The sequence below is a fragment of the Erigeron canadensis genome, chromosome 6 (assembly GCF_010389155.1).
Source record: "Erigeron canadensis isolate Cc75 chromosome 6, C_canadensis_v1, whole genome shotgun sequence".
NCBI lineage: Eukaryota > Viridiplantae > Streptophyta > Magnoliopsida > Asterales > Asteraceae > Erigeron > Erigeron canadensis.
The window spans coordinates 28351310-28639667 of record NC_057766.1 but is presented as its reverse complement, the minus strand read 5'-3'; the positions used below and the strand labels follow the sequence as shown (position 1 = coordinate 28639667).

Below are 288358 nucleotides of genomic sequence, written 5' to 3'. Positions count from 1 at the left end.
TTGTACACTGTAGCCGCCGTAAACACTCGAGTACATTTGAAATCTTTTGTACAAGTTGTCACATCTTACCTCAATTATACGTTACTCACATACGTATATTTGAACGTATTTTCTCAAATTAAAAATTATTTCTCCGTACCTTAATTGGTACAAAAATAATGTATTTACTTTTTATTTTAAATAAATACATAGATATATACTTAATATGTATGAGAGAGAAAAACGTGACCGATCACTTTTGCAGTTATGGGGCCCATATCCATACCATATATATGCAAATCTTCTCCACTTCTCCATCTTTTACGTTCATTTTTCTCTCATACTTTTCCAAGAATCTCTAAGAACTCTCAAATCTCTTCCACTTTTTTTCAATTCTCATTTCATCTTCCTTCTAATCTTTTCTTCAACCATATCAATGGCTTCTACATCTGAACAACAAATCCCTGAACAACAAGAAGTTATTGAAAACCCTGAAACTTAAGAAATCTCGGAAAATGTTCCTTTCTATCTTACATTGAAAGTTTTCGATCCAGAAGGCATTGTTCCATCAAATCAAGTGTCCTTTCAAGCCCACAAGTTGGCCATTAAACCTTGTAACTACCTTGGATCTCTTGAAATCCCTTCCAAGGTTAAAGGTTACTATCAAATGCTTGATTTCATTAGAGCATGTCCAGTTAGAAGGGCCATCTACAAGGACCCAAAAGATATGTGTGTTCATCTGTTAAGAGAATTTTTGTGGACATGCGATTACAACATAGCTAGCAGCACCATCACTAGTACTGTTATGAAAGGAAAACACACCATATCCATCTCTGTTGAACTATTAAGAGATGTTCTTCGTTTTCCTTCACAATCTGAAGAAAGACAATTTGCTGACTTAGTATCTGCTAAAGTTTGGAAAAAATGGATGTTGTCTATTGGTTATGGAACCAATACTGAACCACCTCAATCTGCTCAGAGCAATCCTCAGAAGAAATTCTTGCCTAGGTTATGGAGGTTGTTGTTTACCCATGTCATTCAATGCCTGGGTGGGAATACTGGGTCAGTTGATCAGGCCACGGCTGCCCACATGCAAATAATATATGCACTGGCAAAGGGTCGTTTCATTGACTTTGCCAGTGTCATCTTTGAAGACTTGAAGGCAAAGGTGTTGGCCAAGAACAGATCGAGCTCAGTGCCCTTCACTCGATTTCTCTCGCTGGTCTTCAAGCATGAGCTGAAGGAAGAATATCTTCCTTATGGTGCTACTGTCTTTTGCGCACCACGAATTGCCAGCATGGTGTACAAGATACCTGCTTGTGACACTAAAGTGTTTGATGCCAAATATGTTGTGCTTCCTCCAAAAATGAAACAGGTACTATATTCTACTTATCCTGATATTTATAAGAAGCAACCCGCTGGAGCTGGTTTGCTGGTAAACCCCCCCCCCCCCCCCCAGCGGCCTCCAAAACTCCCCAAAAGACCAAGAAAACATCTTCTTCCACTTCACCTCCTGCTAATGTCCCAAAACAGAAGCAGCGAGTACCAAACGGCTTAACCACTAAGGCTAAGACGTCCTCACAGCCCAAGGACACTAGACACCCAACCAGCCATGCAGTCTCAAAAAAGACTGCTAACGAGAAAAAGGGTACCAGCAAGCAGCCACCTCAATCTTCTATAGGAGAGGTTGGTGAAGAACATGGGCCACCCAAGCCCATTAGAGTTGAGTCAGCCACTCCCATATCTCCCTCTTCTTCTATAGGTGATGTTAGATATAACAAATTCTACGGCTGATGATGCTTTGGTGACACAACACACTGAAGTTGAGGCACCAGGTTCCCCTACCCCATTAAATTTTTCTCTGGAAGTAAGGCAAGCTGATGTTGATGTTGCTGGTGATGTTGAAATAGGTATGGCTTCTAAAAATGTTATACCAGAATGTGATGTGTTGGAAGAAAATGTTGGATGTGCTGGTGATGGAAATGTTGTTAATACTGCTGATGGTGAACTTGATGAGGATAGTGACTTGGAATTGGGTGGTTTTATGGCTGATGCATTCTAGCTGGATTCCCCCAACTAGGCTGATGAAATAGATGCTAGTGACATGGAGGTTGATGATGTTGAAGTTGTTGCTGCTGGTGAAACTACAACAGCTACTATTGAAAAAATTGTTGAAGCTGCTGCTGCTGATGAAAATGCAGCAGCCACAAATGAAAATGTTGATGCTGCGGCTGATGACAATGCAGCGGCAAATGTTGAAAATATTGAAATGGAGGCAGTCACTCTTACTGAAAGGCCTCCAACTCCACCCATGCAACCGGTGAACACCATGCTGTCTCTTGGCATGCCCTCCTCTTTCTGAAGTGTTCCTGGTTGCTCATCAGCTGCCAAACCAGATCTCGAACCCCAAACAGCTAAGAGTTTGGGTATCTCTTATTTTACCTACTCTGCTAATATGTTGGCAAGGGTGGAGCACCAATTGAATGCTCTCACAAAGGCTGCCATCCTCGCTGTCGAGTTACGCGATGTTGAATCTGATAGTTTGGTGCAAACTGTATCCAGTTGGTATACCAAGCAGCGTGAGAACTATGAAAATATTGAGAAACTCAAAGAAAAATCTACTTCAATGGCTGCTGATCAAGAAAAACTTCGTATCTCTACAAGTACAATCAGAAAGGATCAACAGGTCATCAAGAGTTCCACTCGCTCCTTACTCAAGTTTGGGAATGCCACCAGCTACTCAGCCAAAAAAGCAACCACTTCCAGCAATAATGTTGTTGCTGAGGTTAAAAAGCTAGTTGACCTCATCTCCCCTCTGGCCACTCAAATTGATGAGAATACAAAGGCAATTGACGCTTTGAAGAAACAAGTGGCTGACCTTCCTCCTCCTCCTGTCTCTTTCATTGAGGAAGATCGTAAGAGGCAAACAAAATTGAAAAAAGAGATGGGTGAAATAAAGGGGCTGCTGTTGAAGTTAGTTGACCAGCAGTCTAAACCTGCAACGACTATGGAAGTGGTTATTAACAATACCACTTTCAAGGGGGAGAAGATTGACGCTGAGGTCTTAGATGCTTTTATTGCAGTAGTTAATAAAGCAGTAGAAGAAATCTATGATGAAGCTGCTGAGCAGGTGTTAAATGAAAATGATACCACTGACGCCAATGAAACGAAAAATGATAATTAATTGGCAATTGTGGCTGTTAGTGAGGTAATGTAAGTGAGGTTCCCCCGGTTGGTGTTAAGGGGGAGAAAATTGGTGAGTTGGAGGATGAAAGTGCTAAAGCTCCCCCTGCTCGTGCTGGGGGGGGGGGGGGATTGAAATGATAGAGCATGCTGAAGGGGAGCAGCAGATTATAGTTGCCAATACTCCCCAGCTTGAAGTTTTTGAAGATGTTGAGCAGATGGATCCTCAAGCTACCAGAGCAGCGTGGGAAGCTGGTTTCGCTCAAGAAATGGCTATAGACAGATCAAGTGAAATGTTGCCAATATTTCATAGTCGCTATCTGTAAAATGCTGAAGTTACTCCACTGACTGATAGTCAAAGAAGACAGCTCACTAAATCTGGATTCTTTAAGAAACCTCCCACTGCTTCATCCTTTCTCTCCGCTGATCAACTATCCATCCAATCCCCAGTAGGTCACATACATGAAATGATAGATATACTAGCCTTGACTGCTGAGGGAAAGACTCAAGAAGAAGCTATCAAGGAGCTGGACAGAATCAAAGAGAACCAAGAAAATGAAAGAAAAAACTTGGAATTTATCAAGCAGCTGCTACTCCTTGAAAAAGATCAATTGGATCTTGAACAGAGAATGCTGCTATAGAACGGTGGTGCTGAAGCCTTGTATAGACAGAAGCATGCTGATATTGAATTGCTGCTCAGCGAGAAGAGGGCCAAGTTTCAGACTGAAAAAGAAAAATGGTTAAAATATATGGAGGATAGGAAAAGGCCACAGAGGATTGTAGCTGCTGAGGCATTGAAAGCTGACATGGGTCTTAAGACCAATCTGAAAGTATTAAGAGAAGGTACTACTCTAGGTGCTTCCGAGTGGTTTGAAGTATACATGTTGTTGAAGGATAAGAAGACTGCCAGCTATGCTCAACTCCAGCAGATGCTTAAAGATTACTTTGAAAAAGCAAGGGAGTATGAGACAAAGTTCAAAGCAAACCTTCCCATGCTGAGAAAAGTGTTTGGTACTCCAGCGGCTATTACCTCATCATCAGGCAAGAGGATCCAAAGAAAAAGAAAAGCCTATCAACCCTTGTCTGCTGACCTTCCTCCCATTTCTGGTGATGCTGCCCTAAATCTAAGACTTCCTCCCAGAAGTTTCTTTGTAGAAGGGGGAGTCTTAGAGACACCAGCTGGCATATTCTTCCTTAACTTTCAAAACGATCAGCTCTTCTTCAGACTGACAGAGATTGAAAAGGCTTCTACTGGTTTTCTTATCAGCATCAGAAGAAGATTTGTAAAAATGGCAAGTGCCAGAATGGTGATCAGCAGGATCGATGAAGAGCTGATGAAGCCTAACAGAAGAGAAGATCCAGTGCTGAGGATTGCCAAGCAAGAAGATGCTTGGGAGATTGAAGCAGCAAATATGTAGATGTCTTACTTTGTAATAGTATTAGTTTGCAATGTTCTTTGATGATATAAAAGACATTCTTCTACCATACCTCATTCTTTTCTAAGTCTTGTCTACTCAACAAGTCTTCTCAGCGAATAGGGGGAGATTGTTGAGTCTTGGATTCGCTGACCAGACTTGGTCGCAGATGTAGGTCGTCAGCGAGTCATCAGCGAGTCCACTGACTCTCTTCAGTGGGCGGTTTGCTTCCCAATTTGTTGGTCAAGGCGGGATGATTTCAAACTAGAAGAAGACAAGAAGTCATATGGTGGTTTTTCCAACTGTATTTTACCTTGTATGGCAAAGGTACAGTTAGGACCAAAACAAGGGTGTTCTCTTTCATACCCGATTTGGTAAAGAAGACAAAGGCTCCTGCATACAAGTACTTAAAGCTGATGGGACGTCGACAACCACTATTCTATCACAATCATTGTAAGGCTGTGTTGCCTTAATTCCTCCCCTATATAAAGCAACACAGCCGCATCATTAACACTTTGTGTTTGTCACCATAAAAGTGTGTGTCACTTTACTTGTAATTGTTCAAGTTTTTAGTGTGTCTAGACTTAGCAATTACTTTGTTCATTTGTATTCTTGTAAGTCAAGTTGTAATATCAACAATGTATTCATCGTTTAATCAAGATACATATGATTAGACTTGCCTAGATTCCTTGCATTTGAACTTGTTATTGTTCTTGTTATATTCCTAATGGTTCTTTACTTTCTGCCTAGTTAATTGTAATACAAGTTGTGCATTCGTGGACTGTCAATCACCCTAATCAATAATATTAAATCCCGTCTGAAACACGGGGTTGTTGATAGCAAACTTTTACATATACGATATACATATTGAAGGGAAGAAAAAGATGTCAATATATAATACTCCATACTTTCTATGCTCCTTTAACTTTCTTTGATCAAACTATAGTTACACCCTCAAGCAAATCAACTTTCCTCACCTGTTTATAAATCGATAAAGATATATCATCAGTGTAAGTAACAACTGCCTGTGCATGAAAAAATCCAATAAAACCAAGAATTGCAGCATATGGGTCATGATCATTCACTTCAAAGAAAACATTATAAGGAAATATGATATAAGAGAGTAACATGCATTTTCTCTTCGGGATTTTTTGAGGAATGTATTATGCCTATTCCTAATCATTTTTAGTTGTAAGAAGTGTAAACCAACAGGCCCATGTGTCATATGGTAAAGCTTCATTGAACTAACAATAGAGCTTCTATTCAAAGATGTGATGCCTTTATATCTCTATTCATGTATCAACTACATCTTATTATTCTATTTATACATTTTGTATGAACCAAACAACTATGAACTATACCTTGGATTTGCCTTGTAATGTATTTCCTTCTTCTTTTGCATGGATCTCCTCAAGCTTAGAATACAACTGCAATAAAACAAAGTAAATTTCAAATTAGACTTTCTAAACTAAAACATTGATTTCCACTTACATTTTCTAAAACCCATGACATACACAGAATAATATTCATCACGGAATAATCTAAATCTTAGAATGAAATGACCTAAAAGGTAGACTTTAGCCTACTTTTAGCCCACGTTTCCATTTGGCTAACTTTCCTGATGTGACCCAAATGACTGGACTTGGATGATGAATTCTTGAAAGAAAAATGTGTTTTTGAGTAAGAAAAATGGATAATTTAGCCCACGTTTCCATTTGACCTATTCAAAAGCAAATCATGTTCGTTTTCTTTTTCCCATTCTGTTTCCACATCGTTATTTTCTGTATATGCATAATTTACTTTAACCAAAAATATTTGACAACTTTGGTATGTATTTTCAGAAAATCTTTAAATTTTGAACTTTTGGCCACCATTGTATAGCAATATTCCTTAAAAGCTATACTTTCAATTTGTATACTTCCATCCTGCATCACATAGACTTTGAAGAAAACTCAAAACTTATGAGTACGAACTTACCATACTAAAAGCCATCAAGACAGATCCAGCATCCAAGGTTATGAGTCTCTTTATATTCTAAATTTGTTTAGCTAAATAAATTGACCTTCCTATGCCACCATGCATGCATAATATTGTGATTCATAAGTGTTGTGAGTGGAAGATAGTTATACAACACATTCAACCACTGCACATGTTTATATTCCATCATTCTTTCCCTGCATATATCATACAAAACCATAAAAAGATAAATATAGTCATGAAAGCTTCAAAATGAGTACTCCAAAGTTTTTGTACATACAATTCTCTCGATGCATTCAAGACGAAAACCAAAAGCGAATTTATATCGGCAGCCTCATGGTTCCCAATTATTAAGTGAACATTCTTTGGAAAGCTAATTTGAACACATAAAATAACTTCAAAATGATAACCGTCATCAGAATAGTTGACTATAAGGTAGTATAATACTAAATAGCCCACCTCATTCATAGAGTTAACATCAACATCAGCCTCTAGATTCCAAGAATTTCCTCTGCACAAATAGACCTTGGATTTAACCTCATCATTAACCGGAATCTTGGAAACCATTCGTTCCTACTACTCTCTCCGTTAGAAGACGACGTAACAATTTCAGATTTCGACAAAGAACACTTGAAGAAATGAAAAAAAAATGAGAAACTTATTAGGAAAGTTTTGCTAGCCAGTAGTACAAATGGTAGAGCTAATTTGTAGAGTTTGCATAAGTGTGACCACCGTGTTGCAAACTGTACATAACATTACCCACTTTGACTCGTTACCCTAACCCACTCATTTTTCCAGCTCTGGTCTTTACTTCGATTTGAGCGGGTAATGTATCTATGGTTGATTTGTTTTATATAGGAGATTGAAATTGGTTGAGGTACCTTTCTGGTAGTAGCGAGGTCATTCTCCAAAGCTCTAACATCCTTATTATTCATCTTATTATTCATCTTACAATTAAGTATATAATTAAGAGTTGATGTTACTTTCTACAGTAGTAGCATAATTTGCGTGTGTAGTAATATAATGATGACTACAAACGCAGACGTATTTATAAGGAGGCCAATTCTTCCACATGGAATGGTAAGTTTTTATCCTAACTTCCTCATAGGTCTACTATTCGTTATGCCCTATGTAACAACCCATGTTCGAGGCTTTTTTCTCAACTTGTGAGTTTTTTTTTTTTATAAAACAATTCGAAATAATTGTAAACTTAAGATTACTTGTTATAAGTTGTAACAACCCTCAATTTCTAATTAGGATAATTTATTTTGACTTATCTAGGTCCTTATCCATAGAGGTTTATTAAGAGGATCGACCTTCAAGACATTCAAAGCATAGCGATAATTGCCCCCTAGTACAGTGAAATGCCTTAGAAATGCCATAAACAATAACTATAATCATTCAATATGATCTCAAGCTATAAATTAGTTCTAATCAAACTTGGTGAAATGTCAATGAACCAAAATTTTATTTCGAGAAGTTGAGTTACATAAATAATTATATAAGGTCTATAAGTTGTGATAGCAACTAAAAATCCTTATAAATATCCAACAAATTCAAACACCAAGTCAATAAAAATACAATTACCAACTCAAAGTTTTATATATAAGCTAGAGTGTATATAAAGAAGTGCTTAAATAATAATAAGTAAGTATATATGTCAAATATAAATACAAGTTTATAAATATTGAGGTAAGTAATAAAATTAAAGCACACAAAAAAAATGCACCTATATATGCATATACATACATACACGGCTATACACATATACATGTTTATTTACTTTTACATCTCTTATAAAACTTAATTTAAACTAATTACCACCATATTTTAATTCAAATATACATATGCATACATGAATGGATGAATTTAGTCATAAACACAACCGAATACACTAACTAGACTTCCATCACTTAAAGTTAACCAATGGCACCCAACCCACCACACCATTTAACCAATTAGAAAGCTCCTAACCCTCCTCCCTCTCCTCTTTCACGTGACAAAGGCCTTGGGAAGGCTCACAACCTTCATTTCTCACCCATACAACTCACACACATCTTCCTCTTTTCTCTCAACTCTTTCTCCTTTCTTCTTCATATTTTCTTCACTAATTTCATATTTTACAAGGAAAAAGGGAGCTCAAAATCTATTCTAAATTATTGTAATAATAATTCTTCATAATAATGTTTCATCTAGAATCAAGTTGGAGTTCTTGGGGCTCTTGTATATCACGAAAAATCAGCCCCCAAATGCAAGCATTTTTCGAATCATAAAAGGTTAAATCTTAAGTAAATACACTATTATAATAAAGGGTTTTTACTTGGATTCATCAAGGGTTGTTCGAAGCTAGCTTGGAGGTCTCTTGGAAGCCATCTTGGGGTCCTCTATGGCCGATTTTACTGCCCTCAAAACAGCCCCAAATCTCAAATCAAAAGGTTGACAACATCTCTTTGTTTAATAAATATCTAGTAAAACTTGTTCTTTCAAAACCCAAATGTTTTCTTCATCTTTTATTATCATTTTCTTCTTGATTTAAACTCAATGAGGGCAAGGTTGATATATCCTTATCTCACATGTTCATGCATGTTGAAATCTAGAAAAAGGATTCAATGATTCAACAAGAACAAGACCCAAGAGTTAGTAGTTAAATGATTTGCTATAAAAGGTTAAATGGGTCTCTTGAAAATGATTTTGTATCAAAGGAAAGATGTTTATACTTCTGTGATTTTTCATAAATATCAAGTTTTCAAAAGGTGGATTTAGTTCCTAGCTTGATTATGTTCAAAAAGGTTAGATCTTGCCATGCATGTACATGATTTGTGTTAGATTAACTTGTTAAAAGTTTGAGATTTGAGATGGATGGTTGATGATTTTTAGTTTCATATAATCAGTACATTTGATGTTAAAATCATACAAAAATAACCAACAAACATGTTAGAGGTGAAATAAAGTGTAAATAAAGCAAGAAAGCCTATTGGTAAGTTGTCTTAATCAAGAACAAATCTGACAGAAACCATCTTCTGTCTTGTAACGGGTAAACTGGGCATGTGATTTTCAAGCAAAACTTTCAAAATAAAAGTTGTAGAGGAACGAGTTAAGAATAAGCACCAACTGGAATTACTCAAAAATACTGAACCAAATGAAAGATATGATTTTTTTCTACTGAAACTGGTCAAAATTGTAATTTTGTCTGAATATTTTATGAAATTTAACAATTTTTATCTTCTAATCCATAAGGTTCCAGGAGGTCATACTTGGTGGAAAGTAATTTAAATGTGTCGTGAACTTAAAATAAAATCATGGGATTTTTCTAACAATCAGAACATCGAGAACTTTTATAAAACTTCTGATGTCGCAAACAGTCCCCATTCGGGACAGTTCATGTTTGAGCAATTTTTAGAGGTAGTAAACATCACTTAAAAATTCATCCAAAATTCACAAAATTATAAGACACATATAGGTTGCTACACAAAAATCAAGAAGGTTCAAATAATTCGTCTTGACCCCAAAATAGTAGCTAACATTTCTTAAAAATAAAGTATAAAACAGAAATTTTGTAAGTAATCTTATAAATGGCATAATGGGCTATGTAATGAACTAAGAACCATAATGGGCTAACCCGGCCCAAATAATGAACCTATAAAGAACACAAATCAGTAGGCCCACTTGGCACAATAAGCCTTATAGCCCAATAACCACTATGACCCATTATGCACCTAACCCAAATAAGGTAAAACCCAATAACTAATGTAAGCCCAAAACATTTAAAAGCCCATGACACTTAAGGCCCAATTGATAATGGCCCATAACACTTAAACGAATTTCATGAACCAAGTAATCGTAAGACAAATCGAGAAATATGCGAGTTGAAGATAAGTGCAATCAAAATAAAACAAAGATAATTAAGTGAGATTGACATAAGTGATTATGTTAACTAAGCTATATATTGATATCACAAATGCTAATTCACGCTAAAATCGGTTACACAACAAATGATGAATAAGGATAACATAACTTCATATGGCATTTCTATATGATAACCTAATATATCAAGTGAAACCACAAATGAAGCCAAGTTGCCGAAAATATAACAACTTATAACTACGCATGTAATGAAAGTAACCTTTTACACCATCAATCTCTACAACCAAAACGATGCGAGTGTTACCAATATACTTGAACCCCACAATTGATAGCAACATAATAAAAATGGCATTTTTAAGTGATGGCTTAAGATAGGAACTTACATATATTAGTCCTATCGTAGGGATAGTCTTGGCTTGAAATATGATGGAGGAACATAATGGATATATGGTCAAGGAAGCTATAGATGGGAAGTACCCATTTTGGATAGATGAGTATAATATGCGGCATATCAAGGTGAGTCATAGCCCCCTTTCAAACTATTTTATGTGTTTAACTATCGGGGTGAAAAACATGATATGTAAATGAAAATTGCTTTTATATACATATATGTATGAAATGAAATTGTTTCGTATGTTCAATGTGATAAATGCTTCATGATGAGCTTGAGTTCTGTCAACCCGTTTTCTTTCGGTACACTACTATTTACTCCGAAAGTGGAGGCTTGTAGTTAGAGAGTTGCTCAACTAGGATTTGTCCCCCCACCCAACGTGTAACGGTGGGATGTTTGGTTGCCTTTGTGACGACCATCATTCCCAGTCTGACCACGTGGTGTTCTAGCTACCTTATATTTAAATGGTCGTCTCCATGGCACGACCCTATTATTATTAATACGGCACTTGATTGACAGCTTGTGCCATGAAATGAATTATATATATTGTTGGACTTGATAAAATGGTAGTAGTAGTGGCTCAAGCATTTACTCATCAAAATTATGTAAATTATGCCTTTGTGGCTAAATGAAATTGATATTGAATTATGCCCTTGTGGCTAATTGAAATTGATATTAATATTGTTGATAATTGGAATTTATTTGAAGATACGGATTGGGTATCGTCCCTCATATGATATCTCGAAAGACGTTGAAATTGGTGATATTGAAATGATTTTGGTAACCGAATGATTTTAGTATGATATACGATTAATCGATTTATATACTTTTTTCTCTCATAATGATTTGACAAATGAGAACCTGAAATTTTACTATGGATTTTTCCAAGTCTTGATATGATATTATGGTATCTGGGAACTTGATAACATCATATGAAATTTTTGTCGGTCATATGGTTTGGATATTTCGAAATGTAATAGTAATCGGTTTTCTAAGTATTAAAACGGTAATGTACCAAGATTTATGTAAAAACCTAAGCACTCACCAACTACGTTTTCGTAGTTGACACTTTTTCTTCATGCTTTTCAGGAAATAAGCTTAAGCATTGAGGATTGATATGCTTCATGATTATTTGCATTGCACTTTGGAGTCAAAGATCAAACCTTGTGATAGGCAATGGTATCCGCCTTGATTATTGTAGTTTACTATTTCATGTGCTTGTTATTTGGTTCGTGGAAATTGGTTCACATGCTTGTACATTTGTAAATTATTTTTATCAAATAAAGCTATGGTGAATGTTATTTATAATCCTTTGTTTTGAATACTCGACTTTCTGTACATCTCATTGTTTCGCCTTAATTGGGGTGTTACACCCTACATCTTAAAGATAAGCATATCAGATACTCTACTTTTGCAACCCTTTTAGTAGTACTCATACTTTTACCATCATGTATAAAACGAAAGGCATTACCTTTTTGCACACTACTGTTGGAGGCGTGGCACTCTGAAAAAAAGTTATGGTCACCATATAAATAGGTGACCCTGATATCCACCAAGAACATGAAACACAATATCTTTGTCGTACCCGTATCTTGGATTTTTTAATTTTGCCGTTTCCCGTTCCCGTAACGTTCCCATATCATGTTGGCGTATCCGTTTCCGTGCAACATAGCTCCAGTAACTACCTTCCTATCACAAATACCACAAGGATCACATCACAAATGTAAGGGTGGTTGATTTGGGGATTAACAAGTTCTCTGGTAATGAGGACTTGGTATTCAGGAAGCTCAACGAGTTGGTCATCAGCTGCAATTCACTGGCTACTTCTTTAAAAGAAGCTTTTGACCTAACTCAATCAAAGGTACACACATCCATCACCAACCTGCTGAATAACACTGTCAGATCATCAGAGGTTGAGTTGAACGAATTGGAAAGACAGGTCAAACTACTTGTTGAAAAACCCGGTCTGGATGTTGTTGAGCTTGGCAACCAGTTGGCCACTTCAGTTGGTCAAAGGATTGAAAATACCTTGGCTGAAAAGGAGAACAATTTGATAGAAAGGGTGATATCTGAGATCACCAAGACTGTAGCGCCCCAGGTTGATCTCACCCCCATAACATCTGAGATCAATCAGTTGAGGTGCAGTCTGGATACATTAGCCAGCAAGGTGATCACACAACTGCTATTGAAAAACTGACCATTGAAGCTGGCAAAGAAAAGGAAGAAGTTGGCAAGGAAGCACCAGCAACTGGGCTCTCCCCAGATGATTTAAGTATACTTCAAGCGATTCAAAAGAGTCAAGACACCACTTGTGGAAATGTCATGACTCAATTTCAAGAGATTAATCATCTATGGAGGACAGTTCGCATGTTATGTGGAGTCTTCAAAGAGTGCAAGAACATGAAATCGTGGCAGCCTCTAGATCGCTTGCCCTCCAGTTATGCCGACTTTGAAGCTATTAGGCAAGGACTAGATGCTTCCAAGGGGGAAAGGTCTGTTCGTGCCCCTCGCACTCTTGTTGAAGCTATGATGTGGTTAGGGGGAATGTGGATAAGGGAAAGGCCATTGCAACTGATGACTCTAAGGAATCTGCCGCCGATGCACCCATGTTGGAAACTGGCAATGTTGATCAATTGCCTCCAGTTACTGAAAGCGAAAGTCAGAAATTAGTAAGGGTTGGGTATCTGGTCAAGGAGAGGAAGAAACAAATGAAGGCAAATCAATTTGAGTCAAGAAAAAATCTTCCAACCCCTCTTGTTGATGTAACTGACGCACAACTCCTTGGCTTGACACTGTTGGAATACAAGATAATAAAAGAAGATCCAAGGATTGTCAATGCCCTGAAGGAAATGCTTGAAGTAGAACTGGACAAACACTACCAAGATGATGAAGCTGGTCTTGATGCCAAGTGTTTGAATGTATCGGTGGAAAAGGCCAAAGAGATAAGGTCAGAAGGGATTTTCAAAAGGATTGAACAGGTGAAGAAGGTGGTCATCAAAGTATTAACTCCACCCAAGTCCAAAAGAAGAAAACAGAAAGCCCTATCAAGAGATGCAAATCTGAGGACTTGGGTAGAACCATCCGAACCCACAACTGATGATATTCAAGGTGCTACTCAAAAACTGAGCACGAGCAAGATCAAGCTGACCAATGAATCAGAGGCTCGCACATACTTATCTGATGTACAGCGTCGAAGGCACAATAAAGGTAAGATCACTGATGTAAAAGTATCGATCAAGCCTGGTGCCAAACATTTTGTTGTTGAGGTTCAATACTTTAGTGGACCCAAAAGAACAACTGAGAACCCTGATGTCCATCAGTATGGTCATTCAGAGCATGTGGAGATGTTGAGTTTGCTGGAAGGTAGGCAGCGAAAGAACAAGGTTGAAAAAGGCTGGGAATATGTATTGCAAAATCTGATCAAGTTCAAGGAAAACATTGAAGAAAGATTAGGCCTTGATCTTGAAGACAAATAGCCAATTTCATCAATTGCCAAAAGAAGGAAAACTGGCGAAGGGCCATCTGTTTAAGTTTTCCTTCTATCTATCTGCGTGTAATTCTATTTACTTTCTTGTAGCTTCATTGTAAAATTGTGTATATACAAGTTGCCAGATTGTAATTCACAAGTTAGATAACTGATAAGATCTACAAACAATTAAAACTAAACCCAAGGCATTTGATGATCTATAAAAATGTCTTGGAAACTTAATAGGTTTTATCAAACTCAAGTATTTCAAACTTATACTTGTATAGAAACAAGTTTGAAAATACTTGGCAATATTTCAGGACAATTAGGGGGAATTTGTTAGGTCCAGTTTTGGCTATAAACTGGAGCTCTCCAGCTGCATCTGGAGAGCATGAAGAATTGTCCGAAATATTAGAAGTCCAGTTGCATTGTACAGTTTAAGCAACTGATGACTTCCTCCAGTTGAGATCTAAAGACTTAAATCTGAAGACCTTCCAGTTGAAGTCGAAGACAACAAGTGGAAGAAAGGAAATGGCAATGGCAGCGAAGCCCAGTTGACATTTCACCAGATCAATCAACTGGAGATCCTTCAGTGTAAATGCCTTTACAAAGCTTTACACTGATCACGAGGAGGACCTTTACACTACATCCTTTTAACCGGACAATAATCTTGTCTGTGGATAAAAGTGCAAAGATGTAGAGTGGTTGAATAAAGTAACCTTTTGTCTTACTTTATTTAGCACACACAAAGGATTATTTACTAATACTTTTGTGTGCTGTCAACCATATTTGTACTTCGAAGTTGAGATCCCAATGCTCATACTTCGACTATAAATAGAGGTCCTGTTTCGATTGTTAGGAGAATTTCCAAGTATAGATCAATTGTATTTCATAGGTTGTTAGGATATTTACATCTTTGTATTATCTTGGTTCCGCAACAACCTTGTATTTTATTTAACAGTCAATAAATAAAATACACTTGAAAAATACATATTGTCTCATCGATATAAATACTTGTCACTTATATTTATTGCATTGTATTTACTTATTTACTTGTCACCTTAATAAGTAAACCTCCAGATTACCTGGTACACAACCACTCTAAACTGGTCACGTCCAAATTAAGTGATTGTGTTGCAAAGTAAACTCACCATTGACATAGAGGTGTTTTCAGAACCCATCTAGTATTAGTTGGGACTTACATTTCTCTTGTCCTTCCGGATTTCAACAAACCCTTTGATGTCACAACTGATGCATCAGGGCTTGCTATTGGTGTTGTTCTATCTCAAGACACTCAACCCATTGCTTTCTTCTGCAAGAAGCTTTGCCCCACAATGCAAGGTCAATCTACTTATACCAAAGAGTTGTATGCCATTACTGAGGCTGTCAAAAAGTGGCGCCAAAACCTTCTGGGGACCAGATTTCGCATCTACACAGACCATCACAGCCTCAAACATATCCTCACTCAAACTATTCAAACACCAGAACAACAAAAATGGCTCACCAAACTTATGGGTTACAATTTCGAGATTCACTTCGAACCGGGTCGAGAGGTTACTGTGGCAGATGCGCTCAGTCGTGTTGAGACCCCATCCATGCTAGCTATTTCACACCCCACTGCCACATGGTTAGAGGAGTTGCGCACATATTTCAAACAGGACCCGAACGGTTCTAAGTTGGTATTCACGATTCAAGATGATCCAACAACCTTTCCTCATTAATTGTTTCGTGATGGGCTCATCTATATACATGGTAAAATGCTTGTTCCCCCACTTCCTACTTTACGTAACAGGTTAATACATGAGTTCCATTCGACATTCGTCGGTGGACATGCAGGGATAAACGCTACTGCTAAACGTTTAGCTAGCACTTTCACTTGGGTGGGCTTAAAAAAGGATGTTGCTGAACAAACCTTATGGCCTTTTACAGCAACATCTACTTTCCTATACAAAACATATTTAGTCTGGTTCACAACATAGCTAAAAGAGTAAACAACATCTTTCACCATCTTTTTGCGTATATGCCAGTGATATTCTACTTCTGAACAACTTTTTGTATATAACTTTATTATTATTAGCAGCATTATGTTGATTTTAAATTTGGAGACACTAAATGACTTTAATTTGGGTTCTTTTTAGTAGCTCTGCATCCTGATCGGATTACATCAATCCGATCTCTCCAACTTGGGAGTAGGGGTGTTATCGAGTCGAGCCGAGCTCGAGCTTAGCATGGCTCGAGCTCGAATGGAACAATATTTGCTTGGCTCAAGCTCGACTCGATAGCTCGACGAGCTTTCAGTGTGTAGGCTCGAGCTCTACTCGTTGTACCTACGATCTTTGAGTCATTGGCTTTGCCTTATTTACAGGTTTGTCTTGCTTGTCTACCTTATATAATTCAACCTCCTACACCGTTGCTATGTCGCCCTTCCAACCTCCTAAACCGTTGCTGCTCTTGCCACTATATTTATGAAAGAGGTTTATCGTTTACATGGGCTCCCTAAGACTATTGTCTCAGATCGAGACCGCCAAGCGAGAAAAGCCCTTTCTTTTCTAGTGTGCGCTTTAGAGAGAATTATTCAAACTGTTGGACACTACACTCCTCCATTCGAGTGCTTATCATCCACAAACGGATGGTCAAACAGAGGTAGTCAATAGAGGTCTCGATATGTATTTACGTGCCTTCATATTGGATGAACCATCATGTTGGGAAAGGTATCTCTATCTGGCAGAATTTTCTTACAATACAAGTTACCATTCCTCCATCAATATGTCTCCATTCAAGGCACTTTATGGTAAGGAAGTCATTTCTATTCATGACTATGTACCTGGGTCTACCAAAAACGTCTCCATCAAAGCCTCTTTGCTTGAACACCAACGCCTGCTATCTTCAATGAAAAACTCAATTCAGGTTGCCAAAGTAAAAATGACTAAACAGGTCAACAAAAAACGTTTGGCTAAAGAATTTTGTGTAGGGGATTATGTCTACTTGCGACTACAGAAATATCGCCAATCGACAGTTGCTTCTCGTTCTAACCAAAAGTTGACCAGCCATTTCTACGGCCCGTACAAGATTCTACAGCGGATTGGCAATGTTGCTTACAATCTCGATCTTCCATCAACAGCCAAGATACATCCAGTTTTCCATGTCTCTTTGTTAAAGCCGAGCTACAACAACACTACACCGGGAGAAGGCGACCTTACCAAATTTGGATCAGATGTCAAATTTTGTAAGATTCCTCAAGCCATCCTTAATGAACGTACTGATTACAATGGGGCACCTCAAGTTTTAATTCAATGGGAGAATCAACCAATTCAAGAAGCTACTTGGGAAGACTTGTCATCATTACAGTCCCAATTTCCAGGTTTTAATACCATTGAGGACAATGGTGATTCTCGAGGGAGGGAATGATGCAGCCCACATCAAGGCTCAGACTACGAGCCCAGTTGATAGCCCAGTTCCAGAAGGAAGGCCCCCTTGCATCTCCAACAAGCCTGCACGTTTTAGGGATTAATGCATTTTTATTAATATTTTGTATTTTGTATTTGAATTAGTCTTTTATCATTCCATGTTTGCACGTTTACATGTAAGGTAGTTTAAGCAGCATGATAGAGATAGAGCACAAGAAATAAGGAGGACATGGGTGTAAGCCAAGTCTTTTGCATATTTAAATTTCTGTAATTTGCATTGGATGAATATGAAGAAAATTGCCCCAAAATTTCTCTGTGTTTCTCTCTTCTAATTTGTTGGAGCTTGACCCACTCAACGGGTTGCTATCATTCGGTTTCAACAGTTTTGGGGCTGAAATTATGTTTCCGATATTTTCAGCAAAACCTGTCGTCGATTTCCTATCTTTAGCGGTAAACAATGTGCACACATATCCTTCAACAATGAAAATCAATACAAAGAGATGAGATAGAAATAGAGGAGCATGAATCCAATCATATCCTTAATATATTCAATTCCAAAATTTTCATAACTAAAAAAAAAATAGATCAAAATAAAATACAAACCTCAAGGAACAATGTTTGTTTTCTTTAAATCCTATCTGTATTCACTTTCAATAAAAGATGATGAATAATAACAATCAACATAAAAATAATATTACCCGTATAGAAGTTCAGCAATTCAAACATAAAAGCCATTGAAAATATTAAATTGTTAAAAGAGCACTTTACTATACCTAATACAATGAATCCAGTAACTATGTATAACTCAAACTATGCAAAAGAAAAACTATAGAGATATAAGAACAAACCTTGATCAAGACTGTAACATCCGTGTGTTGACCATTTAAGATTTCGAGTCAAAATAAACCTTTAAGTAAATACGACCTCGTAAATCAGTTCAACCTCGTATTTTAAGTCGGCATCGTAGTTCTAATTTGGCATCGTATTTGGAGTCAGCCTCGTATTTGGAGTCAGCCTCGTATTTGGAGTTAGCCTCGTATTTGTGTGGCCGCATCGTATTTGGTTCGGCCTAGTATTAAGGCCTTGTATGGAATATTCTCTTTTTCCCTACATATAAATACTCCTTTTCCTTCACAATTTCTCATTTTCACCAACTTAGCCTCCAAGAAAAACACACACATACCCTTACTACCCCCCTTTTTACTACCCCATATTCCTTTACTACCTCACTTTACTACCTCACCATTACTACCCCATAAACAACAAGCTTTAATGAAATCCAACCTTACTTTTGTTTAGACTTAGTATCAAAAACAGTTTTTCTACCTTCTAAGCATCATCGCAAACATCTATTTTGGTCAGATTTGATGTAAGAATCAAAACCCTTTTTATACTCTTTTTTTTGTATTTTTCGGTTTTTCTTTTAATACATACGCTACACTCACCAAGTATTGAACTTTTTACATCCAAAATGTTTAGAATCATATACTACATCTTTTGTCAAAGTTTCGTGTGATTTCGTTAACAAAATCTTGAGATATAAGAATTTTGGTACACTTTTTATAAACTTCGTTCAAATGGGTTTTCGGGTTTAAGTCCGTTTTTCGAGTTTCTGACTTTAAGATTGTTTTCCCATCATTTTAGGGAGTCTAAAAGTACAATCTGATGTTGAAAACGCCTTTCAGATCGAAATAAACGATTAGGGTTTTCTACAATGAATTTTGGGGAAGAACAGCCCAGTTTGCGACCCGTCAATTTGCAACCTCGCATTTCTGATTTAGCCTCTCATATCTTATTTAGCCTCGCAAATCTAGCCTCGCAAAATCCAATTTTTGTCTTTTAGTGAAATACTACCCCAGATTTACTGGCCTCTTAATTTTAGCCTCTTATTTTTATCCTCTCAATTTCAATTTTGTCCGTTAGTGAAAATAAGACCCCAAATTCAATTTAAGACCTCGAATTTCAATTGAGACCTCGAACTTCGATTACTACCTCGATTTTGTCAACCTTGGTCAACCTTGGTCGGTTTAGTCAACTTTGGTCAACTTTGGTCGATTTGGTCAACCTTGGTCAACTTACGACGATTTGGTCAACTTAGTCAAACTCACAACTTGGTCAACTTTGTTCAAACATGTAAAATTGGGTCAAAGTCAAACTAGTATGCTTTTGGACAACATAGTCAACACTTGGTGGCATGTTATGAGCACGTTTACCTATAATGAACACATACTTAATTGTGATAACTTGAAACAGATTGTTGCGTGCCGATTACTTGCTTACTGATATCTTACGTAGCATAATCTTGTTGCTAGCATTCAGGTGAGCTTCGTAGTCCCCTTTTTACATGCTTTCTCGGGGCTGAAAGGATACAAAATGTTTTCTTGTAAAACTGTAATTATTTGATATGATATTGTGGCAACCTATTTTAACTACACGATTGATAACCTATTGTGGATACATTTTGATAACATATTGTGGATACATTTTGATAACGTGATTTGGATACATATATGATTTCATGACTTGGATACCTATTGATTTACACTATGGATACATTTGGATGCATTAGATACATGTTATTAAGCACGGCTGGTTGTTGAACAGTAAGTCCCTTCCTTTGTTAGCACGGCTGGTTGTTGAACCGTAAGTCCCTTGATACACAACCTTAGCCTGGTACCGTAAGTATTGTCAACCTTGATAAGTCCATGGCAACCTTATGATTATGTCAACCACGATAAGTCCATGGCAACATTGTGATTATGGCAACCTTGTGATTATGGCAACATTGAGTATACATTAAATGCATCAAGTTAACCTGATAACCTAGACTACAACTCTACGAACTCACCAACCATTGTGCTGACGTTTTTAAGTATCCTTTCAGGTGCACAGGTTAGAGGTGGCTGAGGAGAGTAGCATGGAGCCTTTATAGCAGACTTTGGACTCTAGGATTCCTTGTTGCTGCTATGTCATCTTATGTTTTCTTTGTATTAGTATGGCATTATGCCTAACCTTTGATCCCCTGCGTGGGAGTTGGATTATGCTTTATTTGTGTTTGGATTTATGTTAAATGTTTGTGATAATCTATCATAAGACTATCTATATTTGTGGATTCATTTAGTCTTCCTATGTAATATCCATGACGCGTGTACTATGCGTCGCATCCCAAGTTTTCCGCCTTAGTCGGGGTGTGACAAAGACACCGCCAATAATAAGATCTTTATCCTTTATGCTGGTTGGAAGGACAGCAATGGTGGGCTTTCATGGTTGTGGTGGCGTGGTGAGGTGTTGACTGTTGAGTATTTGATCAGATATGAGACATGAACTCATTGAATAGGATGAATTGAATGAGAAGTTAGGAAAACCCGTTGCATGTAGGGGGTACGAATGGTTGGGGCCATATTGTTCTTGATAAGAAGTTGTCGTCTGAATCTGAATACCACTTCTGAATGTTAAGAGCTATTTTAAATGTCTGAATTCTAAATGATTATAACTGTTTTGTTTTTTAAAAACATCTGAATATATATAATCGTCTGAATAATCATTTTAATGTTAAATCGTTATTTTTTATAATCAACTTGTTTTGACATAAAATATTATAAAAAAGTTAAAAATATCAAAATTGATAAATTTAAAATGTTGTATATATGGGTAGAACCTTCCAAATAAATCCTATATAAACTTTTATAAATAAACTATAGGTTATTGTTTTTCTATTGAACCAAAATTATAGACCATAATCTAAAAAGAGATAAGGTATGTGGCTTTGGCTGTTGAGTAATCGAAAAAGGACGTAAATCTGATTTTTCTCTCCTCGCAACAAGTTTAATACATCATCATCATCGTAACCGTGGTCGTCTTCTTCTTCCCAAAAAATCATCAAATCAAAGTTTCATTAACCCATCTTCTTTCTTCAAAAGCTTCGCCACCACCAGCACCATGATCTCAACCAATGATCAAGAAAAGAAAAAAGGGTGGTCTCTAATATAAAAGGCAACTACCGACCGGTGGTTGGGCCGGTGATTTGGTCGGTGGATTTGGGTAAGTGACTAGTGAAGCCTGACAATGCTAAGAAGCTAAGGGAGGTGTGAAGCATTCATTTTTCATCAAAAAAATAAAGTCTTAGATGTTAAAAAGAGGTTTCTAAACATCTTACTGAATATGAGGCTGCTAAGATGTTGTTGTCTCTGGATCTAAATGGAAAACAAACACCTCTTAATGTAAAAACCTTTGACCAAATCAGAGGTCAGAGGTGGCTAAGAGTTTTTTTTGAAAAAACAAACATGCCCTGGGTTAGAGGTGCACAAAAAAATCGGTTAACCGAACCGATTCGCTTCAAAACCGATTAACCTAACCGGTTATTCCTATACCGGTTATAAGTTATTATTAATCGTAGGTTAGAAACCGATCAAGACTTTCAAAACAAGAACCGGTTAATAACCGGTTAACCAATAACCGATTTCTTTTTTTTTTTAAAAAAACTATAACCGGTTAATCTATATTTTATTAATAATATTTATATTATTTATATTATTACACGGTGATCCCAATCTAAAAAAACCTAAATTAAATCATTCGATCAATCTACCTAATAACCCTAATAACCTAAAAACCGATTTTGATCGATCTCACTTTAAATTCCCATTCGATCCCACTCTAAATTCCCAATCTAAATTCCCAATCTAAATTCCCAATCAATCCCTCTCTAAATTCCCAAATCGGCCGATCGATTGATCAAATAACCCATACATCTAAATTCCCAATTCGGTCGATCGATTGATCGAATGATTTAATCATCCAGTCATTTAATCTAAATTCCCAATCGATCCCTCTCTAAATTTCCATGGCCACTGACTCAAGTGTTAACGATTCTTGTGAAGTTGCTGCTTCCATAAGTGAACTAACTGTGGTGAATATATTACCCTGCACGAGGAACCCAAAAACATAGTCACATTTTGATTTATGTGAGATGTCTAATGGAAAGCAGAAGGCCAGATGCAAACATTGTGGAAATTTTTTGGCTCCCGGTGCCAATTCCACTTTAAATTCGCATATTAATGACCATTGCAAGGTATTGAAAGGCACTCCAACTTCAGGTCAATCACAAATGTCGAAAGAGGGGGGTATTTTTAATTATAGTGTGGAAAAGGTTTGTAAGAGGATGGCTGAATTTGTAATTCAACAGGGCTTGCCATTCAATCACTTTGACAACCAAGGATTGACTTTGTTGATTCGTGAGACACTCCAACCTTCTTATACTCATGTAAGTCGTACTACCCTTAGAAAGCATTGTATAAACATGTGGAAAGAAGCTAAGGCACAAATAATTTTGGATTTTGAAAAGTTAGAAACCTGTGTTAATTTAACCACTGATGTTTGGTCCGCCCCCCATGGTTTACCTGAATCGTATCTTTGTGTTACGGCACATTGGGTTGATCCAAAAACTTGGCAACTGATGAAACGCACAATTGCGTTTGAGATTTTTGGATATCCACATACCGGAAATGCTTTATTTGATATTTTAGATGAAGTGATACAAACTTATAAGTTGGAAAAAAAAGATATTTTCAATTTCTTTTGATAATGCTTCAAATAATACAAGTGCAGTTCAAAATTTGAAGATAAAGTATGAACCTATTCTGAATGGTGTGTTTTATCATAGTAGATGTGTTGCACACATCATTAATTTGGTTGTGCAACATGGACTAGAGGTGCCCGCAATTAAGAAGGTAATAGAGGTTTTTAAAGAAATGTTAAAAGATGTTTTTGCAACTTCTAAAAGAAGACGTAAGGAGTATGAGAAGTTATGTAAGGATTTAAAGAAACCATGTCTTGGTCCTAATTGGGATGTACCAACTAGGTGGAACTCCACTTGGAAAATGTTAGATAGTGCTATTCAACAAAGAGCTACTTTAGAATGGTTTCATGACGGTCTTGTTTCGAAAGGTTTGGCCAAACAATTTCCTACTGTGGGTTGGGATAGTATTGTAAAATCAAACCAGTTACTTGAAGTTTTTAAAACCTCAACCACTATTTTGTCCGGAGTTTATTATCCCACTAGTAGTTTGGTACTAAAACATTTATATTTGATGTGTGGAAAATTAAACGCCTTTCAGTTTGGGGGTAACGTTTATGAAACAATGATAGCTCCAATGAAAGCAAAGTTTAAAAAATATTTTGAAGAAATGCCCTGCACAATTACTTGTGTTGCCGCGTTAAACCCGTGTATAAATGTTGCGGGTGTGGAGATGTTACTAGAAAACATATGTTATGATTTGGGTTTGAACGATAAGGATCCTAATTTCTCGGATAATGCAATTCAACATTTTAAAAAATGTTTGGAAGATATGTTTGATCTGTATTTGGTTAAATATGGTTCCACATCAAACATACGCCAAAAAATGGCTTCAGAGTCATCAAGCTCAAGATTGAGTAGCGAGCTAAATTTGTATAATAATTTGAGAAATGTTAGTAGTAAACGGTCTCGGGTAACACACCAAGTAGTGAACTCGGAAGGTATATGGGAACCGACTTTTTGGCCACAATGCTTCCCGAAGAGTTTTCAAACTTTGATAATTTGGCTTGGTGGAAAGAAAAGGAAGCTCACTTTCCCGTTTTAGCCGCCATGGCACGTGATTTACTAAGTGTTCAAGCTTCCACGGTTGCTTCGGAGTCGGTTTTTTCTCTTAGTGGCAAGGTTTTATCGGTTAGAAGAACAAGGCTCACTCCAACTTCTCTTGAAACGTGCATTTGCTTGAAAGACTACTTGGACGCCGCTGAACGTATACAACAAGTGACTAGTCTTGAAGATCAACTTGCCATAGAAGAACCCATACATCTCTATGAAGTATCACAAGGAAAGGCCGCTCAACTTTCTGATGATGAACTTGATGAGTAAGTTATGTTTTGCCATTTTGTTTGTCTTGCTGTGTTTGTTTCTGTTTAAAGATAAAGCAATTTGTAAGTTTTTGTTTGTGTTTGTGTTTGTGATGCAGCTGATGTTGTTGCTGCTTGCTTGCAGTGCTGGTTGCTGCTACTCTTTAGTTTTATGTTTCCGCTACTGCTATTTCGGTTTTTTATGTCTGCTACTTATGTTTCAGTTATGACAATACTTGTAATGTAATCTTTCTGTTTATGTTGCTGCTACTTATGTTTTTGTTATTAAAACATGTGTTGGTCTGCTTACGGTCTCCTGTTCTGCTTACTAATGTTATGTTTCTGCCTTCTGTTCTGCTTACTGCCTGTTCTGCTTACTGCCTGTTCTGCTTACTGCATGTTCTGCTTAAAACATGGATTTGTTATTTTTGCTTACTGCTTGTTCGATCAGTTTGCCACCTTTATATTTTGCTTACTGCCTTCTGTTCGATCAGTTTTATAGCATAGGTTAATTTTAACCTATTTTCGGTTAATTGGTACCGGTTAACCGGTTAATATTAACCTTAATCGGTTATATAGGTTTGAGTTTTTATGCACAGTAACCGGTTATTAACCAGTATCGGTTAACCGATTTCGGTTAATTTTTTTAAAAAAAAAAACTGATTTCGGTTACTATTAATAATAACCGGAACCGGTTAACTTGTTTTTGCACCTCTACCCTGGGTCTTTTAAATGAAGCCCTTTTGTATATTAACTTTGGGCCTGATTAATTTACTACATATCGTATAGATAGCAGATAGGTCGACCCATATATATATACGAGAGCAAGTACCCGTGCGTAGCAGCGGTAAAATGATGAGGGTGATAGGTCATAGAGTGTGATAGGTCATAAGAGGTGATATGTCATAGAGTGTCATAGCCAAATGCCTTAGCCGTACGGGCTCCGTCCTCGGATTTAAAAACTCGTCAAAAATATATCAAATGACATCTCTAATGAAAGAGCATGAAATTTTAAGAACACCCATATAATTTTTATAATTTATCAATTATGGTTATTGAGATAAAAGATTTTGAAAGAATTAAAGGAATAAAATGATTTATGGAGGAGAGAGAAAATTATATGCATTAATGTATGGTATATCATGCATTATTATGTGTACACTGTTAAAATTATATGTTCAAAGTTGAAAAGTGAATTTGCTTTATAATATAGTGTATATATATATATATAGATATTAAATATTAAACTAAATTATATAAATCAATAAAATAACTAATTAAGCCACAAAATAAAATATATAATATTAATCATTACTTAATCAACCCCATTAAGTACCCAAATAAAACCCCATAAATATAACACTAAAAATCGCCAAATTTTCTCACCCCTTGATACAACTTTTAGATATATATTGATTGTTAAATATTTTTTAATTCTATGGAAATATTGGATTTTTTTAAATATATAAATAATTCAAATTATATTTATATCCATTTTATAAGTTTAAGTTATAATATACGAGAGAAAGTATCTGCATGCTACGACAGTGAGATAGTAGGGTGATAGGTCATAGGAGGTGATAAGTCATAGTGTGTGATAATAAAATGTCTTAGCCGTACGGGTTCTACCCTCGGATTTAAAAATTCGTCGAAAGTATATCGAATGACATCTCTAATGAAAGAGCATGGAATTTTAAGAATACCCACACAATTTTTATAATTATTAATATACAATTTTTTTGATAAAAGAGTTTGAATGAATTTGAGGAACAAAATAATTTATAGAGGAGAGAGAAAAATGAGTAGTTGAGATTTGATAAGAGAGAGAAAAAATGAGTAGTTAAGATTTAAGAGTATTATAGTTATATTAGGTAGAGATGTTTAAATTAGTGAATAAAGAAGAGGGATCATTTAGGTAGTTCAAATCATTTTTTGAGATTTTAAAAAAGGACAAAATGCTTTATAAGATAGTATAGATATGTTGGATGTGCTTTATAACAAATAATTTAAGTAACTGTGTGAGAATGTGGAATGGTGTTACATAAATATGGTTATTTAGTGGGTTATCGATAACCTAGTTTTATTACCCTCAATTTGTTGGGTAATGGTGTATTATATGGTTTTGGGTAATGATCAATGTTTTCAGAATCAGACTGAAAGGCGAACTGATCTTCTTATTGGTCACTGGTCAGATTGGTTTCCTGATGTATAGATAAAGGTTAGAATTAAATCGACTGTCTCGATCTGAGACAAAAGATAAAGGAACTCCATGCTTCGACACAATCTCATCCACATATAACTCAGCTAAATTATTAAGCGGTGTTGTCTCACGTGTAGCTAAGAAATGAGCACTCTTGGTCAATCTATCCACTATGACCCATATCATATCATTACCTTTAGGTGTCTTCGGTAATTTTGTGATAAAATCCATGGTAATGTGATCTCACTTCCACTCTGGGATATCTAACTGTTGTAACTTACTATAAGGCTTTTGGTGCTTTGCCTTGACTTGAGCACAAGTCACACACCTCTGAACGAACTCATCTACATCCAACTTCATAACCGGCCACCAATACAATGGCTTAATATCACGATACATCTTAGTTGCACCTGGATGAATAGAATATCTCGACCTGTGAGCTTCTTCAAGAATCAATTCTCGGTTACCCCTGAGTTTAGGATGTTGATGTTGTAGTTGAGTTTCCTGATGTATTTCCAGATGATCTTCCCGGTCTTCCTCCTGATAGGGAAGTAGAGTTTCATATTGATCTTATTCCCGGTGCTACTCCTGTTGCTAAAGCACTTTATCGTCTCGCTCCTACCGAGATGAAGGAGTTGATGTCTCAGCTCCAAGAGTTGCTTGATAAGGGGTTTATTCGTTCGAGTTCCTCGCCTTGGGGAGCTCCTATTCTGTTTGTAAAGAAGAAGGATGGTTCTATGAGGATGTGTATCAATTACCGTGAGCTTAACAAGCGAACGGTGAAGAATAAATATCCTCTTCCTCGTATTGATGACTTATTTGATCATTTGCAAGGTGCTTCTTGTTTTTTAAGATTGATTTGCGGTCTGGTTATCATCAGTTGAAGGTGGATGGAGAAAGTGTTGCTAAGACAGCTTTTCATACTCGTTATGGGCATTATGAGTTCTTGGTCATGCCTTTTGGTTTGACTAATGCTCCAACTGCTTTCATGGATCTCATGAATTGGGTTTGTCGGCGTTTTCTTGATCACTTTGTTATTGTTTTCATTGATGACATTCTTATCTATTCTAAATCTGTTGAGGAGCATCGTAAGCACTTGAGGACTATTCTTGAAGTTCTTAGGAAAGAAAAGTTATATGCTAAATTCTCCAAGTGTGCATTCTGGCTTAAGGAAGTTCAATTCCTTGGGCATGTCATTTCTAGTGAAGGTTTGAAAGTTGATCCTTCAAAAATTGAGGCTGTGATGAAGTGGGAACAACCAAAGTCACCGACAGAGATCAAGTCTTTTCTGGGTTTAGCTGGCTATTACAGGAGGTTCATTCAGGATTTCTCTCGTATCGCTAAGCCTATGACTGAGTTGACAAAGAAAGGTGTGAAGTTCTTGTGGACTAATTCACAAGAACAATCTTTTCAGACATTGAAGAAGAAATTGTGTGAACCTCCTATTCTTACTTTACCTGAAGGTACCGAGGATATGGTGGTTTATAGTGATGCGTCTGGAACTGGTTTGGGTTGTGTCTTGATGCAGCGAGGTAAGGTAATTGCTTATGCTTCACGTCAGTTGAAGCCACATGAGAAGAATTATCCAACCCATGATTTGGAGCTTGCAGCTGTGGTTTTTGCTTTGAAATTATGGAGGCACTATTTGTATGGTACCAAGTGTACTTTATATACTGATCATAAGAGCTTGCAATATGTTTTTAATCAGCAAGACTTGAATGCTAGACAGAGGCGTTGGATGGAATTGTTGAAAGACTATGACTGTGAGATTAAATATCATCCGGGTAAAGCTAATGTTGTAGCTGATGCTTTGAGTAGAAAAGGGCAAGGTTCTATGAGTAGACTCCATTCCATGATTACTGAAGTGAAATCCGGGTTGCTTGAGCGTATCAAATCAGCTCAAGTTGAAGCTTTGTTACCGGCTAATGTTGATGATGAAGGAATAGGTAAAAAGAAGAGAATTGAAATGGTGGTGAATAGTCAGGGTTTTCAGACCATGAATGGTAGGATTCGGGTGCCTAAACACAGGGGTAACCGAGAATTGATTCTTGAAGAAGCTCACAGGTCGAGATATTCTATTCATCCAGGTGCAACTAAGATGTATCGTGATATTAAGCCATTGTATTGGTGGCCGGTTATGAAGTTGGATGTAGATGAGTTCGTTCAGAGGTGTGTGACTTGTGCTCAAGTCAAGGCAGAGCACTAAAAGCCTTATAGTAAGTTACAATAGTTAGATATCCCAGAGTGGAAGTGGGATCACATTACCATGGATTTTATCACAAAATTACCGAAGACACCTAAAGGTAATGATATGATATGGGTCATAGTGGATAGATTGACCAAGAGTGCTCATTTCTTAGCTACACGTGAGACAGCACCGCTTAATAATTTAGCTGAGTTATATGTGGATGAGATTGTGTCGAAGCATGGAGTTCCTTTATCTATTGTCTCAGATCGAGACAGACGATTTAATTCTAACTTTTGGAGGGGATTGCATCAAGAGTTGGGTACTAGAATTCATTTGAGTACCGCTTATCATCCTCAGACTGATGGACAGAGTGAGAGGACCATTCAGACGTTAGAGGATATGTTGAGAGCTTGTGTGATTGAGTATGGTGGTGCTTGGGATGGCCATTTGCCTTTGATAGAGTTTGCTTATAATAATAGTTATCATATCGAGTATTGGAATGCCGCCATTTGAGATGTTGTATGGGCGGAAATATAGGACTCCTAGTTGTTGGTTAGAATCTGGTGAAAAGCAGTTTGTTGGGCCGGAAATCGTTCAGATAACTGATGATAAAGTGAATATTGCTAAAGAAGCGCTTAAGGTGGCAAGAGATCGTCAAAAGACTTATGCAGATCAAAAGAGACGGCCTATGGAGTTCAAGGTTGGTGATATGGTTATGTTGAAAGTGTTGCCTTGGAAGGGTATCATTTGTTTTGGTAAGCGTCGTAAGTTGAGTCCTCGTTTTATTGGACCATTTAAAATTTTGGAGCAGGTTAATCAACAAGCCTATAGATTGGATCTTCCTCCCGAGTTAGATGGTATTCATAACACTTTCCATGTGTGTTATTTGAGAAAGTGTTTAGCGGAGGAGATGAGTGTATTTCCTTTGGAAGACATTAACATTGATCCAAAGAAGAAGATGGTGGATGAACCTTTTGAGATTCTTGGCCGAAAACAAAAGAAGCTTCTTAGGAAGATAATTGATCTTATGTTGATTAAGTGGACACATAATAAAGGAGAGATCTTGACGTGGGAGACTGAAGCAGTGATGAGGGATCGTTACCCGCATTTATTTGTTGCAGAGTAGATTCTGGGGACAGAATCCTTTCAAGAAGGAGGTAATTGTAACATCCCAAACTCTTTTATTCCATATGGATTAACTTTGACCGTTAGTCAATGTTGACTGTCGTTAAATAACGTTATATACTTATGTAGATAATTAAGGTGTCAATTATTATGTGTTATGTGGATAAGTTTGAGTAGGTGTTTCCATTTAGTGTGACTAAAATTGTTGATAAATGTTTACCGCTGATGCTTGTTATGGTGTTATGTATTCCCTAGTAGTGTCGAATAATTGTTAGAGACTATTATATGAAGTTACTTGAAGTTGGTATTGGTTAATAAAATTAGGAGGGTGTTAAGTGTCGATTAAGGAAACCTAAAAGTCACCCTAATTATTTTCTTGTGCCTTACCTATCGATATAAAAAGAAAATATATATTATGTTTTAACTCTTGAATAGTCGCAAGAAAGAAAATACGAGAGTCGGGTTACTTCTCATCTGTGTGTTTGGGCGGCCGTTTATATCAAAAAGAAGTAAGGATTCGATTTGAGCTTTCTTGTTGTTCATTATCTGTAAACTAGACACATATCTACTTTTAGATAAATACTATATAGATGATTGTATCATTGGTTTTGTTAGTCAATGAATTGACCACCGATTTATGTATAGAAAACGAAATCATGAAGTAAATTTTAATATGATGTTTTCATAAATTGTGGTCCATAATGTAAGGAAAAAAAGTCATATTTGTTGTTTTGTGTTATTTTTCTATAGCATCAAACGAGATGCATATATGTACATACATTATATAATTGTGTTTCAATTACTTGTGGACCACCATCATATAAGTCAAGATTGTTGTTTTTTGATTACCTTCTTTTATGAGTGAACTAGTTCATATATATATATATATATATATATATATATATATATATATATATATTTGTATTGATACTTTTCGAAACAAAATTAAGCAGAATGTCTTGGTATTGTTATTGACTTGTACCAGAGAAAGAATGCAGCTTGTAATATGGGTCATTATTTATTTTCTTTTAACATCAAATAACTCTTTTTGTAAAAAGAATAATTGTTGTTATTCCATGTGTAGTCAAAAAAAGAAAAGAGCTATGCAGAATGTTATTTTCACATTGTTATTGTGCCTAGGTCGATTAGACTAGATTGGATTATTCTGTTCGACTTTTATTAGATAAGCGTAAGCAATAATAATGTAAAAGAAAATAAGTGTATGGTTGTGGGATTCAAGAGTTAGTAATTTTAAATGTTTATTCTTTTATTGATTTATTCTAATTATTGGTCCTCTATAGGTTGTTGGGAATACATAACAAGCTTGGTAAACTATTATTATTTGTGGTTGTGAAGCGCAAAGGTAAGATAACTTACTTTTAACACATGAGAGACACAACAAAACTCAGTGTTGATAGTTAAACCCCATTTTATGTTGCTTAAATTATCTCATGCATATGTTGGGTGTGGGATATATGAGGGAGGTTGGCTGGGGTATTATTCATGCATGTTTATGTAGTAATGAGATGTTTGTTGCATGATTTACTTTTGTAGCTTGTCGTATGAGTTGTGAATATTTTGTGTGGACTTGTTGACATAGAACACTAGACATGATTTAAGTTGCCATGTCATGTGCACGATAAGGGCCCTAGTGTTGATGAGTAGATTTTGTTGCAACCTATTTGTGTAGATAAGTCTCGAGCATTGTGTTGAAAGAGTTAAGCTTAACCCACAATTAGCCTATTTAGGCTAGTTGTGATGCGTTGAGCATTCGGGGGCACTGTACATGTTTCCCGTTTGACCCAATTAGCGTTGATAGAGTAACTCCGGGTGAAGTGATTGAACACCAGTGTAGTAACGGGCTACTCATGGATTTGGTTATGCCTATCCATAACGACAATGATGGACCCCGTAAGGTCTACCCATCTAGTCGGGTGTGAGGTTTCCTATTTGGTCATGTGGCCGCCTCATACAACTTATTTGTGCAGATTTTATTTGGCATAACCTTTACGCTGATTGTGTTGCTTGTGCAGTTAAGTAGCTAGAGTTCATATGGAGGATTACTAGGCACATTATAGGATTTGATATACCTACTATGCAGATTGTGTTGATATTGTTGTTGTGCCTTTATATATGCATGAGTTGTTTTATGAATTGATTTAATTGGCAATCCTTTTCATTAAACTAACCTGTTATCTTACTCAGCTTTAATAGCTGACACTTGTTTTTGTGAAAAATGTGTTGTGCTCTCAGGTTAGGCATTGATTTGCGACTTGGTAGCATTCTTGTGAGATGGGTAGCTTTTACCGGAGCTTATGGATGTTGGCTTTAGTTACCCATAGTTGCATTTATTTAAGTAGACTTTATTCAGCCATTTGGCCGTTACTTTGTTGGTTCAGATTGTGGGTTTCATTTGAATTATTGTGATGATACTTGTCGGTAACACCTTTTGAGACATTTATTATGTTTTATTGATTCCATTAGGAATCAAATGGGATTTTTAAACGTCGCTTCCGCATTTTGCTAACGGTGTTATGTTTAAAGCTGAAAATCTTTTGAAATTCACATTTTTATAAAGCAGGGTGTTACAGATTACCCAATATACAACAAACCAAGCATCATTAATGATAATCATTTTCATTCCTTATCTCCTAATACTCCCAACCAAACACCCCTTAATGTTAAAGTAACAACATAGGTCCATAAGAATAGAAAGTCGTGAAGTGTACATGCTTAAGATTTTCTTAACTTTTACTTTCTATATACTTGCAATCTTCAATTTAAGAAAGAGGTACACGGCATACACTATGACAATTTATTGGGCCACTCTGCATTTCTTAAATAGGATGGGCCAAACAGTTTACTGGATCAAAAATATAATAAAGTTCTAGATAATAATGTTTGGTACATTAGTTTGTTTGGGGTGGGTTGTGGCCCACTCTAAGTAGGCTTCGCCACTGACTAAACCATACTCGTATTAAGGAATTGTGGAACCATTTACTTTTTTTTTCTTTAGCGGACACATAATTGTGGTCATGTTTATACATAAATGAAATCTTGATTTGTTTATGTACGTTCATTTGTAATTTTGTATTAATGAATGGACGAACAAACATATAGTTAGGAAAATTATGATTTATGATTCAAATTTTTCTCTACAAAACATACACTAGTTTTAAAAAAGTTATACAACATATTTAATGATTTTAATATTGTACATTTTGTTATTCTAAGTACGAGTAATTCTTAAAAAAAGTCGATAGATTATAATCTTCGCAAGAGGCAAGAGTTGTATAAGATTTGATAAAGTTAAAGATATTGGAGATGCTATTGAAAATTGACATTTGCCTTTGCTATCTTTACACACACAAATCTTGTAAAGTTTACCAACAAAATGTCATGCTCCACGCTCAATGGATCATTTAATTGGACCACGAATGGGGTTTTGATCACGTGTCGTCCCACAATAATAATTACACTTTTGTGCTGTTTTGGGCGCCACTAAATCAATGAAATCCAATAATAACCCATTACATTATTAACAGAATGCAAGAGCATATATAAACATTGCTGAATATTTTAAGATTGCTTTCAACTTTGTAAATAAAGTTAGAGCAACTTGAACTATTAGATTAAAATTAATTGTAAAAAGTTAAAATTTTCTAAGTTTTAATTTTAACTATTGATTTTAATCCAACGATTCAAGTTTGTTTTAACTTTACCTATGAAGTTAAAACAACTTCAAAGGATCTCGATCCAAACATTACATGCTTGATATATAGTTATTTGAACAATTTAGTATACTCGTATGAACCTTAATTAGTGTGCATGCTTGAGTTGTCTCACCTATGTTTCGCTTCAATTGTTATATATATATATATATATATATATATATATGGCAGCTCATCTAATAGCAGTAGTATATATGCATCATGGTCAGATTATGTAATATAATGACTTGTATTCTACTGCTTAGCTGGAAATAATAGTTAACAAGTTGGAAGTTCGGATGTTTTACTTTCAATTTTATGAACAAAGATTTACCACTTACCATTTATTGAAAACATTGGTTGCCGTAGTTTCTGACAATTTGCATAGATATGTCATGGTGAATGTATGGGGCAAAAACACATTATGTGCATTCTAGAAGATGATAGAAACAACAAGATAGTAGCCAAATAGTATAATTGTTGATCATATTTAAGTAAGCACAAGATTGGTTACATAGTACTAATTTCGAGAGGTAAACTGGGTGGGTTGGGTAACTGGTAGAAACAGGGTCAAGTCAAAATGTTTCGTGTTAGGCTGGCGTAAGAGTGAGAACATTTTTTTGTCCACCTTTTAGTCATTTTGTTCTTACAAAACTCATATAATTGTATAATTATAATGTAAAGTTGTTTATTAGATAGATCTAAGATATGTAGTAAGCCTTCAAGATATAGAGTGTGAGACTTTGAACCGTTTCCTCTCCAATTTTTCTTTTTACTAGTTTGATTTACTATATGTTAAGTTGGGTTGTGCTTAACATATTTATTTATTTTTACCTTCCAAAAAAAAAAAATGTTAAGCATAACCAAACTTGACCCATTCACATGTAAATGTATCAAAATTTCTGAAGCGCTTGATATATATTATGATCTATTGTTGCCTCTGTTTTCTCTGATGCAAATAAATTACTGATGAAGTATACTTCACTCTATTCCTTTATATTGCTTACATATATATAAATATTTATCGATATAAGCAAACTTCTACTTAACCACAACTAAAAACAAATCATTTTACATTGATTTTTAGTTTTGTTGACAAATTAAACTACACATCAGGAAATTGTCCCCATTTTTTTGGTGCACAAATCAAAATTGTTGGTGTACACGTCAACTACTCCCGTATAAAGGAAGTAGGTACATTGATGAATATGGATTATGCTGGTTGCAAAAACAATGAAGTAATGGTGATATAACTTAAAGCTGAACTTTTATATCTACTGTACGTTTGGATTAAATATTTAAATGTACATGACTATTGAACAGATAAAAATGGATCACTTAAACGTATCGAACTAAAATTCTCGATGTCAATGCAGAAAAATCAAAATACACTTCTAATTTTTACTGCGAAATGATGTTGAGCAGAGAAGCTCTGGTTCTAATCAATTGCCTAAACACGCACTCTACTCGGGTTTCCATACCCTCAACCCGACTTTCCAATCTTTCCAATCTACATTTCGCAACTTCCATCTTGTCCCCTTTTGTTGATGATTGATTTTTGCTTAGAATTTGCAATGCACCATCTATGAGTTCAAATTCATTCACAATTTCTTGTTGTTGTTGATGGTCTTCACATGCCACCATCCCTTTGTGTATCAACTTTGATACCACAATTGACCATTTGTTTGGCTTTGTACTTGGCATTGAGAAGAACATCAACAAAGATTCGAATATAGAAACCGTTGTTTCACTAACTCTTATTACCGCCTTGATCACAGCTGCAAGATGGTGGTTATCTGAATCAACCACAACCAATCCACCACAAGTGATCATATGATCAACTTGCTTCAAACTTGCAACTAAAAATCTAACATCTTTCTTCATTTTCTTTCTAAAAGAAATGTATTTCGCGATACTAGTTTCAAAACTCGAGTCTTCTTTTCTTCTCCTTAGTGCACAATGAAGATCCACAATGTGTTCTTTAATTTGTGTCACCATATCCCTTATACTCCCACAAACATCCAAGAATCTAATAGATTCTTCAATTAACTCTTCGACCCATTTCGTGTTTTGCTCCCGAGAGATCAAAACTTGTGTAGCGGACGAATTTAAAAGATCGTCCATGCATTTATACACTTCTACAAGCTGAGACAAGCCATTGAAGATATTCTCAACAGATGGCTTGGATGTTGCAACCACGGTTGCGGTTGCAGCATTATTAAGCTCTTGTTCGATTCGAAGAGTGGTTGGATGTGATCTACTAGGCAAGCTAATAGATTTAACTTGGACTTTGGTTATGTTAAGTTTTGAAGAAACGGCCATTTTTCTTGGAGGATATAAGTCAAAGTTTGGTTGCTTTGAACTACTAAGTTGAGGCCTATATATATTTGCATATTTGTATATCGGCTAATTTGGAAAAAAAAAAACATATGTATTTAGTGTAGCTTCCCACGTAAGTTTATAGGTAAGTGGGGCAGGAACAATAGTATTGGTACATGTGTATATGTGTATATAAAATATATAGTAACATGTGATGAAAGTATGGGCTATATATATTTTGTGTTGGAAGTTAGGCCAACGCAACAATTTCCCCAATGATATATGTCAATTTTCTTAATTTATTTATGTAACACATAATTATGGTTCGTCTATAATACACAGATTAGGAGATTGTGAGATTTCATAAGCAAAAAGATAAAAAGATTGTGGCTAAGTGTGGTTAGGTGTACAAGCTTTAAAAAGTAGTGTCATTTGGATATTAATTATGATTTCATAAGCAAGAAGTTGTATCTATATATTTAAGTTAAACTTATATACGTGGCATTTAAGATGGTATCTATGGCAAAGGAATGAGATATTTGCAAGATATCGTTGTTGTAGTTATATTATGGTCCATATTCACGTGTTGTAATTGGGCCACGTATATGGTTTGACCCACGTGTTGCTCCCACAGCTATTGATACTTTTGTGCTGTTATTAAATGGTCCCATAATGACAGACCAATACCTTCCATAATTAGTCGCAACTATTTTTTTTTTCCTCGGCTGAGACACATTACGTAACATGTAAACATGTGAAAAATTATATAAAATGAATTTTTCGTGACAAAAGTTAAAAAGTGAAAAGTTATGTGATAAAAAGTAAAAAAATGAAACGTTGGTGGCTAAAGTTGAAAATATAAAAATTAATAAAACAAAACTTTTGTGTGAAAAGTAGAAGAAATAAAAGTGATGTGGCAAAAAGTAAAAAGACGAAAACTTCGGAAATTTATGTGATAAAAAGTAAAGATAATGAAACTTTCGTGACAAAAGTTAGAAAAAAATATGTATAAAAAGTAAATAACACAAAAATTTCGTGCAAGAACTAAAAGAAATAAAAGTTATGTGACAAAAAGTAAAAGTTTAAAAGTTTATGTGACAAAAAGTAAAAAGAATGAATTTTCGTGGCAGAAATTAGAAAAACAAATGTTTAAAACTAAATAAAACAAAGCTTTCGTGTCAAAAGTAAAAGAAATTAAATTTATGTGACAAAAAGTTAAAAGTTTTCATCATAAAAAGTAAAAAAAAATGAAACTTTCTTAGCAAAAGTTAGAAAAACATATGTTTAAAAAGTAAATAAAAGCAAATTTTTGTGCTAAAAGTAAAAGAAATTAAAGTACGTAACAAAAGTTAAAAGGTTAAAGTTATGTGGCAAATATTAAGAAACCTAAAGTTAAAAGATTAAAGTTAGCTGATAGGGACCATTTTTGTAACAAATTTAACGACAGCGACTATAATTGCAAGAAAAGATTAACAGTCGTTAGCTGATGAGGACCATTGTTGCAACAAATTTAACGACAGGGACTAAAAGTGTTAAAAATGTGTGGCGCACGCAAACCGATTCATGCTTTTTAGTATATACTAGTATTTGTCCCCGCGCGTTGCCGCGGAACATGATTTTTACACCACAAAGTTTTGGAGTTCTTTAATCAACTTTGCTTAAACTCAAAATCTCATCTTTATTTACACGAAAGGTTAGCAACTTAAAACACCAAGATAAGTTGTTTTTGCTTTCATTTAAAAGGTTGCCCGCCTTAATCACCACCAACATTCACGATACCACCCTTCTACACAACACAATAACAATCAGAGTACGTCTACATTAAGAATCAGTTAGCAAAATATATATGATGAGCATTCTAACTATAAATCCAGTATATTACCCTAGCTATGTGCATTTAACCAAAAGCTTAGAATCATTTACCCATACAAAGTTTGTCTTTTTTAGACCTTTTAATATATAGCCAAATGCCTATTTGATTTCAACTTGTGATCGGATAGTGAACAAACAGTTCGTTCTTTGTGGCACTAATCAATTACAACTTTGCTATATGCTTGACCTGGAATGAGACTGTCGGCATAACGCACTTTGCTAACTTAGTTGTATGAGCAGTATGTAAGATCCAGGACAAACAACAAAGTGGACTAAAAATAATAAACCTCAATCAGTGAGAACTTCTATCAATTAGCTTTGATGTTTAATACCTTAAAGTCTTAACTATCTAACTAAAGATTACATAAAAAAGTTGGGGCCTCTTTAATTAAGGATTACATAAACCGCAATCAGTGAAAACTTCTATCAATCAGTGGACTTGAAGCAAACATAGCCATAATTAAAAGTTACAATCTTTTTAACACCAAACATAAGGATTACATAAAAAAGTTGGGGCCTCTTTAATCTCTATGTTTGGTGGAGGTGTTTTTGATAGATACCCAATTTTATAACAACATGTTCGTACTGTTTTTATAAATAGGTTTCTATATAAACAAAACACTATTATCAACTACCAACTCATCATCCCAATTGAGTTCCCAAAAATTTAATTTCCATTTGTATTCAAACAAACAAATAAGTATATGTCTAGTTGAGTAGTTGATAAATTATCAATGAAAAACAAACATTATGATGATATTAGAAAGTGATTACCTTGAGATTTAACTAAATCCTATAAGTTTGGCAGCGTAAAAAGAAAGCGCGAGAGAGAAGGATGATACGATCTATGAGAAGCATGTGGAAACAAAGATAGAGGATCTAGGTTGGTAAAGTTGTACCATAAGATTGGTAGAGATGAAAAAAGTTTATACTATTGTACACTATGCATAAGATATTGTAAAAAAGCACTTACTACACTATGCATAAGATATTGTAAAAAAGCACTTAGTTTTTAGTATACAGGTAAATAGTAATAGTGAGTCAAACGGTAGCAAAATGAGTATTATATTTATTTATTTATAAGATACTTACTTTCAATTTAAAATATACGAGAGTAAGTACTCGCGCGTTGCGGTGGTGACATGGTGGGTGTGATAGCTAGGTCATATAGTGTGATATGTCATAAAGTGTGATAGGTCATAGGAGTTGATATGTCATAGAGTATGATAGTCAAATGCATTAGTCGTACGAGCTCTGTCCTCGGATTTAAAAATTCGTCGAAAATATATCGAATGACATCTCTAATGAAAAAACATGAAATTTTAAGAACACCCATATAATTTTTATAATTTATCGATGTATGGTTTTTGAAATAAAATATTTTGAATGAATTGGAGGAATAAATTATTTATGAAGGAGAGAGAAAAAAAATGAATGATTGAGATTTTAGGAGAAAGAAAGGGTATTATAGTTATAGGTAAATATAAAATAGATAGGAGGGGCATTTTGAGAAGTACTTAAAATCAATATTGAAAATTTAAGTTCAATTTTGAGAAATACTTAAAATCAATATTGAAAATTTAAGTTTGAGAAGTAGCTAAAAATAAGATTTTTTTTTTTTCTTGTACAACTTTATTCGAGCCAGGGGCATTTTTCGACATTTCCATGAATTTTGTAAATAACGATGGTTAAAAAGTCATATTAATAAAAGAAAATCCTAAATTTTATAAAAAACTGGTCTTAAAAGTAATCACATCTACATGTTCATATTTTTGGGTATCTGGGGTAATTACCGTAATTATCAGTTTAACGTGTCTAACTTTTTTTTTTTGAACATTCAAACTTTATTAATAATAGAAAACTAGCGAGCAGCTAGTATAACAGAGAGTTCAGGTACCATATTACAGACGGGGATAAACATGAAAATAAAGTAAAGTAATACAGGAATTAGGAGATCAGATTAGAAGTTGAAGTAGCTCCATTGGGCCCTGTCTAGGTTATATCTGGGGGATCTGTTGGTGATCCAGAGAAAGGTGAGAGCTTTGATCTCTCTTGTAGCATACCGTAGTGATGGAGTTTTACCAGAGAAGGTGATATCGTTTCTGCATTTCCAAATAATCCAGCAGAAGGCAAGGATTATGAGGTTTAGTAGCTTGCTTTTTTTGGCGGGGATATGGGGGTCTTTGGGGACGTCGAGCAGTTCCTGGATATTTTCAGGTTTTTGTATTGTAATTTTGCACCAATTTGCAATAAAACTCCAGAGGTAGTCAGCGAAGGAGCAGTGCAGGAAGAGATGGGTCGACGATTCGCTGTGGTTGTTGCAGAGGGGGCATAATGAAGAAACGATCTCTATATTCCGTAGTATCAGATTATCCTTCGTTGGGAGGCGATTTAACCGAAGTCGCCATCCCAGCATGTTCACTTTGATTGGAGCGAGACGATTCCATGGAAAGGTCCATGTCTAACTTAGTTGACAAAAATCTTTTATCCAAATCCAGGTTACATCTACTTAATACAAGTCAAGTGGGCAGGCAAAATGTCATCGGATGACAATTCTTTGAATAATTAAGAAAGTAATGTACCAACTAAATGATATACTATTTAAATGTTCAAGTTTGAATGTCTAAGTCTTTCGGTCACAACTTTGACCATTAATATTATTGTTTGTGTTTTATAATATCTGGCGAAAGTTATATCAACGTAAAATACGTTTAACACTCAATCGATTCATATATTTCTCATCAAATATTACATAACATAAATAAAAATCTAGACAGTCAAAGTTATACAAGAAAGACCTAAAATGTCAGGCTATGACATTTAAAATGGGACGGAGAAAGGTATACTCGTAATACAAAGTAGTTAGACCCGGAAAATTTTATAAAAGTCGAAACCTTTAACCAAATTTATTAAACTTCAAACACTAATCGAAAAAACCATATAGTTCATGTATCAAAGGATGATGTACATGCTAAATGGAAATTACATATGTGTTTAGCACAGCCACTTTAAGTAGACATAATACAGTGACATGCATATAAATGTTATTTGGGCTTATGTACAGATGTCACCGACTATTGGAACCGAATTCATGGAAGGCCATCACCATTAAAGCCTTGAAAACAGTTGTGGATGACATGAACCTTTTGCATAAGACAAGATTCAATAGATGGTAAGTATATGATTATATAGATTATATGAATGAATATATGTATTTTATAAGTGTGCATGCTTGGGTTGTCTCATTCATGTTTCCATATACTATTTATGACAGCTATTTAGATCTTTTTGTTTATATGTTTTCTCAGATTCAGTATTGACTTCCACTCTTTGCCTGCTGTTATGTATAGGAGTATTTTTTAAGTGTTTATTGTTCCTACATTCAATTTTATACTCTGTATCACTACACAACAAAATGGATATGTTCTGTTCTAATTGGATGATTAGAACTTGTTTAATACAGTCTAGAACTTTTGCCTTTTGTAAGTATTATAAACTACAGTATTAGGTATGAAATTGTGCATCATATTAGGTAATGGTATGCATTATCAGTAATTTACTACCAATTAATATTAACTCTTTTTCTATCAAAACAGAACATATATCAATAATTCTAGTTATAGGATATTCATTTGCATACCTTGTTCAGGTGAAAAATCCGAGCCTGTGTGACAATGAACTAAAGGACACTAGCTAGATACATTTTCGATCATTATATAGCATCTTGGCTTGTTGTTTTTAAAGACGATAAGAAATGCCCCAAACATCAAATTGTTGCCTAAACTACCGAAATACGAGTACTTTACCAAGTAAAACATGAAATGGAAGAAAAATAATGGATTGCAGAAAAAACCATGCTTAGTTGGGATTATTGCCATACTTTCAAGTTTTTAACCGTCTTTATGATCGTTTTGTGATGATATCTATCGTTGAATTAGAGAATGAGACATCCCTAGATAACATTTTTACGTTTTGTGTCAAAACCGTTATCGATGTATGTAACATTTTGTGTGTGCTTTCAAGCGGGTTGAATCTGCAGAGCCCCCCGGATCCCTGTTATGAGCTTGAAGGAATCACTATACTCTTTGCTGGTTACTGCAAAATCTGGAGACTTACGCCTTCTTCAGAAAAAAAAAATTTTAAAATCCCCGATATCCTATTCTTTTAAATTCATATGGATATGCCAAGATCAACGAGTCAAAATAATCATTATTGAAATCAACTAGTTAAACCATAACCAATCCCATACACGTTCATAATAGTTAAATTAGTCTATAAAATTTTAATTATTTTTGGCGTAGAAATCTGTTAGTCTCATATGTTAAATTTAATTATATGCAACCAAATAATCAAGATCCGCTATAGCACAATTAACCAAATTTGGAATGGCACGTCTCCACTTAATTGAGGAGGCCCAGGTTCGTGTCCTGGTGGTGGATAAATTTTTAAAATTTTGTTTTCCAAAACTTTTTTTACAATCATAGTTGGCCATTCATATATTACGGTAGAATAATAGTTATGGAATTATTATTTCATATTTATATTAATCAGCTTTGACCAAAAGTAAAAAAAATCCGCTTACGCCTACAAAATGTGAATTAAGATATTAACAGAACTTATCAATGGATAAATAGTTGATCACATACAAATTTATTTTCTGTTCTACATGTTGTAAAGGAGGAACCTAATATAATTATGAAAAGTTCATTACGAACGTGGATCAGTTGGCCGGTTGGACCATAATTTACGCGGATCACTAAGTAAGTTTGATTCGACGTATTTAGCTTCTAACTTTTTAAGCAAGTAAAATGGACCTGAAGTAATATAATTGACCTGAGGTTGTCCTGCAGGGGGGCGCAGTTGGGATTATTGCCAGAATTTCAAGTTTTTAACCGTCTTTATGGTCGTTTTTGAGGATCTCTATCATTGAATTTGAGAATCAGACATCCCAAGATAACATTATATTTAGGTTCAGAAGCTTTTAGAGGATCGAATGAAGGATTATTATTCAAAAGAGATTTATATGTCTAGACTTTCATAACTACTGTACAAATTTGTGTCAATGTACATGTACTCTTGAAATAAAACATAGAAACCATAAGCATATTGTGTAAAAGTCTTGATGCTTATGTAGTACGTGTTCCTAATCGTAACTCAGAAGATAACGTTTACAGGGAGATAATATTAAGAAAAGAAACTCTTGTTCTAACCAAGCACCGATATATTTCATTTAACCCGATCTCCATATTTTCAATCTGAGCTCCCAATCTCTCTAATCTACACTGTGCAATCTGCACATCGTCTACTTCATTTATCGATCCATATATGCGCAATGTGGATTCAATTCTTTCAAATTCGTTCACAACAACACCTTGCTCTTGTTTATCTTCACATGCCACCATCCCTTTGTGTATCAACTTTGACAACACAAGGGACCATCTATTTGGCTTTAGAACCGGGGCACAAAAGAACAATAACAAAGACTCAAAAACAAAAGTTGTCGTTTCACTAACTCCTATTACCGCCTTAATCAAGGCTACAAGGTGGTGGTTATCTGAATCAACCACCACCGAACCACCGTAGTCCATGATCATGTTATCAACTTGCTTCAAACTTGTTACCATCATTTTTACATCTTTTTTCATTTTCTTCCTAAAGCAATTATACTTTACGATATTGTCTTCAATGACTGTCACTCCTTTTCTCCTACGTAGAACACAATGAATATCTCTAATATGATCTTTGATTTCTGACACCATTTCTCTAATCCCCCCACAAATATCCAACAAATTCATAGACTCATCTACTAACTCATCAACCCATTTCTTGTTTCGTTCATTAGACATTAAAACTTTGGTAGTTGATGAATTTAGAAGATCATCCGTACATTTGTACAATTCTACTACCTGTGATAAACCACTGCAAATGACTTCTGCAGATGGGCTAGATATTGTTGTTTTGATCTTGTTAAGTAGCTGTTCAATTTCACATGTGGTCGGATGCGATCTGCAAGGTAAACTAATCGATTTAGTTTGGTTTTTGATGCTAAATTTTGAAGCAGAAGCCATGATACAAGTAAGGCAAACTTAGTTTTTCCTATTTGTTATATATGGTAATCTAATAATCTTAACCTCTATACATGGTATGTTATATATATAAACTTTCTAATGAGTATGACATTATTGGTCCATAGATATAAAAATATGAATTCTGCAAAGCATGGGCTTTTTTACCTTTGTGTTGTGTTGGATGTTTGGCCAACACAATTGTATCCTTGAAAGATATACTCGTATAAGACTTATTTTTATCAATATTATTGGTAAAGAGTGGGATGTGACAATTGAGTTTCCCTTTACATACGTGGCCTCTTTAGATTGATTCTTAAAAGTGGTATCTTTTTTACTTTATGATTGAATATTTAGAGAGAGGGACATATATTAGCTTACTTGCTCAAGAAACTTTTCATCACATTTGTTTTACATTTATTTAACCGGTACACGTATTATGACTATGCAAGTATTCAATAGCTTCTTCTGGAGACAAATGCGTCCTTAGTTACCTAATAATTATTCTTTTAGCCACATGGGAAGAAGTTTGTGTTGGAAGGTAAGTTCTAACTTCACTGAATCATTTCAATTAGTCACATACACTTGGTTGTTTGTTGTCATGCTATTGGGATTTTATATTGCACCAATTAATTTTTAGTGTGTTGGGTGTGCAAACTTTTTTTTTTAGGGCGAGGCATTATTTTTCATATACTAATCTCTAATTCCATAGAAAAACCGAAATTGTGTGAGAAAAACCCCCTGTTTTTAGTCGGGATGAACATTCTACTCACACTCAATTTTGAATCCAAGACTTTAAAGTGTCAAATTCAATCGTATCTCAGAATATGATAATATCAAAGTTAATATGCATATAAGTTTGGTGGTCAGCTACTCTATCGTCAATAATTGGTTTTAGATGAAATCCTAGTTGGATTTTGTATAATTTGGGCTTGATGAGATTATCCTCATAGCGCCAAGGTTGTAAAACTCCTCCAAGTCGGCCGAGTACCCAAAATAAACTCATGACTCCTCGCCGAGTCGAGTCCGAGTCACGAGTTCTCCAACCTTGTGATAGCGCTTCTAACATATGGTGTACAGTAGTCCCCTGAATTCATTTTTGACACGAATCAATCCTTTCCATAGGTCTGTTCTTGGCCTGTTTCATAAGCCGAGAGCCGAGTGTTATTTGATCATATAATTTGATGGTTTTCAAGAGTCATCCGCCTCCAATTTCGTCTACTTACTCTATGGTGTAGTGTTATTCAAGAATTTTAATAATAAAGGGCCTTCAAAGACAAGTTAATGGATTAGGTTAGCAACAGGCCCGATTGGAATGGGCCGTCTTCATTTGACGTTGAAGCACTTAAGTGCAAAGTTTTAAGTGGGTATTTGGTTCACAGGATTCCTTTGATGGAATCTTAATCTTAATTGTTATTGTTAATATATACTATAAAACAGTTGAATTAATGACTTATTAGCCAATTATATCATTCGATTTCATCAAATTGACTTTTGATAATGTCATCATTTAGATAAACTACAAACTGAAAATCCTAATAATCATTATCCAAATATTAATTATTATATTAATATGTATATTAATTTATATAAAAAGTCTCATTAATTTACACCTTTTTGTTTTTAATCAATAATTTACACTTTTTAGCACTGAATACTTAATTTATATTTAGAGAAAATCACGACAATAGTCAATTTTTGTTGCGATCATACCAAAATAGCCAAGGTTATTCGTATTATCACAAAAATAGCCAACAAAATCGCAACACAAAACGCAAAATCGTAACAAAAGACGCAAAATCGCAACAAAAAACGCTAAATCGCAACAAGAAATGCCAAAATCACAACAAAAAATGCCAATATCACAACAAAAAACGCGAAATCGCAACAAAAAACACGAAATTGCAACTCGCAGTTCGCAATTCGCAACAGTTTGACTCTGACTTTTTTTTTTTAGAGGGATAAGATTTCTTGCGACTCTATCCATAAAAAAATAAGATTTTTTTCAAGATTTTCTGATCATACAAGTACAAAAGTTAATTAGTATATCATGTTCAAAAACCGTTTTGCCACCAGTCATGGACAAAAGACTACCTGGCCGACCCAAAAATCGTGATCGTATACCGTCCAAGGGTGAAGAGAAAAAGACAACAACATGCAGTCGTTGTAAGGAAAGTGGTCATACAAGGCTGACTTGTGGTGCACCGATGCCATCACAAACATCTTTTCCTCCACCAAGAGAGTATGTATCTTCATCAAAATCAAAAGGGAAATCAAAATCGACTTCACAATCATCTACTTTCGGTACTGTTAACTTAGAGGATTATTAGTATGTTTCTTATGTATTTGTGTTGTAGGTTAATGTTTTGTGTGTTTTAATTTCTTAATATTTTATGTTTTAAATGTTATGTTTTATTTAGTTGTATTTGTGTTTTTAAAATTAATGAAAGTTTAGGGTTTATTTGAAGTTTTTTATTTATGTCTTATATAATAAACTAGTATCCTTAAAAAATAAAAAATAAAAAAAAAGTCAAAGTCAAACTGTTGCGAGTTGCAATTTCACGTTTTGTGTTGCGATATTGGCATTTTTTGTTGCGATTTTGGCATTTCTTGTTGCGATTTCGCGTTTTTGTTGCGATTTCGCGTTTTTTGTTGCGATTTTCATTTTTTGTTGCGATTTTGTTGGCTATTTTGTGATAATCCGAAAAACCTTGGCTATTTTGGTACGATCGCAACGAAAATTGGCTATTGTCGCGATTTTTTTTTATATTTCGTTTTAGCCATCCACTTGAGATAATTTTGTAAATATTACAATCATTTAATTAAATTTAAAAATATTTAACATATGAAATATTTTTAATAAACAAATTTGAAAACCTAATGACTTATTAACAAATATTAAATTAGATTTTTATAATTATAAATATTAATATTTAGTTTAATATTATATATAAATACAATATAAACTCTAGTTACATATCTCAAACATAATAACAGATAACAATATATAACATCATTATCCTAAACATAATAGGAATCACAGGACATGAGACGATCATAGAACCAAACACGATTTACAACAGTGGGTACTTGAATCCTAAATTCAAATGAATATAAACTCCATTTAAGATTTATTTTATCTCTAAATCAAAAAGTTACATAATTTTCTCCTTTTTTGTATATTAGTTTTGACTTTTGCATTTTAATGTTTAAAGTTACAATTGTCACTCAAATCAAGAGCTCTAATTGTTATCAAATGATATAAAAACAATCCTAATTGTTATCATATTATCATAGAACAAGTGATTGAAAATAAACCTATACGTGTTATGGATGTGCATCATGATTAAATACATATACTTGAATGTCAAGTACAAGATTACAAATATGTTTATATTTTAATTCTTAATTATCTATCATAATAATATCACATTATGAGTACATCTGGTTTCAAAATATTCTATAATGGAGAAACTATTATATATAGCATGTGTTTTGTGGAATGACTATGACAAACAATTCCATCAATATGTCTAGGCTAATAATAATAATGACGAACCTATGATTATTCTACTACAACTTACAAAATATAACACTTAAAACCGTATTTCTTCAAAATGATAAGCTTTTATGACTTAAATGTATGAAAATTTAATAGTGATAATATCGTAAATCTCGTGTCCAGTATTGGACACGGGTCTAATATCTAGTATATACTAAAAGACAGCTGACTTAACCTCAATTGACCAATCACAGCCTTTAATTTCTCAAAATTATTTAAATCAACACATGTTTAAATTAAATTTACACTTTTTGGTTTTCAATCACTAATTTACACTTTAATCCAATATAGAAATAATTAATTTACACTTTTTGGTATTCCATGACCAATTTACACTTTAACCTAATTTAAAAATAAATACAATTACAACAAATGGAATCATTGAAAATCCATGAAATCTGAAAAAGTTTGTAAAAAATAAATCATACTACATCATCCAACCTTGATATGATTTTGCTTTCAGTATTTACATTTGCATATCTCAATATTTTTAAGTATATTTTTGCATTTTAACATATATATAAGTATTTTATTTTGCATTCAGTATTAATTACATTTGAATATCGCAAATATTTTTTAAGTATATTTTTGCATTTTAACGTATAAGTATTTTTTAATTCCATATACTAATTCTTATATTGATAATGCTGTAAAACCCGTGTATTTGACACGGGTCTAAAATCTATATATATATATATATACACACACACACTATAAGACAGTTGAACTAATGACTCATTAACCAATCAAATCATTCAATTTTTCAAATTGACTATCGCTGATTTCATCATTGAATTTAACTATAAATTAAAAATCCTAATAATCATTATCCAAATAATATTATATTAGTATTTATATTAATACTTGTAGAAAAAGTCTAATTAATTTACACTTTTTTGTTTTTCATCAATAATTTACACTTTTTAGCCCTAAATACTTATTTTATATTTATTTTTAGCTTATAGATTATAAATATTAATATTTAATTGTATATTTAATATAAACACAATATAAACTTTATATATCTATCCCAAGCATAATAACATATGACGATATACAACATTTTTATCCTAAACATAATAGGAATCACATAACATGAGACGATCGCAGAACAATAGGAATCACATAACATGAGACGATCGCAGAACAATATGAATCACATAACATGAGACAGATGATTGAAAATAAACCTATTCGTGTTATGGGTCCGCATCATGTCAAGTAAACGATCACAAATATGTTTATAATTTAATTCTTAATTATTTTTCATAATAATATCACATTATGAGTACAACTTGTTTCAAATAATTCTATAATAGAGGAATTATTGTAGCATCGAACTTATGATTATTGTACTACAACTTGCAAATTATAACACTTGAAACCGTATATCTTTTTAAATTATAAGCTTTTATGACTTAAATGTATGAAGATCTAATATTGATAATATCGTAAGTATAATGTCAAGTGTTGGACACAGATCTAAAATCTAGTTGAGATCTGAATTTCATTCCATATCTTATTTGATTGGCAGAATTGAATTCAGATTCCATTCCATTAGTTTTTGGTTCGTATGGAATTGGAATTAGAATTGGAATCCTTCAAATTCCAATTCAAGATTCCTTCATATATCTCATGGGAAGTTTGGAATTTCATTGTAATTCAAGTTTTGATAAAACTAAATCTTTTATAATTATTCTCTAATTATTAAAATTATTATAATGTATTTCAAAACTATCTTTAATATCATTATTATTGTTGTTAAATTTATTATATTTATAAAACTATACTGATTATTATTATTACACTGATAATATTATTGTTACTAATTACTTCGTATCATATAAAAGTTGTTTAAAGTTTTATAAAAGATTATTAATACTTATAAAGTTTATTACTACTTAGTAAATTCATTTTTAATATAAAAATCTAATTTTATCTTGTAAAGTTTAATATTATTTAATGTAAAAAAATATCACTACTACATAAATTTAATAATACATATATAAATTTTTAAAAATACTACCTTAAAAATACGAATAATATTTATATAAGTATTTATAAATTATAATATTATTGTATAAAAATACTTTTTATCTTATAAAAATTTATTACTATTTAATACAAAAAATCTTATCAAAAAACTAACTTTAGTTTGTAAAATTTAATATTATTCTATAAAAAATTTATTACCTTATAAAATATTAATAAATACTTTATATAAATTTTTTTATTTTGAAAAAGTATTAATATTACTAATTAAAAAATATATGTTTTAATTTTTTTTATTATTATTATTATTATTATTATTATTATTATTATTATTATTATTATTATTATTATTATTATTATTATTATTATTATTATTATTATTATTATGAACTCAATTTAATTCCAGTCAACCAAACATAAAAGATTATAATTCAATCAGATTCAAATTGCATCATGTTTCAATCCAGTGAGATTCCAAATCCATCAAATTCTAATTTCTTTGACGGATTTCAATTCTTACAAAAAGATTCTGTCAACCAAACGACCCCTAAGAGTTTCCGCAAATTCTATCGACTTTTCATAATTAGAGATAAATGCATTTTTGGTCTCTGTGGTTTGTTACTTTTTGCAACTGCAATCCCTGCCTTGATTTTTTATCAATGGTGATCCGTTGATTTTTTAGCATTGATTATTTGTATTGTCTCAATACTTCCTATTTAGTTGTTAACACACACATAATGTGTAGCAGGTTGTATTATCTACTTTATGGGGAAGTATTTATGTGCATTTGGTCATCTTAGAGAGGTTTGTAAATTTTTGGATCTGATCATGCTTCTATCCCTCTATTTTGCAAACGGATACTATATCGATGTCAGTTATGTTCTAAATATGCTATATGGTCAGAGTGTTTGTCTATTCGAACAATAGGAATGCTACGGTCCCGTTTTGAGTCATTGCCTGGTACCTTTTATGGCTGCTTATTTACAAGCAATCAAGTGGAAAAGAATGGCTTTATAGCTTCCTTGTTATGTATTCATGACACGGTAAGTCTATGGCTTCTAATGAATACACATATAATCAAATGATCTGTTAATATTTAATTGGGTGGTGTTGTGAGTTGAAGCTTTAATTCCCGCGATTGATAATTTGATACAGATTATCCTGTCATAAAAAGGAAATAAAACTTCACATTTGCTCAGTTTTGGAATTCAAGGTGCGAATAATGGATGAAGAACCACAAGTACACATCACCATTGATATAGAAGAAATCAGTGTTTTTGATCTTGATTAGTGTGTGGTTTCTGATTTTGTGGGAAAATGAAATTAAAGGGGGTGAAATATTGAGGATAAAAAAGGGTGTCCTATTGTATCAGTGGTTGGTGTGGTGGTTGAAAGACGTAAATGCCCATTACGAGATAGTCACGTGGGCCTGCTAGATGACATGAATAAACATATCCGTTTATGAGAGTCAGGGACTCTCATTGCATCAAAAGCATATTTTCAGGGATCACCAATGCTAAAAATAACAAGGGAGGGAGTGTCGTAAAAAGTGACGAACCATAGGGACCAAAAATGCATTTAACTAATAATTATTGCATACTTAGGTAGTTAGGTGACCTAATTATTGATTCAACAGAAACTAGTGATAATTGAATTCCAAAACTGAACAAATGTGAAGTTTCTTTTCCTTTTTATGACTGGGTAATCTGTATCAAATTATCAATCACGGGAATTAAAGCTTCAATTCACAACTAACCACCACCCAATTAAATATTAACAGATCATTTGATTGTATGTGCATTCATTAAAAGCCATATGTATACATAACAAGGAAGCTATAAAGCCATCCTTTTTCACTTGATTGCTTGAAAATAAGCAGCCATGAAAGGTACCAGACAATGACTCTTAGGGGCCACAGGGACCAAAAATGCATTTATCTCTAATTATTAAAGTCGATAGAATTTGCAGAAACTCTTAGAGGCCGTTTGGTTGACATAATTTTTTTAAAGGAATTGAAATCCGTCAAAGGAATTGGAATTTGATGTATTTGGAATCTCAATGGATTGGACCCTGATGCAATTAAAATCTAATTGAATTATAATCTTATTTGTTTGGTTTACTGAAATTAAATTGAATTCATAATAATAATAATATTAATAATAAAAATTAAAACATATATTTTTTAATTAGTAATAAAAATACATTTTTCAAAATAAAAAATTTATATAAAGTATTTATTAATATTTTATAATATAATAACTTTTTTATAGATTAATATTAAATTTTATAAACTAAAGTTAGTTTTTTGATAAGATTTTTTTTATTAAATAGTAATAAACTAGATTTTTGACCCGTGTCCAACACTGGACATAGGATTTATAATGTTATCAATATTAGATCTTCATATATTTAATTCACAAAAGCTTATAATTTTGAAGATATACGGTTAAGTGTTATACTTTGCAAATAATATTAGCACAACAACAAAAATGTTGGGTGACAAACATATAGCAAATGCCATAGTTGTCAAAAACGAAGGCAACTTCAAAGTGCAAAGACCCCAAATACGGCGAAGGCGAGAGTCGCAAAAAAAGGGCACGTCCAGAAAAAAAAAAAGCGCACTAAGTAAAAAATATAAAATATTTATATTTAGTGAAAAATAATAGTAAAAAAAATCAAATATCATTTATAAAACCAAATATCATTCAAAAAATATAAACTTTTCAACCAAAAACTTTAAAATATTAGACTATTATAAACATATATAAAAAACATAATTTGTTACATGAAAATAATATATATATATATATATATATATAATATAATGCTGCTAGGTTTTTCTTTCATTATGGTTGATTTAGTGCCATCAAGAGATACACACACTTAATAATATAAATATACAAAAACTAAAGAATATAAGATATCCAGATCTGGCCTGAGAAGTTGCTTGGACAAAAATTCCGTCTACATTATATCTTAGATTACTTTTGCCCAAATTACTTCTTTTCTGATGAGAGGGAAACAGGAGGGTTTTTGACTATAGGATATAAAATGTATATTCAGGCCCACCTAGACCACACTTTACCGGGTGTAAGGAGACAGGGAGCCAACATAGTTCTGTTGGGTGGTTTTGTAGGAGTAAGTGTTGTATAAGATTTTGGTGTTGTTGGATAAGATAATTTTGTGTGGTTAAAATGTCAATTCCTGGATATATACACACCTTATGTAAATTTTCATTTTTTTTAAAAAAAAAGAAAAGATATCTAGCCATGATCTGACTGGTTGCTTGGAAAAATCATACTTGAAAACCTACTTCGTGTCGACTCTGTTTTAAAGAGATTCTGTCTTGATATATGAAAAAAGGGAGCTACTTTGTATCTTAGCTAGGTTTTTTTTTGCCCAAAGTTATTTTATTTTTGATGAGAAAAAATGAGGGTTTTTTAAAAAGTTGGATATAAAATTTATATTCACGTGCACATAGACCACAACATCACGCTTCACCTGTTGTACGGAGGAGACAAGGAGTCGCATGGTTATGTTTGGTGGTTTTGTAAGAGTAAGTTTGTAAAGGTTTTGGTGTTGTTAGATAAGATAATTGTGTGAGGTTAAAATCTCAGTTTTAGATACATACACATAATATAATATAGATATAAAATATATAAATAAATAAATAAAAGGGAAACAAAAATGCTGCTAGAAGCAACTTGATTCTAAATTTTCCTCTCACAATCTTCCGTGTGTGAATATAAAATCTCACCCCTAAAAATCATGGTAGAAGTATGCAGCTAGCAACATACTTGTTAAAAAAAAAAAAAAAAAAAAGATATAGCCGAGAAGTTGCTTCAAAAAGTTTTACTGGATATATGAAAAAGTAGCTACTTTTTAACTTAGCTAAATTTAATTCTTTTGCCCAAAGTTACTTCTTTCAGGGAAAATGGTTTTTTTTTACTCTTAGATATAAAATGGCACTTAGACAAGGCGTATCTTGATTGAAAAACCTTTTGGTTGGCAGCCAATATCATTTGATGTAAGTTTTGTCACGTGTCGTAAATTAATTTGATTATCTTGTTGTCAAAACTTGCAAAAAAAATTTTTAAAAAATGACACTACACCCTTCATCCGTTAGACCACTAAAAGCTAGTATCATGCAATGTAAAGGAATATAATTAGCTAGTATCATGTAATGTAAAAGAATATAGAGTTTTTATAATATTAAGTTTTAATACGTATTCTTAATGTTATCGTTCAAAAAATTATAATAATAATAATAATAATAATAATAAAATAAACCTAAAGGTAAGCAAAAATATTGAAACGGGTTAAACGGAAACATATATCAACTAAAAAAATCATCAATATTTGAATAAGGTAAAAACCTATTAGGTAATGTTCGGGGAAAAAAAAAAAAGAACTATTAGGAAAAGAAAAAAGAGACTTTTTACGTTGTAACTTTGGTAGGTGTCTATTATTTGAGCTATTTGGAATGAATTTTTAGAGTAGGTATAAATGATATAAACAAATCCCAGAAAACCAAGAGATGTTGATCTTGTATTTACTTTCCAAGAATTATGATGGAAAGTGAAGTCTGAAATAGGGATACATCACAATATCACATGGCGGATCTTGTAAAGTATTATGGGTAAAGAGATAAGTTGTTTCTTACTCTTACTCTTGCCCTTGATATTTATATTTCAATTTTGTTTTCAATTTTAATTTGAGATGGCTGGTAAAGTGGTAAATTTTTGTAAGATTTAACCCCACGGCCTTATTAAAGTCCGAGTAGTCCGAGTAGAATGTGATCGCAGAGAATTTAAGAGAAAACTCCATTGGGTTATCATCTCGAAAAGTCAACCCAAGACTTACATACTATCATGAACTCTAGTCAAACCATATAATACCGATTAATGCTAAGGTTTGTTAGGATAGGAATGTCGCACGCAAAAACAATGACAGATATCAAAAAGCACTAAGCTTGAAAACATGGTCGAAACAACTAACCAACCTAACCTCTACAACAGCAAAAGCACAAAAACAATTAGCCAAAGCAAAAGGAACACATGTTATAATAAACATTATTCGATTCAAATGATAAAACATCCCATATCGTACCGTGGAACATGTAAGAGCATGAAGCATAATTGCTATTAATTTCGGGTTTCCAAAACAAGGTGATTGAGTAATAATGAGATGAATAATTCGGCTGTAACTTAATGCACGAATTAGAGAGGAGAAAACATACGGAAATTAGGGTATTATGTGTGTAATGATTCACCTTAACTTAGGGTTAATAACTCTCTATATATAAGGAGAGTATTTACACATTAAACCCCTTTGGTGTTTAATGTGTGCACCATTAGTCCTCTTAGTTACAAACTTATAATCACCTAATGAGAAATCCTATACTACGTCTTTAAGAGTAAATAAGCCCATTATATATTTACTAGACATATGAATTTCAATTATCATCAATTATCATATCAAGAATGATACATGATCACTAACATGGTTCCAACACCACAAAATTTGGAAAATCTGGATACACAAGACCATAAGGAAAATTAAGTTATCATGAACTTTAGAAGAGGAAACGGGCGGTACTTTTATCTATCTTCACAAGCAAGATGTGAACATAAGACTTGCTAAACAACAAATTAGACATCATAATTCATAAGCCTTCTTAAACTATTTTACGACAATAAACGATCCACGTCCATGGGTGCCCCAAAAGCTACCTGACAAACAAACATATGAATAAATAAATAAAAGACAGAGAAAATGACCATAAATTATTATGCAACAATGCCACTTACATTTTCTAAAGAAGCAACAATGGTGCAAAGAATCATATTTCCAAAACTTAAATAAGTAATGCCCACCATTTAACAGCACACCTCTTGAGATATGTATGGACACTTTAGCTTCAATCGAGAATTTTTTTTAAATCACAATTTTAAATTTTTTTTTTTTTCCATCATCAAAATTTTTTATTTATTTATTTTTTATTTATCTAATCGAGAACATTGTTTAGCTTCAATCGAGAATTAAAATATTAGATGCAGGTGGTAATGGTACCAAAATATGAATCACAACAAATATTTTATGCATGGAAGATATATAACTTATCGATATACTAAGAGATTCTCAATAAAAAATGTTCTTTGTTTCTCTAACGTTAAGAACATCAAAAAGAGAGTTGGATGAAGCAAGAGTTGTCACGAGTCACGACCTCCTCATAGTTAACATCACTGTGTCTTTCAAATAGCCTAGCATTAAAAGCCTCGTCAAGTAAACTGATGTAACCATGGTCATTTTGAATTTGTGTTCTTTTTCGTTACATATATAGTCCAGTAAAACGGGCCTTTAACACAATAACTACTTAGGCTATCTCCAATGGAGAAGTTTGTGCACATCCGTCGAGATCCTTTCTTGTTCATAGCATTGAAGTATGTTTGTCCTTACTTGTCCATAGCCTATTTATCCTTCACCAAGGATATGGTTTTGGATGTCCATAACCTTTTACCTACATTAATGGGTAATGATGTGAAAAATGTAAGGATATGTAAGGATGTTTGTATGGTTGGAGGTAAAATTAAAGGATTTTAAGGATTTGAAAAGATTTTAAGGATTTGTAAGAATATGATGTGACAGCTGAATGATGCCTAAGGACATCCTTAGTATTGGAGATAGCCTTAATGACGGAGAATCATACATCTAGGTCAAATGAAAATCAAACATAGCAGTGAAATATATCTGAAAGTGTAATTTTTGTGAGAAAATAAAAAATAATTGTTTTATAATATAGTATAAATAATGATAAAATAACTCTTATATATTTTCCAAGAATAGAGTTGCAACACAAAAGTACAAAGCCCATGCTTTTGCCGAAAGTTTTCATCACATTTGTTTAACATTTATCTGGTACACGTATTGTGACTATGCAAATATTCAATAGCTTCAATTGCGGGAGACAAATATGTCATCACTTTACCTAAGGGACGATACAACTTATTAATTTACCACACAATACAAATATTACAAAATACTGAATAAACATTTAATGCATAAGGTAAATTAATTAAGAAATGTGATATTAATATCATTTCTCTTTACCTAATGATTTATGATTACTCTTTTAGCCACATGGGAAGAAGTTTGTGTTGGATGGTAAGTTTTAACTTTACCGAATATACTATATTATTTCAATTAGTCACATACATTTGGTTGTATGTTGTCATGCTGTTGTAATTTTATATTGCACGAATTAACTTATATCGTGTTGGGTGTCCAAACTTTTATCCTAATGGTAAATATAAGCTCGATAGCATTGTCACTCTTTCATATACGCATCTCTAATTCAAAGAAGATTCGAATTTATCAAAAAAACTCCTATTTCTAGCCCGAAGAGCATTTTGCTCAGACCCAATTTTGAACCAAGACCTAATAATCTCAAGTTCCTCGATCTCATGAAATGATAATCACAAAGTTAATATGCATATAAGTTTGGTGGTTGGATACTTTATCGTCAATAATTGCTTTTAGAATGAAATCTTTATTTGATTTATACATAACGAGAACGGTACCCGCGCATTGCGGCGGTGATGGAGGTGGCAGCGGTGGCGGTGACGTAATGGCTACGGCGGTGGTGGCGGTGACGGGTGGTGGTGGCAATAGCAGCGGTGGTGGCGGTAGCGGCGGCGGAGATTGGTGGTGGTGTTGATGACGCCGGTGGATAATGAAAGTTATTGATGTAATGTGGCTATGATGTATGGTACATCATGCAATAGAATGTGTACATTGTTGAAACTTAAAATCAATATTGAAATTTTAAGTTCAAAGTTGATAAGTAGGGGTGTAAATGAGCCGAGCCGAGATCGACTCGTGGTCAAACTCGATCGAACCTTATTGTTTATGCTCGAACTCGGCTCGTGATATGTTAAAAAAGCTCGAGCTCGACTCGAGCTCGGCTCGTTTGACAAAAAAAACTCTACCAAATCGAGCTCGGGCTTGAGTTCGGTAAATTAACTAAGCTCAGATATTAAAAGTTAATGAAAAAAGCTCGTTAGTCTATAATATATTAATTAATATGCATAAATATTATTATAGTATTATATTATAATTATATATGAAAGTTCGTTTAGGCTCGCGAGCTTATTCGAGTTATGTATTCGAAGTTCGAGCTCGAGCTCGATTAGTGAACGAGTCAATAGTTAAGCTCGAATTCGACTCGAGCTCGTTTAGGCTCGGCTCGTAACGAGCTTTTTTCCGAATCGAATTTGATTAATTTGCAAGCAGGATTGACTCATTTACACCCCTATTGATAAGTGTAGATTTGCCGTAGAACTTACTAATCTGTTATATAAATAAAACAAAATTCTTGTTACGTCATTGATTTTTAAACATTGCTTACTTGTCATTGTTAGACTTTTTTATGTTAATTATATATCTTTTTTGTTGTCTTGATTTATGACGTCACCCTATTTAAAGTTTAATCATTTTTCTAATTGATTTATGATTTATTTCTTTTTTAGCTTAAGTTTCATGTAAATTAAAGTGTAATATCTAATTTATTTTCTTCTTGAAAAGATTATATGTCAATTTTCAAAAATAGTATCACCATCTTTTTATTGTCTTATTATTATCAATCAGTCTCAGTATATTAAATAAAAGATAATTGTTATGACATTATAAATTATTTTTTTTTTCAATTTATCCGCATATTATACGGGTTAATAAGTTAATTATATTTATTCGAAATAAAAGGTATACTATTTTGAGGTTATGAGTATGGACAAACTATCTCATAATTATTAAACATCAACGTAACTTAATATTATGAAACTTTTATTAATAAGCCCAGTTGAACCCGGTTTAATTAGCTAGTAGTACTGTATCTGAAAAAAGTATTTACATTTGAAAACTAGTTAGTGGGTCAGATTAGCATGAAGTTCGACTGGATATGGACTGACTTCATTTGACTTTTATATGAGTGGACAATTTTAAAAATTTCTGCAAATTCTATATAGTGACTTTTATATGAGTGGGCAAATTTAATAGTTACGTGACCTAATTTTTTTTATTTTTAACTTTTTGAAAAAATAAGCCTAATTATTGATTCAATGGACATGCTAATTACAATTTGAAACATTAAAACAAGCATAGTAACTACTAATGAATTTAAGCTTATACAAGGCTTTTAGAGGATCAAACAAATAATCAATCAAAAGAACTATATTTCTTTACTTGCATAATAACTACAAATTCTCATTATATACAATCTTTACTAAAACAAAAACATGTAAGCATAAGTATATCAGCTAAAAGTCTTGATACTTATACATGATTTTCTAACTAAAAAGATCAATTATTCTTTACTGGGAGATGATATTAAGAAGAGAAACTCGTGTTTGAACCAAGTGTCTAAACAAGGACTCCAACCCACTCTCCATGGTTTCGATCTCAGCCTCAAGTCTCTCCAGTCTACATTGCGCAATCTCTACATTCCCAACTTCACACGTCGATCCGTTTTTACATAATATTCTCAATGCATCATCAAATTGTTCACATTCATTCACAAGCATCCGATGTTCGTGCTGATCTTCATATGTCACCATCCCTTTGTGTGTCAACTTTGACACCACAAGTGACCATTTATTTGGCTTTGAAACCGGCACGCAGAAGAACATCAACAAAGACTCAAGAACCAAAATAGTCACTTCACCGACTCCTATAACCGCCCTGATCATGGCTGCAAGTTGGTGATTATCCGAATCAATCACGACCAAACCACCATCACCACTAGTGATCATGTTATCTACTTGCTTCAAACTCGATATCAAACCTCTAACATCTTTTTTCATTTTTTTTCTAAAGCAATTATATTTCATAATGCTAACACTAATCATATCTCCCTTTTTCCTCCTTAAACAAGAATAAAGATCTCTACTATGATCTTTAAATTCTAATATCATATCACTTATACTCCTACATATATCCAAGAACTTGACCGATTCGTCTACTAACTCATCGACCCATTTCTTTTTCTGTTCATGAGACATCAAAACTTGGGTGGTTGATGAAGTTAAAAGATTGTTCATGCATTTATACAATCTTGTAAGATGCGACAAACCACTATACATCGTTGGAGACGTTGCTTCCGTCTTGATCTTGTTAAGCAATTCTTCGATTTCATACGTCGTCGGATGTGATCTACAAGGCAAACTAATAGATTTTGTTTGGTTTTTGATGCTAAATTTTGAAACACTAGGCATAGTTAGAATTTGTTATTTTGGTATGCTAACCATGTCCCATAAGTTACTTGTATATATATTGTTGTGTATCATTATTGGTCAATGGATGTAACCAAAATATGATATCTTTAAAATACTGCCTATTTTGACTTTGTTGTGTTGGGAATTTGGGCAACACCAGTGTATCCCCAAATGATACAAACCACATTCTTTTTAATTTTAATTAATTAAAAGATGATGATGTGCATAGCCTAACAAAGTGACACTTTAGTTCTCACTTTATACGTGTCGCATAAAGATTGCATCTTTTATAAAATGATATCTTCTTTATGGTAAAAATGTGTATATCGACGAGATCTCTAAAGTTTGACAAGTATTAAAAAGTTTCTTGTTCAAGGAGCTTTTGACTTGTTCTAAATTCTAAGTGGTCCAAGTAAAACATAAAACTGGTCCAAGTAAAACTTTGGTTTTTGACTTTTTTCTATACTTGCTGGCTGTTGCCGCCATATATATTAACTGATGGTCCAGCCATACTACAGGGAACTAGGGAAGGTTTGTTATGACTTATGATAGATAATATGATGAGATACAAAAAAGTGAAACAAAAAGTAGCTGGATTGTCTTCCTTTGGTTTTAAAAACAAAAACAAAAAAAATAATATATAGAACGCGTTTAGTTGGGGAAAATGTTTTTAAGTTTTCCATTTTTAATTTTCTAGAAAATGAAAAGATTTTTCATTTCTAAAAAACCCTTGAAAATTTTAAAAACACGTTCAAAATAAAAGATGGAGTTTTCTTTTTTTCATTTTAGAAAACTAAAAAACATGTTCAAATTCACTTGTTTTCTAATTTTAGGTTTAGAAAATAGAAAAGTGAAAACAAAAACTGAAAAAAACAGTTTTCTAATTTTAGTGCAAAAGTTGGAAAAGGGAATTTTCATTTTCTAGGAAAACTTTTCTAAAAAATTACAATTTTAACGCGTTTCTTGTTTTTCATGTTTTCTTAGAAAATGAAAATGGAAAACAAGAGAGTTTTCTTGAACTAAACGTACTAATAGTTTCTGAAAATCAATTTATCTACTGTGTTACTAATAATTTTCATTCACTCTTCCATTCCTAAAAAGAGCTAAGGTTTGTCTTTTTCAAGTCAGGTAGGTTGATTAATCAAAAAATTTCAAATGACACTTAAATGTTTTTATATATATTCGAATATATATAATATATAAGATTTAAAAATTTATTACATATAATACACATGAAATTTGTTAGAAACTATAAAAATTTATGTAATATATTAATCATTTTTTAGACATTTACATGTAACCAGAGCAATGTATGTTAACTTAGTTCTATTTCTACACTATTATATAAGGTAGGTGTATTTATGTTTTGGGCTTTTTAAAACAATGGTCTTAAAAGTTAAAACTAAAGATAGAGAATCCCAACCTTTGTACCGAACTAATCTATACTCAAATGTAACAAGGGAATTTACCAAATTGTCCTTTAATAAAAACCTTCTATGGAAAGTGTTTTATAAATTATCAACTTTGTCCTTAATTAATTAATTTATATCATAAACCCTTATTTTAATACTTAACACTTTAAACTCTTATCTTCTAAACTTTTCACTATCACAATTACATCAACCTACATCACTTGATACCGTCACCACTACCAACAGTACCATCACCGCCACCACTAGACCGTCTTCTACACCACCGCCGCCGCATTGCGCGGATACCATGCTCGTACATTCCAATGTAAACTCACATACACCAATTTCTCTCCATAAAAAGTGGGGGGAAAAAATCACCCGCTGAAAATCCAATCCTCTCGATCGAGCTCTTTTTTCTTTAATATCCAACTTGCCACCTCCTCCCTCTCCTGGCCCCATTTCTCATTTAACTATGTTTTATTATCTGCCTTCTTTATATGGTCGTGCAAAATGAGACACCAAACAATTATTTTAGAGCAAAAAGGTTGTATCACAGCAACAATAGTCGCCAAAGTAACTAAGAAAAGTTCACCAAAAAGCTATAACTTGCAACGCTAACTGATCTACATCATCACCCGTCCAAGATGTAGAAGTATCCCTATCGTCTAGATTTACAACAACGGTTCCTTTTCCAGGCTAACCAAGGAACGTAATTGAGTCTTTGGCTATGATTATGCATTCTAATTAGACCTTTTATTTTAATTAACCCAAGATGTTTCCTTAATACGATTGGAACGTGAATTCTTCTCAACTCAAATGTATACTAGAAAATATACAAAGTGTAAGTATTACTTTTTGTTACTAAAAGTTAAATGCATATAAAAAAAATGTCGGATAGCTTAAAGGAGGGACAATATAGATAGACGAAGATTCGATCAGAGAGACATCGATGGACCAGCGCAAATGTTGGGAAAGATGGAGGAAATCGATTGTTGCTTTGTTTTGTTTTGTTTGGTTACAACAAAGGAATTTCGTCTATATACATACACGAATTAATATAGTTTATTTCAAAGATAGATTTACGGGGCCCTCTCGAAATCTTTCATTTGAGGCTCCCGAGTTTGACTTGGGCTTGATTTTTGTTTGTCACTCATTTGATTCTGATTTGATTTTGTTTAGTGAAAAGATTAAAGATCACATAAAATGGGAATCTCTTAGGCTATCTTGCTAAGGACGTCTTTAGGCGTGTTGTCACATCATATCTTTACAAATCTTTAAAATTTTTATACATTCTTAAAAAAATTTAGTTTTACGTCCAACCATACAAATATCTTTACATATCCTTACAACAATATATAAACCAAAAAAAATACTAGTATCGGAGATAGCCTAAGGACATGCCCTTATGTAAGGACAAATATCAAAAAATGTTTAATTATAAACAAGCTTCAATGGCAAAAAATTATTCATGGACAACTAAGAGTGCATTCTCAAGTTTTTCTTTAAATGATAGGAAAAGAAAGGTTTGGAAAATTTCTCTATTTTGCATTCTTGAGTTTTTTTTTAAAAGAAAGGAAAGGGAAAGAAAAGAAAACAGAGGTGTCTTTGATGTAAAAATTTTCCTCCCATTTTTGGAAGGATTTGGATGGAAAACTTTTAAGTTATGTATATAATTATTAATTTACCCTTATTAATTAATAACAAATTTATAGAAAAAAAGGACATAATTGTAAAATTATAACCTTTTTTCCTTTCTTTTCTTTTCTTTCTATCTCAAGAACACTATTAACTTTGTGTTTTGTTTTGTTTTCTTTAGTTTTTCATGTAACTCAATACCTTTTTGATATATAACTTTTTTTCTTTTTTTTCTTTATCCAATTTTTTTCCTTTTTATCCTTTAAAAAAAACTTAGAGAATACAGGGTAAGGACACCCCAAATGATGTCTCTATCCAAGATAATTTTATTTGTACGTCTTTATTTTTATACATATCTAAACCAAAATGCTTGAACATGGTTGGCCCAACAAATAACTAGTCTAAACAGTTTAATAGTTTATCTAAATGGGCGAGTCAAACATCTTGACTGGGTTGTAAACTTTGTATTCTCAAATCATTAAACAATCTACAAGCAAGATAGAGAAAACTTTATATACACAGTATCAAAAATAATTGCGAATTAGGACATACATAAAAGGGTTAAGGGATATTTATGTTTGTACACCAAACCGAGATTTAGGTTTAGAAGGGGGATGATGAATATTTTTGGTTGTTTGTTGGCGATTCCCCAAAGGTAGAGTGAATCTCTTTACGCTGGATGAGCTTATTTGTTGTTTTTGTATGATCTTATATGCCTCTAGCGGGCTTCGTAACCTTCTTTATATAGAGGGAGACATTCTTGGAGGACAAGTAAGCGACTTAGGGTTTCCTAAGTCTTAGGCTGGAGATATAATTTCCTTATTTACCCATCGAAAATGATAGGACCAAATCCCGAAATTATAGGAAACAATCTTTATCCTTTTTACCTTACTGTGGAAACCTTCGTTACGGACAGCCTTCGTGTTGCAACGCATTACTTGTTCCTTCGTATGACAAGATCTACGTAGAGGGTACATCATCAATTTAGAAACATCTATGTATTGCAATAGTTTTTCATTATTGTATAGGCAGAGCCCAAGATCCGTAGTGGTCTAATAAAATCTCACACAGTTTCTAACGTATGACTTCGTCTTCGTGACTGGTTACAGCTGAAAAGGCAAGTATCTAATCTATCTATTTATTTATCTAATCTAATGTGTCTTAAAATTTGAAAATCTTATATGGTAATCAATTAGTAATAACTATCAACATTTGGTGGTAATGTTATACGAGTAATATGAAAGTTAATGGGATTAATCATGACAGAGGGTAAGCCGACCTAAAAAAAGGATATCCCGACCAGTTTAGTCGTCGCGGAAAGTCTAATAAAGACAAAAGTCACATCGAATGTCTTAGTCATCAGTAACAGTTGACTTCCAGTTTTGTCTTATTCAACTTTCCGCGGCGACGTCGCCACGGAAAGTCGAATAAGATAAAACTGGATGTTGACTGTTACTGTTGACAGGAAATGTCTTGTCGATGTCGCCGCGGATAGTCTCATAAAGACAAAACAACACCGCAAATCAAACAGTATATTTTTAGTATATAAAGACTGAATTCCCTTTCATTTTCAACATTCGCTTTCGTTTTCTATTGATCATTTACAACATTCGTAGGCGCTTTCGTTTTCATTTTCAATATAAATATCCGTATGTATCTATCTTCCTGCAATTTACAACATTTTTAATATAAATATCTATTTTCAGTAGCTTATTCAAAACAACATTCGCTTTCGCTTCTTCCTGTAAGTCTTAATCTTCAGGTATATATCTATCTTATAATATAAATGTTTATATGTACACTTATAATATAAAAGTTTATATATAGTATAAATGGTTTCATTTTACAAAATATATCCGTACATACACTTATAATATAAATGTTTATATATAGTATAAAAATATTAATAATACATATATATATTATTAGTAATATATTTCCATGCTCTTTTCTACCTTTATATATCTATCTTACGTAAACCTGTATCTATCTTACGTAAACATATATATATTATGGATATAGATATAAATATTATGTCTAGCCAACTAGATACACCAACTCATTAAAAAACATCCCTTCTAAGTTAAATACTTTTGAATAACAATAAATCGAATTTATGTTTACTTTGTTGTTTTTTCAATCTTTATTATAACCGAGTCATTTTTTACTTCGCTTCCAGCCAAAATATGATTAATGTTACCTGTAAATCGAAATTGTTTTGTTTTTGATTCAATCCTAGTCATTATGGAGCCAATTTACATATGATGTACTAATTTTCATTTATGAATGATTGTTTATTCAATTAAATTAAATCAATCAGTTATGTAGGTGGTTTTTTTTTAATAAATCACGATAGTAAATCATTAACCATAGTTATATTAAAATATGAAAAATCAATTGTGAATCATTGTGTATTTTGGACTTAATGTAAACAAAGCAAGAGTTGAAGGGTATCCCTACCGAAATAGATGTTGACTTGTTTTACTTGAATTGTTTCAGATGGATAGTTTGGAGGATATTTGGGTAGACCCAGAAAACGTACGTATTGAAGTGCCAGATGATGTGTTTGAGAGCCCTGATGCGGACGGGGATTTTGACTGCGAAGCTGGAGACTTAGAAACCGAGGAGGTGTTCGCTTCTGTCGAAGAACTGACGGAGTGGGCTCAAAGAACAGTAATGGGGTTGGGTTATGTTCTAGTCATACGACGGTCAAACAAAAACAAGTTAAAGGTGGTCAATAAAGTGACACTAATATGTCACCACGGTGGACAACCCGATAAGAGGTCACTTGGGCCACCCAAACGGACCAACAAGATAGGCTGTCCCTTTACTTTGGAAGGCTGGCCCGGGTATGATGGTGGTTGGAGGGTAACTGTAAAGGACTGGAGACACAATCATCATCCAACTACCGATCTGCATGGGAATGCCTACGCGAGACGGATGATGGATGAAGAAAAGGAATATGTGAGAAACCAATCGGATCGCGGTTTATACCACGTCAGATCCTGGTAAACCTCAAACTTGAATTTCCGGGAAACCTGACTCGAAGAGGAGACATTAAAAACTTTCTGAAATCGAGACGAAGGTCGGGCCAAGAAGGGCGTACTCCCATGCAGGTACAAACATCAAATTGGTGATTCTGTACTACGTTGTTGGAAGTGACATATTTACTATATCTTGTTCACTTTTCGCAGGTTATGTTCTCACTGCTGCAGGAGAAAAATTACTTTTACCAGTTTACTACAAATAGTAAAAATGGACGGTTGGAGAACCTTTTTTTCATGCATCCAACATCAATGACTCTATGGCGCACATTTCCCTGGGTAATTGAAATAGACTCCACGTATAAAACCAACATCTACAACATGCCGCTAGTTGAGATCGTGGGCGTGACTTCAACGGGTAAGACCTTCAGTTTAGCATATGCGTTTATCGTAAACGAGCAGGAGGCGAATTATCAATGGGTGTTACAATGTCTCAAGTCCACCCTTGTTGAAGGCTTTGCCGTTCATGTCGTTCTAACTGACAGGGAGTTGGCCTTGATGAGAGCATTGAAGGTTGTTATGCCGGGAGCGAAACATCTGTTGTGTAGGTTCCACATATGGCAAAACATATCCAAACACTGCGAACCGACATTGCGGCTGAAAAAAGTAGACATTGAACGGCTTAACCTCTGGTGGAAAAGAGTCTATCAATCTCGGACTCTTGACGAGTTTAACTCTTACGCGAAGGAGTTAAAGAATAATCTGGCAGCTTTCCCAAGCGTATACAAGTACCTGAACGATAATTGGTTGTCCCCGTACCGAGAGTATTTTGTGTCATGTTGGGTCGATGAACACCTCAACTATCAGAACCACACCACAAACAGAGTCGAGGCCGAGCACCACCTGCTGAAGGAAGAGTTGAGGGGGAAATGCACGTTTACTAGAATCCTGCAATGTGTTGATTCTGTCCTTATCGGTCAAGAGACAGAAATAAGGGGGCAACTGGGGTACAGCAAGGGAACCTTGTTGTATAAACATAACTACAACTGTATGAAGGCCCTGTTGGGAGAGGTTTCACATAAAGCTTTGGACATCATGGCTGGTGAAATCGTACGCTTAGACAAACAACTTCAAAGACAGTTAAAAAAATGTGGGTGCAATGTTCAGTCTAGTTGTGGGTTACCATGTGCTTGCAAGATTGCCGAGTACATGCAGCGTGGTTAGTATCTTTTATTACCTTTTTTTTCATCGTAAAGACATAATGTCATATACATATTGATATACAAAAAATGCAAAGACTCGTATTCAGCCGAATGTGATAGACCCGTTCTGGAGAAAGCTTGACTTAACACCGGTGACATGCGTAAAAGACGGAGACGATGTAGAAGCTGTACATGAAGTCGTAGGTAATCTTACCAATTTCTTGGTTGAGCAACCCAAGGCCCAACGGAAACATTGGTTGTCGAAGATAAATGACATGTTTAAGCCGGGTAAAACACAAGTGAAAGATCCTCTCATTCAGAAGAGTACAAGCGGAAGACCAGTCGGGTCGAAACAAAAGCCGCCAAAGGTAGGCCAATTACATCATATACTTTATTGTTGATTAAAGAAAAAACAAATATATATACCTGATTTTAAGTAATTCTTTTTTATTAATGGTGTAGGTGCCTGATCTGAACAAAAAACCACCTGCACTTCGGAAATCCAAGACCAGCCGACTAAGGCCTGAAGAGCTCCCCATGACTCCTCCCTTCATCGACCCTTACTCCGGAGCGTCCACATACAGAGACACCCAGCCCGCCAGACAAAGTGAGTATGCGCCCACCCAATCACGGTTCGCGAGCACACCTGACTTTTTGGATGACCCGCAGGGTGCGCGACACAGTATGTACGAGCCGTCTCAATCATGTCGTGTCCCCGAAACACGAAACTTCTTTGGGGAGCCCTCCCAATCTTCCGGGTCAACGAGACACAAAACTTATTTGGGGACCTGTTCCCATCCTATGGGGTCGAAAATGTATATACATTCGGCACCCTGCGTGACGAATGTGATTGGGACCAACAAAAATATACATTCGAGAACCCGTCCCAAACCTATGAGGTCCAGTATGAGCAGCCGTATGCCAACTTTGTTAATGACTTGTTCCGGGCACCACCGACACAACCTACGTATGCACCTGTATATTCTCCAATGATGGTGTCAGAGGCAGAGTCAGAGGCCAGTTGGGTTGGGTATGTTGAGGAAATCAGGAACGCCAGGCTGTCTCAAAATTACATATGGGCACTAACAGAGTTACCAGCGTACATTCGACCTTACGTTGTAGGCGCACAGAATGTCGATGGAGATGGTAGTTGTGGATTTCGAGCTAGCGCTGTTGCTTTGGGGCTAGACGAGGGATATGGTTCAGAGTGGGTTCGTACGCAGATGCTCGATGAGTTTGAATCTGACCTCGATGGGTACATGCGAATGTATGGGCCCGAGGGCCCACGCATATTAGAGGCGCTACGAACATCTTATTATAAAAAATGGCGACCCAAAGACCATTGGATGAGTAAAGTTTTTTTCCATATCCTCCTGGCCAATAAGCTGGGTATAATAATCAATTGCATAAGCCTACGTGACTCCCACACAGTGTTCCCGATGCAAACTGGCTTGGATCAATTACGGTTGGCTCAACCGATAACTATTGCTCTTGTAAGTCAAGAATCCCATTTTATTGCAGTTGAATTAGTAGGTGAGTACCCAATGGCTTACATGAATCCAGAATGGAAATACTACGCAACCCCCGTTGCGCGGGCAGTGGCATCAATGTACGCACATCGAGAACAAGCGTATCAAGAATGGATAGATGCAAACTACCCAAAGATTTCATCTGGGCCTCCTATTGTTATAAATGACTAAATTCATTAGATGTTGTATATATCTTAGGTATAATAAAAATTTAATGTTGTATTGTGGATGATTATTCATTTTTGGATTGTTTGTTATGTGGTTTAAAAAGTTTATATGTTTGTATGTTAATATCTCAACCGATAATTGATTATATTATTTATATTGTGTTTATATCTCAACACGGCAAAATATAAATTTATAAGAAAAACACAAACAGAATTAACACACATGTTGAAATGAGTACCGTTTATAACAAGCAAACACTAATATGAAATGGCTAATTATCATTGTCCTCATCATTATCATTACCCAAATCTATATAATCACTTCCCAAGTTTATAGATGCAACAGAGAACGGAGAGGGTACAGTAAACTGCGAGGCAGAGGTGGGACCATGTTGCAAGCCATGAGCATGTGCAGGACCGGACCAATTAAATATAGTATCAGGATCAAACCAAGGCTCTTGCGGAGGAGTGGAGTTGAGATCAAATGGCTGAGGTGTACCCTGTGGCTGGGTCAAATGAGTATAGTCATACTCTGTGTCTCCCACACCCCGAACGATCCTCCCTAGGCTATGTCGGTGGCCCGACCGGTTTCCGAATGTAGCCGGAAAAAGATCTGGTTATGGTGTCGGGATGGGGTTTTGTTCAGCATCCTCCTTCTTCTTCTTTAGCTTCTCCTGAAAAACGTGTTAAAATAGCATATCAAGTTTTTAAAATAAATAAGTAATACTAAAAATTTAACTAATATATAAGGTTCATAAAATGAATAAGTAAAACTAAAATGAATAAGTAATGCTAAAAATATAACTTATATATATATATATATATATAAGGTTGACAAAACGAATAAGTAATACTAATAACTTAAAAAGAGAAATTTACATAATTAGCTTGAGCTGTCGGGTGTTCCCATGACCCATCTGCATGCTTGTGTCTGTTGCCATACATTTCGACCAGATCAGGTTCGACTCCCTGATTAGCTCGCTGTAAGCACATACATCAAGTTATCATAAAAATAGCAATTATTTAGGGATTATGTATTTGTAAACACAAGTAAAAATTTCATAACAAGTTACCGCATATCGGTCGGCATACTGAGATGCCGACTCCCGACCGTGTGTCCCTGCAAGTTTTTGGAGGGCCCGGTTATCCTTGTTGGCCTTGGCCCTTTTCACACGGTCCTCTCTCTGGTAGTAGCGCAACAAAGAAGACCAGTCCTCCGGCTCCATACCCTCGGGAACAGCTCCCTCCAACTCTGAAATCTTCTCTAAACCCCGCTTATGATCGAAGTGGGTTGATTTGAATCCGCTTTTCCAGTTCTGATACATATGTTGCGCATCAGCCTTGATCATATTTTCAAATGCTCCTCGTATGGGATCATTGGGGTCCAAATCGATGAAGTGATCCAATTTGAAGTGTTCCTGCAATTTTTAAGTAATAGTTAGCAATATATCAAGTTTTTACAAAATATCAATTTAATAATATAATATTATAGAGATTGTACATTTAAGGCTGGAACTAGGAACGCCTTATCCTGCGTCGGCACATCCGACCATGAGTCGTAAGTCATAGGGACCCCACTACTACGAATCAATGTCCCTATATAACTCTTAAACATAGACCCCGAATCCCCCACTGCGTGCCACGTCTTAAACCTTTTCGTGTCAAAATCAACTTCAAGCCGACCATGTTCTTGAAACTCTTTCTCCAGGTTTAGTGCCTTGTTCTTCCCCTGACCTTTTTTAGGTGCTACAAAACAAAAAAATTTACCGCATATCACATGAAGTCCATAAATAATATATATATATATATAAACAATATTTCTTACCACCGCCCCGGCGCAACCCCAAATTTTTTGCACCCACGATTTACGTGGTGGGTCGTTACCACCATCTCCACCATGAACTGTAGCCATTTATACTGTAAATTACAAAAAATACCCATATTAATAATACATACAACAATACGATAAAGGTAAATTGTCACATAATTCTTTATACTATGTACAACATCTGTTTAAACTCAACAATTATACGTATTTTTTGAAAGTTATAATTTCATATACTTATAATTTCATATATTTATTTATACTTATTTAAACTTTTTTTTTCCGTACTTAAATTTTGTTATATTTTCTACAAGCAAAAATATATATATATATACACACACATCATGTTATAGTTATTTTTGTAGATACTTTTTATATTTCATTTTTTTAGTACATTTTATACTAAATACAACTTATGTTTTTATTATTTTTATACGTATATTTTTAAAGTTAAAATTTATATATTAGTGTAACCTTGTTTTATATTTCTTTTTTCGTACTTAAAATGTTACATTTTCTACAACACTTTTATAGTTACTTTTATATATATCTTTTTATAGTTATGTTTATATATACTTTTTATACTTCATTTTTAATATACATTTTTCATAAATTACAACTTAGCTTTTTATTACTTTTATACGTAAAAGTTATAATTTTATATAATTTTTTTTCCGTACTTATATTTTGTTATATATTCTACAAGTATTTTATATTAATTTTTTAATACCTTTTTATACTTACTTTTATATATATCTTTTTATAGTTACTTTTTATATATAGTTTTTATACTTCATTTTTAATATATATTTTATATAAATTACTCTAGTTATATATATTTTATTTATTTATTTTTATTTTTTTATACCTTGTTTTTTATATTTTTTTTAAGTTTGTCAAAACTTGATTTTTATACTTATATAATCAACTTTTATACTTATTTTCATACAAAATATTTCTTTCTATATAATCTTTTCTACCTATCTTTTATAACTTTTTTCTACATAATACTTTATTTTTTGTACAAATTTTTTTCTAATAAAGTTTTTCTTACACTATTGGGGATTTTTGACAACACTAACAATTTGTACCTATGGGGTCAAGAATAACAACAATTACAAACCACAAATCTTAGGGAGAACAATTTACAATACTAATAATCCTAACAAATCTATAAAAATTCAAACATAAACATATACCAAAACTATAAAAAAACAAATTAAAGCAAACAAAAAAGGGTAATGATCAGAAAATACATATCAAAAATTGGCGTACGCCGGAATAAGTCGCCGGAATATTTGACGACGGCCGGATAGGTGGCCAGAATTTCGACCGGTTATGATTTTTGAAGATAGGGTATTGGATTGAGATTTGTTTGGTATTTAAAAGAGAGGTGGGGATGGTGGTAAAGCAAAGTCGCAGCGGAAAGGTGGCCGGAATTAATGAAGAAAATGGGGTGATTTTTTGATTTTTGAGAGGGTTTTGGGGTTTTTTTGGGTGGAAGTCGACAGAAATATGGGATAAAGGAAGGAAGAAAGAAAGAGGTGAAGAGATCAGGGGAACGGACGGTCTAATTCAAATCCCGGTTTTCGAGGCTACTTTCCCCGGCGATGTCGCCGCGGAAAGTCTGGTCAAAAGTCAGCGTCATTAATGCGGGTTGTTGGCCCACAGTTTTGTCCTATTCGTTTTTCCACGGCGACATCGCCGGGGAAAGTGATGGGTCGGATTACACTTTATTTGATGGTGGGGGTACGTGTTTCGTTTTTTAAATTCATGTGATCTTGTTTTTAAAATTAATTTGGACTTTGACTCAATTCACGTGATCTTACTACAAATTTTTCTTAATAGTCATTTGTTGGGATTAAATATCTTTTCGGCTGAATATTATGTTAGGCGGGTTTTTGTGATTGGGCTAAGGACTAGTACTGGGTATTAGTTGTTGGACTAAGTATATCTCTTCATTTGGGTTCTTTAATCGGCTGCCATTTTGATTCCAAGATGATGACCCATACATCACAAGACATTTTTACAAATGATCCCATTTTGAGAGAGCTTTTTTCATACACGACTACAAAACCTACTTTTGATCAAGAGAAACGCCATAAAGATATGATATGTTCATGTTGTTCAACTACAATGATTCAACCTCATATCACTCCTTGCATTGCAAAGATTTACTCAACCAAACAACATGCGTTTAACAAAATTCATTTAATTGAGCTTGAGAATGAGAAACTCAAATTGGAAAACAAAAAGCTCAAGTCGACTAATGATCTCATTTTGGGAAAGTTTGAAAACGTCAAAAAGGAAAATGATCTTCTGGAAACAAAGTTTAATCGGTTATATGATCGACTTAGAGAAGCTCATTCCAAAATCGCCGATCGAATCACAGAGAGTCATTTGAACGAACTTGTTTCGCTTGAAAAGATATCTCAACTTCGCAACGAATTGCAAAACAAGTCCATTTTGTTTGTGAGTAAAAAGAGAAAATTTCTGAAGATAATCGAACAACTTCAAGCTTATTCTCGGTCTTTAGAAACTCAACTTGCAACTCTGTCAACTCAAGTGAATTCTTCATCGCCCCTTAATCCCGATTCCCTTTCACCAAATCAACTGAAACAACCAGAAAACAACTCTTTTTCCACCAAACCAAAAGTCCAGTCAAGTGACTCAATACAAATCAAATATTCAATTTCAGAACTTTTAAATCTTGCACCAAAACCTCCTCAACCACCACAAAAGACCGAATCAACCACTATCGAACCACGAAAGAGATATCCCCCACCACTTCAAAAGTCAGAACCAACCTTCCGAAATTTGTGCCTAACTTTCCTAAGACTCCTACAGTCCCTCCATACAACACTTGTCCATTTTTTAAGGATCCTACTACCAAAACCGTTCGATTTAGAGATCAATATGGTTGGTTTTCACATATGCCACCAAAGTCCAGACCTCAAATTCCAACTCCCCCCCTCAAATCACCATTGTTTCCACAAAAACTATTTTTAAATGAAACCCCATTGTGGAATTCAGTCTATGTAGATCAAATTGACACAACTTACCATTATTTCTCGAAAGTATGTAAGAATTTTGGACCCGTACTAAAATGGGTTCCCAAAATTCTCTTAAAGTAAGTTGTTGTGGAAATGGCTTGTACACATTTCAGTGTACAACCCGTTCAAAATCTGTTTTGTTCAATACTAAAACTTCATAATAAACCTTTCCATTCACCTTTTATGCTAACTATTACTGGTACATGATGAACGTGGTTCTCACATTCATCATGAAGGGGAGAGATAGCAATAAAATGATTGAAGATATTGTTCATTTAAGGGGGAGCACAATGAAAGTTTTGAAGTTTAATTCTTTGCTCTGAAGACTATGCTCAGATTGAGGGGGAGAAAAAAAGGTTTAAAGATTGATTATCCTTTTTGAAGGGTGGCATAATAGATTGCCCATCTGAGGGGAGCACAATGCATAAGTTAATTCGTTGTTTTGAAGATTATGCTCAACTTGAGGGGGAGCTAAATGACAAATCATTTTTGGATCTTTTAGTATGTTTTTTATTGTATATTTTGAATAGAGTGATTGATTGATGGGGAGCAAGATTTTGAGAAGTTTTTGTACATATGACAAGTTGGGGGTGCTAAAGTGACAAATCATTTAATACCAAATCTACACTAAAAGTCAAGCCAAACTTCCGCACTTCACACCAAGCCTAGCTTCCGCATTTATACCAAGCTTCCACATTTTACAAGAAACTCAAGTTTTCGCATCCACAGAATGTTTAAAGTTCCATCACCAAGTTTTAAAGATCGATGACGATGCACCATTTACAATTCAACACCAAGGGGGAGATTGTTAACTTTATATTTTAGTGGTGTTTAATTGTAATTATCTAAGTGTGGAAGGGGTATTAGTGATATTAGGATAATGTATAAATACCCCTTCCCACCTCCTTTGTATCTGCTTCCTCTCACCCATTTTTCTATACATTTGCATATTGTTATATCTATCTAATCTACCTTTTCCACCTTAATTCCCACACAAATCTTGATAAATCATAACGAAAACAAAAATTTAATCATTACAGATGTTAATCAACATATTAGAAAAGGACATGTTGTTTTGACCTTCGGGATTAAAATTACATTACAGTTGTATCGGTTGGACTAGGCGACCACCCTCTACTCCTCTAGCTCCCCTACTAGTTCCGCCTCTCTACATATGATGCTAGTATAATTAGTCAGTACTTAATCTTAAAATACCGAAAGCCTGATACAGGTACGGATGAATTCATTTGGTTGGGCATTTGGTTCTTGATTTTGGTGAAATTGGTTCCGGATGTATCAGTATATGGGTATGGTTTGGTACGTTTTACCATCCCCGGTATGATAAAAATGGCATCACAATTGATTTCAAACAGAAGTACTAAACTCGTTCAAAATTCGTTATTATGTTGATGATCTTTACATGAATAGGTTACAACTTACAACCAAATCATCTTGATATATTTCTTGGTGAAATAAAGTGTATCAATAATCACGAATAGCAAGAAATCTTTTGACTCTTAGTTGATCAATGTGGGATATAATATAGTATAATTACGTGATTAAGATTAAACAATACTTTAATCCGATGCTTAGATGGTTTTCTCGATGCTTAAGTATCCTTCTAGAAAGCCACTGAGATTTTCATGATATATAATACAAGCCATGTGAGATATGGTAAAATTAGAGGCAAACAAGAATAAAATGTTGGAAGCAGTGTTTTTATATTGGAAAGATACAATGTATGAAACGACCACATGTGAAAATTCACATTGAGTGAAATAATTAGATGCATGGTTGACTTGGATTGATTATGTTTAATAAAATTAATTAGCTAAGATTAAGACCAGACTTTAAACATCATCCGGATATAGTCGATAAACATTTTTTTTTTCAAAACGACAAATTTAAATCACTGACGAATCATCAGAATTACGAAATATCATTGACGGTGGTAACACCATGATCATGTTAACATGTACCCGATCATATCAACATGTCTTTCCGTTCAAACATATGTTAATACTCGTAGATTCATGTGAGGAAGAAGAAGAAATCGTATACTTCAGGGACTAATCTACTGGTCTCAAGATCATGATGAAAAATATAAATTAATATATCAAAAACGCAAACATGCCCTAGGCCTATAACTTTTGTTTTATCTTTTAACAAAGACATATACGTTGAACATCGTCACATCATTCATCATTTCATATTTTTACTCCAATATGGTAGTCAGATAACTAAAACCATCATCCATTCTATTCTTTTTACTCATACACACTACTGTTTAAGTTGACCGATAGAACAAACAAAACAAACGACTGATACTGGAAACAAGGTAACACAACATCACAACCCCGAATACACACCGGACAAGGGGGATGAGGGAGTCCGGTAGACTCCATATTGCGTGCTCTTCTCCACCATCATTGGAAGTATTCTGGAACAATATTTCATTAAACGCGTCGCCATTTGATTTCTAAACATAAATCCCATAGTTTTAACAAACATTTATGTTTATATCTATTATCTATTATAATATAATAAACCTATAACACTGCATGATCATAGGGATTAGATAAATAAGAAGTCATTAAACACTTTGCTGGCCATCAAGAAACCCGTTTTTTAAGGAGATCTCATCACATGCCATAATCAACTTAGTGATCTGTCATGTTTCCTTGTGTTCCATTCTATAAAAACGCAATTAGACTTTACCCATTTTCTACAAAATAAAACCCAAATGGCTGCTAAAACTTATGTGAGACAAAACTCTCATAACAGGTCCATAAGCTTGCCCTGTGGACCGGTATGCATGGAGGCTGAATACAAGAAGCTCATGGGTCAAGATGAACCATCTAGCCCGACGACTTCAGAGATCATGGAAGAAGATATCATGGATCAGCCTCCACCATCAAGACGTGGCCGTTTACTGTTCATTTCATTGGTCTTGATCTTCTTAGCTGTAGCAATGAGTAGATATTCAAAAGATGGGTTTTGGCTCACAGCTAAAAAGAGACTGTTCTAGTATCATTGAAGATGTTCAGTGGTTTTATGTTGACGGCCAGTAAAAATTTTAACCGTCTGAAAAGTTGTATGGTCCTTTTCGATTAGGGTTCTTTTTCTTTATTAAATTTCCTATGTTGTCTGGTGTTCTTCATCATCTTCTCATTAATGAAAAAGAAAAAAAAAATAGTAATTAAAAGCTTCCAAGTATTCTAGATTAGCAGGCTAAACAATGCAGCATAAACCGACATACTCATCATTTATGCTCGCCTTATTTATGGCTCAACTAAAGCAGTCATTTGAGTTCGGTCTGATCTAGGTGAGGCCAAAACCCTGCAAATCAGTTTCTGTTGTTTGACACGAGTAGTCAAGTTTTCAAGTGGCAAGATTGATATGAATACATCTGTTTATACAACTAAGCCCCATGTAATATCAACAGATTGACCAGTAATCAAAAATGTAAATTTACTGTTCTAGACACATACATTTCCTGGTTACAGTTAAGAAACAGCTGAATAACTGTTTAAATCATCTAATCTGGTTTTCTGCTGCGGTTTCCAGCACATGGAAAACATATTTTGCATGAATGGTCTAACTTTTGACAAACAGTGAATGCAAGGGCAAGGAAGCATTTATATGACATTTTTAACTCAAGCTTTCCGATTTTATTGTGATGTATGTGCACATTCTATCAGGAAGATGAGGTGTAATAGCAACATACTTTCACGGACAAATTGACTTATGCTTTTCATACTTTTCGGAGTAGACAAGTCATTGTTTTAGTAAAAAGCGTAGTTTAGTTAAATGTGCTCCACTATAGTAAACGCAATTCCTTTTCAATACATCCAAACTCAATGAAAGTTCATAATGGTGAAACAATTCTACAAGTTCAATGATATTTGCGTGCAATATATGGTGAAAAGAAGGATAAAATGGCAATAACCGTGCTTTATGAGTATCAAACACTCACAATGTTCTTTTTCCCTTGAAGAAATGACTATTACAATCAGCTATTGGTAGTAAGTAGTAACTATACATATGAAAAGTTAGATAGGATTAACATGAGGTCAAAAACCTCAGCTAATGACAGGACCAAGTTAGATGTGTCTAAAAAAGATATACAGTTTTAAAAGGTACATTTTTCTGTTCTTTATAATTAGTGTTCAATTAATGTTCTCAAATATTCAAAAAATAGGGACGGAGTGGTATACATGATAGTTATATTTCGTAAAGTCATTCATAGAGTTGTAGTTTCTGAAGCTTGTTAAGAAAGATATATACGCCAACTACATGGATTTATTGAGTATTAGCCAGACATCTATTATGAGCTCCACTCTTTTCTTAAAATCCCCAAATAGTATAACATGATCATCTTCCCTAATAAGTGCATGAATCCAATCCACTACACGTCAAGTGAGTACAATGGATAGAGGTGCCAATTTGGGCTAAAAGGGAAGATACGGGTCCAACCAACTTAATTAGCTAAAAGGGAAGATACGGGGACTAACGGGTCAGAAAGTAGTCCAGAGTGTACTATGAAAGCATACGACATTCCTAAATTCATTGAAATGTAGACTTTAAATAATAAGTTATATGTTGTACTTCCAGTATTCAAATGCAAGGTATTAATGTATTTATAACTTCGTTGCAGGTCAACCCAACTTATACTAAAAGATTACCTATACTGACCTTTTATTATACCCATCCAACCCGTCCATTTGCCACATCTAGTTACTGATGTAGGGCACAAAAGTAAATACACAAAAGTTAAACACCTTTCTGATTACTCTGATGTTTTTGAATGCATAATAAACTTAAATATTTATAACTTATCTACTAAGAAAGGACAAAAGTGTTTCCCGGTCAACCCAACTCTAAAGAAAACATATATAGCCTTTCGAAAAAAGAGATCACCTATATTCACCTGTCTAACAACCTATCCATGTTGCCATCACTAGTTCCTGATGTTGGAAATTAAGATCGATACAAAAAAATAAACACCTTTCAAAGAAATTATGATCTAAGTCTTCAATTGCATACTAAACTAGGTCACTGGGAATCACTGGATGAAATTCACAAACAAAAGAAAGTGTAAAATCCGCTTAAGCAGTAGTGAGAATGACCTCTAGAAGGGGAGTCAAGTGTCAACCATCATAAAAGGCAATCCTCTATGCAAGTCATATACTTTTAAAATCAAAAAAACATGCCAGCTATTTCTTTCATCCCTTGCAACTTGACACTTTTAACTTTACCCAGTTAGTACATGTAGGTGACTATTGTTGTTTGGCCAGCAATGGTTAGTTAAAATGTTACAACATTACAAAGTATAACAACAATCCAACTAGAAGCTAGGCTATGTCAGGGAAGAAATTCCACTATTTCCAGCCAAAAAATGAGCCGATTCGCTTCTTTATGTAATCTATGTTATAGAACATAAATGATTGGGGTTGGGTATCTATAAGAAAAACTACATAAAGTGACGAACCAATCTATATAGTGAATACATATAAAGTAAAAACATGAAGATATAGAGCACACCGACCTAATTATCAAACAGCAAGGCCTTGCTCTTTAGCTTTCTTCAACCACTTAAGTGTACTCTCTAATGTAGTATATGCAACTACTTCTGTCAAACTCTTGCTCTCTATAGCATAATCAAACACTTCATAAGCTTCTGCAACTCTCCCGCTCTTACAAAGCGCCCTCAAAAACGTCCCATACGACCCTGACTCAAGCTTCATACCATTCTCCTTCATTACACCATATAACTCAACCCCTTTATCCAAATGTTTCCCCTTACACAACCCATGAAGCAAAGTATTATAAGTACACTCATTCGGGTTACACCCTTTAATTTCCATCTGTTCCAACAATTCCAACGCACCAAGCGCATTCCCTTCTCTACACAAACCGTTCATCAACGAAGTGTAAGTAACCACGTCAGGAAAATGACCCATTTTCGCCATCTCGTTAAGAAACTTTATGGCTTCTTTAACCTTACCCGACTTCGATAACCCAAAAATCAACGTATTATACGTAACTAAGTCAGGCTCTAGCTCTTCCTCTAACATCTTCTTATAAACCCTCAAAACCTCACCTCCTTGACTTAACATACAATAACCTTTCATAATCGTATTATAAAGATAACAATCGGGCTTAAACCCTTCTTCTTTCAAAATATCTAATAATCGCATTGCCTCGCGTAAATTCTTCCCATTACATACATTATCAATCAAAATAGTATAAGTCACTAAATCCGGCTTTACCTTAAAATCTTCTCTCATATCATTAATAAACGAACTAATACCACTTAAACTTTTAGTCCTAACTAAACATTTCACCATAAAATTATACGTATAAATATCGGGTTTCGTTACCTCACTATTTGAAAGCTTTTTAATCAGCTCAATTGCGTGATCCTCATGCCCGGTACTACAAAGAGTCCTCACCGCGATATCCGTAGTCATTTTATCCGGTTCAAACCCATTTGAGGCCATAAAGGTTAAAGCTTGACCCACATTACCAAGATTCGGGTCGGGTTTCTTGCAAGATTGACATAACAAAATATGGTAAGTAAATTTATCAGGGGTGAATAAAGGAAGAGTCTTTTTCATATGGGTAAGAAAAAAAATTGAATCTTGGAGGGTATAAGAGACATTAGTGAAAGATTGAAGGACTAAATTGCAAAACCTGTTGTTTAGTAAAGATGGGTGCTTTGCGGTGGTGGTGAGAGCTGTGAAATGGGTTTTGGCGGCGGTGATGTCAGGGGAAGTGAAGACTATTGGCGGAGGCGGTGGTGGGCGGCGGCGGTGGTGGTTGTTGTTTATGGTGGTGGGTGGTGGTTTTTTGGTGATTGATTTAGGTTGAGATTGTGAATCTTGAATTGGTGTAATTAAGGATTTAATTGGTGAAGAAAATTGGGTGTTTTTGGTGGTGGTTCTTAGTGATGATGGTAACTTTGACATTTTTGTTTAATTCTGATTTTGGATGGCGAAGAAATGATCTCAATGAGAGTATGTTTGTGTAAGGATTTCGAGGGTTTAGAATTGGGGGTTTTAGATTGTGAATCTGTTTGTGTTTTGGTTTTAGGGGTTTTGAAGTTAAAGGGTAGAAATGGACAATGTGGATAAATTGAGGGGGCAATCAGAAACTAAAGGTCACAGTCACATTCGACCTTGCGACTTGTATTGTATGTCGAGATTGACTTAAAAAATGTCTGAGATTTGTTTAGACTTGGTCTATTTGAATTTCAGAATTTGTATGATCATATTTGATTTAAAAAATTTGTGAGACTTTTCAAGTTTAAGTTATTCTATGGTTTGACCTTTTTATTTTATCTATGTAATTAGCTAATAATCTCGGGTTTAACCCGGACACTAAATAAAATTTTAAAATAAAAAAAGTTAAAAGAATATATGTATTTTTGTAATTGATATATCATAACTTGGTTTGAAGATGTTAAGTTGGCTAGCATAATATATATGTATGAGTATTTATTGCATTAACAAAACATAAAAAAGAAATATATAATCAAAAAATAAGAATTTAATATAAACATTTAATAAGCTAGCTATTTATTTTTAAAAATATTACAATATTAAATATGACATATGACATCATAAATAAAATCAAACATTTTTGAAGAAAAATATAGACTTGCCACGTAATACTTTTTTTTAAAAATAGTTTTAAAAGACAATTCTTCTTTATTATATATAAAGATAAAGATTATTATTATACTATCTAATTGACTCAAGTTAATATAGTAAAGTGAACATATTATCGAGTCGATAATACTAGTTTTGATTCAAGTTAATTACAACAATACTCTATAGAAGTTAATCGAGCTTGAGCTCGAGCTTAAAAGAAACGCGTAATTAAACCGAGCAAGATGAATTCCAAGCTTAAGGTTTGATAATTGTGTCAAACTCAAGCCTACAACTGTACCATTATATATCAAATGGTTTTTAAACAGAAATAATAATATCACATCAAAAATGTTAGAAATATATGCATATACTGATATACACTATTGTGACACCTAAATGGATTTGACAAATTACTTTTTGTGACATAGGCACAATATTGTTGCTATTATAAATAGTATAAAAAATGATATACCATTTTTGAAAATTCACTACATTGTCATTTGCATCATCTTATTTGTTTATGTTAAAGTTGTGGTCATATATATCATAAAATGTTATGAGTTGTTCACTGACTACAAATATTAAAGTATAATATATAAAGTTACAAAGAAACATTGTAGTGTGACAAAGTTTTTATATGTTTTGTCTGACAAAAATTAATGACTTTAGAAAAACTAATGTATAAACACGAAAATCAAGTTATAAAATATAGAAACAAGTTGATCAATATATAGTCAAATGTCTTGTATATATATATATGCCTATATATAAGCAAATTGGAATATAACCACACAAATTCTAAGGTTTGCTATACATTCAATCAAGTCACAATATGGTGAATGCAAGAAACCCATCAACAACCATAACCCAAACCACCGGTCCATGGCGTATGATACTCATCACAGCCTTCGGCACGGTTATATTGGCTCTACTTGTGGTCCATTTGGATAGCTTTGATGCAGCTTCTTATTCTTTAGAAGAGTTAGCCAAAAAACCAAATACTTCAATACCAAAAGTGAACCCAAAAATGCTTCATGGGTCTGAGAAGATAGGCCAGGGTCAGTTGTTGGGACCAGAAGACATCGTGTATGACCGAAATTTGGATGTTATATACACGGGTTGTGCTGACGGGTGGGTTAAACGAGTCAGGTTGAATGACTCTGTTGTTGAGGATTGGGTTAACACGGGTGGTCGGCCTCTTGGACTCGCTCTTGGTCACTCTGGTGAGGTTTATGTTGCTGATGGCATTAAGGTTAGTAGTAGTTGTACTAAAAGGATGAACAAAATTATATTTTTACTCATGTTCATGACTTTCTTATGAAGGAGTTGTAGATATATAAACAGATATAAATAGATTAGAAATACTATGTCCTCGATCTCAATAACATATGATGATAATTGATATAGTATAATTTTAAAAAAGAAAGAAAGAAACTGCTCCGTCTGGTTTTGAGCCCAAATACTTCGACGGTGTATCAGGGAGGTAAAGATGTAAGCATACCTTACCTTTACTTAAGTAAAGAGGCTGCTTTCGGTTTCTACCTAAATGGTAGAAAAAGTATAAATTTAGACGATGTAAATCTAATCTTAACCATATTCTTCTATGTTAGCATTGCCATTTAGCAACAGAAGAAGTCCTACTCTTATAATTACAAATACTATTTTTTTTTTTTTATTTGCTTATTTTGCTAAAAGAAAAAAAAATAAAAGAAAAGTCCTAACCATAGACTTAGACCCTAATTTGGACTAATTAGCATATGTCGCTTTTATTTATTGCTATCATGTTTAGGTGATTTGTTACTTGTAGCAATCTATAGCTTGACTTGGGAAAATGACATATGTTAATTATCTTTTGGAGTTTAGAATCTTAAAATGTAATGAGTTTATGAACTATTCGTGCAATTCATTCTATTTAATTAATATATCTAATCTCGGTTATTATGTGGTTATCATATTAGTTGTTATATAAATATAATTATTCATGTACAACTTATTATATTTCAAGACCCTTGATACTAGAGATGAATATATAACTTGAAAATTTGAGACTTAACCAGGCCCGTCTGGACCAACTTGTCTGATAGGATAATAGGGCGAGTCATGAGTTTGATTTTGTTGCACTGTCGGGTTTCGGGTTTGCATAAGTGGGGCGGGATTTTGACCAGTGATGAACAAATGTTCCTTAAACCAGTGGCGAAGCTAGAAAAGTTTGAGTAAGGGGTCGGGTCGTCGGGATCTAATACTTTTTTTTTCCCTAATGCTATTTTTCGGGTAAATGGGGGGTCGAAACCGAGTATATCAAAAACTTTTTACACAAAAACAATATATCCCATACATTGCAAAAAGAATTTCGGGGGGTCGGGCGCCCCCTCCGGCCCCTTAATAGCTACGCCCATGCCTTAAACCCAAGAATCAAACCGAACCCTACAAAATCTGAACCGACCTGTCCGATACGGTAACAAGTAGGGTCACTGGGTTTCACTTTCTAGCATTTTTGGGTCTAGAGTTTGCACAGGTCGGGCCGGGGTTTGACCCTTGCTCATGCCTACTTGTTTTCTACTCGTTTATCTCTAGTATGAAGTTGTTGGCCCATGAGTGTATAATTTAACCATATCTATATGATTACATCTTATTTTTTATTAACTTTACTCCTATTTTCTTTATAATAAATAGAAACTTACTAGATAATATATTTTATAGCTTACTCAAATTATCTCTTTTAAGATGGCTAAATGATGGCTTTTAATTAACAATTCTAATTAATTAATATTTAAACTTTTCGGTTCATAGGGACTACTTAAAATAACGGAAGATGGTGAAATAGAAGCATTAACAACAGAGGCAGAAGGCGTTAAATTTGCAACGACAGATGCTGTTACAGTCGCAAAGAATGGTATATTGTACTTCACAGACGCATCATGGAAATACGATCTGCAAAATTGTGTATTAGACATATTAGAAGGCCGGCCGTATGGTAGATTAATGAGCTATGATCCCTCCACAAAGCAGACCAAAGTACTTGTTCGAGATGTCTACTTTGCTAATGGCGTCGAAATATCTCCAGATCAAGACTTTGTTATCTACTGCGAAACCCCAATGTGATTTCACTAATCTTAAGTAAATGTGGCATTTCAACCCATTTTACATTAAAATGGGTTGATTTGTGTTAGTTGGGTTCGTAACGAGTCAAATGGGTAATTTTCCTCATTTGTACAACTTAGAGATTTGACATTTAGGTGAAAATATTTGCAGGATGAGATGCATGAGACACTACATACACGGAGAAAAGGAGGGTTCAGTAGATGTATTTATTGATAGATTACCTGGTATGCCTGACAACATTCATATCGATGGCGAGGGCCATTACTGGATTGCTATTCCCACGGTAAGCCAGTAGTTAGTTTATACTCCATATCTATTTCTATTTTATAAGGCAGATTTTCTCCATATTTTTAACATTGAACTTGAAATTTTCAATACTATATTATATTATAAAGCAGATTCCTTCCAGATTTTCAACATTGAATTGAAATTTTCAATATTGAATTCAAGTACATCCCCAAAATACCTCTCTCATCTATTCTATATTTATCTAAAATAACAATAATACCTTTCTCTCTCCTCAAATCTCAACCAATCATCTTTTTTCTCTTTCCTCCATAAATCATTTATTTCTTCAATTCATTTAAAAATTTTTATCTCAAAAACCGTACATCGATAAATTATAAAAATTGTATGGGTGTTCTTAAAATTTTATGCTCTTTCATTAGAGATGTCATTCGATATACTTCCGATGAATTTTTAAAATCGAGGACAGAACCCGTACGGCTAAGGCATTTGATTATCATACTCTATGACATATTAACCCCTATAACCTATCATACTCTATGACCTAGGTATCACCCCACCATCTCACCGCCGCAACGCACGGGTACTTGCTCTCGTTCTTCATAAAAATAGAACAAGCTAATTAGTCTTGTATGAGAATCAAAAATTTCTGAAACCAATGTGTTTACTATACCCAACCAAGACAAATTGGATGATGAGTTGAAACTGATTCAATCATTTTGAAGTAGAATCAGGTGATTCGCAAACACTTTTTTTGTCCATTTTTATCAATAGTAAATTATGATTACAAAACTATATTACTACCCGAATAATTTAGAACAAAGTTGGACAGAGTTGAACAAAGGGCTAACATTTTCGGTTTTGGTTCCTATTTAGTTGAATCAAACTGGGCAACTAACACTCTTAAGCCATTTTTACATTTAATCTTGTGTTGGTAGGAGCATACATACGAATTGGATATGGTACGTAAATACCCATACATCCGTAGAGTCCTTGCATTTTTGGAGAAGTACTTGAAAAGGCCTTCTGTAGAGAAAAATGCAGGGGCAATTGTTGTAGATATAGAGGGGAAGCCACTTGAGAGATACTACGACCCAGGGTTGAATCAAGTGACAACAGGGATACATATCAAGGAACATCTATATCTTGGGAATGTGGTCGCGTCTTCCATTATTCGCCTCAACCTTACTCGATATCCTGCAACTGCACCTTCTTCAACCAAGTTATAAACACTAGGGGCTCATTTGGTTGTAGAAAATGTTTTTTAGTTTTTTATTTTTTAGAAGACAAATAAAATTTTTGAAAACACTATCTAATTAAAACTAAAAAACATGTTAGAGATGTGAGAGAAAGGTGATGGAGGAAATGAAAAATGAAAACATTGTTTTTTGTTTTATTGGAAAACATTCTTAGAAACTATAATTAAAACATATTTTCTGTTTTTTATGTTTTTTTGGAAAAAAAAATTGAAAACAAGGTATGTTTTTTGCGCCAAGCGCGCACTATAAAATTTGAAAACAAGGGTTTCTTCTCTTTTTGTGTGTGCTTATACTATATGTCTTTCTCGTGAACACATATAAATCTGAAATGTATAATGTAACAAAGCTATGGAGTATATTTTAAAATTATTATGTAAGACAAGTTTGGTAAGAGCTTTTTAATATTTTAACATAATTTTGTAAGGGTATATTTGGTAAGAACTTTCTAAGTGTTTTTTTTTTTTTTTTTTTTTTTTTTTTTTTTTTTTTTTTTATGTTTCTACTTTTAGTTTTGAACATGAACAATAAACTTCTATTATGTTAAAAAGTTTGTTTAGACACAACTAGCTTAAGTTTTTATTTGAAAGAAAAAAACTACAAAATAAAAAGCTACTTGAAGTGGCGTTTTGGAAACTTTTAATTTTGATGTAGCTTTTAATTTTAAAATTACATAATAATCTCTTTCATAATCTTTGGTTGGAGCTTTTAATATCGGGTTTTGTCATTTACACTTTTAAGTTGCAGCTAAAATTATCATATCTAAAACTTCTAAAAAATAAAAGATGTAGCTAACAATTTTTCATTAAAAGATACAACTTGAAACTCCAACTAAAAGTTTCTTACAAGCTACAACTAAAAGCTATAGTTGTTTTAGCCAAATATATCCCAATCCATTTTATTTGTATTCCGGCTTAACTGCATTACAGAAGATTATGGCAATTAGCCAAGAAGGATGAGGTTACCTTTTGCTTTAACATACAAAAACTTAGGCAACGGTTTTCATCCCACTTAACTTCAATTCATGCCAAAAACAAACTTTATTTGTCATTCAATATTTCAGCTGCCTTTTTTGTGTATAATAGTCGGACTTTGTGGGTTACATTAGTGTCAAATTATTAAGAACATAAGTAACACATACTTTCTCACTCAAAAATAGAAATAGAAATTCCTTTACACATCAAAAGCAATCCCGATCAACATTTCAGGAAAATAACAATAGTGGTATTTGCTCTAACGATTGCACTCATCTATACTCCTTTATAAAAACTAGATCTATACCCCGTCGTTGACCGGGTTAAAGATAATAGAGTAATTTTAGGTTTATAAATTTTTACAAACACAACTTCCATCAATCAAATTATTTTTATGTATTCTCTCTATTCTTTCTCCCTCTTGCTTGATTGGACTATCTCACATGTCACTTATTTTGTAAAAATTACTTTGTAAAATGTTTATCACTATAACATAGTTATGCTTAAAAATCTATATAGAAGTGTCATTTATCATCTTAGAGTTTCACGAGGCCCCTTAGTATTAAATAAAGATCCCTAAGTTTCATAAGTAAAATATATCATTAGCCGTATAGCTAACCAACCCGGGATCGGAACATAATTAGGAAAATATAAATAAAAATCTTTATATTTAATAACACTTGAATCAACGTCCATTTTACTGTCCGTCTACCATTTGAAATTGTAGCTTTTGATGAAATGAATCTTCTATTATGTATATATACATTCGATGTAAGTTTAGATGACAAAATGATATGTTTAATAATAAAAAGGAGAACTGAATATCTATATTAACAAAAATATTGAAGATGGATGTAATGTATTTAGAATATATCTACTTACTTAAATAAAAAAGTTATGTTACTATTGGAACAACAATCCAAAATTCAAATGAGGGACCATATAAGTAAAAGAATTAAGTATTAATTTGCCCCACATGTTGCACAAAGTAAGAAATATATGTATATATATGCTTATACTGATATCTTATAAAAACCAACTGGATCACTAATTGGAGCCTTTGTCTTTGAATACAGAGGTGAAGGGTTCGATCTTCATGTCCAGTAAAGCTGGAGGTCCTTTTCTACCTTTGGTGGAACCTGAAAACAGTGGTAGGGGTAAAGGCTGTCTACAACTCTACATCTCAACTTGGTTCATACTCAGTCGAAGACGACATTGGGGTATTCAGAGGTAAAGGGTTCGATCTTCATGCCAGCAAAGCTGGAGGTCCCTTTCTACCTTTGGTGGAACCTGAAAACAGTGGTAGGGGTAAAGGCTGTTTACAACTCTACATCTCAACTTGGTTCATATATTATAGAAGGTAAATTCTCTTTTATAGATGCTTATCAATCACAAATTCACAACCATGGTTTCACTGCAATTTTCAATCAATGGTTTCATCTTTAGCCTACACCTAATCTGCTTAATATTCACTTCATTGCCCACAGATTCCTCTTTATGCTCAATGAGGATGGTTTCATCTTTAACCTACACCTAATCTGCTAAATTTCAATCAATGGGGAATCATATGAAACACCTAGTAATCATTCACCCATCCTGCATTTAGATACAAAGAAAATGAAATTTCATTATTTCTTAGAAAATGAACTGTTTCAAGCTGATAGCACTAAAACATTGTAAACCAACCTCACCGGAAACCATTAAGCCAAATAATCACTGAAACACACAATCATACTTCGTCCTTTACCATTGAAACGTTTTATCAAAAAAAAAAAAAAACCTAAACTGAAATGAGAAGAAAACATGGATCATGACGCTGCCAGTCATTCAATTCCAATATCCTTGGACAACCAATTGATGATCCCGAAGATGAAAACACCGAATTCCTTAAAACCAACAAAACCACGCACAATAGATCAATAAATTTCAGTAAAATATAAAATAAAAGAAACTAATTATTTCATGAATTAAAAAACAAAATATACTTTTTTATCTTAATAATTTTTTTTTGAAAGGCAGAAAATTTTATTAATAATAACAAACCGCTAGTAAGTCGCTAGCAACTTTGCTTTGATTAATAAGGGAAAAAATGAATAAGGGAAAAAGGCATACAACTTTGCTCTGATTGTGTACCTAAAAACAGCATAAAATCAAATCATATAAATTATATAGATATATAGACACAAAGTAGCATACCTGATTTCTTCATCTCTTCGTCTTAACATGTATAGGTTGTGTGCAAGAATAAAAACTCATTTCACAATTAATATTTGTTACTCAAAATAAACTTGCCTTATATTAGTAAAAATTGCTTTTGAATTTTCTGTTTTGACCGGATCAATTACGTACAACTTGCACAGTGCTTACACATATTATAAGTTACCAATTTCCATATTTATAAATATTTGACTTTGACTTTGAATTTCAATGGCTTAGATTAATTTTCATTATATTTTAAATGGTTAAGATTAGTTGTTAGAATGAATTTTTTCTCTTGGCTATGATAGCCATATATATATATATATATATATATATATATATATATATATAATTATAATACCCTTCATTTTTAGAATTAGTTACACAATAGTTACATATGAAATTACTAAATTACCCTTAATAAATACTGATTATGGAAAGAGTTTTTATAAAATATCAAATTTGCCCTTAATGAGTTAGTTTACAATCTAAACATTTATTTTAATAATTAACACTTTAAGGTTTTATCTCTAAAAAATTTCCACTATCACAATTACATCAACCTACACCACTTGACACCGCCACCACCACCAGTAGTACCATCACCGAAACCACTAGACTGCATTTCCCATCACCGCCGCCACATTGCGGGAATACCATGCTCATAAAAACAAATGACAAAGTTGCTTTTAACTTTAAAGTAACCATACTATTTGAAACACAATTTTGGACTGATCGTACGGACGGTTGCATATATGTATTGTACAATACTTTTGTTTATCATTAATTATCAATATTAAAGGACTACAATAAAATTTATTTTATTTCCTAACATGATGAATTGAAATCCATATTCCTAAAGGGAGTCATGCGTGAGAATTGGGCCGTTGTATATCAATTCTCGAAGGGCACGGAATTGAATAGAGCCAAAACGTGGCCGCGTGTCTGTTTTTTTTTTCAATCCCCCTTTTTATTTTGATCTTTTTCAATACGTTAATCCCCCTTTTGGTTATGATTCACATATGTGATAGTATTTATACCCGCAAAGAAGCGTGATAATTTTATACACTTATGCTACTTAATCAATTTCCTTTTTTGATCTTAAACATACATATATATAGTCAAATATTTTGTTAGATTATCCGTTTGTCAAAAAAGGTGAACTGTATCCCTCGTGTAGAAATCATGTTCTTGACTTCTTGGTGATAAAGGAAAAGGATAGGGCTATATAGATGGACTTAGGTTAATTATATGGGCTTTGGACCTTTAAAGGTATTTCTTACCGGGCTATGAGACTACTCAGTACTCGCAATATTCATGTTAACTCATCCCGAACCTACACGTCTAAAGACTAAAGGGGTTCTTATAAATAGGTTCCATCCAAAATTATTTACACAGCTTTATTAGTATTTTTGAATTTTAAAACGGCTCAATGGCTGAATGCTACGGTATCAGAAAAATATGTAAAAAGCGAAATTAAATATTCTTTAGCAAAAGATTTAAGCAAAATTTAAAAATGCAAATGAAAAATTTTTAAATTGCATGTTAAAATATAAATTTCTAAAGGGTCATTGGTTCCTCGTCTCTCCTTCCAGAAAAAAATTCAAATGAGACAAAATTAAAAAATCTTACGAAAAAATCTGAAGATATATGTGGCTTGTACATTTTTTCTACCGTGTGAAAATAAAAAATTCATCTAGTTCATTGTACGTAATTAACCTGCAAAATTAAACAAATCGTATAAAATATCAGTTGGATGCTAACGTAGTACCACCTGACATATAAGACGTGACACAATGAGTGACCCCCACATCAACATTTAGTCAATTACTTGCAACATTTGTATGATTTTACAAGTTAATTACAATGCAATAGATGAATCTTCTTTTCACACAATAAAAACAGTAGATACAAGTTATATGCATTTCCAAATACTTAACCTAATTTTATAACATGTCAAAAATTTTAAAATCTGAAGGGGCCCCTTTTGGTACCACCTCATCGATCCCCTTGGTACCACCCCTGGTTCAAAGGACCACGAGTACTACAATATGGATACGCCATTGAATATATATCTTGGAATGCTGCTTGGGCATGATCTTTTGATGTGGCAAATATATATTGGGTGGTGGTGTTTCTCACGTTTTTAATTTGCTTTGATGTAAAGTCTTTTTCTGATGTTTTGGTCCACATGATTTGGTGTGGTATGTACTATGTTGTATGTGTATGGTGGACATTGTTGTATATCTAGTAGCCTGCTGAATTTGAGGTTTAATAAAAACCTTTTGATTGGTCATTTGTGTGTGTATATATATATGAATGAACCAACAACACAAATTCTCATAAACCTTTTACCACATTCAATAATCAAGTCACAATATGGCAAACCCAAACAACGATCCAAATACAACCACAACCCAAACAACCAGCTCATGGTGTACGATACTCACCACAGCCATCGGTGCGGTCATATTGGCTTTAATCGTGATCCAGATCAATAGCTTTGATGCAGCTCCTTATCCTCCAGAAGAGCTAGCCAAGGCACCAAGTTTTAAATTTCCAAAAGTGAACGCACATACGCTTCATGGGTCTGAAATAATAGGTGAGGGTCAGTTGATGCAACCGGAAGACATCTTGTATGACCCAAAGTTAGATGTTATACACACGGGGTGTGCTGATGGGTGGGTTAAACGAATCAGGGTGAATGACTCGGTTATTGAGAATTGGGTGAACACCGGTGGTCGGCCTCTTGGACTCGCTCATGGTTACTCTGACGAGATTTATGTTGCTGATGATGTAAAGGTTAGTAGTATGGAGTACAACAACAACAACAACAACAACAACAAGGTACCCAATCCCGGCATAAGCCGGGCTATGGGGGAGGTATGATGTAGACAGACCTTACCCCTACTCAAAGGTAGAGAGGCTGCTTCCAGATCCACCGGAGTGGAAGGGACCTCCGGCCCAAAAGTGAAAAATAGGGTTAGATCCACCGGAGTGGAAGCCTTAACCGGATAGGGATAATCTCGATCTCAAACTCTCAATCTTAATCTCAATCTCAATCCCACTCTTCGGATCACAAATTCAGATCTTAGATCTAGAAATTTGTTACCGTTAGGGAGAGGGAGAGGTTAGGGAGAGGTTAGTAGTATGGAGTAATACGTACTAAACTACATATGATGAATAATTGAATACTCCGTATTAGATATAGCTTACTGTATATAGACATAGACATTTTTCTGATTCTTTACATATCATAGACATTTAGTCATAATTAGAGCCTATTTTTTTTTTAGACATTAAAATTGAACGTATTAAGTGGTTGAATACATAAATAATATATGTCTGTATTAAGTAAAATATAAATAACTGACTTTAATTTTTGTTTATTAAGTGAAAAAAACATGAAATTTGACTGAATAATCATAATTATTAAGTTTATTACATACACAATTGATAGTCCCATTATAATATTCCAATTTATTGGTTCATATACAGGGAATACTTAAAATAACGAAAGATGGTGAAATAGAAGTATTGTCAACCGAGGCAGAAGGCATAAAATATGGAATGGCAGATTCTGTTACAGTCTCAAAGAAAGGTGTATTGTACTTCACAGATGCCTCAATGAAATACAGTATGCAAACTTATGTATACGACTTCTTGGAAGGCCGGCCATATGGTAGACTAATGAGTTACGATTTATCCACTAAAGAGACCAAAGTACTTCTTCGAGATCTCTACTTTCCTAATGGCGCGATAATATCCCATGATGAAGAATTTATTATCTACTGTGAATCCCCAATGTAATTTCACTCATTTCCAACCCATTTTATGTAAAAATGTGTTGGTTTGGGTTACTTGGGTACTAAACGGGTCAAATGGGTCAAGATTATAAAACCTACTTAAAAATGGAATGGCTTAAATAGGTTAAAAAGTTCGTGAAGATATTATTTTTGATTATTATTATGATTTATATAAAGATTTCTTTATAACAATAATCATCTATAAAACTGAAATATAAACAAAAAAAATTTGACCCGTTTTTTATCCAAGCTAATTTTGATTTATTACCAAGATGTACTCTGTCTTTTCTTTGTTTAAAAAGACCTATAAAAACTTAGAAATTTCACATTTTGGTGATGAAAATTGCAGGATGAGATGCATGAGATACTACATACAAGGAGAAAAGGAGGGTACAATAGATGTATTTATCGATAGATTACCTGGTATGCCTGACAACATTCATACCGACGACTTGGGGCGTTACTCGATTGCTATTCCCAAGGTAAGTTAGTAATTAGTTTACATAAAACAAGCTAATTGGTCTTGTATTAGAATAGTAAATTTATAAAACCATATGTGTTAATATAGTCTAGTAAGGCAAGTTGGATAATGAGTTGAAACAGATTCAAGTTAAAAGTCTCATTTTGAAGTAGAGTCAGCTTTGGTTAGGTGATCTGCAAACACTTTTTTGTCCATTTTTATAAAAAGTAAATACTTTATGATGATAAACTACATAACTATCCACAGCAACAACAAGATTCAATCCCTGAATGCGAGGTATGGGGAAAACTATATATATAACTATCCGAATAAATTAATTCTTTGCATAAAGTTGGGCTCAGTTAAACAAAGGGTTTATATATGTTTCAGTTTTGGCTCCTTTTACAAGCTTTGGTTGAATCAAACTTGACAATAACTCTCTTAAGTCATTTCTATATTTCATCGTGTTTTAATAGGAGCATACATACGCATGGGATATCATACGTAGATATCCATATATCCGTAAAGTTTATGCATTCTTGCAAAAGTACTTCAACATGCCTTTTGTAAAGAAAAACGGAGGGACAATTTTTGTGGATAAGGAGGGGAAGCCACTTGAGAGATTCTACGACCCGGGGTTAAAACATGTATCAACAGGGAAACTAATGAAGAAGAAACTATATCTTGGGACTTTGTACGCGACTGCCATTTTTCGCCTCGACCTTGCTCAATATCCTGCAACTGCAACCTCCCCATAAAAGCTATATATAAACACTGGTGTTATTTTGTGATTCTCTCTCTCTCTCTCTCTCTCTATATATATATATATATATGTATCAAAGCCTTATTGTGGCTATTGTAATGGATTTTATCATATTTGTCAGCTCCATGTCCACTTACGTTATACATTTATCAAAACCGGTAGATCACACCTTTTGTTTTATGCATCCATCTAGATGCATATTCATCAAGATGGCGGCATAAAATTAAAAAAATAATGTGATTTTCTCGATTTTGAGTGATCAACACTTCTATAATGATAATTAATTTTACATTATGTTACTTTTAGGCCGGATGTATTTGATTAAATCTCTCTCTCTCTATATATATATAGATATAGATATATGTCACGTGTGTTTCGAAACAGGATTTCTAGTTATACAGTTATACTAGACTCTGGAATATTTATGGGTTTTGTTGATTATTTATGTATATTGAACAATTTGCATGTTTTTAGTTGCTAGACACAATAAGTTATTGATTGGATTTTCAAGATCTGTTTCAATGTTTATTTCCAGGAATTCTAGTAGATTTAACGATATTCCGGGATGATGATGATGATTAAAGCACATAAGAACTAAAATGAGAAAAAAAAAATGGGTGAATTGAGAAGAGAACAATAAGAAAAGCATGATTAGAGGGAGGTGTCTTAGATGTAAAAAGACTAAAATTTCCTCATATAAGTGACTTAACAAAGCCCAATTAATGATTGTTGACGTGTAGGGATGGGTAATGATATAAAAGGCAACTATAGGGATTGGTGTTGATACAAGTAAACTAGAGGGACTAAGACTCAAATCATCAAAACCATAGGTGATATTATGAATTAACTCTAAACTAAAAAAAAAAAATTAGGTAACAACATATTAATATCACTATTTTGACTGTATTAAATAGTTGTCATTTTGGATAATTATCCATGTTGAATTGTTCAATTTCATCAAAAATGAAATATGTAGGAGGCAACGGTGATTGGTGGTGCCTGGTGGTGTCGGGGGTGCCGATAATGATGACAGTGGGAATGTTGGTTATTGAATTAATTTCGTTTTGATGAAACACATAAACTTAAAATTCAGTATTGAAACTTAAAACTCAATATTGAAACTCAAAATGAAATTTGTTTTATGCTAAAGTATAAATATAGACGAGCATGGTACCCGCGCAATGCTGCGGCGATGAAAGTAACAGTGATGTGGTGACATCGACGGATGGTGACGGCGGTAGCGACCGTTGATGGCAACAGATGTGTCAAGTGGTGTAGGTATTTGATATACAGATATTTGATTTAAAAGAGTAGTGGATATCTTTTAAAAGATAATGAAATGATGATATAAGTTAATTTATTAAGGGTAAAATGGTAATTTCATATGTCCCAAAAATCTTAACTTTTAAACATAAGGGTATAATTTTTAAATAATAGTATAGATAATATTACACTTTATTTATTTTAATTTCATTCATATTTTTTATTAGATTGCTATCTTTATTTCTAACCTTAATAATATTTGTCTATTATAATCTAGGGAAAAATTCATAAAAAGGTAACCTATTTACACAAATTTCCTATTAAAGGTAACTCATTTTGTTTTCGTCAATTTAAAGGACCTTATATTCAAAAAATTTCTAATAAAGGGTATCTCGTTAAATTTTGACAGGCGACGTCCATTAAGTGCCACGTCACCGATGCCACGCCATCAGATTTGCTGGCGTGACTGTTCACTTTGACTAGCTTATATTCGTTTGGTGACGTGGTAAATCTGATGACATCAACAAATCTGATGATGTGACATCGGTGACGTGACACTTAACGGGAGTTGTCTATCAAAAACTAACGAGATACCCTTTATTAGGAAATATTTAAATTGGGTCCTTTAAATAAACGAAAGCAAAATAAGTTATCTTTAATAGGAAATTTGTGTAAATAAGTTACCTTTTTATGGATTTTTTCCAATAATCTAAACCATATAACCTTCATATTTTGATTATGCTATTAATGTCATTAGATCATCAACTTATAGTTTATAAACGATTTATACATAATTAGATTATATAGCGTATTATATATTTCATACATCATACGGGTATTAGGATTATAACCAACAAGGACATGAGTTTTGTAACACTCAATTCTAAAACTTGAGCTTTGTAAAATCAATTTCTAAAAAATCTCATTTATCAAAGACATATAAACTTAATTAATTCTCAGTTTCTAGCTCTAAACTCATAATGGCCAAGATGATTTTACATTACATTCAATAGAAATTGAATGAGAAATTCTATTTTAAATCAACAAACAACAAGTAAAGGAAGAAAGAAATTATTTAACACCTAATCCCAATAGTGATTTCTAATGGATTAATTAGTTGTATAAAATTTATAGCTAAAGAAATCCAATATACATATATAAAAATAAACATTAAAGCGATAAAAGTTTCAATATATGAGATTTAAACTAAGGAATCATTCTAAAGTTTTAATTCATCTAGTTTTCACTCTACCCATCCTGACTTCCGCATTGAAATTAATCCTTGCTAACATGAGAGACACGACGACACATTTGAAAACATCCAACTACCGTTAGGATCCCAAAACTTTTGACTAAAACTCATTATCTTTTGTTGGATCAAGATAGGTCATGCACCAATTGCGGTTATTAGGTCGCCGTTCAATGGCTATCATGTACAACAGGTAATTGGATTTAGTAAAGATTTTTGGTTCAAGCAAAAGGAAAAATTATAATGAAATTCATTCTCTTGATAATTGACATAACAAACTAAAGAATCATCATCCATTACATTTCTTAAGTTTAATTATCTACTTATCACAACAAACAGCATAATGGATTTTATTTCTTTATGTTGATTCTCGTTCTTAATTTTCTTTAACATTCTCTCAATTCCTTTTTACCAAACATCTCCATGGTTCACAACTTTAATAATCATGATTAAATAAACTAAAAAATGCTTAGAAATCTTGGCTGGTTGAATATATGTTTTTGCAGGGATTCGAACCTTGGTGTTCCCACCCAGTCACTTTTTAGGGGGGCATGTGGCCAATGGGTTGTAGCCTAGATGGTTTGATTAAATAAAGGGATAAGTATCCTGAAATGTAACAAACTTTGGACGAATATCTAAAGTGTGAAATAACTAAAGTTGTGTTCATTGTATGTAATGATCTTTAAATTATGTCTATTGTATGTAAAAAAAGGTATCCGACCAATCAAAAACTAACAAGTAGCAGCTATATATGGTTGTCACGTATACCTTTTTTACAAACAATAAACATAATTTAAAGATGATTACATACAGTGAACACAACTTTAGTTATTTCACATTATAAACATTCGTCTAAAGTTTGTTACATTCCAGGATACTACTCCCTTAAATAAACTAATAATATTCTCATGTATGATTTTGAGTACACATGGCTTACAATTTATTTTTGTTGATGAATTGATGGCAGTAGTCAAGTGTAGAAATATCATGATTCTCTTCTTCCATGTATGTTTTTTTGTTGGTTTTTCTCATGTACGTTTTCTTGTCCGATTATGTATTAATTGATATTACCAAGTGTAGATGTGATACCATGAACTTCTAAATATTTTGATTGTCAAACAAAGCTTATGCATGTCCGCGCAAACATAGAGCCATGGAGGCTTGCATGTGTTTTAGGATGAAAGATGAACATTGGCAATAAATCTGCGAATTAGGATAAACCGAATACAACAATATGGATATATGTATCAACATAACAGATGCACTTACGTTTTTTATTTGGAGCTGACACTATGCGGTACATAGCGCATGCATGTTCCGTTAAGACAATTTTGTTTATCATGATTGGCACTCACCATTGTATAGTGAGGTGAAGCGTATTAAAACGTGTATTATCAAAAAAATTGTATTTATATTGATGCTAAACATTTTATTACAAGTAGATATTCGATATCTCTGCAGGCTTTTTTGACAATGTGCCTTAAGCTACCGTGTTTTTCAATGCATTTCGATCTTGACCTTAACGCTTTTAGTCTAATCCTAGGTATTTAATCCATTTTGTTGGTCTAAATGTCTAGATGTAAGTGACGGCCAAAGTATAAATAGCTGTACCAATTGATTAACAACTTGATTTATAGTGACATTTATTTAATATTATAATAGAAGGGTCATGTACTCATTATTTTCTTGTGCACTGACACCAATTAAATGTGTATATAATACATTATAAAAATCGATCTACTAGTTTTCATATTCTGTGACATTCATACCCCAATTCCTCTTGCTTCGACTATGAAGGTTGAAATCCAATCAAAAAACTTAATAAAACCCTCGTTCGGGACTCCTTCCATCCTTCGTCGATATAAAATAAGTTTCATAGATGAATTTGCTCCAACGACGTATGTGCCTCTTGTTCTCTTTATTCCTTCAAGTAACGGTGATGTCTCATGTTCTATTGCCAAGCTTCGGAAATCATTAGAAAAAACTTTGACTCTTATGTACCCTTTAGCCGGTAGATATATTGAGGACATTCGAGAAGTTGACTGCAATGACCAAGGTGTTGAGTTTATACAATCTCAAGTTGATATCACAATTGAAGAAATTCTTCATCTCAAAGAAAATCCTAAGGTGATCAATGAATTCCTACCATTGAAAATTTGGTCCACATTTGAAGCTACTAATCCACTACTTGCAATCCAAGTCACCATTTTTCGTTGTGGAGGTTTAGCACTCGGTGTAAATATGTCACACAAGATTGGTGATGCCGCCACTTTGACCACGTTTCTTACCCAATGGGCTACCTTCAGTCGACGAGAGACCAAGGTTGAAGTTGTTGCTAATAGTATCTTTCCAGTGTCTGGTTTGTTTCCTTCTCGAGGTTTATCTCCTTTTGAGATACACTTTGCTAACTCAGAATCGAATGATGACTACGTCACAATAAAACTTTCGTTCAATGGTTATGCAATATCAAAAATGAGAGCCAAAGCTACACTAGGTGGAAAAATAAACACACATCATATGTCCAAGGGACAATTGGTGTCCGCCCTATTATGGAAGGCTTTCATTGGTGTAGATTATGCGATTTATGGTCATCCAAAATGCTCTGCCTTAGTCCAACCAATTGACCTTAGGCATGGAACGATATCTTTGATACCCAAAAATGCTTTTGGAAATCTTTGGGGTCTCATAGTCACTTCTTGTGATACCATAAAGGAGTTTGCGGAATTGACAACCCTATTAACAGATAATTTTAAAGAAACCACTAACGAATATTTGAAAGTAGGTCATGATAACCATGAAATGAAAAAAGTGATATTGAATTCCTTCTCACATTATACCAACATTCCAAACTCGACAGAGATAATTTGGTCAACTAGCTGGTGTAAGTTTCCTTTTTATGGTGTTAACTTTGGCTTTGAAAAACCTTTATGGATAAGCTTTGGGTTTGGTACATTTAAGAGAAGTATCATATTACTAGACGATGAAGGAGGTGACGGGGTAGAAGCATATGTGAATCTAGGAGTCAAACATGTGCCTTATTTCGAACAAGATGAGGATATCAAGGCTTTTGCTAGCGGGAAACAACGTACCAAGCTCTAAGTAACCACATAAGGACCCGATCTCACTACACATAAAATAAAAATACTAGCAAAATAAAGATCGCTCGCACACATGATATGATGGTTGTGGCTATCCCAATTTGTATATAACATAACTATATGTATACTTTTAGTACTAATGTTATATATTTTATTTAATCCAAAGCTAAATGGCTTCATAGTTGACGACTCGTAATTTTTTACTCAATTCGAAAAAAAAAAAATTTAACTCGTGACTCGAAACGTAACTCAGTCAGGATATTTTTAAATATTACATAATATAATATAATTTTTATACATATGAAAAAACAACTAATCCAATAACTTATTAACCAATCACAACTCTAAGTGTCATTTTTGGATTATCGGATTAAACTATTATGCTAAAAATTGGTAAGTTCCGGCAAGTATTTCAACTAATGCCAACTTGTCATGTGTCATCCCATTTTTTTGCCAATAAGTGCCAATAAGTACCAATACTTGCTAAGTAATACCCACCGTTCTATTTTAAGTGTCTTAGTTTGACTTTCAAAGTCATTTTTTTATAATTTTGACCATAAATATCTTTTTATGTATTTTATAATAGTTCATGAAACTTAAATCATTGAATAGTACATCAAAAACTCAATTCATTCATATATTTTATAGCAAGTGTTATATAACACAATAAAAAATAATTACGGTCAAAATTAAATAAAAAAAAATTTTGAATGTCAAAAAGAAACAAATTCTATCTTTTAAAAAACAAATTAATTCATAAAACTAAACATTATTTTATTAAGAACATAAAACAAATTCATTTAAATAGAAAAATCACTAAACATCAACGTTTAGGTTTAGACTTGCGATGTGCTCTATAATATCATGCATGACACAACATGTAAAGTATTTGTTTTATGTAACTGATATTGAAAATTAGGGTTGGTAGAAGTAATATTGTTTAAAGGATCCTTAATGTAAACCGATGATATATATCGTGTTATCGTCGTCGTTGATGACTATGTTATGCAGTGTTGTCCTCAGGATTTAGATGCTTAGGGCTGGATAGTCAAAAACTACTGTAATATTAAAAGCAAATCAAATTTGAAAATAAAATTAAACTCTAACTCACTCTAAATGCATAGAAAAAAAAAACCAGAAAAAAAAAACATAAGGCTCCCATAAATGGTCTTGTTTTGACCCTTATCAGGAGTTATCATTTTAGGGAGATGATATTCGTTCCACAAATTTTAATAAATGTATCACAATGTACATGTTTTACAGTTGATTGTATAAGCTTGTAATGCACAGTTGTGATACATCTATCAAAATAAGTGATACCAATATCATTTCCCATCATTTTAACTTGTACTCAATCTGTCTAATTCTGTTTGATTTTTGGAACTCTACTCGAAACATATACATATACCTATTCTCACGCTCATATTTTTGAATTTAAACTAACACTTTTATCGGTTGATAATATTTTACCCAAAATAATGCAAACAATCGAGACAAAGATCGCGCACAGACCATTTGTATCTTGGATTTTTAACTTTTTTTTTAATAAGTTTTTAAGTTTTTCTCATGTATTATGTTTTTTTTTCATTGTTTTCTAAATTTGTCCACTCTTAATTTTTTATTTTTTTTTTATCGTCTCTATTACTTAAATTCCTGTTACAAAACTCTTTTTCTAAAATAATAAATACCCGTTTTTTAATTTGTTTCTATATACGTTCTATTTTTTTTCTCTCTTAGTGATAGCTTTAGTTACGAGTGGTGATATTCATACCATACTTTTTTATAAATCTACCACAAAGTACAACACATACAACATACAGTAAAACCTCTATAAATTAATAATATCGGGACCGAGGTTTTTTATAAATTTATCGGGATATTATTATATCGATAAATTAATAAATTATTAATTTAAAGATGTCCAAACCTTCAAAAGTTCCCTTTTTGATTTCCATTTTCAATTTATGTTTGCACATTAACTTGTCAAGTGCATTGTTTTAAATTAAAGATAGTTCAATGTACATGATTCTAGATTTCTCACTATAAAATGCCCAATGATAAGTTTTAAAATCACATCAACTATGGCTTCTAAACTAAAAGGTGTAAAGAAATCAACCATGACCAATCAACAACTCTCAAGAGATCATCGGTAACAACACTTCACAACTTTTTGTTACAATACGAGAAGACAATGCCTCAACTTTTAAATGCAATGAGAAATTTTAAAGATAACTCAATACATATTTCAAGTTCCAAAATAAACTAGTGACTATAGATTCATTTTTTACTAGAAAATGTTAGAATTTTGAAATATTTAAGGAATTGTTAATTTATAGTTCTATTGGGACTAATATATTTACATTGGGGTTTCAAAAAAATTATTATCTTATTATTTTATTAACTGGGGTCCAATTTTGTACTGGTCCCAAGTTGAGACCGGACAAATTATTAATTTTATCGAGGTAATTAAATTATCGAGTATTAAATTATAGAGGTTCTACTGTATTGAATAAGTTATTAAAATAGTAATGTGGTAGATATATCATAATGTGTGATACAAATATTTTCTATCATTGATATAATGTTGAAATAATGCATGGTAAAGTATGGATTTTTATGTCTAGCTATATAACATTTGATGTTTAATTATGTATGTTAATGACATTTTCTATTTTGAAAGGAAAATGACATTTTTCTAACAATCCTCCTAGAACTACAACCTTATTAGTATATATGAATAAATCTCTTCATCTCTTATTACTTGATCTGTTATGTGTAATAATTTTATTGTTAAAAAAAATTATTAGAGTACATATTATGAACATTTATCATCTTCAATTCCGGAATATACACGAAAATGTATCTCAATAGTTGCATAACAGATTTACAGCATTTGATTCATATTTTGTTTACGTATTGTGTTTAGATGGCTAAGCTAGATATGTTTATGATATTCTTGACTACTTGAGAGTTGAGACATATCTAACAGATATAAACTATCAAGTATCAACAACTCAACAAGAGAGAGACCAACATTATCATGGGCTGGGCCGGCCTATATTGTGAAAATCAAGATAAGTCACTAGAAATCCATATGACATTACCTCACCACCTCAAAAGCTAAAATAAGTCATGCAATATCTAGATTTAACAAATTTTGTTGTCTTGTTTCAATTTTAGATAAGATAAAAAGTAAAAGATAATATATGTATTATTCTAGATGACTCATTAAATTTTGTAAAATATCATAGTCAAAGTCATGACTTTATGTATAAATAAATTTCTCTTTCACACAAATGTAATCACACAATGGCCGACTCAACTCACTCACCATCACCAACGACTTCATCAACAGGAACCACAACCCAAACCACTGGGCCATGGCGTGTGATACTCATCACGGCCATAGCCACAATGTTGTTAGCTCTACTTGTGGTCCATTTCGATAATTTTGATGCAGCTCCATATTCTCCTGAAGAGTTAGCCAAAAAACCAAATACTTTAATACCAAAAGTGAACCAAAAAATGCTTCATGGGTCTGAAAAGATAGGCCAGGGTCAGCTGTTGGGACCAGAAGATATTGTGTATGACTCGAATTTGGGTGTTATATATACGAGTTGTTATGGTGGGTGGGTTAAACGAGTCAGGTTGAATGACTCGATGGTTGAGGACTGGGTTAACACTGGTGGTCGACCTCTTGGACTCGCTCTTGGTCACTTAGGTGAGGTTTATGTTGCTGATGCGTTTAAGGTACGTTAGTTGGTTAACTTTTGATAGTATATTTTATTCTGTTAAATAAGTCGAGTTTTTGACTCAGATATATGTGGTAATTTTGAGATGTCTTTTTGATAATATCGATATCTTTTTTCTTTGGTAATGCCCAAAGAATTTTACTTAAGGAGATTCGAACCTAGCTAATACAAATTGCGAATACATATATATGTCGTACTATTATTATACGGATTACGGAGTGATAACTTTTCAAAATACCTAAAAATGAAAAATCAAACATAAAGTTTGTAATGAATAATGTATGGACTAAAATCTTAGCCATCGTTATCGGTCATGTGTTTGACATTAGATTGATTATAACACATAATAATAAAGTAAAGGTAAGATTAATCTCTTGAATTACAGAATTAGTTAACGTGAAATAATATAAACAAGTTGCTATTAAATTGTGTTCCAATTGGCTAAAAGCTTGACTATGAAAACGTCATATTTTAATTATATATCATAGATGAAATGAAACAATAATAAGAAAAACCTTAACAGATAAACAATAATTCAAGCTTTTTTCTCCATATTATTTCTCTCTTACTCTTCATTTTTCTATATCTCGCCGGATTTCAAAAATTCATGGAATTATAACACTCATCGGAGTTAATCATATATCTCAAACTCTGGAGCTAAGAACATGGATAATCGTTTCCGCGGGGCAATTTTTTAGTCTACTGCCTAAAGTTGATTTCTGACTTATCCAAAAGATGAATATTTACCTTACAAGATCATCAAGTACATAAATAAAAGGTACTCATGGACCATATATGTCACCGTTGGTAAAACATTTGCATCTACATCTGACTCCAATAATAGAGACTCGACTTGTTTTTTTTTTTTAATAGAAAAAAAATTAAAAAAATTATTGAGCTCTAAAGAAGACAATCAAATCATTAAATACGCTCTCATGGATGGGACATGCTATAAGACCATCCCATACTCGATTCATATTTTCAAATAATTCTCACCAATAAGGGGGGCTGGGGGGATTTTATTCAAGAAATAAATAATCTTCATTACATGTATTAACTAATCCATTATTATGGCCAATACGGAGAAAAGTAAATTGCATAATAAAAGGGATGTGAAACATTTTTTTTTTTGAACCGAAAAGGGATGTGAAACATAATTTTCTGTTCAACATGTCCTCGTAATATTAATACAAACACCTCAAACCAATTTCTTTAAAAAGTTAATTATGTAATCTGCAGTGTCAGCTTAACTTATTTGGTGGCTACAAGTGAGATGAGTTTTGGTGTCTATTTTTGATCACTTGCAAGTTTTGATTCGTATTTCCTCTTAACAAGTTTAGTTTAGTTTTTTTTATTGTCTAGTTTGTCTTTGAACACAACACTGTACTACTTCCTCTAACACATCCTCTAACAAGCTGAGATGCAATCTAGGCACGTTGTGAATCCTACAACCATATATTGTATAATTTTAATTTGTTTTCCACATTACAAATGTAAAATAACCTATATATTAAAATTGTGGAGATGCTGCTAATGACTTTCGTTGTAAAATAATACTAATAAAAAAAAAGGTTGAATTCCAATAATATTACCTTGCCAATTAAAATTTGGGGGCCTTAGACTCTTGTCTAGCCCAAATATACCATTCAGCGGGCCTTGGTAATCTGTCCCTGGTTTCTTGACTTTCTTCGTAATCCCCATTTACGATTTCAGTTTTAAGTCTAGTTTGTCACTTATTTGTCTCCAACTTTTTTGTTCTTAGGGATTACTTAAAATAACCAAAGATGGCGAACTAGAAATGTTGACAAACGAGGCCGAGGGCATAAAATTTGCAACAACAGATGCTGTAACAGTTGCAAAAAATGGCATATTGTACTTCACAGATGCCTCGTGGAAATACGACTTGCACGATCATGCGCTAGACATATATGAAGGCCGGCCTTATGGTAGATTAATGAGCTATGATCCATCGACAAAGCAGACGAAAGTGGTTGCTCGAGATCTCTACTATGCTAACGGTGTTGAGATGTCGCCGGATCAAGATTTTGTTATCTTTTGTGAAACTCCCATGTAATGTCACATTTCTTCTTATGCGTCAGAAACTCTGATGGCATCAAAAATTTAGAGATTTGACGTTTTGTTAATGAAATCTGCAGGATGAGATGCATGAGATACTACATACATGGGGATAAAGAGGGTCTAACAGACCTATTTGTAGATAGGCTACCTGGTATCGTTGACAACATTCATTATGATGGTGAAGGTCACTATTGGATCGGGATTCCATTGGTAAATAATTTATCTTATCTTGTATTAGAATCGTTTACTTATTTTGTCTATGTCCTATATAAGACTAGATTTGAAAAGAAAAAACAAAGTTAGTGACTTTGGTTGCATAACACTAGTAACTTGTTCTGAATCTGTTTGGCAGGAGCATTCATATGTATGGGATCTTTCGCGTAAATATCCATTTATTAGAAAGGTCCTTGCATTTCTGGAAAAGCACATGAAACGACCTCCAATAGAGAAAAATTCAGGGGTAGTTGCTGTGGATTTGAATGGGGAACTGCTTGAGCGATACTATGACCCTAGCCTGAAAATGGTTACAACAGGAACAATGATTGGGGAACATTTATATATTGGAAATCTGATAGAGTCGTCCATCATACGCCTCAACCTTGCTCAATATCCTGCTACTGCACTCTCTTCAGCAAAATGACAAATGTCCCCCTTTTGCTGCTGCTTTTTTTCTTCATAGCATAAGCGGTTTGTAACGCAGGATGATTTTCTCTTGTAGGTAGCATTTGATGTTTATGAATGTTAAATGGGATGCTATGATATATAATATACGAAACATGTATCTCAGTAGTTTGCATAAGAGTAGTATTTACTTCAATTTCTGGCCAAAATATATGTTCGAAAACATCATTTTTATGTAACTTTAATGTTTTGTCACAAAAATGACTTCAAACCAATCACAAGGTAAAGAGGTTCGAGTGTTCATTTAACTGGGTATTTAAATGGCTCTATTTAAATGGCTCCAAGTAAGAATTTAAAAAGGCAAGAAGAAACTCAGCAAACCAAGTTTGCAACTTTGAGCCATATAGACTTGCATATTTATCAACACCAAAAACAAAAACCGATCACTTTCCTTTACAGGTTACGCTTAATGGATCGACTTATTTAGACCAAAACCATTGTCAAGTTGGCACAAGAAAAATCTAGCACCTAGTTTAAATTCAATCAAGAATGTTAATTAGGTTAGGCTGGCAAAATGGGTAAGGACATAGCTCACGCAAGTCCTTCTAGTGCAGATATGACTGCATCAGTAACCTCTTGGGTTGTGCTGCTTCCTCCAAGGTCTTTAGTGCGGTATTTTCCCTCAAAGATAACATGTTTCACTGCAGTTTCTAAACGATCTGCAAAATCCGGAAGCTGGATGTGCCTGAGCATCATGGCTGATGAAAGAAATAGAGCTATGGGGTTTGCTCTTTTCTTCTCGACCATTTTTGGTTTTCCGACATTCCCAGCTGATGCACCCTGCTCAAAGATAGCAAACTCGGTCCCAACATTTCCTGTAAGAATCAATCAATATTGCTTGGTCAAATCATGTTGGTCATTATAAAGCGGGTCAGCTCCCATGTCAAAGCAGGGTACATTTGGTATGGGTCAAAATAGGTTAGGCCAGGTTGGGCCGACCTGCAAGTACTATTCTCTCCTGATTTGAATTATATATATAACTTAAAGTGTTCAATATGATTACAAAACTAGATTATAACAAAAATAATTTTAACTTGTTGAAAGAAAAAAAACTCAAGGTTATACATTTATATACACTTGACTTTTGAGTTTTGACCCAGTTGACCCATTTAGCCTGTGTCCTTTTTAGTTAAAATCTTTCGGATTATCCCCTTAGAGATTAACAGGAATATCAAATATGTAAACAACAAGCTGATATTTCATTTTTTATGGAAAACCACAGAGAAGAGTAGAAGGTTAGCAATCTTTGCCACAAAGTTTATGCAATATTTTTACCCAAAAAAGTTTAAGCATACAGAAATATGTTTCGGAAGTTTGTACCTCCTGGCATGACACCTGTCCCGCCAGCAATACCAGCAGCTACGTTCGCAACTAGGTTCCCATAAAGGTTAGGAGTCACCTGCAATATATTAGTATGAATCAATTCCCTTGATAGTAATGGCCTAATCGTAATTTTGTGGGTAAGCATATGCGACAGCCGACAAGCTGCAAGAAAAGATTATGAAAGCAACCATTTTCATCATTTCGTTACTTACATTACTTTGGTTTGATGAGAGCCAATCATTCTATTCACTTGCCTGAGCACACTCTACTCTTTCTTTACATTATTGTCGTAACAAAAGACCCACTTGACCACTTTGGGGGCCTACGGTCCACATTTTATTTGAAGGGCATACTCATCATTGAAAGCCACTTTAGAATGAGGAAATTATTTGTGAAATCCAAAATCCAAATGAGGACAATAATTGGAGGTTGGGTGGATCCATTATTAAGTAATGAAGCAATTTATGGTCATGACTCATGAGTGTTAAACATATTTAACTTAGAGGGAACATATCTCAAGTATGACAAGATTTCGTCATTATGTTACTGAAATAATTATATTAGTCTACTCATGTGTTTAGTATCTATGCAGTTGCCAGTTCTGAATTGTCTTATTTAATACCTCACCCGTTCGAAAATAAACACAATGATTCATTTATGTGTGCCACAAAACATAAGAATTACAACGTCCCATTAGTAAAAATTAATCAATACTAATCAAATTGGTTTTTGTTCAAAAGGTTCTCTTATTTTGTCCCATATTAGGATTAGTTTAGATATTTGGCTAACAATCTCGCATTATGAGTCAGTCATGTGTGACCTTTATTTGGTTCTTGTTCTGCTGATTTTCATCTTCAATTTTCCTCATAATGTGACCCCACAATCACATCTTTATTTCTTCTTCTCACGTCCTATTAGGTGACTGGGGACCCACACTAATAAAGTTTTTAATGATTAGAAAGAATAAGGCCAATCCTTGTTCATTTCTCAAAAGACATGTGAATATGGACACAAAGACTACTAGTTAAGCAGAAAGTGGTGAGCTGAAAGTAGAGTGCGGTATAATATATTGTGCAGCCAAGAAGCGAATCCGAATAAGGATATTCTTAGATTTGTGCATGATTAAGTATGACAAGAATATGAGCAAATATTATTGGTAAATATAATCATTAGATATGTATTATCATTATTAAGCCAATGATTAGAATTAGCAATTTCAGTAGAATATTAAGCTTATTATGCTTTTCAATAGAGAACTAAATATGTGAGCATGATTTGGAGAGTTGGTTTGCATCTCGAATGGTAACTGTCATCTAGGGAAGTTGACCAACCTCTTGAAAATGGATCATTACGGTGGTCGTTATCATCGTGTGTTTTTGCATATTTTCCAGTCGGGGCGTATCATACATCCACAACGCCACCAGACTAGTGGTTCTTAGACCACTTATTTTCAGCTCTAATAATTCATATGGTCCCACGTGATAAGGCAATATTCCTTTTTAGAACTCCCATGTGGTTCCAAGGGAAACCAACAATCATGAGAATATGCCGTGTTCACAAGTGCTGCCATAGCTCGCAGACAACATCTTCTAATAAGTTTCTTCCAGATGAAAATACGTTACAGATGTAATTCAGTTTGTTTACAGATTGACGGTCCGTATACCAAATTAAGATTAATGAAGCTAGGAACGTGTGCAGACTAACCTAAATCAATATAATCTAATAAGGAGGACGACACAATAGTGAGAAATGAAAGGAAAAATTAATAGCTATATTACAGAATAAGATTAACATACCATGACATCGAATTGCTCTGGTTTAGACACAAGTTGCATGCAGCAGTTGTCCACAATAATCTCATTGTACTTGATATCGGGATACCTTTTCGCAATCTCCCTGCATGACTCCAAGAAAAGACCATCTGCAAGCTTCATGATGTTTGCTTTATGAACAGCAGTCACGGTTTTTCTGTTGTTCAGGTGAGCATACTCAAAAGCATACTGTGCAATTCGCTCAGAGCAGAATTTTGTTATCACCTAAAAGCAAACAATAATCAGAAACAATAGAAGCAAAAATGCTACTGCTTCATTTCACTATATTTCAACAAGTAAAAGAATTACATTACGGAAGTTAAATCGTCCAAAAAGTTTAGTTCGGCAATTTATGAACCTATCTAATTTCGACAGCCATTATCCAAGTTCAGCTTTTTACTACACCTTTTGAGCCATTATCTTTGCCATTGCAGACAAATCTTTCTTTGTAGCAGTTATTTGTTATTTAATGTTGTCAGGTTTAACAAACAAATGCCATACACCACACCTTTTACTACACATTTGTCCCATCTTAAACTTGAACCAACAACCACTTGGTTGAGAGATACACCTTATATATCACTAGGACAAAGACCTGTTTGTAAAGATCTATTATTCTACTTAAAACATGAACATTCATATATTCCCTTTCGGATGGCAGGACTAATAATACTGTCTGTATTTTAAGTTCTACTTGAAATTAATAACGGCACATTACACCAAAACATATCCAACTAAACTATCCCTCTTATGTTAACCTTTCACTGTGGCCTTTTGATATAACAAATTTGGGGCCATTTGAGATTGCATACTTTAGAAGAGCTTATTACTAAAAGGGCATTCAAAATGACCACCTCAAATGATGCTTAAAAAGGTGCTTCATCGGTTAAATGCTAATCTCATTTAAAAAACACCTTCAAACCATTCAAGCTACTATCGTCTATACGTCATCTTATAACTCGTATACCAGGCACCAATTTTAATGAAGTAGCACATTATATAGTTGTCAAATCAGCAAAAAAAAAAAAACATCTAACAAGTAAGTCCAATATAACTTGTAAACCATACACCAACATCAATATATAAGTAACAAAAACATGTATAATTCCATACAATAATAACCAAGAAAACAGGAAACAAAAACACGAAACGAGGAAAAACGGACCTTAAGACTCTCGACAACACCCGGAACAACTTCATGTTCCAACCCAGAATACTCACCTTCAGTATTCTCTCTAATAACAACAATATCAACATTTTCATGTCTAGTAACCAACCCATCAAAATTACAACAATTCACAAGCGACACAAACAAATCCAATTCTTTTCGCAACACGACATTCAACGAATTCACCCCACCACCCATTGGCGTCATCAAGCCACCTTTCAAGCAAACTTTATTCCTTTTTATCGATTCTATGACGTCATCAGGGATCTTTTTCATATCCCCATGAACATTTTCGAATTTCTCGAATGTTACCGGAGCTTTCATGGCGGAAATCACTTGTTCGACGCCGTTGGTCACTAATGGGCCGATTCCGTCGCCGGGGATTAGTGTTACCGCCCGTGGGGTGGTTGTGGGTGTTATCGGGTTTGATCCGGGTCGGGGCATGTATGTTATGGAACGGAAAAATGGACGGAATTGACATGTGGGGTTGCCGGAAAAGAGCTTCTTTAGAATCGGGGATGTTTTTTGGGCCATTTTTGTGTGTATATGTATCATGTATGTATAGGTTTGTGGGGATTTGTGCTAATGAATAAGAATTAAATTTGCGTTTTAAGGAATTTTTATGATTATCAGATTATAATTGTTGTTTTTCTTAAAAGAGAGAATGAGATTCTATTTGTTCTTTGGCATTTTAGAATTTCCTTTTTTAAATAAAATACGAGTAATAGGTTTACCTATTCAATATTGTACCTTGTGATATCGAATAATTTAATGGTTTTATAAAAAATAAAAAAATAAAAAAGTTTTCAATCTCAAGATGTAATTAACAACGTTATATCCTTTGAAAACCTTTTGAACTATTGGCAGGATGTCAGGATTCGAACTCGGTTTAGTACAAAATTTGTAAGTATTAGTCATTTATTCATGCTTTACTAAATAAAAAAAATATCATAGATAATCCGAAATTTAAATAAGTTAATTCATTCAGCAAAGTTAACAAACCCAAAACCTTACCTTAATGAAATCATTATACATCAACTAACTTAGACTAAGTAGTAAGTACTAACTTTAAAATTATAGTATTTTTGACAAAAACCACGGACTATATAAATCGATTCAAAACAATGTTTCTGGACTCATTCTCATGTGATCTAAATGAGAACTAGTACCTTTGTATCATAAAATTTAGAAACCACAATTGTAAAGTTTTAAACTTATAAATTCGAGTTAGCTATATGTTATTGGTAATGGTCATAATCTAAATTTTGTTTTGAGACCCTCAAAACCAAACTTATAGCCATATCTTGTACGCATATGTTAATGCCTATTATCCTTATATCTTTTGTATTCCTTTTTAAACCCTTAAAAACCAAACCTATCAATTTGGCCCACATTTTATGACCTACAGAAAATATACAAAATAAGTCAAAGGTTGAACATGTAACAAATCGACAATTAATCTATATATAAAAAATGGACCCATGAAGCACCCAAAATCTATCATGATAACGATAAGAAATGAAAGGCATGATTGTTCATGTCATGTTATATCATATCTGTGCGTGTTCAAATTTATCACGAAGCGTAAGCATAGATGCTTGTGAGAAAATGAAAATTAGTAGAGTTGGAAATTGTGACAAGTTTGGGTTTGCGAGTTAGCATCACACCATCTGAATACGACTCGTTTTATTCGTTTATATAGTTGTTTAAATCCAAACGAACATAAATGATAAACCTAACTTCTATACGTTTAATCCATATAGATATGTCCCACTCTCCGAACCTCACCTAGTCACCTCTGCTTTTTTGAAGTCCGGGATGACTCGGATGGACAAATATTCATAAACAACGTAGGTTAACAAATCCATCTAGATAAATTAGTAGGCTAATATGGATATGAGTTATAATCTAATGGTAGTTAAAAATGAAGCTTTTGTTTTTCGTTTTGTCATGATTTTAGCAAGTCACTTAACTCAAATTTGATCTATTTGTTAAGCATTTTATATGGGTTAATAATACGAGCATAGTGCCCGCGCGTTGCGGCGGTGAAGAAGGAGGGCAGCGGCGGACGGTAATAGAAAGTCGAAGAGAGTGTGTAATGATTAGAGAGAATGGGGGAAATGAGGGTATATAAGGGTTTTATGTTTAAACAGGGGTATTTTGGGAAGAAAAAATATGCTGAATTTAAGAAATTCAATACTCTTTATAAGGGAGTATAGATAAAACTTATCCTACTATTAACCGTAACTTGTTTAGAAGAAACTAAAATATATTTATTTAGTCTTGGTTAGTGATCTTTTTAAAAAACATTTTCTTTATCTACTGGTAAGAATAAAATGGCTAAATAATACCTCTCTCGTGGTGTGTTTATGACAAGATTCAATCTTGATAACGCTAACATCGACATTAATAGCCAAAGGCATTTGGTTGACGAAGTTGAGGAGTTGGTCAGTTGCACACATGATTTAGGTCAAGTATTGTCATCAACATCATTTGTTATTTTGGTATCGTGATTTCAAGAGCGACCAAGTTTTACCATTAGTGAGTCTTCGGGTAGATGAGTCTTTTTAGGGACGTGAAGTAAAGTGGGCTATGGGCTTTGTACATGTAGGTTGGGTACTTAATAATACTTATTGTACGACATCTTTTATATAAATAAAGCAAGAATGTGATGACACATATATTTTTAAAAAAATATTACTTGGCATCACTACCAAAGACAACAATCCCTACATTCTCATTCTCAAGATTCAAGGCTATTCCTTTCACACCGCTTGCAAACTCAACCATTTCCCCAACTTGAATCTCGTTCAACCCATAAACACGTGCAATCCCATCTCCAATTGAGACCACTCGATCAATCTCATCCACTTGAAAATTCGTGTAAAAGTTGTTATTTCTACTTTCTAATAGAGTCGTTAGTTCAGCACATTTTCTTATTAATTATTTATATTTTATCTAATTAATTTATGACATCATATCTAATTAAATTTTGATTTTCTCTATTCTACCATTAAATGTCTTCACTTTTAAATATTTTAGTTTGTTATATGTAAATAGGTTATATGTTTTCTTTTAAACTTTATATACATTTTTCTTTATCTACCCGCGTAATACACGGGCTACTAAGCTAGTAATTATAGAAAATTAGAAAGTATGCTTGATTAAAAAAACATAATCCCAATCATCAAAAAGATAAAAACTTAACATAAATACTACATTTCAATAAACTTCCATTTGAGTGGTTGAGATAAAATATTTTCTGACTTTAATAATAGAAGAATTATTAATTTAGATTTCACATAAAACATAAATATTTTTTTCACTTATGATAAAATTTCTTTATAATCAGACGAATCTATTACCTGTAAATGATCCAAATTTTGTTAAACAAAAAAAATTATGATAAATTAACCTAATTTATATGCCTAAAAATCAACCTAATTATAGTATGATGACACGTGAAAAAAATAATGAGGCAAGATTAGGAAAGAGAATTTGTGAAACCCACATGTCAAATTCTTAAAATTTTAAGTTGATTTTTAGACATTTATTTTTAGCCATATAATTTGGGTTAATTAATCATTCTAAAACAAAACAAAAAATAAAAAAATAAAAAAAAATAAAAAAATCACATAACTTTAGTAGCTACATGATGTCTGAAGCAAAAAATTTTCATAGCATATTTAAAGCAAGGGTGTCCCTTCAAATAAACCGCTAAAAGCCATACACGATAATGATATAAAAGAGGTAGCTTTTGTGTATATATATATATATATATACACACATAATGATAACATGTCTTCATTTCAATGGTGATATGATTCATGTTTCACTACACAAACACCCACACAACTCTCATCAACCAAAAACAAGAAACACCCACCAATCTTTTTTTCAATTCAAACCCTAAAGTTTTAAACTTTTTGCATATTAATGGCAACTTGTTTGGGTTCTAAGCCCGAAATGCATACAATACATACAATTCTTGAAGAACTTGATGTTAATAATGATGATAAAGAAAGGGTCCGACCCGAATCGTATTCGGATTCAAATCCTAACCCATTTGCATCAACATCAAATTATAATTCTAATTCTATTATGGTTATGAGACATAAGGTTGAAAGAATCTTTCCTGTTTATGCAAGAGGTGGGTTGTCTCCAAGATCCGACCCGGTTGGTAATTCGGGTTCTGTTGTTGGTGATTCCATTTGGGATGCTGTTAGGTTAGAAGCTAAGTCTGAGGTAATTTCCAATATATAATTTTTTTACTATTTCTTAAAAAGTTTTGATTTTTATTTTTTTTTTTAATTGAAATAAGTAGTTCACCTAGGTTCGAATCTCACTATGTAGAGGAAACCGCCATGTATGTACCGGTTAGGCTGCGTATATCTCACTAGGTAAAAAAAGGTACACTTTTTTATTGAGGTAAGTTTAGCTGGGTTTGAACCTCACAGGGTAATAAGGTGGTCCGGATAAACGTTAGGACACGGCCACAAAAATACTGGTTAGGCCGTGTATATCTTAGCTAAAAGCTGGTAGCTTGATAAGGGTCTCTTTTTGATTAACTGTTTTATTGATTTATGTAATGTGATTAAGAATGATATGATGGTGGTTTTATTCCAAAAGGGATACAAAAAAAGTGTACTTTTTTTATTGTTGAAATTAGTGGATTTGATACATGTACTAATTGGTGTTCAAAGATTTGCTTAAAAGGGAGTTTGGTGAAAGTCAACTTCTTGAATTAGTGTAATAGTTTGATACTACTATGGTGCTACCTTGGCCCATAAAAAGTCCCACTTTGCAGTATGCATTAAAGTGTTCAATGACATAATTATCAGAATATTAATACTAATGATTAAACTCCAGTTAACAAGATTGATTCTTTACCCACTCATAATGTTCAATTTTATAACGGAGGGAAGAAATCTTCTTTTTTCACAAACAATAACAACAATAATACCCAATCCCGTAGGGCAGGGTATAGGAGAGGTGAGATGTAAACAATCATACCTTTACCCGAAGGTAGAGAGATATTGCTTCTAGAAAGACTTTCGTCTTCTCTCTTAAAGATGCCTTCGTTATAAATAAGTACTTGTAAGGTTAAAGTAGTGTTTATGAGTTATAGTTAATTGCCATCAAGTATGGTGGGTGGATATTGTTTAATATCATTCCATCCAAATGATGTGAATTTATATGAAATGACTTTGTAAAGGAGACTCATTTGCTATGTATTTTTTAGTTGGATGCAGTTTTGAGATCAGTTTTCAATATGATATATGTTAATATAAGAATTACTTGTATATATAAGGTTGGTTCTTTGATGTAAAATTTCAGGCAGAGAACGAGCCAATCTTAAGCAGCTTCTTATATGCCAGTATACTATCACATGATTGTTTAGAGCGAGCCTTGGGATTTATTATTGCCAACCGGCTACAAAATAATACTTTATTGGAAACTCAATTAATGGATATATTCTGTGATGTATTGGTTCAAAATCGAGGCATCAAGCGGGCTATTCGCTTGGATCTACAGGTGATGTTTGTTGACACGTATTTAGAATTTTAGCGTCTTTTGTATCATTTTGTTGCTGGTTAAAGTATCACAGAGCTGATTTTACTTCTCAACTGACTTTCACAGGCATTTAAAGAAAGAGATCCTTCATGTATGTCTTATTGCTCTGCTCTTTTATACCTAAAGGTATTTCAATCAGTAGACGACATCTTTATGTATTTCATTAGCAACCGTGTATCATTCAATTTACTTTTATGAAGTTACAAAACCATTTTTGTTTTTTCTTTGTCTTTATATTAGAATTCGTTCACTTTTTGTAGTGTTAAGGTAACCGGCATTCATTGAGCCCAAGGTACTTTTGTAGGGTTACCATTCTTTACAAACACATCGAGTAGCGCATGCATTGTGGAATCAAGGACGCAAGGTGTTGGCTCTTGCACTACAAAGTCGAGTTAGTGAGGTAAAGCATTTTGCTTTTTGATTTCACTTATTTATGGTATGTTTGTGTTTATTCATTTAAGTTGCTCACAAACATTTACTTTGTTCTAGGTATTTGGAGTCGACATACATCCAGGTATTGTTTAAACTGCATTTCCATTGCAATTACTTTTTTCTAGTTCTTTCTTCTTTTTTTTCATAGTATAGTGTAGAGAAAGTTTAGACTTTGGAAAGCTGCCTGACTAAAAACAAGGATGAGTGGGCAAATATGAATGTGTAGAAATACCTGTTTGACTGGAAGGATTGTAAATGCTTCTTTTTGTCTGTATGAAGCTAAATCTTACTAACTGATGTATCTGTTGTGGCTACACAGCTGCCAAAATTGGAGAGGGGATATTATTGGATCATGGGACGGGATTGGTTATTGGCGAAACTGCTGTTATTGGAGATAGAGTTTCACTAATGCAGGTAAGTCAGTTTATTATATCTAATTAGTTCAGGTATATGCATACACTCCCTGCAGGTTGCAGCTATGCTAAACTTGATGTTAACTTTTAGAGCTTGTGTATAGAACTGAAGGTTTAATTTATATTCATAGGTATAATAAAAACTAGAATCGTATTCCGTGTGATGCGCCTGGCTTGCCAGTAAATGATTTATCAAAAAATAAACATTCAATTTAAATCGAATTTAAAAAATTAGGGAAAATCATATATTCCCTTCCTAAACCCCCCAAAAATCATAATACTGTTCTTAAGAATTCATAATTTAAGAGAAGGTTCAAATGCTTTGTAAATGAGTAGAGATATATTGAGTACCAAGTTTCCAACTATCTAGGATGCAACCACAAGTCTACAACTCTTTCATGGCATAGTGTATAGTAAACATCTAGGGTATCAATTTTGAGTATATAAGTTCCCTCAGGCCGTGATTATATTAAAAGAGTCAAGTTTATCTACTTAAAACATTTAGCTAAAATGGAAGGGATCAATCGTGTTGAACAGGTTAAAAGTCTCCTGTAATCTTTTTCTAATGCATACAACCAGTTAAATCCTTTCTTACTCATAGATGAAGATTAGTTTTGTTTTGTACTCATAATTAATGCATTTAATATTAATAAAATAAATAAATAAGGGTGGTTTCAGGTAAATCCAACCCATTTCAGCCCGTTTGACCGATATAACTTTTGACTCGTTTCATCACCAACTGGCTTATACCAATTTACCAACTTTCCCTTCTTGCCACTTCCAGTAATATAAAGGTTTTATCTATTGTTTTCAACAGGGTGTAACCTTGGGAGGTAGCGGGAAAGAAACAGGGGATCGACATCCAAAAGTCGGTCAAGGTGCACTAATTGGAGCCAGTGTGACTGTACTTGGACATATCAAAATTGGTGAAGGTGCAATGATAGCTTCAGGTTCTCTTGTTCTTAAAGATGTTCCTCAACATAGGTGAGACAGCTTTGTGATTGGAATTCATCTTATGTTGACTACTAAACCGATGTAGTCTAATACTATTTTCTTTTTTTTTTTCTTCCATAAAGCATGGTTGCAGGAATACCAGCCAAGGTGATTGGTTATGTAGAAGAGCAAGTTCCATCTCTAACAATGAAACATGGTATGTCAATGTGACATTTTAATATTCAAGATCGATATATTTGGCAATCGTACTTTGTCAAGGTCTTGATAAAATATTTATTTGACAATTTACTTTAATCACATCGCTAATACTTTGTGATGTTTTTATGGCAGATGCAAGCAAAGACTTTTTTGAACATGTGGCCATATGTCACGAAGGAAGATCCAACGGCGAGTACTCTATATAATCATTCTTCTTTATGCATGTGGCCTTGGGTTGCAAAGGAAGATCCATGAGAGAGTACTTTAGATAACCATTTACTCTCAAAGTTGTAGCGTTTTTTTGAAATAAAGGAAATTGTTTTACTATGTTACTGAATACATTGCCGAATCCTCCTAATGTAAAAGGTCAGACTTGGTAACACACAGGAAGTCAGATAACATATGGCTAATTAAAGATGAGATTAATGTGAATATGTATGGTTTAATTATTGCTACAAATGATTTTGCAATCAAACTTCAGATGTAGTTGAAGATCAGGATTGTACTTCTTGCTTGGCTTCTTATTTTTGATAATATGTACCCAGAAAATCAAATGAGGCTCCAAAATATGTCTACTTTTGACCAAGTGGTTCAAGCTTTCATTCAGTTAAGATTTATAGGTAGGGAGTTTGAATTCATACGAGTTGTGTTTGGTTTTGTAAAATGTCACTTTGATTTCATATCAAGTATTAAGAGCCCTATGCCCATGCTAAAAATTTCTAGGCCCAGCTTGAACAGAAATTTCTATTTTAAATAATAGATTGTACTTTGAGCTTATTTTCTGGTAATTTTAGATCTATACGAGCTCTTGAATTGAGCTTGAACTGAGATTGGACGTTCCTTGATATGATCTTGAGAGTAAATCAATGATTTGTTGACCTGTTGAATTTAGTTGGAGCTTAAGCTTCGCAGGTCAAGAGGGGCTTCATGGTTTACAGTTCTTGATGTTATGAATCTTTAGAGATGAGAACTGTCATAAAATCAGATATTACATAACACACTCTTCATCAACAAAAATACGGAGCATTGTATAGCCCAGCAGCAGTGGTACTCAACAGCCAAAAAATGGAGCAACTTCATGCAACACAATTTTGCATATCTGAGAGTGATTTTGTGGCAATGCTGATCGTCATCTGTTAAACAGATATCCACTGATGACTAGAGATAATTTCTTATACCGTTCCGATTAGGATATTCTATTTCTATTAATTTGTGTTCAATATTAATTATCTCAAGTCTCAACTAAGAGCATCTCCAATAATGCATGAATGAATAATTGAAGAAAAAATTGGTCCAAGAAAACTGAGAATCCCCTAGAGGTCAAAATTCAGAAGACAACTTACCAAAATGATAATAAACGAGTAGAGCATCATATGATCAATTCAGCAAAACAAAGAAAGAAAAGAAAGGGTAAATGCTTCACACTTTTATACACAAGTGCGGTTAATGGATACATGGTACAAAAATTTAAGGTTGCTATCACACTTCCTGTTCATCTTTTGATGTGTTCGTATATAACTACCTCTTTGTTCATTCTAATTTATAGGTCCACTGTTACAAAAAAAGAATACAAGAATCATAGGTGATGTCATATTTTCCAGCTATGTAATTCCACCCTCACAGACTCCCTATGAGAAGGAGAAGCGTGAAAGAAGCGAGAGTCCAGGTCCTGGTGATTCACCTCCTGGGCTTGGTGGAGCTTCTGTGAAAGTCCGATAAGCGTTTTGACACTTTTGTAACTGCATTAGTATGAAATGAAACTAATTAGATCTGGAGCGTAGCTGCTCTGGAGAGGTTGAGTGTTTCTTTACTCTGTGTAAGGTATTAAATTTGCGAAGGACTCAAAGTGGTTCAAGGAAACTTTGTACGCCCTTTGCCAACAATGGCCTGAGATCTATAGCCAAATAGGCATCTGGATCGCTACTGGATACGCCAAATGCATGTGCTAATGAGAAACGAAGATATGATGTGGGTAGCGATGACATCTCAAGATTCATATTGTTTATGAAAAAAAGGAAACATATCTTGAGATATGATGTGGGCCCGCAAAATGAGAGATGAAAATAGAATAAAACTTGCTGAACATTGGCGACTTTGACCCTTTTTTGCAAATGGGCTAATTTGATTTATTTTCTGTATCGTCAACAGATCTAAGAAGTAAAAAATTAAGAAATATAATAGAACTGAAATACATTGAATGGGTTGAACTTTAAAAAAAGATAATTAAGTACTCCGTGTTAATTGAATAGTTGAGCTTTTTGTAAAATGAACCAAAAGTATTGATGGGCCATCTCGGCCCAACCAGTTACAAACCGAGCAAGTTTTGACTAGAGTATTACACATCCCTTTTGACATGCACATTTTCCATTCACATTGTCCATTCTATAAGGTGTGGATGATTTCATAAAGCAAATAGGACCCACAATCAAATCTCCTTATTTCCTCAGCATGACAATAAAAACCAGCTTGAACAATGTTAAATTAACAAATTAAATTTGGCAAGTTAACAATTTTCCAAGTGAACTTTGAGTAAATATTTTGCTCACCTCATCAGGGCTAAACTGAAGGAGCATAGCGATAACAGGGAGTAGAGCCCCCACTTCACCTATTCACAAAAAGGTTCAGCATGATACATTATTAACAGTGCACAGGTAAATTTATAGAAACCTGTAATTGTAACATAAATTTAGCTTTCACCGAGGTTCCACAATTGAGCACCTAGTAAGATACCTGTCTCAAGAAGCTTTACTATGACATTTTTAAGATACGTCATATCTACTCCTTCCCTCTTTTTTGATCTTTCCATACTTCGGAGCTCGTCTTTCAGCATAGCTTGCTGTGGGTTGTTATAAGAAAAATAATAGTGGATTAGAATGTAGTCCATACCATATTCTGTATGATCATCTGAGCTATAGGTAGTAAATTTAATCCATTAACTTAAGAATTGGTAAATTTGGGTTGTCTTATGCCTCAAACAGGTCAAATTAAAGCTTTTGTACAAAAAGGGAATAGTCAAATGGGTTAAACTCAACCAAAGTCTATTTTTTATGCAGACATGATAAAACTATCTATCCTTTATATTAAAAGATCTAGTACGTTTCAACCTGAACCTATTTTAACCCGGCCAACTTGCCACCTCTAATGGGAAATGTCTCAATGTCACGTAATTAAAAATACATCTTCACCTCAAGATATCGTCTCCATTAGCAAAGATTTTCATAATGAAAAATTTATACCTGCTGGCTGTGAAGACGATTTTCACGTTCAAGCTCTTCAAGTTCTTCCTGGAAAAAAGTACATATAAAACTACAATAAAAACTTAAGAAAGATGGTACCAGAGGGTTCCTACCCATTTATCCATTTTTAAATTTAAGGAGGAAACTCAAGTATAAGGCCAATAAAACTAACTTGAAGTGCAAGAATATGTCGTTGTGACTGAGCTAGCTCTTCCTCCCTTTGAGCTTGTTGCCTTGCCAAAATCTGCATTCCAAATGATTTTGTATGCTTATCGCCTTGTCGGTAGTCACATATGCAATATACGTAACCATAACAACTCAATAGATTTGATTGACACCCAGAGATGAGAAAAAAAACATTTTCAAAGAAAATTTAAACAAAAGAAAAAAAAAACAGAAAAGAAAATAAAAAACAGAATGTCTCTAAAGTCTAAAACCTACCATACAAAGCAAAATTGTACATACCAATATCTGCTGTTCTGCAACTGAGGTGTTTGAATTTGATGTACCCATATCATGGCCATTTTCATTGTTATTTGCCTGGAATTGATGATGAAGATGAAGTTAGGGCAAGAAGAAAGAACAGAATGAAAGGGCAGGAGAGATACCAATGGCTTTAATGACAATGAATGAAGAAGATTTTTATTGTTGTCTGCAAGCCTTGCAATCTCCGCGTCCTTCTCTTCAATTAACTTATCAGCAAGATCACGAAATGAATCATGTTCTTCCTATAATTTTTATATTAAAAGAATTTAGCAATAGTATAACTTGATAGTAGACTCGGTATAGAAACTGTGACAAATAGCACCTTCAACTTTTTATATCGTGTTTGGAGATCTTGTACTTCTTTTAGTAGAGTTTCACTGGGTGAAGATTTTTGTTGTTCAAGTTCAGACTTTATTCCTTGGAATCTCACTGTGAAATAGTCAGTGTAATCATTAACTTAAGTTGAAGGGGATTCTAGGTACGTAGGCTTAAAATGGTTATAGTTACATTGCCAAGTTTCTTCCACATTTTGAAGGTTTTTTTCCCAAGACTCTTTCTCCGATTGATGTCTGGAAAGTGCAGAAGAGAGCTTCATTTCCATGTTTTTAACCTGCTGCTCAATGACGGTAAGAGCTTCATCTCTGAAGTAGAAATGAAAGATGAACAGAATCAACCATAAGATATCATTCAAGAAAAGTTGTCAAAAACTTTAAAAAATCATCAGACTAAGAAGTCGTGATCAAGATTGAATATCAAGCTAGATGATGAGGACATGAAAAGCACCAGGCAATGCTCCAAAAATTAAATTTTTATTAAATTTTACACATTTAAGACTATTTGACACAGAAATTGTTTACGACTTTAAAATTAGAAGAATTTTTTTTTGATCAACTGGTGTTCTTGGTCAACCCAACCTGTTACGAAAATGTACCAGAATTTCAACCAATTTGACGAGAGAAACATTTGACTTGTTACCAGAAACCTGCCCATATGCCACCTCTACTAATTATTATTCATAAAAACTTAAAGATAATATTAAAGTAGTCAGATCAATGCTAGAAACCATTGACAATATCTGATAAACATAAAAACAAATTTTAAATATCTTGAAAAAGAAATTAGTGAGTTACCTAGCACTGAGTTCTTTGTCATGACGACTTAACGCATTCTCAAGATCCTGTAGCGCTTTGTCCCTTTCACCAGCTGTTGTTATTATTTCATTCTCAGCCTCCTAAAAGTACAACATTCTATATGTGAGTAAATTAGCGAATCTCACCATCACAAAAACAAAACAAAAATAAATAAAAATAAAGCCAAATATACACCTTCAGTGACTCTTCCAGAACTTTAAGTTGTTCATTATCTTTAGCAGAGGCCAGCTCAGCATCCTTTCTCTGAAGTAGTGCATGAGCACGGGACTTGTAGGAAGCAAATTCACTTTCCAGTCGTTTGATCTAAATATTTGGCAAAATGATTTCAGAATGAGATCAGTGAATTAAGTGCAATACATATACAACGTAAACAATAGAGGTACCTCTTCTCTGGCAGCCACTAATTCAGCATCTTTTGTGTTTGACCGTTGACTTTGCAAAGAAAGTTCTAGATCCATCTGACCTGTAGGTTGCCATCATCAGGTCAACTAAGAAATTAAAAAATGCTGGAACTGGGAAGTAAAAAAGAAAAAGAGGCATATTTACTTTTCATTTTGGCAGCTTCAACTTCAGCCCGTATACAGTTACCCTCGGCAATCTCTAGCTTTCTGCTGAGTGCCTGGGAAGCAGCTTCCCATTTTTCCTTTTCACTTTCCTTAGATTATGAAAAAAATGAAAATTGTCAGCTGAATTTGCTACTAATAACATAAAACTTTGCTTGCCAAAATTAGATGCCACTGCCTACAGAAAAGAGGATTACATGCTCCTGTTTCAGGTGGGAAATTTCTCCTTTAATAGTCTCCATGGCAGCTTTAAGCCTTGCAGCTTCACCAGTTGAGGCTGCATCCATCTCTGCCAGTTTTGACTCTTTTTCTGCAACAAGTCTCTAACATAAGAAAATGATGCAACGTCAAACATCTGTTTAGTAGAAAGACCGGTTGGCTATACGGTAGTTAGAAATAAGAGGTGAAAAATTCGACGTATAATCTAATCTATGGATTGATTTGTGGTTTTGTTTCTAATCTCTAAACACTCGAAGTCACCCAAGTGCATATTTAATGCATAAAACCTCCCAAGTCATTTATCAATTATCAGTGTATTCCTGAAAATGTATTTTGTAATCATATGTAACACATTGACTATGCATAAAATATGAAAAAAATTAGACAAAGTTTTCTGGGTCATGCCATTTCGACTGCTACATAAAACCACCCCTTCAACTCAGGCTTTTCCCAATCCACAATTGTTGCTACTTTTAGTTAAAAGCATAATAATTATGTAAGTATCCATATATGACTTGTTTACCTGCAGAGAAGATATCATTTCTGTTGCTTTACTTCTATCTGCTGCCGAGTCAGTAAGTTGAGATTCCAGGTTTGCTATTTGCTGAAAAGTAAAGCAGACATTTAACTTAAGAATAAGGTTTTTTTCATACTATACTGGATCCATACTCGAAACTCATAGTGCATTTTACCTGTTGATGTTTTGTAGAAAGTTCAGCCAATGAGGCTTGCCTTTTTTCTTCTGCAGCTTGCAGTAGCCCTCGCATGTTGTCTAGCAACTGTACGTTTGCAAGTTGATATCAATTATTCTTATCATAAATTTCTTAATTTTCTCATATTACAAAGTCAATAATCTTACTTGGATGATCAACTTATCGGTTATATGATGAAAAGATAATGTATTCGGGAAAAACACTAAAAATTCTATGGTAAATTCGCTCAGTCACAAGTATTGATTGTATTAAAGCTAAGACTAGTTCAAACATTTCAATACCTGTTCTTTTTCAAGAAGTGATTGCTGCAATGTCTCAATAGCATTCTCTTTGGGCTCCAGAGAACGACGTAACTCTTCAATATTGTCCCGAAGTCTAAATGAGAATGAGACTGTAATTACTCAGCTAAAAACAAAAAAAAAATGCATGGAAAAGACTCGACTTCAAAGATGGTTGAATATAACAACTATGCCCTTAAATCAAGAGAAAACAATTATACTGTTTGGTAATTCTCTTCTTTTTTTTTCTTTGCCAAGCAAAGCATTGCATTACATACTGTTTGGCAATTTTCTACAACTGCTTGGGATATTATTCCAGTATATATACAGATAACGATTGATGTAAGGATAAAGAAGACAATAACTGTTTGATGCCGGAAAAATGAAATCACAAGTTATATACAAGTACCTATTGTTTGCACTTCGCAATTGTTGTCTCTCTGTATCAATTGCTTTCAGTGCCTCATTAGCATTTTGGCGTGTGCGGTCAAGCTCCTGTTGCAATCCTGACAGTTGCAATGAAGCCTGCTCTGACTTTTCATTGACTTCACGATACTTAGCCTCAAGGTCATCTTTCTCCTGGAAATGATTATTTTCACAAACCAATTAGTATTAGCACACAAGCTAAAAGTTTACATAATACATGCTTTCACTGCATACAAAAAAGAAGATCACCTGTACTGTAAATAATTTCCATCTTACATGACTAGAGGATACATAACTTTAACCAACCATATAGTGATTCATTGTGACAACAAGTTTTATGTGTTGATAAAATAAGCAACAGGCCAGAGTTACTAAAGCTGATTTTTCCCTAGGGTACCAGTATGAGAGAATATACATACAGTATTTCTCACCAGCAATGTAGAATAATGAAAGTAGCATGGTATTAAACGGCCCACAAAGAAAATTACCTTCTGAACTTCTTGAATCCGTTGCTTTGCTCGCTTGTGAAGCCTGTTCAACTTGGAATCAAGCTCTGAGTTTTTCTCATCACGCTCTTTCAATTGTTGGTCCAGATTCTTCTCAGCTGTGTCATACACCATCATATGCATTTATATTACAAAGGAAAGTAAAATAAAAGTAGCAATGCAGATTGTAAGGTACTATAAATGTGATTGACAAAAGATAAAAGTGAAAGGATAAGAGGGAACTTTATACAACCTTCAGCAAGTTTAGCAGCAAGTGCTTGAGACTTGGAATCTGCTTCTGTGTATTCTGCACGAAGATGCTCAAGCGCAGCCTCTGCAGCACCTCGTGTTTGTCTTTCTATAACAAGCTCTCTATTCAAAGCTTCTAGCTTTTCATGCAACTCTTTTGAATCTTCACATGTCCCATTTTGCTCTAATGCTTTTGCACTTGAATCCATGTGTACGTTTTTCAAGTCATGGAAATGAGACTTCAGGTACTCGTTTTGAAAGTTAAGATCTACCACCATTTGCATCAGCTGATCTTGACTATTATCAGAGGTAAGGTGATTACTGGACGAAACATTATCCTTGGATAACACATTATCCTCGTTAAGATCTTCAGTATTTTGAGGACTCGTGCCATTTAATTTATCATTTTCTTGTACATCATCAACAACATGATTCTCTGATCTCCCATCAACGTCACCTCCCTCTTCTGACATTGAGTTTCTAAATATCGTGATCTATTTTGTAGACGTTAATCCTTGTATCTACTCTACCAACTTGTAAAATATATATACGGGATTGAAATATGATTTCTGGGTAGAAAAAGGTTTTCCTTAATGAAAGTCCAGGTGACCTTGTATGTTAAAAACTTTACCTAAAGAAAAAGAAAAAGACGGAAAAATTGGTTATAACCCGGTATGGAAATCCCAATTGCAGACTTGGAAATTAATAATGCAATGAACCGGGGTCCTCTTGTTCAATGGACAGCTACATTACCCCCCACCCACAAAAAAAATCCATAGTAGATTGCATACGATTACCAGAGTTCAACATTGTTCACAGAAGCACCCACTTCAGATACTTTATCACGAAAAAAAACCATGTATAATCTATAATTTAAGGGTTGTCCAGAATTTCTTAAAAACAAGTGCTGGAGATTCAAGTGTTTTACATACAAGTGTATATCCTGGTGCATATAAAAATGCACATTTTCCTTCAATAACCTAACAAGCATCGGCTTATTTATATATCCATTATCCAAACACTTACGAGTTATAAGCACTTTTTGACTTCAAACAAAGAATACAAGATGCCGTGAGCACTAAAATATGCACTCCCAAACACTCACTCAACTTTCCGAAAGAAAGAAAAAAAAAAAAAAAAAAAACAAGAAACAACATAAGATTATCACGATAGAAGATAATATCTGAACCGTTGTATTAAACTTCGATTACACTAGTAAATCATAGAATAGTTAGTTCAATCTCGTGCATTGTATGTAATGAACTTTCAAATCCTGTGCATTGTATGTATCCGGGTATATGCGGCAACCATATTAGCTGCCACTTGTAAGTTTTTGATTGGTCGGATACATACAATGTACTGGAATTGAAACTTCATTACATACAATGCACAGGACTAAAGTTCGATACGCACTATGACAAATCGTGTAAAGTTGTTTACGTTTTAAAATACTAATTAACAACAAGCAGACATGAAATGCAGCAATGTAGCAGTTATTTATTACATTTAATAAACAAAACCTTCTTTTATATCAATATTCAGCAACTAACAAACTAACTAATCAGCTCGAAAACAAACAAAATCGATATACGATAACACACAGTAAACATACATACATCCAAACACTAATTATGCATAATTTAATAATAAACAGAAAGATTATAGTGAAGAGGTAAACAGTCTAACCTTATGGATAACTGAATCAAGATCTATATCTATCTATATCTATATATGTGTATTTCGTGATTATTATTATTTTTTTTTTTTGAAAGAGAAAGTAATAAGGGATCTAAAATCTGAACAGGAACACCCCCCCACCCCTCTGTGTATCAATCAAAACGTAATTATTGATATAATTAACAACTATATATATATATATATATATATATATATATATATATATATATATTTTGTGATTAATAAAAAGGGGTGGAGATTCATATAAATAAAAAGGCTTATATGTTTATTAATTATTAATAAAATAATTTATCCTTTTATGTTATTATTCTATGAACAAATCGTATTCGTGAAACAATGGGGAACTTTGAGTGGCAACCAGATTTTCGTTTTACCCCTCATAATTCTAACTCAAACCAACTTCTTATTACAATTGTTTTTTTATTTTATTTTTCTATTTTTTTTAAAGGTGAATTTCGCTTAAAATTTCGTATCGTGATTCGACAGCGAGAAATTTAGCATACATTGTGTTAACCGGGTTCACGCCAGAGAGCTCTTTCGAAATAAAAATGTCTATTTCAATAACCAATAGGAGAATACCCTTATTAATCCGTCCAAAAAATACGAAGATTAATGAGGGTAAACCAACCAAGTAACTATTTTCTATTTATACCGCACAAAATTAATCTTCACGCTCAAACCAAACCTAAACGAATATTTTTATTTAATAATAATATGATTGTGATTATTGTTTTCCATCAATAATAATAGTAAAAGTAATTACTTTTATAAACTAACAGGTTATTTATATTGAATATAAAATAATAAATATTTGACATTATATTATATTATAAAATATGTAATAAAAATGTGTATTATAAGTACATAACAAACAACATAGTTATTCGATACAAGAAAGTTCAATTTACACTCATAAAGATTGCTTAATAAAAATGTAAATTAAAAGTACATCTCATACAAATAATAGGCTTATTCATTACGGGAAAATATTCACCATATATACTCAATCAGATTGTTTTTAATAACATTGAGCTTCTCTATTGTGGAGTTGTGATAATTTGATAGGCTTGCAATTGGTTTGGTGGAATAATACAGATATTGTTCATCATAATCAATAGATCTTCTTCTTTGTTGGTTTGTAGACGTGTCACTTAGAAACTCGGAAAGATTGACTGTGCTGGCGACGTGGTCGATCTCTACTGGACGATGAAGAGGCATGCCGCTGAGTCCAATCACCACTGTTGTTCACACAAAAAAAGTTAAAGATATGAGTCTTTTTCATCCTCGACAATCATATTATCAATGGTTATATACGCAGTTCAACATGTGTGTCAGAAAAAGGCAAAGCTGACTTGTAAAATTACAAATGCTTAGGCCGGTGCCAACGCAAGTCCAAAAGCTCGGCGTGCAATCTCGTCCTCCCTTCCTAGGTTGGCATGAGCTCGGCGTGGCAATCATCTTATTTTGCTCTTCCCCCATCGCCAGGTGAGGAAGAGTCATACGGGCCTGTTTTCAACGTAAACTTATAAGAAGAAAAAAACTCTTTTTTCAAATAAAACGGTTAAGGAAGAGATGAGAAAGAGGTAAGGTTGGTAGTGAGTACGAAGAGGTGATTTAAGGAGAGAGAAAAGTTGAAGTGACAACGAAGAAAAGCGTCAGGGTTGTCAGTGGCCTTGTTAAACATCTTTTCTAGTGACATGATGTATATTGATCTTCGGAGGATCCGTCTGGGTTCGAGTCTCACTTCTCACATTTATGGGGGTGGATTAATATGAGTTTTTCGAGAGTCCTGGTTTTCAGACATACGTGTAATTTAGAAGTAAAGGTAAAATAGAATGTCGTTAAAAAAAATGTATATGATATCCGGATAGATAGTGTTGGATTATTTTACGAGTATCTATTTAAAAAAAACATCCAATGAAAGTCAATAAATGAAAACCAAAAGGATGCCAAAAGCAATATCAAAGCCAATGATGACTAGTCAAACTGATCAGATGCATCCCAGGTTTTACCCAAGATTTTGAGTTCGATCCTTAGGGATGACAAGTCTTGAGGTTATTTCCTCTGAATACTTGTAACAGCCCATGGTCAACAGCTTGTTGTCTAAGGTACGTGTAAGACTTCACCATTATACGGTGAAGTTTTCTTGATGTCGCATACCGACTGAATGTTAGAAAAAAAAAAAAAAACCTACTATACATCCAATGAAAGTCAATAAATGAAAACCAAAGGATACCAAAAGCAATACCAAACCATGTAGTGGCGGTGACTACTAGTCTTGGTGTTATTTGATGTAAATAAGGTAATGAAGATATCTTAATGATAAGGAACTCGTGTTTTAAATTACGAACAATTAGATAAGGGTCAAATGGTAATCTTGTATATGTCGAAAAGATAGTCGATGAATTAACGATAACTCTAATAGATAATGCATTACAAATTAACTCAAAATAAAATACAAACATTACATATGAACTAGGAAAAAACATTATAGAAGAACTCAAAAAAAGAAAAAAATAATAAGAAGAAAAATAAAAGGTAAGAAAATGACCTACATTAAGTTTCCATAAAACTTTGACATTAGAGAACGTTTAATTTTATCTTCTTCAGACGACAGATGTTCCTTTTGTAATAATGTGTTAAGATGCAAAAGTTGCATTTTCTTAAGCTCTCTTTCTTCTTTCTTTTGTTCCTTTTTTTCCTCGAACTCGAGTCTTTTTCTCATAAAATCAACTTCACTTTCTCGAGTAACCCTCATTGCACGAAGTTCTTCAACAATTTGATTAGGAACCTTGCATTTTCCTTTCTTCTTCTTTTTGGGTGCCTCTCCACCTGTTGGACGTTGTGTTGATGAACCACCACTAGTTGGCGCATCTGGGTTGGAATTCACACAATAGTCTCCTTCTTCTGTAGTCCTTGTTCTTTTCGTACTTTCACCACTTTCTTCTATATCTACTTCTTCAGGACGGGAACGTGTTGTGTCACGAGTTGTCTCTAAAGCCCACTTTGGGTATTTGCACATAACTTCATTGAATACAACAGAGTCGTGGAACTTTTTCCCACTTTGCTCAAAAATTTTATGAGCATTGTTTTCAATATCTCTCTGGGTCATTCCACTTCTTACTAGGCGGTGTGCTTCCTGGTATGCTGCAACCCATTGTCCAACGTTTTCGTTTAGTCGTTTAAAACGACCTTTCATTTGGTCGATATTCCTATCACCAAGTTTTTTTGGATTTTCTTCCCGAGCTGCATCATACAATTTCTTAACTTCAGTCCACAATGATCTTATTTTATGGTTTTTCCCACCAATACAATCTGCACTAATCATACACCATGCTGACATCAGAGCAACGTCTTCAGCAACATCCCATTTATTGATTCGTGGTTGTTTTTCAGTATTTTGTGAGGTTTGCGGATTTTGACTAAAAGAAATTAAACTAGGATTTGAGGAAAAAAGAGAGTTTTGGTAGTATTGGCTTGCATTTTGGCGTGTGTGGACAAGCTCCTGTTGCAATCCTGGCAGTTGCAAACCAGCCTGCTTGGACTTTTCATTGACTTCGTGATGCTGAGCTGCATGGTCATCTTTCTCCTATAAATGATTATTTCACAAACCAATCAGAACTAATACACAAGCTAAATGTTTACATGATAATTCCTTTAACTGCGTAGAAAAATAAAATATCAACTGTGCCGTAAATAATTTCTAGCTTACATAACTAGAGGATACATTACTTTAACCAACTAATAACAGTGATTCATTGATACAAAAAAATATTGTGTTGATAAAATAAGAAGCAGACACAGAGGTATTAAAACTAACTTTTCCCTAGGGTACCAGTGTGAGAGAATATACATATATCTGACCAGTAATGTAGCAAGATGGCAATAGCATAATTTTAAATGGCCCACAACAGAATTACCTTCTCAATTTCTTGGATTTGTTGTTTTGCTTGCTTGTGAAGCTGATTCAACTTGGAACCAGGCTCGGAGTTGGTCTCGTCACGCTCTTTGACTTGTTGGTGCAGATTCTTCTCAGCTGTGTCCATACACCAAAGTATGCATTTATATTGGTATAAAAGGGAGTAAAATAAAGGTAGCAACATACATTGTAGGTATACCTATAAATGCAATCAGAAAAAATATAAGTCATAGGATAAACAGGAACTTTATATAACCTTCAGCAAGTTTAGCAGCAAGGTCTTGAGACTTGGAATCTGCTTTTGTAAATTCTGCACGAAGATGCTTAAGTACAGCCTCTGCGGCATCTCGTGGTCTTTCTATAACACGTTGTCTATTCAAAGCTTCTATCTTTTCACGCAACTCTTTTAAATCTTCACGTGTCCCATTTTGCTCTAATGCTTTTGCACTTGAATCCTTGTTAAGATCTTCACTATTTTGAGGACTTGTGCCGTTTAATTTATCATTTTGTTGTACATCATCCACAACAAGCTTTCCCGATCTCCCATCAACGTCATCTCCCTTTTCTGACATTAAGTTTCTAGAAATTGTAGACGTTAAGCCTTGTATCTAGTCTACCAACTTGTTAATGTATGTATGCCAGAATGAAATACGATTTCTGGGTAGAAAAAGGTCTTCCTTTGTGAAAGTCCAGATGACTTTATATGTTAACAACTTCACCCAAAAAAGAAAAAGACAGAAAAAAAAGGTTATAACCCAGTCCAGAAACCAATTGTACACTTGAAAATTAACAATATAATGTATCACAACGCAAATAGTTCCTGGTGTTCAATGAAGAGCTACATTAGCCAAATAAAATTAAAAACACAATAGAGTACATACGAAGAGTTCAACATTGTTCACAGAAGCACCCAAGTCAGAAACTTTATCACGGAATAAACATGTATAACTTATAATGTACGGGTATAAGTGCTAGTGCTTCAAGTGTTTTAGAAATAAGTCTATCCCTGTGCATCAAAAAGTGCACTTTTTTCGTTCAATAACCTAAAAAGCACCGGCTTTTATATGTATAAACATTATCCAAACTAAGCATTTTTTGGCTTCAAAAAGAATATATGCATTCCCAAACACTTAATCGACTTTCAGAAAGAAAATGAAATAAGAAACAATATACGGCTACAAAGGGCAGGCGACGATTGCAAAAACGACACTAAGACAATATTCGGACCATCGCATTAAATTCCAATTACACTATTAAATCATACGGTAGTTAGTTGTTAGTTAATAAGAAGGAACAAACAGATATGAAATGTAACAATGTAGCAGTCATTATATATTTATATCTAACAAACAACAGCTCCTTTTATATCAGTTCCTAACTAACCAAGTAATCAACTCGAAACAAGATGGATATACAAAAATACACAGCAAACATAGATATAAACACTAATTATGCATATAATTTAATCATAAAAATAAAGATGATAGTAAAGAGAAATTGAGGTAGATAGTCTAACCTTATGATGACTGAATCAAGATCTATATCTATCTATATCTATATCTAAATAGCAACACCCCAGTCCCCAAACGTAATTTAGTTAATTGATATTCATAACTATATTTTTGAGATTGCTTATAAGTGTATTTATATATTTATTTTATTTTTTATTAATATATATTTGTGAAAAAAATAATAAGAAACAATGTTTGAGTAGCAAACCAGATTTTCGTTTCATCCCCCTACACAAACGCTTGGCAAACAAATGTATGGTTGGTTGGTTGGTCAAAATGCTAGAAAAAATGTTTCTATACCCACCGACTTGGTCGATAGACCTAACAAGTAACAAGGGATTTGGTCAAAATGCTTGATAAATCATGTGACAACGCTTTACATGTACAGTACAGATGTACTGCATTTTTTAGTTTCCTTTTACATATCCAATTACTATTTTCTACTTTAACTTATTTAAAGTTTAATTTTTATCTAAATAATAACACATATAACCTTTCAAAATTATTTAAAAAGTAAGTAACTGCTTAGTACCGTCTTCCGCGGGTTTTGAGCCCCAATACCTCGACGGTGTACGGGGGAGGTTAAGATGTAGGCAAACCTTACTTCTACCTAAGTAGAGATGCTGCTTCCAGTATCTACCTAAATGGTAGAAAAAGGCCCTCCAACCTTTGCATGGGATGAGGATCGCACCCATGACCTCTGTTTCCAGAGGTAGGGGTGTTTACCACTGATCCAACCATGCTGCTCTTCAAAATTATTTAAAACATATATATATATATATATATATATATATATATATATATATATATATATATATTTATAGACTACAATATTTACTTTTATTCTCTACTTTAACTTATTTATCTAAATTTTTTTCAATTTTAAGAGGAGCTATTTAGTAATGTGAACTTTTATTAATTTAATTGTTTTATATTTGTTTGTGATTATAAATAATTTAATTTTTTTAATTGAGAAATGATTTCTAGCTTAATTATTCAATATTATAATTTTTTTTATAAAAAACGAGAGTAAGTACCCGCGCGTTGCAGTGGTGAGATGGTGAGGGTGATAGATTATAGAGTGTGATAGGTCATAGGAGGTGATATGTCATAGAGTGTCATAGTCAAATGCCTTAGTCGTACGGGTCTTGCCCTTGGATTTAAAAATTCGTCGAAAGTATATCGAATAACATCTCTAATGAAAAAGCATGAAATTTTAAGAACACCCATATCATTTTTATAATTTATCGATGTACGGTTTTTGAGATAAAAGATTTTGAAAAAACTAGAGGAATAAAATAATTTATGGAGGAGGGAGAAAGTTGTAGGCATTGATGTATGATACATCATGCATTATCATGTGTACATTGTTGAAAATGATTTATGAGGCTATCTCCTTTATAAGGCTATCTCCAATGCTAAGGACACCTTCCTTGAGCCGCCACATTATATCCTTACAAATCCTTACACATCCTTATAAATCCTTCAAATTCTATAATTTTATCTTCAAACATACAAACATCCTTACATATCTTTTACCTTCAAGTAAAAACAAAAATATATAATGTAAGGATAAATAAGAGCATGTCCTTAGGTAAGGGCATCCTTCAAAAAGTCTTTAGTTTTGGACAAGCTTTAACGACAAAGAATATCCAAGAACATCTAAGGGCGCTTAAGGGCATTCCCATTGGAGATAATCTAATATAATATATATATCAATAGTTTGGTTAGGTTGTTAATGTGAGCGTAAAAATTGGGTTTGATTGGGTTAGGTAGGTTGAAGAGGAAGAAATTATTTAATAAATAGTATGATTAGGTTAGTTTGTGAATGGGGAATGAGGATAGCCTAAAATGGTCGCACTACACATTAATACATACTCACATATTTATATATTTTACCCACATTCTTGGTTTTTTTTTCTCGAATATTCAATCGGAATACGGAAAATCTCACCGTGTAATGGTAAAGTCTTGCACGTACTCTAGACAACGAAATGTTGATCATGGGCCGTTACAAGTATTCAGAGAAAAAATTTCAAGACTTATCTCCCCGAAGGAACGAACTTAAGACCTTGGTAAAACCTGACCAGTTGAACTAAACATCATTGGCACCCACATCCTTGTAATTAGCTAAACTCAAATGTTGAAGTCTTATTATACACTATACAAGCCAATAACCTTCGTATCTTTAATCAATATTAGTATTTAAACTTTCGCTTAATTGATTGTTCATTACTATTACTTTTCATATTATATACTTTGATTCAGAAACAAAATTAGTATCTTGAGGTCTTATGCCGAGTTGCTGATGCATGTAACTAATTTTGTTGCTTTCATTATTGTAGACTATGCCAAGTATCCGGATACGCTCAATGTTGGTGTGGTTGTGAGTTCATACATAGTACTAAGTAGTTAAAGTTCTAAGAACACAACTTTCTTAGAAGAAGAAGTATTTATGGCTTTTACCTTGATATGTACTGGCGACCGGCAACTCCTTGTATCATGTCAGTTTTGAAAATTTAGTAATAATTGTATAGAAAATATTTGATCTATTGCATTTCAAAGTCGTACTTATTATATTTTTCATAAACTTAGTATGCTCAATAGGAGGTATAGAGAGTCTAACCACCACTACTAATGGGTTTATTTTTCAAGTTTTGTTCATTCCATGAGATGATGAATAAATGGTCTATACAAAGAGTTGCTGGAAATTGGGACGACATCATAAGATACATGGCTTTAAACTGCGTTACTAACACAATTGGCAATGTAGTAGGAAGACTGATTCTTGGGGCTACTGTTTATCAAATTTGGAAGGAAAGAAATAGAAGGTATTTTAGGGGAAAGAAAAGGAGTGAAGCGGTTTTTATTGAAAGCATATGTGAAACTGTTACGCACTTACGCTAAGGATAATGGGCCTAAAGGTAAAGGATACCGGAAAAAGTTAGGAAAACTTATCAGAGTTTTGATTAATATATTTTTCACCTTTGAGCAGGAAAAAAAAAAGGAACTGATTCTCTTTGCAATATATATTGGGCTACACACAAGAAATCTGCGATACAAGTTAACTGTGACACTACTTTTGTACTCATAGAAAGATAGCCACACAAAGCAAAATAAGGAGCAAGCAAAAGAAAGTTTGGCTGTAGCATTTAAATTGCATGATTAATTGATTAAACTTCTTTTTCCACAACACATAAACCAGATGAACATCAATCCGGGTAGTTTCACGCACCCACTCAACACACAAACAACAAATCTGAAACCAAAGAATTCAATAGCCGGCATCCAAGTTTAAGGCTGTGCTAAAGCCATGAGAATTATGCTCGTCATTTACACAGGGAATGAAAAACAGGTGGATGAAACTACAAAATAGATAGATACATGTGTATAAAAGCATTTTATCTTTCCACTATCACCAAGTGCCACAAAGCATCATAGGCTACACTCTCCTACCTAATTTAATGTTAACAGTTTCCCATCTCGTAACCTACAGGACCTGGGAGCATCGATAAGCGGTTTTAAACATGAGTAAACTGCAGATGACAGGTTAGTGGTTTATCTAATGGTAGAACATAATTACGAACACTTGCTGCAACCCTCATTTTTTTGTCTTGGTTTTCTTTGCAACTGGAGCTTTTCGTTTAACTTTCTTTACTGGCTTTTTCACAGCCACTTTTCCTTTCTTTTTTGTGGCTTCCTGAAAACAGAGTTTTTAATATTAGACAAGGGTTTAATTAAAAGTTAATGATGCACAGCCCTAATAAAAGTAGAGGGCTTACAGATGCTTTCTCAGATTTTCCTTTCCCTTTCCCTTTCCCATTAGTATGTGGCTCAGCGCCGTCATTTTCATCAACTTGAACATTATTTTGCTTATCGCCTTCATCTTCAGAATCAAATGAAAATCCTTCCAGTGTTCCTACTCATGAAGAAACAGAAAGTGAAGAAATTGAACATGCAAGCTAAAGCATTAACTGATCCATCAAAAGGAAACCCTAACCTTCTACCATAGTCTCCGCTTCATAAACATTCGATTGTGGCTTCAACTGAAGAAAGTCATTCATGATTGCCTCTATCTGATTTAAAAAAAAAAACAAATAAACAACAAATAAAGTTCCAGTTTGAATATTTCCGTCTATCATTTTTTACCCAAGACGATCTGAATATGGGCAAAACCTATTTAAAGCTTCTCATGACTAAGAAACAAATATCAAAAGAGGACAAAAAACGATAAGAGCTCAGAGAACAAACAGACCTTTGCTTCTGACTGGCCAAAGTTAACCTGAAGAAGAATCACGTATATATTAGAGCTATCTCTCTCATAATTCTTCCACTAATATAATCCAAAATCACACGAGTTTGAAGATTAGGAGAGAAATTTGACAAGGTACATACAACGCAAAAGGTTGTTGAAGGTATTATTGTTGTTTTGTAGATAGTTCCTGAATTAAAAAAACAAATTAGTATTTGTATTGTGTAATGAATCCAAGACAGGTTAAGAACTTTCTCATTGAGAAGCTTATGGGTTCATTATTGGATGCGATGTGCAAGAAACTGAGCACAAAGGCTATATGAAATGATGTGTCCATAGTTCCATACCAAAGATTCACTGATAGAAAAATGATGTATACCTTTTAAATCCAGAAGCATATCTTGATTGCCAGACAGGGAATCTGACATGACCACTCTCCCAACAGTACCTAAATCACCACTTAGATCAATGGATTCACCCTCGCACTCCACAAGCACCTGTAAATTTGAAAGGAAAGTTACGAACAAGATGCTCGATTAATAACTATCAGATTGTCAGAAAATCCAAGTTCCAAACAAACTCCAAATAATATTAGAAAAAACAGGACAACTGACAGCCCTACTTTCTCAAAACAACCAATGTAGTATCACTATATAAAGACTCATTATATACTCCCAGGTTTCATTATAAAGTAACAAAAGGAAGCAGAAATAAATTTAAAATAGTGTTCTTGTGTAAGATGATTCCTAACGTAAGGTGGTTCAAAAAAAAAGTGATTGATAATCCTATAGTACAAATTTGTTGAATTGAAATCATATCCTGTTAACTTTAAAAAGATAATACTCCTAAATGCAAATAACGGGCACTTAAGTGTAAATCTGTGTACCCATCTCTCTGACTTGTTTACACAAAAAATATTTCACTTCGGGCTTACAACTTGAAATGACCAGTCATCCCAGGTGTGTGAAACGCATATTAACTAGTAAAATGGTGAAAGTAACCAACCTTTGTACGTTGGACTTTATCAGCAAGCACCAAAGGCAACCTTGATGATGAAATCTGCAATTGCAATATGTATTGTAATCAACCAAGACGGTGACATACCACAATGACGGAAAAAGTTGAAACTCCACATTACATAAGATCCAGTTTGCTTATCAGTTTTCTCTGTTTCTAAAACCTTCATATCGTCATCATTCTCTGTAGCAAAGTAAACGAGAAGCAACTTAAAATCAACTCAACTAAACCGATTAGCATAATACAGAGAGAAAGAAACGAAATCATAGTTTTCATTTTTCACCCAGCATATGTTACCTTGTTTTGTCGGACCCTTTGCTTTTGATTCCGTATCTTCCAACTTAAAAGACGATGCCTCAACATCTACCTCCATTGGATGTCGGTCATGGTCAGAATCATATAGAAAAGTTTCCGAAACTGAAGTTTTAGGTTCCTGATTTTAATCAGAATAGTAATTTAGAATACGGCTAAAACTAGAAATATTAACAGAAACCATTTGAAAGCAATCAAAAGTCTAATATTAATTAAGAATACAAAGTAAGTTCATACACGAGGAAGATCAGCCGGGAGAGACTTCTCTGGGGATTCATTTTTACCGTTACGTGGCTTGCTACCTACTGCTATTATTAACCATTTTGAATACATAATAAAGTAAAATATATATATGCCGTAAAATAAGAAAAGACGATATTTAGGTTAAGTAAGCTAAGTGAGAGTGAATTACACGTGGTTGTACCGATAACAGAGCCAATAGGAAGTTTGTCATCTTCGTCGTCCTCATCAGAACTCGAGGACGACAACAATGTGAAAATCGACGTTGTCGCAGTTGATGCCTGTACAACCAACATTCAGTCAATCAGTTTAGCTTATTTAAATACGGCTTAATTTCGATATTTAAAATTGCATTGCATATAATAATAAATTTAGAACACAAACAAGGAGACACCGTTACACTAACACCGCAATAAATTTAACAACCACATCAATCATATATATATATATATATATAGAGAGAGAGAGAGAGAGAGAGAGAGATTAAATAAATAAAACATAATAAAGAGAGTAATAACCTTGGCATCACGAAGCCAATCAGGAGAATATTCTCTAGAAGGAGGGGAGCTCATCTTCTTGTTTTTCTTAATATTTGCAAAATGGAATCTGTAAAAAAAATTACAGTAAAAATGTAGCTTGAAATATGATAAATAGGTTACAGAGTAAGATTAATCATCAACTTATTAGTGCATTTATTTAATATAATAATAATCAGTACACCTTCAAAATTGTTTCTTACTTGGTTGATTGATTGCAGTAGCTTATTTCTTTTGTGTTGAGTGGGAGCTAAACCCTAATTTCACTTTAAATTTCAATTTGGGGATAGTTTTATAAGGTTTATTCCACGTGGCATTTTTCGTTGGTTTTTAAATAGGCGAATTTAACTGAATTTGTCACTCAAAATATGCAATGACAAGTTTGTTTTGGGATTTATTTATTTTATTTTTTTATGAGTTGTGTTAGGATGTCAGTATAAAAAATTTGATACATTAAAATTTATATTTTATCTTGTGAAAATTAAGGGGTAATTATTGATATATAAAATACTACTTTTTATGCATGTAATAAATTATTAATGACAATTCTTAGGCTTGTGATTATCATTTTCCTTTTTTCTATTTTTTATCTTTAAAAAAGATATATATTTATATAGTTGATGTTTGTTAGAATTTGTAAGATTATAGTTGTTGTAATTGAGTTTTATTAAGATCGGATATAAATTTTGGATTTTTGGATGAATGGAGATAATGAAAGAAAAAGAAGATATGAGTTGTAAATTTTGAGTTTTGGATGTTAAGTTTGGGTTTTGGGATAAATGAGGATGATGAAGAAAAAAAAGATGAGATTTAAAAAGGACATGTGTAATATAAAAGTTCATTTTTTCATATCAAGATTTTTTATGTTTTTTGGTCCCTGAAGTTGTATATTTTTTCACTTTTGGTCTTAAAGGTAAAAATGACAGAAATGCCCTCACGTGTTTTGCACGTGTAAGGGTTAACGGCCAAACCTGAACTTCGTTAGGTCGCAGAGTGTAAAATGAAAAAAAAAACCAACTTTAAGGGGGTTTTTTGTAATTAATTTAACTAAGAGCGAAAATTGTGAATCTTGTCAACGAAACAAAAATGTAATTTTCTCTAAGTTTTTTGACAGGTTTGGAGCAAAAAAGGTAGATGATGGAGTAAAAAAAGTTGATGTTAAATCCATTGATCATGATGATGGCAATAACACCGAAGATGATGAAGATTTTGTACCTTCAAAAGATGAGGAATCTAATGAAGATATGGAAACAGAAGATTCTTCTAATGAAAATCAAGCGAGTGTTGATGGATATGAAACCGAGTACCTACATTTAGATGATGGGGGGGAGGTTGATTAAGAAGTTGATGAATTTGTAATGGAAATTATGAGAACATAGTTATTTTAATGACTTTTGAAATTATGATGTTGCTGCTATGAAATTGTGATATTGTCGTTGTGTGGTTGTAAATGATGATGTTGCTGCTATGTTTGTGGGGCTTCAAATTTGTTGGTTCATAAAAGTATAAAAGATGTTATGGTCACCATTGGAATTAGTTACACTTGAGGCAATATGGATTGTGTGCTTATGTGTTTGTGCAGCAAACATGGTGAATATTATTAGATAAGATGTCATGTTGGACTCCAAAATCTTAGTCAGCAGTCCAGTCATCAAAGAAATGGCAAAATTGCACCTATGTATTAGATGTAGTGGCAAATAAGGCCTTGTTAAAAAAGGAGTGGCAAAATAACTCTTTTGATATATTTAGAGTGACAAATTTGCCTTTTTAACCTTTTTATATCCTAACTTTTAGATTAATAATTACAGAAATCGTCCCTGTCGTGGATCATTACTTACCGCTTTCATCCCTAAGTTTAATAAATTATAGTTTTTGCTCCGACAACACTTTTGGTCCTGACCATAAACGTCCGTTAAAAAGAAGTTCACGTGTTTGGCACGTGATGGGTAACCTCGTAATTTGGCTTAGAGTTAATTATAGAAATCGTCTCTATCGTGAACCACCACTTTCAGTTTTGGCCCCTAACTTTTAATTATTAACTTTAGGCCAAGTTAGTTAAACTAAATCTAGAAACCCTAAATCTTATCAGCATAATTAAATTTAATCTTATATACAAACTTCTAGAGATAATATATACAAACTTTTAATAAATCACTGCCATTATTTGAGTTACCAGGTTTGAAGTCACCTGAGATGGCGGTAGTTATGAGTCACTGGAATCTGTCCCAACACTCACTTGAATCCGATAATTAAGTTATTATCAGACGTGAGTTTCAATTTGTTTCATGCTTTCCTAGCTAGTTTCCTCACGCACATGTCTTTATAGTAGCATTCACATAGTCACATCTCATTTCTTTTTTCATTCGTCGTGGCTCACTTTGTGGATATATTAAAAGTTTGTATATATTATATTTAGAAGTTTGTATATAAGATTTAGTAAATATATGTTGATAAGATTTTGGGTTTTAGTTTAAGTAACTAGTTATAGTACCCGCGCGTTGCTGCGGGGTACGCTTTCTACACGAAAAAGGTAAAATCGTAACCATGTGAAAGTTATTTAATGAAAACATGAGAATCCAAAAATTTAGTGTCAAGAAAAACAAAAACGAAAACTTTGATGTGGGACAAATTTAAAAACGCTATGTATATAAAAAGACGAATAAAAATAGTGAAAACCAAAAGTAAAATCGTAACCAGATGAAAGTTATTTGATGAAAACATAAGAACCCAAAAATTTAGTGTCAAGAAAATAAAATCGAAAACTTTAATGTGGAGCAAAAGTTAAAAGATAGAAAACTTGTACAGTTGTACATTCCACTCATAACGTACTTGTACATTCATATAGCTTTTTAGTATATTATAAATGAGAATCCAAACATTTAGTGTCAAGGAAATAAAAATGAAAACTTTGATGTGGGGCAAATTTAAAAACGTTATATATATATATATATATATATATATATATATATAAATGGATGAAAATAGTTAAACCTAATGTTTAAAAAGTAAAATCGTAACCATGTGAAAGTTATTTGATGAAAACATGAGAACCCAAAAATTCAGTGTCAAGAAAATAAAAACGGAAACTTTAATATAGGACAAAGGTTAAAAAATAGAAAGTTTAGGAGGTTACAATGAAAAATGGTAAAAATATAAGACCTTGTACATTCTACGCATAACGTTAAAGCTTGTACATTTCATGCATAAAGTACTTAGATAAAATAATCAAAAACCAAATGTTTAAAAGTAAACTCGTAAATATGTGAAAGTTGTTTGATGAAAACATGAAAACCTAAAAGTTTAGTGTCACGAAAAGTCGAAAATGAAAGCGAAAACGTTGATGTGGGGTAAAAAAAGTTAAAAAATTGAAATTTTAGGGGTTAAAACAAAATTTGGTTAAATTTTAGGAGGTTAAAACAAAATTTGGTTAAAATTAGTATGTGCTTTAAAGGCTTGTACATTTCACGTATAAAGTACCTGTATATTTACATAGGTTTTTAGGTAAAAAAAAGTTTAAAAAATTGAAATGTTAGGGGTTAAAATGAAATTTGGTTATATTTTAAGGGGTTAAAACGAAATATTGTTAAAATTAGTATGTGTTTAAAGGCTTGTACATTTCACGCATTAAGTAATTGTATATTTACATAGGTTTTCAGTATATATATAATTTGGCTTAAAGTTAAATATTAGAAGCTAGGGACTAGAGCTGAAAGTGATGGATCACGATAAGGACGATTTCTGTAACTAACTCTAAGCCAAATTACGAGATTACCCATCACTTGCCAGACACGTGACCTTCTTTTCAACAGACGTTTATGGTCAGGACCAAAAGTGTTGAGAGACAAAGTTTTTTGAACTAAAACTGTAATTTAAACTTCTACATATATATATATTTCTAATTTTCATACATCAACCACTACTTTTTTATATTAGCCATCAATAAATAATTTGATATTTAAAGAAATTTGAGACTCTGAGATTTTGAATTCGAATATTAGTATGAGCAAAATGTTCACAAGAATGAAGATAAAAAATTTCCTTAAAAATGAGTTCAATTTTTGGTGTAAGTGCTCCCAAAAATGGATATACAAGTTTTCCTAAATATGAGTTTTCTCTTAATTAGAGTTAAATTTATGAAGAGCCTAAATTTACTATTTTTCATGACTAACGAATACATAAACCAAAATGTCATACATAAAGTATAACTTTTTTTTTTTGAAAGATGTGGATCAAATGATCGCAACAGAGAATCTAGCTTACGTTATTTTAACCAGATCCGTGTTAGAGATCCTCTCACCTTAATACCTTACTAGCACGATATCCGCGCAATGCGGCGGTGGTCGTGGCGGCGACGGTGTGTGGTGGGAGCGACTGTACGTTAGTGGTGAAGCCGGCGTCAAGTGGTGTAAATAATTGTTGTAAAATTAATTGATTTAAAAGGTTAATGAAGATATTTTAAAATATAAATGACTGGTAATGTAATTTAATCATTTAGATAATTTCCCCATGTATCATTTAAAGAGAAAGTATTTTTTTTTTTACTAGATAGTATAAAAATATAGATTAGGCGTATAAGAAAATTAGGATTTAGAAATTGGGGTATTTTGGGTATAAAAAAATGCTTAATTTTCTAAAATAGAAAATTCAATATGTTTTATAAGGGTTTATAGATAAATAGTTTTTAAAATAAAAGAAAATCTATTATGACATCATATATTTTAAAAAATAGTTTAGGAAAAAATAATGGCATACCACATAGGTAAAAAATTTCTAGAAACAATCTTCTTTGAGATTTACAACCGTAACTAGTACATATTGTTAAAATTAAAATGTAAACCTATAAAATGCACAAAGGGTATAGGGTTTAGTGTTTCTTATTTCTGTAACACAGGTAGCTAATTTTGGCCGAAAAACTGCCCGGAATCCATCATTTTTACATTCGAATGGCCGCGATAATCGTTAGACGAAACGTATATCTGTTGCCCATCAGACCTTTTTTCTCATTACAGGTATAAAAACCTTCATTTATTTATCATATTCATTTGCGCATTCACACCTTGTGAACAATTGTATTTATATCTTCATTTTACTAATAACAGGGTATTTACCATAAATGTGTTGAAGCTGGAGATACTAAACCTCAACCACTTACTGAAGATGATTATTTAGTCTTTAAACCCGGTATGCCGTTAAGCCCGGAAATGAGTTTCGAAACTGTTTTTGTTTATAGTTTTTTTTACATAAATATGTGTGTTTATATACATACATACATACATACATATATATATATATATTTTTTACTATTATTATAATGTAGGTGAAGTTGATGTTTCAAAATGGAAAAAAGTGGATGCAAGATCATTGGGGTTGGCTCGAGGAATGTTACCGCAGTCACCATACTCCGTTTTGCAGATTCTTCGAACCAAAGGTGACGTTTTTATTAATTTATCGTATATACTGTTTTATAATAGTCTTGCTAATATGTCTTTTGTGGGTGTATATGGTGGAAAAGATGAGGGTTGTTTGGTTGTAAGGATATACGGAAGGAATATAGGGCTGAGATCGGATCATGAGGTGATCAAAGGGTTGAAATCTGTTCTCTTTAGTATTTGAGAACGTTATCTTATAAATAGGAGGACCTTGTAACATAGATGCTTTATATGATAGTAGAGCTACCCGATAAGGATATTCGACATGTCTTCTATAACTTTTTTGACACGAAAAAGAGCTGACCTTGTGTATGTGTCTTTTATTTTGAAAGTTGAAGCGTGTAAGACATAATTTTGTTGGCTTGCCTTCTCTGTGTATCTCAGTTCAGTAAAATGTTGCTCCTGCTTATACGCTTTCCTCAACATTTTGGCTCTTCTTTTTGTTTTTATACCAATTTCCTCCTGGATGTTATTTGCAGGAGTTGTTTTTTGATCGAATATTCTATTTTATACCATTATTTACAGGGTTTGAAGCCTACTTAGTCGGTGGATGTGTGAGAGATTTGCTTCTTAATAGACCACCTAAAGATTTTGATATCATCACCACTGCCGATCTTAATCAGGTTTAGATACTCTAAAAACTAGCATAAGTTGTGAGTTTTTTGCATGGGTCTAACTTTTAATTTAATCATCAACCTGAATTTGTTGTATGTGACATTAATAATTTATGTATGCTGTTTTTGCAGATCAGGAAGCAGTTTCATCGATGTGAAGTTGTTGGGTCCCGATTTCCTGTATGTAAAGTCTTTATAAAAGGCTCCGTTGTTGAGGTACGTTGGTACACTCGTGTTATAACTGAACTTTTCTTGCTTCTAGATATGTTTTTTGCATCTCTGTTTACACTATGCAAGTTGATGTTTTGTACCAGGTATCTAGTTTTGATACACTGGGCAAGGGTGCAGAAGGAAAAGAGAAGTTTCTTGTCTCTCAAATGCCTAAAGTCCGTGATAAACTAGATCTTATTCGCTGGAAGAACTCGATGCATCGAGATTTCACTATCAACAGGTATTTTCTGCTGCTTTGGGTTTCCTGTTATTTTGAGGTCCTGTGTGTTTCACACTTGCACTATAAAGATTTGTTTGATGGTTAATATATGCTATCTTGGCTATGTTCTATGTTTTGATTAATCTTCTGTCTTGGTTTTTGCCTATGAAATTGTGAAACAGCTTGTTCTATGACCCATTTCTTCACAAAATATATGATTACAATGATGGAATGAAGGATCTGTTGGAACTAAAGGTTAAATTCATTTCTTATTCAATCGTTTGTTACATTGTTCTTCTGGAATTAGTACCTTTTGAGTTTTGACCCCTTCTTCCATTTATAATGCTTTCTGCAGTTGATCAGTTTATTATGTTTGACATTGTTGAGATTTATTTATGATGTGATTTCAGTTACGGACGTTAGTACCTGCCCAACTGTCATTCACAGAGGACTCTGGTTAGTTCATTGTCCTTTAAACCACACAACCATGAAGCTGAATAATCTTCTTGTAATGAACTTTAGTAGACCTTCATTGTTTTCTTTCATTCAGCAAGAATACTTCGCGGCTTGAGAATTGCCGCTCGTCTTGGCTTATCGTTGTCAAAGGAAATCAAGAGTGCAATTCTTAAACAAACATCATCGGTCGCAAGATTAGGACAGGTGCTAAATCTAATCCTTATGAATATTGATGATAAATTAACTGTTCACTTTAGTTTATCTTATGGAAATATTAGCAAATTAATCAGATTGATTGGACAAAATGGGTTGAAGAAATTTGGAGACAGTAATCACTTTTTTGATAATTTGCCTACAATAGGAATGACCATACATTTTTAAATATGAAGCTAAGTAGTGAAGTAAGTTAAGTTACATTTTAGATAACACACAAACTGCTGAAAGTTTATCTTTGGGATCATCTCATAGCAGATTTAAGGACTCTATCCGGTGACGTTCTAGCTATGATATAGTTTAGGTCAAATAGACCATTAATAAGCTAGTACTTATGCATCTCCGATTCTCTCCTGTTTTTATTTCTGGATTGTAGAATACATTGATAAGAATGAATTCCAGAGAAAAGAATGAATTCCAGAGAAAAGCCATTGTTTTTCCAACTTAACTTTTGCATTGGTATAATATATTTGTTTATTCAGTTCAGGACCATGATGGAGTTAAATTATATGCTATCATTTGGGGCTGCTGAATCTTCATTGTCATTGCTTCATAAATATCATCTTCTCGAGATTCTACTACCAGTTCAGGTGAGTCAAGAACCATTGTTCTGCTTTCTTGTTTTCAAAGAACCAACTTACGGAAAGACTCAATATTTATAATTTTCTAAATTTCAGGCGTTATACATTTCTCAAAAAGCCACCAGGTCTGGGCAAAGTTCCATGATGCTAATGGTATGCTCAGTCACTTTACCTTTTTATTATCTCTGACACCAAAATTTTTTTATTCCTGCATCTGTATCTCTGTCTTCTATTTTATTTACTTTATTCTTATCAGACTGAAGCCATTTTTCATTGGCGTACTTCTGTATTGACGAAAAATCTGCTTTCTTTCTTTGGCTCATTTCTTATTAATTAATGGTTACAGTTCATTTCTACAGGAACTGCTCTCTCATTTGGATAAGTTGGTCACTTGTGACCGTCCTTCTGAAAGTAGCTTATGGTGAGTAGATTCTTAAATGGAATATCATATGTGCTTAACAGCTTGTGTATATTAAAGAAAGTTGGCTAAACACCTTTCGTTTGTGAAACAGGATTGCACTTTTGGGCTTTCATTTGGCGCTAGTGAACAATCCCCAACATCCTTTTGTTATCTTGACTTTTGCTTCTGTTTTGTATCATCAGAACTGGCAGGAGGGACTCATGTTTGCAAGAGAATATGGTGGGCCATTAGTCAAGTTTGAGCCTGAAACTGTGGAGACGTGTAAAACCATTTCAGATGATGAGGTTGCTGAAAAAGTAAATCAATTAGCAATGCTTGCTGTGGATGCAATTGACATTATGGTCGAGACAGATAGCCTGCACAAAACAATGGCAAAGTATCCTGGTTTTTTCTGCCCTGGTTTGGTATGTTCCTAATCATAACTAAGAAGTGGCAGGACTATTAACTTGATACAGGATGTAGTTTGTTTTATCTCAGAGGTGTCATTTTGATGTATTTACCTATGAGTAGATTCGGGCTGTTTTAAATCTCAAATGGTCAAATGAAAAAAGTTAGCAAAAAGTGAACAGGTCAAATGGGTGTAGTGGGTTGAAAGTCACTGAGTTTCTATTTATAAGTGTACAACATCGAATTTTTTCTTCTCAAAGATTTAGGTTATCATTGCAATAACATTGTTTTTGTAGTCATTAACACATAGATGGTTTACAGAAATTGTCTCTAAAATGGACTTGTCAGTCAAATGAACCCAACACAACCCATTTGACCTGTTAGGATTTATACTGAACACATGCACGCAAGAATGAGAAAATAACAAGAATGAACACGAGAGACCTACGTGGTATCTCACACTAATATGTGTGAACTAATGCACGGGCTGCAATTAGAATATTTTATTAAAGCTTCTGTCTCAACACTCTCTAAGGAATTACAAGTACATGAAAACTATATATAATACATAGATCAGGGTTAATAACTTGATCCCCAAGTTACCAAGCAATCTGGGCCTAAGTGAAATAAGGGGCCGGCTGCTTTTGTCTTTAAACAATTAAGGCCTCCTGCCTAAACAGCCTTCTAAACTGGGCCCATACGATCAAGTCGTAAATCCAACATGACCAGTGGTAGAAAAGACCTGTATCATTATCAGTCCATTTTTACCAGTTACCAAACCTGTCACCTGTTATAATTCTTATGCATATCACTTTTTATTTTTTTTGCTTTTAGCAATCGTTTAGTTTCTAACCCTTGTTTCTGGGCCATCTGGTTAATTTCAACACAATCTACTTCAATTCTATAAAAATACTCCAATGATCATTTCAAAGCTCTATGTAACTTTATTATCCATGTTATAAGGTAACAGTGTGCTTTATTTTTCACAAGTTGAGCATCTTATTGCTCCTTTTAATGTGATTAATCATTCTCTTTCTTTACGTTTTCAGATATTTATACCTCATAAGCTGGGGCGTCACGGTAAACAACTTTTTCACATCCTTGTTCACAAGGTGGAAGCCTACAGGAAGGGTAGATGTTCTTTTGAGATAAATTATGACCTACTCAAAAAGGGGGATTCCATAGAGACTAGGTTTGCCCTGGGGAAGGTCATTTTGAATACTATGGGCTGTAGTGTTGATTGTTACAGTGGTCACAATGAGGAGAACAACCATGCTACTTGTAGTGCCAAAAATGAACTTGTTATGAACGAAATGGAGAAAAGAATACCACCACCCGGACCACCTAAGTTGAATCTGCAATTAGGCAGTGCCCCCGTGAAGGAAAAGTTGATTACAAAACTCAGCAACATTATGCGTCAAAGTGGCGAGCAAAGTGAATATCAAAATGAGCAAGATTACCACCACGAAAAGCTATCGAAAAAGCATATGGAAGTAGTTGGCGTTTCTTCTGATCCAAAAAATGAGGTATTGTGCAACTGTTGAAGCCGATCAGGCTCTTTTAAGTAAAGTTGATGTTGTTTCCAGTATCAAGATGAGACAAGTATCTATAAATGTGGGAGCTCTTCTAGTCTAAAAGTTCTACAGTATATATTCTGTATCAACTCTTGGACCAAAAAAGTTTTCTTACTGTACCTTTTTTAGTGTGGAATGGTAGTTGCAATGCTTCTTGTAATAAATTGCAGGATTGTAAGACGAATCAGCTCGAAATTGGCATGTCTGAATCAACTACGCAGGAACTTATTAGCATCCTAGAGACTGTTACAGATAATGAAAAGTCTCCGCCCCAGTTAGAAGGTCAAAACCTTGAAGAGAAACTTGAGGATGATCAAGGAATAGAATTAAATGAGTCAATAGCTGAGTATCATAGGGGAACAGAAATGTGGGCCATTCAAAATAATTGCAGAAGGGCAATTGAAGAAGCAAGAGATTCAATTGATGAACTTAGTAAACTTAATTTGTTTCTTATTAGCTTTGTGGAGGAACAAATGCAAAGAAAGACAGGGAAGCATTCAGAAACATGTAGCTTGGAATCCTTTCCGATCGTTTCAGTACCCAAGACTACTAAATCTAAGAGAATCACAGTGGCGAAGATATCAAAATCTGATATAAATTCGATTATGAATGGCGGAATGAAGAAGCAAAGGGCTTGTTCGTATTGTAAGGAAGTAGGCCACAACAAAATTGGATGTCCTAAAAGAAAGGTGAATACAATGAACAAATCTTTGACAACCATTAAAGTTACCATTTCTTAAAGCGTTAACAAGTTCATTGGGTCACCTATAAGGCTTTAACCTCTGTTAAGATTTATACAAGTACAATATTTAATATGAAGGTTATATGAATCTATTCCATTGTGTATCTTATTATATCTACTACTATTTCAATTGCAGATGGAGGAAGCATCTTGTAGGATTGACACAGAATCAACATGAAGTACTCGAGTTATGCTGGTTTGCTCAAGTTTTTTGACTTCTCAGTATACGCTGTCTATTGTGATGAGATTTTAATTATTCAAGAATACTTTGCATGTTAGCATCTGGCCTTCTGTCCACCACAAGACAACCAGGTAAACCTGAGTGCTATATTTAAGATTTTCATTGCCTTCGTATAACCTTCTATATTAAACCTACATACTTGTGGCTCATGCAATGAATTATATTATGTTCACTGTAGGGAAGATACTTTTTTTTGGAGGAACGAAGAGTTCTTCAGTCTGGGGTGCTGTTTCTTACACTGACGGACTTTTAAACACTTTTGATAGAAGAATAGAAGACTATTTTAAGCATTTTGAACAAAAGATGTTCTAAAACTACTTATTCTTGCAAAGTACATAATTGTTTAGCGGTTTAGTAAAGATCGATAACTAGTACGTAACGAAATAGTGGGAATTTTCTGGGGTACTAACTGGCCATTTTATCTTCTCATATTCCAGATTAGTAGCTCTACTTTTATGTTGGTGTTTGATCTTACTGATACTATACTTGATTAGAATCTATGTTCTTACGAAATGTGCAAATTTCAGGATCCATTGCTTTAATTTTTTCATTTTAGGGAGTTGATTTCAATAAGGTTTTAAATACTTGTACATACTTTAAGATGACTAGCACGTTACCCGCGCAATGCGGCGGTAGTCGTGGCGGCGACGATGTGGTGGTAGATGCGACTATTTGTGGTAGATGAGACGTTGATTGATGTAGATTATTAATGGGGATATTTTAAAAAATAAAGGATTGATAGTATAACGTAATCATTAATGTTAAGGGGTAGTGTAAGTAAAAATATTTTAATGCTAAGTAAAAATATTACATATCTTATGGGTGGTAGATGAAAATATTACATGGAAAGACATTTTAGACATTTCCCCCTATGTAACTTTCAACATAGGGGTATTTTCTTTAATAAGTAGTATAGATAGTTTGTTATCAAATGTTAAACTCTTAAGGCCGTCTTAAGAGGGTTTAAGTGACTGGTCTTCGATGATCTTTGTCATTGTATAAGTCAGCAAAATTGCTTCTTAATCGAATAATATCTGCATCTGTAGTCATTATGTATAATTTTATTGGCTACATGCCTACAATTGCATCTTCTTGTATAACCTTTTTCCTTTTTCTTTTTTTTTCCTTATATATAAGCAAGGGAAAATACTAAATGCTGTTAGCAGTATATATACTGCTCTCACATTCATCTTATTCAATTTTTGGAACGTTATTAAATACCCAGCCCCCCTGATTTTCACCTTTGCTGTATCTAATTAAATACAGTAAACAGTATGCAAGCTTTCCCCTATAAGCAATCATGGAAGCTCAAGAAACATTTTTAGATAAAGAAAATACAAAAATCGTTAAGCAAGATCATTAAACTTTTCATATCTATTGGGTAAACTTTTCATATATCTTTATAAACTGTCTTATCCACTTTAACAATAAAAACATATATATATCAACACGGATTTGATTTTACCGGTATAAATATTAAATCAGATGTTTAATTTCTTACAATTTGATTTAATAATTATATATCCTAAATTTTTTTAAAATTACAAGTAAAGAACTAATTAATCATTCGTTAAACCCAAATTTGCCTTTTAAAAAAGGAATTAAGCCCCAACTTCATTATTTTTTTTAATTTAGAAAATACTAACTACATTTAAAACTCTAACATGTGTCTTGTCTCATGAGCACTAGTTTAACAAGTTGCTATTTAAATTTATGTAATAACTAGGTATTTTACCCGCGCGATGCGCGAGTTGTTATAATTATATATATATATATATATATATATATATATATATATATATATATAAACAATTTAATTTTGCTTCTGGCGAGAGTCGAACTTAGGTTGCTCCTGGAAAATGACAGTTAAAAATATATATAGAAAAGTTTAGATATACATGTATTGAATATTAGTTCATGATGTTTTGTTATTTTTTATTGTTATATGACTATTTTATACAGTTATACATAACCATTTGGTAGATTTATTAAGTTATACAAAATTTATAAGATTAAAAAAAAGCAAACATGCATTAACGACAGTCACTTGTATTTTGATTTTTTTTTGTCTCCGTTCTAGGAGTGGTAAACAACTAACACTTGCAAATTATAAATAGTAATATAGCTAGATAAAAAAAAATTTCAAATCATATCAAATCAATCTCATTCTTTACTCATATAAAATGTAAAAAGTCAATAACATTATCAACAAAAGAATTTCATATTGTTGGTTTGGATTAATCTTAAACATTTTTTTGCTACAAAGAAACCAATGAGTAGCAAAATTATTTATTTACTTATACCTTGTATATATCATTTAAAACATATAACAATTCAATAACCATTGCGGTCGGTCTAGTGGTGAGAGTATTTCTCCTTTAAAAGGTTTCATCCTAAGAGATCATAGGTTAAAACCATATCAAAGTTATTTAAAAAAGGTACCTTTGTAATGTTATACAAATGCAATACATGGGCAAACAAATCCGTCATGCATTATCAGAAATCAAAGTTAGGTTAGCACATCAATTCCATGAGTTTTGCTCATTCTTCCACCGTTCAAAATAATACATAAAAATCTCTATATATAAATGTCTAGTTTCTATAATTTAATTTGTCGAGAATATCAACTATTAAAACATCAAATATATAACTTTCTAGAATCTATTTCATCATATAATTTCCTAAGATTGTAGCATTATTCCTCCCATATATGTACGATCTCTTATTTAATATTTTTAATTAACAGGATTTCTTTTGTTATTTCATTTATTTATATAATATTTAGTATTTCTAATTTAAAGAAAAAGTTATTCTTGTATATAATATTTAATTTAATTTGATTAAAGATATATAAATATTGTAAAAAATTATAAAGATGATACGTAAGAAAAATTCCACGTGGCAAATTCTAAAGATATTTTTAAGTTGAGTCGGATGACTTTATAAAGCTAGGATAACTACTATTTTATTAAGTATATAGATATAGATATGTTTTTTACATATAAAAGAGTGTGAAACAAAACTTACCACTTCTGATGTAAAAAATCTAACATAAGTAAGTGAAAAACATAAATTTTCAAAGAATTAGCTACAAGGATACAACTTCAATCACATAATCATCTAGTTTGGTTAAATTTGTTAAAGACCATTTTTTCTCATTTAATAGCAAATTATTACATCATATATGATCCTATTTTCAAATTGCCCTAAATACTCCTATCTCAAGGTTTGAACCTTGGTCATTGTCGGTCATTGTAACGAATAAGATGTCTTTGTTAAATAATATCTACATGTTTAATATATATATATTTTTAATAATATCTACTATTTTTAACATTTGATAGTAAGTTTGCATCAAGTGATTAATACATTTGTCCCTGATACAAAGATTAGGATCGGTCATCATTTTTCGCAAAGATGAATGCCTTTTGATTCTAAGTAGTACAAAACATCTTATTTACTGATAATGTCTACATTTTAACCTCTATAGACAATCATAGTTGATGCCAAGTTCAAAAAGTATAAAAACGACATTGGATATTCTTTGGTTAATTTTAATAATTATAGAAATCTTATTCAATTCAATACAGAAAAAAGGTTATTTAAGAACTCAAGAATATTCTAGACCATATATTTCTCTTATCGTTCTCTCTCTTCAATTAAATAATAAAATTCATCCAAATCATTCAAAATGTTTTATCTCACAAACTGTAAATCGTTAGACGAAACAAAAAGTACGGGTAGTCTTAAAATTTCGTCCTCTTTCATTAGAGATCCAATCCGATATACTTTTGATGACTTTTTAATTTTTGTTTTTTTCTCCTTGTACTTGTGTACCTACACATGTGTAGGATCATTGTTTTCACATGTAAATTAGCAAATGAACATATATACACAACAATGAAGGTTAAGGGCGGAGCCCGTTAATCCATGGTGGTCAATGGCGGAGCCCGTTAAGTTGATCACCCATCACCGATCACCCCTATGACCTATCACCCCCACCAACTTTGGTTTATAAATATCCTTAAGGGCGAAGCCCGCTCCGTATCATAATTTTTGTTCAACCTACACATGTGTAAGTTATGTGTAAGTACAAAAAAAAAGAAAATTAAAAAGTCGTCAAAGGTATATTGAATTGGATCTCTAATGAAAGAGGACGAAATTTTAAGACTACTCATGTTTTTTGTTTCGTCTAACGATTTACGGTTTGTGAGATAAAACATTATGAAGGATTTGAATGAATTTCCATATTTAATTAAAGAGAGAGAAAAAGAGAAAAAATGTATAGTCTAAAATTGTTATTGAGTTATCATTTTGTTATTAGTTCTCAAAATAACTCAGTTATTCAATACATCCCACTTTTTATTCAAGAGAATAAAATCAAAAACAAATTTTTCTAAGAAAAAAGGTAAAAAAAATAAATCACGACGTTTAAATACCAAATTTTGACCCACCCAGACTAACATCAATCAAACACACAAACCATTACCTTTTACCGCCTTAATGACCACCGGACTTATAACGCCGGCGTGGCTAACCGCCACATGATAACCTTATTCCATGGCGGCGATACCCATTAAACGCAACTACTTTCTTTCTCGCTTCAAAACCTTTCTTCCTTCTCAGGTTCTTTTTTTCAAACTTTTTCTTTCAAGCATTTCATCAAACACTTTGTGAGCAACTTTTATTTTTTTAATACTTCGTAAATTTTTTTATATGCAGCATTTTTATCATAATTTCGTTGACGTTGGCAATAAACCGCAATCGCGTAAAGACAAAGAGTCGGTTTCGAAACCAGGTAAATTCACATGCAACCCATATAGATAGATATAGATATACATTATGATGTATATAAATGTAGATAGTGTGTTTGTATTTATATGTTACTTGTTATCAGGAAAATGGGCAGGTGAAATCAATTTTTCAAAATGGAAAAAGATGGATTCGAGGTCATTGGGGATAACGCGAGTTATGGTCCCGTCGTCTCCTTATACGCTTCTAAAGATTCTACGAAGCAGTGGTGATTTCTTGTATTTCTATCTTTTTAGTTTCTTGATGTTGAGAATATTTTTTATTTTCGTGATTTCATGTTTTCTTTGGTAAACTTTTATTGAAAAACTCGAGCTTTGATGAGGAAATCGTAACATAACAATATTCTGTAAGTGATGATTTATGGGCCTGATATAGGTTAGCTTTCCATGTGTATTCTTTTACTTAGTGCTTTGGTAGATTTTTCTATAGAATCCGATGGTGTGGTAGCTTACAATTTGGTGGTATGCATTTCACTGATTGCAGTAACAAAGTCAATGAAATCTGGTACTTACAATGTATTCATCTACAACCAGATGTGTCGTATGGTATATAAAGTTTCTCTTGTTTAGTATGTAAAGTGGTTTTGGTAGACAATAGCCCAGGGTATGCATGGTTGTTGTTGCCTTTTTGTACAACTTCATTGAAGAACAGCAATGGTAGAAATTCTTTGAAGGTTTTGACGGAGGGTCTTTGGGAATTTTCAGGAGGTAATCACTTTCCCTAAGATGAATGAGAAATATTGATGGTAAGAGTGTTTGGTAGAAAATAAGAGAAATATATAACATTTGACAAAGCCTGCTGACAACTTTACTAGTTATATGCCTATATTAGTTTCTGCTTTAAAACCTTGGTGTCAGAGGGTAGACTTCAGACTATCATGTACGAATAATTTTTGTACCTGATTTGCTCATACAATTATATACGGTGATTCGTGGTGTACCATAAAATATGGGCACCGAGACAGGCTGCAGCCATACCATGGAGGCATGGGTAGTGGAACACTATGAGTTTCCTATAAGTCAGAATTCTCTATACATAGTTTGTTTGCATGGCTGCATCAATCCTGCCATTAAGTTACTATTGAGCTTTCAACTCTTAAGTGCTGAATTATCATTTTCATTTCATTATCTACAGGATTTGAATCCTACTTGGTTGGTGGTTGTGTGAGAGATTTACTTCTAAATAAAACACCAAAAGACTTTGATGTTATCACGACAGCTGATCTTAATCAGGTTTTATCCCTTGAAACTAATACGATATTGCGCTATTTATAATTTACATGGCTAGCATGATGGTGTTATTCTGTTGGTTGTATTTTGTTGAGGTAAGTATGCATGCTAATCTTGCAGATTAAGAAGCAGTTTCATCGTTGTATAATCGTTGGACGTAGATTTCCTATATGTAGGGTGCATATTAAGGGGTCAGTTATTGAGGTATGTCGTTTTCCTCAGATCAATTTTTTGAACGATGTTGTCTGATTCAGTTTATTATCTTAGTTAAACATTATTTGTGATCTATACCAGGTTTCCAGTTTCAAAACTTTGGCAAAACATTCTGAAAGTAAAGAAAAGTTTCTCATCTCTCAAATGCCTAGAGGCTGTAACCAATCAGACCTTAACCTCTGGAAAAACTCTATGCATCGTGACTTTACTGTTAACAGGTATGCGCTGCTTCTTTTGTGTATAATTTGCATTCTTGTGTATTGCACTGCAGAGCATTTAGTGTTTAATCACTATTGCTGGCTATCATGGTGAAAAGTTCTATATAAGGCGCTTGGTGTGACTTATTTATTGTTTGATTTATTTCTCGACTTCTTGGTGTCATTTTATGTATCTCTCTTTTTGTTTAATGTGTGGAAGCAGCTTGTTCTTTGACCCTATTAACTTCAAGATCTATGATTACAACAATGCAATGAAAGATTTATTGGAGCTAAAGGTTAAGACATAATTATTTACATATCTAACCATCCCTCTTCATCATTCTTGTTACTTATCACACACAAGAAGAATAATCTCACTTGAATTTTTTTTTTCTTGGTTTCAGCTACGAACACTAGTGCCTGCGCATATTTCTTTCACGGAGGATTGTGGTTAGTTCATCAGTCTTCCAACCACATATATGCTTAGCATATAGCTGTATGGTAGCAAATATGAGCTGTTATCTTCATAAACTAAGTGCACATCTTTATTGTGTTCTTCTATTCAGCCAGAATTCTACGTGGATTGAGAATTGCTGCTCGTCTTGGCTTGTCACTTTCAAAAGATATCGAGACCGCAATTTATAAACAGGCTTCATCTATCTTGAACTTAAGCCCGGTATTGTTTGAAAATTTTCATTACAACTTATAAGTACCAAGTCATAGATACATAAGCTGATACGGAATGTGTCGTGTTAAATTATATCTCATTATTCATGCTTCTTATAAGGTTGTCTATTCAGCCCAGGATAATGATGGAGATGGATTATATGCTTGCATACGGGGCTGCTGAGTCTTCCCTACGTCTACTTCACAAATATAACATTCTCGAGATTTTGCTACCATTTCAAGTAATTGATGATTATTGTTGCTGCATTATTGTTCTGAGAGAGTATATTTTATATTAGTTATAAGCTTTGAAATGTTTGTTTGTAGGCAGCATACATTTCTAGACACACCGCCAGATCCGGGGAATGTACCATGATGTTGATGGTATGCTCAGTTGCCTTATTTTAAGTTTTGCATATCAAACATATGTCTTGTTATTAGGACTTCATTTGCAGTGAAATTAATCAAATATCCAGGGTTATTTCATTTTCTTATTTTGCATCTCATTATCTTATCAATTTGTGGGTCTCATTACCATGTTAAGTGGATTTTTGCATATGGAATTCACAATTAGGAGATGAGAGATGAGCATAATTGACTAAATGAGTTGGATCTTTTTCTTCTCTTTGGCATGTATACGTAATTGGCAGATGCAATTTGTTTTTTCAGAAGTTGTTTTCCCACATGGATAAGCTTGTTAGTTGTGGCCAGCCATCTGCATGTTCCTTGTGGTGAGTTGTTTTCATCATTACACATATTTAGTTGATTTTTATCTTCCTGCAAGTTATCATGATTGTAAAATTTCTCTTTTTTTTCAAGGAAGTTGACTAAGCATTTGGTGTCTGACACAGGATCGGAATTTTGGCTTTCCATCAGGCACTAGTAAATAAACCCCAGCATCCTTTTGTGGTTTTGACTTTCGCTTCTGTTCTATATCATCAGAGTTGGGAAGATGGACTCAAGTTTGCAAGAAAAACTGGTGGAGCACTAGTCAGCTATGAGCCTGAAATTTTAGACCCATACAAGTTCATTTCTGACGAAGAGGTTGCTATAAAGGTAAAGAAATTAGCAATGCGGGTGATGGATTCTATCGAGGTTTTTGTGGATGCAGATAGCCAGCAAAGTTTAATGTCGAAATTCCCGGCTTTCTCATGTTCAGGTTTGGTAAGTTAAACCTAGGGGATTTTAACTCTTTCTTCATTATCACTCTTTCTGTGTTCTCTTACTTGCACATACGTAAAAGAAAGTTGGAAAATTTCTCAAATATCCAGAAGATCTTTCTCTAAGACAAAATATAGGAACCTTTCGACTCCAAATGAACAGCATGGGTTTACTATAGGGTTAGAAGATAAGATCAGCTGAGATGGTGGGTTTGGGTCTTGGGAACATGTGAAAAGAGGTAATTTTGTAGTACGGTTTCGTTTGGGGGATCCACAGGGAAGAAAATTTCTTCTTTAAATATCTAACAATTATTTACTGTTTAATTGTGATTTGAAGACTATAGTCTCTGAATAGTACTCTGAACTTCTTTTGAATACATTCCGGATGACTCTCAACCTGCTCAACCCATTTGAGCTATGTTCTTATTCTTTGAATCTTTGAGATTAAATCATTTGGCTCATTAGAGAAAAGGTGCGTTTGATCAAGCCAATTTTATAGATGGACGCATCTCTAGTTTATTGGTAATGACAATAATTAGCAAATGTGTAGATTTTACCATGATTTCCTGAAAAAATGGAAAATGTTTGTACAACGTCCTTGTATGGTAAATGTTACAGTTTTTTGTTATGGAGGCTAGATCATGGTTGTGGAAATGTTGCAGTTTTTGTTAAAAATTCAATTAAATCCGATATTACAATCACCTCTTTTATCTTTATTTTTGAAGCATAAATCATGTTCTACTATTTGAATTTATCACTTCATATATACTCACTCATTGTTCACATGCAAACACAAACCTAAACACATGCTTACACACATATGTTTCCACACACCCTTTAGTGAAATTCTTTTACAGGTATTCATATCCAAGAAACGTTATCTTTAGTTAAATTCTTTTACAGGTATTCATATCCAAGAACGCTGCTCACGCTACGGCACAACTCTTTCATGTTCTTGTGCATAAGGTGGAAACTTACGATAGGGGAAGAAGTTCATTTGAGATGAACCATGAGTTACTTGGAAAGGGTGATGCTTCAGAGACTAGATTTGTCCTTGGAAAGATCATCCTTAATACTATGGGCTGTGAAGTTGAACACGACAATCACAACCACCCTGCATTACCTGAATTCTCACATGTTACGCCGTCCGATTCAAGATTACAGCAACCAAACGCCTACAACCCCAAGAGTGAAAAACTAAATCCGAAATCAAACAGCGGTAAGGAGCAAAATTTAGCTTTAAAGAAAAGGATGGAACTTATAGAAGATGGATATCTTATTGAGCAGGAACAGTGGGAAGAAGATATTTCCACGAAGCATGTTGAAGCGCTGGTTACTCCTTCCTGTCTGAATACTGAGGTACAATTCTGCATTTATCTTCAAGCTTGTTACCTGTCAATTTCATAGCAGGTGCACCCTTTGTCTTGTTATAATAGAGCATACTCCACGGAAATCGTATGACACTTCGTCATATATTTAAAACTCAGTTCAATAAAAGCAAACTTGAGGAATCTTATCGACCTATGTGAATACTTTTAGTTTAGCTATACTGTAATTGGTGGAAATTATAATTTTCAACCTGAGAACCAGTGCCGGTCCTGAGTTATTTGATGCTCAGGGCATGATAGCCAAAATTTACCCATACTAAAACTTTGTTGTTAAATGACCCAAGGGCTTATAATATTGTCAGGCTAGTGCCTCATTTATATACTAATTCTTTTTTAAATACGTAAGATATTTCAAATACAAGTTGAGAAAATAAACTCCAGATTAAAAGTTTTATATTACCAGTCACTTAAATTGACATATTTCTTTTCATTTTGAAGCAAAAACATTAACATTTGTAAATTATAAGTCAATATTTAGCTAAATTGCTTTTTTGCATACAGATTTTTATTACATTCGATCTATCTTGAAAGTATTTGATAATATTTTTCAACAAAACAAAATAGTGAATCGAGTTGTTTCGAGTAATTAAATCGATAGCGCCCTTAAATCAACAAAAGCACAATAATTATTACTTTTTAGTTATCAAGCATCTAGAGTTTTAAATCAAAATATATCCAACATGTAATAATAGAATATTTATGAGTCTTAAACACTTACAACATCAAAAACTTTTATTATTCTACGAGTATTAAAAAAGTATATACATATACATACATGAAATAAAACTACATAGCCTAAAATTTGAAAATATGGACATGTCTAGTTCTCTGCATAGTTTCTATTTAACAAAAGATAAAATGAAAAAGTGAAAGAGCCACATAGTTTGAGGACTACTATAGAATTTTAGATAGTTATAAGGGGTTGTAGAAAACAAAATAAATACCAAATGAAGTATACTGTAGATCTTCTTCTTTATGAAGAACCCATCTCAGAAACTCCATTAAAACAAAAATATAAGTTTTATTTTCAATTTTAACCTCACCATAGTTAGATAACACATACTTATTTCGTAATCAAACATGGTTACAGTTATACTGATCATACAAAATTTATATAATAACCAATGTAAATCGCGAAACATGCTCAGATCTGGTTTTAATTGACCCAAGATTTACTGCCCCTTATAAGTTCCTGCTCAGGGCTGTCGCCTAGCCCGCCCATGGCCAGGGCCGGCTCTGCTGAGAACATTCCTGAGGATAAAGTATTGCCATATTCTTGGGACCTTATGGACAGGGAAGGACTCTGATTCTTATGGACAATGGAAGGTTAAAGCATCACTTTACAATCTTTCACATTTTAAAGTAAAGTTCCATTTATCCTCAATCTTGTGAATAGTTCACCTAATTCTAAAAGTTGAAGGTCAAGTCAGTCCAACTTATAAGTCTTAAAATTTGATTGGTGCTTTTTTGTCACTTGATTGCACCATGTTAGACTGCTAATTGTATGTCCTCTGACATTGACAAAGTAAAAGTTTCTCGTGGATCATTATTGATATTATCATCAATAATTAGCAATGCCAACAATCTCCAAAGGAGTGATGTTATCTTGTAAACTTTCAGAATAAGAAAATACCATTTCTATGGAGTGGATGAATGTCTTATATATTTTCTTAAGAGGGATTGATATTGCCAACAACTTACAGGATAACGACATGGAGAAGCCAGAAGAGATCAGTGCATCTCAATCACCAACACAGAAATCAATTAACAGTAAGAAGCAAAAACTAAGTGAGAATTTAAGCAGTAGTAATAAGCAAAATGCAGCTATCCAGAAGAAGATCAATTATATTGAGGATGAACGTCTTCCTGAACAAGAACAATGGAAAGAAGTTAGTTCTGAGTTGCATGTTGAAGTACTCAATACTTCATCCTGTCCAAATGTTGAGATGCGATCGAATTCTAAGGTCTACCTTATTACTTAGAGGTGGCAAATGGGTGGGTTGTAACGGGTCAGATGGGGTAACTTTTGTACAGGTCAGGTTGACCCAAAACACTTGTCCCCAAATTATGCAATCTTTATATGACTAAAATATATGCCAGTTATAATTATAAAAGTATATTAAAATTTAATCTAACCTTTTGTGTAAAATTACTTAAAAAGTTTATAAATAGAAATACATTTGGGGCGAGTTTCAACTCATTTGACCCTTCTTTCAAGCACGTCTTAAGGAGGTTTTATGCTTTAGTCAAATGTTCACAATACAAGTAATGAAATTTGATTGATTATAATAAATTGCAATAGCCACAACATGCAGATAGGTAAGTTTATCTTGGAACTTACCAAAAGAGGAAATTGTGATGTTCATTGATTGTTTTATCTTGTTATCCGCAAATTATGTGTTGATGCTTATCGTTGACAACTTTCAGCATCCTGCAATGGAGAAATCAGAAGAGATGAGTGTGTCCCAATCACCAATGCATGAACTTATTTACACATTGGAAGCCATAACAGAAAATGAAAAACTTCCATCTCAATTAGAAGCTCAAAACTCCGAAGAAAAACTCACTGTAGATGCAGAAGCACAAGTAGATCAGTCAACCACCATAGAACGAAGTGTAAACACAAAGCACAAAAGGAAAAAAGTGTTGCCGCTGTCGTCTCTTTTCAAGTAAACACCACTTTTACTCAGTAATGTATACGACCTACTTCTCCCATCTAATCACTTCAAATTTTTGGCGTTTGAAATATAACAATATCATATTTAGGCTCTTTTACTCAGTAGTGTTCACAATATTGATTAAGGTTAGCAGTCTATGGTGTAGCAATTGTTTGTATCATTTCTGTGTCTTTTATTCTCCCCGTTGGGGAAAAGTTTTGTTTTTATTCTGTGACTAAGATTAGCAGTCTTATGATTGAATTTTTCTATTGTAGTGAGTGTTAATCTTATAATGAATAAGCTTACTCTTCCTAAATTGTTTGACTATCTTCCTGGTTTCTCTCATCATAAGATATGTAAATGTTGTACATAGTTGGCCACAATGACAACTTATAAAAGCGTAATGTCATTCAAATTGATCCTTTATATCTATACACTATTGAATTGATTCGTCACCTGATTCTTGCTTCTTTTGAATTTTTTCACTAGATCTTGAAACTTGTTTGTTTAGACCTTATGGATCATTTATGTTGTTAGTTGGTTAATTAGACAACTAGTCTACCACTTATATTTCCAAGTTATAAACCTATACGGTTGTGGTAATTACCCTATATTTTTTTTTAGAACAGCAAGGGCCGGATCATGGATATCCGGATTGGATACTGTGGACCTACCCGATCCCCCCCCCCCCCCACCCCACCCGGTAAAAACTCCACGAAATCCAGGACAAAATCCTAGCCGGCAATCACAGGCTGAGAGTATCGAACATGTGACCTCTTGGACAAAAATCTGGGTATCCATATCAAGAATAAATTTCGTGAGACCAAGAAGTAGATTTGTAATATTGGTTTCACTCAGATAACACAATATTAATGTTGTTACTACAATCTAATTGGCTTGGAAAAAATATGGTGCATTTTGAATTCACAGGATACCTTTACGTGGTAATGACTTTATATTTAAACACAAATTCTTATCATAGTGATTAACTTATTGTATAAATGTGACTAACGGTAACTGTTGAAATTAAGTTAAGTTGCTATCGTATGATGAAATTGATTGTACAGTACAAGTTGGTGATGCATAGTGAGTTGTAAACAGACAGAACAGGAAGCCCACTGGAAATTGTGTGGTCTTCTGACAACATATTCAATTGAGCTAAAAAGATCATCGACACTTCCTCCATAATGTCAGATGTCAGTCAATTATATTCAAAACCATGCTATATTCTATTTTATTTCATTTCTTGCTTCTAAAAACTTATACTCGTATAATACTACTCATGCTGAATTTCTTTAGATTTTTCTCCGCACATGAACCTACTAGCTGTCTATTGGCTTGATAGAATGTGAACTGATTGTAGCTTGCCATATAGAAAACTACAGGACTGTCTCCAATACTACTCTTTTAGTCTTTTTTGTAACATTATGTTTCGAATCGCTTTGATAAGAGTAATGTAATTCAAGATAAACTACGTTGTGTTAATCATGCTTATTGTATTAAAGAGTAGCTCTCCAAAAAAAATCTCACAGTTATTTCAATTTTCAACCATAAGTTCAAACCCCGTGACAGATGGACAATTTGACAGTTTATCCTAAGTGCATCTGCCAATTGATATAACTTCACTTGCTGGCTACTCATGTTCTTAGTTGCTATATCATTTATTACACCATATCTTACAAATTCTTCAAAATCTATAATATCCCAAACCTACAAATACTATTAGGTATTTAGGTCATACCCAACCCTTACCTTTTTCTCACATTTTTTTCACTGTCACATCAGCGGCACGTAGCTTTTTTCTCATTTCACATTTCAGAAAATGTTACTACCAACCATACCTTTTTTTTTCCACATTTTTCTTAAATATTTTATTATATATTAAATTAAAAATAATCCTTTTCATTGCTATTTGGCTGAAATTTTACGGGGACCCACCCACTTCTTTATCTTTTAAATCTTCTCTTACTTACTTGTTTAATTATTTTTTGTCGGAAAGTAGAAAATTTTTCCTCAAAAAACATATAGAGAAAATGTTATTACCAACCACATCATTAAGAAAGTAATTAGAAAATGTTGATAAAACAACAGTTAACAAGGATCCTATCCTTCATAAATTCCAACTCTAACACCTACTCGTTACACTCAAAATCTAAATATTTTTTATTTTTTTATTTTTTACTTTGGGCCTTGCCGCATGTACCGAGGTAAATCTATGTCTTGGTGCAAGAATACCTCACCTAATGGCTTCATAATATGGAAATGCTCCAATGTGATAAATCCATGTCTTTGTGCAAGAACGCCTCACCTAAAGGTTTCGTAATATGGATAGGGGAGTCATAAATCCACAATAATTTTTAGTCATCCATAACAATACATATTTTATACAGTTATACATTATGCAGTATAATATGTATATATGTTGTAAATGGCTAAAAGATATTGTAAATTTATCACTAACCATACGGATATGCTCCAATGTTAAGGGCATCATTGCGTCATTACGTCATCTAAACTGATATCATTTGTATCATGTCATTAATTGATGCCTTAGTTTTTTCCTTTCTGTCTAAGTGGCTAGTATTGATATTTTTTTATGTGCGTGGATGTATGTTTATAAGTTAATATAAATATAAATGATAAAGAAAGTAACGAGGCCTCATTGATAGGGGTGTGTGAGTACAAAAATGCTAACATGGTTCTCCTCTGTTCCATTTTAGTTGTCCATTGTTGACTTTCAAAGTCTTTTTACTCAACTTTGACTGCATATATTTTTGTTTATATTCTATAACACTTGATATAAAATATATAAATAAATTTAATTTTAAACGAACTTTTCAATAATATAACTTTCATCAAGTATTATATAATACAAATAAAAATATTTACGATCAAAGTTGATGCAAAAAGACTTTGAAAGTCAACAGTGGACAACTAAAATGGGACGAAGAGAGTATTATCTAAGAAGAGAGTGATAAGTAATGATGATGCATTAGGAGAGTCCTTATATGTAAAAATTCTATAACTAAATGTATAGAACTTAAGATTGTAAATGAGCTAAAGTGCTAAACATTTGAGAAATGTTCACAAACAGTTCTTAAGCAAATTGTAACGTCACGATGTTTGAAAGATGAAATTTAAATAACTTAAATATAATTATAAGCTATAATACAGTAATAATAAGACATCTTTATGTGATTTTTGTTTAAAGGAAATACTAGACCATGAGCCAAATGAAGTAAAATGCCATCATTAGTCTAAATACCAATGCTTAAATAAAGGGAAATGATATATCCACAACTTCTTTTGACAATCCATAGCTATATATGCATGCATTTTACAGTTGTACATTATGCTATAAAATATATATAACTATTGTAGATGGCTAAAAAGGGATAGCAATGTGTAGAATTAGTTTTGGTGTGTTGAGGAGCTACGAACAACAAAGAATGAGAGAACTTCTAGAACATCACAAAATAATGCAAACCAAAGGAAATCCATCTAAATCAAACTCTAATGTTATGACAACAATTGTTAACAATAGGTTCTTTTGATTATTTTAATGTATAAAGTTATACTTATATTCAAAGAGGTTGTCCAATGAGGTTGATCTTGCTTTAGAAAAAACTAAATTATGTTTAGACTTGTTGATGACTCTCAAGAGTATGAAGTGAGGAGGCTAACTTCACACCACCAAGTGTATTGTAGGTGTTTGTGTGTGTATTTGGCATGCTTGAAGTGAGAGCCAAAATTGAGTATTTCTCTGTACAAAACCGTTATTCGGTGCATCGTGTTGCTTGTACATCTTTATGTCTCATACGGAAAGTGGGATACAAAGTCCAAGGGATGCCCATGTAAATGTCATGGTTGTGTTGGGCATATGTGTCCCATTCATGTAGTTATCCATAGACTACTTAGCAAATAGCACTCTAGCATTGTTATCTTGCTCCCGCGGTTCGCAGGCCTCTTGAGGCTCCGGTCGTAGGCTATATTTGGGGGTTAAAAAGATGGTACATCATCAATAATAATAACCATTTTGACATTTTCTAGCTGATTTTTGAGATATAAGGGAAAATTATAACTAGTGTTTCTTCGATAAAAAAATAAAAATGGAGTCAAGCTCTTATTGAAGAGTTTGCATTGTTGGTTCAACTCTTGTAGGCATGGAGTAAGACTAATTTGCATTTCTAGGATGAAAATGGTTTTTAATAAGTTAATCATTGGTTAAAAGACAATGTATTCGAAGCTATTAGAGAAATCTAGTTTTTGAATCGTATTCTACAAGGTTTTAATGCTTGATAATAAGCATAGATGGTATATTTAACGATAAGCATTAACCTAAATTTCTATCTTTTGTCCATTCGTCATATCGCAATGAATTATGGTATTCGGTATGAACATAGAGTTATATATTCGTCGAATACATATATCTTATTCAAAAGATGTTTTAAAAATCGTTACATGATTGGTTTTTGACATGTGAAACAATTCCCAGATAATTATGTTGGTATGATCGTACTAGTAATTAAGTTATATCTGTATACATAAAACCTAATAATTTTGATATGAGATTTATATATTCATATCCATATGTTGAGCCTTGTAATCCACACGTAATCTAAACTAATTTCTTTTAAATCTAGTTTTACATTTTTTTATTCAAGGAATTGAAAGAGCCTCTTAAGAGAAAGATTCGCCCAAACTTCAATGGGGAGCTGGTTCATAAAAGACAATTTTACCATTGTCAAAAAGCCCAAAGTGGGCAAGAGCGCATTCGTCCCCCAAAAAGTATGCCATATCACCAATCGCTAATTATTGTATTCACTCTATCTATATCTATATTTTCAAACTACATATGAATATATTCCATTTCATAAATATTGTTATTTTAGTTGGTCGAAGTATACTTCACTCAACATAATTATTGATTTTTTAATAACGGCCAATGAAACTTCATTATAAATCTAGACTTGAATTTTACCAGTGATCATTTTGTTTTACAAAATCAGTATCATTTTTGACTTTTTGTTGTCAAACATTTTACTAATTTGTCTAATGATGAAGACATTAACTTAAGACTTGAATCTCACCCATAGATGTTGATATGACTTATAATTATAATGTTTTTCTCTTTTAAATTAAATGAAATAAAGACATTAACTTTTGGATAAAACAAAAATTAACGTCAACAATAATATTAATACTCAATTGTTTCAAAATATCATATGTATCAAAAGTTCAAAACGTACACTATGTCACTATCAATCCTATATATAGTAAATTACATAATTTTTGTCCTGCACATTTTAGCAATAATTATTCAAATTACTATTAAAAAACAATACAGTATTAGGAAGGTAAAATATAAATAATTTAATTTTTTTTATCTAAAATCACGATCATTAATTACACATTTTATATTGAGCATGACACATGGCCAAAAGTCCAAACCTCATAGGTGACCGTTGCTGTACAATTACCTTAAAAAGCGCCTGCCTTATTTCCACACCAAAAAACACTATGTGCAAACAATTATACAACTTTTATTGCACAACACACAAATTTTAATCGATTACTAACTATGTATTTAACAACTTTTGATCTGGAAATAATAACATTGTATTATTTATTATACATATATATTGTTACGTAAAGAATAATAATGTAATAAGATTGATTATAAGTATATCTTAAATCCAACGGACAGATAATATAGCCGTTGATTTCAAATATAATGGCCAACTTCATCCACATTTCATGTTACCAAATTTCTCACTAAATGCATTCTTGAATAGTACATTAATATATTATATATAGATATAAATATATAATTATATATCATTTTTGTACATATTTCATCAAAAAAGATTATCAAAGTTTGGATTTTTATAACATTCATGGAGATCCCAAGTGAAAATAATCTATCTTTGATGAAACCCACAATTAAAAAAGGTGTCTTTATGTTCAAATCTTGAAAATCTGTTCTTTTAATGATCTGGGTAGTTATTAAAATTTGATTTTGTTTGTGGGTTTTTAGGGAAAGAAGATGTTATTGGTGCCCGGAAATTCGGTTGCGAAATCGGACATAACCGAAGAGCTTTGAGTGTGATTAATCAGAATTTGAATGGTGGTGGAGCTCAACCTCAATTACATCTACATTGTGTTGCTGCTAATAAGAGAGTTTTAACACAGTAGGTTCCTATTATATGTATATATATATACACACATATATATATGATGTATATATATAATGAATTGGACTATGAAGTTATGGTTAAGCAATATGTTATATGGATATTTTATATATGATATACTAACATTGTAATTTTATTTTGATTTATGAAAAAAAGGAAAATTACTGCAGAAATAGGCAACAAGAAACAATGTTTTGCTGCTGAGGTACTTTTAGTCTTGTTCTTGCATCAATGTTGATTTCTATTTAGTTTAATTATTGGCAATTAAAGATTTTAACTTTTTGTTCAAAATATTTACTAGGAGGTAAAAAAGTCAAATTTATCAAATGAGGGTCATGGAGGATGGCAAGAGCAAGAACAAGAGGAGCCGATACCCATGTTTTTGGAGACATCAGAAACGATGTTGGATGAAAGAGATCATCATATGGTATATTGGTTTCTTTTTTTGTTCAATCAATGTTTTGAATTTAAATTTTGTTACTATTTATTTAGGATCAATTGGTTTAATTGATAAAATTTGAATAGGAGGAGGTTGAGATGGAGGATATTTTTGAAGAATCCGTTATAGATATCGATGTTTCTGATGATGGAAATCATCTAGCTGTAGTCGAGTATGTTGAAGATCTATATGCTCATTATAGAAGGATTGAGGTACATTGCATTATTGCTACTTTCTTGTTTAAGTTTCACTAGTTTGAATTTTGCAGTTCTAAACCATTTCCATTCTAATTATAGAAAGTTTTTGTTGGCTCGGGTTCTTGATGGTTTTAAATCTTGGTTTGACATGATAACTTGATAAATTTGGCCCTTTTTCGATGCTAGAAATCGAATTCCTTGAAGTTGTACCTTAAGTTTCACTAGACTAAAATGACACAAAATGAAAGACCAAGAAACACAATGTGCCTTTACTTTCTTAGATTTCACTTTTGAATCAAAATTGAACACGAAATTCGGGTTCTTTGCAGGGTTGTAGCTTGGTCTCACCAGACTACATGACACAACAATTTGACATTAATGAAAAGATGAGAGCAATACTAGTTGACTGGCTCATTGAGGTAACCTTTTAGGCCTATTGAATTCTATAATTTTCAATTTTAAAGTATAATTTCAATATACCCATCAAAGATTGTACTTATGTGACTAATGAATGACAATTGTTCAACAGGTACACCACAAGTTTGATCTGCAACCAGAAACACTGTTTTTAACAGTCAATCTCATTGACAGATTTTTGGCTAAACAATCTGTGATTAGAAAGAACTTGCAATTAGTTGGTTTAGTTGGCATGCTTTTGGCTTGTAAATATGAAGAAGTTTCGGTTCCTGTTATAGACGATTTAATCTTTATTTCGGACAAAGCTTACTCTAGAAGCCAAATTCTTGAAATGGTACTAAAAAGTTATCATCTTTCACTAATCTTGATCTTATTTAAGCAACGAAAATAAATGTTGATATTTTTTGATCAACAGGAAAAACTAATGCTGAACACATTGGAATTCAACATGTCCCTTCCAACTCCATATGTCTTTATGAAAAGATTTCTGAAAGCAGCACAATCAGAGACGAAACTAGACCAAATGTCGTTTTACTTGATCGAGCTTTGCCTAGTGGAATACGAAATGCTTAAATACCCTCCATCCTTCTTAGCAGCAGCATCCGTCTACACGGCTCAATGTAGTCTTTACGGCGTAAAACAATGGTCCAAGACTTGTGAATGGCATGCTAACTACACTGAAGATCAACTTTGGTAAAGATACTAAAACTCTAAAGTCATCTGATACAAGATTCATGGGTCTCATGTTTTGGATTCTAATTTTGTTTTTGTCAAACTTTCTATTTAGGGAATGTTCAAGAAAGATTGTGGGGTACCATCAAAATGCAGCATTAGGAAGATTGACTGGTGTTTATAGGAAATATAACACATCAAAGTTTGGTTATGCAGCAAAATGTGAACCAGCAAAGTTTCTTGCAGAAGAGATCATCCACATTGTTCAAAGCAACAATTCTTAAAAGTCCAAAAATAGTACTCGTATTTTTTACATGACTTATATAATAACATATGGAATGAATGTTATGTGATTTGAAGCAACTTTCCTTGTTGCCCTTTATGTGAGGGAGTGTGGGTGGGTGGGGGAAAAGAGAGGAAAGGGACGTATTGAGTGTGTTTGACCTTTTTTGGGCTGAGTGAGTTAGTTTGACCTTTAATTCTTTCATGGTTTCTTTGTTTTGGACATATGGATATCTTGTTCATGTTGAACATAAAGTTTATAGCTTTGTTTGATGTCTTAATGATTCCTTTGTTTATGTTGACAATAATCTAAAGATTATACAAATTTCAAGAGTATTTGAGTTATTTTTTCTGTTTTCTTTACCTCTAAATGTTTGTGTTATTTACATTTTTACTTAATTACTTACAAGAACTTAATGAAAAACGTCTATTCTAACACGAAGAGTAAACATAGAAGTTTATCAAGTGTTATAATGTTTTTTAAAGAATAAGGTTATCATTTTTTTTGAGAAAATTTAACAAGAAAAAAAAAATCATGTGGTTCACGTGCACCCCTAGTCTGTACCTGAACGAGAGTATCACATTACATTTGATTTGATTCAGAAACATCCAAGGACCCTATTCCTAAAAACATGGATATACTTTTTGATCCATCGAAGCAATATTAAAAGGGTCATGCTGGTTACCCAAACCAATTTTTATGAATAGCAATCACAATCATCCGATTTTCTCTTTTTGTCTTGATCACTCTTTAGCTCTCCATAATCCATATATCGATGTACCTTTCTCTCTACTCCTCACTCGAGATCGTGTAGCATCCACCCTTGGTTTTCAAAAAGTGGGGCGAGTTACAATAAGGAGTTGTCTCACTTGAAGGAGCCATATATCATATATGCATGTTCTTTGGCTCTACATTCTTATCTAACCAACAGTTTGTTTCTAGTTTGTTTATAGCTAACTCTGGGCTTGAGATAACAAGGAACAACTTATGCACATCGTCATGACTCAAGACCAACTCAAAAGGGTTTATCCCCAATACTTCAAGGGAAAAGTATCAATATGTGTATGTAACATGTGAATATTTACTATTGTATGAAATAAACTTTAGTCGGGTTCATTGTATATAAGTAACCTGCTAAAGTTGAATGAATCGTGTAAACAAGTTGATGTGGAGGTCTCTCATTGGGCCATGTATTAGATGCCTGGTGGTGCCACGTCGATTTCTTACATGATTCGTTCAGTTTTATCAGGTTACTTACATACAATGAACCTGACTAAAGTTTATTTCATACAATAGTAGTTGGTCACAAATTACATACACACACATATATTTTTTCCATACTTCAAATATTTGTTTCTAGTTAATTGTTTGAAAGAGGTTTTTTCTTCGTTAAAGGTTATTTTAAGATACCGAATAATTTTTGGCTTATTAAATACTATACGACATGAGAAAAACCTCACTATATAATGGTAAAGCCTTATACGTACTATAGACAACGAGATATTGACTTTGGGGCGTTACAAGTGTTCAGGGAAAAAAATCCCAAGATTTGTCATCACTAAGGGTCGAATTCAAGACCTTGGGTAAAACCAGGAATAATTCAGACCAGCTATGCTAGACATGATTGGTTTTTTATTTAAAACTAAAAAATTTAGTCCTTTTACTTAAAACTAAAAAATTTAGGCCCGTGTCATTTAAAATTTCTGGATCCACCGTTGTTCATTACATGGTCCGTATGCAGTCATTTTTTTTCGAATATACATTTAGGATATGACATCAAGAAAACTTCACAGTATAATGGTGAAGCCTTACACGTAGCCTAGCAATGGGATGTTGACCATGAACTCGTTACAAGTATTCGGGGAAAAAAAACTTCAAAGCTTGTCATCCCCAAAGATACACTCTAAGACTTTGGATAAAACCAAAAATGTCTTTTTACAGCTAGTCTGACCATCATTGGCCGTATGCAGTCATTCACGAATTGTGTCATCAACTTTTCTTAAAATATACGAGTACATGAACATGAGTTATCCAGATTCATTTTTCTTATTAATGGCTCCCTTAGTCCCTGCCCGTTAAACATTACAGGGCCCTGATTTGGGCTTGTTTGCGAGGCCCTATATCGTAACTTTTTTGTCGAAGACTTGAAGTTGTAGGTGGTGTTTTGTTGGTGGTGTTTTTAATTTACAGGGTTGCTTACTTGAAGTTGTAGGTGGTGTTTTGTTGGTGGTGTTTTTAATTTTAGATTGTAACTACATGTACAGTATCTTGTGTATTATTCTTGTAAATTTACAGGGTTGCTTACTATAGACCATTAATTTCATACTTTAAAACTATTATTAATAGCATCTTTTACATCTTTAACTTTTCAAAACAAAATATATACATATGCTACGAAAATTTATCGGCTTTGACTTGGCTATCCTATAGGTCTAAATGTCTAACATATCACTTATTTTTAGCAAAACGAATCATTCATTAGGGATCCAGAGTGCCAATCACTTATTTTCAATTTTAACCCTAGCTTAATTGTAATCCATAAAATAAAAATTGTCAACCTTAGAGAATCCCTATATTATTTTTCTACCTTAACATAACAAATTTTATTCCCCAAATGATCTACTTAAGCTCGAGTACCAAATCCTTCTCTAGACATCAAACTCATATATATTCAGTCCTTTGGAGAATTTGTCGCATTCGTATAATATAAAAGCTGGTTGTTGAGGGGCTTATCTTTACATATGGATCCATTATAAGCAACACCAGCCCACACTTTTTGAAGATTGCATATTTGCATGTGCAAGTGTAACATCCGATATCTATTTTATTTATTTATATAACTTTAGAGTTTTATGTTTTATTTCTCACGCAATTGTGTACTCGTAATTGTATAATTGTGTTGGTACATAAACAAAGCATGCATTGACCATCTAGAAACGTGAACCAAGACCTTTGTTATAATAATAATACTCTTTAATCATATATATATTACAAGGATTTTTACCCCGCACGATGCGTGACTCTTGAATTATATTTTCAAAACTTTTAGTATTGAATCAATAAAATCTCTAATAAGCAACGCTTAGATAAAAAATTATATAAAATAATTAAAAATATTTAAAAATCAAATATTCAAAATTTTCTTAATAGTCAAATCCACTGCATAAATGAGTGGACAAACAAAATATTAGAATACGTACAAACAATTAGCAACAACAATTTTGTGAAATAAACTTGTTATATTGATTTAGTATAAAACACATATTGATATAAACGCTTCTATTTGTTAGTAATTAACAAATTTATATATTGGAAAAAAGGTGTTAGCAATTATTTATTTGATTATTTTATTCATAATATGTTGTGATTTTATTTTATTGATATTGTAACAAAAAAGGAATGCAGTATATATTAAATGGGAAAAATTCATAAAAATGACACATAGGAAATATCTTATGTGACAAAATCTAAAGATAACTTTAAGTTGAGTTGGATGACTTTAAAAAGCTAGGATACTATTGTTTTATTAGATATATATATATATATAGATAGATTGTATCTCCTATTCATTTTCCTTGTATTATTAACAAACATATTATCACTAACAATATAAGTGTATAACATTTGAAGCAATCAAATAATTTCCAACGTAATCAAATGGTACATTGTAGTGGTATACTATTTAAGATGATCATCAACTCATCATATATATGAAGACAAGATTTTAATATAGTTTATACAACCCTGTATAACACGTATGTATAGTAAATATTTGGATTGTGTTACCAATAATACTTCTTATTATACTATTTGGTCTATTTTTTTAATTCTATAATATAGAATAAACTCAATAGCCCATATATAAGCCGTAAAATTTGACTTATCAGATATAAACCAATTAAAATGAATTCGTAAGCCAAACATCCCAAAATCTACTATTTATGCTCCTTATTAAAGATTATGTACCCCCTCAAAATAAAAATAGTTATTCATATGTCACATGCGAAATTACTAAATTGTCCCTTAATAAAAACCCACTATGGAAAGAGTTTTATAAATTACCAACTTTGCCCTTAATAAATTAATTTATACCATAAACCCTTTATTTTAATACTTGACACTTTAAGCCCTTATCTTCTAAAACTTTTCACTATCACAATTACATCAACCTACACCACTTGACACCGCCACCACTACCAACGGTACCATCACCGCCACCCCTCTATCGTCTTCTACACTACCGCCGCCGCATTACGCGGATATCATGCTCGTATATATAAACGGATAAAGTGTTATATCTGTTCACATTACCCGAACAAAGAAGTGTTACTCAGATATGGTATTTTATCATAGTGATTTCTGAATTCCTAAGTTGTTTATCCTTCGAATAGGGTTAACAATTTCTAACATGAACTAGCTAATATAACATGACACAAAGTTAACGCGTTTTGTATTTGAGTTTAACAAGTCTCATGATTAATTAACATGTTGTCATCATGTTAAGACACAATAAATTATGTTGTGTGTAGAAAAAAAAATGGCACAATAAAACAGGTTTTGTGTCATTAACAATGTTAGAATTGTACTCAATTAATGTTATAATTAGATTTTCGTTAAAATATGTACGTATTAATTAAGATTTCAATGAGTTTTATTTCATTAAGAATTATTATGTTAGAGGAATTTTTTATTTTTGTGAACTTATTATTCCCAAGTTCAATTTTGGACATGAAATGTCTATTAACAAGTTTTCTTAATAGATCATTTTAATTATTATGTTGTATTTGTGTTTGAAAAAATAACACTTAGGTTGCGTTTGGTTTACAAAATTTGATGAAATCTGATGGAGTTAGAATTGAATTTCATTCTTTAGCGTGTTTGGTTGGTTAAAGATGGAGGAATCATATTCCATTAGAATGTAAACATTCTCCCATTTGATGTAATCTCCATTCTTTGGGGATGAGAGAAAAAATTTTATTTTGTCCCTCACCTTAATCTTAAAAAAATCAAAAACATTATGTCAAATTTTATTCCATCAGATTCCATTTTCTTTGACAGATTTCATTCCTTCCCAAAACATTGTGAACTAAACGCCCCCTTAATAATTGTGTTGTGTTTGTGTCCAAACTATATAAATGTTATGTCTTATTGCATCGTTTCTGACATGTTATTTCAACTCCACCCTTGAATACGACACCTTTATATAAATCTTTTTTGAAAAAAATTTCGCATCTTCTCACCTATAATAATTCACTAAATAAAAAAATAAATAAATAGCGAAAGGGAAGGCAACACACAAAGAACAAAATTTAAAAAGAAGAGAAAAAAAAGAGAGAAATTAGTAAAATAAATATATAAATATATATAAAAAAAAAATCTTTTTAACTCCTTCCCCAAGTTTTCACACCAAAATCCCGATTCTCCTTTAACAAATTTCTTTTCTTTTCTTATTCCTCTTCTTACAGTTTTTTCAATTCAATATCACTTCATAAATCCATCACTCAAATATCAATTCAATAAAGCAGAATTTGTATAGAATGGGCGGCGGAAGCGGTGATAGCACAGCAGTGACAGACGGTGGTGGCGCCGGTGACGCCGTTACCGTTAACATACGGTGTTCTAACGGCAATAAGTTTACCGTTCAGGTAACCCTAGATTCTTCTGTTGAAAACTTCAAGTCCGTTTTAGCACAAAACTGTGATATTCCTGCACCACAGCAACGCTTGATTTATAAAGGACGGATTCTTAAAGATGATCAAACACTTACCAGCTACGGTATATCATATATCTATATCTATCTGTATATATATATATATATTTACTGTGTTTATTATTATATTTTATTATATATGTTTTTACTGTTTATATATTATATTGTATTTACTGTGATATGAATGAAGTATGGAAACTATGTTAGCTCAGACTGTGTGACTGGAACTGTTTCGGTTAAGTTTCCGGCCGGCGCGTAGTGATTAGTTGGATTTGGATAGTATAGTTGGATTCCTAAGGGTGTTGTAACTTTAGTGTCATTTTTTAGGGTCATGATGACTAAGATTTTTGGTAGTTTGCATATTTACTTATTTCTATAATGATATATAATTGCGAAAATAAAAGCTTATTTTGTTCGTTTTGGTTCGGTTGGGTATTAAGGATTATTGTTGACAAACTTTTAGGGTGGAAATGTGGAATCGGCAAAGGGGTAAAATTTGGTGGACAAAAGGGAAAAAGACATAGAAGTGATTAAGGGTAGTGGAAGAGGATAAAGAGCATCTTACGTGGGGAAGAGCGTCAGTTGAATCGAGAGATAGTGGGATGTCAAGAATTTGGTGTTTCGATTAGTAGTTATGAGTTCTGGTTTTGTTCACTGATAGTTTAGTGGTTTTTTGGAAGTTGGTGGTGGAGGGTTGTATAGAAGTTTTATTTACACAAGTAGCAGTTACACTAGACATGAAAACAAAGAACATGTGGTTTGTACATAGTTGCTTTATGTATTTTTTGATGATTACTATATTACCATGTATATCTATTTACCTTTTTTGGCATGGGTTTTAGAGACGTTAAAATAAATAGATGGAACGCTGACATTGCTAGTTTTTAAAGCTTAATATGTCAGCGCATTTAATGGTTAGCATGATTAAAATGGGTCGCCTATGGGAACTATTCACATCCGTTAGACTCAACGTTATCTACTCTAGGATGTCCTCACAAGTCAAGTGTTGAGTTTTTAAATATTTAATTAGGAGTCTTGTAATTCTTTCCATATACGTGTTTGTAGTTACACCATTGGTGAGGTGTACGCTTCATCAAACCGCAGCAATATATGAAGCTAAGATCTTATCAAGCCGTACACTACCCTGTGCTAGCATATCGGCACTAGTTACTTAGTTAGGATGTCCTGTTGGCTTCGTTAAGTACTGCTGCCTAATGTTTTAGTCCATTAAAGGGATGTACTTGCTTATTCTTTCGAAGTCGACATTAGGAACACAAATGCTATTTCATGAGTGCTTTTTACTTATTATAATTTGGAATCAGATTAGGATTTTGGATGGCTTTGACTGATGTGATTAACTCACTTGATAAATATCTACATACATGTATAAGCACAAACTCATAGATTTTACTTGCACCTGCTATGAGCCTCACCAAGCAGCATGATGGTGGAAGTAGCCTTAAGTGAGAGCAGAACTAATAAGGACAATAGCTCAATGTTATGCGAAATCTTCGTTCCAGTGAAATAAAATGGAATTAAAGTCATGAGAGCATTAAATTTACCCAATTGGAGGACAACAGTTTTAGTGATTCGAGTTAACCTTAGGCACAAGAAAAATTCCACAGATTGATGTATAGTTCTAGTTTGTCTTCCAGGGAAAGTTATGATAACACTTTAGGCTATTTAAGTGCTACAACACTTATGGGAGTACTGATATTGAATTTGAGCGTAACTGATACACTAATTGAATTAATAAACTTTTCTGTTTTCTTTCATGCTTACTTATCTGATACCTTTGTTATCTGATGCGTCTGTTTCGTCTATATGGTAAATTTATTCCATTCTCTCTGAAAGTAAATGATTAGTAACATCGTTTATATCATATGGTATTAGTGAATCTGGATAATTTATTGTTCTAGTTTCTTTTTTTGTGTGGTCGTAGGCTTGGAGGCAGATCACACTGTTCACTTAGTACGTGGTTTTGTGCCTGCTACCGCCACCCCAGCAGCCGGTGCACCCATAGGTGCAAATACTACTACACCACCTGTTGCTGGGCAAGTTGACGGTGGAACTACTGTAGGTGGAACCGGGCTTGGTGCTTCCCCATTTTCTGGACTGGGTTTGGGTGGTCTGGGCGGTTTGGGCGGTAATGGTGGCGTGTTTGGGGCTGGACTTCCAGAGTTGCAACAAATGCAGCAACAGCTGACTCAGAACCCTAACATGATGCGAGACATAATGGACATGCCTCTTGTTCAGAATTTATTAAATAACCCAGATGTCATGCGCAACATGATGATGAATAACCCTCAAATGCGTGATGTCATCGAGCGGAATCCAGAGCTTGGTCACATGCTCAATGATCCGGCAATCCTGCGTCAAACAATGGAGGCTGCCAGAAACCCTGAGATCATGCGTGAAATGATGCGTAACACAGACAGAGCAATGAGTAATATTGAATCTTCTCCTGAAGGTTTTAACATGCTTAGGCGAATGTATGAAAATGTCCAGGAGCCATTTCTGAATGCAACCACGGGCGGTGGTGATACAGGGAATGATTTGAACTCCAATCCTTTTGCAGCTCTTTTGGGTGGTGGCATGGGGGCCCCAGCCCGTGATCAGGTAGCTAATCCTACAACCACTGGTGCCGAGACAGCTACTGGTTCTCCTGCTCCAAATACCAACCCACTTCCCAATCCTTGGGCTGCAGGTGGTGGTAAGCTTCAACTATTCCCTCTTTTTTTAGAATGTTAGAAGGCTTTTGCTTGATACTTTGGCACATTTTTGTCGGTTTTTGTTATGTCAATGATTTCTGTGATGCAGGTTGTCAATGATCCATATTGTTATCATCTTGTGTAATAATTGGGTGATAAGTATGTTTACATAGTTGCAAGTCATATAGAAAAACCTTTCTTTATCTTCATTGTTATTGCTTCTGATATAGAATATGATAGAATATGCTGATGAATCTAATGTGTTTGGAGGTGCAGTTAACCAAACAAATGCAGCTGCAACAAACCCTGCTGGGACTGGTAGGTCCCCGGCAGTCGGTGGGTTAGGTGGACTTGGCGTTCCAGGTCTTGAGGCATTGCTTGGTGGTGCTACCCCTGATCCCAATTCAGTGAGCCAGCTTATGCAAAACCCAGCTATTTCTCAGATGATGCAAAGTCTTCTTTCAGACCCACAATATATGAATTCGGTACCCGTTTTTCTTATTTAATTGCAAATTTTGTTGCTCTTTATGCTGTGTACTTACAAGAGTATCGTATTGTTTAGATACTTGGACTTAATCCACAAATGCGAAGCATGCTTGATTCAAACCCCCAGTTGAGAGAAATGATGCAAAATCCCGACTTCATTCGTCAATTAACTTCTCCAGAGACCATGCAGGTAAATAAGTTAGCAACTCTGAACCTATATGCATGCAAAAATTTGAGTAAGGATATATCATAGATGTATTACTTTTTTACATTGAAAAGGTACATGATTCATTTTGTATGTACTCATTGTGATTCTTCATCAGCTTTCTACTGGCATTTTAGTTCATCTTTCATGGAAATTTTTGAGCTTTCCAGTCCACTACACATAGTTGAGCTATTTAACAAAAAAAAAATAGTACAAGACAATCGATGTCTCTTGAAAACAAGTATAGGTTATTGAAATGTTAAAAGAGTTGTAACATCAAGTTAAAATCATATTCTATAGGATGATTTTTGACGGTCATAAGAATTATGGTATCCGCAATCAGCTTATGAAATCTAGAAAGAGAACGCATGTATTGAACTTTAGCTTTTAAGTCAATTGCATAAAAGGAAAGTCCAATGAAGCTGCCTTCTACTGTTTCTCAATACTCAACAGGACTTTGATTATATGGCATATAATTTGCTGCTAACATTTGTGAAATGAAAATGGTATGGAAGTTTGACATTTTAATCTTGGATTGTCAAATTTGATGCTCTTCTTGCATGGTGCATGGATATGACTGATGTTACCTCTTAACTAATATATATGTGTGACCTGGAGCTACCATCAGAGACTGGTCTTGCAATATGGTAATATACCTAGATGCTAGGCTCAGTGACGTATCAAATCATTATCTGGAAATGTAAAGATAAATGAGGTGGTTGAATTCTGATAGTCGGAGCACGTGGTTTCAAGATTTAAAATTAAAGTAATGATGAAATTGTTGTGTTTGTCTACTTTATACGTTTTAGTTGATTAGGGTTATTAATTACAGGTCTATTTTTTTGTGCTCACATTGTGCATGTTCTGTATGCTTTTCATGGATCTGAATCTATGGTTCTAAAACTTTTAAATTATTGTTATATGAGTATAATTGTTAACTACTTGTGAACTATATAGCGTTTGAATTCTTGGACTCTTGTCGTAATATCTGTTTAAAAAATCTATGTTGCAATTCCTTTAGTTTGAGATGCTACGCATGTGTTTGCTTGAACCGTGCTATTTTCTTGCAAGTAAAGTCTTTGTCTCCATGTTTTCTTAATAAGCAAGTCGTGTGTATCCCAACTTTGACATACAGATCATCCAAGCTTTTGAGTTGCCATCTTCTGTTATCGTAGTTCCTTCACTTTGTTAACCCTAGCATGTTTTATACTCTTACAGCAAATGATGACACTACAACAGTCTCTTTTATCCGGACTTGGTCAGCAACAACCCACACGGTAAATTACCTATATTTCTTTTCTTCCTTTTTTTTGGGTGTCACTTATATCTTGAATCTTGATTGTTATTTTGTATTGATTGTGATTCTAAAGTGAGAAGTGTTGATGGTCTGAAAGGAATATCATATATGGAAAGAATTAAATAAGAGCTCATATATTCAAAAGAGAAAAGTGAAGATTTTAATATAATCTCGTATCTTCAAAGTAAATGCAACTTATACAAGATCACATAAAGTCAACTTTAAATCATTGCTTATATAACTTTTTCTAGAAACTTTGTGTCGGGTTCCTTCTAGAATTATTCCTTACATTGCAGTTCATGGTTTAATATCAAGTTGCTGTTTCTGTATGCAGAGATATTGGTCAAACTGGAGGAGCAACAGGTTTATATATATAATTCAAGTTTTCTTTCTCATCTTCTGGGTAACATGTGAACCCTAGTACAGACGGTTTGTGATACTTTTTCTGTGTGGAAATCGCAGGTTCTCCCAATAACATGAATCTGGATATGCTTATGAACATGTTTGGCGGCCTTGGAACCGGAGGCTTTTCAACACCGAACCCCTCAAATGGTATTGAAACTCACCATCAATTTATCAGACCGTCATTTATTATTATCCATAAACTGACAGCTTTTCTTTTCTTTAATTATTAGTGCCTCCGGAAGAACTGTATGCCACCCAGCTTGCACAACTTCAAGAAATGGGTTTTTTCGATACCCGGGAGAATCTTCAAGCACTGACAGCCACCGCAGGTAATGTTCATGCTGCGGTTGAGCGGCTACTGGGAAATCTTGGTCAATAAGAATCTGTGAGCCGTTAATATATTATAAGTTAAATACATATATACCATATCATCGAAACCATGGGGAACTGGTCTGTTTGTATCCGAGCTTGCATCACAAAGATATTCCTTATTTAGGTGCATGAATGCTTTTTCTGGATGATCTTGGAAATTGCCTTCCCTGTTTTCCTATTCTGTAATTCGTAAACAAGAATAATTATGTAAGTAAATTCGTCGCTCTTGTGGTAATATATCAAAGAATTGACAGTGGTAATCATGCCCAATACAACGTTTTGATGGTTACGCATCAGATTTCAGTTTCTGAACATTTTTGAACCATGCTCATAAAGCGTATGTTATGTGGCTCACCTTACCATGTCGAAAAAGAGATTTCTATAAGTTTCTTACCAAATTCTTGTGATTTTTTCACTACCAATTTGAAATTTTCTATATGCATGAACTTTAAAAAAGAGATCCTAAATAGAAAAGGCTATAAAGAAGGCAGGTCTCTACAATTTTGCAAAGCAAAATCATGATTGTCACAGAATCCTATTTACCACATATTACATAAGTGGCCGTCATATGATCGTTGTTAGACTGATAACTGATCTACAATTTGCTAAAAACTGAATAATAATTTCCTTTTGGACTTACTACTCTTGAATCTACAAGATGTTTAACTTAATGCGGTTTGAATTCTTTCTGTCAACCTTTTGAGTTTGTGGTATAAACATTTGATTTAAGCATAATTTATAGCCTATACAAAGCAACCGCTCAAAGCAAAGGAAAGATCCGTCGACATATAACGGTATAGCAATGAACATTAGGATGATGCTAGGAATAGTGAGATATCAGCATTAATAATCGTGATAGAATGATAGATATATAAACTTTTGGCGGGCCATGGACAATGAAATTTTTTATCTGGTATCATCATGTTCTTTTGAATTAGAGAAAGTTACATTTTTGGTCCCTCAAGTTGATAGGATTTTCACTTATTGCCCTTAAGTAACTTAATTACATAAAAAACCTTGAAGTTGGTCAAAATTTTCACTTTTCACTCTGTGACTAACAGCTGTCTATTAGTTCCGTTAAGTGATGGGCAGATTCGTCAATTCACCATGATCCCTTTTTTTTATTCTTTCAAACTCAAACACAAACCCAAATTTTGAAAATTACAACGGTCGTAAAACGAAATGTTAACTGAAAAACGCACACCGAGCACACACTTGACACACACACATCTGAGATCGAAAACAAGGGTTTTTGGATTCGGAATTGCTTGGATCGGGATCGGTTTTGGCTATATTTGGTTGGATTTGAAATGCAATTGCTTTGTTTTGTCTTTCTTTTTTATTCAAACAAATTTTTCCGGCGAGTCAAGTTTTTCTGGTGAAGTCTAGATCAGATTTATTTTGGCTAGGGTTCGTTTGCGATTGATTTCCGAGTCCATTGCAACATGTTTCGTGTTCTGATTCAGAGCTAACAAGGGATAAATCTAGATTTTAACTTTTCCATCGTGATTTTCAAATTTCCGGTCGTCGTGAGTTCAGTGGACATTTCGTTTTCAGCTAAACCTAACGAATCTGGTTTGTGTTTGAGTGTGAGAAGAAGGGATCATGGTGAAATAACGAATCTTTCGTTCACTTAATGGACCTAATAGACGGTTGTTAGTCACAGAGTTAAAAGTGAAAAATTTGACCAGCTCTAGGGTTTTTTCTGTAATTAAATCACTTAAGAGCAATAACTGAAAATCCTGTCAACTTAAGAAACCAAAAATGTAATTTTCTCTTTGAATTAAGTACAATATCACTTAATTAAGATAATATATTTGTCATAGTTAAATAAAACATAAAATTAAGTAGATGTTCATGATGATACCTGAGATTCTGAGAATAAACTTTGTACATTCGAATGGATCGAGGTGAGCTGGCGAGGTTAGGAAAGGAAGATTCAACTCAGACGCAATGGAAACCATGGTGATGTGAACGAGCCATGTAACTAAGTTTGGAACTTACCTTCTGTTTTGTTTCTTCTTGTTATTGTATTTTGTGAGTTATTGGGTGATGCACTATTAGAGATGGGGATAGTCGTGATGTGAAAATAAATAAAAAATAAAAATCAATATGTGTGACATGTATCGTGGATTCGTGGAACGTCTTAACTTTACGCGGTTACGCCAATACAGCTATTGGTGTAGGCTTGTAAGATTTTAATAGCCCAAAATTTATGTATGTCTGTGTACAACAAATGGACAAGCCCAAAACTTAACTAATACGAGTATAAAGTATTATCTACCATTGTTTTTCTTTTTTTCCCTATCTCCCAAAAATACTAAACCAACACCCTAAATTATTTTTTTGATTAAAAGGGAACCATTGGATGATAAGAAACTTAATTCTGACCATTGGATTAGTTGTTGGCTTTTCTTCCTTTTTTAGCTACCTGTACTACGTTACTAACTATTTCCCATTCAATTCATTTATTTTAATTTTTTAATTAATTAATTAATTATTAATTATTACTTATACTTATATTTATTACTAGATATTAGGCTCGTATATAATACACGGGACTTACAACGTTATCAATATTAGATGTTAGTTTATCAAAGTTAAAAATTTAATATACTATTGAGTAATTAAAATTTGATCTATATATCAACACTTTGAGTTTATATAAAAATATGTTCATGAAAGCTGTTTACTGTGACATGCTTAGCGATATTTGCAAATTACAAAATGTAATATGTTCATCAAAGTTGTAAACCGTGACATACTTAACGATATTTGACCATTTAAAATTCATAATAGGTCTATCATTTTATTTCCTTTATTATTATACATGGTATATTACATTCTTATTTTACACAATTAGAAAAAATATATTATCTTTAGATGAAAGATATCTTATATATTTCAATTAGAATATGACAATGTTATATATTTTTCCTATACCAAATTTTATTTGTTTTATTTTTCTTATATAATAAATTATATTTGTTTTATTTTTCTTATATGCGTCATAACAATTACTAATTACTTTAATTAAAAAAACAATAGTATAGTTACTCTTAAAATCTTAATATATTTATAGTAAATTTTATCTATTTTGAATTAATTAACTTTATACTTATATGATAAGACATATTATTGGATATGTATAAATATTAGCTATTATTCTTTCGGATATATATTAACTATGATTATTTATTTGTAATATTAAAATTATTGGGTAAAAAGTATAAACTTGTGATATAAAACAAAAAGGTGTAAACTAAAGTCAAAATTGAAAACGAAAGTCAATTTTAAGAAACCGATAGTTGTGATTGGTCAATAAGTTATTATAACAACTGTGCTTTAGTATAATTAAAGAAAAGATATTTATTATACTTATATAATTTATATTACGTTCTATATTTCTTTCAATTCATTTATTATTTATATTTATATTATATAATTATGAAACTTTTGTTTGACGGCTAAAGATATTTAATTAAAAAGGAGGCGCTTAGCAAACTACTAGATGCCCCAAGAAACATTACAACTACAATTACATTATGTAGAATCAAAATGAAAAACTACGCGCTTTTAGACACTTCTTGAGACTTGAAAGACCAAGGATACAAAAAAGTTCAAAAAACTCACACAAATTATAAGAATCCCAATAAAAGAAAAAATGATAGTCACATAAGCTCTAACATATCTTTTTAATTATGTATAAAGATATGCCATGTTACAAAAACAGCTAAATAAAAATACCTTTGTGCAAAACACATACAAATAATCTACAAATCTTTTTTCCTTACATATTTATATATATACTAATCCGTACATATTTATATATATACTAGATTAGACTCATTAATTCCATGGTAAGACAATTAATTACAATATAATTTTATAAATAAAAGACTCGCATTATATATATTGTTATACAAATTAAATGTATCTATTAAATTTGAAATATGAAATAACAATATATTGTAACATAAACTATTAGCTAAGACATAATGATTGAATTGTTTGAAGATATACAGTTATAAAAGCATATAATTTTGAAGATATACAGTTTCAAGTGTTATACTTTGCAAGTTGTAGTACAATAATCACAGATTTGTCACTGTAATTATTAGCTGAGACATAATGATTGAATTGTTTGTCGGAGTTATTCACAAGGCACATACTATAATAATTTATCTAATATAAAAAATTTTTTAAACCAGTTGTACTCATAATATCATATTATTATATGAAAGATAATTAAAAATTAAAATATAAATATAAAATAAATATAAATTAAGTATTTTAAGGCTAATAAGTCAATAAGTTTTGAAATAATTTTTGTAGACAATATTTCATATGTTGAATTTTTTTTTGATTAATTAAATGATTATAAAGATTAAATAGTTCTCTCAACTTGATGGCTAAAAATAAATATAAAAAAAAATATTCAAGGCTAAAAAGTGTAAATTATTGATGGAAAATAAAAAAGTGTAAATTAATGAGAATTTTTCTACAAATTGATATAAATACTAATAAATTAATATATTGGATAATAATTATTAGGTTTTTTAATTTATAGTTAATTTAAATGATGACATAAACGATAGTCAATTTGATAAAATTAACGGATTTGATTGGTTAATAAGTCATTAGTTCAACTGTCTTATAGTATATATTAAGATTAAGATAAAATGAGATGATTATTATTATTATTATTATTATTATTATTATTATTATTATTATTATTATTATTATTATTATGTATTTAATAGTAACCTCTAGAGTTATTTTAAGTTGCATATATAAATGCAATGTATTTGTTTAAACCATGTACGATATTTAGAAATAATTACAAGTATAATCAACCTGATTTTTTTTTTTAGAATCATTATGACACTATCATCAAATATTTAAGTAAAAATTGCTAAACTAATAACAATAAAAAAGATGCTTATAATATTTTGTGTAGTTAATTGGCAAAGTACATATCAAAATGCAATAAACAAAGGCACAATGTATTGAAAAAAACTCTACTCATGTTGGTTGGCTTATGTGGACTTCAGATGTGAGTTTTTCTCAACTTCTCGGGTTCGAGTCTTGGATTTCTCATCTCAAGGTATTTTCCATGAAGAACGGGTTGAAGGTCTAGCAAAACGCCGGTTCAAATTGCAACCAACACGTGTGAAACGAAACTAACTTTAAAAAAAAATGAAACAAGTATACATACAAAACAACTTTATATAATAAAACTCAATTATAAATTATACTTGTATGTCTTAACATTTATCATAAGTTTAAATATATTTTTTATTATGTTCTCCCGCGTATTACGCGGGTCAATAATCTAATATAAAATATAAATAAAAACGCATCAAGTACATAGTATTGTGCAGATCCAGCTAACAAATTATTACATCTTTATAATTCGCATCTAATATAGTGGCAATCGGCAAAGATAAGTACTTCCAATGAAAACTTAGATTTAGGGAGATTTGGGTTCGAGTTTTGAAGAGACAATGTTTACTCTTATTTAATTGTCATAGTCTTTAGGCGAATTAATAGCAAGTTTTTCCTCCTAATATGCATAGAGTGAGAGGACTCTCTAACATGAACCAAGTTAAAACAATATATTTTAGATCCCAGTTGTGATATTTGTTCCATAACAGTTTTAAAAAAAATCTAACACGATTTTAATCACATCTTGACATAAAAAAAATAAAAATACATCTCTTATAACAATGTTCAAGTCATATATACATATTACATTTTACTACGTTATTTTTTAACTTTGGCTATAGAAACATCTTATTAATATCCAATTAAAAACTCGTAAAACTCTTTTCAGGTTTTTTCATAGTAAGAAAGGAAAGGAACGTTAAGTATTTCAAAAATATTTGCTTTTTTTAGTTATATTGAAAAAAAAGGAAATAAATTTGAAAATACGAGCAATAGTACTCGCGCAATGCGGGGTGAGATGGTGAGAGTGATAGGTCATAAGAGGTGATAAGTCATAAAGTGTAATAGCCAAATGTCTTAGTCGTACGGACTCCGTACTCGGATTTAAAAATTCGGCGAAAGTATATCGAGTGACATCTCTAATAAAAGAGCATAAAATTTTAAGAAAACTTATGCAATTTTTATAATTTATCGATATACGGTTTTTGAGATAAAGTATTTTGAATAAATTAGAGGAATAAATTGATTTATGGAGAAGAGAAAAAAATTAGTAATAAAGATTTGAGGAAAGAAAAAAAATGAGTGGTTGAGATTTAAGAGTATTATAGGTATATTATGTAGATATGTTTAAATTAGTGAATAAATAATAAGGATAGTTTAGGTAGCTCAAATCATCTTTGAGATTTTAAAAAGGGGTAAAATGTTTTATAAGATAGTATAGATGTACATGTTACTGTGAATAAAAAAAATTTGTTACATTTTCTTTTTAATTTTCTTTCACATTTTCTTTGATTTTTGTTTTTTTCTTTCCTTTTTAATATTGAGGCCTCTTTTTTTTTACTTAATAAACTTGTTAATTAGAATTTTAATATATTTAATCAAATTTCAACCGTCAATTACCTATTTTATAGTTAGTATATATAAATATTATTAATACATTCCATAATTTAATACATTTAATATTTAATAATTGTAAATTACTTAATTTAATGAGTGTTGGAAACCATCCAATTAATCTGTTAAAAGAAAATAGAAAGTAAGTAAGTAACTCCCAATGCCGTCTTTCACGGATTTTGGGTCCCAATACCGTCTTCGACGGCGTATGGGGGAGGTTGATATGTAGACAGCCTTACCCCTACCAAAGGTAGAGAGGCTGCTTCCAGGTTCTACCATAGGTAGAAAAGGACCTCCAGCCTTGCTGGGCATGAGGATCGAACCCATGACCTCTGTTTCCAGAGGCATGAGCTCCAACCACTGATCCAACCCAATTGGTTTTTAATCTGTTAAAAGAAAATCATGGTGCTAATCGATTACCTTAACCCGACACTCTTATTTCACTAAAAATTCTTTCATACATTTTCACTCATCGCTTTTATTATATTTTCAAAATTTAAATTGAAATTTAAATATCTAATACTATCTTATAAAGCATTTTGCATTTTTTTTTTAAGAAAAGATGATTTGAACTACCTAAAATACCCCTATTCTTTATTCACTAATTTAAACATTTCTACCTAATCCCTACATTATATAAATGTCACTTCAAAATTTGTTAGTTATTGCCTATGTGGCATGCTTAAAAATACAAGAAAGCCCAAAAATCATTACAATATTGCTCCTTGGAAGGTCTACGGATTAGTTACTTTTATAAGAAGCTCAAATTTTTGAAAACGGATTAGTTAAGCTTTCAAGAAGTTCAAATTTTCGAAAATTTGAATATGTAACCGTTCGTGTATTGCTTGTGGCGGTTACTTCCTTGCATGTCTATGTCTATATAAGGCCACTTCCATTCAGTTTTAAGACATTTCAAAACGTAAAGACATAAAACAACTAACAAATTTTGAAGTGAGATTTATATAATGTAGGAATATTTGATAAAATTATATCAATAAAAATATAGTTTAAGCCCAAAAATCATTACAATATTGCTCCTTGGAAGGTCTACGGATTAATTACTTTTATAAGAAGTTCAAATAACGGATTAGTTATGCTTTCAAGAAGTTCAAATTTTTGAAAATTTGAATATGTAACCGTTCGTGTATTGCTTGTGGCGGTTACTTCCTTGCATGTCTATGTCTATATAAGGCCACTTCCATTCAGTTTTAAGGCATTTCAAAATGTAAACACATAACAGATCAATTTTAGCATGGCTTCACTAAACCATGTTTCAATTAGAAATTTGCGTCCAAATAATAAGCCATGTACGATAACGGTTAGAATTTGCGGCTATGGAAGCAACCTCTATATGGAGATGTAAATAACATAGGTAGTATTGAGATGATCCTGATGGACGAACATGTAAGTATTCATTGTTTGTGAATTTTTCTTTTTTGATTAGATTACTTTTTAACATAACTTTATTTCGAATTTATAACTAGCTTTTTAACATTCTAATGTATAAACATTTTCATTTTGACAGTTTGATAAAGTGGTTGTTGTTGCAACAATCGGTTTATTCCAACCGACCAGTTATGGTATTAAATGGAATGTGTGAACTGTTCTCAATAAGTTAAGTTGACCGAATCTACATGGATGCAGTCGACATTATTGATGCTTTAAGGGATAACAAAATGTGGATTTGTTGTTCATGTAACAAGGAAGGAGTTCTTATCAATCCTATGTATATATTTATATTTCATATTAAAACTCTATAATCATTAAGTTGTGTGGTAAAATTGTATCTCTGTTTTTTTTTGTAGGTTTAATGTGCAAGTTAGGATTGTAGATGCCACTGGTGCTATTGGACTTAAAATGAATGATCAACAAATTTCAAATCTTATACAAAGAACAGTCTATCAAATTTGTGATGAAAATTATGAGGTATATTTGGTTTATTTTAGTGCTAAATAAGACTTTTCTATGCATTTTAAGTCATTAATTTTTTTTAAAATGGTCATTAGTTGTAACAGGAGTACATTTACTTCGCTACATGCATGCTTGAACTGGTGTTTAAGAAATTATTTAAGGTTATAACGCATCTACATGGGTCTATATATCAAAGTGGGGGAAAATTCATAATACCTATCACATCCATGTAACCAACATAATCCTTCTTATATGCGCCTACTATGGGCAATCCATTTTATAATTTCTTTTCGGTGTGCAATGTACGCGTTTTAAGCCCTCGTGTATCATTAATAAATCCCAAGGGATATCTAGCATTCTTCTTCTTTAAATTAATCAACTCATAAGAATATTTTTATTATGTCCAACTCAGTTATATTTATTCATTGATACAATCTTAAAATAAAGTTTAAGAAAAATTATTTAGGGTTGTCCGTGCATCGCACGGGGTCTAAGCACTAGTATACCTATAATAACTTTAAATCTCAACCACTCATTTTTTCCCCCTCTTCAAATCTCAAACACTTTTTTTTTTCTCTCTCATTCATAAATCATTTTATTTCTCTAATTCATTCAAAATCTTTTATCTAAAAAATCGTATATCGATAAATTATAAAAATTGTATTGGTGTTCTTAAAATTTCATGCTCTTTCATTAGAGATACATTTGGCTATTATACTCTATGACTTGACCTATCACCCCACCATCTCACCGCTGCAACGCGCGGACAATATCTCTCGTTTATTTTAAGTTTCAACAATGTACACATTCTCGTGCATGATGTACCATACATCATAAGCACATTACATCAATATCTTTCACTACTAACCGGGCGCCACCACCACCAATCTCCGTGGCCACCACTGCGGCACGCCGCCACAACCACCCGTCACCACCGCCGCCACCATTACATCACTGCCACATCCATCACCGTTGCATGTACCGTTCTCTTATAATAATATAATAAATCTCATTTCTCTTCTGTTAATTACACTATTAAAAAAAATAAAATAAAATGATGATGGCGAAAGCGAATTCATCACAAAAACTATACACACGAATGAGATTATGGGAATTCCCAGATGAATATATCATCGAACCAACTGACGGTTCTTCCGGTTCTTGTTTGGCTGTTAGTCGTCTTAATGGCTCCTTGTCTCTTGTTGGTTTGTTCTTATTCATTGTCTTGTATATCATATATGTTATATATTTATATACATATCTGTTTTGACATTTTGGGTTTTATATTTGATAGTGAATGATCAAGATTAAAATATTAAATGGACGTGTAATGTAATGTTTATTTAGATGATGTTCCTCAGTGTACGGGTGTTCATGTTCCGAAGATTCAGACTGTTTTCGGTGTTATTGGAATGCTGAAACTATTAGCAGGTAATATTTATATATATATAAATTATAAAGTTAGATGATAATGTATGTGTGTGTGTGTATGAGCATTGTACGTGTTATGTTGTGAATTAGTTATAGGCTGTTAGGCTGTTATATGGATGTATTTAGAGTTAATGTTTGAAGTTTTTTTTTTCCGTGAAGTGTTGGTGTCTTTTACTCTTGTGTAATGTAGGCATGTATAGTCATGAACTCGGACAAGATTTTAAAAACGGCGTGATTTATCATTAGAATAGTAGTGAAGCGGCAGCGACAAATAGTTTTGCATAGCCATTTTGTTGATCGAATTGGGAAAATGTGTGATGTGATACTTTTTTTATGGTGTTGCGACAAAATGGATAGGCGGTTTTGTTTTAGTAATTCTAAAGATTCCCGCGCGCGCGCGCGCGCGGGGGGGGGGGGGGGGGGGGGGCGGCGGCGAGAATAGAGTTGTCTCCTACGTTACCCATAATATGTGGAAGTATCAACGTAATTTCAGAATATAGAAAGTATCAATGGCGGAGCCATGATTTTCAACCTGGGGTCGCCGAACAGTTTTCATGATGTTAACATATGTAAACCTAAACTGCAAAATTAAATTATACGAGTTTGGGGTTGCCAATTGCCTTTAAACTAGAAAAATACATGGAAATAGTACTAGAAAAATAGAGTTTTATAAAAATTGTGGGGTTGCCATGACCACCCTTTGCCACCACATAGTTCCTCCATTGGAAAGTATAATTAATATGTATAGTAACTTTGTATGATTATGTGGGTATTATGGTTATGTAAGTTGATAGTTGGGTAACACACTGCAAAATCAAAAACCGATTTAATGTTGAGCAATTTGTACAAAAAAATCTTATATGATTCTTATGCTATATATAAATGTTTATAATGGTAGTTTTCATAGTCCTTTTTTACTATGTTTGTAGGATCGTATTTGTTAGTTATTACCGACCGTGAATCTGTTGGAACTTACTTGGGGTATCCTATTTTCAAAGTTTTGTCGCTTAAAGTCTTCCCCTGTGATCATTCCTTGAAAATTTCTCCCGAGGAACAGGTGAAATCACATACTTAGCCATTAACTGTTTTTGATTGTTATGGAAGTGTATGCAATTGTGTAATGATTCCCATAATTGACAGAAAAGGATGGAATCTGAGTTTACTAACCTGTTAAAAGTTGCTGAAAAGACCCCTGGCCTTTATTTTTCTTATGATGTCAATATAACATTAAGGTCCGTCCGATTCCCCTGATCATAAAGTTTTCCCAAGATTTTTCGTTACAAAGTTGTATACTTTTCTGGTGGTTTTATCTTGCAGCATCCAACGCCTGAATGAGTTAGGTGATGAATCAAGGATGCTTCCTTTGTGGAGACAGGTAAGTGTTCCTTCAAAATTTGTTTAATTAACTTGGAGTTTGAATGACTTATGCCAACATTTGATCGTAAATTACATATCTTTAATTAACTTGGAGTTTCCTTAAATAGGCAGAGCCACGGTTCCTATGGAACAACTATATGTTGGAAGTTTTCATAGATAATAAGGTTTATCCTTTTTCCCCTAGATTTTGGTTATTACATTTCAAACATACACATTCTGACTTTAACTTATGTCCTTGCAGCTTGATCCATATATGCTTCCTCTTATTCAAGGGTGTATCCTTTCCGTCATTACTATATTTTTTTATACATCAAGTGCATAACTTTAAAATCTATAAAAGTCCAACGTTTCCTCAACTTATTATCAGCTTTCGGTAGCTTTCAATCAGCTATTGGTTTAGATATTATAGATGTCACTTTGATTGCACGGAGGTGCACTAGAAGAACAGGTGTAGTTCATCTTATACTCATTTTTGGTTTGGGTCACATACTCACATTTACTACTAGAAAGTTCTAATTGGCATTATGGACATAAAGATTATAAATAATTGTTATTATGACTGCTTAGATGAGTGTGAAGTTTGGCATTTGGGCAGGGACACGAATGTGGAGAAGAGGTGCGGATTCTGATGGTTATGTAGCAAACTATGTGGAAAGTGAACAAATCATACAGTTAAAAGGCTTTACTGCTTCATTTGTGCAGGTTTCCAACCTTTCCACTTAGAATGAATATTTCTTGCTTTTTACACAATCCATTTACAATAAGGGAACTAAATCGTGAAAGATTTTTAATCTGAAAATTTGTGGCAATTTATTACCATCTTCTCATTAACGAATTTAGACAGCGGCGTTACTAATATTATCTTACTTATTGTTGATCCTGTAGGTGAGAGGTTCAATGCCTTTTCTCTGGGAACAAATTGTTGATTTAACATACATGCCTAAGTTTGATATTCTGAGGCCCCAGGAAGCGGTGTGTGTAATATTCTTAACTCTTTCAACGCTTTTAATAGAGGTGCAAAATGGGTGGGGTGGGTAACAGTCAATACGTATTGAAACTGGCCAGCTTTTAGTACTTTTCAAAGTAACTTGGGCCAGGCTGACCAAAATCGCTAGCACTTATCAATTGTTTAGGATATTTAAAAATCACTAGTCCTTTGACAAGTTCCCCTTTTAGCAAAAAAGAAAGAAGTTATTTGATTCAACAGAAATAAAACACAAGCCAAATTATAAGGAATTGGTTTAGAATTGACACCTCTGCTATTCAAGTACACTTCATGTGTGTCTTCTTCTTATATGATCATTTTTGCAGTCTCGAATTGCTGAGCGTCATTTTCTAGATTTAAGGAAGAAATATGGAAATGTTTTAGCGATTGATCTTGTCAATACGGTATTTATTATGTCACTTTCTTTTCCTTTGAACTACAATCATTTGAAGTTTGTAATTTTTATGCAAGAACATGTAATTACTTTACATGTATATTATGTTTTAGCATGGTGGTGAGGGACAGTTGACTCAACAGTTTGCCAATTCAGTGCAGAATATTCTTAGTGATGATGTGAGGTAGAGTTTTTCCATTTTGTTTGATGCATCTTCCATATGATGTAAATTTTAAATCGGATGACTTAGACTTAGTGCAGATATTTGCACTTCGACTTCCATCGTGTTTGTGGACATGTTCATTTTGAGCGCCTATCTATCCTTTATGAACAGATTGAGGATTTTCTGATTAAAAACAGGTATGTGTTGTCTCAATATGCATTAAATCTGTTTTCAATCTTTTATTTGCAAAATCTTGTGATGTTTTTGATCTACCAGGTACTATTTGTTAAATGAAAAGGGTGAAAAGGTTGAAGGACAAGTTGGAATTGTGAGGACAAATTGTGTTGATTGTTTAGACCGTACAAATGTGACACAGGTATATCACTTTTCTACCCTTGTTTGGGGGACATTCTTAATATAAAAAGATTAAAGTATGGTTTAAACGCAAGTATCTTTACTTTTCTATCCTTGTTTGAGTAGAGCATGATTGGGCGAAAAATGCTGGAAATTCAACTTCGAAGGTTTGGTATTTTTGATGCCGAGGAAACCATTAGCACACATCCTAATTTTGATGATTGCTTCAAAATATGTACATACTTCATAACCATTGTTTCTTTGATTATCCATTATTTATTTTGCTGTCAAAGTATCTAAAATTCATATCTTAATGACAGTATGGTCTAATCATGGTGACGATATAAGTATCCAATATTCGGGCACGCCTGCTTTGAAAGGAGATTTTGTCAGGTAAACTTGCATGAGTTTGAAAGGAGAGTTACTATATTGACGGGTAGTTTGGACGTCTCAGCTTTCTTTCCAATTGCGATAGTAGTGATTTCACATATATCAATAATACTTTGTTGTAGTATGATCAGGAAAGCGTTGCAACTTTTGGTTTGATGTATGTGTAGTATTTACCTTCAGATATGGTAAAAGGACTACTCAAGGCATTCTTAAGGATGGCTGGAACGCTCTAATGCGGTATTACCTAAACAATTTTGCTGATGGTACAAAACAGGTCAGCATGCTTATCTTGTACCGGTAGCCCGAGATTGTGCATTCGATGTAGATACAGATTTTAAAACTAAAAGTAGTTTTTGTGACATTCAGAGTCAACTAGGACCACTAATAGGTTTAATCACATAAAGGCTTCAGAATTTGCTACATTTGACTTTAGGAAGAGTATAAATATCATCAGAATTTAATTATTTATCTTTTCTATACACATGCAGGATTCAATTGATCTACTGCAAGGTCATTACATCCTTTCTGTCTCTCGTGATATGTCTCATGTGTCACCAAAAGGAGGGATTGAGGGCATTGCAGTAAGTACAATCTAATGAAATACTGGAACTGCCCCTTAGTGTTTTCAAATTTTATGGTCTCGTAACCAACTCTTCGTAGAAGAGTTAGCCACTAGCTGTCACTTTCTATGAGCAACCTGGGTTCAAATCTTGCCAGAGGCAGAATTGAATTCAAGTGGTTGACTTACCTTGACACTATCCCTGCTGGGGGTTATGTGGGTACCAATTCGGTACTTAGGATCAAGCAATTCCTATCAATCTACCGTTTTTTTAATTTTATGGTCTTGTTTTCCATGAGTTGAAAACTATTGCATTACTTATGTTAAGGATATAATTGCGGTCTCTCAACTTATTTACTCGGACAAAGAAAAATAGACCTGTTGGGATATTGTGTTGTCTACGGCCCAGTTAAGGCTGCTGAGTTAAGACATTAATTAGGCAGGAGACCTTAATTATTGAGCTAAGCAGGCCTGATCTTTTTTAGGCAGCCAGCCCCATTACATAGGCCCGTTCCAGTTTTAGGAAACTTGGGGAGCAAGTTTAACAACCCTAGTTGTAGCCTATATAATCTCTTATCTCTTGTACATGTAATTTGGGTTGTGGAATTCAATAAAGAAAAACCAGTTTCCACCGTGGATTAGTTCACACAGTTTAGTGTGAGATACCACGTTAAATCTCTCGTGTCCTTCCTTCTTGTTATTTTCTGGTTCTTGTGTTTTTGTGTGTGTGCAGTTTATTCCTAACAAGACCAATGTCTACCAGTATTGATTTTGGATTTCTGTTTTACCAGCCTGATTGCTATCGACATTTTTGCAGTCTTTTCCGCTTGCTTTGGCACTGATCACAATGGGATTCTTTTTCACAATGTTATCCCTCATGCGAGGTGAGTTTGTGTTTTCATTCTCTGTAGAAGCAGCCACTAAAGAGTTGTTACTTTTGCATAATTGTTACATGTGTGCATGTAATGTTAGAGTTGAACAGATGGGCGGGGCGGGTAATGGTTCATTTTTAGTATTTACCAGTGTCAAGTTGATTTGGTCAGCCAACTAATTATGCCCGTCTTAAACTACTTTTCTTTGTAAACAGTGAATGTGTTATTTATGATTACAAAAGGAGTAGTTTTACAATAATGCTATGAATGGTTGATTATAAAAATGACTAGTTGCTTGTATAAAAAGTATACCTTGGGCGGTTTCTCAAACCATTTGACCCATTCGACTATCTAGTATCTACCCTTTTGTCCTTTTTCTTGTGATTTTGTCTGACCTGTTTGATATTAACACCACCCCAAATGACCCATTTGTAAGTACATTTGTACATTGGTTCAAATTGTCACCTCTTGTATTTGAGGTACACCATGAGCAGTGTTCAGAAATGTGGTCTGCTTTTCTCCCCACAGACTCTATGTTGTTCCAATTGAATGGATTACAAATAATCTGATAGTCAAACTTTCTGTTTGGCTATGCATATACCCCATTTTAATCTAATGGATCTTCCGCATTCGACTAAACACATATTTGAATTGATGTTTTTTGACTGGTTGCCATGTCTTAGATTATAATGTAATCAATTCTTTGTAATGGTCATAATGAAAAGCTAAGTAGTTTTAGCTCAAAAGGTTTCCAAAAAGAAATAGAGATGTTATAACTTTTACTAAAATCCCAAAACTGAAATGTTGGCCCTTTTTCTGGTCTCTTGGTATATAAAGAAACAGCTTGTCATTCAAAATTTGACGTATTAATTATTGAATCTTTTTCTTAATGCAGTTCCGAACAATATGTGGCAACTCTTTTTTTCCTTTTTATGGGCGGGACTGAGCATAGCTGTAGCAACATTCATGAGAGCCCATGGTCGAGTTTTCTGTAATCGACCCTGTTTGCACAAATCTCCCCATTGATTAACCATGCAGCTTGCATGGTGAAACATTTTAGTCTAGCTTCATTTCTTGCTCAACTGATCATTCTTTAAGGTAATTCTTTGTAGTTCACGTTATGTTAGAAGTCATTTGTTACTATGTACAATTCCAAAATTTTGCATTTTCTTATCAACAACTAACCTCAATCCCTAATTTGAGTTTATAAAATAAATATATAACATGATTTTATGTATTCTTTTTCAATCCCCTTTGCATATAAACCATGATCAATTGCATTTCAATTCGATTTTAAAATGGGATGAGTACCTGGTAATGTAATAAACTATGCACGAATGTTTATGTTATGTAATGAACTACCTAGATGTTTATTGTATGTAATGAACTTTCAAATCTCGGTTATTAAATGTACCCGGGTATATGTGGCAACTATCTAAGCTGTCACTTGTACGCTTTTGATTGGTCGAATACATCCAATAACCTAGATTTGAAAGTTCATTACATACAATAAACATCTATGTAGTTCATTACACAACATAAATATTTGTGCATAGTTCATTACATTCCTAGGTACTTATCCCTTTTAAAATTTGATAAGTATTGGCAATGAATTTTATTCTTTTTGTGACTTGTTTGACTAAAAAAAGTCAAACAGCTTCTATATTTTTAATGATGAAAGCTTTGATTTCTTGGTCCAAATTGCAATCGTTTTTCCAATAGTAGTTGATCTTGTGAACGACATTTTTAGTCTATATGACTCTTTGTGTTTTTATAGTTCCATATATTCTGTTCACATTTACTAAATAAAACGTAATCATAATCCTAATTTACTCAATTATATAGAAAATTGACTATGAAAACAGAAATTATAGACACTCAGATGAACGAAATCGGTGACAATTCTTTACCACCCATGATCGTTTGTTTAGTACCAACGATATTCTTGTGGACTCTTGCTTATAGTAATTTAGACGTGACATCCTGTCTTATTTCTCGCTGTAGTAAAACATAATCAAACAACAAAGATAACACATCACTAGGTAATGATCCTTCTATCTGAAATAGAAATACGAAGCCAGACGTTCAAGAATCTGCTATTGTAAAAGCTTTATGCCTTCAAAGATGCATAAGGAGGCCAATAAAGATGAAACTCAATCTTGTAAGTAACGGTTATTCCTACCAGATCAACTGGAGATGACGTCACATAACCTTGAACAAACAAAAAATCACCAGTGCCCCCAACAACAGGGTGATTTGAAGGCTTGATGTTATGAGTACCACCAACAATGGATATTGACCCTTTGTGTTTTTTCACATTCATAGTGATTTTAGCAATAGAGATGCTTCGAAGACCGTCTAGTCCAGAAGTTATTGAGGTTCCTTCGGCTCTTCCAACAACTTTGGAAGTATAGTTTGGTTTGAGCGTTAAGGGATCCTGAAAGACAAACAGGGTCCCAAATGGAGTCGTGGTCTGGCTAACTGGAGGCCCTGTTACTCCGTTTACAATAAAGAAACCGGTCTTGTTTATGGTTTCATGTTGGTAAAGTGAAAAATGGAGAGATTTGAGTCCATGATGATGGTGCTGGTGTTGGTGGCGAGTAGTGGCCTCAAGTGGTATGAGGAAAAAGAGAAAAATAGTAGCAACTAAGTTGAAATGCATCAATGAAGCCATTGCTAATGCATAGTAATGGCCATTGTGGGATCAAACATATATAAGGGATTATTAGAAGACAAAGGGTCAGACACGATATGAAGAAAAAAAGAAGACTTTGTAGTGAATGGACTACAAGTCAATGACAAATTAGACTAAGCTGTTGGTGAGTCATTCTCGTATATAATGACTTTTCGACATTTCTCACTTGTTTATATAAACACGAACTATATATTGTCTATATGGTATTATGGTACACCAAGTATTATATCAATACCGTAAAACATACTTTCTTACAACTAAGAGATTATCCAAGGACGCCTTAGGAATCGAGGGGTCATGGACTAACTGTAGAAAGTTGTTCGATAAGTGAAGCGCATTGACCACGTTCTATCAGCTCGTAACATTATGACAGTGTTTCGAAATTTATATACTCACAAGTCATCACCCCATCAAATGTTATTCAAATGACTACTGTGCATGGGAGGCCCAGAGGGGGGGAGAGCAAGACCTCCGGCCGGGGCACAATTTTGAGAGGCACAAAAATGTTATAATTATTATATATATAAAAGTATAATATATTATATTATATAGATAGCTATTGAGACTGAAATCTTAAGGTCGTGTTTGTTTCATAGAATTTGATGGAATCTGATGGAATTGGAATTGAATTACATTCCTTAGTGCGTTTGGTTGTTCAAAGAAGGAGGAATCTCATTACGTAGGATTGTAAACATTCCACCATTTGATGGAATCTCCATTCCTTGGGGATGGAGGAAGGAATTTGATTCCTTCAGTCACTTGAATTCTCAAAAAATCAAAAACATTCCGTCAAATTCCATTCCTTCAGATTCCAATTCCTTCGAAAGATTCCATTCCTTCCAAAAACATTTTGTGAACCAAACACACAGAGAGTAGACTGCGAAGAGCTAATCAACCAATTCCCTATGAAAAATGTTAGGCGAGCTTTTCGAATCATTGGTTGTATGTATTTCTAATACTATTATTTTGTTATGGTTATAACGTATAAATTATAAAGAAAAAAATTTGCTTATATAATTCGATTCCTAAAAGTTGGGGGCATTATTTTTTCAGCTCAAACTGGACACTTGAATTCTCAGGGCCGCCACTGTTACTGTAAGACTAAAAATGTCCTGAGCTGTGTTACTGTTTATAAAATGTCCTCAGTTGTGTTATTGTTTATAAGGTAAAAAAGTTGTATACTAATTACCTCCCATATTAAACATTGGTCCTAACGAATAACGATGGCAGCCAAGAAATCTACTACCAAATGAGAAAATAAATAATTACTCTGTCCTTTTCCTTAGAAGAAAACCTTAAAAATGATTTACTTTTTGACAAAAAGATAATTAGTTTCACAATGTTCATATTTCTTGATTGGTGGGTGAATGTCACTATCTACCTCTACTTTCTACTTTCTACTTTCACCATACCATAACCATACCATACAATACCTAATACCTTGATTCAAATAAAATGTGCTAACAAACTTATAGGTCAAGACATTCACATTTCCGGCCCAAAACTACATTTGTTTTATTTTATATATATATATATATATATATATATATATATATATATATATATATATAAGTTTTAAACTTAAAAAGTACACTAACTATAAAGCAATTTTCAACTGTTTTAAAGTTAAAAATTATTGGCTTATAGAAACAAGTGTTCACTACTTCTAGTTAAGAATACAAAGCCAAATTACCTTATTACTGTCTGTAAAAAGTAACACATCACTTAAGCCTGCTTCTTCTTCTTTTCTAAGTACTTATAATTCATCTGATACTTCAAGATCGCTGAAACCACCTGCCATAACCCCATCTCGGGCCACAATGCTTTCGGCGAATACAACAAACAGTTGGTTGTTTGCCACAACAAGAAGTTGCTTATCCTTGTCTCGCCCGAGCTCCTGACCAAAATATCAGGGTCAGGAGCTACTCCCATATACATATGTCTCTCAAGATCCACCCTTTTGATCCCCAATTCATGATCTCCATTACTAAAACCACCATTCATGTGCCCGTTTCCATTCATGTGCCCGTTTCCATTCATCACTTTAATCGGGCTACTCTTTTCTTGACAAGATTCGTAAATGGCTCGTGGGATTTCATGGGATGAAGTATATGCAACACATACCAAAAGATATGTATTTGTGTTATATTTAGTTGCGTCCATTGCCTTCTCTGCAGCAACTCTTACTGGCTCGTATAAACGTTTCAAATCACCAATAAACATGACTCTAACACCATATTTATTCACAATTTTTATTTCATTTAAAAATCCTTCTATCTTTTCTTGCATCAAGTCCATTACGTATTGAACTTCATCCGGGCGTCTATTGAAATTGTCAAGACTAAATGCATAGATGGTTACATACTTGACACCTATTTCATAGCAGTATTTTAGTACTGACATGAGTGATAAGAAACCGGCTTTATGGCCTCCACCTTCTGTGAGCTGCCATTTCTTAGCAAACCTTCGGTTTCCATCTAAGATGAAGGCAATGTGTTGTGGGATTGGACGGGCTGCAATGACACGAAACAACAACGTTCTCATCCTGCAGTTTAAGCCTCCTAACAACTTGGCCATTATACCATCTGATTCTTCTTTTTCCATTTCTTTCCTGCCATTTATATCAGTTTAAAACACGGTTACTAACAACAATTACAACAAAGCAACCAATTTTTAACTGTTTTGGCAGTAAATTTAGGTTGTTGCTCATAGTTTTCTGACTTTCTCTAGTGATGTAGAGGGGTCAATATGGATATAAACATAAGACTGTCTTATTTTCTCTGTTTTTCACAAACAAATATCATGACAATTGCTAAATATTACTCACTAGACAAGACAAGATATGATATTGATAGGTTTGAGTGTACATCACAAGTTTCTTAACTAATTTTCTTTAAAATGTCTCAATACTAAAGCTGTTTTTTTTTAACGACTAACAAAATCAATTATCATTATACAGTGAACCAATAAAGCCGTTAAAGCTACAGTTTTAAAGTAAGACTATAGTTATACCGATTTTAAACTAGAGAAGTAGAACAGTAGGAAAAAAATTTTTTTGCAGAATAATACTAAAAAAATAATGAAAAGGATAAAGGTTTTAAAAAGTTATTAGCATTTGAAAACATTTTTGTTGATAGGTCTTTTATATGTACAATGATCACAAAAACATATATAATTTGTTCTTCCAATGAAAATAAGTATCATACAAAAGACTTACAAAAAAGAGTTGTCTGCTGCAACAATTGGATTCACTTCCATCTTGATTCAACAAAAAAAACAATAATCCTGTTTAATGAGTGTCAAAATAGTTAAAATCTATCAACATGTATACAAGCATGTATATATACAAGAAACAAATAAAGTTAAAATGCATGAAATATAAATAACAACATACTTGAATAGAGTAAAAATCTTTGGATCACTTACAAAAAAATGCAACTATATTAGCGAAGTGAAATATATGTGGGGATGATTAATTAGTTTGGGAGTGTGGAAAGATAAGTGGGTGGTTCAAAAATGTGCTTTGTAGCATTGGAGACTACTAGAAGCTAAGAAAATAAAATAATTGTGATCGATAATTTTTTGCAAAGTACAAGATATCCATGGCAAATAATATATAGTTCTCTTGAGACTACGGTCATAAATTTGCTACACCTCTGACATTTATATATGCTTGGAAAATTATTATGTTCAATATGCAACATACTCTTGTATATATGTCCTAACAAATTATACATGGCTATGTTAATAATTTCTCTATGTTTATATTCTAGATTATATATGTTTATTTATATATATAGTTAATTAAAACGTGTTCTATATTCTTTAGTTTTATTATTATGATGATAGTAGCTAGACAACAGCCTACTAGTTAGAATGATAGATGGTTCGATATAAACTAAAAATTAAATTACCTCATAATGCACATATTAGAATCCTCTGATATTGATTAAGGTAAAATTGGATCAACTTTATCCATTAGATTAAATTCAATGATCAAGATTAAAATTTGATGCTTAGATCTTGACAATTGAATTTAATCTATTGGTTAAAGTAGTTGAATCTAAATCCCATTTTCATATGCCAGCATGTAATTGTATTAAAAAAATCTTTTTATGCCGATATAATACAGGTTATATAACTACTATTAAATAAAAGTCATTAAGAAATTGTGAGTGAATAGTACAAAATAAAATTGGTTAAGCAAACTAACTAGTCGTAGAAGTCAATAGACTCAAACCTGCTCACCAATTTCGCCACTCTAAATAGACCAAATACATGAAAATTTGTCGAGTGTTTTGTTCCTACAAATTATTTTATTATTGGACGGTAAATATATTTCACTCCTAAACTAAAACTACCTCATGTCAAGGATTAATGTTGCAAAACCAATAATTATATGCGATTATGTTGTTAAATAATATAGATTATTTTATTTTTTATTTTTTTTAACGTTAGATTATGGTTAATTACTGATAAGAAGTTGTTACTAATATATGGAGTTATGACACACATGTATGATGACATATAATATAATAAATACGGGGTTGGGTATTGTAAAACAAGTATTAAATTAAGTAAAACAAATAAGACAAGATCTTGACCCTTAGATCATGGTTAAATTGATGCACGAAGATTCACGAAGCAATTAATGCACGACAATTTTTTTGATGCACGGTGAATTTCAGTGAGGAGAAACCTATTGTTTTATGTGTTTTACTTTAATACTTGTTTTATTTTACCTAAAACCTAATAAATACCATTTCGTTTTTTTTTTTACGAAAATGTGTGGTGGCAAAACAACCACTAATTGACGTTTTTTTTAAAGAAAAAATGAGATAACACAAAGTAACAAACTAAGTTGCCTTCAGCCTTGTTTAATATATTTAAGAGCAACGATACATATGCTTAAAATTTATACGTCTAAACATATTTAAAAATTCATTTTCTTTGAAGTTTAAACACTGAATATTTGGGTTATGTTCTTGTTATTGCGTTTATATGTAAAACATGGGTCCTTATGCACATATAGAAAATTCGAACGAATACCAATCTTGAATCCAAAAAGTATTGTAAATGGTTTTTAATATTAGTAATTTAGTATGTTTAAATTGGACTTTCAAAATATCAAATATATTTTTAAGTTTAGAAAAACGGGGGTGGAGATGGCCACATTCACAAGTCGTAAACTTAGATGATCGACATCAAGAATCTCCAAATATATTTCTTATTTTTGATTATTTAATAATTTAATTGGTGTTAACTTTCTTGTATATACAAGACCAGTGTTGGTATCAAAAATCGGTTCTCGTGAGTCATGTCTAATGACTCTAATCTTACAAAAGATGTAACTAAAAATCTGGATCAACAATGTGTCCAATTTTCTTTTCTTTTTTTTCTTTTTCTTATGTTTAAAAAAAAAGTATTTCTTTTGGTTTACACTTTACAGTTTACATTTTCAAGTTTCAACTAATATTGTGCTTTGTCGACCAACTTATACTCCGTCATGTCCAGGTGTCATCAACGACCTGTCTCATGTGCAACATCAGCAGCGAGACTACTGATCACTTGTTTCTGCATTGCCCCTTCGCAACCTCCCTTTGGGCTCACTTACTTGCTTGGTGTCGGCTACCCCTGTTCCAACCCTCAACCATCAGAGATATGTTCAACTACCACAAAGATCCACTCATTAGCTGCTCTAAACGACCCCTCATCAACCTGGTTATCCTTGCTTTTTGCTGGACGATTTGAAAGATTAGGAACGATGTTGTTTTCTCCAACAAAGCCCTGTCATTACGTTATGCTATAAAAGACCTCAAAGGAATAAGCTACCAATGACTCTCTAACAGATCCCCAAAACACCATATGGATTGGACAAAATGGATGTATTTTAATTTTTAGGTCCTCATTTCCCTGTTGTTATTTCCAATTTCCGTTCCTGTATCCTTATTCCTTGTACCTCTAGCTTCTCGCTAGTTTTCCTGTTTATTAATATATTTATGAATGTTCACAAAAAAAAAAAATTGTGCTTTGACGCCTGTCGGATCTAAATACCTAAAGCCTGTTCGATAGGCCCAATAATATATCAAGCCTATTTGATAATAAGGTCCATTTGGAAGTTCAAAACCAGACGTATATAGGCCCAATTTACCGATAAATTAAAACATGATTGACATATTTTTGAAACGACACATGGTGTTGATCGACACGTCCTTTTAATTAATTTATTTTATTAAATTAACTTTTTTTTGTTGTATATAAATTCAATTTCCATATTAGACTTATAATTAAAATCTAATTTTTGACTTATTAATACAAATACATTATAACCTTATTTGCTTGATCGTTTCTCATTATTAAATTGTCTCTTTTTCTTTCTCAATTCTTCAACTCTTATTATTTATATTAATTATAATAAGTTATTAACATAAAATTTTTAAAATTTGAGTTTACGATCGGAAATTACAAGGCTATTTGTCATCATTCACTATGCTTACAAGTTCCGATTTTAATGTGGTTCTAAAAATTTAAAGGTAAATCCAAAATTTTAACTAAACATATAATTATATTTATCATTATTGTTTCTTATAATTTAACTTCGATCATCGATTTACTTTAAACACAATTTATTTCATATTCACGAATCATGTATGAGACATATTCGAATTTCTTTATGATACAATATATATAAGTACCATACATCATAAGGGTATTATAGGACTAGGAACATATAAAGCCTAACTATAATATTTTAATTTTTTTTATAACAGAAACATTATCAAGTCCCCCGATCCCATGGCAAACCTAAGGAAAGGTAACAATATGATTATCGAGAGTGGCATTTGAGCCTCTGACACTAGGCTACCAACTTGACATCCATACAGACATTAAATAGTGCACAGCCAAACAGATATAGGACATAAATCAAACCGCAATGGACCGGCTGGTTCAACTAGTCAAACTACAAACCGGCTGGTTCACCAGAAGGGTCAATCTTAAGGATGATGTTGCAACCCACACTCGAAAACCAACTTTATGGCAAGACCGTCTTCACTAGTTAACCAACGCATTTTTTTTTCACCTCAACTGGATGAAATTCAATGCAACCCAACGGACAAGTGACTCAATATATTCCCTCTTTCGGTTTACTCACCCTTTGGTGAGGTCTACCAAGTCTTTAGAAAATCAAATAAAAAGTGACAATAAGTTCTAAATTCTAAAGAGTCTTATTGGAGGATGAGCAAGTTTAGAATCACATATGCATGCAAAATTTGGATTCTTCCTAGTTTCAGATTAGATTCATGAGGATGATGATATGGACTTGAAAACTAATTATGCCCTAAAACAATGGCAAGGTTCGGCATTGGTTTTCAAGAGCTCTAGCTCTATGCCTTTTCTTAAATATGTCTTGACGGAACTTCTTGGTCTCTCTTTGGATGTCCATGAATGGCTTCTTCTCTATTCTTTCTCTTTCACTTTCAAGCATTTTTTGCTTCTTCGCCACTGCTAGAGCTGCATCCATATCCTCCTCTTGCTGTCGTTTTACCTCTTCCTATATGATGTATAATTTATCATGCAACAATACCAACATTACGTGTTGGCATAAAAAAAAAGTATATGCTTGTAAAGCATTGAAACTATAGAAAATAAGTTCTAGCCAACTACCATTTTGCATATTGCCCCTTATTCAAACGGTCCTTACTTAACATGTTTCTATTTCTAAGATATGCATAATGATGAGTGTTGCATTAATTTTTGCACTAAATATAGAAATATATGAACATACACATAATTGTTTGCTACTTGAGTAAAGAGTGCCAAATTTTCCATGGGAAGTGGCATAACATCATGGTCTCCAATTAGTCAAAAGTCAGTGAAGTTTTTTTCTATTGAAAGGCAATAAAGAATCGACTGAAGTTATTCATGTTGGATGTACATATACTTACTGGAATCGAGCATCAACTTTGTGCAGTTCGATTCTATCAAACAATAGTTCCGTGTCGCTAAGAAACCATTGTGTAGATGAAATTGCCAAGAAAAAATCATGCCTTACAAAAGTGAGCCCTTTTGGATAAAACCTCTAGACTGTGATGGTTTTTCATTACATTATATTTTATTTTTCACATGACCTCAAAATTTCCATTTCCAAGTAAAAATCTCTTTTTGGCATCTTGGTAAGAATGGGAAACCAAATTGACACTTGAGCCAGTTTATCACATAGTTATCGTAAAACCATAATATATGAATGGCATATACTTGGACTCAACCAATCAGCCTTAATATGATTCAATATTTTAAGGCATGACATCCGAAAAGAAACATTACCAATAAGATGCAGTCATTGCATGTATTTCTAAAGGTGGGCATGGTAATTTTGAACATGGGAGGAGGCACGAACCTGGAGATCAGATATGAGACCATCTAGTGATTTGATCTTCCGATGTGGCCAACGAGGAATGCCGAACTCACGGCACTTCTTCTTGAGAACTGTAAGTCCAACTTTTAAGTTTTTTGAAGCTTCAATGATAGGAAGGTCAAAGTACTTGGCTAAATCTTCTAATTCGAGACTAGCTATTTTTTTAGTGGTCGCCCTTCTTCTCTTCTTCCCTGAAATATCTGCATTTATTGCAATCGATGACTTAAGCCATGCTTGCACACAGTTTCTATAATTAAGGGTTCATAACCTTTTACTTAGGTCAGTCTGAAAGTCGTCACAGTTTCGCTGACATAATAATGGATAATTAATATGAACATACTAATCTCTATAAATATTTATATTTGGTATATTTTCTGCAAGTTATCAATAAATCAATGTGTTCCTGACCCAATCAAGCCTCCTTTGAGAGTCGAGACAAATGTATACTAAAAACGTGGAGTGCAATGTGTGTGTGCGTGTGCGCACACACACACAATTCATCCAATTAAAGTGAGATCAGAGAAATGACAGAACTTGCAGACACAAAGAACAGGAGTGGAAAGCATAATAAGCATGTTCCTCAAATTTCGGCCGGAAAATATGAAATTTGGTCTACGAGCGAAGACCTTACCAGGTTAGGATGGGGATAGGTGAAGTTGGACAATCTTCATCCATTGGATTGAAATGAATGGTCAAGATTCAAATATCAAGTTTAAATCTTGACCATTGATTTTAATAGAAGGGTTGAGATCCTTCCAACTTCACCTATTAAGTACTTACAACTTTAGAGGATCCTAATCCGCCAGGTTAACGCAACAACTTCAAAAAAAAAAATCACAAGGTAACATCTGTTTAAATCTCACCTGTGACACTATGATCACTTTCTTCATTTTCTGATAAACCATAAGGAAGAACATTAAGATCCACATCACATATGTGATGATTCATGTAACGGTTGTCTTTGTTTTCTTTCCCTTTGCTTGCTTCCTCAGATTCACTACTACATTGTTCAAACTTACCAACTTCACAGCTCAACTTAGTAATTGTTTGAAGATCATCAGCCAATGTTGGGATTGCCTCCAACTTTCGATTCCTGCAAATCACAAATTAGCATATGACATCAATCAAGTAGTCAAGTATGCATGAAAGTTAAAATAGTAGCATCTCATAAAAAAGCAAGTAACCTGTTATGCCTATATCAAATCTAGCAAACATAGATAACTCAGATAATATGTCTACTTAAATCCCAGTTTACACACTTAACTTTTGTATATAAGTATACACTTACTAGTATAACATAAAAAAGCATATAACCTTTCGTGCATAAAATTTCATCTAGCTAATATGCAAACTTTAGTAAGCCCATATATGCACTTACTGGTGTAACGACAAGGTTCAAAAAGGTATGGTTTTTCTCATACATTGTTGTAAACACACAAGTATCACATTAACCATGGAATTGAGTCTCAGTAATACCATAGAACCACCATACAAACTCATAACAGGACAAGCTCTCTACATAGAAGAAACTGGCCTGGCCTTACAAGGAATGAGCGCTCCAGGGGTTTTATTTTTCTATTTCTTATTTTTGCAATTGAAATACAAACAGCAGCTTCTGAATACAATCTTACAAAAGTAAATCTGTAAATGTTAAAATGACCTTCTGATAGTTAGCCTGCCACCATGACAACACATAAGCTAGCATGAGATTCCACCCAAAAACCAATGGATGATAAAAAGAGTAGAAGGTAAGCTTATATACTGTTATTAGTTTTATAGCATCTTCAAATGTGGGATTGAGTTTGCAGCCAACATTCCTCTACTCAACCTAAGACAATAGGTCTCAGATCCAACAATAGCCAATCTACTTGTACTACTCACATGCTAGCCACTGGGCTACATGCTCTAATTAGTTAAAACAATATGGGTTAGCTAAGCTGACTAATAGTTCGTTGAGGTCAAACCGTGAGTAAGGACTCTTGTGCCATCATGCCCACATGGCCATCTTGGCCTATCGCTATAGCTCTGATGCCACCTGCTTGAGGAGTACTTAGCACAACTTCCAACATAGAAGTCCACATAAGGGTCTATTCTAACACCATTTTTTTATAGAAGGGATGAAAGGAGAGTTGTTAACAGAGACAGCACAGACAGAAAACAATGGGAAAACTCGATAACAGGGCTTGTAGAAAGACTTAATCTCTTTCTCATATATTCATCATAGGATAACAAAAACATCAAACAAAACAACTACCTATGGGAGGAATAACTTAATGGAGAAGATAGATTGTTTCCACAAGGCATCTCCTTAAGAAAAACTAATTATAAACGATAAACACTAAATACGAAAGGGTAGATAATGACAAATGTTAATTATCGTTTTGACTTTTGACCCATCAATGATCTCAACATGTTGAAATCGTAGAGGATATGGAGCTCGAGTTGCATTAGACATTAACTTCTTACATTTTTGTCGTTGGGTGGGTTAGCACATATGATAACACCTTCAAGAAGCTATATACAAATCATTTTTGGTTTAAGTTAAAAAATAATCCAAACTTCTAAGTTCTAAGTTAAAAACATAAAATGAAAGAAGCCAACAGTTAGAAATTTCAGCCCGTTAAATAGACCCTAGTCAATGCTAGTTGTCTTCAAAAGGTGTAGATTGGTGAGAACACCCTTAACCCTGGGTATCGTTTTGGCACCCGCCATTGTCCACCCACAGGAATAATCCAAACATTTAAGTTAAAAACACAAATTTTGAAAGGAGCCATATGTTGAGAATTTTAGCCCATTAAATAGAACCTAGTCAACGCTAGTTGTCTCCAAAAGGTGTAGATTGTTGAGGACCCCGGATGCCTTTTCGGCACCGGTCTTTGTCCACCCCTAAGGAATAGCTCGAAGCAACTCCCCCTGGACAGTGGGGCACGCTGAAGGCAAAAGTAGAACCCAAGACCTACTTATCTCCAAAAATTCCATATAGTGGGCCTATGTGCTTTGCAGGGTGTTTGTACCATTAGTTGTTTTTCTATTAAGATTTCTATTATAATGGCTAAAATAAAACAAAAGACTCCCAATGTGTTTTCAGATGTTTAAAATGTTGTATTTCATTTTAGTTTTGAAAGAGCTTAGATTGCTTAATCAGTAATATAGTTTCACAAACATAGTAAAGACAATAACTAATAGCAAATTTTCAAAAAAGCAGATAATAGTAACTGCTTCTCAGAATCTCAGCCCAAATTGACCTCATTTTCACAGTAATATCAACATGTTTTGGCCCATATTCATTTTGACATGTTACCTATTCCATGTGACCCACCCATTTATCCACCTCTATAGAAGCCATAGGTAGAAATAGAATGTTGTAATGCACAAAAAGAAATTGACATCAAACTTATTATCAACATCTTTGTACTTGGACACTAAAAACCACAAATTGTTAAATTCCAACAATCACACCTCCAGAGAGAATCATTCGTCTATGAAGAGGGTTAAGTCGCCTTATTGTCTTGATCAATGACAGAAACGGGTAATGGATGAGGTTTTCCTTATTCAGGTTACCCTAGAAAGGGCGAGTCTTTGTATTCGGATATATGCGGCCTAACCGGAGTATCTTCATGGTTATTTTATAACCCTTTCCATGTCCACCACAAATGTTACCAAGCGATATTCGAAGCTAAGAACTTTTCATTGTTTACATGCTTAAACCCCCAAACTATGTTCACTGAGACCACTTATCACAATAATGATATCTAAAATACGAAAATAGTCAAATCAAATAATGCTAAGATCTACAAATACAGGCAAAAAAAAAAAATTTCCCGTAGTTCGTGTATATAAAATGTATGTATAAGCAGTAAATCTACTTAAAATCCCACTCCATGCAGCTCCATAACCAAAACCAAGACTTTCAGTTAGAAAAAAACAGGATTGCTTATGTGCTTATCTAGCTTTTAAGTACCTTAATATTCTTATTTTACCTTAAATAAGAGAATAAGAAAATTCCAGACAACCATGACCATAATCCCAAACACAAAGGTGTTGCAGGGTATGGCAGAGGTATGAAGTAGACAAACATACTTTTACCCGGAATAAAGAGACTTGAGACTAATTCCAAAAAGACCTTGACCTATATAGTGTCCAATGATTCCCAAATACTCTATACAACCTTGATGTTTTTCTCAAAATTTAAAAACTTCCGATCAATATTTTGGGTAAGTTGACTCAAAAATACTACTTTCCTCATTACATCATCAGCTTACCCACCTTCATTTATAATTAAAATGTACACTTTACCCAGGATAAAGAGACTAGAGACTAATTCCAAAAGACCTTGACCTATAAAGTGATTCATAATTCCAAAATACCCTATACAACCTTGATGTTTTTCACAGAACTTAAAAAACTTCCAATCAATATTTTAGGTAACTTGACTCAAAAATTACTACTTTCCTTATTACAGCATTAGCAAATCCACCTTCATTTAAAATTAAAGATGTAAACTTTAACTATTTTGGATCACTTGACTCAAGAATACTACTTTCCTTATTACATCATCAGCATATCCACCTTCATTTAAAAATAAAAATGTAAAAACTATACCCAAGATAAAGAGACTAGAGACAAAATACAGATTGACCTTGACCTATAAAGGGTCCAATAATTCCCAAATACCCTCTACAAGTCTACAACCTTGATGTTTTTCTCAAAACTTAAAAACTTAAAAACTTCCAATCAATATTTTGGGTAACTTGACTCATAATTACTACTTTCCTTTATTACAGCATCAGCAAATCCACCTTCATTTAAAATTAAAGATGTAAACTAAAACTATTTTGGGTAACTTGACTCAAAAATACTACTTTCCTAACTACATCATCAGCATATCCACCTTCATTTAAAATTAAAAATGTAAAAACTTTACCCAGGATAAAGAGACTAGAGACTAATTCCAGAAAGACCTTGACCTATAAAGTGTCCAATAATTCCAAAATACCCTGTACAACCTTGATGTTTTTCTCAAAACTTAAAAACTTTCAATCAATATTTTGGGTAACTTGATTCAAAATTACTACTTTCCTTATTACAGCATTAGCAAATCCACCTTCATTTAAAATTAAAGATGTAAACTTTAAGTATGATAAGCTATGAATAAGCAATAAATTAACAATAACTTGATAGATGGTAAAAATTTATTACCTAGAAATAGTTAGAACAGTAGGAAGCCTATTAATATCAGCTGGACACCAAGCATGAGCTTGAAATACAAAAATGCAAAGCCAAACACCATTCACAAGTCCTTCGAATTGCGAATGAATATCGAATTTCTTCAAAGTAAACACTTGTTTACAATAATTAACTTCCTCATAACCACTCTCTTTGTGAAAAACATACTCTCTTTCCACTTCTTCTTCTTCTTTCGAATTTGATTCGGATCGATACAAATGCACTGTCCTAATTAGCTCTGCAAAAATCAAGAAAATTTGTCAAAAATAAACATCTAATCGAAAATTTAATTAATACCCAGATTAGCATTTCATTAATAACACTAGACCCTTTAAGGATTTGAAATTTGAAACTGCATTTTGCAATATATATATATATATATATATATATATATATATATACTAATATACATAGATGTAGATATAGATATATAAATACCTGGACAGAGGAGGTTGCGAAAAGCAACAAGAGCTTTAAGAAAATGTGGTTGTGAGGTGGAGGCCATTTGAGAGGAAGACAGGAGCAGAATGCATAATATATATATATAGATATAAAATATAGAGAAGTGGGTTTAATAGGGAGAGGGGTTTTGGTTTTGGTAATGGTGAAGCTGCATGAGGGAGGAGGTCAGTTTTGTGTCACTTCCAAGACAAACAAGAAAGAAAAGAGAAAAATAAAAAATAAAAAGTGGGTTTCACACTTTCTCACACTCACTGCCTGCTGTTTCAATGTTTGTGTGTTTGAATATAAATTTATTACTGTGTATCTATATATTTATATCTAAAAAAGCAATATGGTTGGATAAGTGGTAAACACTTTTGTCTCTGAAGACAGAGGTCATGGGTTCGATCCTCATCCCATGCAAAGGTTGGAGGGCCTTTAAAACCATTTAGGTAGAAACTGGAAGCAACCTCTCTACTTAGGTAGCGGTAAGGTCTGCCTACATCTTAACCTCCCCCATACACCGTCGAGGTATTGGGGCTCAAAACCCGCAGAAAGCGGCACTGAGCAGTTACTTACTTTTTTTTAATTTAATATTTAATTTATTTCACTTACCACCAATTTTTAAACTTAAATACTAATTAATGACTATATGTATAAAATCTTTATATAATTATATATAGTAACAGTTAAAGGTTTTTTTTTAACACTATTTTTAATAGATAATAATATTATGTATTAAGTGGAAAATGGTAAATGAACCTAATAAATCAACCTAATAGTTAACCTACGGTCTTCATCACATGATAAGTGTATTTCACTCATTCTCTCTCAATCTTTTCCTTTGATGATAACGCTTTGCATAATCATGTGTTAGGTGATTATTAGGTTGATTTATTAAGTTGATTTATCATTTTCCATTTTGAATTAAATGATTTTTCATCGAATAATATTTTTTATTAGAACACTGATAGAAAATTTAAAGTTACTTTCAGTAATGTTATTTTTAAATATATATGGGTAGTGCAAGTTGAATAACGTATAATTGTTTCAAAATTTTGATATGAACTGTGTTTTTTCGAAAATAAATACTAAAAAGCATAAGCGACATTATGGTAACTTAAAGATTGTAGGTCTAATTCTCATTTAAAAAAAGTACTTTAATTATTTGGTGGTTATGAGTGTTCAATAAATCTTTGACCTTTTATGTGTGTGTGGTAAAATAAACTCATAAATTATCGATATCCTTGATCACGCCATTTAATAAATAAAACTGATCTAATTAGTATTAGTATACGTATATTCGTTAAATTATGTTATAAACTACTCTTTTATATATATATATATAGGTTTTTTACCCGCACGATGTGTGCTTGTTTAGAAAGTTTTTTAAAAAAAAATGTAAATATTTTTAAAATAGAAAACCCCGATAAAACCAAAAAAAAAAAACTGTTTTTAGCTCACTCACGGAATTAAAAAAAATACTTAGGACCAAAAATTAGTTGGATGAAAGATCAAAATTTACACCGAATAAGAAAAATACTTAGAATTAGTTGAATGAAAGATCAAAGTTTTACATTGCTTTGTTTTGGATTGGAATTTGAGGTTGTATAGGCCTATAGGGTGTAGTCGAGTTCACAAAAAAATATAGTAAAAACAGATTTTATGTTTTATAAAATAAATATATTTAAGTAAATCACTAGTTAATATACCAAATTATTAATGAGATGTATATATGATATAAAATGTATAGATATTTGATAAATAAATAATTTAAAAATATATGTTAAGTTTGTACGGGATTTAATTTTGATATGGGATGTATTTTTGTTATTTTTTTTAATATAATTTTGTGTATATAAAGTGTTTATTTAATTTAATATATTGTAAAAAAAAATATGAAAATGACACATAGGATGAAATCTTAGGTGTCTGATATTTTTTTTTATATAAATTTGTGTATATAAAGTGTTTATTTAATTTAATATATTGTAAAAAAAACATGAAAATGACACATAGGATGAAATTTTAGGTGTCAATGTTAGGTGTCAATGTTTTAACATAATTTTTTATATGTATAATGTATTTAGTCATTTAAGACTGTCCCTCGACTCAATCTCAAACTTGATTTGAAACCGACCTGATAAAAATTTAGTTTGGTTTAAAATCGTTAAGCCACCAACCTGACTTTTAATTAAATCGAATATAGGTTGAGGCTTTAAGTTGTCAGGTTGACACGTCAACCCATTTAACCAGACACCTAGATAATTCATTACGTTACATGTATATTCATGTATAGTTAAAAATTTTTTATAATACATGTGTCACATGATTCGGATTTATATTAAAAGCTTTAACGTGTACAAATGATATATGATTGTCTATTTTTGAATTATAGCATATTTCCTGTGACTTTTTGCATCCATGTATGTCACCATGTCGTAGGATTGAAATATATCAGTGTATTTGTACTTCTTATCAACGGAAAGTACATTATATGCAAACTCTTATATTCACATTTCTTATACACCGTCATACTTTAGTTAAATACTTTATTTTGTAAGTCTGTTTTTTTTAGAACATTTAGTCGGTATGAACATCAGGAAAACCTCACCGTATAATGGTGAAACCTTGCACGTATCCTAGACAACGAGATGTTGACCATGGACCGTTACAAGTATTCGGAAGAAAAAATCCTAAGACTTATCATCCCTAAGGATCGAACTCAAGACTGTTTTGGTTTCTTGTTTTGATAAATGATAACTGTGGTATTTAATCATTTTGACCAACTTTTCAACACATATTATTCAAACTAAACAGAGACATATTAATGTGGCCCAAAAGATATACAACGAGCTTTCAAATTTTCTTCTATTATTATCAACAAATAAATGATTATGGGGACTAATCTTATTACGACATGTCACTATAAAATATTTTTGTTTTGTAAAAAAGTACCGTATTTTAAATTTATATAAATGGACACGATCGATAAATAGAACTATGATTTATATTGTTACTTTTGGAGTTCATCACTTACATTGGAACAAATACATAAGACATATAGCTAATATATAACTTAACTACTTTTTTGAAAAATTGAGTAACAAATAGTCACTACTACAAATATTGGTATTAGTCTATGTTTATATTACATAGACAAATATGAAAGCAGGGAAAGAACAAACCTTGTTTCAATCGGAGCAGTGCAAGCCTTAAAGTGATTAATAAAATCAAGTCAGTAGGAAAAATCCCCAAAATAATGAAGGGAGTTGTAGGAGTGAAATCGATGATGACGATGAATGCTAAAGGGTGGGAGAAGTGATCAACAAAATCAAGCAATAGGAAAAATCCCCAAATCTAACGTTTGAAATTGTGAGATGATGACGATGAATGGGCGGGAGAACCGCGACATGACAGTCACTTTTGTCCCATCAACTATTTATTAGAATAGGGGTCAGAGTGGTTAATTGTAAGGATTATATGTAGCCGTTGATATATTTGACATGGTGTTTCAACAGAATTGTGTAAAATGAAAAAAAAAAAAACATAATAAATATTTAAAATGCAGAGTATAATCAACTAGTTGTATAAAATAGTAAGATTAAAAAACTAAAAAAAAAATGTGATTTAATCTGAAAATAATAATCCACCGAATAAATATTTAAAATGAAGAGTTGACCCTTATTTTTAGAATGAGAGAGTATAATTTAGACATATTAAAGAAGAATAGAGAAAAATATTACTGTATAAAACATGACCTAATGTCATTATGTGTTTGAAAAATAATAATTATATCGCATCATTAAAAGAATACATGATATCGCTGTTATAACTTTAATGTTAACATTAAGCTAATTAGGCGATGTTAACATTAGGGGGAGAGGTGTAGTGCCACTAAGTTGGTAAAATTGGCAAATTGGCAAGAAACTAGCTAATAATAAGGTGACACTTGGACAAGCCAGAAACAAGCCAAATCCTTGCCAATTATAGTGGTGTAGTGTAAAACTTGCCAATTTTGTGACTACAAAATATTTATCAAATAAACCTTTAACTTTCATTAAATTTAAAAACACACTACAAACACATACTTTCTTTTTTTGGCTATTGACCGTTGGGAGCGTATCAAGTGACCGTTCTTTTTTTGTTTCTTATGAAATCCGAACGTTGAGAGCTCATCAAGTGACCGTTTTTTTCAAATCCTTTCCCAACCTCTATATATACTTTCCCAACCTCTATATATACATACAAATACTTTCTAACAATATTATCTCAAATCCTTTATCTCTTTATCAAATCATTTCATTCAAATGGCGCATCATCGGTGGACTGAAGAAGAGGATGTTTTGTTGACGAGGTGTTGGATTGCCAGACGTGAAATGGCTAACCCAACTCCAAATTCAACCGTGTGGCACGACATCAATGAAATGTTCAACAGGGACACGACTGGAGTTCCACGGCGCAAACATCAACTACAATGTCATTTTTCGAAAATTATTCACACCTGTAAGCACTTTGAGGCAATATGTATAAGATTGAATGTAGAGGGGAATGTCTCTGATGAGTTGTTGAATGAAACGGCGCATCAGAAGTACTGTGAGGAGTTTGGGAAGCGTTTCAGCTACGAGCACTGCTTGAGGGAGCTTATCGTGGTTGGTTTTTAATTGTGTTGAATTAGCAAGTGTGTTTTAGTATTTTAATTAAGTGTGTTTTAGTATGTAATGTCTTTTAAGTATTTTAATAAATGATGTCTACTTGGCTATTTATTAACAACAGAAATTTATTCAAAAGTTAAAAACATTGCAAACTTATTATTCATAAAGGGAAACATACAACAGAAACAATTTCGGAACAATTCAAGAACGGAAATTATTCATTGCTTTTGCCCATATGATCAGATGGTCCAAAGTCATGACTACAGAAGCAATTTCTTCAACGGCAATTGTAATCTTATCGATCTTCCCCTGCAAATAAGTAAAGTATTGGCCCTCAAGATCAGTACAATACCCGGTTTGTATGTAATCGATTTCTTCTCAACACCATTGTTTCTTCTCGTTAAGTTTTCGCATAACAACAAGAAGTTCCTCTTTAACGCTTTGGTGGTCGAGGATATCAGCCATGATACCCTCAGGCACTTGATCAACCGTCATTTTATTTGATGAAGAAGACATTGTCAGATGGTTAAAAGTTTGTGTTTGAGATAATGTTCCAAATGAAGGACCCACTATTTAAAGAGAACTACAAGACGCTCTTCCAACGTTCAAAATTCAAAATATTTACATTTACACTTCCAGTCCCTGAACGGCTAGTTGTATTGTGACTCTATAAATACAAAGACAGACACAGACCTCAATTCAGTTGCATTTTCATCATATATTTTCATCATTCTATAAAACGCATTCTTTCTAACCAAATGGCATCCTCATCCTCATCAAAAAAGAATGTCCACCGACCTCGTCTGACCGAAGATGAAATAAAGGCACGAATCATGGCTGATATCAAAGAGGACACTCTTCTTCAAACTGAACTCTCTGGGATCATGGGATACTTGAGGGAGAAAAGACGACGATGCGAGCAAAAGGTAGAGGCAATACAAGCGTCAGGCCGCAATGTTTAGAAGCACGAAGAGCACTATTCTTCATTTCTACAAGGGGAGATCAACAACTTCAAGAGTGTGGTCGACGATGTTTTTAAGGCCGGTCACACGTTGGATGACCATAGCACTTGGGCCGAATCGTACCATGATAATTGCGGGGAAAGCAAAAGCACGTGGGAAGTTAAATGCCCACAACATGACAAGTGGTGGCTAGACGATTACGCTTACCGTGGCTTGGGAAGTATGTCAAGCAAAAATGATGACGATGAATAATCGTACCCAGTGTATTTCATGTTTTTATCATGTATTGTCTTTTTTAATTATATGTTGTTTTTTAGTGTAAAATGTGTTTTTTTAATATGAATAAAATGTGTTTTAGTTATGTGTTTTGAAAAAATTGTATATATGTAGAAGTTGAGGGGGAGATTTAAAAAAAACAAAAACAAAAAGTACACTTTCCCACATGCCAAAAATGGCCACGTGGCATTTCCCAACCTTCACTTTGATCGGCCAAAACTAGCCGATGCTTCTTGCCAATGCTTGCCGATTAAACTTGCCGATACAAGCCGATTGACGTGCTATAGTGTAGCCGAAATGCCGATACTTGCCGATAAAACTAGCCGACTACACCTCTTTCCCTTAAGTTATTTTGGTGACACAGGCAGTCGTTATAGAGAAAAATAAATTTCTGAAATAAAAATTAGAAAAAAATAAAGGTAATGCAATATTTAAAACTTAAATATGGGGTCCATGACTTTGACCGCAACCCAAACGGGCAAAACCCAAACCCAAATCCGAAAATTGGTCACACTTTTATATATACATATCTCTCGCTCACTCAAACACATCCCGATTTTCCCTTTGTAGCCCTATCTAGGGTTTTTTTTTCTTCCTAATTTTAATATCTGCCGATTAATTCTCGATTTTCTTTATTTTCAATCTTCAATTCATCCCTTTCAAGAAACATGTACGGATCCAGAGGGTAAGTTCTCGAATTTAAAAGTTCTCTTAATCAGTATATTTCTCTCCATTTTTTTTACCTGCCATCATGTGTTAAAAGTTATATATATACATATATATATATTTTCCTAATCATGTATTTTTTTTTGTATAACCACAATTAAAATTTAGAAAAGGAGACATTTTTTTAAAAATTATTTGTTATTAGTTTTAATTGTTGTAGGGTTTTGAGGATAGCTAATTATTGTTAGTGTGATTATTAGTGTATAATTAAGATTTTTTTTTTATTGATTTGAATTCTCGAATAAGCCGATAAGTTTAGGGTGTTATCCGAATTTACGACATAAGTTTCCGTAAAATAGTTTTGGGATGTTAGATTGAAAAAAAATGAGAACTTTAAGATAAAGAAGAAGAGGATATTTCAGTAGTATGTAATGATGCTTTTAGTGAATTCTAAATCGCTTAATGCCGGCAAGCTTAGGGTGTTATCGAATTTAGGATTTAGGGTTCTCGTAAAAATAGTTTTGGGATATTAGATGGGGAAAAGATGAGAACTTTATGAGGAAGAAGAGGATACTTCATTCTGTTAAATCATTACGTAGGTCTGCTAATTTTGTGTGACCCGATTTTTTAAACTTATATGGCTGAAAAGCACGCGTTAAAAGGACTAAGAACATATCAGGAATGTAGACCAAAAGGTGACTGTTTGTGTTTGTATACCTTATAGTTTTGTGTTTGGGTTGCCTGTTTCAGTGTTGTTTATGGTTTTTGCATCTAAAAGGGTGATAAAAAAGAAACTCGTACCAAAAGTTGCTTCTACTTTTCAAAATAAAATAAAACATCATCTGAGTCACTCAGCAGTTTTTGTGTTTGAAAAAGTCACTAAACTTCATTTCTTTGGTTGAACTGGGTTTGATTTTGGATTTTTTAATTCAGTTGTGTTTTTGTAAAATACAGTTGAACGAGACAAATCAATTTAAGTGGCTTTATTAACTTAATAGATATGTTTAGAAATCTTGAAGTCACGTATTCGACGATTTTTTAACAAAAATGTTGTCTTATATAGAAATCTGTACATGACCTGGTTTAGTTATTCAGTTGGAGTTTATTTGTTGTGGGACTCACATTAAAATCTAGTTGATTGAATGAGTTTTAGAACTTGAATTGGATGGATTGAGATACTGGTTTTTGTTACAAGACTATTGTGCCTTGTGGGTGTTGGTTTGGGGTTATTGCTATAGCTTGTTAAGTTACTAAAACTTATAGGAAAAACGGATCTGCGCATATGATGTGCTGCGGTGTATAATAATGTATAGTTGTTGCTATTATGCTTTTATTTTGTTGAAATTTTTTTAGTTTACTATGTGGATGATATATTATTATCAAGAGCCAAACTTCTGAGAATGTGTTATTATAATTATTATGGTAATAAAAAGTTAGTTATGGAAAACATGGGTTGGGTTTGGCTTATTAACAAGGTTGAGTGGGGACTTTTTTTGCTTGGGTATGAATAATTATAGGGGAATGTATGGGAGCGGGGGGTTATCAGATGGGTACGAGATCGGCTCAAAGAGACCAAGAATGATGGAATCCGATCCCTACTTCGCAGTGAGCAGCGGTTCAAGTGGCGGCTACAAACTACACGATCACACTGGTGGACTTCCGCCGACAACATTTCCCGTGGTTCGGCTCCGTGGTCTGCCATACAACTGCACAGAGGTAGACATCTTCAAGTTCTTTTCTGGGCTTGAGATAGTTGATATGCTTCTAGTCAACAAGAATGGTCGATTTCTTGGTGAGGCATTTGTAGTCTTTACCCGACCCATGCATGCTGATTATGCTGTTCAAAAGAACCGCCAAAATATGGGTCGGAGGTATGTAGAAGTTTTCAAGTGCAAGAAACAGGACTATTACAATGCAGTGGCTGCTGAGGTTGAATCTGAAGGTTTTGATCCCAATTACCATGATCGACCAGCCCCTTCACGCTCAAAGAAACCCAAAGACAAGGATCAAATGGAGTACACACAAATACTTAAGCTAAGAGGGCTCCCGTTTACGGTCAAGAAATCGGACATTCTCAACTTTTTTAAAAATTATAGAGTTGCAGATGAGAAAGTACACATTGCTTGCAGGCCAGATGGGAAGGTAACAGGAGAGGCTTATGTGACATTTGAATCAACTGAAGCTGCTATGGAAGCCATGGAAAGAGACAGAAAAATGATTGGGACTCGGTACGTGGAGCTGTTCCCTTCAACTCCAGATGAAGCCAGGAGAGCAGAGTCTAGATCTAAGCAGTAATAGTAAGCTTCTGGTTCATTTGGGGCTGTGTAAGCTACAAAGTTGGTGTTTTTTTCCTGATTATTGCCTGTGCCACTTTTTTTTTCTTCTGGTTTTCTTGATCATGTCAATGATACATTGATGGTAGGATCACATATTGTGCTAGTCACTAGACATGTTTAATATTTTGGCAACCATTATGCAAATGTGTTTGTTCAGTCTTTCATGTACCAATGTCTTGTACAGGTACATTGTCATCGTTTCTTAGTGCAGGTCTTGTTATCTGCTATGTACTCGATTCAGCTTCAGTATATTATCTTGATCATAGTAGTAAGATTTTGCGTCAACAGTTTTGTAATTTTGTTGGTCATGAGAAGACATCTGGTTTTAGATTAACAAGTAAATTTCATAGTTTTTTCATTTCTTTAGAGTGATAACTGTTTTTTGTCCATTAGAAACACAAAGTTTTAGTTGAATCACATGAAAAAATGTTTCTTTTTCTTAAGTATTGAAACCTTTTGAAAATCTTTTTTTCGGTTGACCTAATTGAAAGCTTAATATTGTTTTGAATTTACGATGTGTTTTGATTAATTTCAAAAGTTATGATAGAAAAAATAGTTGTTATAAATAAGATGTTTTTTTTAATTAAATGGTAAAACATGTAAGTTGAAAAAAGCTTATAGTAGTCTTATTAATGTATTTATCTGAAGGACTAAAGGGGAGAGATTTTTTTCTCTATAAAAGCTTATAGTAGTCTTATTTATTATATATACGGCTTATAGTAGTCTTATTTATTTATTATATATACTTTCTTTATTCCTTTATAGTTATTTTTTTATATATATATATTTTATTTAATTATCAATTAATAGCATCTTTTTTAATTTATAAAAATGTTTTTTTATTATGTTATTGCACTATTGGTGAAGCTGCCACAACCATTATCATAAATCATTGAATATCACTCATAGCAAAAGCTTTTAATACTAACAATGGGAAACAATATTTTCCACAACATATTCAGGACCGGTTTAGTTATATCAAATAGATACATACTGATCGATTTACCAACTTCTAAAGTTAAATTTAATTTTATTATTTAAGTTAAAAGATTTTGACCAATTAAAGATCAAATTTCAAAGACCTATCTTAAAATTTTTGATTTTAATTAAATGGTTAAGATGTCTACAATTTTATTTAACTTTAGAAAATCCAAATTCATAAAATAACAATAATATTTCTTTTGCATCAATTACCTGGCTGATGTTTTAAGGGGCTTTTAAGAGTTTAAAAGCCTTAAGATTTTAAAAATAAGTCCCTTATAAAGTGTTAGCCATGTTGTTTGAATATATATTTGAGATCAAAAGCCCTAGTCCCAAAAAAACTTCTAACAGCCTTGAAAAGCTTTAAAAATAAAAGCTTGAGTAAGAAATGTTGAAATAGAAGCCAAAGCTACTAGACCCATTTACAAGCTTTAGCTCCAAGCCCCTAGCCATAGCCTCAGGTCGAAGCGTTGTGACAAACATACGCTTTGTATCAATAACCTACACTAGTCGTCACCGCTAACTCCGTCGTTGACCCGTCACCTATGCCACTACCAGCATGACACCACCACACCGCTATCGGTTTACACGGTTTCTCTTATTTTAAAAGTAATATAAAGCTTGTAACGATTCAATTTGGTTTTGTTAACTAGAAATTTTTAAATTTTGAATTGTTAATTTCGGTTACCCGCAAATCAGTTACCCAAAAAATCGGTTAATTTTTTCGGTTTTTGGTTAACCATTTATATAGTCATGTTAGTATAAAGTTCAAATTTTTATCTCTATCTCTACTACATTATAAAACATTTGTTCATGTCAAATATTTTCAACTTTCAACTTTTCAACCACTCATTTTTTTCTCTTAATTCCATAAATCATTTTATTTCTCTAATTCATTCAAAATCTTTCATTCAAAAACCGTATATCGATCAATTATTAAAATTATATGGGTGTTCTTAAAATTTCATGCTCTTTCATCAGAGAGGTCATTTGATATACTTTCGACGAATTTTTAAATCTGAGAGCGGAGCCCGTACGGCTAAGATATTTGGCTATCACACTCGATGACCTATCACCTCCTATAACTTATCAAACTCTATGACCTATCACCCCGACCATCTTACCGCCGCAACGCGCGAGTATTTTCCGTGTTTACAATATTCAATTTACATTGTTAACTAACTAAATTTTCTATGTATAAATACTCATTAACTTACGTTAATATTTTGTTTTATAAATAGATATGCATTAATTTATATTAACTAAATTTTCGGTTCGATCCCGTTGTTCAGTTTTCCAGTTGAACTTTACACCGCTAACTAATATCTTCATGTTGATCATCTTCATTTTTGTTTTCCTTAAAACCCATAAAATAAAATCCCAGACTCTAAAATGTGACACTATTATATTAGTTCTCCAAATCATTTAGAATTAAAACCCTCGCTGCCTTTCATTATTATTTTTACCGTTTGCAGTCGATTACACTCATTCTCCGCTAAGTATAGGCGATCAAAAAGAGGTTACATACATACATACATACATACTTGTCTATATGAATTGAATTCTTTATTTTTTTCCTATAAATTTGATTCATTAGTACAAAATGTATTATCTTGTTAGTATTATATTAGGGAAAAGTGGAAAACGAACCAAAGCATATATGTAGCTAATTTAGGGGTTAATTGGTTTTTAGGACTAAAACAAGAATGGATGATATCGATCGGATTTCACAGCTTCCCGTAGATATAGCTCATACCATCCTCTTTGAATAAATCCCCAAAAGCGTTTGTTCGAATGAGCGTATTGTCCAAGTACTGGTTTGCGATAACCGCTTTATTTCCCATCTTGCATTTCGATATAGATAGTTTCACCAGATACGTATATTCATCCCGTTATGATGTTAACAACACGTTTTTCAAGCATGTCGGTTATGTTGGAATAAACATGATTCGATTCGAGTGATAAAACATCCCAATCGTCCTGTGGAACCTGTAAAGGCATTAAACATGTTTGCCATTGATTTCGGGTTCCCAAAACAAGGTGATTGAGTTAGGATGAGATGGGTAATTCGGCTGTGATGTTATGCACGAATTTGAGAGGAGTAAACACACGAATTTGTGTGGGATTATGTGTGTGTGTTTTACCTTAACTTAGGGTTAATTACCCTCTATTTATAATGAGAGTAATTACACTTACCACCCTTTAGTAATTAAACATTCAACCCCTGTGGTGTTTAATGTGTATACCATTAGTCCTCTTATTTACAATCATCTAATGGGAAACCCTATTCTACGTCTCTAAGAGTAAATACGCTCATCATATATTTACCTAGACATAGGGATTTCATTATCGTCAATTATCATATCAGGAATGATATATGATCAGTGACGGTCACACTAACGTGGTTCCAACATTCTCCCACTTGACTGAGCGATCATTTATCTATGAGTATTTAAATAAGTTCCGGAATAATACTCATTTTGTTTTAAACCGAAATCATAGCCAATAAGTACAGTCGTAGAGAAGAACATCAACTCAGGACCCCCACTAGTCAAACTATGACTCAAATTTAAAACTAATAAGCAATGATCAATTGACTAAGACAAATTTTGTTAAATAATGTCTTTACACTGTTATGAGCTCGAAGTGTAACTAATAGACAAACAAAATCTGAATAAGGAGGAAAATTTTTTCATTAACATAATAATAATGACCAATAAGTACAACATGCTATCATAATATGTCTTTAAGTAAGCCTCATCTTCGATACGTATCCTACGAAGATTTTAGGAGGAAGACCTTCGGTCATTGGATCTATTAGCATATTATGTGTACTTATGTACTCAATACAAAGAACATTTTTCTCAATCCGTTTACAAACAGATACTTTGTACCAAGATACATCTCAGCACCAGTTGAACTGTTACTGTTCAAGCAAGTTACGGTAGCTGAGTTATCACAGTAAAACTTCAATGGTCTAATAATAAAGTTGACGACTTTCGAGTCCACTGACCAGGTTGTTTAACAATATCTCATGACATGAAATTATGAACGTTCAGACATCATAGTAGACGTTGTAGTCAGTTTCTACTTATGACTCCGTCAAAAGATAGGTTTGCCAGCTAATCATAAATATACATCCAGAAGTAGATTTCTTATTGGAATTAAAACATCCCACTACTTCTAAGTTGTCACTTCTTCTATAAACTAACATGTAGTGTTTGGTCCTATGAAGATATCGTAGAACCTTTAGCCGCTTTTCAGTGTGCTATTATGGATTTAAAATAGTTAACTCCCAAGCATACCGGTAATGTAAGCGGTATCTGAACGAGTACAGACCTGAGCGTACATAATGCTCTCAACTACTTATGAGTAAGATATCATCCTCATTTGCCCTTTCTTTAATCTCAATGTTCAGACTTTGGAAACAATCACATACGTTTCCTTTTACTAATAGGTCTATAGTGGGTGTGTAGTGTTGCATGTTATGGTGTTCTAAGATGTGTTCAATATAAGTCTTTTGAGAAAGAACTAGAATATCATTACACCTATCCCGATGTATATCGATACCTGTGACATTAAAGGCATCACCGAGATCTTTTATGTCAACATTCTGCGAAAAGTAAACGCTTCGACTCATGCAACATATCCAAGTTATTACTTGCAAGTATATCATCCATGTGCAAAACAAGGATTGTAAATTTACTCCCACTGATCTTGAGATAGGTCCATTAATCCACTTGATTTTCTTAGGAAGTCTTGTCCTCTTATGATTTCATTAAACTTAACGTACCATTTTAGTGATGTTTGCTTCAACCTGTATATGGACTTATTCAACTTGCAGATCATGTGCTATTTATTTTATGGAACTTCAGGTTCACATGTATACGTCTTATTGCAAGTTTGCATTTAGGAAAGTGGTTTTGACATCCATCTAATGTAACTCTAAATCATAATAAGTTACGAATGCCATGACGATCTTTAAGAAATCTCTATGAGACAGGAGATAAGGTCTTTTGATAATCGATTCTTTCCTTTTGAGTAAAGCCCTTTGCAAATGGTTATGGCGTTTGACGTTCCCATTCGGGTCTAATTTGGTTTTGAAGATCCATTTACAACCTTAGGTTTGGATTATTCAGGAAATTCAACCAAATCCCAAACGTCATTAAGCTATATGGAATTAAGCTCTCAAATTATGCCTTCATCCCACTAAGTGGCATGATCGCTATTAATGGCATCTTAATAAGAGGTAGGATCAGTAAGCTTTCCAATGTCCTCAACTTCAGTTAAATAATGAAATCATCAAAGTTATGGTCTTGCGTGACCTAGATTATCTCCTGAGTTGATTTTCAGGTTTAATACAGAAGATGCTTTGCTTTAACATTATTAATAAGATGCTTTAACATTAGTAATATCTCTATTAGGAGGATTAGGATTTTGATTAGGAGAAGGTGGATCAGTGATATTAGGAGTAGCGTTGGGTACAAGAGGAGTTATCGGAGGAGTAATAATAACCGACGAGTGGTTCCCCCCGCTTCTTGTACTTCCTGCAAATCTTAAGTTATGATTTGTCGTGCTCCTACTGATCTCTTAGTTCTCATGAAATGTGACATACTGCGTGTCAATAATACTAGTAGAGTAGGAAAGACAATAAAACTAATAACCGATAAAGAAACGGGTAAGGGATTTAGGATCCAGTTTCTTTAAGTTAGGGTTATAGAGTTATGCTTTGGGAGTACAACCTCGTACGTTCATATAATTCAGACTCAGTTTCCTTTCTGTCCAGGAGTCTTAAGGACAAATTCTAATGGAACTCTTATTGAGTATATGAACAGCTATGCGTAAGACCTCAGTCCAAAGGAAAGTAGGTAAGTTAGTGTTGACAAGTATACTTTTCACCATGTCCATTAAGGTTCTATTTTTCCTTTTAGCAACATAAAATTCTGTTGAGGAGAACTTGCATGGTGTATTGGTTTATTATGCCATGTTCCTTTCAAAAGTTATGGAAAGGATTAGGAGCTGAACCAATATCAGTATGTCAACCATAATACTCACCTCCTCTATCTGATCTCACAACTTTTATTTTATGATCAAGTTGGTTTAAAACCAAAATTTTAAAAGTCTCTAAGGGTTCAGATCAGATATAGGTGCATATAACATGAATAATCGTTAATGAATGTAATAAGTGATGTATGTTCTGAGATGGTTGTGGGATAGGGGCTACTAACATCAGAGTGAATTATTTCTAACAAGTTAGAAATTCTAGTGGCTTCTTTCTTAATTCCTTAAGCCATTGAATACATGTTTCAAAATCACAAAAGTCAAGAGAATGTAATATTCCATCCTTTATGAGTCGTATCATGCGAACTCGTGAAATGTGGCCAAGATGTTTATGCCACATTATGGAGGAATTCTCTAACTATTTAGGTGATTTTGTCTTTGTTTTAGTTATGTCATCAATATTAGGAGACAACAAAAACTGTGAGAAATTATGATCTGGTTCTAACTTACAAAACAATTCATCAAAGAAACTATGACCAAGAAATGCATTATTATGAGTAATGGCAATCTCGTCGTAACCATGAATTATTACATAACTTTCAAGGTCTTAAACTAGAGAAATAGATACAAGGTTCCGAGAAATTCTCGGTACACATAAGGTATCCACTAGTCTAATACACTTTCAAGTGTTTATATGTAAATCATAAGTCTCCATGGTTTCAACATATAAGAGATCAACCCTTCCAACTCTAAGCTTTCTTTGGTCATTTGATAGCTTCTGAATTGTATGGAATGCTTATGTTGAGTTAATCACATGAACCATAGAACTAGAATCACTTACACATGTATTAGAAGATACATTAAACATAAAAGAATCAAATATTACATGAAATAAGTAACCTTTCTTAGCTATCAGTTCCTTGAAATTAAGGCAATCTGGGCACAATGAGAATTTGCAGTTAGGATTGCTAGTCAAGGACTTAAAGCTAGAGGCAATAGCACCATGATTATCCTTTTGAACTTTATTTGTAGTATTATTATTATCATATCTTTCCTCTTAATGGAATTAGCAGTGGTAGTAAAGTGAACACTTTAGGTTGACCCAACTTAAGACGAACATTTTCTTGCACACACATTGCATTTAGTTCACTCATCGACCATTTATTATTCGTAGCGCTAAAGTTAATTTTCAAGGTGTCAAAATGAGCATGCAATGAGGTCAATAAAAAAATGCACAAGAAATTTATCAAAGACTTTCAATTTTAGGACTCTTAAGCTTATGAGTCATGTCAGTCATATTCATTATGTGTTCACAAATACTGCTATTTCCTTTATTCTTAAGCTACTTGCATACGCTTTATACATTCCCTCAGATACTTTAATTGATGAAGTTCCTGACCATCATTAGTGCCAAGTGATTCGCCTTATCCCACTTTTTAAAATTCGCTTTCTGAGCTGCGAAAAAGTTAGCAGTAATAGCAGTGGGTTCATTATGGTGAATGACATAGTCAAGGTCTAGCATCTTCAGAGTTAGAGGTAATTAACCTTTTTATGAAGCAATGTTTGCATCAATGAGTGGCTTAATGTCTAAGTTAGGTACTACAGTGGAAATAAGGAGGATATCCGTTTATGATACAAGTAATAGAAGATTATTGAAGTAATGCCTAAAACTAAGGGCAATAAGATTATAGTGACATAATTAGCTATCTAAGGCAGACTAAGCAATATCTATAAAACTAATGGAACGAAAGTAATGCCTAAACTTAACTAAGGTCTAACAATAATGTTCCTTATAATAACATAATTAGATATCTAAGGCTTATTAAGTAATATCTCTAAAAGTAATGGAACTAACGTAATGCCTAAATACGTAAGAGGCTAAAGTAATGTTCCTAAAAGTAATGAGACTAAGACCATTATACTAATGAAGCCAGTGATAGGTAACCTATTGTAAACACCAAAACAATAAGTTGACATAAGGCTCTACTTAGATTTACATCACCTTTGGGCAGAAGTAACTAATATCTAAGTACACATGAGCATTAGGGTCATGCGACACAACGCTTATCTTTTGACCTTTGGGCACAAAATTAAGAATCGTGTATCTTATGCATGAAGATAGTCCTTTTTTAGCACACAAAGAATATTGAATCACCTTTGGGCATAATCAATATACTAAGTGTTCATTATGCCAAAAAGAAAAGAACGCACCATGAGAATCACATTTGACCTTTGGGCACAAATGATGAAACCATGTACATTAGTGCGAAGCCCCCAGACATTACGGGGGTCCGGGGGCAGCACCCCTGGGAGCGGGGTCCAAGGGGCAGAGCCCCTGGCTGGGATCGAGCTGACAGGTCAGCGCGACCAAAAATTTTTACCCTTAAAGTGCTATGGTAAAAATGTCTCAGAAAAAATAGTTTTCGTAAAGTGCTATGGTAAAAATGTCTCAGAAAAAATAATTTTCGAAAATAAGAGAAAAATTTAGCCACAAAATTATAAGGTAAAATTAGTAAGCACGAACACATTCATCAGCTAAGATCTTCTTTAGTATAACACGAACTTAAGTCATAATTGGTGACTTAATAAGCACGAAATAGTTAGTAAGTTTGTGATAATGTAAACACAAAGACATCCTTTAGTCGTGGAGACGTAACCACGAAGATGTATTCGGTTCGTGATGATGTCAGCACGAAGTTGTCATAAGCTCGTGATGACATAAGCACGAGTTCGCGTACAATGATAGCTGAAGTTCGAGTGATGACGTAAGCGTGAAGATGACGTAAGCACGAAGATGACGTAAGCGCGAAAATGAGCAGAAGTCTTGATGACGTCAGCATGAAGCAGCCATTAGTTCGTGATGACGTCAGCACGAAGTCGTGATGACGTCATCTTCGTGTTCTTCTTTCTGCAGATTTTTAGTTCGCGAAAAACATCAAATTCGAACCAAATCATGACTTATAGCTCGTAACGAGACTCTGATACCACATGATGGAATAAACATGATTCGATTCGAGTGATAAAACATCCCAATCGTCCTGTGGAACCTGTAAAGGCATTAAACATGTTTGCCATTGATTTCGGGTTCCCAAAACAAGGTGATTGAGTTAGGATGAGATGGGTAATTCGGCTGTGATGTTATGCACGAATTTGAGAGGAGTAAACACACGAATTTGTGTGGGATTATGTGTGTGTGTTTTACCTTAACTTAGGGTTAATTACCCTCTATTTATAATGAGAGTAATTACACTTACCACCCTTTAGTAATTAAACATTCAACCCCTGTGGTGTTTAATGTGTATACCATTAGTCATTTTATTTACAATCACCTAATGGGAAACCCTATTCTACGTCTCTAAGAGTAAATACGCTCATCATATATTTACCTAGACATAGGGATTTCATTATCGTCAATTATCATATCAGGAATGATACATGATCAGTGACGGTCACACTAACGTGGTTCCAACAGGTTATACCACTACCAGATTATGTAATCAACAAAACATTGTTCACACCTACAAGCTTGATAGAGTGTTGCTCAAAGAGCGTTGGGAAATATCCATTGTTGATAGGTGCATTCGATTAATTGTTAGGAAAGGCGGCCTGCAGCTGGAGGCGTTGAGAATAGATATCAACACTATCAACCATCTGCCAAAGTACCGTCTTCCTAATATAATCTTATCTTTATCTTCCTTATCGTCTTTGATCATAAAAAATTGTGACTTGCCTTCGTCCTTGATGGTTGATGATGATGCTATCATCAATTTTACGTCTTTGAAGCTTTTGTGCCTTGAGAATGTCAAGATAAACGAGCAAGTGATTAATCGTCTGACCACTTGTTGCCCTCTTCTTGAGAATATTGTACTTGTAGAATGCTATGGTTTTAAAAGATTTTGTATCTACGGGTGTCAAAATCTTCAAAAAGTTAGTCTTCACGTTTCCAATGAAGTTCAGAGAATAAATATTGATGCTCCAAATCTATGGTATCTTTCGTTGGTAGATTGAGGTCAACTACGTATGAATCTTTCATCTTGCAAGAAACTAACAACACTATCTTACCGTGGGCACATTCGTTCTACTGACTTTTTATCCAACTTTCCCTATATTGAAAATTTAGTAGTTTTGCCATATTTACAACACAACCTGAAGTTATCAAGTCATTCCCTGAAAACATTGGTGTTAAGTCCATGCTGTGATTTAGATGCAATTGATATCGATGCCCTTAATTTGGTTTTACTGAAGTTCTCTGTTAAATATACGTTATCTGAACTTCTGGTAAGAAATTCTGCCAAGTCAGAAGTAGAAATGGAATTGTTCCACATCGGTTTTGTCAACGCTCTTTGGTTCAACAAATTGAGGCGATATTTGAGCAAGAAAACTGGATTCTTCAAAGTATTGTAGCTGAAAATTTACTCGGTATGTATCAGATTTCATTTATTTTATCAGTGATTTATGCGTTAGCCCCCCGTTCAAAAGTAAGTGTTTATACGAAGAGAACAAAGCTTTGAGAAAATAAGATTATTGCATGGATCATACTTTTAAATGAAAAGTCAACAACATCAAACAAATAAATTTATGGCTTCTAAGTTCTGAAAAACCCTATATATGAAATGTTGTTGACTTTAACTTGTGTTTATCAATTAATTTGTAGAGTTTCATAGATGTTGAGGAACTAAAGGCCATTGATCCCCCGCCTATTGAACTCAAGCACGTTGAAGTAGAACTAGATGTCATTGGCTCAGAACTTGCGACCAGAGAAGAAGAGTCATTAGTTTATACTGTTGTGGATGCTGTACTTTGGTGTTTACGTCCACAATCTCTGACCTTAAAATCTGATTCTTATTTCCTTGATTTTGAAGAACGACGCCGCTTTGTTAAGGTAAGAGTTAAATGCTATTCTTTTGTGGAATCTTCATCATCCTTTAGTCAGATATTGTTTTTTTTCCCTTCAGTTTACATATGAGAAGCTACTTCAACAAGAAGATGAAGGCTGGATTGATATCCAGATTGTGCTATCTATTTCTTCTTCAAAACCCAAAAAACACTTCAATGACTTGAATTCGTTTTTGGCAACATTACCTCGGGATCCAGTAAGACACATAATCACCTTAACAAAAGTAGAAGGAACCTTTCAAAGAAGCATAAAGCTTATTCTCCATAAACATACATAACAATTCTTTGTTCAGATTTGAATGCCGTCAAAGAAGCATATGATGTATCAAATCAAGGAACATGTCAGTCAGCAGACAAGAATGATGAATGTGTAGTACTTTTATATATTGGATTTTGTGTTTTGGAATAACGTGGAATGTAGTGAAATTTGCATATTGAACAAGTTTCATTTTGGTAATTAATAAAAAGTTAGTTATGTATAATATCGGTTGTGTTCTGCTTGTTAACAAGGTTGAGTGGGACTTTTTTCTTATTGTTGATTGGGTATGAATAATTATAGGGGAATGTAACTATGGGAGCATGGGATTATCAGATGGGTAAGAGATCGGCTCAAAGAGACCAAGATTTCTTGGCGAGGCCCGACCCATGCATGCTGATACTGCTGTTCAAAAGAATTGCCAAAAATATGGGCCGGAGGTATGTAGAAGTTTTCTAGTGCAAGAAACAGGACTATTACAATGCAGTGGCTGCTGAGGTTGAATCTGAAGGTTTTGATCCCAATTGCCATGACAGACCAGTCTCTTCACAGATACTTAAGTTAAAAGGGCTCCTGTTTACTGTCAAGAAATCGAACATTTTCAACTTTCTAAAAATTTAAAGAGTTGCAGATGAGAAAATACACATTGCTTGCAGGCCAGATATATTGGAAGGTAACAGGAGAGGCATATGTCACATTTGAATCAACTAAAGCTTCCATGGAATGAGACAGAAAATGATACAACATTGGTGTTTTTTTTTTCTTCTGATTTTTTTTTCCGTCCTGTTATTATTATTTTTGCCTCTACAACATGTTGTATGAGACAGGTCGTTTGACGCGGGACGCAAATAAGGAGTCAGATTTGGATTTCCTATTTAAATTAATTTAAAGAGTTATTATTAAAGTATATTACTTAGTAGCTTACTTTTCTTCCTCTTTTAAAATTTTAGACGATTGATTAAAGTATTACTTGTAGCTTACTTCTCGATACTCTCTCTAATTGCGTTTTTTTTTGTTCTTCTTTCAATCTGATTGATTGATAGATTATATACTCATACGGAGTATATATTTTTAAATTTAATTTTTTTATTTGTAGCTATTTAAGGGGTTAATTGGTGTTTAGAACTGAAACAAGAATGGATGATGATGATCGGATTTCACAGCTTCCGGAAGCTATAGCTCACCACATACTCTCTTTTTTGAACAATTCTCCAAAAGCACTTGTTCGAATGAGTGTACTGTCCAAGGACTGGTTTGCGGTAACAGCCTCTTTTCCTATTTTGGATTTCAATCTGTATAATTTCACCAGAGAAATAAATGCATCCCGGGTTCCTTATGATACTAGTCATGTGAAGAACATGTTTTTCAAGTATGTCGAGTATACCACTTCCAGATCTTGTAACCAACAAAACATGGTTACTAGCGATTACATCTTGGACCTCAATGGACTGCTGCTTGAGAATCCTTCAGAATTATCCATTGTTGGTAGGTGCATTAGGTTAATTCTTAGGAAAAACGGTTTGCAGGTGTTGAAGATCAATATCAATACTGTTAGCCCTCTGCCAAAGTACCGTTTTCCTCACATACTCTTATCTGTCTCTTCTTTATCATATTTGAGGATAGAACATTGTGAGTTGCCTTTGTCCTTGATGGTTGATGATACTATAAGGTTTAAGTCTTTGAAGCGGTTAATGCTTATCAGAGTCAATATAAACGAGCAAGTGATTAAGCGTCTGACCACTAATTGCCCTCTTCTTGAGAAATTTACGCTTTGGAAGTGCCATGGTTTTAAAAGGTTTTGTATCAATGGGTTACAAAATCTTGAAAAAGTTTTTCTCTGTAACAGTGAAATTGAGAGAATAGATATTGATGCTCCAAATCTATGGCTTCTTCGCTTGGCAGTTCGGCATGAACGAGGGGCACCATGTATGAACCTCTCATCTTGCAAGAAACTAACAAACCTATATTACTCTGGGAATCTGTTACCGAAATTGGAAGGTTCTACTGACTTTTTATCCAACTTCCCCTTTATTGAAAACTTAGTTTTCGCTACTCCACAACGCAACCTGAAGATATCAAGTCGTTCATTGAAAACATTGGAGTTACATCCAAGCCGCGATTTGGATGTAACTGATATTGAAGCCCCTAATTTGGTTTTATTCAAGTACAGTATTGAAACCCCTAAGATGGTATATAAACCTCCGGTAAGAGATTCTGCCAAGCCAGAAGCACAGTTGGTATGGTTTCCCACCCATGATGTCAATGCTAGTAGGTTCAAGAAATTGAGGCAATTTTTGAACAAGACTCCTGGATTTTTCAAAGTATTGAAGCTGAATATTTGCTCGGTATACACCAGATTTCTTTTTATGTTACACATATCATTCATATGTTACTGCATTTCTTCAAAAATATAAGAAGCTGTGTGTTTATGTGTTTTATATAAAGACAAAATTAGATAAATTCATGACTTATAAGTTCTGAAAAACCATTTACATAGTCCCTTTGCAACGATATGAAAGATTCGACTGTAACTTGTGTTCATCAATTGTTCTATAGACTTTCATAGATCTTGAGAAATTAAAGATCGTTGACTCCCCACTATCGAACAAGAGCATGTTGAAGTAAAACTAGGGACCATTAAAAAGTTATCAGTTTATGCCGCCGCTGTGGATGCTGTACTTTGGTGTTTACGACCACGATCTCTAACCTTAATATCTGATTTTGATTTCCTTAGTTTTAAACAACGGCGCCAAATCATCAAGGTAAGAGTTAAATGCATTTCCTTTCATGTAATCTTCATCATCCTTTAGCCAGATATTTTTCTTTTTTCCCCTTCAGTTTACACATGCGAAGCTACTTCAACAAGAAGACGAAGGCCGGATTAATATCCATATGGTGCTCTTTGTTTCTTCTTCAAAAGACAAAAAACACTTCAATGACTTGAATTCATTGTTGGCAGCATTACCTCGTGATCCACAAAGACATACAATCACCTTCACTAAAGTAGAAGGTACACTATTTTTCTTCTCAGGTCATAAGCTTATTCTCCGTACACATACACAACAAATTCTTTCCTTTTTTTGTACAGATCCGAATGCAAATGCCGTCAAAGAAGCATGATGCATCAAATCAAGGAACTAGCTTGTTAGTCGGCAGACAATTAAGTATGATGAATGTGTAGTACTTTTATATATTGGATTTTATGTTTTGGAGTAATGTGATTTAGAATTTAGTTAAATATCCATAAATTTGAGCAATTTTTAGTAAATTTTTCCTAATTACTCGGTATTATTCAGACGTGTAGTGATGGTTTTGAAATTTGATGATGATTATGCCTTGATTATATATATATTTGAAGCTTTTGCTTTATGATTTTTGAGACAATGTTTTCATTTTTTTGTTTTCTACTAAACTGTTTTTATGATTGCCTTCTTTGGGCCACGGTTTTTGGTGCTGGTCATTTGGGCAACCTTTCGGGTCCAGCTGAACCATGTTGTTCGAAATTTTGAATCTTTAGTACGTTTATGGGAATTTGAGAATTTAGACCTGTTCAATGTAAGAAATATCATATGGAGCTAGACTGGTAGACAAGCATGGAATTAAGAAATAAGATTAACCTTATGTTGTTTTTCTGTATTGAAAAATCTAAAACCAGTGTTTTAAACCATACAACCATAAAACCAGTGTTCTAAACGAGGTTGACAAATCAAACACAATCTATCTTTCAAAGTGCATTTGGGATGTTTTTGTATTTTTTCAATATACTTCTGAGTTATTTTCGAGCTTTTCACACATTCTAATGATGCTCAACAGTTACGACAACCAAGAACTGAATGAAACCCAATATTAACTTTTTAATTAACTCGCACGCCTTATACAAGAACAAGAACAATGATAGATTGACAAATATTTTACAAATTGACGTTTAATAAAAAACTTTTTTTTTTCCTGAACATTCCGGTATATGACATCGGAATAAAAGACTTTTTATCTAAAGGACCACACTTTTCTAATGATAAATTAAAAGGTTTTTTTTAATATATACTAAAAGATTTTTTTTTCTTGATAATTTACTATTATAAACACGATCTATTCCAGGTAATTGACATATTATTTTCTTTATCCCCATGCCATAAAATAGCTACAAATTTTAATGTCTTGTAAAAATTTTTCAACACTAATCTTTCTCTTCTCAAACCTATTTTTGTTCAACGCCTTCCATATCACCCAACAAGTGACAAAAATAATCCTTTTTATTAGTTATAAATGGTTAAAACAATTGTGTTTTATTATATAATAAAGAAATAGATAAATATAAATATTTTGTTTTGATTTTATAAGATATATATGTAGTTTAATTAATTAAAAGTGTAAAATATAATTAAATTGTTTAAAATAAGACATGAAATGATGATTATAATTAAGCAAGGTTGGAGAACTCGTGATTCGGGATTGGATCGACATGGGGGAGGGGGAGTCACGAGTTTTTAAAAACTCAGATCGCATTCGTGTTTATATAGAAAGTTTATAATATTATTATATGTAATAAACTTCAAACTTAAAACATAAATGTTTAGAAACTTTAACATATACTTCAAATTTAACAATTCATTCATTATAAACTCAAACCAATTTAGGATTTTCCTTAAAAAAATAAAAATAGTTTTTCTTTTACGAAATTAACCCGACTTTTGACTGATCCGACCGATTCTTGATTGATCAGGCAAGTTTGACCGAGTATTACATGCGACCAAGTTGTTGACCAAGTTTTCACTCGATTCTAGCCAACTCGACCCGTTTATCCCCGATTCCAACTCCGATTTCAAGTTTCCGGCCGAGTCACCCGAGTTTTATTAGAAGTGGTGGATGGTGAAAAATGAAAGAGACATCTCCTTATCATAACGCGTCATAACTGCATTATTTTTTACTTACAATTTTTTACATTAACAATTCTATCCAATCCTATCCAATGAAATATGAAAAGAATAGAGTGTAGAGTTTCTTTAACAAAACTGCCTACATAACCTACATTTTTATGTCTCATGATCATTTCCTACCACATATAATTCTTTTTAATTATTTATCTTTTTATATATATATATATATACATATTTTTGAATGTTCGTGTCACGGGACGACTAACCGTTACATCTAATTGGGCAAGCAGTCACTAGCGACCGATTCACGAAGTCAGGGAACCACATGAGAGGGAAAACCACACCAATTTAACCGCTATAAAAGACATGACGCTAAATTAAGGGAAAACCTTGTTTGCTCCGATTCGAACCTTGGTCTCCTAACACCCAAACTTCATTGCAAGACGGGGATGTCCTATCGAGGCAGGGACTTAAATTTAATATATTAATAATACTCTATCAAAATAAATCTAAAATTTAGAGAAAAGAAAAGGGTAAAAAAGTCTACCCATTAGATTGATCCTCTAAAGTTGCTTTCAACTTTATTAGTAAAGTTGGATGCATCTTAACTTTTGGATTAAAATCAAAGGTCAACATTTAAGAATTATGTTTGAATCTTGATTATTGATTTTAAGAAAGTGATAAATCCTTCTAAAAAAACCTTCTAATAATCTTCCTAACTCCATAATCATGACACTTGTTGAAATTAAATGATGAGATTAGGAGAGATAATCAGTGGATAACACTAGTGAATGCATTCAAGATATTAGGATGAATTTTAATCCTAGAATCAACAACTTTATTATTAAAGTTCTAAAGTAAAATAACTGTAGTTCATCTCAATCCAAAAACCTACCCATTTCGCCCCAATTTTACCCGCTTCAACTTCTCCATTCGCCTTCCCTGTTCACCCAATTTACCAACACCAGGGTTTATTACGAGTACCTAGTTTGCAGTAAGTAATTGCTCAATGCCGCCTTTTACGGGTTTTGAACCTTCATACGTCGACGGTGTATGGGGAGGTTAAGATGTAGGCAGACCTCGGCTGCTTCCAGTTTCTACCTAAATGGTAAAAAAGCCCTCCAACCTTTGCATGGGATGAGGATCGAACCCATGACCTCTGTCTCCAGAAGCAAGGGTGTTTACCACTAATCCAACCATGATGCTTACGAGTACCTAGTTTGCAGCATTAACAATAAATTCGATTTTTTACACTCTATTATTCTGCCAGAAAAACAAGGTTAGTTAGTAAAGGGGTTTTTGTCTTATTTTTTAGCTGACAAATAAGGTCATTTATTAATATAACATTCTGTTTATATATAGATATAATGCTACTAAATTTTTATAGGAAAGAGAGAATGGATATGAAAATATTTCAGTGATCTGTATATATATACACAATTGCAATTTGGTTGTGTTTGTAATGTGATTTAGTATAATGTTATTGATAGACGATATATTATCTTTCTTTAATTGTTTAGATTAAAGAGTCTGATAACAATGGCAAAGTTAGCTGCAGCTTGTAGCTTTAGTTGTAGCTTTGCAAAGCTGTTAGCTAAACCTTTTATTTGATGGATGTGTTTGGTATAGTAGTTGTAGCAGCAATTTGGTATTTGTGTAATTTTAAAATTTAAAAGTTTCATCTAGACTAAAAGCTCCTGAAATGCTACTTCAAATAGCGTTTCATTTTTTGGAGCTTTTTCTTTCAAATAAAAGCTAGAGATAGTTGCATTTAAACAATGCTTTTAACAATATATGAGCTTTTAGTTTAAAACAAAAAAACTAAGACTCCTGAGAAGATCTTGAAAAGCTTGTCAAACATAGCCGTAATGAGTTGGTGTGGTTACCTAACCAATAAGATTGTGATGATTTTTTATTTATTTCGTAATTAGATAAAACCTAATCCTAACTCTACCTATTGAATGTGAAATATTTTCAGGGACATGGAGAGGGATATAACAAGAATGGATGATAACGATGGTGATCGGGTTTCACAGCTTCCCGAAGCCTATTGCTCACCATGTGCTTTCTTTTTTGAAGAATACTCCAAAAGCACTTGTTCGAATGAGTGTATTATCCAAGAACTAGTTTTGGGTAACTGCTTCTTTCCCCATTTTGGATTTTGATATACATAATTTCACCAGAGAAATAAATGCATCCCAGGTTCTTTACGATACTAGTCATGTGAAGAACATGTTTTACAAGTATGTCGAGTATACTACTTCCAGATTATGTAATCAACAAAACATTACTAGGGTTCACACTTTCAACCTCATTGGAGGAGTGCTGCTCGAGAACCCTTCACAGTTATCCGTTGTTGATACCTGCATTGGCTTAATTCTTAGGAAAGGCAGCCTGCAGGCGTTGAAAATTAATATCTAGACTATTGCCCCTCTGCCAAAGTACCGTGTGCCTAATATAATCTTATCTTTATCGTCATTATCTTCTTTGGTCTTACAAAATTGTGAGTTGCCTTCGTCCTTGATGGTTGATGATGCTATCAAGTTTAAGTCTTTGAAGGTGTTGCACCTTGCGAGAGTCAATATAAACGAGCAAGTGCTTCAGCGTCTGGCCACTTGCTGCCCTCTTCTTGAGAAATTCAAGCTTCTGGGTTGTTATGGTTTTAAAAGATTTTGTATCGATGGGCTTGAGAATCTTGAACAAGTTGCTCTTAATTTTAACAATGAAGTTAAGAGAATAGATATTGATGCTCCAAATCTATGGTATCTTATCTTGGTAAACCTGGATCAACAAGAGGCACCATGTATGAAACTTTCATCTTGCAAGAAGCTAACAACACTATCTTACCACGGGAACCCGTTACCCTATATGGAAGGTTCTACTGACTTTTTATCCAACTTCTCCTTTATTGAAAATTTATATTTGGCTACTTCACAACACAACCTGAAGATATCAAGTCGTTCCTTAAAAACATTGGCGTTATATCCATGGTGCGATTTGGATGTAACTGATATCGATGCTCCTAATTTGCTTTTATTTAAGTACTCTCTTACGTCTAAATTGTCTGAACTTCTGCCAAGTCGGAAGCACAAATGGAATGGTTTCCTAGCCGTGATGTGAATGCTCTTTGGTTCAAGAAATTGAGGCTTTTGAACAAGACTACTGGATTCTTCAAAGTTTCGAAGCTGAATAATTGCTCGGTATTTACCAGGAGTTTATTTATTTTATTAGTCATTTATGTTTTAGCCACTTAGCTGAATATTTGCTCGGTATTTATGTTTTATTGCATTATACTTTTTATTGAAGATGACAATTAACCTTTTAATTGAAAAGTCAACAAATTTATGTCTTCTGTATAAAAAACAAAGATGAATTTATGACTTTTAAGCTCTGAAAACTCAGCCTTATAGAAAAACATATGCACACCTGCAGACATAAGACAAATGTATATAGTCCCTTTGCAATGATATGAAATGTTCTCAACTTTAACTTGTATTCATCAATTAATTTGTAGACTTTCATAGATGTTGAGGAGCTAAAGGTCATTGACTCCCCACCTTTTGAACTTGAGCATGTTGAAGTAGAATTTGGGACCATAAAAGAGTTATCAGTTTATGTAGCTGCTATTGATGCTGTACTTTGGTGTTTACATCCACAATCTTTAACTTTAAAGTTTGATTTTCAAATCCTTGATTTTGAACATCGGAGCCACATCGTGAAGGTAAGAGTTAAATGCACTTTCTTTAATGAAAGCTTCATCGTCCATTATTCAGATTGTGTATTCTTGTTTTTGTTTTAATTTTCAGTTTACATATGAGAAGCTGCTTCTACAGAAAGATGAAGACCGGGCTGATATCCAGATTATGTTGTCTATCTCTTCTTCAAAAGCCAAAAAGCACTTCAATGGCTTGAATTCATTGTTGGCAGCATTACCTCGTGATCCACTAAGACACTTAATCACCTTAATAAAAGTAGAAGGTACACTATTGTTCTTACCATATCATAAGCTTATTCTCCATACACATACACAAATTCTTTCTTTTTATATTTCAGATTCGAATGCCCGTCAAAGAAGCATGATGCATCAAATGGAGGAACCTGTCAGTCAGTAGACAAGTAAGATGAATGTGTAGTACAGTAGTACTTTTATATATTGGATTTTGTGTTTTGGAATTCAGTGATGTATTCATCAAGTGAACAGTTTTTAGAAACTCTTCCCTAAATATAATTCATAGGTTTACTGATGGTATCTTAGTTGATGATGATGCCTTGACTATATATATTTGAAGCCTTTGCTTTATGATTTATGAGACAATGTTTTCGATTTTTGCACACTAGTGGACTCTGTTTATTTGTCTGCCTGCTTTGGGGATGTTTTTATTGTTGCTGGTCATATTGCTAACTTTTCGGTTTCAGTTATGTTTCAGCTGAATCATGTTGTTTGAAACTTTAAATTCATCAATATGCTTATGGGGATTTGAGAATTCAGATCCCGTTAACTCTAAGAAACTAAGAAATATCATGGGGACTGTTTGAAAAGCGTGTAATCAAAAAATAATATTAATATGCTGTTCTAAATAAAGGTTTGAAAATTATATGATCATAAGCATTGTCTGTGGGACTCGTATTATAATCTTGTTGATTGAATGATTTTTAGAACTTGAACGGATTGTTGGTTACAAGAGTATTGTGCCTACTGCCTTGTGGTTGTTCGTTTTCTGAACGTTGGTTATATATGGAGTTCTGATGACTTGGGTCTGTTCTGGGGTTATTGCTATATATAGCTTGCTAAAGGTTCACTTTTTAGGCTGTACTAAAACTTATGCTAGGAAAATTGGATCTGTTACTCTGCATATGATGTGCTATAATGTGTAATAATGATATAATTGTTGCTATTATGCTCTTACCTTGTTGAAAATGTTAATTTTAAAACTAAATTACCATGTGAATGATATTTTATTATCAAGAGGTGAACTTCTGAGGATGTGTTTTTGTATTTATTATGGTAATAAAAAATTAGTTATGGAAAACATGGGTTGGGTTCGGCTTATAAACAAGGTTGCGTGGGGACTCTTTTTTTTTTTTGCTTGGGTATAAATATATATAGTGGAATGTATGGGAGGGGGGGTTTTATCAGATGGGTATGAGATCCACTCAAAGAGACCAAGAATGATGGAACCCGGTCCTTACTTCGCAGTGAGCAGCGGTCCAAGTGGTGTGGCTACATACCACACGACCACACTGGTGGACTTCCGCCGGCAACATTTCCTGTCGTTCTTCATGGTTTGCCATACAATTGCAGAGAGGTAAACATTTTCAGATTCTTTTCTGGGCTTGAGATAGTTGATATGCTGCTTGTTAACAAGAATGGTTGACTTCTTGGCGAGGCATTTGTAGTCTTTACCCGACCCGTGAATGCTGATCTTGCTGTTCAAAAGAACAGCCAAAATATGGGTCAGAGGTATGTAGAAGTTTTCTTGTGCATGAAATAGGACTATTGCAACATAGTGGCTGCTGAGGTTGAATATGAAGGTATTGATCCCAATTACCATGACAGACCAGACCTTTCACGCTCAAAGAAACCCAATGACAAGGATCAAATGGAGTACACACAGATACTTAAGCTAAGAGGGCTCCCGTTTACTGTCAAGAAATCAGACATTCTCAAGTTTTTTAAAAATTTACAGAGTTGCAGATGAGATAGTGCACATTGCTTGCAGGCCAGATGGGAAGGTAACAGGAGAGGCATATGTGACATTTGAATCAACCGAAGCTACCATGGAAAGAGATAGAAAAATGACCGGGACTCGGTATGTGGAGCTGTTCCCTTCAACACCAGATGCCAGGCGAGCATAGTCTAGTTCCAGGCAGTAACAGTAAGTTCCACTGTTCCAGGCAGTAACAGTAAGTTTGTGGTCCACATGATAAAAAAACAACCGACTACAATCTAGGTTAATATGAATTAGCCATTCTTCCAGCCTGCACGAATGACTCTTGTATTAGGTGTATGATGTTCACCGAGAGATTTTGGCAATTTCCATTTCTCTAACCAATATTGTACCCGTAGACCACCTTTAAACTTCATTGTAGCAAGTTCAAGTCAAACCGTGTCCACTATGATCTCCTTAAGTTGAGCAGGATTTATTTCATTATCTGTGAACATACGCTGCCATATAAAGTATGAGGTGGCAGCGAAGACGGGTCTTCCAATGTCACTTTTAGCTGTGTTGGACGTTGACAGAGAAATTTAATGCTCTATAATGCTGTCCCATTTCTCAGAACCATCAGACCGGCCATGGACTTAGTTAAAGACCACACCTTTTGAGTATATAGCCATCCAAATGTTAATCAAATGGTTAAATCACATATCGTGCTAGTCACTAGACATGTTTAATATTTTGGTAACCATCATGCAATGTGTTTGTTTAGTCTTTCATGTATCTACATGTACCAGATATCGTGCTAGTCACTATCCGGTTGTTTCCCCAACACTTAAAACAGGATAGTACCTGCGAGTATAGAAGATAATATTATGTTAAAGTTAAAAAAAAATACTCGTATATTATTATTTTTGTAATTAATAACTATAAATACAAGTTATAATAATTTTACCTTGATAATAACTAGCACGGTATCCGTCAGATGTGGTGGTGGTAGTGGCGGCGACGGTGTGGTGGTGGGACCGACTATTGCTGGCGAAGGCTGCGTCTCGTACTCGAGTGATGTAGATAATTGATGTAAAAGTAATTGATTTAAAGGGACTTGAACATATTTTAAAGAGAAAAATGATTAATAGTGTAATTCAATTATTAATATTGAGAGAAAGTACATGTAAAAATATTTAAAAGGGTGCTAGATGAAAATATTACATATTTTTTTTATAATATATATAGTATATCTATTATATAGGAGTTGAGTATTGTAAAACAAATATTAAAGTAAAACAAATAAGACACGGTCTTGACCCTTATGGTTAAATTGATGCACGAAGATTCACGAAACAATTGATTTACGATGATTTTCATGATGCACGGTGATTATCACTAAAGAAAAACCTATTATTTTATTTGTTTTACTATAAAACTTGTTTTATTTTACTTAAAACCCTATTATATATCTAGGTTTTAGTATAGAGGGTTGGATATTGTAAAACAAGTATTAAAGTAAAAGGAATAATACAAGATCTTGACTCTTAGGTCATGGTTAAATTGATGCACGAAGATTCACGATGCAATTGATTTTCATGATGTACGGTGATTATCACCGAAGAAAAACCTATTGTTTTATTTGTTTTACTTTAATACTTGTTTTATTTTACCTAAAACCTATGGTGTAGATATAGATAGATATTCTAATTCTAACTTCTGATCTCGGTTATATATTATCTACGGAATCATTTTAACTTTATTTTGTAGCTAAGGTGTTAATTGGTTTTTAGGGCTAAAACAAGAATGGGTGCCTTTCAAAAGAAAACGACAAGAATGGATGATGATCGGATTTCACAGCTTCCCGAAGATATAGCTCACCACATACTCTCTTTTTTGAACAATTCTCAAAAAGCTCTTGTTCGAATGAGTGTATTGTCCAAATACTGGTTTGCATTTCGATATAGATAGTTTCGCCAGAGACGTTGATGCACCCGTGATCCTTGATGATGTTAGTCTTGTGAGGGACATGTTTTACATTTAGTGAGAAATAAAATATATTGAGGAAACATTTAGGACCTTAAGGTCTCAGGTTCGATCTCCACTTGGCACAAAAAATTAATTCTTTAAAGTAACCGTTACCAATGAAGCCTAGACCCACATGTGAAGGTCTAAAGACGCGGGTTCGATCCTTCGGGGTGCCCAGACCATGAGGCAATTAGGATGAAGGTATTGTACCGGCATCATATGGCTCATACGTGGTGATTCGATGGATATCCAATTGTGGTACCGGGGCTAGGGTTTCCCCCATTTACACTTTTTTTATAACTAATAGTGAAAATGAATTGTTGTGAACATGTGATTACTTAACTAAGTAGATGTTGATAATTATATTTTTGGGTTTTGTGATAAGATAAAACCTAACCCTAATTCAACCTATTGAAATTGAAATATTTTAGGGGACATGGCGAGGAATACAACAAGAATGGATGATGTTGATGATCGGATTTCACAGCTTCCGGAACTTATTGCTATCTACATACTCTATCTTTTGAAGGACTCTCCTGCTGACCTTGTTCGAATGAGTGTATTGTCCAAGGACTGGTTTGCGATAACTGCTTGTTTCCCCATTTTGGATTTCAATATGGATAATTTTACCAAAGACATAAATGCATCCCGGGTTCCTTATGACACTAGTCATGTAAAGAACATGTTTTTCAAGTATGTGGAGTATACCACTTCCAGATTTTGTAATCAACAAAACATTCTTATTTGCGTTTACGTCTTAAACCTCAATGGACTGCTGCTTGAAAACCCTTCACATTTATCCATTGTTGGTAGGTGCAATTGATTAATTCTTAGGAAAGGCGGTCTGGAGTTGTTAAAAGTTGATATCAATACTGTCAGTCCTCTGCCAAAGTACCGTTTTCCTCACATACTCTTATCTGTCTCTTCTTTATCGGATTTGATAATACAACATTGTGAGTTGCCTTCGTCCTTGATGGTTGATGATGCTATCAAGTTTAATTCTTTGAAGCTGTTGCACCTTGAGAGAGTCAATATAAACGAGCAATTGATTAAGCATCTGATCACTTGTTGCCCGCTTCTTGAGAAATTTAAGCTTCTAGAATGCCGTGGTTTTAAAAGATTTTGTATCAATGGGTTACAGAATCTTCAAGAGGTTCAGCTTGACTTCAAGGTTGAAGTTGCGAGCATAGATATTGATGCTCTAAATCTATGGTATCTTTTCTTGGTAGATAGGGATGAAAGAGGGGTACCACATTAAACCTTGCATCTTGCAAGAAACTAACAACGTTATTTTATGGCGGGAATCCCTTATCAAAATTCAAAGGTTCTACTGACTTTTTTTCCAACTTCCCCTATATTGAAAAGTTATTTTTGGTTTCTTTACAATGCAACCTGAAGTTTTCAAGTCATTCCTTGAGAACATTGATGTTACTTCCTTGCTGAAAATGGAACTAATTAATCTTGATACTCCTAACTTGGTTTTATTTAAGTACTGTATTACATGTAAATTACATGAACTTCTGGCAAGAAATCCTGCCAAGTCGGAAGCACAGTTGGAATTGTTTCCCAGCCTTGATGTCAACACTGTTTGGTTCAAAAAATTGAGGTGCTTTTTGCACAAGACTTTTTGATCCTTCAAAGTATTGAAGCTGGATATTTTCTCGGTATCTACCAGATTCTATTTATTTTATCAGTCACTTATGTGTTAGCTCCTCGGCCCCTCCATGCACAAATAAGTGTCCATACGAAGAGAACAAATAGCTATAGATAATTGCCAATGGGGTTGGTGGCCCATTGGTAAGGTCTTTGACCTTGAGAGGATCCACCTGGGTTTGAGTTTCACTTCTCACATTTGTGGGGGGGCATAAAAGATTTCGGAGTTTATGTAGCTGCTGTGGATGCTGTACTTTGGGGTTTATGCCCTCGATATCTAATTTTAAACTCTGATTTTCATTTCCTTGATTTTGAACAACGGAGCCACATCATTAAGGTAAGAGTTAAATGCATATTCTTTTGTGGAATCTTCATCATCCTTCAGTCACATATTGTTTTTTCCCCCTTCAGTTTACATATGAGAAGCTACTTCAACAAGAAGATGAAGGCCGGATTGATATCCAGATTGTGGTATCTATTTCTTCTTCAAAAGACAAAAAACACTTCGATGACTTGAATTCTTTGTTGGCAGCATTACCTCGTGATCCATTAAGACACATAATCACCTTTGTGAAAGAAGGTACACCTTTTCTCTTCCCATATCATAAGCTTATTTTATATACACATGTACTGCAAACAATTTCCCCTTTTTCTTTTAGGTCCCAATAGCGGCCGAAGTTGCATCCAGAATGCATGAAATCCAGGATCCTGTCAGTGCAGAAACATGTTTGAGCGTTACAAAATAGGAGACAAGTATGAGAATTGCATATTATTAGTTTATGTTGGATTCTGTATTTTGGAGTAATCTATTTCAGAATTAAGTGAAAAATATTCATATATTAGCAATTTAGCATAATCACATGGGTACTGATTGTTTTTATCTTTGAAAATGATGCCTTGACTTTATATTTAGTTATTTATCTTTGAAGCTTCTGTTATATTAGTGTTTTGAGAGAATGGTTTCATTTTGAGTTCACTGCTGTACTCTGTTTCATGTTATGCCTTCTTTGGCCCATGACTTTTTTCTTGGATCATCCGGGCAACTGTTTTGGTTCAGTTAAGTTTCAATTGAATCATATTGTTTGAAACTTTGAATTTATTAGTATGCTTATGGGGTTTGGTCATTGGACCCGTTCAATGTAAGAGATATCAGGGAGACTGTTTCAAAAGCGTACAGGCAAAAAGAAGCCTAAAATGAACATGCTGCCAGAGGTTAGAGGTGGCCGATAGGCGGTCAGGTGAGTAATTTTTAAAAAACTTCTATAATTTTATTGTTTTTCCGACCCTTGTAACAATGCATAACTTTTGTCTCAACCATATTATAGGAAGAAACTGATTTTAAGCCCCCACCTAACGGACCAAGAAGCTGTGATTCATAGTCCCATGATGGATAGATAATTGATAATATCTATGGATCAGTGTGAAATACTTTGCTTTGGAAAAAAAGAACGAACCACAATGTTTTGTTATCATCTTAAATGTTACAATGTCATGGCTGTTGTGACCTTGACAGTTGGTTTTTGGCATTATGACTATGTCAGCAGTCCGTGTATTGAACATTTGAACCATATATACTCCATGATATATTGAACCATATATACTAATGCAAACTAAAAGGTGCAATTTATATGTATTCATCACTTCTATGTATAGATTAGCATAACAACATGAAGTCATTATTATCAATAACCTTTCAACTTAATTTGTACAAAAATGACAATGATATTTGATTATTTTGTAGTACTTCTACTATACTTGGTATAGAAAAAAGTTTAAGAAAGAACAGAAAAAAGTTTAAGAAAGAACAGAAAGATGAACTATTCGATTGATTTTTGAAATAAACTTAAATCATCATCATTCATTTAGTGAAAAACCTAATAAATAATTAATAATTGTTATAGTTAGTTTAACTTGAATCATAATACTTTAATTTAAGTGTTTGTTTGTGTTGGTTCACTTACATTCTTTTATGTTTGTTTTTAAACATAAATAAACAAAGTTAACAAACGTAAACATGCTAATTTTCTTAATGAATAATTGTAAACATACTTCTTTTTTTTTTAAACATTCATGTCAGTTAGCCTTTACATTCATACGGGCAGACAGTCAGGAACTCACCAATTTAACCGCTGGGGTTTTAACCCATTCGTTTTCTTAATTCTTAATCTGCTCGTTAAGACGTTAAATAAAATGAACGAACATGAATGCCTAAAAAATTTCGCAATTTTACCTATTTAATTATTTTTATGAATATTTCTATCTATTTAATTTATGGGGAAAAGTTAGGTAAAACATGCAGTACCTATCTTAGGTAAAGCAGGGGGTGATTATGTAAAGTTCAGGGGGAGTTTATGTAAAATTCAGGGGGTTATGTATGTTTATTAAATTCAAAAGATTAATATGTAACTTTTTTTTAATGTGGCAGTACCTAAGCTTAAGTAAAGTCCTAAGCTTAGGTAAAGTCTGCAGTACGAATCATTTTCCCTTAATTTATATAAAAAAAATTTCTATATGTTTGAAACAAAAATATTAAAGATTTGACCAGATTTTGACTGTATAGAAGCTACTAAAGTAAATAAACAAGACATCAATTTCCGGCCAAAAAAACCCATTTCTTTTTCCAATGGCAGAAACTTCAGAATCATACCCACCGATCGAACCGTCAAACTTCGATCTCATCGTCATCGGCACCGGCTTACCGGAATCCATCATCGCCGCTGCCGCTTCCACCGCCGGAAAAACCGTCCTTCATCTCGATCCAAATTCTTTTTACGGCTCACACTATTCCTCCCTCACTCTCACAGAGCTAACTTCCTTTCTCCAATCTCAAAACCCTAACAACCAATCACACTCCGCCACGTCAGACACCGACGTCCACGTCACCACCCGATCCATCTACTCAGATATCGAGATAAATACATACGATCAAATTGTAAATGAACATTCTAGAAAGTTTATTATTGATGTATCAGGACCTAGGGTTTTGTTCTGTGCTGACGTGGCAGTTGATTTGTTGTTGAAATCTAGTGCTAATCAGTATGTTGAGTTTAAAAATATTGATGCTAGTTTTGTTTGTGATGAGAATGGGAAGTTAGTTAATGTTCCGGATTCGAAAAGCGCGGTTTTTAGGGATAAGAGTTTGAAGTTTAGTGAGAAGAATCAGTTGTTTGGCTTTTTTAAACTTGTTCAAGGTCATCTCGAAGCGGTTAAGGGCGGTTCGAATGGTGATGATGAGAGGATTGTTTCAAGTGAGGATTTGGAAAGTCCGTTTGTTGCGTTTTTGGATAAAATGAAGTTCCCTGCCAAGATTAAATCGTAATGTTTTGTGTTTTTCGTTATTTGTTTGATTAATGAATGCGTGTTAGTTATGTCGAGTTAATAATTATATAGGAGGAGGCAGTCTGGCAGATAAGTTTGATGCTTAGTGTCGTTTGCAGGTTGTACGGATTATTATAATTAGCTTCGAATTCTGTTATTTGGAATTAAGATATTTGATTTCGTGAGACAATTTAGATTACAAAATGACAAATTTTTATCGGCAAGAGATTAAGAGTAATGAGCATGCAACCCGTTAATGTTTGTACGAAAATTTCTTATATGGGAAAACATGCAGTTTTGTAGAAAAATATAATGTTGATGATTCTATATGCTTGTGTGGAAACCTAAAGCTACTCGTCTTTCTTACACTTTGTAGGATTATACTCTATGCGATTGCCATGGTTGATTATGATCAAGATGCTGGAGAGTCTTGTAAAAATATGATCAAGACAAGAGACGGGATTGACCGTTTAGCTCTTTACCACTCATCAGTCGGAAGGTTGCTTTTATGCTCTGCTTCCTTTTTATTTACTATTAGTTTTAGTAATTTCGTTTGTTATATGCTCAAACATATTTGATGTGGATCTCTAGACTTGTGTCGTTTAAATTGACATAGAACCTTGATGTCAGTGAAATATTAGGGGACGGGGAAAATGAAATTAATTGTCTTTGTGAAGGTTCAATACTGCTAACATCTTGAATACAAAGAGTATCCTGTTTTTTGTGTGGCATTAGTATTCTTTATATAAGTTTGTCATTCTTGTGGCTTGGTATCCGTGTGACCACTTGAGATCTTTCTAATGTATCTGTCTAGAAACTACTGACTTACTTCTAACATACAATTATTATTTATTACACTCAAAGCTACTATTTTACACATGTACTAGCGATTGAAATCTACGTGCTTCTTGCTGATTCTGTACCAGTTTTCATGAACATATGCTGTATTGTATTGCTATTCAGGTTTCCTAATGCACTTGGTGCTTTGATATACCCCATTTATGGCCAAGGAGAACTAGCTCAAGCCTTTTGCCGCCGTGCTGCTGTCAAAGGGTGTCTTTATGTAAGTCTCATACTTTGGTTATCTTTCCTTTTTTTCTTTTTTGTCATTGTTGGTGGTATCATTGAACTTGTTTTGTTTAAATCATGATAATTCTCTAAGGAAACCTGATATACTTGTGTAACTGTGTGGTTATAAGAGTTTGCATCTTAGTGTCCATTATTAAACTCCATTCGGAGAAGCATTTGAGGCTCAATGATTTAAGTTATTCCAGTTTTGTAACTATGTTCACATTGAAGTACTGGCAGAACCAGGATTATTAGTGACTTGTAGCACAAACTTTTTTAAAATTAGCTTCATATCCCTGCAAAAACTTTGAACGACAAGGTTATTGTGATGTAAGGTTTTTTTTGAGGATTTTTCTCTAATTTTAGCATAAATAAGTGTTTTTACAAAGTTTGTTGACCCGTAACACCAATGAAAAAACCAATGTATTTCAATTATTTTACACCAATACACCATACAAGTTAAGCGTACGCATAGCCCGGGCTACCCCTACCTCTAAGGTAGTTCCGCCCCTGCATTGAAGTAATGGAAGCTGGTTCACAAAGCATTGCCTGAATTTTTTTTTTTTTTTGTTGATCGTACTACTTTATTGTTGATTTTACACAAGTTTCACTACTGTTTATTCTACAGGTTTTGCGGATGCCTGTAATATCTCTAATTCTGGACAAGGTTTGTATTTGATTTTGTTATTATTATTTTCGTGCAAAAATCAGATTCCCATATAATTTATTAGACCATCAACTAATATCTTGTGTTGATAAAATTTGCAGGATGGGGGGAACTATAGAGGTGTCAAATTGGTTTCTGGCCAGGAACTTACCAGCCATCAGCTGGTAATGGGTCCATCATTTACCATAACATCTTCACTGGTTAAATCTCCTTCAGAATCTCTCCAAGAAGCTTCTAAAGTCTTTGGTATTGGAGATGTCAGTGGCAAGTTGGCCCGTGGAATATGCATCACAAAGAGCTCTTTAAAACCTGACATAATGAATTGTCTTGTCATATATCCTCCTAGATGTAAGTTCACTTCTTAGCATTATTGTATAGCCTTTTAGATATTGGAGATTCCAACTGACTATGGTTTCCCATTAGCTCTGCATCCTGATCAGACTACATCAATTCGAGTTCTCCAGCTTGGGAGTAATCTAGCTGTTTCTCCGTCTGGCATGTACGTTCTATGTTTGTTACTATCTCCTTTTGAAATGTCATTTGATTTGCTGTTCTCATTCATCATCCACCCATATAGTTATCATCGGGTCAGTTAGGGTTATGTATTATCTTTAACAGGCCAAATGGGTAAAAAAAAGTAGCTTAAAAGGAAACAAGTGAAATGTGTAAATTAAAAATAGCTTAAATGCATACTGGTCAAATGGGTCGTACATGACAAATAGGTTGAAATTCTCCTGAAGTGGTATATGTAGGGCACGGATCCTCGAATTTTATTTTAATCTAAGTTAACTTGAATACTAGAAAGTGTGTAGTTATATTTGACTTACTTATTGCTTGTATAAAAAAGTTCTTGAGCTTAACCCAAATGACTCGTTTTGACTAGCCAACATGCCCTTTTTGCAACTTATAAGATTGGTTGTAATTTGGTTGCAACATCTAACTGCTAACATAACGTAGTTCACTTCACCTTTCAGGTTTGTTATCTACATTTCAGTTGTATGTGATGATACACTTGAAGGCAAAAAGTTACTCCACACGGTGGTTAAAAGTCTTTTTTCAGTACGTGCCTCTGGTACAACTGATAGCAATATTACTGATCAAGCCGACAGTACAGAAGTGAAGCCCACTTTGCTTTGGAGTGCACTGTATATACAGGATCTGATTGAGGTGTGCTTATCTTGCTAGTTCTACCAATTCGTGGCAACTAAAGAACCGCAACACATTTCCTTCGTTTCCAAACAGTTAAACAAAAATAAAAAACTTGCATAGTTACTACACATGTCATGCAGTTCATAAAAAGGCTGCGTTTTTCAAATAAAATAAAAATTTTTCTAGTTTCTACAAATCCTTAGGTTATGCATTTCACTGGCTCACTGTCACAATCATGTACTTTTGTTGGTTGAGTTTTGGATGTTTTCCCTAAATTAATTGCCTTTTATAATTTTAGGGTTCGATGGGACCTGTGGTTACAACTCCTACCCCAGATGGAAATCTGAACTATAGTGATCTTTTGGGTGTTACTTCAAAGGTATCTTCTTTTTGCCAATATCTTCGCTTATCTGTGGAATGTTACCTAGAATAGGACTCATGGTTGTTTTGTTGAAGGTCTGGATGACCGAGTCAAAAGAGAAATTGAATTTGAATGGGTTTCATTTGTTATAGGTTGAAACATGTCGGGTAGGGTGATAGGTCCAAACAGATTTTTTTTTTGGCTGGGTTAGGTCCAACTGACTGACTCAAAAACAGTTTTTTTTTTTGTTTTATTTACTTTTTAGTTTATAATTATTTCGATGTATTAAATTATCTTTCAAATATATATTCTAAAAATAATAATCTAGTTTATTAATGATTTATGAGGTCTTGACGTCTTGTACTTTTTCCTTGTACTTTCTGTTTAACAGATTTCGTTTTTTTCCAAATTATTCAAGTTTACCCATTAAAAACCTATTAGAGAACAAGTATTTCCCAACCCATTACCGGAAATGGATCGTAATTGTATACCTCTCAAGTCTTATGGCAGCTCTAAACCATAATGATACGGTTAGAGCTGCTATAAGGACTTGACAGTTACTGTGGAAATAATCTGGTGTTATGCTCATTTTGAGATTTCATGGTAACATGTCTGATGAGGAACTTTTTTTGTGGCATATAACAGCTCTTTCAGAAGCTGTACCCTGATGATGAATTTTTCCCAGAAACAAACAACTCAGAATCAGTTGATAAGCACGAGGATGATAATAAAGAGTTAGAATCCTAATGATGATTTCTTCAAATTTCAACATTATTAGTTGTGCTGGTTAGAATATTGACCTTTTTCAAGTTTAATCAGTGGCATATATGCATATAGTATCCTTGTAACAGATCTAGCCTCCAATTACAGTCCGATTAGATTTGCGAGTTATAATGATAGGGGTAATTTTTGACACACACACACACACAGTATAATTTACATAGATGGACCCCAAACCCTAACCCTTAACTTCCTTTCCCTTCTTTTAACTGCTGCCACCGACACCAACAATGGGGCAACCAAAATAACAACCTAAACCAATTTCCTGTAAGATTATGAAATGGATTTTGTAAATCCTTGAAGCAAAACAATTTAAAGAGTTTGCAAAATGGGCAGCAAGAGTAGCGTGTGTAGCGTAAGAAAGGAATCAAGTACGGGGAATGCAAGAAGATTTTATGGGTTAGAAACTTAGAATGAAGGATTTTGAAGTGTTTTGTGTTTTTGTTATAATGTAAGTTTACATACATCACTGCTTTTGTAGGTTCATTGATGTATGTTTATATTAGGTATATTATGTGAGACATCACTGCTTTTGTAGGTTCATTGATGTATGTTTATATTAGGTATATTATGTGATTTTGATTGTGTTTGGAAATATATTTTAGAATGTGTTTTATGATTAAGTGTATAATGGGTTTGAATCCGGGTGGGTTTTCTGGTTGATGTCTAACCGGGGTTCTGGTTTGGGGTTTGCGACTCCCAGGAACCTTTTTGGGTTTGGGTTTTCGATAACGTTGTTTTTGGTTTGGGTTTAATGGATTTAATCCCAAAAACCGGTTACTGTTTCCGGTGAAGTTCGTCTACTGTTTCTGGCTAATTTTGGTCAAATTCTTCTGGTGACACTTTTTCTGATGAGGTTTGGCTGAATTTCATATGGTGTAAGCTATGAAAGTGAAAATGTCTATTGTGCCTCTAACGGCTAGATACATGCCACTTAATGCACCAAAATAGACGGCCATCTATCTTTGGATTTTCTGTGAAGCCAACGCTAAGGAGGATTATCGATTTTTCAAAATATAGATGTTTAATGAAATCCATGCAAACCATAGGGATTAGGGACCATCCATGTAAGACAGTAAAAGAACTCAATGGTATATTGGTATTTTTATCTATTTATTTATCATGTAGACCATTTGATAAACTGAAGAATTCATTATTCGATTAGTTTATAGAACTGTCTTTTATTGATACTAGTATAATGTCTGTCATGTAATTTTTGGGACTGGTTGATGATGCGCATGGATCAATTGTCCATTTTTTTCATAGTATTTGGTAGATTTTGGATGTTGCTTGTTTATAATGACATGCATGTTTATGTGAATCTGTATCAGACCAATATATATTTTCCATTAAAAAGTTGTGTAAATGTTACGAATTTACATTTTTAATCAAAGTTGATTGATACAGTAACGAATAACGTGAAACATAATGGTTGTGAACTAAGCTGCAGGCTGTTATTTGTATCACCAAATATGGTTCCTGATCAATTTCTTTGCTTTCTGGAAAGGGTTTTGGTACAATGCTTACATGACTATGCCATATGCATTGATGTGAGTACTCACTAAGCAAACAACAAATTCAACTGGATTTCTATATCTAATCGTGCCTCAACTTTACTGCTTTTTCCCTTGTGCTAGGCTAACTCGTAGCGATCGCCCTTCTAGCTCCTGTTGATAACAAGGCACAATAATCAATTATTCGTCAAGTAACGTCAGGCAAGTTTAAAATCATTTGACCCGAAAGACTCTCTGTCCAAAAATATTTTTAAAAAAAATTATATGATTGTGAAAGATATTAGTATTTATCCTTTCCTTTTAAGCTAAGTTTTTTTTATCAGATCTGTAACAAGTATAGCATAACCCATACCGAACCATATAAAAATTCCGACTTCTAAGTTTTCCAAGAAGCTAAAGGGCCGTTTGGTTTAAAAATTTTCAATAGAATTTGATGGCATGGAATTGGGATTTCTTGTGTTAACCTAACAAGTAGGTAAATCCAAATTCCTATCCATCAAATTCAGATCTACAACCCAAATTGCCATTAAGATGTTTCTGGGATTTTGATCAGCTAAAGATATTAGTTATTACCGCTCCATTGAGGATCTGAAGGGCTGTCTCCATTTCTGATTTTGTGGAGTAACTCACAAAGCCATAACCACGAGATCGTCCAGTTTCCCCATCATATAGAACCCGTGCTCCAACTACATTTCCATGTTGACTAAACATTTCTGTCAAACTCTCAGAAGTAACTGACCATGAAAGATTTCCTACAAATAACTTGTACTCAGTTTCTGGATACAAAGGTTCTTTTGGTTTTGGCTTGTCAGAAAAATTCACTCTTAGTGTCCTACCACCATATTCCTGTAAACAAAAATCAAATACTGTAGACTAATCTTTTATGGTAGTACTTAAAATGCTCTATTCATAGCCTGATTTAGAAATTAGCATTTGTATCAGAGGTGACAAAATGAGTGGATCAGGTAACATGGCAAAGTGGGTAAGTTATGGTCGGCTAAGTCGGGTTGAGCTATACTGAAACACTTTCGTTTATTATGTTTTGTATATATTACCATTAAAAATACTGTATTACATAAAGAATTAACTTACAGTTTTGAGTAGATAGTTTAGGCCATTTGATAAATTAGAACATACACTTAGGTGAACTTATGACCCGTTCCATCCATTTGACCAATTCTGCTTTTGAGCTAATATTTTTCTGCAATAACTAGGAAGAATTGAAACACATCCCAATACGACGACCCATTGGTCAAAAACGATATCTAATCTCTAAGATCATCCCACTCTAGGATACTCCAATAATAAGGAATGGGTATCAATAATCAACTCAAATAAGCGTGCACCTGGAGACTTATTTGATGTATTATTATGATCCTACATTGGGTAATTAAAGTTAATCTAATTACAATAAAGTATCCAACATCTAATACGATTGCAAGATAGAAAGAAGTTTACTTTACCTTTCCATCAAGATTTTCAATGACTGCTTTGCAATCCTCAATGCTGCTCATGGTCACAAATGCAAAACCTCTGCTTTTACCAGTATCCCTATCATAAAGTACCTAATATAATCAACTCAATTCAATAAATACCCTTTTAATTTAATCATATGAAAAAGTGTATGAAATGCCTAATCCTTTTTACAAAATTTTAACACTAACTATGAAAAAGATTCGATCTTTATAATGTTCAAGAAAGGATCCCATATGGGCATATAAAAAAGATTCAATCTTTATAATGTTCAAGAAAGGATCCCATATGGGCATATAAAAAAGTTTCAATCTTTATAATGCTAATGAAAGAATAATCCATATGGGTAGCTATAATTAAGATTGATATATATATATATATATATATATATATATATATATATATATATATGTATATGTTTATATGTGTATATATATACCTCAACAAGCTCTGGGGTAGCATAATCTTGAATAATTCCAGCAAGTTGAGCACTATCACAAAGATAAGGCAAATTCCCAAAGTAAAGCTTTGTATGTATAGAACTACTATTTGCAGTCTCTTCAAGAGGTTGATTTCCACTGGAAATAACTTGTTCCTCATCATCATTCGACGTAACAGATACTGCGGTATCGTTTTGTGCAACGGATGCCGATATTTTCATCATTGGCCACTTATGAGAAGATATTAAAGATGATGATGACATTTGTATCATTGGTATGTTGGATGATGAAGATGTTAATTTAAGGAAGAACATAGGCCATGCTTTTGAGGTTGTTTTTAGTTTGGTGATCAGTGGTGAGGTGATGGCAGCCATAGTGGTGGCAGCAGCCATGATGGTGGTGGTGGTGGTGTCTTGATGGTTTTTCAAAGTTAATGAAAGGTGCAGTCCACTGACTCACCCATTGAATAGAAGGAAATGGGTCATTGGTCGTTTTGACTACTTTAGCTGCTGAGGTGGACGGATGATATCCAATTGGATTGTGAAGATGAGTTAGATGATAAGATATTGTAAAGAAGATAGTCTGTGCTTTGTACAATAAAAAAAGGTTAAAGGCAAGAATGGTCCCTGTGGTTTATCAATTTGCAACGACAGTCCCTCTCTTAAATTTTTTTAACAACGGTCATCCTTGAATACATGTTTCGGTTGATGAAGCACTTTTTGTTTCCATATACTAATAGAGAAAGTTGACATCCACCCTAGCTACTAAGCCCTTCTACTTGTTCTCTAAGATTACGATATGGTAATCTTGAAGTTCCTTGAACAAGATGAATAACCAGATTTCTATCACTTTATATGTGTACTCGTGTACTTGGTAGTCATGGATGCTGTTTCACAAGGTGTCATTGGAAAAGTTATCTTTTTGCTGATGCCACTAATACCCCTGTCAACACTTCATATGTGAACTGTATGTGATGATGCCATGGACGGAAATTTTTCTGCAAACAGTTATTTACTGCCTTTTCTTAGCACATGTCATCAATACAACTGATAGCATTCTTTACCAATCAACTTAGATTACAAAACTAAAGCCCGATTTGCTTTGGAGAGTTTGAGCGGATTGTACATACGAAACCTAAGTGTGTGTTTGTCTCGTATGCTCGATCAATTCATGGCAGCTATAGAACCGAAAAAAAATTATTCAATTTTTGAAAAGGAAACAGACTGATTGCATATCTGCTACTTGCTAGAATTCTTTCACGTATATTATATATTCTAGTAATTCTAATTCTAATACGATTGAAAATTTATGAAATATAAATCTGAAATTATACGAAAATAAAATTCATTTGGTCAGCCAAGATTGTAAAAAAATCCTTTATACTACCTGTGACTCCTTTTGAGGAGGAGCCGAAATCATTTAGTTGATTGAGCATTCGTGCTACAGTCGGATTTTGTAAATTTTCTTGCATGAAAGTTTACATAATAAGAACAAGGTTGCTGGGAAACCTACGCGAGGAATTGACCTTACTAGTTTAATCTAATTTAAAGCTCCCATCACTCAATAAGAGGAATGACTCGTTAACTTTAATTACTAGATTTTAGCCCATGTCATTTATAATTTAATAATAAAAAATTTATCTAAAATTATAAAACTTTGTGCTTTACAGTGAATTATATTTTAAAATATGTTAATCGAAGTTGTTTACTGTAACGTACCTAACGATATTTGAATATTACAAAATCATAATAGGTTACTACTAGATTTTGGACCCGTGTTCAACACTGGACACGGGGTTTACGATAGTATCAATATTAGATTTTCATACATTTAATTTGTAAAGTGTTCTAATGTGCAAAGTGTAGTATAATAATCGCATGTTCGTCACTGTCATTATTAGCTGAGACATATTGATGGAATTATTTGACATATGCTACAATAGTATCCCTGTTATAGAAGTTTTTGAAACCAGTTATACTCATTATGTAATATTATTATGAAAATATATATAATTAAGAATTAAAACATAACTATACTTGTGATCTTGTACTTGACATTCACGTATATGTATGTGGTCATGATGCGGGCTCATTTTCAATCACCTTTCTTATGATAATTAGATAACAATTATGATTATTTTCAATTTCTTTGATAACAATTAGGACTCGTAATTTGAGTGAAAACTGTAACTTAAAAAAATTAAATATAAATATTTTTGGAACCTTTTTCAGAAAATTTTAAAAAAATCCTCTCAAGTTGATGGTTAAAAATAATTATAAATTAAGTATTGAGGGCTAAAAAGTGTGAATTGTTGATGGAAAACAAAAAAGTGTAAATTAATGAGACTTTTTCCACAAATTAATATAAATATTAATATAATAATATATTTTGATAAATATTATAAGGATTTTTAATTTATAGTTTATCTAAATGATGACATAAGCGAGAGTAAACTTGATAAAATTGAACGATTTGATTGGTTAATAGATCATTAATTCAACTGTCTTATAGTATATATTCAATCATTTTATTTGATTTATTGTTACACATGGTGATATTACATTCTTATTTTACACTTTTAAAAATTATATCTTATTTTTAGATGAAACATATTTGAAATATTTCAATTAGAATATGACAATGTTATTTGTGTTTCCTATAGAGATTACATTTTTTACATGCTTTATTTTTTGTATATGTGTCATGACAGTTACTAAAAAACTTTAAAAAAAAATTATAGTACTATTATTTTTAAATTTCAATATATTTACATTAAATAATTTTTTTATTAGTAGCTAATTTTGTATTTATATGATAAAACGTATAATTATAATATATAATAGCTATTATTCTATTGGATATATATTATCTATTATTTTATTGGATATATACTAGTTATTATTCTTTATCTATTGTACTGGAATTAATGATTAAAAAGTATAAATTTGTAACAGAAAACAAAAAAGTATAAATTAAAAAAAAAAACTCAACTTTAAGAAATCAATAGTTGTAATTGGTCAATAAGTTTTTATAACAACCATCTTTGATTGATATATTAAAAGAAAAGATGTTATGGAAGAAAAAGAAATTAGAAATAAAATGTTGAAATTTTATTTAATTAATTAAGTGATGAAAATCTAAAACAAATTCTCAAGTTGATAACTACAAATTGTAACAGTTATAAATTAAGTATTTAACCAGAGTTAAAAATGTAAATTATTGATGAAAATAAAAAAATTATAAATTCGTGAGATTTTTTTAAAAATATTAATCTAAATATAATATACTAATATATTTGGATAATGTTTATTAGGATTTTTGATTTATTATTAAACTAGATTATAACCCGCGTGTAACGCGGGGGAACCATATAAAAATAGTCAAATGTGTACATAAAAAAGACTGAGAAAAAAAAATGATTTATTAAAAACCAAGAAAAGAAAAACCATGGTAAAAATAAAGTAAAATAATCTTAAAAAAAGTGCAATAATTGAAATGTCTCGAAAAAAACAATAAAATGGTTGAATATCTATAATCTTTGAAGGACCTCTTTGTAGACAATATTTTTTTGTTTTATTAGTTGGGCCACCTTCGTCGTCAAATATGAGTATCTTCAAGCCTTTTTTAGTTGTGACGCAAGAAACAACAACATATAACTGTCCATGAGAGAAAAAAGGTCGACGCAAGTACAATCTAACATTTGCAAATGGCTGTCCTTGACTTTTGTTAATGGTCATAGCAAAACAAATAGTTAGGACTTGTCTCCTTTGAAAACGAAACGGGATTCTTTTGTCTGAGGGAGTTAACTTCATCCGAGGTATATATGTAATGTCGTTGAAATATCTACCTGATATGACTCGGGCTTCAATTACGTGTCTTCCAAGCCTGACGATTTGTAACCTAGTACCATTGCATTATCCTTTGGTTTGGTCAATATTACGAAGTAACATCACTGGAACACCCGACTTAAGTGTAAAGTTGTGGTTGGGAATTCCAGATGCCTTAAAAGTATTCAACACATCCAGAAAGTAGATTTTTCCTCAAAACAATCCGATGACTCTGTCTCACATAAAGAATCTGAACTCAGATAAGTTTTCCCGTCGTTTGTCATCAATCCCAACATGTAATCATTGGATTTGGATTTGTCATGATATTGTTTGTCAGGTCAATTGTTTGTTAGGTCAGCCACCCTATCAAACACAACTGGATTTGGATTTGTCATGATATTGTATAGGTGAATTAAAAAGAGAAAATGAGAGGAATTGTGATATACAAATAGTAACATGTGAATTTATAAAGAGGTATAAGGTGGTTACGTCCGATTAGTATCATTACCATACTTATACGATATAACCAAATCATATATCAAATCAAATTCTGATCAAAATAAAATTGTATTTAGTTTGGTTGATATGGAAATGATAGTATTTCCTTACTTACAAAATACATTTGTTATTTGTTCACTTTAGTCGGACGATGATTTCGAATAATCTTTTTAATTTTTACAACTATAAACAGTTAAAAAACAATAAACAATTTACTTGGAAGATTTGGACAAGAAATTTTGTTTAAAACTCAAATATTTACAAAGTAATAAATCTTTATTTGATGTAGAAAAATCATATCTCTATAAGTTCTTGAATATGTGAAAATTGAAATTCCCTGCAAAATACCATGAAAATCAAGTTAGTCTAAAGTTATAAAAAAAACCATAATTATATTATGAAAGAAAATCAAGAAATTACATGAGTATATTACATATATATATACATATAATAATAACATAAATTAGGTGAGCTGATATATACTAATAATTAAAAATATTATTGGAGAATACATATAATAATTATAATAATTAGGAAAATTTGTTTAATCTAAATTAGAAAATAGATACAATGATTATAAAAATTAGAAATATTTGTTTCATCTAAATATGTTTAATCCGATCACTATATTTGATATAAGAATCTATGACACTATATTTGATATAAGAATCCATGAAGAAATTTGCTTTTATGAATTATATTGAAAAGTTATCTTATGAGAAGAAAAAGGAACGGAGAAGGTGCAAAACATGGATTAGATTTTTCGGTTAGATTTGGCAACATAAGTGAAAGTTTAAGGGCTAAAAGGGATTACATTTCAAGTGGAATACAAGATGAGGTAAGCATTTTGATCCAAAGGTGGAGAAATAAAGTTAAATTTAAATGGAGGGTTGGGATTTACTCATTTTATTAATTTATGTTGTTGTTTTAATATATATACAAAATTAATAATGATATAATCAATTTTTAATTTAATAAAATCGAAAGTTATAATTGGTTAATAAGTTATTAGCTTAGTTTTTTTTTTAATAGAGTATAAAATAATAATTTGGATATGATCAATATATATTCCATTAAAAAGTTGTGAGTTATTTTTTTAAATCTTTGGTCAAGGCTGATTAATATCAATACGTACGAAATAATACGAGTAATTTAATAATAATGATGTTACCGTAATATAATTGGCCAGCTATGATTGTATAGAAGATTTGAAAGTTAAAAGATAAAATTAAAAAAAAATGGATTCCGCCGCCAGGACTCGAACCTGGGCCTCCGGAGTCAAAGGAGACGTTAGATTAAGCCTTTGGTTAATTGGGCTACAGCGGATCTTCGTTATATTTTTTCGTACAATTTTATTTAACTTTTATGAACGTGTATCATGGGATTGATTAATCTTTTACCTGTCCCCACTGTCCTAAGTTCCAACCTCATAGCAATCCGACTTCTTGTTTTTGGTGGATTTCCTTAAAGACCTTGTTCGAATGAGCGTACGTATTAATTCCAAGAAATAGTCGTTTCAATAGCGATTATATTGACTCGTTGAAATTAAATGTACATGATATCAGGGATTTTTTTTTTTGGAGGAGGCGTACGTCTCCAGATTTTGGACTATCCAGCAAATTAAGCGTAGTGATTCCTTCAGATTCAGGGGTATCTGCAGATTCAAATAGTGTTGACAATAGCTCGATCTTATATCTAAAAGCTTAAACGTCTACCAATCCAAACAACCGAATCGAACCAATATTTCGAAGTACTCGGTTTCAGCTAGCTTGCTTGCTTCATCAAAAAGCCTATCGCTATTTGGCTATATGTTTTCAAATCAAACGCAGTTGTGAATCTTCCAAATCATGCACGGATGCACCCAAGTTTTTTTTTTGAAGTATGCCTTCTCCAGATTTTGCAATCAGCAAAGCGTAGTGATTACTGACACATTCAAGCTTGATCATTACAGGGATCCGGGGGGCTCTGCAGATTCAACCCGCTTGAAAGCACACACAGAATGTTACATCGAAAACGGTTTTGACACTAACTCTTTGGTTTCTCAAGAGGAAACACTTCTTGTTTCCACATACTAAGAGAGAAAGTGGACATCCACCCTCCTGAAGTCCTCTACTTGTTCTTAGATTATGATCATATGACAGATAATTTTAAAGAGGTTACTTCTTTCCTTGAACAAGACGAAAAAACAAGATTTCGACAGCTAATATGTGTAATCGTGTACTTCGGTAGTCACGGATGCTGTTTCACAAGGCATAGCCTAAAACAACCCATATATTTGCGGATGCAACTTATACCGCTATCATGTAGAGTTTTTAATATCCGTAGGTACTAATCCTCTCTGGTTTCCCTTTAATTAGTAGCTCTGCATCAGACTACATTAATCCGAGTTATCCAGCTTAAAGTACATCTATATCTAATTAAGAGGTCAAATAGGTTAAATGTCTACAAACTCAGGTGTGATTATTCCAAATGACCCAAGTTGCAGTATGTACAAAAAACATGCCCAGTTTGCAACTTTTATTCATTTTCCTTTCCAGTTTGTTATCTATACTTGAGCTGTATGTGATGATGTCGTTGAAGAAGGATTATATCCAAGTACTTATTCACAGTCTTTTCTTATGAAACGTCACTGCTACAACTGATGGCATTCTTACTGATCACACTGACAACACCAAAGCGAAGCAATATTTCTTTGGAGAGTTAGAGTGGATTGTACATACAGAATCTGAGTGGGTGTGCTTGTCTCGTTTACTCGACCAACTCGTGGCAACTATAGAACCGAAAAGTTGTTTAGTTCAAGGTCAGTTAAGTGGAGGACTTGGCAAGTTGGATGACGGGTCAAGATGGGTTTCTATTTGAATGGGTAATAGCAATACACGTTGAATTGTGTCGATTGAAGCAGGGCGGGCCGGCTCAAACCTAGCTGTATATTTGCTTCTTCTTTGTAACTATTAAATGCCTTAAGTATTATTAGAAATTTAGATTTAAAATGCAACCCAACCCATCTCCCAATAACAACTTTTCACAAAACAACTTTTCTCTGAAGTCTTATGGCAGCTCTAAACCATCCTTGAAATTTCCCTCAAGAAACAAAGATTTATAAAGTGTTGTTTTTAATTTTAGATGGAGTAAGAATAAGAAAAGAACGTGGTTCCGAAGAAAACCAAGAACTTATACTACACATTTAAAAAAAATAAACATTATAATGTAAAATTCTTTTATAAATATAGAGAACTTTTTTTGAAAAGTATAAATATAGAGAGATAAGAGATAATGTGGCTAATCTAGTATTGACATCTAAATCTATATGTATTGTGCACGAAACAAATGATCAGTTAAATTTGCAGATAGAAAAAAATATGTAAATGTGAACCATTTGCTCAGTCAAGAAGTGAAAAAGAAAATCTGATAATAACAATATATATAAAAAAAAAAGAACCGCCGCCAGGACTCGAACCTGGGCTCCCGTTGGAGAGGAGCGGAAATTGGAAACAATTCAACAGAGGTTTTTTCGGTAGTTTGCATTGTTTATCAACTATGCTACAGCGGCTTTTGTTTCACTTTTTCCAACCAAATTTATTTAAAACGCAAGTCACAAATTGCCGTTTAGCCTAAGAAACCTTTATCACTAGAGCACACGGTTATAAACTAAAATAAAAGTCGTTTTTTTGTTGCCATTGTCCTCAAAACCATTGCACGCACTCTAAAAGATTTTTTGACTCTTTAATTATATTGATTTTCAATGAAGTATTATTTCAAAAAAGATTTTGATTCCATTGATTGCAATTTTCTTGCTTTCGGGATGGAATAAAAGGGGTACGTTCTCACTGGATTACGGGCTATCTAAACCTGTTCTATATGTCTAGGGGTGTCTCTCTAATATCCGATTCCAAATAATCCATCCGATTCAAGTGTGATTTAATCAAATTAAACGGACTGAGTTAATCGGATTTGGAATTGTAATTCGGATATCCATGGCACCAATGTGGGTGATGGCGAACCTCACAAGTTTTTAAGTGATTGGCTAGTTTCTATTCCATTTAAATTTTTTGCAGGATGTTTATAGCATACTCCGCTTTTGGTTTCCATATTCAGTAATGTTGTGATGCACTATGCAACTTTTACTCTAAATTGAAAAGTAGGGTGGATTCATATGCAGTCCAAAAAACACAATTTACTTTACCTTTCAGGTTTGTTTGGTACCTATCTTTGAGCTGTATGTGTGGAGAAAAAATTTCTGCACGCGGAGCCTTTCTTAGGACACGTCACCAACACAACTGATGGCATTCGTACTGATTTTACAAAAGTGAAACCCAGTTTGCTTAATTTGGAGAGTTTGAGCGGATTGTATGTACAGATCCACGACTTGAGGAGACGTAACATTAAATCTTTGGTTAATTGTGCTACAGCGGATCTTGGTTATACTTTTGCATACAATAATTCAACGCCAAAAATAATTCAAAATTTTAGACTAATTTAACTTTTATGAACGTGTATAGGATGGGTTATCTTTTAATTACCGGCCTATCCAACCTCATAATAACAATCCTACTTCATGGCTTCCTGAATCTGTAGCTCACACCACATTTTATTTTTTTTGGTGGTTTCCCTTAAACTACCTTGTTCGAATGAGTGTACAGTGGATTTTATTTGACTCTTGCATAAAAATTTATTTAACATATAAGAATGCAAGATCTCAACGCCAAAGAGGATTTAAATTTCTAGTAAAGACTAATATTTTTTCCTGAATCTTTTGGTCATACCACATTCTCTCCTTTTTTTTTTTTTTTCTTTTTTGGGTGGTGGATTCCCCTAAGAACCTGTTCGAATGACTGTATTATCTAAGAATTAGTTTGTATTCAACAGCGATTATATTGACTCATTGATCTTGGCATGTCGATATAAGTTAAATGAACATTTTACCATGGAAAGTTATTTTTTGAAGTATGCAGTCTCCAGTTTTTTTTTAAGAGGTTACTTCCTTCCTTGAAGAAGATGACAAAACAAGATTTCGACAGCTAATTATTAATATGTGTAATCTACTTCGGTAGTCATGGATGCTGTTTCACAAGGCATAGCCTAGCTAAAAAAACCATCTTTTCGCGGATGCCACCACTTATACCGCTATCATGTGGAGTTTTTAAAATCTGTAGATACTAACCAAAGTCGGCATCCACCTTCCTGAAATCCTCTGCTTCTTTCAAAATTGTGCAGTGATCATATGAACTTTATCTGTAACTTTTAAGAGGTTATGATGAATAGGATGAAGAAACCAAAAAAGTTACAACTGTGTGTTTGTCTCGTTTACTCGACCAACTCATGGCAACTATAGAACCAAAAAAATTACTTTAAAATTTTGGAAAAGAAAAACAATCAGCACAAATTATTACTATTATTTTGTTTTTGAAAAACACTCGCTACACTTTTTAATTTCATAATAATCTGCTTAATTATATTTGCAAAGAAAAGAACAATATTTTTCATACAAAAAAGTTGTTTTTATCCGCTGCCAGGACTTGAACCTGGGACTCCCTACTTAAGAGGGAGCCGAAGTCATGCTTTGATTGAGTATTTGTGCTACAGCGGATGTTATTGATTTCCTTTGCATGAAATTATATTTATTCGTAATAGATAATAAAAACATGGTTGCTGTTTGCTGGGAAACCGACACCAATGGAGTTTTATTATTTGAACATTTAGCTCTATCAATGAATAAAAGGAATGATTCATTTAATTTATTTTAAGAGTACTAGATTAAAATTTATATTTTAGTATTGAAACTTAGTGACCAGTTTATAAAGAAACGAATTATTAACATTAGTATTAGATTTAAGCCGTCACCGATACGTGAACTGATGGTTATCGTATATATCTACTATTAATTTATGCCCGTATCAAATACACGGGTTGTTAAAAGCATTTTCAATATAAGACTACTTGTTAAATATGTAACTTTAATTGTAAAAAATATTTAAGTATAATTTTACACTTGTCAAGTTTTCTTCGTGTTGATAACGTATTATAATATTGAATAGAAGAGTTAAGAGAAGAAAAGAAGTAATTCTATTAAGGAGAATTACTCAAGTTACCCTAATATAACCCTTAGATGAAAATCAAGAGCCGATACTCAAAGCTTAATTAGCTTGAGGGAATCTTCACCCTTTTATTAATGAGAGATTATTTTATATTTACAACATAGCCTTATATTTATAGGCTCGAATTAGATACAAATATATAAATATGAAAATTAATATCTATCTATATTTTATATTATAAACAACCTTTAAATTGTAAATACTAGAATGATAAATCATATTAATATAAAAATTAGTATATGAAACAAAAACAAAAGTATATGAAACAAAAAAAAAGTATACGTTAAATGTAGCTATATACTTAAAAAGAATTGAGATATTTAAATTGTAAATACTGAAATGATAAATCATATCAAGGTTGGTTGGTGTAGAAAAGTTTCTTTTATACAAACTCTTGCAGAGAATCAATATCTTAACTTTGATTAAATAATTGATCAAATTATTATTGATGTTTTACAAAAAAATAATTTTATTTTCGTTAGTCATGATTGTTAAAAATAATAAAAATAACAACTAGTACGTGGGGTTTTCAATAATTTTGTTTGTTGAGAATTTTATTTGTAGATTTCAGTTTATATAAGAAGAATCTGTATCTAAATATATAATTTGATTTTGATTACTAATAACAACAATTATTATCCTAAGTATAGTCTAATTATAATTACTAATAGGGGGAAGGGAATATGAGGCTGTTAGGCACCCAAGTTGGGTGAAAAACCCTTCACATACCTATTTTTAAAAGGTAAAAATCATGGGGGCCATGTATTTATTTAAAATATTAAAATATTATTATGTGAGGGGTTTTTCACTTAAGTTGGGTGCATAACAGCTCCATAGTCACTTTTCCCATACTAATAACAACAATATTACAATTAATTTGATTACTAGTTAATAATATAAAATAAAATATTGATATAAATATGTAACTTTCCTAACTTTAAGCTATATCTTTTTATTAGGTGCACATTATGTAATAAAGTATTAATTATTTTTAAATTGGATTAAAAGTGGCCAGGAGTGTTTCACTAAACCTGCTATGCGGGGCCCCGGGGAGTTACTCCAAGGTCTCGAGCTCGAGCCTTGGTAGGTTCTCCTCGACGGTATTTTCCAATTAAGGAGGTGGTATGGTGAGAAAAGCTATTTAAGATCCGCTTAGTGCGGGGCCCTTTCGTTGTGCGATTAGCATTAAGCTATATTTTTTTATTAGATGAACATTATGTAATAAAGTATTAATTATTTTTAAATTGGATTAAAAGTGGCCAGAGGTGTTTCACTAAACCTGCTATGCGGGGCCCGGAGGAGTTTACTCCAAGATCTCGAGTTTGAACCTTGGTAGGTTCTCCTCGACGGTATTTTCCAATTAAGGAGGTGGTATGGTGAGAAAGGCTATTTAAGATCCGCTTAGTGCGGGACCCTTTTGTTGTGCGATTAACACACATCATATACGTCTGAGGTAAAATTCACTTGTAAAAAAAAGAGTGTAAATTGATGATAGAAAACTAAAAAGTGTAAACTGCCAGGACTCGAACCTGGGCCTCCTCAGTTAAGTGGAGACGTGCCATTTAACCTTTGGTTAGTTGTACTACAACGAATCTTGGCTATTTCTTTGCGTACAATTTTATTTAACATACTAGTCTTCAGACCCGTCCGATGAACGGGTAGTTTTAAAAAATAGCTTTTATTTTTGTTTTAAAACGTATATTTAGATTAGATTGTAGAATAAATCGAACACATAATTTTTATTTCAATCAAATAGAAAACATATAAGGTGGAACAATGATAAATAAAATGCAAAGAATCAAATGAAATGAATACTGATAATATGATTATAGTTGTTAAAAAAAAAAATAGGAGACATACTCTATACTCTAATTTAGATAAGAATTGGTATATTTAAAAATATAGGAATCACGTATATAAGGATACGTATTTTGCTCAATAATAATAATAATAATTGATCACATATTGATTACATGTTATTAAAACCTAAAGGCATAGCAAAAGTCTCCTTGACCCATCTTATTTACGTATACATTATATTGTTACAAGTGATTGGGTAACAATTGTTATCTCACAAATACCTATTTACTCTTTTTACTTATAAATATTCCTGTTACAAGTGAACCATATTCACTTTAAACAAGTGATAGAGACTTCACTATTAAACATCACTAGTTCCCATATATTTTCAAAGGGCCATGCACTCTATTCCATATTATATATTCCATATTATACAGTCATAAGGATCCTCTCATAAAAAAGAATCCTATTTGACTATATATACATGCTCTTTCATACATGATAGAAGAGAGATGGATGATACATAATAATATACATTTGTTTTCTTTGATACATATTATGAGTATAATAAGTGAATCACTAAAAATGAATCTGTTTCTATATCATACATATATAGAACAACAAAGTGAATTATCTTTCACTTCTCATAACAAACAACATGAGTGATTTGTATTCACTCTCATATAATATGTTCGATTTGATAAATCGAATCATAATCGTTATATCCTTCAAAGATACCGGGAAACGCTATTTTCCTATCTTACGATAACCATCGCCACCTTAGGTTCGCTAAGAACTTGTTAGGTTTGCACTGTATATTCAAGAGATGTGATGGTTGTCGCAGTCAAATCCGTATCTTCACTAAGCCAGTCAATGTAGGTTCAAACATTGGCGCCATCAGTGGGACCATTTTTTGAACGGATTCCATTCTCTTAAAAATCAAAATCACCATTTTGTGTCACTATTTCCTTGGTTTTAACAATAATAATAATAATATTAATAATAATATAAGGTTACATATTTTGCTCAACAACAATAATAATAGAAATCACCTTCAAGGCGTCATGCAATTTCAAATAAGAAGCAACTCTGGCAACATCCATCTGGTTGATTAGAACACCAGCTCTCTTCATGGCGTTAGCAGCTTACTGCCATGAGAAGGTGGGAAAATGTGATTTTAATGCATATCAAGTATAATATTCTGCCTCCATCCTCCGTTTGATGCAAAACAAAAGCTCACAATAAAAGAACATAAAAAACATGAATAAAGATATTATAAGCAGATAACCAAGGTATTCTCAAACTACACATGTTACCATATTCCAGAATCAATGATCTTTGCCCACTCATTTTACCCAGATTAACAATCAACACAATTCCCTCCTAACAAAAAGGCTAGATGTATAATCGTCTCAAATTAAGTATCCGTAAAAGAACCATATCATCTAAGCAAATTTAAGCGATCCCAAATAACAAAAGGCATGTACTTAACACTTGTATAACTAATCAGTATCCTCTACAAAAACAAATCATATTTGAGGTTGTGGCTGTGAATTCTTACCATGATGCTTAAAGGAGCGCCAAATACTGCAAGATTAGTTACAATATAAGTCCATCCTAGAAATTTAACTATTTCCTGACCTTTACAAAGAGCAATACAAGTAAAAATATAGGGTTGAAGGAAGGGACCCTGCCCCCGGTATCCTTTAGCTTAGATACCCACCTATACCACCCCGTAAGGCTTTGGGTGCCGGTGAAACACCTCCACTTAATTCCCACAGGATATGGGCATCCCCAAGGATCGAACCCTCGTCATTTAAGACTTCATCTATGGGCCCTAAGCATCATGGGTAACGGGTACCACTGGGCTATTGCCACATTGGTGCAATGCAAGTATCACTGTACCAACTACCAAGTCCTTCCACATTGAGTAAATTAATTGTTTGCCGCAAAACAGGCTTAAGTCTAATACAAAAAAGCGTCAAAACAACTTTGCACATTCAACTTGCAAAACGACATTGAAATATAGTAACACATTGAAATATAACACTAAGGTCAGTAATTGCATAATCAAAACATATCAATAAAGCATAAACTAAGAAACGAAAATATATTTAACGGGTAAAAACACCTGCCAATGAACTCATCGACACTCGTTCAGGCATTATAGCAAACACTTTGTGGGCATTCAACCCTTTAGCATAAAATTCATCCATATAGCAAGTGAATTCAACCAAATATTGTTCACCTAAGTATTTCCTTCAACAACATCTCGCGGCATCATCTCCATCAACAATAGTTTATACTTTATACTTTATTGTATGCATATAATCAAACATAAACAAAATTGGATGGAGAACAAAGAATAATATATGGCTGAATATTGCGAAGAGGATTTCAATTAGGTTGAATTGTGAAAAGAGGTCGAGGAAGAAAGATTGAGGGATTTTTTTTTCTAATTCGTTTTTTTTTTCTATTAGGTCAGAGAAGGGCTGCAAAGGGGATGCAGTTCTATTTTTAATTTTTGTTGTAAATAGAAACGGAGGAAATAAAAAACAGAGGGAAGGGCGGGAATGTAGTCTCAAGAGGGCTCGGGTGGCTCCAAATACATCTCCAACCTCCTGTTTTAGTATAGTTATAGATGAGAGTAAAATATTTCAACGCCAACGATTTATATATTTTCCTGAATCTTTTGGTCACACCACTTCTCTTTTTTTTTTGGGTTTTGTTGGTGGATTTCCGTACAGAACTTGTTCTAATGAGTGTGATATCTATGAACCAGTTAGTATGCAATAGCGATTATATTGCCTCATCGATCTTGGCATGTCGGTATAAAGTTAAATGAACATAGTATGAGGGAAGTTTTTTTTTTTGAAGTATGCCATCTGCAGATTTTGCAATCAGCAAAGCATAGTGATTCCTGACACGTTCAAGCTCGGTCATTACAGGGACCCATGAGGCTCTGCGGATTCAACCCGCTTGAAAGCAGATACTAATAGTGAAGATTATGATCATATGACAGATAATCTTTAAGAGGTTACTTCCTTCCTTGAACAAGATGACAAAACAATATTTCGACAGCTAATTAATATGTGTAATCTACTTCAGTAGTCATGGATGCTGTTTCACAGGGCATTGCCTAAAAAACCCATTTTTTTGCGGATCCACTTATACCGCTATCATGTAGAGTTTTTAAAATCGGTAGATACTAAGCCACTCTGGTTTCCCTTTAACTAAAAAAAAAATGGTAATTGGGAGGGAACTACTTAGCCTCTTGTACCCTTTGGGTACCATGCCGCATTACCGCATATTGGCATCCCAGTGACTTCCCCAGGGAGTAGGTGGGAATAACGAATACTGGGTTGCGTCAGGATTCGAACCTGCGCCTTACAGACTCCTAGATCCTTGCGACGGGGGCGGTGGCCATTGGGCTATCAACCTAGTGGTTAATTTCCCTTTAAATAGTAGCTCTGCATAAGACTACACTAATCCGAGTTATCCAGCTTAACGCACATCTATATCTAATTACAAGGTCAAGTTGTTAGACGAAAGTATAGCTAAAATGGAAACGGGTCAAATAGGTTAAATATCTACGAAGTGGTATATTTGGCTTTATTCTTGTGGATTGAATAATTATTTTGGTCACCATTCCTAACATATCTTATTTACTTTACCTTTCCGGTTTGATATCTATATCTGAGCTGTAGAAGGAAAAATAACTAAAGTCGGCATCCACCGTCTTGAAATCCTCTACTTGTTTTAAGATTGTTCAATGATCATATGAAATTAACCTGTGATTTTGAAGAGGTTATTTGCTTCTTTGAATAGGATGAAGAAACCAGATTTCATTATTACAGTTGTCACGGTTAACATATTGATGTGTATTTTTTAGTCTTAAATTTATAAACACGAAATACCTAGCTACGGACTACTACACACTTGCGAGCAGTGGACCCGTTCGTATGCAGTATAGTTGACTTGGTAAACCGAGGTCGAATACAAGGACTTATTAAGTAATTGTCAACAATTAAGCAATTCAAATTAAAGGGGGTTTTGTGGCGGAATTGTCACGTTGCAAAAGTTAGAAGAAATAGTTAGTAATCCCGTAGGATTAATCGCAAGAGAAATTTTGGTTGTTGAATCTTAACAAAGATTTAAAAGGAACACCTACTTGGATCAGCTCACATGCCAATCATCGGGTCTAAATATTACTTGCATTTGTTGAACGACTCAAAAGGTAGACAACATGAACTTCCGTTATACTTGAAACTTTAACTGCTCAAAATATAATTATTGCTCCCGCACTTAATTTCTACTCTTAACTAGTAAGCATTAAAAACATGAGTTGATTTTATGATTTAATCTTTTGAAAACTTTCTCCCGAACTGCTTATTCGCCTAATCAGATCCCTCTATCATAAGCGTTTACACACTCAAAATGGATTTAATTGTTTAAAATCTTTATCGTTAGTTTCTCCCGAACTCCAACGACTTTAGGTTAATTATATACCGATTAACCATTTCATAAACCAATTGACAATGACATAGATTTCTCCTAAACTTCTAATTACAATTATCAATCAATAAATATAAAAGATAAAAACAATATGTAAGTGCAACCTAGAGGGGGGTGAATAGGTTGTACCCGATTTTTATTTGGTTTGTAAGACTTTTTGATTAATCTCAATACTAGTTACAAAATTTGTTTCATTTTAACAACAAAGAGATATACTTGTAGTTTCCAACAACAATTCAATCCTTGTGAAGTAAATATAATAGTAATGAAATGATAAATAATAAGAGATAAGGGAAAGAGAATTTATCACCACATGAACACCACGATATATAGTGGTTGGGGTCGGATGTTAACTAATCCGCCTTAATCCACTCCTCGATTCACAATCGAGATTTAGTAGCACTATCTTTCTCCAAAACCGGTGGAGAGTCCGCAATACAATCTTGACACTTCAAGATGAACCAACAAGTCCTAACCACTAGGAATTAACCAAGTCTTGACACTTCAAGACACACCAATGATTCCTAACCACTAGGAAATCTTCAATTCTTGACACTTTAAGAATTTGCCCAACTCTAACCACTAGAGTTTAGATTACACCCAAATGATCTTGACACTTCAAGATACAAAGTTTCCTAACCACTAGGAAAACATAAGCTCTTGACACTTCAAGAGAATACACAACAATCACACTCACTAGTGTAATTGAACAAACAATTTGTAGGCTCTCAATTACTTCACCAAATAATCTCCTCACTACAAATTTGACACTCTTGCTAATAATCAATGATATAAGATTTTGTATGATAAGAATGTATTTTTACAGGAGTTGTAGATGCAAGAGGTGAAAGCCAAATATGCCCAAGTCTTCAATTTATAGTCAAAAAGTGCTTTATTACCGTTTGACTCGGACGGCTCTTAACTGAGGCCGTCCTCCATGGCACAAGAGCCGTGCTTCAAACAACATCCGTGCACTTCCTGGAACTTCACAAAAAAAAACCTTACATATCTCCAATACATCCTCCACTACAACAATAACTTTCCTATTGCAAGATTTACACAAAAGAGAATGGAAGAAAGAAGAGAAGATGCTTACCAAGTTAAGATGTTTGGGGAATGAGAGACTCACAAGATGAGCTATGGAAATGGGACATCCACCCACTAATTTTCAAATATATAACCAATATATCCAGATGGTTGACCAAGTATGACCATTCCATCTATCTTGACTTTTGTTGACCTTCAACACTTAGAAATATTTTGGCCGTCCAAATTTTGGTGAAAATTCAAAGTGTTTAGATTTGGATTTTAAAAATTGCAAACATCTTAGAATGGTAATGTAAGACTTAGGAGCAAGTTTCGGGTCATGAACATATGTAACGAGTGCTCGGTAAATCTCATCAATTTGGACAGAATAGGGACGGCCTTTGTTCCTACAAGAGCCGTCCAATGGAGTCGTCCCTGAACAAGAGCCGTGCTCTTTTATACTTAGAAAATTTTCGACTCTCAGATTTGGCGAAAAACAAAAGTTGTTGTTTTTGAAATCTTTCAATTGTAAACATCTTAGAACATCAATATAAGCTTATGGAGCAAGTTTGGGTTCACGGAAATGTGTAACGATGGCCGGGTGAAAAACTAGTGAATTGGACAGAAGGAGCACGACCTTTACAGGACATGAGGCCGTCCTCTGGAGCCGTGCTCTGAACTGAGGCCGTGCCTGGTTTTTACGATAAATTGCTACACAAACTCAAACTTGACGTTTTCATCATTTTAGGTTCGGAAAATAGCGTATGAATGCCCAAATCATTATTAATACCATTTTACACATTCCATATATTGATATGACACGCCACACATAGATCGACGCTATAAATAGTGCTACATTGCGTCTTTATTAATCGTTATTTAGAAGGATCTTGAAGCATGTAAGAATATACGTATGATCAATTATATATAACACTTACTTTCATGTGGCATGTTCTCAATCATCATCAAAACTAAGGAGTGCATTATAAATGTTATAACTTTATTAAACCATGTATGCACCAACAATCTCCCCTTTTTGATGATGACAACAATATACCACATGTAGGTAAATGTACTATATAATTGATCATGTTAACTACATAACATACCTACATGCTTCTCTCCCTTTGTCGAATCAAAAAGAAGGGAAATAGGTATTAGAGCCTAGGTTTCGATCCATGGGACATGTGGGTACCTAAAAATAGCTCCCCCTTGAAAGTAACCTACCGACAAGAACCCCAAGCAAGCAAACTACAAGCATACATGCATTTGTATATATATAAGAAGCACATACAACTATGAAAATGATATAAGCGCAATACACGTATTCAGTTAATGACACCAATGTGCATATAAGTCATGAATCATGAAGCATGTATGAAGTAATCATACCAACACAACACATTTAGAGGTATAGAAATATACATGAAATAATATTTTACCTCCCCCTAGATTGTAGCTCCCCCTCAAATTATACATCAATCGCAATCGTCACAATTCATTTAATACATTTTGGTGGACAAGTCTCATATAAGCAAGACGAAAATGATTTTGATCATACATTTTAGGTCATGATATGCCAAGGTCCCACAACATTTGCTTCTCATATTTTGTTTCCCTCATATTAACATATTATCGCATCAAATTACAAAGGGTTCACATAAGAACATGGAGAAGCCAATTTATTTTCAAATATGAGTACAATGCATGAATTGTGTTTTCAAACTATATCCCATTATGACACTTATTCTTTATCGAGATTCAAGGATCAAGTATGACATGACCACGTTTTCAAATATGCGCACAATTTTTTTTCTCAATATATTTTTCAAGTATGTACATGATCAACAATGTATGCACCAAGATAGATTTTTACATATGACACACATGGCAATAACATTATGCTTAGATACTCACTTTTCTTGATTGTTGACTAATTTTTCATGAAGTATTTAATCAATAGAGTATGAGCAAACACGTTCTTTAAATTTTCTCGAGTCGTCTAGAAATGCACCACATATAGTTTTAACACATAAGCATAGGGCATATACACTTGTTCATGTATAAGAATACGTTCTAGACATAGCCACATGAATATTTATCATTTAAGCACACTAATACACCTAGTCATATAGTGGCAATCATTGTATTATGTCTACACTTATTATCTTGATCTTCATAATAGTTCATCATATTCAAGCACAAGATAATATTGACTCACTTCCAATCTATTTAGCATGTTAATTCATGTACACTTAGTTTAAGAGTTTCTAGGAATGAAATTAACACACATTTTGCAATTAAGGCATGTAGTTGCTATGAATATTGTAAATACCAAAGATAATTCATCTTAAAGAAAACTTCGATGTGTAATTCTATTAATCAATCTAATTTGTACTCAATTCTCTTACACATGGTAAGACTCTTCATGCATCTACTTTGTTCACCTTGTAATTGCAAACGATTGAGCATATAACCAAAATATAACATTTTAATACAACAAGGTGTATAAGGACTCATACTTAGCATGATTCATTCATGTTGATTATCAATCTCTATTAAGAAAATATTATTCACAATTCACTTTGACAAACAATTAAACAAAGTTATGTGCTTCATTCACGTTAATAAGGTCCTCAAGTCTATTTCTTAATTCACAAATTAGTTATTATTAAAAACTTTTATCATTTATTATCCATGCACTTTCAATATAGACACGAAAAGCTTTTTGTCACTTTTTATCATAAGCCTTTTTCAAACACATGAGTTATAATCCAACCGTTTTCCTAGAGTATTCATATCATCCCAAAAACTAATTTAAAAGGATCATTTATCATGTATCAACATCATGTAACTCACAACATCGGATCACATATAAGAAAGATATTTCATTTGAGCTTGGTACATATGTGATATAAACAATTTACGCGCGTACATATGCATGAGATTCAAATAATCATTATCCATCATGTATCTTGAACATTTAGTATAATCGGTGTGGCTAGATGTGTGCAAACATTTTGATATATACATAACCAATGAGCACTTAACCAAGTCACATGTGATCATGTCATTAATTCGAGTCTCATATATTTCAACATGTAACATCTTGGACTTGATCATCAATTTTAGCACATATTATGGTAGATTTGGTGATATTCACTTAGGAAGTTGTTTTCACATAATGCACATATAATGAATCAAGTCTTTCTTCGTTTTTAAGGCAAAATGACACACCTACACAAACATATTATCATAGAGCAAGCAACTTAAAATATCATGTATTACACAAAAGACATACAACAACGCTAGCACCTCCCATTGGTTTTTACAAACAACATTCAATAGTTTCTTATATCCAATGAGATTTCCATGACTTTATAATTGACAAAACCCTGAACATCATTTGAAACACTTAAGCACATAGTTGTCAATCACCCAAGTATTTTGATAGACGATTTTGTCACTTGGATATCATCTATTCAAGTATCTTTCAATGTTACCTTATGAACAAGTTATTTCTATTTATGCAAATTAAAGTTTCAAACATGGATCTTGATAATGATTGATGATGAGAAATCATATTTGTTACACACAATCATCAAGTCCGTTATTCTTGACTTCATAAAATCATAAAGTAGGTGCTAAATCAAGATTTTCCAAGGGATAAGGTTCACTATGCATTAAGAGCCGTGAGACTGACAGGGACGGCTTCAGTTATCAGCCTTCCAAGAGCTTGGGACGGCTTCAGTTGACACAAAGGCCGTCCAGAAAGAGAGGACGGCTTCAGCAAGCAGTCGTGCTCATCAGGAATGCATAAAAGTTGAATATTTCACTTAAATGACAAGTTCCATCATGCCTAATGCTAATCTAAGTGTGTTAAATGTATCCTTCTTCAGTGCCTTTATGAAAATATCCGTTACATTGTCGGTTGTATCAACTTTCTCAATTACGATGGTACCCTTTTTTTTGCACATTATCTCTAAGAAAGTGATGTCTAATCTCAATATGTTTGGTTGTACAATGTACCACGAGATTTTTACCTAAGTCTAAGGCACTTTTATTATCACACATAATGGATATTTCATTTAGATGTTCATTATGATTTAAAAACATTTGTTTCTAAGAAAACTACTATGTAAGACAAAGACCCACATAAGCACATATACCACTAATGCGATTTCTATCAACAAATGAACCACCTAAGTCGGAATCCACATAATACATAATATCAACCCAGAAAATTTCGGATTCCACAATCCTGGAAGCACAGTAACTAAATATTCGTTTAACCACTTCATAGCGTGACAATTTAGGGTTTTCTTGAGATATAACACATAAACACATACTATACATATTATCTGGACTCCAAGTGGTAAGATACAACAAACTACCAATCATGCCATGAAATTTAATGTTACCCATAAATTCACCTTCTTCACAACTTAGTCATTTAGTTAATTCTTTTACTAATCAATTCATGCAATGATCATCAAATTTCCAATTCAAGCATGTTCAATCATTTTAGTAAACATTTTGGATACACGCAAGGCTTACAAAATTAGCATAGGTGTAATACATATGGACACACACACATTGACACAATGTCCTAATACCATGTAATTTTCATGACACGTGTCTTTTAAAGATTTTCTTTACAACTCATCATGTATAGCTTTAAGACTTTAAATTGTCACACATTCAAGCTTTTGGTGAAGTAATTATACACATTAAAGTATGAGCACCAATTATCAATTTTAAAGCAATGTGTGTTTTGTAACGTTTTAGTTCTTAATCAATTCTCAAGTCTTTTCAATTTATCAGACATGACTCGAAATAACTTCCAACCCAAGCGTTTTCACTTATGTGACTAATCAATCAAGCACATCAATGATATTACCTTCACTTCCACATAGAACCCTACAAAAATTATGCATGTTGTAGATGAACACGAAATGATTTGATCATTTTATTTTTCTTTTAAAATTTTCTTTTCTTGTTTAGATATGCATTTGGAAGTGTAATTATGAGTATAGCTTAACGAGACCAAAAGAATATTCAAAACAAAAATCGTGGTCGAGATAGGACACTCTTAATCAATGTTGGAGGATGATCCGTTAATGGTTAATGTTTTTGTCATCTCTAGTAAACACTTTCCCCATACCATTTTTATGATCGTTTACAACCATTTTAACCATGTCAAAGCTTTAAGCACCCAAAACATTTTTATATCATAGTATGCCTACTTTCTAATCAAACTTGACGTTTTCATCATTTTAGGTTCGGAAAATAGCATATGAATGCCCAAATCATTATTAATACCATTTTACACATTCCATATATTGATATGACACGCCACACATAGATTGACGCTATAGATAGTGCTACATTGCGTCTTTATTAATCGTTAGAAGGATCTTGAAGCATGTAAGAATATACGTATGATCAATTATATATAACACTTACTTTCATGTGGCATGTTCTCAATCATCATCAAAACTAAGGAGTGCATTATAAATGTTATAACTTTATTAAACCATGTATGCACCAACACAATATTTAAACCCAAATAAATGTGGATCTACGATTAAACATAAAATCTTGTTCAACACTTGCAAGCAACATTAAATCGACCCTATGACATGCTTACTACCCAAGCGGGTGCGAAAGAATTAGCTACTCATATTAAAAACACAAGAACAAACAAATAGAGAAGAAATCATTTTATACCAAATGATTGAAGAATATCCGGTAGCAATAACGATTACAATCCAAAGCTGAAAAGAGATAAAACCCTAACAACTTGCTTGCTCCAAAGTGCTATTAACTATGAGAAACTAGAGAAAATAATGCCAAGAATTCGTCCCTGTGAAAACGTGTTTCAGCACGTTCCCGGATCGATTAACACGAGATCTAACAATCATAGATGTGCGGAATCCATCTATGATCGTCTTTAGGGTTAATTAATGATTATCATGATAAACACACACGAAGATAATAAGAACAGGAGATAAACACAAAAATACTATCATTAATCATATGATTACAAGATGAATCCGTATGAACAACATCTACAATGATTACGGATTACAATCATTGAGACGAATCGTGATAGTTTGGGCGGTATCTCGAGGTATAGATCTCTACCTCGAGAACCTAGTGAATGACTCTATGTTGCAACTAAATCATCAATCTAAATTTGTGACCTAAGACTTATATTTATAGGTTGTACAAACAGACTGGGCTATCAAATTCGTACAAACGGGCTGGGCCTTACTAACTTAATAGTTCTTACGAACTTAAACTTCGTAAGCATAATTGTACGAATTTCTCAGCCTTTTAGAATTATTGCATCGGACAACTAATTGTGCACTTTATGTGCTCTAACAAACTCCCCCTTGGCCGGTGCAATCAATTCTTCACAAACCGATATTAATTATAGAAAGTCTAAATGAATAGCCTCCCCCTTAACTTGAGATATCGGATCTTCAATGTTGAGACTCGATCTTCTGAAACTGCAATCTGATCTTCAACCTGCAAAATCTCTATATCTTCATGAAAACTAACCATCCCAACACTTCTCGTTGTAGTTCTGCCCCTCAGTAGTAGCACCTCCAAATTAAACATCAGCAATCTTCCACCCTAGGATTTATTGCCGGAGACTCTGCTCATCTTGCTTAATTGGCATGTAATAGCGGAGTTGAATTTCCAACAATCAACATCAAATCAATCAGCTCTCACAAAAATAAGAAACTCTGTAACTTGAATCACAAACTGTAGTATCATGAATCCTGTCTCAACTAGCAGTGTCTGACTCTGTCTTGTATCTTCACAACTCTACCAATCACCCGAAGCCTTTCTAATCAGATATCCTCTTCAGTTGTATACGCTGCCATACACAAAGATCTTTATCTTCGTGACTGCTCCTCTCAGTCACCTGATATCATCTTTATGTCTTGGAATATAGATAAGATTCAATCTTCAAATACTCAACAACAAGTAACCAGCTTCATTGCACCAACACTTCAACAGTTCAAACCGCTATATCAAAAAGATCAACTTCTAATAATACTCCAATAATAACATGATGATCTTCAAACTCGAACATTATAATACTTTAATCACCATCAACTGTTAAACTGAATGAATGAACAGAATAACCTTTGATCTTCAATGAATGTCGAGTAGTTCATATTTTTGCTTAGAAATACCGAGGACCAAAAGTTTTATCCCCCCCCCCCCCATTTCTCTGCAAAAATCTTGAACTTCAGCCTGTCTTAGGTATCTCCTATCCTGTATGAGGTTCCAAATGGCCTAGAGCATATAACAACTGCAAACTCTTCGCCGATAACAGGGTACACCATTTTCCCTCCAAATTTTCTGGGAAAAACACCTTTACGTGAAATATTGGTATTCACGTAAATTATTGAATCTAAGATGGTAGGAAAAATTTGATGATTGTCGAAATTTTGTGCCAAAACCGTGCCAAATATGCGCGAAAACGGACCAAAATTTTCCGACCATTACCAAATTTTGAATCTCGTGTAAAAATCCACTTCTAAGACCATAGAAGAAAGTAAATTTTACTCGAGATTTCCCGCCTTTTTACTTTTTTTTTTTTTTTTATAACTACCCTGTTGTGTGCTTCCATGTAATTGATCTTCTGATGTTGAAACACACTGAACCTCTAAAGTATCTTGAGAACATCTTCGTCGTCTGATAAGAACCATATACGAACTTGTCTTAGCTAGAACGACTATCTTCGTGATGACATCAACTCTCAGTTAAACTAACTTCTTGATGACATCAGCACGAACTTAGATGTTATCTTCGTAAGAACTAAGTCTGCATGAAACGAAGTTTAAGTTCGTGAGAACAACTAACTTCGTAAGTGCAATCTAACTTCGTAAGAACAAAGTTACTTTGCAACCAAATGCTAAGTTCGTAAGTGTAAGTTCGTGAGGTGAAAAAGGTTAAGTTCGTGAGGTGTTTTTGGCTATTTTGGGTTAAGTTCGTAAGGTGAAGACCTCATCTGTACGAAGTTAAGACTTAAGTTCGTAAGCACAACTAACTTCGTAAGTTAAATTCGTTTCTTATCTTCGTGAGATGAACTTAGAACGAATTTAAAGTTAAATTCGTTTCCTATCTTCTTTTGGCAAGATTCAAAACGAATTTAGCAGATCTGGTCGAAATTTTTCATCAAAAACCTAATTTTCAGATCTCGTTTGAGGAAATATCATCCTCCAAAGCTCTGATACCACTTGTGAGTCCCTCGATAGCTACAGATCGCTCTCGAGATCGTCTATGATTATGTCGTGAGTGCGGAATCCTCACGAGATAACTAGTTTGATTAGTAAACTGGTATATCGCTAATTATCAAGTAAATAATCAGCCGTATTATGCTATATTCGTTTCTATAAGGTATAGAACGAACTTAGGTGTCTGGTGTACGTGTATGTCGAATGTGATCCTTATTTTAGGGTATTCATTCGTATATATATGTTTCAGGTCGAACTGGGCTTGCTGGGCTTTGTTCTTACGAACTTAGCTGCCCAGCCCATGTAACGAAGTTAATCTTCGTTTGTACCAAACGAAGTTTATCTTCGTTTTCCTCTAACGAAGATATACCTTATCTTCGTTAGGTATAAGACTTAGTTATATTCCTAAGTATTTCATCTTAAGGAATCCTAACACATATTATGTTTGTACTTGTATATCACACAACAAACATCATACATAACACATATATATAACACCAAAATATGTAATCAATCATTACCAAAACATAAATTCCATAATCTATCAATTACATATATAGATACGACATAAATTAACATAATGTCTCAATCTAAACGACATATCAAATCTAAGTTGCTGTTGTCACATCAACGTACATCAACAGTCCCTGAATGCAAAACCCTAATCATCTATATATACAAAAACCGCGTGTAACTGTCGTTACTTGGCTAACTCCCGTTACGTTTGTACTACGCGTGTAACCCCCGTTTCTCGGCTAACTGCAAGTTACAGATGATTTTGGAATTTCTCCTTGTAATGGGTGTTACTCAAGTAACGGGAGTTTCAAGCTCCAGATTCTGTTTTCTTAGTCTTTAACTTGATTTCGACCGAATCCTTCTCCCGTTTCTTCCATATGTCATGAAAATCAACCAATTCATTCGTATAATCATTTTCCAACCTGAAAACATTTAACACAATCTCAAAGCATCGAAAGTTGGATATAAGGCTATAAAAATAACGAATAATTGGTTCTTAAATCTAATGGGAAATGAAATAAAATATGACACATCACATATCTTTTTCTGCAAGTTGTCGTTATTCACAATCTTGTCTTGGTACACGTCACTGACACAACTGATGACAGTACGGAAGTGACATCCAGTTTATTTTGGTGAATTTGAGTGTATATGTACAGCCATTTCAGTTTATGACAGTGTGTTATTTTGTCTCGTCTACCTGACTAACTCATGGCAACTATAGAACCGAAACAAATTACCTCAAATTTTGGAAAAGAAAAACAACCAGCACAAATTATTACTATTATTCTTTTTCTTTTTAAAGACACTCGCATAATTGCTACGCTTCTTAATTTCATAATAAATCTTAATTATAATTGGAAAAAAAATATAAAAAAAAATAGTTTTCATACAAAAAAGTTGATTTTATCCGCTCCCGGGACTTGAACCTGGGACTCCCCATCTAAGAGGAACCGAAATCATACTTTTGATTGAGTATTTGTGCTACAGCGGATTTTGTTGATTTTTATTGCATGAGATTATATTTAACACATAATTAGAAAACAAGGTTTTTGTTTGCTGGAAACCGACACCAATCGAATTTAGCTTTTTGAACATTGACACCAATGGAATTGATATTACTAGTTTAATTAGTGTTTAACTCTATCAATCAATAAAAGGAATAGTGATGGCATTCCTACTGATTAGAAAACTGACATTACAAAAGAAAAGGGTTTGCTTAATTTGGAGAGTTTGAGCGGATGTACAGAATTTGAGTAAAAATAAAAAAATAAAATAATTATAAAAAGATTTGTTTATCCAATGCCAGGACTTGAACCTCCGTTAAAGAGGGGCCAAAATCATGCTAGTTGATTAAGGATTTGTGCTACAGAAAACTTTGTTAATTTTTAGTTGCCTAAGAATATAATTAACGACATAAATTTGTATTAGACCAATATATTTTCCATTAGAAAGTTGACTCAATATTTAATTTCACATGCTATTTTTTTTATTCAAAGTTGATTAATATGAAATAATTAAGAGTAATTCGATTACTGTGATATAATAATTGGCCAGCTAATTAAGTTTGTAAAGAAGATAATTGGTAGAATAAGAAAAAAAAATCCGCCGCCAGGACTCAAACCTGGGCCCCCGAATTAACGAAGACGTGCCATGAAAAGTTTTTCCAGAGTTATGAAAGAAATTGATCAATTTGCTAAGGCGAATTTTTGTTTATATCTTTGCATACAATTTTATTTAACACATATAGGTAACAGATTTTTATGCCAAATATATTTAATGACAAAATTTTGTATTAGACCAATATATTTTCCATTAAAAATTTGTATACAAGACTTTGGTTGTAATACCTCACATAATAAGAATAGCTCTTCTCCTCTCTCAATTCTTCTCTCATTCTTCTTTCCATCTTATAACACGTTATCAGCACGAAGTCTCTAAAACCCTAATAATAAAAATTCGGCTGAAAATTCATATTGAGGTATACGATTTCTTTGAACTCCAGGAACATCACTTTGGATTCATTAAATAGATTCTCTTATTGATTGGCACTTGTTATTATTAAACAAGTTTTGAGGTATGGTTAATTTTTATTTTTATTTTTTCGAAACATCAAGTCAAGTGCAACTCATCTCATGGTTTCAATCAATTTTTTCTTATAATTTCATTAACAAAACTTTAATTTTGCTACCCATATTATATTATAGTCATAATCATTATTCGTCAACAAGTATTTTAATCACGTTTTGGATTTATGATACTATGTCAGATCTTTGTTAATATTTGTTATAGTTATCGAATGAAACAAGTTTTTTTCTTTTGAATTTTGATGGTCCGAATTCGCTACTAACAGTATTTGAACTTGGTTACGGCCTTGTTTATCTCGACAAGTAGTTGGATTTGGGTGACTATCATAACTAATAAGAAAAATATATGTTTTGTTCATGCTTCTATTATTTGTGTTATACATATGTATATTTGAATGATTTATCTGAATTGACCATTAACGGTAGCTAAACTTGATTACGATCATATTTAGCTCGACAAATAGTTCGATTTGGATAAGTATATTTGAAGTACAATTTAATTGAGGACATGGATATATGAAAAAAAACTAATACATATGCTTTTATGCTTCTATTATTTGTGTTATACAAATAGATCTTTGATATTGCACTAAGTGATTTCGAATTCTTGATATATAATTATATATCCATACGTGCTATTAAACATGATGTAAAATCATAATAAAAAAAGGATTTAAAATCATATGTTTGTTACTCTTTTGCTAACCATTGAAAAAGTGGTACAACTAAATATAGATCTGGTTTAACA

General features: G+C 33.3%; 26 protein-coding genes, 2 long non-coding RNA genes and 2 pseudogenes across 39 annotated transcripts; 16 read left to right on the top strand and 14 right to left on the bottom strand.

The window, feature by feature from the left end:
• The first annotated feature begins 29460 nt into the window (after positions 1–29460).
• On the top strand, positions 29461–30072 carry LOC122604629. Its single transcript, XM_043777504.1, has one exon. The coding sequence runs from the start codon at positions 29461–29463 to the stop codon at positions 30070–30072; it is 612 nt and encodes a 203-aa protein (XP_043633439.1).
• A 5080-nt stretch (positions 30073–35152) lies between these two features.
• On the bottom strand, positions 35153–36158 carry LOC122605816. Its single transcript, XM_043778774.1, has one exon. The coding sequence runs from the start codon at positions 36101–36103 to the stop codon at positions 35183–35185; it is 921 nt and encodes a 306-aa protein (XP_043634709.1). The 5' UTR covers positions 36104–36158; the 3' UTR covers positions 35153–35182.
• A 6982-nt stretch (positions 36159–43140) lies between these two features.
• LOC122604628 lies at positions 43141–44056 on the bottom strand. The gene has a single exon (XM_043777503.1). The coding sequence runs from the start codon at positions 44038–44040 to the stop codon at positions 43141–43143; it is 900 nt and encodes a 299-aa protein (XP_043633438.1). The 5' UTR covers positions 44041–44056.
• A 14903-nt stretch (positions 44057–58959) lies between these two features.
• Positions 58960–59859, bottom strand: LOC122604627. Its single transcript, XM_043777502.1, has one exon. It carries the CDS (start codon positions 59857–59859, stop codon positions 58960–58962), a length of 900 nt encoding a protein of 299 aa, XP_043633437.1.
• A 19171-nt stretch (positions 59860–79030) lies between these two features.
• Positions 79031–80752, bottom strand: LOC122605208 (pentatricopeptide repeat-containing protein At2g17670). The gene has a single exon (XM_043778110.1). It carries the CDS (start codon positions 80635–80637, stop codon positions 79222–79224), a length of 1416 nt encoding a protein of 471 aa, XP_043634045.1. The 5' UTR covers positions 80638–80752; the 3' UTR covers positions 79031–79221.
• Positions 80753–82129: 1377 nt separating this feature from the next.
• Positions 82130–85972, top strand: LOC122605599 (protein STRICTOSIDINE SYNTHASE-LIKE 5-like). The gene is made up of 4 exons (XM_043778559.1): positions 82130–82573; positions 84112–84419; positions 84574–84706; positions 85608–85972. Exons 1-4 carry the CDS (start codon positions 82154–82156, stop codon positions 85896–85898), a joined length of 1152 nt encoding a protein of 383 aa, XP_043634494.1. The 5' UTR covers positions 82130–82153; the 3' UTR covers positions 85899–85972.
• A 5416-nt stretch (positions 85973–91388) lies between these two features.
• Positions 91389–94282, top strand: LOC122605766 (protein STRICTOSIDINE SYNTHASE-LIKE 7-like). The gene is made up of 4 exons (XM_043778721.1): positions 91389–91900; positions 92597–92904; positions 93254–93386; positions 93841–94282. Exons 1-4 carry the CDS (start codon positions 91478–91480, stop codon positions 94120–94122), a joined length of 1146 nt encoding a protein of 381 aa, XP_043634656.1. The 5' UTR covers positions 91389–91477; the 3' UTR covers positions 94123–94282.
• A 4148-nt stretch (positions 94283–98430) lies between these two features.
• LOC122604626 (vinorine synthase-like) lies at positions 98431–99823 on the top strand. The gene has a single exon (XM_043777501.1). The coding sequence runs from the start codon at positions 98431–98433 to the stop codon at positions 99736–99738; it is 1308 nt and encodes a 435-aa protein (XP_043633436.1). The 3' UTR covers positions 99739–99823.
• A 3194-nt stretch (positions 99824–103017) lies between these two features.
• On the top strand, positions 103018–106398 carry LOC122602774 (protein STRICTOSIDINE SYNTHASE-LIKE 6-like). The gene is made up of 4 exons (XM_043775371.1): positions 103018–103487; positions 105252–105559; positions 105646–105778; positions 105921–106398. The coding sequence occupies exons 1-4, from the start codon at positions 103047–103049 to the stop codon at positions 106206–106208; spliced, it is 1170 nt and encodes a 389-aa protein (XP_043631306.1). The 5' UTR covers positions 103018–103046; the 3' UTR covers positions 106209–106398.
• A 176-nt stretch (positions 106399–106574) lies between these two features.
• Positions 106575–111248, bottom strand: LOC122602775 (isocitrate dehydrogenase [NAD] regulatory subunit 3, mitochondrial-like). The gene is made up of 4 exons (XM_043775372.1): positions 110549–111248; positions 109369–109608; positions 107570–107648; positions 106575–107064 (listed from the first exon to the last, which is right to left on the bottom strand). Exons 1-4 carry the CDS (start codon positions 111104–111106, stop codon positions 106781–106783), a joined length of 1161 nt encoding a protein of 386 aa, XP_043631307.1. The 5' UTR covers positions 111107–111248; the 3' UTR covers positions 106575–106780.
• A 3027-nt stretch (positions 111249–114275) lies between these two features.
• LOC122603651 (serine acetyltransferase 2-like) lies at positions 114276–118619 on the top strand. The gene is made up of 9 exons (XM_043776419.1): positions 114276–114796; positions 115889–116086; positions 116192–116251; positions 116430–116525; positions 116615–116639; positions 116877–116971; positions 117788–117954; positions 118047–118120; positions 118255–118619. Exons 1-9 carry the CDS (start codon positions 114488–114490, stop codon positions 118326–118328), a joined length of 1098 nt encoding a protein of 365 aa, XP_043632354.1. The 5' UTR covers positions 114276–114487; the 3' UTR covers positions 118329–118619.
• Positions 118620–119527: 908 nt separating this feature from the next.
• On the bottom strand, positions 119528–127791 carry LOC122603225 (protein GRIP). The gene is made up of 21 exons (XM_043775875.1): positions 127615–127791; positions 125933–126559; positions 125683–125798; positions 125178–125347; positions 124772–124865; positions 124470–124556; positions 124301–124381; positions 123756–123881; positions 123542–123650; positions 123379–123458; positions 123170–123298; positions 122975–123075; positions 122352–122485; positions 122167–122273; positions 121967–122086; positions 121824–121898; positions 121531–121602; positions 121359–121406; positions 120853–120958; positions 120669–120727; positions 119528–119861 (listed from the first exon to the last, which is right to left on the bottom strand). Exons 2-21 carry the CDS (start codon positions 126399–126401, stop codon positions 119751–119753), a joined length of 2394 nt encoding a protein of 797 aa, XP_043631810.1. The 5' UTR covers positions 126402–126559; positions 127615–127791; the 3' UTR covers positions 119528–119750.
• Positions 127792–130032: 2241 nt separating this feature from the next.
• On the bottom strand, positions 130033–133325 carry LOC122603559 (glutathione S-transferase T3-like). 3 transcript variants are annotated; one of them, XM_043776287.1, is made up of 4 exons: positions 133062–133325; positions 131802–132258; positions 131547–131662; positions 130033–131215 (listed from the first exon to the last, which is right to left on the bottom strand). In XM_043776287.1, the coding sequence occupies exons 2-4, from the start codon at positions 132115–132117 to the stop codon at positions 130178–130180; spliced, it is 1470 nt and encodes a 489-aa protein (XP_043632222.1). In that variant the 5' UTR covers positions 132118–132258; positions 133062–133325; the 3' UTR covers positions 130033–130177. The 3 variants fall into 3 exon arrangements, with proteins under 3 accessions (XP_043632222.1, XP_043632224.1, XP_043632223.1); XM_043776289.1 differs by having other exon boundaries at positions 131802–132124; XM_043776288.1 differs by having other exon boundaries at positions 133265–133288.
• Positions 133326–136316: 2991 nt separating this feature from the next.
• LOC122603715 (DNA-binding protein BIN4) lies at positions 136317–139703 on the bottom strand. 4 transcript variants are annotated; one of them, XM_043776497.1, is made up of 13 exons: positions 139617–139703; positions 139396–139483; positions 139050–139158; positions 138875–138945; positions 138623–138758; positions 138447–138508; positions 138314–138367; positions 137688–137805; positions 137452–137498; positions 137312–137338; positions 137057–137132; positions 136839–136975; positions 136317–136756 (listed from the first exon to the last, which is right to left on the bottom strand). In XM_043776497.1, exons 2-13 carry the CDS (start codon positions 139447–139449, stop codon positions 136658–136660), a joined length of 990 nt encoding a protein of 329 aa, XP_043632432.1. In that variant the 5' UTR covers positions 139450–139483; positions 139617–139703; the 3' UTR covers positions 136317–136657. The 4 variants fall into 4 exon arrangements, with proteins under 4 accessions (XP_043632432.1, XP_043632433.1, XP_043632434.1 ...); XM_043776498.1 differs by having other exon boundaries at positions 138875–138942; XM_043776499.1 differs by having other exon boundaries at positions 139062–139158.
• Positions 139704–144356: 4653 nt separating this feature from the next.
• On the top strand, positions 144357–150917 carry LOC122604625. The gene is made up of 17 exons (XM_043777499.1): positions 144357–144422; positions 144510–144594; positions 144731–144841; positions 145368–145465; positions 145589–145672; positions 145771–145907; positions 146069–146141; positions 146297–146342; positions 146437–146546; positions 147038–147145; positions 147233–147289; positions 147496–147557; positions 147649–147961; positions 148994–149470; positions 149689–150207; positions 150397–150572; positions 150680–150917. Exons 1-16 carry the CDS (start codon positions 144357–144359, stop codon positions 150436–150438), a joined length of 2388 nt encoding a protein of 795 aa, XP_043633434.1. The 3' UTR covers positions 150439–150572; positions 150680–150917.
• A 4062-nt stretch (positions 150918–154979) lies between these two features.
• Positions 154980–163139, top strand: LOC122602557. 3 transcript variants are annotated; one of them, XM_043775160.1, is made up of 16 exons: positions 154980–155127; positions 155224–155299; positions 155399–155521; positions 156448–156545; positions 156663–156746; positions 156837–156973; positions 157176–157248; positions 157357–157402; positions 157519–157628; positions 157753–157860; positions 157946–158002; positions 158288–158349; positions 158470–158782; positions 159682–160137; positions 161870–162112; positions 162594–163139. In XM_043775160.1, exons 1-16 carry the CDS (start codon positions 155062–155064, stop codon positions 162837–162839), a joined length of 2298 nt encoding a protein of 765 aa, XP_043631095.1. In that variant the 5' UTR covers positions 154980–155061; the 3' UTR covers positions 162840–163139. The 3 variants fall into 3 exon arrangements, with proteins under 3 accessions (XP_043631095.1, XP_043631094.1, XP_043631096.1); XM_043775159.1 differs by having other exon boundaries at positions 161870–162130; XM_043775161.1 differs by lacking the exon at positions 161870–162112.
• Positions 163140–168615: 5476 nt separating this feature from the next.
• Positions 168616–171125, top strand: LOC122605797 (G2/mitotic-specific cyclin-2-like). Its single transcript, XM_043778751.1, has 9 exons — positions 168616–168775; positions 168861–169014; positions 169174–169222; positions 169319–169444; positions 169543–169668; positions 169983–170072; positions 170183–170404; positions 170486–170763; positions 170858–171125. Exons 1-9 carry the CDS (start codon positions 168721–168723, stop codon positions 171024–171026), a joined length of 1269 nt encoding a protein of 422 aa, XP_043634686.1. The 5' UTR covers positions 168616–168720; the 3' UTR covers positions 171027–171125.
• A 5280-nt stretch (positions 171126–176405) lies between these two features.
• Positions 176406–182471, top strand: LOC122603533 (ubiquitin domain-containing protein DSK2b-like). 2 transcript variants are annotated; one of them, XM_043776259.1, is made up of 8 exons: positions 176406–176800; positions 178678–179448; positions 179717–179931; positions 180009–180122; positions 181356–181414; positions 181769–181797; positions 181897–181986; positions 182070–182471. In XM_043776259.1, the coding sequence occupies exons 1-8, from the start codon at positions 176563–176565 to the stop codon at positions 182216–182218; spliced, it is 1665 nt and encodes a 554-aa protein (XP_043632194.1). In that variant the 5' UTR covers positions 176406–176562; the 3' UTR covers positions 182219–182471. The 2 variants fall into 2 exon arrangements, with proteins under 2 accessions (XP_043632194.1, XP_043632195.1); XM_043776260.1 differs by having other exon boundaries at positions 176407–176800; positions 179723–179931.
• LOC122603534 lies at positions 181572–184260 on the bottom strand. Its single transcript, XR_006324465.1, has 2 exons — positions 184079–184260; positions 181572–182391 (listed from the first exon to the last, which is right to left on the bottom strand). It is a non-coding gene; the product is annotated as an uncharacterized LOC122603534 (long non-coding RNA).
• A 7483-nt stretch (positions 184261–191743) lies between these two features.
• Positions 191744–198281, top strand: LOC122604623 (phosphoinositide phosphatase SAC6-like). The gene is made up of 20 exons (XM_043777497.1): positions 191744–191888; positions 192031–192114; positions 193044–193171; positions 193255–193346; positions 193432–193489; positions 193599–193655; positions 193733–193766; positions 193859–193939; positions 194087–194193; positions 194377–194463; positions 194803–194880; positions 194984–195054; positions 195132–195230; positions 195310–195409; positions 195514–195622; positions 195708–195780; positions 195958–196051; positions 196266–196358; positions 197154–197220; positions 198104–198281. The coding sequence occupies exons 1-20, from the start codon at positions 191744–191746 to the stop codon at positions 198232–198234; spliced, it is 1788 nt and encodes a 595-aa protein (XP_043633432.1). The 3' UTR covers positions 198235–198281.
• Positions 198282–199250: 969 nt separating this feature from the next.
• LOC122606333 (dirigent protein 19-like) lies at positions 199251–199882 on the bottom strand. Its single transcript, XM_043779284.1, has one exon. It carries the CDS (start codon positions 199880–199882, stop codon positions 199319–199321), a length of 564 nt encoding a protein of 187 aa, XP_043635219.1. The 3' UTR covers positions 199251–199318.
• Positions 199883–201497: 1615 nt separating this feature from the next.
• Positions 201498–203460, bottom strand: LOC122603881 (dehydrodolichyl diphosphate synthase 6-like). 2 transcript variants are annotated; one of them, XM_043776722.1, is made up of 3 exons: positions 203298–203460; positions 203121–203188; positions 201498–202514 (listed from the first exon to the last, which is right to left on the bottom strand). In XM_043776722.1, exons 2-3 carry the CDS (start codon positions 203159–203161, stop codon positions 201629–201631), a joined length of 927 nt encoding a protein of 308 aa, XP_043632657.1. In that variant the 5' UTR covers positions 203162–203188; positions 203298–203460; the 3' UTR covers positions 201498–201628. The 2 variants fall into 2 exon arrangements, with proteins under 2 accessions (XP_043632657.1, XP_043632658.1); XM_043776723.1 differs by having other exon boundaries at positions 203330–203460.
• Positions 203461–207113: 3653 nt separating this feature from the next.
• On the bottom strand, positions 207114–214254 carry LOC122605996 (protein RKD5-like). The gene is made up of 5 exons (XM_043778965.1): positions 213984–214254; positions 213519–213783; positions 209183–209412; positions 208302–208519; positions 207114–207455 (listed from the first exon to the last, which is right to left on the bottom strand). Exons 1-5 carry the CDS (start codon positions 214048–214050, stop codon positions 207243–207245), a joined length of 993 nt encoding a protein of 330 aa, XP_043634900.1. The 5' UTR covers positions 214051–214254; the 3' UTR covers positions 207114–207242.
• A 6178-nt stretch (positions 214255–220432) lies between these two features.
• LOC122605216 (heterogeneous nuclear ribonucleoprotein F-like) lies at positions 220433–223053 on the top strand. Of its 2 annotated transcripts, none has more exons than XM_043778118.1 (2): positions 220433–220564; positions 222063–223053. In XM_043778118.1, exons 1-2 carry the CDS (start codon positions 220548–220550, stop codon positions 222838–222840), a joined length of 795 nt encoding a protein of 264 aa, XP_043634053.1. In that variant the 5' UTR covers positions 220433–220547; the 3' UTR covers positions 222841–223053. The 2 variants fall into 2 exon arrangements, with proteins under 2 accessions (XP_043634053.1, XP_043634055.1); XM_043778120.1 differs by having other exon boundaries at positions 220475–220564; positions 222152–223053.
• A 16970-nt stretch (positions 223054–240023) lies between these two features.
• Positions 240024–243151, top strand: LOC122605780. Of its 2 annotated transcripts, none has more exons than XR_006324715.1 (5): positions 240024–240171; positions 240871–242092; positions 242417–242613; positions 242699–242870; positions 242946–243151. XR_006324715.1 is itself a non-coding variant. In XM_043778735.1 (5 exons), exons 2-5 carry the CDS (start codon positions 241985–241987, stop codon positions 243002–243004), a joined length of 546 nt encoding a protein of 181 aa, XP_043634670.1. In that variant the 5' UTR covers positions 240024–240171; positions 240871–241984; the 3' UTR covers positions 243005–243151. The 2 variants fall into 2 exon arrangements, 1 of the variants encoding a protein (XP_043634670.1); XM_043778735.1 differs by having other exon boundaries at positions 242407–242613.
• Positions 243152–244007: 856 nt separating this feature from the next.
• Positions 244008–245057, top strand: LOC122602617 (annotated as a pseudogene).
• A 1279-nt stretch (positions 245058–246336) lies between these two features.
• Positions 246337–249136, top strand: LOC122604620 (annotated as a pseudogene).
• A 1666-nt stretch (positions 249137–250802) lies between these two features.
• Positions 250803–256158, top strand: LOC122603418 (rab escort protein 1). Its single transcript, XM_043776111.1, has 9 exons — positions 250803–251533; positions 251913–252035; positions 252500–252599; positions 253233–253271; positions 253373–253619; positions 253695–253770; positions 254246–254438; positions 254719–254799; positions 255427–256158. Exons 1-9 carry the CDS (start codon positions 250842–250844, stop codon positions 255526–255528), a joined length of 1653 nt encoding a protein of 550 aa, XP_043632046.1. The 5' UTR covers positions 250803–250841; the 3' UTR covers positions 255529–256158.
• Positions 256159–256888: 730 nt separating this feature from the next.
• On the bottom strand, positions 256889–259463 carry LOC122605049 (28 kDa ribonucleoprotein, chloroplastic). Its single transcript, XM_043777922.1, has 4 exons — positions 258988–259463; positions 258539–258640; positions 257649–257921; positions 256889–257228 (listed from the first exon to the last, which is right to left on the bottom strand). The coding sequence occupies exons 1-4, from the start codon at positions 259378–259380 to the stop codon at positions 257175–257177; spliced, it is 822 nt and encodes a 273-aa protein (XP_043633857.1). The 5' UTR covers positions 259381–259463; the 3' UTR covers positions 256889–257174.
• Positions 259464–271723: 12260 nt separating this feature from the next.
• LOC122606018 lies at positions 271724–273929 on the bottom strand. The gene is made up of 3 exons (XR_006324783.1): positions 273340–273929; positions 272261–272356; positions 271724–272139 (listed from the first exon to the last, which is right to left on the bottom strand). It is a non-coding gene; the product is annotated as an uncharacterized LOC122606018 (long non-coding RNA).
• Positions 273930–288358: the final 14429 nt, after the last annotated feature.

Bases quoted from the DNA above. Each gene is read 5' to 3' on its own strand.
- LOC122604629 (XM_043777504.1), top strand. From the start codon at position 29,461: ATGTTGTATGGGCGGAAATATAGGACTCCTAGTTGTTGGTTAGAATCT.
- LOC122605816 (XM_043778774.1), bottom strand. From the start codon at position 36,103: ATGGCCGTTTCTTCAAAACTTAACATAACCAAAGTCCAAGTTAAATCT.
- LOC122604628 (XM_043777503.1), bottom strand. From the start codon at position 44,040: ATGGCTTCTGCTTCAAAATTTAGCATCAAAAACCAAACTAAATCGATT.
- LOC122604627 (XM_043777502.1), bottom strand. From the start codon at position 59,859: ATGCCTAGTGTTTCAAAATTTAGCATCAAAAACCAAACAAAATCTATT.
- LOC122605208 (XM_043778110.1), bottom strand. From the start codon at position 80,637: ATGTCAAAGTTACCATCATCACTAAGAACCACCACCAAAAACACCCAA.
- LOC122605599 (XM_043778559.1), top strand. From the start codon at position 82,154: ATGGTGAATGCAAGAAACCCATCAACAACCATAACCCAAACCACCGGT. The intron at 82,574-84,111 runs GTTAGTAGTAGT...TTCGGTTCATAG, and splicing joins ATGTTGCTGATGGCATTAAG to GGACTACTTAAAATAACGGA. The intron at 84,707-85,607 runs GTAAGCCAGTAG...TTGTGTTGGTAG, and splicing joins ACTGGATTGCTATTCCCACG to GAGCATACATACGAATTGGA.
- LOC122605766 (XM_043778721.1), top strand. From the start codon at position 91,478: ATGGCAAACCCAAACAACGATCCAAATACAACCACAACCCAAACAACC. The intron at 91,901-92,596 runs GTTAGTAGTATG...GTTCATATACAG, and splicing joins ATGTTGCTGATGATGTAAAG to GGAATACTTAAAATAACGAA. The intron at 92,905-93,253 runs GTAATTTCACTC...TGAAAATTGCAG, and splicing joins ATCTACTGTGAATCCCCAAT to GATGAGATGCATGAGATACT.
- LOC122604626 (XM_043777501.1), top strand. From the start codon at position 98,431: ATGAAGGTTGAAATCCAATCAAAAAACTTAATAAAACCCTCGTTCGGG.
- LOC122602774 (XM_043775371.1), top strand. From the start codon at position 103,047: ATGGCCGACTCAACTCACTCACCATCACCAACGACTTCATCAACAGGA. The intron at 103,488-105,251 runs GTACGTTAGTTG...TTTTGTTCTTAG, and splicing joins ATGTTGCTGATGCGTTTAAG to GGATTACTTAAAATAACCAA. The intron at 105,779-105,920 runs GTAAATAATTTA...TCTGTTTGGCAG, and splicing joins ATTGGATCGGGATTCCATTG to GAGCATTCATATGTATGGGA.
- LOC122602775 (XM_043775372.1), bottom strand. From the start codon at position 111,106: ATGATACATATACACACAAAAATGGCCCAAAAAACATCCCCGATTCTA. The intron at 107,649-109,368 runs GTATGTTAATCT...AATATATTGCAG, and splicing joins CAGAGCAATTCGATGTCATG to GTGACTCCTAACCTTTATGG. The intron at 107,065-107,569 runs GTACAAACTTCC...TGATTCTTACAG, and splicing joins GACAGGTGTCATGCCAGGAG to GAAATGTTGGGACCGAGTTT.
- LOC122603651 (XM_043776419.1), top strand. From the start codon at position 114,488: ATGGCAACTTGTTTGGGTTCTAAGCCCGAAATGCATACAATACATACA. The intron at 116,972-117,787 runs GTAAGTCAGTTT...TGTTTTCAACAG, and splicing joins ATAGAGTTTCACTAATGCAG to GGTGTAACCTTGGGAGGTAG. The intron at 117,955-118,046 runs GTGAGACAGCTT...TCTTCCATAAAG, and splicing joins AAAGATGTTCCTCAACATAG to CATGGTTGCAGGAATACCAG.
- LOC122603225 (XM_043775875.1), bottom strand. From the start codon at position 126,401: ATGTCAGAAGAGGGAGGTGACGTTGATGGGAGATCAGAGAATCATGTT. The intron at 124,557-124,771 runs GTATTGAAATGT...GCAAACGTACAG, and splicing joins CACTTCTTGAAAAAGAACAG to TTGCTAGACAACATGCGAGG. The intron at 122,486-122,974 runs GTAACTCACTAA...TTTCTACTTCAG, and splicing joins GACAAAGAACTCAGTGCTAG to AGATGAAGCTCTTACCGTCA.
- LOC122603559 (XM_043776287.1), bottom strand. From the start codon at position 132,117: ATGTCAGAAAAGGGAGATGACGTTGATGGGAGATCGGGAAAGCTTGTT. The intron at 131,663-131,801 runs GTTATATAAAGT...GTATGGACACAG, and splicing joins TGCTGCTAAACTTGCTGAAG to CTGAGAAGAATCTGCACCAA. The intron at 131,216-131,546 runs GTAATTCTGTTG...AATCATTTATAG, and splicing joins AAATCCAAGAAATTGAGAAG to GAGAAAGATGACCATGCAGC.
- LOC122603715 (XM_043776497.1), bottom strand. From the start codon at position 139,449: ATGAGCTCCCCTCCTTCTAGAGAATATTCTCCTGATTGGCTTCGTGAT. The intron at 138,946-139,049 runs GTAATTCACTCT...GGTTAATAATAG, and splicing joins TGTTATCGGTACAACCACGT to CAGTAGGTAGCAAGCCACGT. The intron at 138,509-138,622 runs GTAACATATGCT...ACTTTGCTACAG, and splicing joins AAAGGGTCCGACAAAACAAG to AGAATGATGACGATATGAAG.
- LOC122604625 (XM_043777499.1), top strand. From the start codon at position 144,357: ATGGCCGCGATAATCGTTAGACGAAACGTATATCTGTTGCCCATCAGA. The intron at 146,547-147,037 runs GTGCTAAATCTA...TTGTTTATTCAG, and splicing joins CGGTCGCAAGATTAGGACAG to TTCAGGACCATGATGGAGTT. The intron at 150,208-150,396 runs GTGAATACAATG...TTTCAATTGCAG, and splicing joins TTGGATGTCCTAAAAGAAAG to ATGGAGGAAGCATCTTGTAG.
- LOC122602557 (XM_043775159.1), top strand. From the start codon at position 155,062: ATGGCGGCGATACCCATTAAACGCAACTACTTTCTTTCTCGCTTCAAA. The intron at 158,003-158,287 runs GTATGCTCAGTT...TTGTTTTTTCAG, and splicing joins AATGTACCATGATGTTGATG to AAGTTGTTTTCCCACATGGA. The intron at 158,350-158,469 runs GTGAGTTGTTTT...TGTCTGACACAG, and splicing joins CCATCTGCATGTTCCTTGTG to GATCGGAATTTTGGCTTTCC.
- LOC122605797 (XM_043778751.1), top strand. From the start codon at position 168,721: ATGGAGATCCCAAGTGAAAATAATCTATCTTTGATGAAACCCACAATT. The intron at 168,776-168,860 runs GTGTCTTTATGT...GTGGGTTTTTAG, and splicing joins GAAACCCACAATTAAAAAAG to GGAAAGAAGATGTTATTGGT. The intron at 169,669-169,982 runs GTACATTGCATT...GGTTCTTTGCAG, and splicing joins CTCATTATAGAAGGATTGAG to GGTTGTAGCTTGGTCTCACC.
- LOC122603533 (XM_043776259.1), top strand. From the start codon at position 176,563: ATGGGCGGCGGAAGCGGTGATAGCACAGCAGTGACAGACGGTGGTGGC. The intron at 179,449-179,716 runs GTAAGCTTCAAC...ATGTGTTTGGAG, and splicing joins TCCTTGGGCTGCAGGTGGTG to GTGCAGTTAACCAAACAAAT. The intron at 180,123-181,355 runs GTAAATAAGTTA...ATACTCTTACAG, and splicing joins CTTCTCCAGAGACCATGCAG to CAAATGATGACACTACAACA.
- LOC122604623 (XM_043777497.1), top strand. From the start codon at position 191,744: ATGGCGAAAGCGAATTCATCACAAAAACTATACACACGAATGAGATTA. The intron at 191,889-192,030 runs GTTTGTTCTTAT...ATGTTTATTTAG, and splicing joins TGGCTCCTTGTCTCTTGTTG to ATGATGTTCCTCAGTGTACG. The intron at 195,623-195,707 runs GTACATACTTCA...TCTTAATGACAG, and splicing joins TGATGATTGCTTCAAAATAT to TATGGTCTAATCATGGTGAC.
- LOC122606333 (XM_043779284.1), bottom strand. From the start codon at position 199,882: ATGGCTTCATTGATGCATTTCAACTTAGTTGCTACTATTTTTCTCTTT.
- LOC122603881 (XM_043776722.1), bottom strand. From the start codon at position 203,161: ATGGAAGTGAATCCAATTGTTGCAGCAGACAACTCTTTTTT. The intron at 202,515-203,120 runs GTAAGTCTTTTG...TATAAATGGCAG, and splicing joins GCAGCAGACAACTCTTTTTT to GAAAGAAATGGAAAAAGAAG.
- LOC122605996 (XM_043778965.1), bottom strand. From the start codon at position 214,050: ATGGCCTCCACCTCACAACCACATTTTCTTAAAGCTCTTGTTGCTTTT. The intron at 209,413-213,518 runs GTAATAAATTTT...TGTGATTTGCAG, and splicing joins ACTGTTCTAACTATTTCTAG to GAATCGAAAGTTGGAGGCAA. The intron at 208,520-209,182 runs GTGAGATTTAAA...CAATAAATGCAG, and splicing joins AAGTGATCATAGTGTCACAG to ATATTTCAGGGAAGAAGAGA.
- LOC122605780 (XM_043778735.1), top strand. From the start codon at position 241,985: ATGGAATGGTTTCCTAGCCGTGATGTGAATGCTCTTTGGTTCAAGAAA. The intron at 242,614-242,698 runs GTAAGAGTTAAA...TTTAATTTTCAG, and splicing joins ATCGGAGCCACATCGTGAAG to TTTACATATGAGAAGCTGCT. The intron at 242,871-242,945 runs GTACACTATTGT...TTTATATTTCAG, and splicing joins CACCTTAATAAAAGTAGAAG to ATTCGAATGCCCGTCAAAGA.
- LOC122603418 (XM_043776111.1), top strand. From the start codon at position 250,842: ATGGCAGAAACTTCAGAATCATACCCACCGATCGAACCGTCAAACTTC. The intron at 251,534-251,912 runs GTAATGTTTTGT...TACACTTTGTAG, and splicing joins TTCCCTGCCAAGATTAAATC to GATTATACTCTATGCGATTG. The intron at 252,036-252,499 runs GTTGCTTTTATG...ATTGCTATTCAG, and splicing joins TACCACTCATCAGTCGGAAG to GTTTCCTAATGCACTTGGTG.
- LOC122605049 (XM_043777922.1), bottom strand. From the start codon at position 259,380: ATGGCTGCTGCCACCACTATGGCTGCCATCACCTCACCACTGATCACC. The intron at 257,922-258,538 runs GTAAAGTAAACT...TTTTGTTTACAG, and splicing joins TTGAAAATCTTGATGGAAAG to GAATATGGTGGTAGGACACT. The intron at 257,229-257,648 runs GTAATAACTAAT...TGTTATCAACAG, and splicing joins TTCAGATCCTCAATGGAGCG to GAGCTAGAAGGGCGATCGCT.